Source organism: Meles meles, chromosome 19 (genome assembly GCF_922984935.1).
Source record: "Meles meles chromosome 19, mMelMel3.1 paternal haplotype, whole genome shotgun sequence".
In the NCBI taxonomy this organism is placed as follows: domain Eukaryota; kingdom Metazoa; phylum Chordata; class Mammalia; order Carnivora; family Mustelidae; genus Meles; species Meles meles.
The window spans coordinates 9875274-10163631 of NC_060084.1; the positions used below are offsets into that span (position 1 = coordinate 9875274).

Sequence of the window (288358 nt, forward strand, 5' to 3'; positions counted from 1 at the left end):
TTCTAAATGTCTTCCTCCCTCCGGCATACCCTGATTTTTGCCTCTCTGAACTCCTTTCCCCCCAATTTAAGGACATACATGCCGTGTTGGGTCCAGCCTGTGACTTTCCTGGGTGAGCGTTCTGACACTAAGGGGTAGCCCATGTGAATTAGGAAGGTCCTTTTCGGTGTAACTCGGAAAGTTAGGGATGAATTCCAAACACTGCTCCGTTGCTGCTGAGGTCTGGTCCAGTCAAGCCTTCAGGGGTGGTTACACAGACATCTGCTGGTGGACTCCAGGAATATAAGGTTTCTCCTCCCACGCAAAGACTCCCTAGAAACCTCAGCTACTGCTGGCACAATGGGGGGTGATTTGTACCCCCCAGCCCGGTGTGTCATGCTGGATGGAAAGGATGGTGAGATGGGCCTCACGTGTGTTTCCACCACCACCACTTATCCAGATTTTGTCAGCTGGTAATTTCCCAACTTCTTTGTGCATTGGGCGGTCTCACTTTCATTTTCCAGTTTAGAAAACTTGGGCAGAGTATTTTGATGTTGTTTTTCTTTAGTGTGCATGGTGCTGGGCCCACTACCAAGGGAGGAATCAGTGAGTGGGAGTAACTTTCCCCGTCGCTGTTGTCATGCCTGTTCATTTCTCAACCAAACTGGAGTCTCTCTCTTATCTTTCTAAGATATATGTATGCCTTGTGCCTTTGTTTTCCTAGTTCTCTATCATTGATTAAGCCCATGCTATCCTTCGTATGCAAAATTGAATTAGAAATCGTGGCTTTTAGGTTAAGATACAACCTTGCGAATCTAACGTTTGTGGGGGCGGCCCCTGGGAGTGTGAATCATGGTAGCCCTAAGTGAAAGGTCTTTATGCAGTCTGTATTCATTGTGCACTTATCTTTTGCATGGTCTGAGACAAATAGCACTTGGGCTGCCCACCTCCCTTCGCCATTATAGAGGCAATTATACAGGTTTCTTGTTGCTCTGTGATTTATTTTTTTGTTATTTTTGGAGTTTTTTAAAAAGATTTTATTTATTTGAGAGAGAGAGAGTGAGCATTTGCGAGTGAGGGGAGGAGCCAAGGGAGAGGGAGAGAGAATTGCAAGCAGACTTCGAGCTGAGCGTGGAGCCCCACCCGGTGCTTGATCTCACAACAGAGGGGATTCTGAATTTTTGCTAAGTGTGTTATGTTATATTCCTCTGATGAATTATGTCCCAGTCGTTTACACTGGCGGTGCAGGGAATCTTCGTATCTGCCACATAGTCTCTATATATTACCAGTCAAACAAAGCAGGGCACAAAAGTGTATCCAGCTCAGTCTCAACTATGTAAAATGGTGCTTACAGCAGGAAGATACTATGTTATCTGTGGTCATCTTTGAGGGGTAGCTAAGAGATTATTCCAATTCTCTCGTTACATTTTTCTTTATTTCCTAAGACTTTCAAAAAAGAGCTTGTACTGGTACTAACTACTATTTTTAATTTAAGTAATTTCTTCAGTCCCTTCTCAGTAGACCTACTTTGCCAGTTCCATAGCACTGGGGGGGAGGGGCTGTTTTTGTTTTTGTTTTGTTTTTGTCTGTATTCTCTTTACATGCTTTTAAACCAAGTAAGTGCTGTATAATTAAAGCAGTGTGTTCAAAGCTGTGTGTCTGTGAGAGAGCTCTCATTTACTGTACAGTGAACTTAATGAACAAAGCAATATTTAGGCAATTCTGAAAAAATGGTTTTTTTTTTTCTTTTTTTTTTAGGCATGAGGGAGCATGGGGTGGGGGGAGTTTCAATTGTAATGATTTTCCTCCGTGTCATTTAGCAGTTTTCCAGGGCTTTTCATTATGGCAGCACCGGGCCATTTGAGGTTCTTGCTTTCTAATCAGCCCTGGACGCCTTCCAGTGAGCCTGGGCGGAAATTCACCGGGCACTGGGTTTAATTGGGGCCACCCACCATGGAAGCGCTTCCCCCCTTTGTCCAGAGAGATGGAAGCTCTTAACGTAATGCACATAAAAACGTCCAGTATTGCAGGGCAAGAGCAAGCGGGCTCTGATGTCCCGAGGCTGTTATTATGTCCCAGTTTAATGTTAGCTTTTCAGGGAGGCTCCATCCAGTCATGGGGGATACGAGAACTTTCCAGAAAGAGAGCAATATAAAGTATTAGGTTGCAGTCTGAACACAACCCCTGATGTTTAGAACCTCTCTAAATAGATCCCAGACTGCTTTAAAAATAAGAACTACCCCCCTCTCATCCCTTCTCCTATAATCCCTCTGGCACCTTGGATTCCTTAAATTAATTCGTTGCAAAAGCCGGTTGAGTTCCAATAATTGGTTTTAAATGATCTGCCTCTTGAAATTGTGCCTCGCAGTCTAGTGGAAACGCCAGCCTCGAGCGTGGTGGGGCCAAGTCACCACGCAGCTTCTGGAAACAAATTGCCTGTGTAATGGGGTGCAGGCTCCATACAGCACTCCCAGCGGGATGGTGATTGTGTAACTGGGGAAGGCAGGGTGTCTAGAAGGCCAGCTCATGGTGGTGTTTTGGATGCTGCAGAGAAGTCAAGGGAGCTGTGACCTCTTTGCACGCTTAAAATTGGAAATGTTTAATTTGGATGTGACTATGGCATCTGCAAGCTTCTTATTGGCTGTGCTTCCCAGGCTAACACAGCCAGTGTCCTGGGAATAAAGATTATTGTTGCTCTCCCCTCCCCTACGGAAGAGAGTAGAGGGATGAAGAAAGAGAGAGTGGTAAGGAGGCTGCCGCTTATCGAGTATTTAATCGAGCGCTTAACCTGATAAGCGGGATGATCCCTCTCACCCCTCCCGCTCTCCCTAGGAGACTGCGCTGTTACTACTGCCCTCTTGGAAGCTCAGGCTTCCATGGGGGAAGAGATTAAGTCCATTCGGTTAGTGTTTCTGTCCTGCCTGTTTGACTGAGCTGCAGCCCTTGGGAAACTTAAGGGGCATACAGGGCAGACATACACCTGGGGATCTTGATCTAATGCTGCTTTTGATGGGGTGGGGGGACGGCTGGGGCGTGGCCTGAGATTCTGTATGTTTAATGAGCTCCCAGAGGGTGTGGATGTTGGGGGTCTGGGGATCGCCCTGTGTGTCTGCGCGCTCTAGACCATGGTGGGACCTCAGCGGGCTCCCACTGATTCAGAATTTTGGGACGAGGGGACCTGACCACCAAGCACCCAGGCTGAGAACATCAGCCAAGGTGGGGAATTGTATGGCTTCAACCCAGGGTGGGCATTGAGGCCCTTAGACTTAGTAGAACAACAAAACGCAGGAAGGGAAGGAGGAAAAGAAGCACCGTGTACTCCAGGTGAGGGAAGAAGTAACAATGGGCCATGCTGGGGGGGGGAGGGAAGGAGTGAAAACAGCCAGAGCTCGAGCACAGGCAGGTGTGGGACCTGCTTGGTTGGGCAGTGCTGTTCCACACAGGAGGCCCTAAAAGCAAGGTTCCCCAGGCGGGGCTGCCTGAAGAGGTGAAAGTGCCTGTCTCGGAGGTCTGGATCAGTTTCCTTCTGGGCAATGAGAGCTCCGCTCAGGGGCTTTCCCGACGTCGATGTCTCAGCCCTATTCTCAGTACTAGAAACGGAGAGGGCAGAGATGGCCAGGGGTACTCTGCTCTCGGCAGCTGGGGGAGGCAGCGTGGTTGGGGTGGGGCGGTGGCCTCTATAGCCCTTGTCTCCTGGAACTAACAAGCCCCCTGCTGCCCCCCAACCAGGGTGATCTGGGAAGTCTGGCCAGGATGCCGAGGGCCTGAACTAAGGCGATTGTGATGAGGGTGTGAGGGGCTGAGCCTGTGGCATTTCTAAAGCAGGTTTGGTGACCAGCTGAGCCCCCATTCTCTCCCGGGGGACTCCCAAACTTCCCAGCTTGGGATTTGGGTCAGATGGCAGCAGCTGGGGAATAACTAATGGCATTTGCTTGGTGCCTTGTTGAATTTAAGGTGACTCTGGCGCATCTAATAAAATACGTCCCATAAGTGGTTGGAAATGTGTGTCTAGAGCTTGGGACTGAGATACAGGCTGGAGTTAGAGCTTGGGGAGTCTTCAGCCATTCTGATGGGATCCGAGTACACAAGGGGAAGAGATGATCTAATTAGAGAAAAGAGAAGTGACAGGGGTGCAAATCTAGGGAGCTCCAATATTGAAGGGACCCCAAAAGGGAAGGGAAATAATTGATCAGTAAAAATTAAGAAAAAAAAAATCCAGTTGTATAGTAATGACCTGGAAGCTAAGGAGGTGAGTGCTTTTTGAGAAGGAAGCAGTGATTATTAGTTTCAAATGCTGTAACTACTTTAAAAAGACAAACACTGCCAAGGGCTTTCCCTCTCTAACATTTTTTTTTTTTTTAATATAGTTCTGAGCGAAGGGAGAAGTCTACATCTTTATGTTTCTGTTTATTTTGAAATAGCTTTATTCTCATTCCACAATTATGAAATTATCCTTTGCAATCTGGCCACCTTGGGGCTATTCCAGGGGACTTGGGGCACAAGTGAGGGGTAATTCACTAAGGTTATAATGAATTTGCCTTCAGCTGCAGAGCTCAGTCTTTTGAAGGGCTCCCTGACACCCAGGAAGGATGCTGGGGAAATGTGGGAAATGATAAAATTGGTGATTTTGAGGGGCGCCTGGGTGGCTCAGTCAGGCCATTAAACTTCTGCCTTCGGCTCAGGTCATGATCCCAGGGCCCTGGGATCAATCCCCATATCGACTCCTGCTCAGGGCACCTGATTCTCCCTCTCCCCTACCCCTCCCCACTGCTCCTGTGCTTACGCTTCCCCCCTCAACAAATATTTTTTTTTTTTTAAGTCGGTGATTTAGAAATAGTAGCAGTACATAACGGTAGGTGGGATGAATCTTTGCTTCAAGACAATTTCCCAATTCAAGATAAGAAAAGGCCCAAGAGGAGATTGGATCCCAAGCTGGGTGCCCGGAATGGTTATGTCCTGCCTGGGGGCTGAATTGAAATGAAATCCACTAGGTCTCAGGCTTCTAAATCCTGTCCCAACAGGTGCCATTATCCCAGAGGGGCATCTCTTATCCTAATTTGCATAGCTTCTAACTTCTTGCCACTTTTATGTGCCTGCCTATGCAGAAGGGAGCACTTTTTTTCTTTTCTGTTTGTTTGTTGTTGTTGTTTTTAATTTATTGAGGTGCAATTGGCATTCAATATTACATTAGTTTCAGGTGTTACAACATAGTGATTCAACATTTGTATATGTTGTGAAATGGTCAACACAGAAAGCCTGTCATCTTACAAAGTTAGTAAAATATTTTTGACTATAGATCTCATGCTGTACATGACAGACCCCCGGCTGTTTCATCACTAGAAGTTGGCACCTCTTAATCCCCCTCACCCATTTTGCTCCCCTGTCCCCCCCACACCCTCACCCTGCTCTGTGGCAACCACCAAGCTGTTTTTATGAGTCTGGATTTGGTTTGGTGTTGTGTTTTAGATTGCACACGTAAGTGAAATCTTACAGTATCTGGCTTTCTACCCAATTTCTTTCACTTTGCACAACACCTTTAGGTCCATCCTTGTCGCAAATGGCAAGACTGCATGCTTTCCTGTGGCTGAGTGGTAGTCCCCTGTATATATACCACATCTGTATCCATTCATCTCTTGGTGAGCTGAAGTTGTTATCATACTGTGGCCATTGTAATTAATGGTGCAGTGAACACGGAGCGTGCAAGTGTCCTTTGGATTTAGTGTTCTTGGGCCAGCAGTGGAATTGCTGGGTCCTCTGGTAGCTCTACTTAAAAAAAAATTTTTTAGGGACACTCCATACTGTTTTCCACCATTGCTGTTCAAGAGAACATCATTTTCTTAATGCACACGTAGGCACTGTATCCAACAGCTGCAGCCTGGAATCGGATGAGAAATATTAGGGGTTCCGTCCGGGGTTTGGATAGAGGAACATTTGGAGGACACCATCTATGAGCAAGAGTTCACAGGCCCAGGAAGTGGGATGGCCACAGGAATAAGGCTCAAAGGAAGTTCAAAAAAGGGAGAAGAACTGGGTTCTGCCTCAGACATTTTATATATGTTGCTCCCTTCAGCTCTTGTGAAAATAAAAATAGGTGAAGGGGGGATTATCTTCTCAGTGTGAAAAATGGTGATCGGGGCGCCTGGGTGGCTCAGTGGGTTAAAGCCTCTGCTTTCGGCTCGGGTCATGATCCCAGGGTCCAGGGATGGAGCCCCGCATCGGCTCTCTGCTCAGCAGGGACCCTGCTTCCTCCTCGGTCTCTCTGCCTACTTGTGATCTCTGTCTGTCAAATAAATAAATAAAATCTTTAAAAAAAAAAATGGTGAGCGCATTAAGACTTGGGTGTCCAAGGTCCCAGAGCAAAAAAAGCACCAGGACTACTTTTGCTGGAATTGATGGAAACCCAGTACAGACCAATTTAAAGGGAGAAAGAGAGTTGGAAAGAAATTTCTTAGCTTAAAAGGTAGTGATTTCAAGGATTAAAGGAGAGGGGACAAGAATCTTGGCCTCTGACCAGAGGCTGTTTATTTCCCTCTTTCCTACCTGAGGAGTTTCATTTTTGCAGATCAGAGGGACGTCTGCTGACAAACCCAGGCTGTAATCACACACTGTGATGACCCCAGCTGAAAGATGGGTCCGTTCTCCCAAATGGTGTGGATAAATGCCCGTGAACCATTCTAACAGGCCACACTTGAGTCCAGATCCCACCTCTTAGGCCAGTACTTTTGGCCCCCCCAAAAGTGCTATGACATGTTTGGGCAGGTCTAAATCACGGATTAAACCAGAACGAAGGAGATGGAAATGTTTAGAAAGCAAATTAGCCTCTCCCACCCAGAAATCTAATCGAACAAGCAACAAATACTTCCTGCTTATCCCTACAGCAAGTCTTCAGCCCTACACCTGCCTTTTATGATTTCTACTATAATTTGATTCCTCCCCAAGTAAGGAGTAACTCAAGGGCATCCCAGAAGCTTTAAATCTTTTTGACTCTGAAATAGTGCTGGCATTTTAGGGAAGGCTTAAGTACAGTGGGCCACAGTGTGCTGTTTGTAATACATTTAGTGACATCAGAAACCACCAGGTGTTGGTTAAAAGACAAATGCTGGGTCTCATCCCACACCCGCTTAACTGGAATATTCGTAGGGATGCCCAAGAGTGTGGTTCTGACAACTCCCCAGGAGATTTTGGTTCGTCGTAATACTTCCCAATCCTGGCCATCCACGCGGAATGAGGATGCACTGGCCTTAGAGAGGCGAGATTGGGGAATCACTGGAGCAGATGTCTGAGCCTGCGTGTGCTGAGATCCTGGTGGTGGGGAAGGAGAAGAGAAGAGGTCCCATAGACAACAGTTACTTCCTTTTCTTCGATGACTTGATTTTTTCCCCAGAACTTTTGCAAAGTCTCTATTCCACTCTTCTACTGTGCAGAGAGCTCAGAACTTGGCCTTGAGTCCAGTTGTGGAAATCAGTAGTCTAGTTCCAATACAGCCTCCTGGGTCTCAGGCAAACAAACTACTTTTAATAGTCGGTCTTGGGAAAGCACTAAAAACAGAACAAGAGAGCCCCATGCATAGCCAGGGCGGGATCAACAGAGGCAAGTGGAGGGGAGGAATCTCGTGGCAGGGATAAGTTAGGGCACGTGCAGGTTGTAAAGCAAAAAAATCAAGGTCCGTGCCTGAGAAGTGCAATGAAAGACTGAAATGTAATGCTAGAGGGGAGGAGAACCGTTGACAATTCCTAAATTGTGCTTGATGACAATCTGTCTCTAAAGCCAGCTATCACGCTAAGTTTCTACTTCCTATGCTGTCACTGACAAATACAAAGCTTGCTACATGTCACTTGTTGGAGTTTCAGTCCTTGTGTGGCACGCACCTTGCCTTTCAGGTTATCGCTAAAGAAAATGGAAAAAGTGGGGCACCTGGGTGGCTCAGTTGTTAAGCGTCTGCCTTTGGCTCAGGTCCTGATCCCAGAGTCCTGGGATAGAGCCCCACACCAGGCTTCTCCCTCCCACTCCCTGCTTGTGTTCCCTCCCTCTCTCTCTCTGTCTCTCTTTGTCAAATAAATAAATAAAATCTTTAAAAAAACAAAATGGAAAAAGTTTGGACCTGCCATTCTTTATTTTTCCTTCCTTCCTTCTTTTTGGGGGGGGGGCAGAGGGAGAGAGAGAGAATCTTAAGCAGGCTCCGCGTGCAGCACAGAGCCCATCATGGGGCGTGATCATGACCTGAGTCCAAATCAAGAGTCAGACGCTTAACTGAGACACAAAGGTGCCCCAGAAATCTTCCTCTTGGGACGTGAAAATACATTCTACAGGAAACCGTCAGAAATCTGTTGGGTAAAACCTGATGAACTACTCAGTGCAGCTTTGAAATGCCAGAGGACAGTGCCCTTCTGCTCTCTGCATGGAAAGGAGAGGAGAAGCCAAGGGGTTGGTCATGATGCAGAAAGTCAGTGGTGGTGGGAGGAGAGTTAAGTGTTTTTACTTTGTGTGAAAGAGACACTTGCATCTTCCTAAAGCAGACACCAAGGGAAAAGTGGCTAAGTAAGAGTAAGAAACAATGGCAATTGTTTCTTACGCTGGCTAGGAAGAGACACATGGCTTAAGGTATATTCTGGTGGGAAAAGGTGAAACTTATGCCCATGCAGAAAGAAGAAAAACCAACATTCATATTCATCATTCATATTAAAGAAGGAAAAAAAGGGAAAGTATTTAACTACTTAAGAGTGAAATCCTATGATCTCTCTGTCTCAAACTTTCACACCATTTCCTTCCTCCCTCCCTCTCTTCCTTCTTACACATATGTATTGACTGCCTGTGTGCCAGGCTCTGGGCTAAGTTCGACAGAATACATCACCACGGATTTTTTTTTTTCTTTTTCCCCTTAGGTGTATGCATTGAACTGAATGTGCCCATGCCCCCAAACCCGCATGTTGAAACCAAATACCCAAGATGATGGTATCTGGAGACGGGGTCTTTGAGAGGTGATTCCGCCACGTTGATTGGCTGAGCGCCCTTACAAAAGAGATGGAAGACAGCTCCCTTGCCTTTTCTACCATGTGAGGACACAGCAAAAGGAAGACACCCTATGAGCCAGGAAGCAGGCTCCCCCAAACATCAAATCTGCCAGAATCTCGATCTCGGACTTCCCAGCCTCCAGAACCGTGAGAGACAAATGTTTATTGTTATTTTTTTCAAGATTTTATTTATTTATTTGAGAGAGAGCACAAGAGCGGGGAGGGGCCGAGGGAGAGAGAGAAGACTCCCCACTGAGCAGGGAGCCCAAAGACCCCAGACTCAATCCCAGGACCCCAAGATCATGAGCTGAGTGGAAGGCAGATGCTTACCCCGCTGAACCACCCAGGCGCCCCAGTGTTTGTGGTGAATGGCACCGCTGCCTTGGTATTCCCTTACAGCAGCCTGGAAAGACTGAGACAGATGACTGTGAACTTCAGATATTCATTATAGTGCCTTAGAGTCATAGCTTTAAAATCAGTAAGATTTTAATATTTATTTATTTATTTATTTGAGAGAGAGGAAGAGGGAGCAGGAGCAGGGGGAGGGGAGGCAGAGGGAGAAGCAGACTCTCCGCTGAGCAAGGAGCCCTACACGAGGCTCGATCCCGGGCACCTGGAATCATGCCCTGAGCCGAGGGCAGACACTCAACCAACTAAACCACCCAGGCGCCCCCCCCCCCCCCCAAGTCAGCTGAGATTGTATTTCCAAACAAGGAAGAGAGGAGCACTATTTTGCACTTCACAGCTAAAGGGCCACTGGAACTTGCGCTCCTGACTCTCTGTCACCATCTAGAGGCAATTTGTACATATTGCAGGGCTAGTTCTGGGAATATTGAGTAAGCACAGTCATGTCGGAGGTTAGTTGTGGCTGGCTTTGGCGTGTTTATTTATTTATTTATTTTTAAGATTTTATTTATTTATTTCACAGATAGAGATCTCAAGTAGGGAGAGAGGCAGGCAGAGAGAGAGAGAGGAGGAAGCAGGCTCCCTGCCAAGCGGAGAGCCCGATGCGGGGCTCGATCCCAGAACCCTGGGATCATGACCCAAGCGAAAGGCAGAGGCTTTAACCCACTGAGCCACCCAGGCGCCCCTGGCGTGTTTATTTATTGACCCTACAGAAGACAGTGGACCCAGTCATCCGCAAATGGATGGAAATGGAATTTATGATCTCTCCGGCTGTGAGTACATGAGAAATGGGTCTCAGTTTCTGTACCAGACCATGGAGGGTGGGGATCTATGGAGTGCAAAGGTTTCCTAGGGTTTGGGAAGACAGCTGGAAAACCAGTGGGGGAGAAGCCACTTACATCAGGTTCAAGAGGAGGCCTCCACCCCCTTGGTGTCCAGGTCTTTACTGAGACCACATAAAGCACAGAAGTCGCCAGTATCAGGAGCCCCCACAGGTGCTCGCTACAAATGCATATCTGCAACCCCCGCCCCACCCCTGCACAAAATCTGCTGAATCAGGATTTCCTGGTGCATGGCCCAGGAATGCGCACAGTAACCAGCATCACAGGTGATATTGATGCACATTAAAATCTGACATCAGATGTATGAAGTAACAGAAATGCAGTGTATCTTCTGTTCTCACTTTTAAAGCCCACATATAACGTGCTCAGGAAAATACAGTCAACCCTTGAGCTATCTCTCTGATACCTCGTGTTTACTCCCGTTTCACATTATAGAGCGGAGGCCGCTAGAACCGAAACATTATGTTGGGAAGCCCGGTGGTTTGTTCAACCTGGATTTCCTCACTGTGTGGCCTTTCCCAAAGGCATTCCCAGCACGAGGGCTCTGCTTGGGCAGCCTGGGGGGTCACCTCATCGCTGCCATGTCCAGGGAAACAGACTATGTGTACTGACTTGTCACTTGTCCTGAGCTGCGACCTGGACCTCATCTTAACCACCTCGGTATGACTGCAGGAGGGTCCACGTCCCCCTCTTTTGCTACCATCCTGGTCCAGGATGCCTCATTACTCACCTTGATTCTAGTGAGTTTGCTTTCCGGTTCCCCTCTGACCTGACCTTAGCAACTCCAGTCCTGATCCCCACAGATAAGAGATTCTGTGTTAGAGATAATGCTGCCCTCCCCTCTCTCTTTCTCTCTCACGTCTTAAATCTAACAGACTCCTGCATGCTTCCCTGAGTCTACAAGGTCCTGGCGACTTGGCCCTCCACTCTCTGCCTTTCCCCCTGGCCTGTAACTCGCTCCCCAGGGCGAGCACTTTTCATGTCTGGAGACCTTCACTTCTGTTGTGCCCCCTCTGCTGACACACAAGACCTCGTTCTACAAGGAAAGAACTAACACGCTCTTTGGTATTATTTGAAATGTCAGCTCGGAAGAGACATGGAACACACTCTTATCCCCACCCCTAGCTAAATTAGATAGAGCTGTTATTCTTTCTACTTTAGGAGCCTGTTCTGTTCCTTTATAGTATTTCTGATCATCTGGGTTCTGACATGGTTGAGTTATCTAGTGAGAGCCTTTCCCCCTGGCCTAGACTATATTCTGTTCATCTGTGCACACAGTCGGGATCCAAAGATCAAGTAAGTGTATGGAGTAGATGAACAGGCCCGCAGGCACGCGGGAAGTAAGCCGCACATTCACCCGGCTGGCGGCATGGTCATGGTGGTTGAGTTCTGGGAGTTGGGGTATTTGGGGCCAGGACTCAGTCTTGAGAAGCTGGAGGCAGAGTCACAGGGAGAAGAAAGGAGAAGCGGCTAGGCCACCGCCATCCTGCCCCGTGGGGCAGGCTGTGACCAGACTCAGGGCTCCAGCCTTCCGGGCTCCCCCAGATTTGCCAGCGCCCACGGTTTCCTTGGGTAGCTAGGTTCCCTTAAGCCCAGCTGAGCCTAGGTTCCTCGTCTTTCTCGAGGGGTTAATAATTCCCACCTTGCAGTGAAAGGGCCCGAGGTCAATGAGACAAGGGGGCTGGGTAGCACCTGGTGCTTGGGAGGCTTTGCGAACGCCGAAAACGTGGGCTGTCTCGCCGGAAGACGTGTGCCAGAGAAGTCTGCCCAGGCACCGAGGGGAGTCGCGCCACTTACCTGAGCCTGCCCCCTCTCCGCTCAGCCCGCGGTGCGCTTAAATTACGTTTTCCAAGCCTGACCCAGGGCGCTCCCCCCCTCCCCCCCCCTCCACTCCCCCACCTCCCCTCCCCCTCCGCCTCCTCCCTCGGAGCGGGAGCCGGGGATCCCACGCCCTTGCACCAGCCCGGGGGCTCGGACGGGCCCGGGAGCCGCTGGTCGCCAATCACCGTGCGGTGGAGAGGCGGGCGCTCGGCTCGGCGCGCCGGGGGAGCCAGCTGGCGCTGCTTTCCCCGGGAGCCTCAGACGCTCACACAGACAGACAGACGCACAGACTGGCGGGCAAGCAGGCGGGCAGGCACGGACAGAGTCCGCCGGCCGCCTGCGCTCGGAGGCGCACGCCAGCCCGGGCCCGGGGAGCCCCCGTCCGTCCCGGGAGCGGCAGGCAGGCAGCTCCGCGGGCCGGCGCCGGCAGAAGGGAGGGCGCGCGGGCGGCCGGAGAAGGGGAGGCCCCGGCGCGCGCGGCCCGCGATGTGAGCGGCGGCGGCTCCCACCTGGCGCCGCACCTGGAGCGCCGCGCTCCGGGCCGGCGGGGAGAATGCGCGCGGCCAGTGCGCTCCGCCCGCCGCGTCCGGCCGCCCGCAGCCGCCGCGCCCGCACCTGACCATGGAGTGCGCCCTCCTGCTCGCGTGCGCCCTCCCCGCCGCCCGCTCGGGCCCGCCGTGGGGTCCGGCGGGGCTGGGGCGCGTGGCCAAGGCAGGTGCCCGCCGCGGGGCGCGCCGAAAGCGGGGGGGCAGGGGGCGCCCGGCGCAAGCCCCGCCGCGCCTCCTCACGCGCGGTGTCCCCTTTTCTCTTGCAGGCGCTCCAGCTGTGCTGCCTCTGCTGTGCGTCGGTCGCCGCAGCCTTCGCCAGTGACAGCGGCGGCGGCGGCAGCGGCGGATTAAACGTTGGTTCGTATTTGCTCCCACCCCTAGAAGGACCTTTCCAGGCACTTGCCCCTTCTTTTCCCCCGAAAAGAGAGAAATGTAGAAAGGCGCCTGCCACCGCCCTCCTCCCCAACCTGGCAGGTGTGCGCGCGTCCTGGAAGGGGCTCCTGTTTGGGGGCGGGGGTGGTGGGGATGTGGCAGGGACTCTGAACTTATCAAAAGAATCAGTGCCTCAAGCTGTAAGTCCCATAAATGAGAAAACAGTACTTTCTTTCGTTCACAGATGGCTTGTTTTAAAAAAAAATCCTTACTATGGTGAGAAATTAGGAAGTGGACTAGATGGTTGATATCCAAAGGCACCTTCCTCACTCCCTTCCTCTGGGAAAGCCCGCAGAAGCTACTTCTTGGTGGGAGATGAAAAAACTGTGAGCCCTCCCTTGCCCCCTCTTGCCTCCTCGCTTTTCGCTTTTCTGCTGGTTTGTGTTCCTGATCTTCCTTTGCTTTTCTGCTTTCCCCTGCCCTTGTCTCACGAGTTCCCAAAAACGGCTTTGGGAGAGAGGAGAGCAGGGAGCTTGAGGTCTCTGGGGCCTTTATCTCTTCTGAGGTTCCCAACGGCGGGGTCCCAGAACACCTTCCCGGTCGGTCATTTATTAACTTCTCGTTGGCACCCACCAGCTACAGGAGAGGAGCCGATCCAGGTGTCTAGCAAGACCTTGATGTCCAACCCAGATTCTAGAATTTTTAGCCTTGCAGGGTTATCTGCCGCTGCTGTGGGAGAGCAAGGCAAATCGGGGAGACGGGGCATGGCAGAGTCATGGAGTAAAGGCTGGGAAGATGTGGGTGAGTGAGGGGACAGGAGAGAGCCAGGAATGAACTCTTGAGAAATTCACCTTTTGTCCACCCAGAGGGGCACTGCATTTTCTAAAACAACCCCTCATTGTTCCATGTATAGTGTCCGGACCGCATCTTTACTTAGTTCCGGAGCTGACCGATTAGGTCACTCCCTGCAGGAGGCTCTGACTGCCTCTCTCTGTCCAGGGCTGAGCATTACCATCCACCTGCTCATTCTCCCCTTGGAAACAGACTTGGAGCTGTGTCTTGGGCAGGGGTCTTTGTGGGCTGAGTGCGTGGAAGGCTACCCCATGGCCTCCTACGTAGAAGCAGACAGAGTTTGGGGTGGGTTGGGGCAAGGAGGTAAGGAACAACTACTTGTAGAGACTAGGGCACGTGCAGGCAGGGTTTTCACGCTTAGCTGTTAGTATGGTGGAGGAAGGAGGTGGTTTTTTGCTAAGGAAACGTTGGATTTAATCAAGAGTCACCTACCTATAAAGCAGCATAGCAGATTTTTGAAAGAAATCGTCTATGGTGTCTTAGTGGGTTTTTTTTTGTATTTTGTTTTTAAGATTAAGAGAGGAAAAAAAGTTTTCCAGTTTTTAAAGACGTGTGTCAGTATTTCTAGTTAAAGGACTCAAGGAGAAAATGGGAGAGGCAAGATATAAAGTCCATTGTGAGAGTGGGAATTGCTCAAGCAATAAGGGTCACACATGGTTCATACAGAAGAAAACAGCTGAAAGTTATGATCCTGTTGGGACACCCCCCCCCCCCAGGCTCAATTAGAATATCCCACATCGATCCCTGTTAGCTACAGGGCTTCTGTTCTTTCCTGAGCTTTTCTTAGTTGGTTGTTGACTATTTTGGGAAAAGGGAAATTCCTCTTTCTTTTCCTCCTCCAGTAACCAAGGACCCAAGTGACTCAAACATGCCTCTTAGTTATTTGGAATCTTTCTAAACACTTTCCAAATTAGTTTCCCATTCTGTGCGTAGAAAGTGGAAACGCAGAGTGTGTTTGAACACGCAGAAGGCATGCTCCAAATCATTTTGTGATGATACTTTTCAGTTTCCACGTTTTGCGATAGAAAACAGTGTGCATGCTTCAATGTTCCAGCAGCAAATAGTGGTTGTTTTATTTTTTTTTTAGTTCCTCCCCTTTAGAACAAGCCGCAATTAGTGCTGTTCTCAAGAGCAAGGGGGAAAGTATTTTGAAACATGCCTTTCCAGGTGTCCCCTGACTGACACTCCCCCACCAACATGTCTGAGCAATCTTAAACATCACACAGTATAGGAAAGTTCTGACAATTTTGAGGCATTTTTATGCATCCACTGTATTTTATGTTTACAGCGAAATGGGATTGTCCCTGTAAAAGCTCGGAGTGAAATGTTCAGAGCTGTACAGGTGCTGGGGTTTTATTATCACATATAGTTAATATCGGAAATATGAAGCTGTCGGTAGGGGCTCGTTATCTGAGATGGTTTCAGGTTACTCAGCACTGTCAATTCCCATTTGAAATTTAAACTCAGCCTCCCCAAATGCTCCCAATTCAGTTTAAACACGAAGATGTTAATCTCCGGGGTGGAGGGGGGATTGTTCTTTTCTCTCCTTTTGTGGTCTTACACTTATTTTCTCCTCACCCCCCCAAAATCACTTTTTATGTATGGATGGCTCTGACTCATGTACTCAGTCCATCTGTCTCCGTGCAGACCATGAGAGTTGTGGCATTTTCCACCAGCATTCTTGACATTCGCGAAGCCTGTGCCTGACTTTTCATTTCTGTAGGAATTATTGTCACAGAGCTCATTTGCTTAGGCCACAGAGCTCCTGTCATCCGTTGTCCTGAACCTCTCTGAATTGTCGTGGATCTAGGTGCATGGCAATGGGAACAAAGCCACCTTTGAGCTGCATATTTGCTCTCTGCCAGCCTGTTGCAGGGGGACACTTTGGCGCTGTGGGTTCTGGGTGCTGACAGTGAAACCTTTCCCATTGCAGATTACGTCTTTGTCACGCCGGTAGAAGTGGATTCGGGCGGGTCATACATTTCACACGACATTTTGCACAGCGGCAGGAGAAAGCGATCGGCGCAGAGTGCCAGCAGCTCCCTGCATTACCGATTTTCAGCATTTGGACAGGAACTACATTTAGAACTTAAGCCCTCGGCGATTTTGAGCAGTCACTTTATTGTCCAGGTACTTGGAAAAGATGGTGCTTCAGAGACGCGGGAACCCGCGGTGCGGCGATGTTTCTATCAGGGATTTATCAGAAATGACAGCTCCTCTTCCGTCGCTGTGTCTACGTGTGCCGGCTTGGTAAGTACCCCACGCTCGGGGCGACTTCCTCGTTTGTGGGTTTTGTAACTTGAATGAGCAGATGTCTGCAATATTAAGCGTTCTTCCAGCCAACTCCACACATTCACACTGTCAGCTTTGATACTTATAATATTCTCAATTGAATTAATCTAATCTGCTCCCAGAAAAAGAAAATAGAATAGAACTTTAATTACCATTTAGAACATTCTTTTGATGTTTAATGGTCTGGGCCTCTTTATTCTCCATGTTTGAGACGCTCCCCAAGGAAATTAATTTGATGGATGCCATTCGCTTTGTAAAAGTCTTGGGAGACCCAGGCATTATATAAATCTAACAAGCTGCTTGCCTCTACGTTGCTTTGAAATAGGAAAACTGTATTTCAATGCAAAATTGGGTTCGGCCGCCCTGTGAAGCCCAACCTTCACTTGTGGAAGGGAGGCCTTTTGTTTCCTTTTAACTAATCTGTTCGTGTCCTGTGCATATAAGGCATCCTTTTAGAGTGTGGTGTGGTGTGCTTGAGGGCTGGCGGCCTTGAGTGTGGCACCTGGGGTGCAGGGCACTTTAAGAGGATTTGGGATGAGTGTTCTTTCCTGTCGGTGGAATCTTCAACAGTGGAGCTCCAGGCCCAGGGTATTGGCGTAAAGGATGCTTGTCTCAGGGTTCAGTGAAATCTGTGGGGTCATAAATGGGGTTCCGGATTCATTGCAATTGACGAGCATCTTGAACGGACGTCGGAGCCTCTGTTCGTTGAGACGCCCCCCCACCCCCCGTGGTCATGCTTCTGGCACGGCCAGAATGAAGGAAAGCATGAGAAAGCCCATTTGAGGATGTAGTTGGTAATGGTCTTGGTGCGTCAGGGCACAGAAGAGGGGCTGGTATAGGTTCCTGTGAATGAAAACTCCCACGTCCTTCACTAGTCAAGACTTTATTATATAATAAACTTCTTTTTCACATCATAGCCTGAAATTTAGCTAACACCTTTCATCACAGAGTTCTGATAGTCTTTGGTGTAATCTTTGAATTATAGGGCAAAGCAAAGATTTAAGAAGTCTCAACTAAACTTGATCCATTTAGACGATCAGTATGACTCACTAATGACCTGTATGTCCTGATATGGTTACACACACACACACACACACACACACACACACACACGAATCCTGGGAGTTTTGTTTGACTTGGTTGTGGTTGTGATGAGTCTCCTGCTCGTTTCTGGGCATTCTCCCATTTCTCCCACTCCCCTATCTGTTCTAGTACCCTAGCCCCTTCAGGAGGTTGGGCATCTCACCACAGTGGCTTAGACTAGCCCAGTCCATGTAACACAGCGGTTGAGAGCAGTCTGTTTTGGGCCATTGCACCCCAGCACTCACTAGTAGGACCTTGGGCAAGTTACTCACCTCTGTGTGTCTTAGTGTCTTCATCTCTAAAATGTGAATAATAATGGGGTTTACATCCCAGGGTTGTGGGGATTAAGTGACTTCTTCTAGGGAAAATGCTTCCACGGAAAACAGCAGTTCCTGCAGGGAATAATCGCCCTGTCACTGTTCTAGTTCCAGAAAAACTTAGCCACTTGATGTTGATTTCTCTTGGGATTCCACTCTCTGCCGATGATCACTTGCCTCATATTAATAGATGTCAGGTGATTTCTCCTAAAGAGGAGATTCCCACGGAGCAAACGATCCCAGAACACCTAGGAATGAGGCAAATTACAATTTTCCATCGTGATATAAAAATTGTGATGGTGTCTAAGAAGTAACTGATAGCCACTTCTGCCTGTGTATAAGGCCGACGTGAATTAGAATCATGGAATTCAGATTCTTTCCCCACTGCTCAACAGACCAGCCATATGTACTTCGTTAAATAACTTCTCTTGGTCTCAGTTTTCTCTCCTGAATTACGTAAAATAATTTCTCAGACTGCAGCCATCTCTAGGCATCTGACTCTGATGATCTGATTTGTTGACCCTGGCCAGACTGGCTTGCTGTGGGGCAGGGAAAGAATCAAGCTTCTCCCCACTGCATTACCCACGTCTCCATACCCTGCCAAGCAAGGGTGAGACACAAACCCGTAGACCCATACTCGATAAGAAGAAAACAACAAGAAAAAAAACAGAAAAGAAGTCCAACTGAGAAACTGGTCACCACTTGGAATTAAGTTTTATAACCTTGAGTTGAGGCGTAATGTATATACAGAAAAGTGTAAAACGTATATACAGAAAAATGCAAAAATCAAAGTTCGCACCTATGTAACCACCAACGAGATAAAATAAGACCTTCATTACAAATGCCCCCGCGAGACTGCACTGTGTCCCTTTCCCAGTCACTTCCCCCCTGCCAGGAGGTAACCACTATCCTAACTACTAACTTAGCTTAATTTTGCCTCTTTGAATATTTTATGTAAGTAAAATTATACAGCATTCCTCTCGAGGACTATTTCACGTGTTGCCATTTATTGTGGGTGGGCATTTAAGTTGTTTTTTGTGTGGGCGTTTCTGGAGTACTGCTGAGCATTTTTGTATATGCCTCTTGGTGAGCAAATGGACATTCTGTTGGAAGTCTGCCTAACAGTGAGCTGTTGGGTCGAGCTGTACTAATTTGCCCTGCGATCAGAGCGTATGGGAGTTCCAGTTGCTCCACTGCCTCACCAACACTTACTGTTGTCTGTGTTTTCCATTATAGCTGCTAAAACGACGGGTGTGAAGTGGTGCCACGTTATATGGGTTTGGTTTGTGTTGTCTTAGTGGTTGCTGAAGTTGAGCCATTCCTTACCCTTCTCAGCCATTTGTGTATTCTCTTTCATGATCTTTCTGTATCACACAGACATAGAGTAGAAATGTTTCCAGCCTACATTATGGTTTTATTTTCCTTTTCTCTGTAAATGGATGCAAGAGTTCTGAGCAAAAACACTGCTTTGCTGACTTAACATCTCTCTTGTCGTGGCTCTGAATCTCTAACAACACATTGATCTGCCTGTGAAATACTATGGGACAGCAGCAGTGAACACCAGGAGATCAGCTGAGCTCAGGGAGGGGACACTTGACTAGGAACATTGAGAGATGGTGATGGAGAGAAAGAATCATGGCAGGAGCAAGAATGTCTTCATCCTTCCGGCCGCCTAGAACACTTTGGCCCTGCTTCTTTGGCCAAACAAGGGGTTCGTATCTTCGCTAAAGTTAATTAGCAATTACTATCACGTATTCAGAACAGTGAATGATTGAAGAGTTCAGGAGAGGGACAAACCTCTAGATGCTTTTTGGAGAGACTCCTCGGAGTGAACATGTTAAAGGAGACGAGCACTTCTTCTTATATTGACCCAGAAGCTGACACGAGATGATGGAGACTGAGAGGTAGAGGCTCTTCTGCTGGAAGTGTCTACACCAGGGTTTCTCCCACCGAGGAGCTGGGCATCTGGCATCTGAATGCCTGTAGGGGTTACAGCAACCTCCTGGAGGGCATGCAGTGTGTATCAGGCCAGTAGGTCACCCTTCAAGAACAAAGTACCCGTGGGAGAGCTAACGGTGATTTGGATTGCCAGGGAAGCCCCAGGAGAGAGTGGGAAAACAAAGGAGGGTCATAATAGTAAAATACGTGGGTAGGTACAGGCCTGCCTACCTGTATACCTATGTGTTCCAGTGAGGATTTCTCTGGCAGCGAATTTCCCTCAATAATTCAGAATTAAACTGTGCTTAAAATATTTTCTTAAAATGCCCTCCTCTCCCCACAACTGAAAGGGCTAACCTCAATTTGGAAGTTGAGCAGGTAGTTATTTACTTAGAATAATAGACAAAACAGAAATTGCACACTTCCCTGAGCATATCCCGCCCACTGTGACTCCTGGGCAGGATAACTTTTTTAAAATTTTGAGTGCCGTACTCTGGGGCTTGTGCGCTCCAGCTCACCACCGCCCCCTACAGCAGACTGTCTCGCACACTGGGAAAAGGTGTCCGGGTTTGCAGCCTTGGCTGCAGAATCTTGGGGTCACAGTTAAGTTAATCTAATCACCACCTGCCATGTACATCCCTTCTTCTGTATCTCGCCCCTCCTTGACCACCACAGTGAGGAGAAGGTCATTACCGCCAGGTTCATTGTTGGGATAGTCTTCTTGATGTTGAACCACCGCTGACCTTCTCATGATTCTCCCTTGTATTTCTTAGTTCTGTCTTTTGAGATGATTGAGCAAATTTGTGTCTGTCTTCCTATATCCTGGGAGATCCAAAAGGCCTTTCTGCCCAAAAAGAGTTCACCCTAGAGCTCCTTTTCATTAGGACTGTGTTTTACAGAGTGCCTGCGATCAGCTGCCTTGACTTTGCCTGAGGTGTTGAAAATGTGAATTTCTTTACCCACAACAGAAGGTCAAAGAGGCTAAGCTCAGTAATGCATGTTTTCAATTCTCCAAATGACTCCTAATGCATACTAACATTAGAGAACCATTGGATCAAGACAATGAACGTATAGGCAGATTTTTTTAATGATTGCTGTTGGAAAAAAAATGCTGTTGGTTTGAGACACTGATCCCATTTCTGAAACTTAATGGAAATGTCCTATTTTAAGAGCTGACTAAAAGGAAACATTGAATGGTTATTTTATTCAACTATTGATGAGCTTCTGTTCAGGGCATGGTGGATAGACTTATAAACAAGTTGGACGCCATGTTCTAGTTTATGGAAAATGTTCATGGAGAAGGGTTTTAAAAACGGGGGAAGCATAGTCAAATTAGTGCTAACTCCATGTCTCCCAGCTTTACTGTGCATATTACCAACTTAGAAGTGCCCTACTTTAAAGACCTTTGTTTATACCTAGAAACTTCCTAACTTATTTGGTCACAGAACCTTTTTTCCCCCCCAAGGAACATCTCTTCACAGGCTGGTAGTGACAAGAAAATCAAAGTGATGCTCCTCCCCCCCCCCCCCCAAAAAAAGATCATGTATTGATTTCTAATTGGTGCAAGATGCTCTGGGGAGAAAAGGATCTCATGACCACATAAGTGGTTTTATGGCCAGATACTCCCACAGATTAAGGGAAACCTTAGGTTTAAATGCAATTAACAAGGTCTTCCCTGTTTCACACTTTTACTATGCTAATATGCACTGTGAAGCTCCAGGAGGTGGTACTGTAATACTAATTGGGCTGCACCTCCCCTCTTCAAGGCACTTCCATCAGCCACTTGTCCAGGTTCTGCGTTCACCATGAAAGAGCAACTTCTCATCTGGAGATGCATCGCACTTTATTGGTACCTGATAGATCTCATTATCAGGGCAATGCACCTCTTGCTTAACAAATCCTTAACACCAGACTCCATTGACCGTGTGAAAAGCTAAAGACCAGGCATACCGAAACGCCCCCCATCTTGCTTTCCTGCCCAGATCTGTTCTAACGGTACTTGGTACTTTACTGTCGGTGCATAACCTCCGCCAACGCCCAGCCGGCTAGAGTGGTGGCGTGATCTGCTGGTGTCTTCGGTCATCTCTGATCAGGGCCCTCAGAGACGCATCAGGGGCTCCCTGGAAAGCGTGCCATGATCAAGGCTGCAGGAGATCCCTCCAGCCTCCATTCCTGACACACCGTCTGATTTTGCCTTTTAGTTTTTCTTTCGTTTCTCTTCTCTTTGTCCCCAACAATGAAACCGTAAGTGGTGTTTCTCCTGCATGGCTGGCTGCCCCAGTGTCCTCGTGTCTTTCCCACCGGTGGCTCTTTTAGATGACGACTGCAGGGACACATCCTCCGGAGAGCCTGGGTCCCTGTGAGGAGCTTTGGAAGCAGTTGGGTTTCAATAGGCGGGAGGGACGCTTTGATCTCCCCTTTTCAGAAGTATTTTATGACTCACAAGTCTCGGCCATTGAGGTGTCTGGTGCTGGTCACTGCCTGCCCAGCAGTCTTTAGAAAGCTGGTTTCCATTCATAAAAGGGTTGAAGTTAAATGACCTTAGTCCAGACAGGCCAAAACAGACCAGGCTCTCCTGCTTTGTGGGGCCTTGTTAGTGGGGCGGGGGTTTGCCGAATTACATACACTCCCTTGGGACTTGAGAGGAACATGGGTTAGACTGGGCTGTATTGATAAGTTTTTTGGGTACAGGCTTTCCCAAATCAGAGATGTTTTCTTAGGTTCCTGATTCATCAAGGGTAAAAAGTGGTGTTTTTGTTTTGTTTGTTGGTTTTGTTTTGTTTTGGTTTGATTTTGGCTACTCTTCAGAGGTGATTTGTGAAGACAATTATTTGCTCTTAGCAGTACTTTTAGCAAAGTGTTGGCCAATCTCTTTTTTGAACACCTAGCTGAGGTTCTTGCCAGAGACCAGGATCCGAAGGCTGATTTGGGGAGTGCTCCCATGGGAGGGCAAAAGGCTGACCCTTCCCCCATGCTCTGCCTGTTAGAGGGTGGCCTCTGCAGGAGCGTGCCCCCAGGCTCCAGAATTGTGAGTGCCCCACTCTCTGCACTCTCTGCCTTGCTCCACACCTGTTTTCTCATCTGTAACACAGACGGTACCTCTCTCCTCTTTCTCTTTCTCCTGGGACTGCGGCGACTCAGGAGGAGGGCTGAGCCTGATACGCACTGGGTGCTTGGTCCTTGGTTACTCTTGACTTTGGGCTAGGAGGGGATCTGGGAAGGAAATGGCTGTCTTTCTGGAACCTTCTCAAGGAAGAGGGCTCGTGGTGGTGGGAACGTCCTGCTGAGGGTGTCTGGAGATTTTGTGGGGGGAGGTCACCGCTACATTATCTACCATGAAGGAAGGAAATGAGAGAAAGCTAAAGAATTGAAGGGGAAGGATCAACAGATCTGTAAATGTTGGACTCGGGGCGCGTAGGTTACTCTGCTCACCGCACAACTCAGGTCAAATTCCTGATCCTCTCTGCACTTTATTCCTTTATTGGTAAGATGAGGATAACGGGGCTTATGGATGCTGAATTGGAAGAAAAATGCTCTACGTGCAATGCTTAAAACAGCGCCTAGCCCGTAGTCATAATGTTAGTAGTGGTAATGAGAGAGGAATAATCATCATGTTTGCTAACCTCCTTCCATAAAGGAGTTTCCAAAGCTAGCTAATGTCCATGCTCCTTACCACCCACAGGCGGGAAGGCTTTCGCCAAGATAATAATAATAGTTTCTATTTATTGAGCACTTCCTGAGTTATTAAAACTGGAGCCGTGAAGAGGAGAATTCAGCTAAGACACGGGCTGGGGCCTTCATAACATTTAACTGCCAGTGAGCATATGGGTATTCAAGGTCTTAAGTGGCCTTTATTCCTCCACGAGTTTCCAGAAGACCCAGGCACTTGGAAACAAACCCCCAGCCTCTGACATTCGGGCCCTCCCTCTGAGAATCCCATGGGTCCTGGGTAGAGCCTAGGTGTCCATTTGAGGAAAGGAAAGGAAAAGCTTCACAGATGGTCCCAACCCAGCAGGCGCTGTTGACTGCATTAGTGTCCTAAACACATCCCCGAAGAATCTTTTCAGGGGAAGCAGGACTGCTGGACCCTCTTTGGGGCAATCGTTTCTGCTTTGCAGAATGCATCACGACGCGGAAGTGTGACTGTCCGCGCTCTAACCCCCATCCGCCGGTGTGTATGCTAATGGGGGGCGGGCAGGGGTGGCTCCTGTGAATCGAAATGGATTGTTCTTGTGTACATCCTAGAAGTTTCCCTCGCGAGTAGAATAACTCCATCTCAAACTAGGTGAAGCATTAAAAAAAAAATATATACATTTTTTGGCTCTGAAATAATTTGAATTCATGCTTCCCACCTCCACCGCCCTGCCTTGTGTTAGGATGGCTAGCTTTCAGCAAGGCTGGGTCCACGGTACCCAGGGATGTCATCACTGTTCTCTTCGTCTGACTCGGCTCTTTGACCTTGCTAGTCTTCCTTCTGCAAGCAGGACCTTCTGCGCTCTGGAGAGGAGGCCAACCTCGATTTGGGCGCATGGGGTCTCACGTGCCTTACTCAGCACTGACGCCCCAGTCGTAACCTCTGTCCCACGTGAGAGCAAGTGTCCGGAGCTCTGGACTTTATTTGCTCTCTCCTCTCTCTCTAAGCCTCAGAGGGCCATGCCCATTTCATCTGTATATCCGAACAAGACCAAGTTAGGTCTTCACTTACGGATGGATATGTGGATTCATGCATGGAAGGAAGTCAGGGATGATGGACGGCGAGCCAGGGACTCCAGTTAATGCTTTGAAGTTCCTTTTGAAACCCAAGTTTGTTACATCTAGGTGTGTGTGTGTGTGTGCACGCTTGTGCACATACATGTGTTCACATTTAAAATGTACATAAATTGTATTAGCCAACACTTTTCCTGAAGCACGTTTTTTGATGGGAAGGGAGAATGCATGAAAATAATGTATATCTTGGAGTTCCTTCTTTATCAGTACATGTACATCTGTCTTATTCTTTTAACTGCTGTGTATTTAATCATTCCCTTCTGGTTAATGGGTTTGCGTCCAGCTTTTTGCTGCAGCTGAAGAAAACACATACATTGATGGGTCTTATGCAATTCTGTATTCCATGAAAGAGACAGACACCGAGAGACCTGCTTTGTGGGAAAATGGAGGTGCCAAACCCATGCTAGACGTTAGCTCTGGCCAGAAATTTCCCTGTTGAGAGTGACATTAGCCACCCAATGTCACTGGCTATCACCTTGGTGGAAAATCATGCTAAGTTCCCATGAACTCATTTCACCTTTGTTTTCCATGACCCTAAGAAAGTCACTTAGGAGAATCGTTCTCTCCAGCGGAGCAGATGTTCTGGTAAAATTGCACTGTTTCCCAACGTTGACCGAAAAAAAAAAACCAGTTGACGAGAAAGTGGTGCTGATTAATTCCTGAAGTCCAAACAGAAACAGGCCCAAGGAGCACCACCCATTAAGGCTTTCGTGACCAAAACCATTTTCCTGGGCTTCCCAGCTGTCTCTGTCCACAAACCCAGGAGTTCCCTTGTCAGTTACATCCAGTTATTTCCATGAAAGTCTGTTCCCACAGTTTCTCTACCCAATTATTGGGCAGGGTACACTCAAAGGCCAGAACGCAGGTCTGGTGAGATCGTTCCCTCTGGACAGCAGTCTCACCTCTCTTGACAGGACGCCTTTGAAGTAGCCAAGGATTTCATTTGCAGCTGAATTCTTTTCATTGCTTATTCATACTGCCTGTTGAAAATGGCCTAGGAAATTGTTTCACGATTTAGCTGGGCTTTCTTAGCAGGGTGCTACTCGCAGGACGGCTGCTTGTGAGAGCTGTCCTGTGCATTTTAGGATGCTTGACTGTTATCCAGCAGATGCCAGGAGCACTGCAGAGTTAGGACTGATAAGTGCTCCCAGATATGGCCACGTGTCCCTTGGGTATGATTGTCCCCGGCTGAGGATCATGGATAGCACCCGGTCACACGATGGGTTCTTTAATAGAATGTATTCACGTATGTTTGTCTTTCTTCCATAGTGTACTTGATTTCGGAGTCATTAAGAGCAATGATTTCAGGGGTGCCTGGGTGGCTCAGTGGGTTAAGCCTCTGCCTTCGGCTCAGGCCATGATCTCAGGGTCATAGGATTGAGTCCTGTATTGAGTCTCTGCTGAGCAGAGAGCCTGCTTCCCTCTCTCTCTCTCTCTCTCTGTATGCCTACTTGGGATCTCTCTCTGTCAAATAAATAAAATCTTTTAAAAGAAAAAGCGATGATTTCAGTAATAATGATGATTCAATAATGATTTTTGCTTTTGAGGCATGTTGCTGGGGAGACAGTCTTTGAATGGTGCATGGGGACTGGGTGTGGGTTGGACAATAGCAAAAGATAGTCTGGAAATCTTTTTAAATCTGTGTATTTGCTTTCAAATTGCACAGAATGCCAACCCACACAGCTGAAAATAAATGGATCTCTGAAGAAACAGATATATATGTATATATGTGTGTGTATATATATGTATATGTGTGTGTGTGTGTGTGTGTGTGTGTGTGTGTGTGTATTTGAGAGAGAGAGTGTGTGCACACAAGCAGGGAGGAGGGCCGGAGGGAGAGGGAGAAGCAGACACCCGGCCAAGCAGGGAGCCTGATGCAGTGCTCCATCCCAGAACCCTGGGATCATGACCTGAGCCAAAGGCAGGCGCTTAACCAACTGAGCCACCCAGGAGCCTCATAGAAACAGAGATACATTTATAATAAATTTCACCCTTGCGTTCTTACAAGGGAAGAGGGAGGGAGTCTATGCATGTGGATGTAGATTAGGAATGTGGATTCCGTTTCGGGATTTGCTGCCAACCTTCTGTAAATCTCTGTATCCTGTGGATCTGTAACAATAGGGGCAGTGGGCGGGTCTGGAATGAGTTCTAGAATGTTCTCTGTTTTATGAATGTGTGCTCAAGCCTGAGAATCTTGTCAAGGTATACTGGATTTTTCTATCTACTGCGTGTAGTTGGACATACTTGAAGTTCGCTGTACTCGAGGAGGCAAGGAGCTCTCTTTTAATTGGAATGCAACATAAGGGAGCTCATTCTTTCATATGCAATCAGCTCATCAGCTGACCTGATGATGGAACCCACCACTTTCACCCCTTCCTTGAGTAGACCTGCCCTATGGGAATGTATAGCACACCAGTACCTGGTACTTTTATAATAACCACATCCTTTATATTACCCAGCTTCTTTAAGGTCATTTGGGGTTCGTATGCCTGGTGAATTGCTTGACATTTCTTCTTTTCCTTCTGTTCCTTCCTCCTGCCTACCACCCACCCATCTCTACAGCCAACCACCCCCCTCCACCCACCCACCTTCTAAGCCAAAGCATTTATTTCCAGCCTCCTACGTGGTTGAGTACTATGATAGATGATGGAGATACAAAAATGGTAATATGGTTCCTAAATTCTAAGATATTCCAGTGTGAAGCTGGAGAGTAATGGTGACAGGAATATAAACATGTAAGAGTACAACAAAATTAATCTTACGACTTAAGTATCCTTTAAAACAGCTTGAGAACACAAAAAAGAATTGAGTGACTACTTTTTAATATGGTGGGCAAGCAGTTTAAACGCAGATGCGTATAGCAGGTGATTTTATGCACTTGTCCTTGTTCATTTCATTGCTCATGGGCCAGCTGAACTGGGTGTTTGGAAAATATACCCAGTTCCAACTACTTGATATCCCCTGTCCTGCCACCGCCGTGAAGCATGCCGCTCTCCTCTCTCACCCGGATTCTCACAGCAGCTTCTAGTGTGATGCTTTTCCTTCTCTCGTGTGTCTCTATAATCTGCTTCTCACACTTGGCCAGATTATTTCACCTTTTTTCCTCTGGCAGCTAATGGCTTTCTGTGACTCATAGTTTGTCATCCAAATTCCTGACCACGACCTGCAACGCCCTCTGTGATCAGGCTCTTTTGGCTTCATTTCCTATCTTTTCTACCATCGTATACTCCCTGCCCGCCAGCACTTCTGGCTTCTGTCACCTTTCATGGCCCCAGATGCCCCTGTTGCATTGACTTTGCTCTTCGGATGCTCTTCCCCTAAATACTCACCTACTTCCTTCTGTTGTGTCCTGTGCACGTCTGTGTAAATGTCATTGCAGAAAGCTCTTCCCTTGCAGAAAGCTCTTCCCTGCACTGGTCACTCTGCCACCCCCTTAACTTGCTTTCCTCTTCTTCATCCTCTTTATCACCCATACAGTAAAGACTATTATCTTGCATGTACCTCCCTCCCTGCCTGAACAGCGGCTTTCTGAGGGCTATACTTCGTTTCTGCTGTTCACAGCTGTGTCTACAGTGGCAGGAATGGACCCTGGAAAATAGTCAGCATTCAATAAAAATGTGTTACATGAGCGTATGTAATTAACATCCTGGTCATTTAGAAATACACACATCGTTTCTGTTGAGTATGCGTGAGGAACTGGATTTTCCTTAGGCATCCATGCAGGCATGCATTCATTGGAAAAACGCATCAGTAGGTCTCCTTATGTGCAGGTTAGCTATGGGGATTCAGAGAGAGCACTGGCCACCTGTGATTTCTGGTCTCTCTGGCATCTCTTTCCCCAGTCTCTTGGTAAAAACCTTGCAGTTTTCCTCAGGGACCTACCTTCTTCACCTCTGCCCCAAGTCCTTGGAATTTGGGTGGAGGTGCGGTGTTTCATAGCGACCGGTCAGCAGATCAGATAGCCCTGACTACAGTGACTGGTAGGGATTCGCATGTCATGGGATCAGAGCCAATGAAATAAAATTCTGGGACACCTGGAGATAGCACAGAGGATGGAACGTAAGTCCAGAGTTGCTGGCCACCTTTATGTCCCTTGAGAATAGTCATCACAGGCTTGATGCCGGACATTAAAGTACTTCGGACCTTTCATTCTTTTTTTTTTTTTTTAAAGATTTTATTTATTTGACAGAGAGAGATCACAAGTAGACAGAGAGGCAGGCAGAGAGAGAGGGAAGCAGGCTCCCCGCTGAGCAGAGAGCCCGATGCGGGACTCGATCCCAGGACCCTGAGATCATGACCTGAGCCGAAGGCAGCGGCTTAACCCACTGAGCCACCCAGGTGCCCCCGGACCTTTCATTCTAATGAAACATAGCCCCCTTTCTTGTTCCTCTGGTTTACCCTTAGTTTCGTTCACTTTGAAATGAAAGTCCTAACTGTGATGGGACCGTAGAAGTCATGGATAGCTTCTGGCCAAGAACCTCCAGGTCCCACAGAGGAAGCAGGCAAGCCTAACGCAACAGGGGCATGCATCCCGTGCCGGCCTTCACGACACCGCAGTGACACCTTGCCTGCACTTTGTGACCTGGTGTTTTGTGGGCGCAGAGCCCAGTGCACAGAGTGTGACCGTATCTACCGTCATCAGTAGTCGTTTGTGACGGTGCATCTTGGCTGTATCATCCATCTTCTTGATTCACTACTTTGTCAGTTGTCTTGTTCTTACACACCTCTCCATGGCTGCTGACAGTAACTGCAGATGGATTGACGCGGCAAACACAAGAGAGCACGTCCCACGCCTGTCAGTGAGCCGCTGGGGAGAGCGCGCGCTCCGCGGTTCACTTAGAGGATGACTTCACACTCCATAACCACTTTTAATTGATTTCTTGGATTTGCTTGGATGAAGACATGTGGGGAAATGTTGTAAACCAAGAATGCTTATTGATGGATTACACTGCCCAGCGTTCATATGCAGCTCATTTGCGTCTTTGAAGATATTTATTTTAATGAATCTAATTTTAGTAGGCAGTGGGTTTTTATTTTTAAATAATGACAACAGAAGTGTTTGTGTGTGTGCGTTTCCTCCCCCATGCTCTGTTTCTTCTTTATGACGTATGGAATTCCATCCCCTCTTTGCTGTGGCCCAGTGCTGTCCAGTAGAAACGTAACACAAACCAACATATGTCATTTAAAATTTCCTAGGAGTCTTATTTTTTTAAAAAAAGGTAAAAAGAAACAGGCGGAATTCATGGTGGTAGATTTTATTGATCTAAGATATTGAGAATGGTATTTCAAAATATAATCATGAAAAAATGGAGGTAGTTTGCTTTTATTTTGTACTCAAGTCTTCAAAGCTCAGTGTGGATTTTTCAGTTACTGCACATTTGGTTCAGACCAGCCTCATTCAGTGCTCAGGACCAGAGCCCGTCCTGGACAGGATAGCTCTAGTCCTCTCCTATCTGGAAGTCCTCGGATATGTACAGTGAAAGTAAATGGGCAGAAAAGAAAGGTTCCGTTTTTATCTAGCTTGCTAAGGTTGTGTATCTTCCAAAAAGTACTTCCCCAGTGTCTTTAGTTTTATTTTGAATAGTCTCTGGTATATACAGTTTGATATTTGGGTTTGGAGGCCCTTGGTCATGACATAGTTCCTAGACAGTTGGGTAATTCTGATGGTGGAATTCAGATATAAAGTCAAATATTTCTTTTGAACATAATTGAGGGTAAGTAGGTTTTGAAAAATTTCAGAATTTATGCATGGATTTTCTTCTAATGATATTTGATCAAAACTTGCTAGCTTACTAACGTCTGCTTTTTTTTTTTTTATTTTTGAGTGGAAACCTCTTTACTAGGTCCCATTTTTCGGATCTTCCTAATAACCTTTGCAGTTCTGCTCATTACCATATGTAGAAACCGGAGCAAAATAGTTTTAAAAAGATCCATGGTCAGGTCAGGACATTAAGAGGTACTATCACACTATAGTATAAAGGTCCCTCTCTCACGGAAGGGTTTGGTGGCAAAAATAACCCAGATCAGTGAACAGTCAAAAACACCTTGTATCTGACCCAGGATCATATTTAATGTATCAGAAAATGTTGTTATCTCATTATATTTTTCTCACATGATACCTAAGCACATTTTTCCTTGCCGGTGGCCATGCTCACAGAAGCCGGCAACTCCATGGAGAGGCCAGAGATCAGCTGGCAGATGGCCTGGCCTTCCTTAGGCCAGAAGAGTGGAGGAGAATTTTCTCAGGAACAGCTGAAATGAGCCCATGGCTTACATTCTGCAGAAAGAAAGGAGACCTTCTCAGTCCAGGAATACAGCAGTGGCTGCTCTTCAGGGGAGCCCCCCTCCCCCTCCATTCTTGGTGGTAGACTGAGCATACCCGGGGCTGTGTTAGGGTTTCTGGACAAACAGAAGCAAGGGTGTGTATATGACATGTCTTATACACGTGTAGTACTAATACGTGTGTATATCAGTATTTTACCAGATCGTAAGATAGGATTAATTCACAATCATAGTAAAACAATGCATGTACATGTTATATGCATGTACGCATGTGTGTGTTTGTTTGTACACACATAAACAAATTTATATGTATATAAATAAAACTATGGGATTGACTCTCATGTTAGGAGAACTGCCAGGACCTGCAGTGGGGGAGCTGGAGAGCCAAGAGAGCTGAAGGTGTGGTTCCAGGCTGAGTCTGAAGGCAGGAAAAGAGCAGTGCCCCAGCGTGAAGACCACTAGGCAGGGAGCAAGTTCTCATTTCCTCCGCCATTTTGTCCTGTTCCGGCCGTGAGTGACGGGTGATGCCCACCCACACTGGGGAAGGATGCCCACCTTATTCAGTCTCCTGATTCAATCTCAACGAGAAACGCCCAGAAAAGAATACCCAGAATACTGTTTAAACATTTGGGCATGGTCCAGCTGGCACGTAAAATGAGGCATCCTGGGGTCGTTCTGCCATCCTTGGGCACAGTTGGTTTCTCACCTCATCCTCTCATCACGTGCTCCAGTCATACTTTCCCACTTCCCAATGTGATTATCTCGGTAATGCCTGTCTCCTCCGCTCGATGACAAGTGTCATGAGGGCATGAGCCCTGCCTGTGTGATTTTTTTCCCCCTCATCATTGTATTTCAAGCATCAGTCGCAGTGCCTGGCACTCACTCATTCACACTCTCTCTCTCGAAGTATATACGTGGAAATATATAGCTATGCCAATATGCCTCTCCACATTGCATATTAATATAATGAAATAGTAGTATTCCTTCAAGTGAATTTCCTCACTTACCAAGCGTGTACTGAGTGCCAACCAGGACAGATCCTGGAGCACCGAGCCTGGTAGTTCTGAAGAAGGGAGTTAGCGTCCTACCGCCCCTACTGTGAACCTCGACACCTGTGCCCATGAGCCGAGAACCTCTGGGCGACCTTGAACTCTGTGTATATCTTGTTTTCCTCATCAGGAACATAGGAATAAGATCACCTACCTCTTACAACTGTGGTCAGTCTTACGTTCCTCATGCAAAACCCATATCACAGTGCCTTGGAGAGACAATAAACAAACAGATGAGTGAATATAAAGTAAGTCAGAAGGTCCAAGTGCTGTACGGTGGGTGAGGGAGGTAAGGAATGCCTGCTGGTGCGGGGGCGTTTGGTGCTCCCTGTTGGCTCTAGGAGCCCCACATTCTCACGGAGCACCTACCACCACAATGAATTGTTGCTGCCACGCGCGTCTTCAGCTCGTCCCCTAGAACAGGTAGGCGGTGGGCATTGACACGTCATTGGCGCCTTGCAGGAAGAGCCGGGTTTCAGCCGGAATAAATGAACCAGTTTAAAATGAAGCGAGGATCTTGCCAAACTGCTGGCTAAACAGAGTATCTGAGAAGCCAGAATATTACATTCCTGGCCGCGTTCTGAGGTTTGAGGATCCAAGGGAGGGTTTTGGGAAAGATTCGCTGAACACATTGTGTTGCCATATTGATTAGAAGGGAGACACGGTTGTCAGCTACCTGTACTCGGTCCTGGGTTGGGCTCTAGCTAATTTCTGCAAAGGGACCTCTTCCGTGATTAGCTTTCTTCCCTGCTGACGCTCAGTGTTGTTATTCACTTTCTCAACAGAGGCGGAAATGGGAAAAAAATGGTTGATTACCTGCTGAGATGGTGTAGGACCCTAGAGATTCGGTTCTAGTCCCAAGGCTCTTACTAGCTCCTCTGTAACCTTGTGCATGTCTGGGCCTCGGTTTCCTCATCTGAAAATGAAGGGATGGGATTGGAGAAGCATTTATCAAACTGTCATTCTGGGTCTCCTTATAGAGGCATTGTTTGGATGCTTGACTGAAGTTCAGGTTCCTGGGCCCCATCCAACTCTCATAATCTCTGAGACCCTTGGAATCTGCGCTTAAAAAAAAAAAAAAAAGATTTTATATATTTTTGGGGGGTGGAGAATGCATAAGTTGGGGGAGGGGCAGAGGGAGAGAGAGAGTCCCAGGCAGACTCCTCCCTGATGCAGAGCCAGGGGTGGCGGTTTGATCTCATGACCATGAGATCAGGACCTGAACCAAAATCAAGACTTGGATGCCCAACAGACTGAACCACCCAGGCGCCCCAGAATCTGTATTTGAGTCATTCCCATGTTCGTCGCATTTTGAGAATCTGTGAAATGTTCCAACCCAGGGTTGCCACTCATCGGTGAGTGGGTCGTGAATCCATTCCGTCAGCTGCCGTGAGCATTGGTAAGAAGGAAAATACAGAGAAGCCTAAAATAGAGTCAACTAGACAAGACCAGATTATTATCTAGGAAAAGGATTCTGTGAAATTTTGCAGTGTGGGTGTGTACGTGTGTGTTTACTTAGCCACGTTATAAAAATGTGTGAAGTTGTGTAAGCTGATGTTTGGGACCTGGCTTTTAGTCAGGGTGATTTAGGAAATGCTCTCGTAGAGGATCCATATTTAATGGGTGTGTAGTGTGGTCTGTTCCCTCGAGAAAGTCGTGTTGTGTGAGGCACTTGGAGCCAACCCGGACAAACACTGAGAATCGCCCTGTGGTGACTTTGACAGGAGCCCCGGAGTCACCGAATAAGTAAATCTTTTCCAAGACAGACGGGTCTTAAAGATTACGTTCCTCTCTATACGCGGGTGCCATTTCTTTTTTCTTTATCCCAAAAGCACAAGAAAGATTTTCCATTAAGTATTTGAAGAGACATGGAGCCTTTTCCCCTTGCATGTGAGCAAACGCTTGCGTTGAGCTGAGCCCAGATTCAAGACAAGGCTTGTTGGACGAAGCAGACCTGTCACAGTTCTTCACCATAAATGCCGTTACCTGTTGATTTAAGGCTTTCAGTGTGCACTGTAGGTCATCAAGCCCCGAACAGAGCACATGGGTTTTGATCTGAGGATTCCGCTCTCCATTGTAAATCTGTCAGCCTCCCCTGTCGAGTCAGCTACCGAGAGCGGAATGTCTGTGGTACTATTTATCCTGTCATATCAGCTTAGGTCAACAGTTTTTTATTACTCTCAGTGGAATAAGCCAGCCCCCCGGTAAATGCTACTTTTGACTCTAATGTAAGTCTCTTATCTCTGCTTTCTTGAGTGTCTGCCTCAGCAGGGCAGGGCTGCAGGCAATGAATGTAGCTTTGGTCTAGAGGGGTTTTTTTTGACTAACACGTGACCCCTCAGCTCACAAGGTGCTTCTGAAATCTTGCATACCACCTCTGTCCCTTCCAGAAGGTTGGGATTTCTGCTTAAAAAAAAAAAATCAATTGAAATAGCATAAATATAGAAAGATGCGGGAGGAAGGAGTAGAGAGCTCATTTATCTGTTCCGAAGTGGCCACATTCGTGTAACCACCAACTAGATCAGAATATAGACTATTTCCTACACCCCCTGGAGCCCTGCTCACACTTATTCTCAGTCCCTACATGCTTCACTCCCAAACATAACCATTATCGTGGCTTCGATCTCGGAAGATTAATTCGGCCTGTTCTTGAACTTTGCATCAGTGCGATCCACAGAAGCTCTTAACTCACGAGCTGCTTCTCTCCAGCACCATGTGTGGACACCACTATGGTTGGTCCATTTTTATTGCTCTGAAGCCAGTCATTGCACGAAGCACTACACTTGATCCATTCTGTTGTGGATGGACATTTGACTCTTCCTGGCTGTGGGCCATTACCAGAAATGCTGCTGTGAATACTCTTTTGCAGGTCTTACGGTTCAAAGATGACCTCGTTTCTGTAGGGTTTCTAGAAATGGAGTCTCTGGGTCATAAGGCACGTGCAAATTGGTTCTACCGATTTGGTTTCGGAGTGGTTCTACCAATCTGCATTCTTACAAGTTCACTTATTCCTTATCTTTGCCAACACTTGGAATTCTTTGTCTTCATTTTTACAAATAGGGATTGTACGTGGTATAGCACTGAGATTTTGCATTCCCTGATGACGAAAGAGGCTGAGGGATTTTCCGCATGCTTAATGGATATTTCAATGTCTAGCACTTCATCCGTCTTTAGCATCCTATCTCAACACCCTTTCCTATAACCAAGGTCATAAAGATACGTTTTCAATGTAAAATTCTAGAAGCTTTATGGATTTCTGTACCTTCTTGGGTAGCCTACAATCTACTCTTTTTTCTCCCAGTGGATATCTGGTAGATACAATCCCATTTATTTCGCAGATGATTCTTGTAAGCATACTGGATTCCATTGTTATCATTGTCATGAATCAGGTGATGGTGTATGTGTTGGTCTAGTCCTGATTTCTCTGTTTTATTCCATTTAAAAAATTATTTCTGTTCTGGGGCACCCGCTTGGCTCAATGGGTTAAAATCTCTGCCTTTGGCTTGGGTTGTGGCCTCAGGGTCCTGGGATCGAGCCCCACATCGGGCTCTCTGCTCAGCGGGGAGCCTGCTTGCCCCTCTCTCTCTGCCTGACTCTCCACCTACTTGTGATCTCTGTCTGTCAAATAAATAAAATCTTTAAAAAACTTATCTTTGTTCTAATACCACACTTATTAATTACTATAGCTTTATCATAGTTCTTGATAGCACGTAGTCTAAGCCATTCATCTTTGTAATTCAAGACTCTCTTGGCTATATGGGGTTTACATTTTCTTCTGCATTTTTGTATCAGTTTGCTAATTTCTACCAGAATGCTGCTGGGATATTTACTTGGCTTTCATTGAATTTATAGGTTAATCTTTACAATAGTATTTTTGATACATGAATATGGTATATCTCATTTGCAAGCCTTGAAATTCTTTCTTGAGGGAAATTTCTGTCCTGTGAGATCTTGTTCATCCTTTGTTATATTTTTTCTTGACTGTTATTTTTGATGCTACTTAAAATGAAATAATTGTCCTTGTTTTCTGAATTTCTGCTACTGTTCCAGAGAAATGAAATTGATTTTTGTATATAGACTTTCATCAGGAAGTTCTTCATTTTCAATATTAGAAATTTACTTATAAATTCTTTTTTAATTTAATTTTATTTTTTCAGCGTTCCAAGATGCATTGTTTATGCACCACACCCAGTGCTCCATGCCATCCCTGCCCTCCTTAATACCTACCACCAGGCTCACCCAACCCCCCATGCCCCCCTCCTTTCTTTTAATGCTGCTCTATATAATCATATCTCTTCTGTGAATAGTGACAGCCCCCCCCCCCAATCTCTATTAATTTTTCTTTGGACTCTTGCAAAGTCAAGGAACTTAAGTATGATGATGAATAGACGTGATAATATTAAACATCTTTGTTTCAGTCCTGGTCTTGCAGGACAATTCTACTCTTTTACCATGAAGTATGTTCTTAGCTGTAGGATTCTTTGTAGATACCCTTCATCAGATTGGTAACATTCCCTTCTATTAGTAGTTTGCTAATAAATTTTATTAAAAATTCTTCATCTATTGAGCGCATATGGTTTTTCTATTTTTTTTCCTCATTAGGTATATTGACTGATTTCTTTTTTTTTTTTTCAAATGTTAAGCCCACCTTGCCTTTCTGGAATAAGCCTTGTTTGGCCATGATGTACTATCACTTTTAGTGATGGCTGGGTTTGATTTCCCAATATTTGTTTAGGTTTACCCATGCATGTTTATGAGAAAATTTGGTCTGTAATTTTATTCTCTTTACATCCTTATCAAGTTTGGGCACTGAAGTTAGGCTGGCTTCATAAAATGAATTGAAAACTATTTTGGGTTGTTGGGTTTTTTTTTTTTTCCCTTGCCACTTTCCATGGTTTTAGTTGGTTATTTTTTTTTTATATATAGAATCATTGCTTTTCAAACTTTTGTCTTTTCTAATGTATTTGCTTTTAAGCCTAAACATTTCCATATAAACATTCCTTTAGCTTCAAGTTTTGCTATGTGAAATCTTTATTGCCATTTATGAACAACATTTTGTAATTTCCCTTTGGGTATATTTTTTAACTCAAGGATTGCTTAGAAGTGATTCGATTAATTTGGAGCCATTTGGGGTTATCATTTTTGGTTTTGATTTCTAGCTTAATTTCACAGTGGTGAGAGAAACTCTGTCCACTTTTCAACCCTTTGAAATATGTTGAGTCTTGCTTCATGGCGTAGAATGTGGTCATATTTAGGGTGAAGATAAATATTCCATAAGCCCTTGAAATGTAGGTGAATCGAGTCCTTGTGTGTACAGTGTGTGATATATCAATGTTGTCAAGTACATTAATGTGCCCCTCGGACTATTTTCATCCTTAGTGATTTCTCTGTCTGCTCAATCCGTTAGCTTTTGAGAGATGTACCGTACAGTCTGTCTTTACGATTGTAAAGTTGCTGTTTTTTGTTGTTAGTTTCAATATCCCTTTCTGACCAGTTATCCCCATTTAAAATATGCAATGTCTTGCTTTACCCCTAGTAATGCTTCTTGCCTTTAAGTCTGCTTTGATGACTACAGTCACAGTGTCATCTTGGTTGATGTTTTCGTGGTGTAACTTTGTACCATCTTTTCAACTTGATCCTTTTGTCTTTAGTTTTAAGGTGAGTCGTTTATAAACAGCACATAGTGGAGTTTTGAAAATACATTTTCAATGGCGTATTTTACCCATAATCTCCAAATATGATTACTTGCATGTTTTGGTATTAAACTTAGTACCCATTAGTTTTTGATTTGTTGGAGTCTAACAAAAATGAATACCATTACCACTTGGATTACAGTGTTATAAAGATAAAACATTTGAAATTCACCTGCTCTCACCGGGGTAGGTTATTGTTGCCACGTATTTTAATTTTATATTTAAATCTAAGTTATCACTATTGATTATAGAATTCATATTTCTTTAGATTTCCCCAGGTTCCCTTCGTTGTACTCATTCTCTTTTTATTCTTCCTTTGGGGAGTAAGTATGTGTGTGGGTGGTCAGGTGGGAATGTGCATTCATTTATCCATATTCTGCCTGAAGAAATCTCATTAATATTCTGTATACATCTGATGGTGACAGATACTTCTCTTGGTGCTCATTTGTTTGGACATGCCCTTAATCTTTCTTCCCCTTCCCTAGGTCTAGAATTCGAAGTTAGCCTTTAGCTCCTTAAAGGTGATAATCCTTACTTCCTGGCCTCCATCCTTTCTGTCAAGTGGCCCATTGCCATTCTTGCTCTTTGTTGTTCCTTTTAAGGTAATACAGCTTTTAAAAAATTCCCTCTGGATTTTTAAGGAATTTTTAACACCTTTGGTTTTCAGTGCTAGTACTATGGTGTGCCTAGGTGTGTTTTCTTTTTTATTTAAACTTCTTGGAGGGGGTGCCTGGGTGGCTCAGTCGGTTAAGCGTCTGACTCAGTCTCAGCTAAGGTCTTGATCTCAGAGTTGTGAGCTCAGGCCTCCATGTCTGTTTCCACACTGAGCATTACATTTACTTAAAAATAAATCAATTAATGAACTTCTTGGGACTTGTAGTGCTTCTTGGATATGCGGCTTGAAGTCATTTTCAGTGTCGGAAAGTTCCTGTGGCCATTATCATGTTCAGATAACCCATCTGTCTTCTGCTGTCTCACCTCTTCTCCGTAGCCTATGTGTTACACACGTTTTCAGAACACCAGTAACATGTATGTTATGCATTTTCTACTGTTTTTCAGATACCAGTTCCCCCTGTAGCTGTGTCTAAATTTTTGTTAAATCCATCTACATTCTTTTTTTCAAAAGATTATTTATTTGAGAGAGAGCAAGAGAGTGAGTGAGCATGAGCCAGAGGAGAAGCAGAGGGAGAGGGATCAGCTGGCTCCCCGCTGAGCAGGGAGCCCAATGCGGGGCTCGATCCAGAGACTCCGGGATCATGACCTGAGCTGAAGGCAGATGCTTCACCAACTGAGCCACCCAGGCACCCCAAAGCCATTGGAATTCTTTTTTTTTTTTTTTTTAAGATTTTTATTTATTTATTTGTCAGAGAGAGCACAAGCAGGCAGAGTGGCAGGCAGAGACAGAAGCAGGCTCCCTGCTGGACAAGGAGCCCGATGTGGGACTCAATCCCGGAACCCTGAGATCATGACCTGAGCCGAAGGCAGAGGCTTAACTGACTGAATTCTTCATTTCAGTTATTATAACTTCCATTCTAAAATATGAATGTTAAAATAAATTTTGATTTTCTAGTGGAAATTTCTGTTTCATCTCCTAATGAATTTTCTCAGTTGTTACTTATATTTCTGAACACATTAACCCCAAGTACTTAAAGTCTGTGGCCAACACCACCAGTATTTGCATCATCCCTCTTTGGTCCTGTTTCTTGTTACATCTTGTGATTTAAATTAAATGGTGAGCCTTATGTAGGAAAAATTAGATTCTAGATAAGCCTTTAGCTACTTGAGGCAGTAGATTCTGTCAGATAGATCAAGTTAATCTAGTCAGCTGTTTTGAGGCTGAACTTCAGTCTTTGTAAGGTGTGGTCTACTTCTCCTTTTCCTATACCTCCAGAAAATATCCCTCCCAGTGCCTCAGGTACAGACTGGAGATGGTCACCAGTTGTTTCTTCTTCTTGTTATCTCCCCTTGAAAGCGCCAAGACCTTGGTTGGACTCCTCCAAATCTGGGGGTGTCACTTTTCTAATTGGCTTCCCTGGATCAGCACCATTTTTAGGACATGTCAGAGTCCTCAAAGAGGGAAGCATCTCAGACTGTGGGCTTCACTTCTGTGTACTGCTCTTTCTACAGGATGTTGGCCCTTCTAGTCCTAGGTAATTTGGTAGCACCAAACACAAGATTCCACCTTTCCCAGTTTGAATCAAAAGAATCACGCTGAGATTTCTGGGGTTTTTTGTTTGTCTGATTGTTTTGCAATTGCTTTAAATCGGGCTTTCAGCCTTTTCACTGAATGCCTTGAGGGGACAATAATGTCAAATGCTTAGATCGCCTGTGTTTCTCTTCACTCTAGGATCTCAACCCTTTTGGTCCTGAATGTCTAGATAGTTATTTAATATCTTCAAACAGATTTTTTGGGGGAAGGGGGAGTAGAAATCTTAGAAAGTTTATCTAGCTGTTCTCAATGGAAAGAATGGTCTCCTGCAAGATAGTCTTGATTTATGTCTTTATTGTTATACAGTTGAGTTATTGAGCGTACTAACAAAGAGAGAAAAGACAATTTTGGCAATGATGGGAACAGCTAACATAAACATCTACTGTGCCCATGTTTCGTGGCTGGCACTGTGAGGGACAGATAGATGAAGAAGCCACATGCATATTGATAAAGAGGTGTCATCATTTCTCTTATAATGCCACCTAATTTTTTTATGAAATGTTGTCCTTAAGAAGGTAGTGGAATATTCCATTCTCTTATCAGAATTCCTTCTACGTATACCTAGTTAGTTTAGAAATATTTTTCTTGGTCCAGGACCTAAGATCATAAGCCTATACCGTACTACCTTTCATTTGATAATAACAGTGTTTACGTCTTTTTAAAAATGTGTTCCTCTTGATTCACTTTGTTACTTATTTAAGTCTTACAGTGCACACGTTCATTATTGTCACCATCTTACAGAAGGAGAAACTGTGAGGAGGTGTCACAGACTGAATGTTTGTGTCCCCCTCCACCTCCCTGAATTCCTCTGTTGGATCCCTATACCCCAGGGGGATTGTTTTCAGAGATTGGGCCTGCCAGGAGGTGATAAACGTTAAATGAGGTCCTAAGAGTGGGGCTCCCATCTGATATGGTGCCCTTATAGGAAGAGGAAAAGACACCAGAACTCTCTCCCATCCATGGGAGGACACCGCAAAAAGGCAGCTTCTGGAAGCCAGGAAGAACGCTGTCACCGGAAGCTGAGCTCACGGACACCACGATTGCAGACCCCAGCCTCCAGACCTAGGAGAAAACACGTTTCTATTGTTGATGCCACCGGTCTACGGTATTCCATTATCTCAGTTCTGGTCCTAGCAGAGCAGTCCAGGAGATGAATCATTCAGGGTCTCTCATCTGTTGAGGCCAAGGAAGAGAACGCTTTATAGAACGCTGCTTTCTTGTTCCTGAAAAGCAGCGCCTAAGACACGCCGAAGTGCTCATGTCCTAAGCGGTCTTCTTCAACATTAGCGGGCGCTGAAGCCTGACTGTTGTCAGTCTGCTCACTTAAAGCCTCAAATGTGTTCTCATGACCTGTGAAACCAGGCCTGTGCCAGACTCTGGACTGGACATTATGAGGCGTTCTCTCTGGTGGGCCAGAGAGGTGCTCAAGGTACTAAGAAGAATTCTATTCTTTCCGTCTGGTTTTCATTCAAGATTGAAAAATTCAAGAGCTGCTTCTCTGGACATGAATTTGGACTGAGCTGTCAACACACTGCTGAAGTGTCTAGAGTTTTCTTCCCCCAGTCCCAGCACAGGGGTGGCCAAATATTGCTTGACTGCAAAGTCTTACATGAAGTCTCTTGCATTACCATGGTGTGGATTTCAATGTCACTTTTGGTGACATTTTTTTTCCTTACCAATGGCTGGGGCACTTAACAGCAGGGCTAAAAATATTTTTCTGGAGGCTCAGGCCTTCTTCTTTCACTAAGACTTTGTTCAAATATCCTTTTCACCAAGAAATCTCTGATGCTCCCACACGGAGTGAAGGGCTCCTGCTTTGTGCTCCCGGGGCTTACCTTTGCCATCATACGGTGTTGCAATCATCTATTTTCTTGGCCATCACCCCCATGAGATAGGTGATTCCTGGAAGAAAGAGACCAGATCCTAATCTTCGCAGTTTCAGAACCTGGCAGGGACTCAGTCCCATTAGATGAAAGAATCACAGAGCGGACTGTGTAAGATATACTTTAGAAAAGCAGATCGGCAGGAGGACCTGGACTGGGCTTTGAGAACAAACAAACGAACAGAAAGCACAAGCATTATTCACTAACCCATCTACCAAGTATTTGAGAGTCGAAGTATGTTTACTATTTTCCATGTGGATTTTTAAACAAGATTTAGCCACGGAATTTACAGTGAACTCTCCATGGTTTTATTTTTTCTTATTGTTTAAGACTGTCACTGGTTAGGGAATGTTCATAGCAGCAATGTCCACAATAGCCAGACTGTGGAGAGAACCTAGGTGTCCATCAACAGATGAATGGATAAAGAAGATGTGGTATATATATACAATGGAATATTATGCAGCCATCAAAAGAAATGAAATCTTGCCATTTGTGATGACGTGGATGGAACTAGAGGGTATTATGCTGAGTGAAATAAGTCAATCAGAGAAGGACAATTATTATATGATCTCCCTAATATGAGGAATTTGAGAGGCAAAGTGGGGGGTTTGGGGATAGGAAGGAAAAAATGAAACAAGATGGGATTGGGAGGGAGACAAACCATAAGAGACTCTTAATCTCACAAAACAAACTGAGGGTTGCCGGGGGAAGGGGTGTCGGGAGAGGGTGGTGGGGTTATGAACATTGGGGAGGGTATGTGCTGTGGTGAGTGCTGTGAAGTGTGTAAGCCTGACAATTCACAGACTTGTACCCCTGGGGCTAATAATACATTATATGTTTATAAAAAATTAAAATAATTTTTTAAAAAAAGATTGTCACTGGTTAGGTTATTAACTAAAAGAGGAGCCAGGGGTCCATATGATAAGAGAGTGGGATGGAACTGAGGCTCACACTCAAAATCCATTTCCTCTGAAAGCTAGTTTTTGTGGTCCTAAGTTCTCCCCCAAATCTATGTTCTTGTCTCTCCAAGAAGCTCCCCTTCTCTTTGGTCACAGGTGTGCATCCATTTTCTCATGGAGTTTTGTGATCATTGTAAGAGCACTGCCGAATCATTTCAACCTTTTGATTCATTCATTCACAATGAAGAAACGAGTTTCCTTCCTCTTCCTCCTCCTCAGAGACACAGTATACTTGTCCTGCGTATTGGCAGATTTACTTTCTGGGGTTTCAGTTACCCACGGTCAGCTGTGGTCTAGAAGCGCCTGGTTGTCCTTCTGACATCATGTCAGAAGGTGAGTGGCATCCTGACACTACGTCCGAGTGCCCTCAGCGCATCCTCTCATCACAGGGCACTGTGTCCTCTCCCGTCCTTGTGAGAGACCACATTCACATCAAGCCTATTGTTCCAATTGTTCTGTTTCATTAGTAGTTGTTGTTAATCTCTCGGTATGCGTCGTTTATAAATTAAACTTTATCATATGTAGGAGCATAGAGGAAAAAACAAGGTCTTCATAGGGTCCAGTACTGTCGTGATTTCAGGTACCCCCTGGGGGTCTTGGTACGTACCCCACCCTGCAGATAAGGGGAGGCTGCTGTATTCTCAAGGGTCTTGATTCCCAAAGGTCAAGGGTTTTGATTCACAAGAACCACATCTGAAGAATTTTCAGAGGCCCCACCCTGAGGAAAGCTTACTCCAGATATAACCCCCGTGGTCCCTCAGATCTCTGTCCCAAGGTCACTCTCTTAGGACAGCCCTCTTCCCAAGTTGGGTTCATTGGGTTTCTCTATTTTACACTCTCAAAGCACTGTCTCTTCCTTGCAGATTCTCTCTCTCCGTTGGTAATTGTACACTCAATTGTGTGATTGTGTGGTCATTGCTTATCTCTTCCACTAGACCTCAAGAACTGTGAGTCAGGACTGGGTCTGACTTTGGTCACAACATCTGATCTATAAGTACCCCCCCCTCCATCTCTACTTTGAATGGAAAGAATGACTGTCTCTCCTGCTGAGACAGGAAGAGCATTGACGTGTTGTTGAGACACGAAGTCAGACAGCAACAGGCTGTAGTCCACGTGGAGGGACCTGGATATCCAGAAACAAGGGGACTCTTGACTTCTAACCATATGGGTCCCTGAGACCTCCTAACACGCCCTCCCCCCATTTCCCAGCCTCCTCAGTCATACCATAGTGTGAGGTGATGGGTTGAAAGCGAAGGCTCTGAGTGTAGACGGTCTTAAGTTCCAAATTCTGTCTCTGCCATTTAATAGCATTATGACATTGGGAAAATTGCTTAAACCTTCATTTCTAAATGGGGATTAAAATACTCCCCACATCCAAGTACCTGTATACGGATTAAATAAAGGGACTCAAGGAACGCGTTCCCGATACCTGCTTGCCATGGCTATTGACAGGCATGTTACATCTTAGCCCAGAACTTCCGTTTATTCGAGCCCCTCTTAATGGCACCAGCACCTTCTTAGTGACAAATTACTGGGCCCTTCTCTTATCATCCTCGTGATCTCAGCAAGTTAGTTAGCCTCCTGGTGTATCAGTTGTCTTCACTATAAAGTTGATATTGTTACCACCTGTCTCATAGTCCTACTGGAAATAAACCTGGGCTCGTGCACGTAGAGAGATTTAAGCAGTGCTTAGCTCATGAGAAACAGTGTAGTCGCTTTGTCCGAATTTATGGTAATGGTGATGCTAAAAAGAATAATCATTAATAAGGTACCACCATGTGATTGGGGCCCAGCCATGGCTTCACGTGTCCGTGATGAAGATTGTGTTTTTGTGACATCGCGGGGGCATTTCCCATGAAAAAGCCAGATGAAGAGGTAAAGAATCCAGGGCATTCAACCATGGCTGGAGCTCTTGGTCCCGAGCCAGGCATCTCTTAGAACTGCAGAGAGTTAGGATAATTGGGTAAGAATAAGAACTGAAAACTCCAACCTTCCTTTTTTGGGTGGCCCGCAGTGCACATCCAGCTGGACTTTCTTTGTTTTGTAGAAATGCATTTTCTATTGTTAGTCTCCAGATTGATTATCCGTGTTGATCAAATACAGGTTTGGGTACCAAGGGGATAAGGAGGCACATAAACATTCTCCTACTTCATGTTGATTTTTAAAGTTGTTTACATCCTGCTTAAATCTGGGACTTGAAATGTAGTCTCAGAGTTTAAAGGCCCAGGAGTAATTCAGCCAGCACTCAGGAGTGGGCTCCATTCACGCTCCCCATGCTTGAGTGCTCCTGGACACACACAGGGATCCACGGGAACCTGGGACAGCCCCCTCTCTGTTAGTCTCTGTGCTTAGAAAGTCCCCCCAGAACTGTCAGGATGAGGAGAACTGCCAGCACCCAGGGCTGTCTCCAGGAAGAGAGTGAAAGAGATCAGAGGGGGGGGGGACCGGGCATCTCCCAGTAGAGTAGCCCTTGCTTTGGGGAGAAAACAATGGGTCACATTTTGCACTGTAACAGGAAATTTAGGAAACTGAGTATCTCGTTATGTAACTGATGTTCTGTATACCTGCGTTTTCTTCCGTTATTCTAGAAGGAGGCAGAGCTGTGAGTTCTAGTGTCTGATGAGGACACTTGCACCGCGATTAAAGCTCAGAGTCAGACCAGAGCCACCATTTGATGGCAATGTTCTTGAACACTCTGTGGCTCAGTTTCCACACCTCCAAGACCAGGTCAATAATATCATGGACCTCAAAGAACTGGAGAATGAATTTAAGTAAAGGCCTGGATGTGGCATTTGGTACGGTTGTAATTAACAGCGGTGGTCATTGAGTCATGGTCACGTACTGAATTGGGGCTGTGCTCATGTGTTACGTGTGGAGTGCTTGGTATAACCCAGGCACTATACTTTGGGCCTGACAACATCATCTCACTTTCAGCCCCAGACGGCTCGAGGAGCATGTGGTATCTTCTCCCCCATTTTGTGACTGAAGCAACAGAAGGTCAGAGAGATTCAGCAACTTCCCAGCATCTGAACACCAAGAAGGAGTAGAGTCGCTTGCTGAGAATTAGAGGAAACAGCAGATATCACTTAGTTTTATCTTCCTTTGGGAAAGAAAATGCATAAAGATTTAAGATCCCCTCTGGCTTCCCCGAAGCTCTCATCTCAGGAGCGAAAAGCTTGTCTCTCCTGGTTTAAGTGAAACAGGGAAGTCTGGCTTGTGCTCAGCTGGATTGAGGAGACCTGGCCTCTCTCCGTCTCTTGGATGTGTCCATCTCCCTAAGTGACAGCAAGGATGGTCACACACACGTGCTACTCCTCCCCCACTTAACAGTCTCAGACTAAAGCCAGACTCGATCGCGTGCGATCCTGCCAAAGGTTCAGGGCTGGCTCTCACTGGGGGGACACAGATGGCCTTATTGCTAAACCCAAGCAGAGTGGCGGGTCCAGGTGACATCAGACCCACATGCAACAAAACCAAGTAGAAGGTGCTTTTCCCACCGAGAGCGGTGGCTTCTGGGCCCGGGAGAGCTGCTGGCCAGGTCAGGATGCTGGCGGCTGCTCTATGGGTTCATGGCGTCTCTGTTTCCATGTACGTACTTTTTTTAAAAAAGATTTTATTTATTTATTTGACGGACAGAGATCACAAGCAGGCAGAGAGGCAGGCAGAGAGAGAGGGGGGGAAGCAGGCTCCCTGCTGAGCAGGGAGCCCGATGCGGGACTCCATCCCAGGACCCTGAGATGACCTGAGCCGAAGGCAGAGGCTTAACCCACTGAGCCACCCAGGTGCCCACAGAGAGGCTCTTTTTACACACAGAGTGTCTTCCTGCAGCCATCAATCTGAGACTTTTTTCACCCATCAGACCCGAACTCCTAGATACAGATTTTCAGTTCTCCCAGTCTTTGGTCTTGAACCATCAGTTCTTGGCCCCTTTGCATCTGCTTTTGACCTAGAACAGGAGTTCTGAGCTGTGGACAGTTTTGCCCCCCAGGGGACATTCGGCAATGTCTGCAGACAATTTTGGTTGTCCCCGTTGGGGAAGGAGGGATGCTGCAGGCACAGAGCGGGCTGCGACCAGGATGGCTCCTGAAGCCCTACGATGCCCGGGCAGGACCCCAGCACAGACTTGCCCAGAACAGCAGAAGTGTGGAGGCTGAGAAAGCAAACTTAGATAAACGCCTTCAAACTGTTGTGACCAAAGTTAGTCATCCTCCTCGTTCCTGAAACTGGTACATGGTTCCCTGCCCGTACATCGTCTGACCTTCTGAACATATTGGACGACTTTGATGACGGACCCTCCACTTCCTAGGAATATGTGGTGCATCACCCATGGTTTCCTGCTATTCTTTTGACTGCTTCCCTGTTCCTACCATTACTGGTTTGTTGGTGGTGGTGGTTTTTTGGTTTGTTTTGTGTGTGTGTGTGTGTGTGTGTGTTTGCCTATCTTAACTTTGTCTTACTGTGTTCAGTTAGCCAACATACAGTACATCATTAGTTTTGGATGTAGTGTGCAGTGATTCATGAGTTGCCAATAATACCCAGTGCTCATCACAACACATGCCCTCCTCAGTACCCATCCCCCAGCTACCCCGTCCCCCCAACCCGCTCCCCTTTTATCTTTATAGCCGGTGTCCCAAGTGCAGGTTATGCAAATAAGTATCACAAATCACACAGTCTTGATGCATGCCGCACATAGGAGGGCCCAGGGGGGCTGTGACAAACACGGCTGCCCGCCAGCTTCTCTCGGTTCTCTAGACAAGTCATGCATCTTCCCGTGTTTGATGTAGGCAACTCTATAAAGATGCTCGATGTAGACAAGACAAAGCGCCTCTCTGTGCCAGCAGCATGTGTCCACCGCTACCTTAAATACCAGCATTTCCTAGGGGTTTTGCATTTTGGGGAAGATTGGAAAAATGAGCATCCTGCCCATTTCTCTTTCACCATCTAGGGAGACATAAATGCGCAGAGTTCCTCTTCTCCACATGGTTGATTTTTCTCTTTTTCCCTATCTGAAAGAGATGCCGAACCTACTTTTTCTTCTTTACTCCACTTGTAGAATTAACAGTCTTAGAGTTGGAGGAACAGGAGTGTCTTAAACTGCCACGGAGGCTGGCACATATTTAGAGGACAAAGCCGAGAGAGCCGCCAATGGGTAGCTCTCTGCAAGCAGTAATGTTTTTGGAATTCACCTGATTTGTGACTTCGGCTTATAAAATAAACCAGTCCCCGTTCCATACACGCTTTCTTGAAATCCAGATTTCCCTTGTGTGCTGGAATTTAGAACGTGTTCTTTGCAGGTTTTCTCATGACCAGTTGTCTTACCTTCCACATTTGTTTTTTCATTAAGATTTTTACCTTCGAATATTTCCTGCGGCTTGGTTGAAAATGGTTTTTCGACTTTGCGGTTCTGATAACAACTTCCTTCAAAAATTACACTAATCATATGAAACTGGTACATAACCCATATAGCGTCTGGAAACAGTTATTTTTAAATGACTTTATGCTGAAGTGTAGTCATATTTTTGTAAAAAAGGCTGCGATCTGTTTTTAATTTGTGGCAGTTTGAAGCCATATTGATTTTTTTTTTCTGCTGATATTTCAAATTTCCCTTTGTAGCCAACACAGTAAGTCGATTAACCTCTTGGCTTCCATCACCATCGAGTGGCAATAGCTTTATTTACTCAATTGGAATGTCTAGAGATTAAAACTTCCTTGATTCTCTGTAAAACTTGGGGGGAATATGGTAGAGAGAGACTGCCGCAGTCTAGGGCTCGGGCTTGGTACTCAGGTGGCTGGTGGAAATTCTGGTTTTCCCATACCAGCTGGGTGGCCTTGGGCAAGTTGCTTAACTTTTTCTGAGGCTTGGTTTCCTCATCTACAAAATATTAATGGAATTTTTCTTACCCTAGAGTACTATTAGGACAGTTAAGCAGCCTGGCGCCCTGCCTGGTTCATAGTGGTAAGTGCTTCCTAAGTCTAAGAGAGTACCTCTACTAACCCTGGTGTTTATAGTAACAGTACTTGTAGTAACAATGGTAGCAATAATAACCGTATTCCTGTCTATCACCTTATTTTAGAGTGGGTCTAAACATGCCAAAGGCTTTGCCAAATCCAGACTCTCGTTTGCCGTTGTCCATTCATCCTTTCGTTATCATTTTTCTTAACTCCTACTCAATGCCAGAGCCTTTGGCGGGTGCTAGAGATGGAATGATGGCCTTTTTAGAAAGGAATATTCGTGCCCTTGTGGAATTATAGCTTATAACCTTGCTAAGATGAAGATGCGTCCACTAACGAACCCTCAAGATACACAGTTATGTTGGTAAGTGCTTCAGAAGACAGGCATATGGTAAAGTGAAGACATGGTTGTTGGAGGGGAATTGAGAGGACAAAGCCCTAAAGGAAGCAGTGATTAAGCGGAGAGGTAAGGGAAAGACCTCTTAACCAGAAGGAGGGAATGGCTTGTGGGCAGGTTCTGTAGGAAGAGGAAGCATGGCTCGCTTGAGGAGCCAATGAGGCCACATGGCAGAGCCACACCGGATGGGCCACTGGCCAAGTCTGCCCTTGGTGAGGCTGCTGAGTAGGCAGGGCCAGACCCCATGGGCCTTATTGGGCTTTCAGAGAACTTTGGCTTCCCCCTTAAACACGCTTCCTACTCACCTTCTAATCTCATCTCAAATCATATTTACTGATGACTGAGTTGGAAAGGAGACCCAAGTGCTGTTTCCAGATTCCCCAAAGGTGACTTTCCTAAGCCTTCCTTAGGTCTCCTCTGGTGCTATGGCTCGCTCTGTGCTTCCCAGACCTACTTGGACCAGAAGATCATCATGAAGCTCTACTGATGAGGGAAGGTTATTCACGTTCTCACGAGCCACGGTTAGATCTATAGCAACATTGCTAGTTTGCCGTGCACAGAGTATGCAGTCAACAATTTGCTTCAAGGATTCGCCTCACTTTTCCTCAGTTTCCTACACAATGACTACCCATATGTGAGAGGAGTTTCCTGTGATACTGAAGTTTCTGTGGACTTAGGTAGTCAATGGGGAATGTATTTTATCAGCAGCGGTATGAATTACATTTACATTTCTCAGAGTTGGGGCACCCCTGTCCCATCCACCAGGCCACTTTATCCCTTTGTGAGGCTCCTTCGAAAACTCAGAAAGTGAGGTGTCCGTTGATTTGAGATGAACCTGAGTCCCCCTTGCCTACCCTACGCATGAGGAAAATGACAACTTTTCCTTCTGCTCAGTTTGAAACTAAATACAGTTGTAGTAGTTTTTGTTACTGTTTTTGGATATTATAATTCCCATTATTTTTTAACCCCAGCAGGTGATAGATTGTTCATAAAGATCCTCACAGATATTCAAGAGAGATTGAGGGGGCACCTGGATGGCTCAGTTGGTAAAGCATCTGACTCTTGATCTCAGCTCAGGTCTTGATCTCAGGGTCTTGAGTTCAAGCCCTGTGTTGGGTTCCATGCTGGACATGGAGCCCACTTGAAAGAGTGTGTGAGAGAGAGAGAATGAGAGAGAGAAGATTGATAGAACTTTATTGTTGACTCCTCCTCGCACAATGGCTGTCGATAATCTATCAGGAACCCCCAAATCACTGTTACTGGACATTGCCAGGCTCCCACTTGTTTGCAGCAATCCTCTCCTATACTGATCTAAGACTGAGAAATCCTAAAAGGTTGATTTCTACTCTTACCACTTATCTCTTCCAAATGCCCATATACAGTGGCATTTAATTCGTGCTTGTAAGCAGATGGAGGTTCCTATATGTACAAGTAGCCTGACATCTTTTAGACTTCCAAGGAAAACAAAATATAAATCTATAAGATCAGGGACAACTTATTGAATAAAGTTGGTGGAAGGATGGTAGCATGGTGTGTCCGATGGAACTTTCTACACTGTCCAATATGGTAGCTGCTAGCCACGTGTGGTGGACGAGCGCTCGAACTGTATCGCTAGCATGACTCAGGGGCTGCACTTTGAGTGTGATTTCCTTCGAATGGATTCACTTTAAATATAAATAACCACATGTAGCTAGTGGCTGTTGTATCGGACAGTATAAATTTGATGGGTTCAAGGGGTTATCCTCAGGAAGTAAGCAAGGCTGAGTGATTCTTTGTCTATGAGCCAGCTCTGTTGTCTACAGAAAGGATCTGAGTAACTTCCGTAACTATCCATTCCCAATAACGCAACCTTCTAAGTCTACATTCTGAATTTTTAAAAATGTGTTTACTTCCTCTTTGCCATCATTGCTGGGTTTCCGTTGCCGTTCCGTCACGCAGAAACCCAGGCAAAGCCTCTGCTGGGTGTCGGAGTCTTGATTTCTTGTCTTCCTTTCAGTCATCTTCCACGTTTCAGCCCCACTGACTCTCCTCGGGATTAACATCCCTGATGGCTCTCCAATTTTACACAGGACAAAGTTCAAAGTTGCCAGCTTTAATGAACATAATGGCTTTGGGGGTTTTCTCTCAAGTTGTGAAATTCTGGCAGTTTCCATGTCAGCTGATTGTAAGTTTTACTAATAATGTGATTTTTTTTATGCCTAGCAACATACGGGTTGCACATTATCTTTTTATATTTAGTTAGGGCTTTCTAAAAAGGCTTCCGCTTTCTGCCCCCCCCCCCCCCAGCCTAGAGCACATACACGCCAGTGCGCATAACCGTTCTACGCTTGGCGAGTCAAACAACTGTCGGCAAGGTAGCCTTTCACCTTCGCTCCCCGACCTGGATACCCCTCCCCACCCCACCCACCTTGCCAGCTCCCTCAGCTGCTAATTCCCCCTCCCCTGCCCTGGTCACCTGGCTGACACTAGCTAGTCTCGTTAGAGACTAAGCTTTGATATGGCCCCCTTTTAAGAAGGGGAAATGAACCATGAGAGACTATGGACTCTGAAAAACAACCAGAGGGTTATGAAGGGGTGGTGGGGGGGGGGGGAGGTTGAGGAACCAGGTGGTGGGTAATAGGGAGGGCACGTACTGCATGGAGCACTGGGTGTGATGCCAAAACAATGAACACTGTTATGCTGTAAATAAACAAATAAAAATAAATAAATTTTAAAAAATAAATAAATGAAAAAGAAAGCTTTCCGAGAATTTGTTAGGAGCCCCTTCAGTGATCTCCCCAGCTCCGTGGGGGGGGGGGGGGCGGGGGGGGGCAGAAGGAGGCTGTCTTGTGATGTGTGTTTAGCAGGTGGCCTCCTCAGGCAGAACCTGAGCACCCCGAGCCCAGGGCTAGAACAGTCTCATTCCTTATCCCTAGGGCCTAGGTCAGTGCCCGAACCCCTTAGAGATACCGAAGAGTTGTGGAATGAATGCCTCTGATTTTCTAAAGAGGGGGAATTTTCTAAAACCTCCCTCACCCCCTCCCCCAAAGTAACAAAATAAAACTAAATTCCTCCAAATAGGCTATAATCTTACATCTGTTTTGTGGAAATAGAGAACGCAAAGGTTGGGATACTCTTGCTTTCATTCATGTTAAATCGTGTCCTCAGTTCTCCAGCTCCTGACTTCTTTACTTAGTTGACCGCTGCCAGCCTCCGGAGTGGCTGCTGGCTTGTCCCGAGTGCTGCCGGGACATCATTCCTTCAGTCCACAAACAGCCATTCAGAACCTGTTAAGCGTCAGATGCCGCTCTCGGTGCCCGGAAGCTAGGGATAAAAGGTGGGACGGGAACATACCAGGGCCTTTCTCTCCCTGACCTCACATGCTAGCGGAAAAAGAAAAAACCACCAGTCGGTGGAGAAATATGACACTTTCAGGCAGTGAAGCAACATGAGACAGGCCAGCCAGGCACTCACTGCATGTCAGTCGCGATTCCAAGTGTTTTACCTGTATCAACGTCTCTAAGGCTCACAGCAAGCCTGTAACCTTCATTTATCCTCCGGAGACCGAGGCCCAAAGGGCCAGGTAGCTCAGCCAAGGGCACAAGCCTTAGAACAAGTAGTGGAAGCAGAATTTGAATGCAAGCATCAGGTTCTAGTCTGTGGCATGACCAGAGTGTTGCCCACAGTCCTGACTTCAGGAGCCGTGTTGCTGATTATGTGGTCAGGGAGGCGTCTTCTAAGAAGGTAAACCCAGCCGTACAGAGAGCCTGGGGATTAGGGTTTACTGGGTTCCTACTGAGAAAGTCAGAAACAGGTTTGGCAGGTTTAAAGAAGAGCCAGAGGGCCAGGCTGCTCAGGAAGTCTTCAGGGGTGGGGGTGGGGTAATGGAGAGCGAGAAGGCCAGATTGCCCACAAGAGCCAGCGGGCAGTATCCTTCTCACTCCAGCTGGGTAGCTGGGTCTGCAGCCCCCAAGTGAGGACCGTGGTCATGAAGTACATCAACTACTAGTTAGAAAACAAACCAGTTTACCAGTAGTCCTGGTCGCTGATGGATAAAAGTAAGATACTGGGGCGCCTGCGTGGCTCAGTGGGTTATAGCTTCTGCCTTCGGCTCAGGTCATGATCTCAGGGTCCTGGGATTGAGCCCCGCGTTGAGCTCTCTGCTCAGCAGGGAGTCTGCTTCCCCCCCTCTCTCTGCCTGCCTCTCTGCCTACTTGTGATCTCTGTCTGTCAAATAAATAGAATCTTTAAAAAAAGAAGTAAGATACTGCTTGTCATCTCAGTTCACATGTTATCTTAGCTACGGTTGGAGAATCAAACGAAACCCCTTTTCTGGCCGAAGTCAAAAAACTCAGCATCTTGCCAGTTTTCTCCGTATGCTCATGGTAGACTACTGATAGGCAGCGTGCAGCCGCGGATTAAAGGAGAGACAGGGCAGTGGAAGCAATTCACTTTAAAATGCCTTATGTTAAGAGAATGGGTGGGTATGTGGCATGAGCGGCTGGGTTGCCATGGAGCTTCCTTCATCGCTGGGCTCTAGAATAGCGCATTCTGGGATTGCTTCCAAGACCCGGCTATCCTTTTGTATTAGCGATCGGGAAGCCTACGCATACTCGGTTTATTGAACCCCAGCGTATCCTAGGACAAGGGTGGCCTGAGCCATCTGACATTTTGAACAACTTTGTAAACCGATCCGTGACCCATGACCAACTAATGTGTAACTATTGATATCAGATGGGAGTGACCCGACATTTGGCAAGAAAGCTACTTCTCCTCTTGCTGCCGCACTGTGCTCCTAACAGGAAGGGAATGTGCATGACAGTTGGATGAGCCAAGGAAATGCATGAGAGCATAAAGAAAGGCTTGGAAATCGCTGCACACATTCAGTGAATCCCTCCGTTACATGTTAACGAGTTGACAGCATATGTGTCTGTCTAACGTCCTGCCTTATTTATGTCTTTCTGAAGGCCAGTCTGGATGGAGGGTATTAGTTTAATTTAATGCAAAAGGTCATTTGCTATTTTTGCCCCAGGCTCCCTTCCTCCATCCCTAGCGTCTGTTTGGAGTAGGAATCTGGATCCTGCAGAAGGCGAGCTCGGTTCACAGAACAGAAATGTTTACCCATGGCAGGCTTCTGTAGTTTGTTTCTGCATGAAGGCACCAAGGATTTGAAACTCACAGACTTCACAAGGTAAATAAACTATGCTGCTTTTCCAGCCTTCCAAGAAAGCTGTGTTTATCTACCTGCCTCATGCCAACAGTGACCTCTCAGTGATGTCTTAGTGACCGTCTATGGCGAAGCATTGTGCGGGGCAGTCATTTCCTGATAGATCCCAAGCGATCCCATAAAAAAAAAAAAAAAAAAAGAATTCTGTGTTACTCTTATTCTACAGTTTAGGATGCCGAGGCTAAGGTAGGGAAGGCACGTGGTGCAAAGTTGCAAAAATTGTAAGGTGTCGACTCTGAACTCAAATCTACGTCCAGACTCCCAAATCCCAGTTCTTTTTCCCTTTGCTCACTCTAGACTCTCCATTCATAACCAGATCCTTTTTCCTACGTAATTACATTTGTGTGTGACACATATGTGCAGTTGGCATTGTGCTGGGTGATCTGGCGGATACAGCAAAAGGAAAAAATGCCTTGGATAATGAGACAGGACTGTTACATAAGTAGCACATCAAAGATAGGACTGAATTAAGGCAGAGGTCTCTAAGCCAAACGTCCACAGGCACCAGACTAGTCATGTAATGAGGGACATAGGACGGTGGGGAAGGTTGGGGACTGTGCAAGCATGTCCTATATGCTTAGGGGACAGCCACTCCTTAGCTGCTGTCTAATAGCTGTACAGACAAAACAGAATTTCTGACTTCTCTTGACAAGTGGGATGAAATGACATTAACACAAGAGTTGAAAAACCTACTGAGTGGGGAGTTCATCAGCAAGAAGGTGGAGAAGTTTCCATTGCTTGTCCCCTCCGAGAAGCATCGGTTTGGACAACTAGCCATGCATGAAAATACCTTTACAACAGTGCAGCCAAATGAATTAAAGGCTTAAGCATAAGACTGGAAACTGTAAAGCTGTGTTAGAAAACAGACATTCAACTGAGTAAATTTTAAAGATCTTGTTGGCTTCATTCCACGATTCGGGAATTAGGCAGCAACTCATGTAGTGGATAGAAAGGTGCTCCAAGAAGCTATATAAAATGGAAGACTTTTATAGGTGAAAGGGAGCGGGATAGAAAGTTAAATTGGCAAGGCCGCAGTCCTTTAAGGGAAAGTGGGGGGTCTTTCAGGAAGATTATGTCCTTGGTACTGACTAGGTAATTTCTGACTGACTGGTTTAAGATTTCATTCCTGAAAGAGGCCGATACTGTAATTAAGTTTGGGGACTTGGGGCTGAGGATAAGTGACACCATTTGGGAGCTTTTTGTCTTTTTCTTAACAACTACTAGAAGATAATATAGGGAAAATGCTTCTGGACATTGGTTTGGGTGACAAATCTTTGGATATGACCCCCAAAATGCAGAGGATAAAAGCAAAAATTGGCCAATAGAATTGGGTCAAACTGCAAAGCTTCTGTACAACAAAGGAAACAATATATAAAGTTCGGAGATACCTTATGGAATGAAAAAAAAATTGCAAATCGTATATCTGCTAAGCAGTAGATGTCCAAAATACATAAGAAATGCACGTAGCTGAATAACAAAACAAGTATCCAGATTTAAAAAATGGGCCAAGGACCTGAGTAGGCCTGCAGATGGCCAACAAGTAGCTGAAAAAATATTCAACATCTCTAATTATCAAGGAAATGCAAATCAGCACTACAGTGAGCTAGCCCCTCACATCTATTAGAATGGACATTATCAACAAGACAAGATAGGTATTGGCAAAGGCACAGAGAAAAGGGAACGCTCGTACCCTGTTGGTGGGAATGTGTAGTCACTATGGAAAACTGTATGGAGGTTTTTCACACAGAACAGAAATATCCTATGATCCAGCAATTCCACTTCTGGATAAATATCTAAAGGAAATAAGATGAGGATCTCAATGAGGTTATCTGCCCCCGCATGTTCATTGCAGTGTTAATCACAATAGCCAAGATAGGAGACCAACCAGGAGACCGACCTAAGTGCCCATCCATAGATGAGTGCTCATCCGTAGATGAGCAGATAAAATGTGGTGTACGTGCACAATAAAATATTATTCAGCCATAAAAAATGGAAGGAAATCCTGTCGGATGGATGGACCGGGATGCACCGGGGTGGACCTTAATGCTAAGTCAAGTAAGTCAGGCAGAGGAAGACAAATACCACATTGTGTAGGATCTAAAAGAGTCGAGGGTAGAATGGTGATTGCCAGGGACCAAGGGTGGGGGAAATGGAGACACGTTGGTCAAAGTGTTCAAACTCTCAGCGACGCAAGATGAATAAGGTGTAGGCATCTAACGTATTACATGACAACTGTAGTTAATAAGACTGTGTCAAATACTTGAAATTCGCTGAGAGGGTGGTTCTTGGAGTTTTGGGCACATATACAAAATACATGGTAACTTTGTGAGGGGATGGATCTCTTAATTAACTTGACTGTGGCAATCATTTCACAATGACCGTGTCTATCAAAATATCACATCGCACAGCATAAATAGATACGACTTCAATTTGTCGATTATATGGACCAAAAGACCAAAAGCCTACCAAGAGCCAGGCTGGGTCTGTGGACTTCAGTTCGGGGTCTCTGTTCTAGAAGACGGGTCTTGAAACCCCGGAAATCCGGACTCTGAAGGTCTGAGTCAATAGCCACATCCTTAAGCTTGGTGTTCACCCAGGTCACAGATGAGCTCGAATGCCCATACCAGGGCTCCGATGTTACACAGCCCCATCCACGAACTTTCTTATTGCTCTGTAAGGGCCTATTTAGCCAGAGCGGCCCCACCTCGGTTGAACAGCCATTTTGTTGTTTATGCAGTAAAACTTAAATTGTCCCTGCCCTCCCCCAGGGGAACTTATCCGGGAAACCAGTCCCAGGTAACAAAGCCCAAATACAAGGGTGGGTCAGGTCTGGTGGAGACATCCAATCAGTAAAGCGAACATACTATCTCCCTAGCTACCAAGGAGTGTGGGCCCCGGCTTTTGGGCGCCAATTCTCACCAAGGTGACAGGCTGGTTCAGGTGCCTACTATGGGGTGAATTGTAGTTCAATTGGTCACTTGTGTGTGGCCTAGCAGGACTGTGTGGCTTTCCCTGTGTGTTACAATCTCATTGGCCACCTGTGTGTGGCCAGGCCCAACCACATGGCCTTTGCTCTATAGAAGTTAGTCTGTGAGGCAGGGAGGGGTTGCCCTCTCTGTAAGGGGCGGCCCTGACTGGTCTGTTTGATGGTCTTTTTGATTCTCGATGCTGCTTGGCATGAAATAAAGCTTTGCTTGACCTTTGCTTTGTATCAGTCTCGCTCCTTTGATCACGGACCCATTATTGGGGGACCCAACACTGGGGACCCAACAGCTCCATGTGTACCGAGCTCTCAAATGGGTTTGCCGCCTGTACAGTGATTGTACTTGGCATCACAGTAAGTTACCTGCGTGTCATCCCAACTGATAAAAAGAATAGAATTCCAGATGTGGAAAGGCCCTTAAATGATCAAGTCTAGTCTCTTTATTAAATAGACGAGAAAACTGAATTCCAAGAATGAATGATTGGCTGATCAGTTGTGAGCAATGATGTGGGCAATGCCTTTGTTCTCCCTGGATCCCATTTTCTTTCTCTGTTAAGTCGGGGGATGGAGGACACAATTGCTAACATCCTATAATCCTGTGATTATTTTCTTTGGTTCTACCTTAAGGCAGGGGGTGAGGAAGGGCAGGAGAAGATAAATAACTAGAGAAAATTGGGACCAGCCGTGTCCAGCATGGTGTTCGTCTCTGGCTCTTCCACACCACCCCTGGGAGAGCTTGGGAAGTCCAGTCAGCCGCCCCACCCCTCTGTGCTGCGACCCAATGAGTGGATGCCACGTGGCATAGTCATCACGTCTCCGACAGCTGGTTACTGGCTTGGCTTCCAGCTCCAGCTGTCTTTGAAACAAATGAATGTTGTCAGTTCCAAGGGAGGCAGGGCAAGGTGGGGTGGGGAGCTTGACATAACCCATCACCACTGCAGAAACAAGTAGAAACATATGTCTTCCTGATGGCGCACATCCGTGGGCAGCAGCCTTGGGAACGGAGGAGCATCATTTATTCCAAAAAAGCGACTTGTACTGTCTTGTAAAGACGGCAGATCCTCTTTGTGCCACTCCGGATCGGTCCCAGGGCCCGTGTCAGTTGTTCCTTCGAGGAAAACCACTACTTTCGGCAAACACGTGGGAGACATCAGCCACCTGCCTTCCCTACTCTCTGAACTCAGACACCAAATAAACTTGGATGGTGAGAATTTAAATAGCGAGAGGGACCAATAACCTACTGATTACCGATTTTCAGCTAGCAGGGAGTTAGAGTTTGGATAGCAGTACTTTTAGGAAAATATTTATCTGGGATGACTTGCTGTTGAGAGTTTAGGTGTCAGTACTTGAAAACCTATGTCTGGAATGCTGGGGCTCTTTGAGACCGCAATCTGGAGCAATGGTGGTATAATGAGGTGAAAAACGGGATTTTACCGAACGTGTAATGTTATCATTTTTTAGTCTAAATTTTCGGCATATCTCACCAAAATGGCAGGCAGACTATACTCTGTCAAATTAGCACACATCCTTTGGGGTGCCTGGGTGGCTCAGTCGGTTAAGCGTTTGTCCTCTGTTCAGGTCATGATCCCAGGGTCCTGGGATGGAGCCCTGCATCCAGGTCCCTGCTCAGCAGGGAGTCTGCTTTTCTTTCTGCCTCTCCCCCTACCCATGCCTGCTCACTCTCTCTCTCTCTCCCTCTGAAATACATAAATAAAAATCTTTTTAAAATTAGCATATCCTTCAGTGTTACGGGAGCCAAAGTCCCCACCTCTTGGGTTCAGCCATTTTTCTATCATACAGATGGGTTCTTTGGGCTTTCCCTTTAAAGCCCTCAGTCGTTTCTCCCTGTACAGGAGCTTGATATCATTCTCAGAGGTGGTCTGCCTTTGCACTCCCATGGAATTTGGAGCATTCCCTCATTCCTTCAGCATGATTTGACTATCACGTCCATGCCATCTGAGTGCCAAGGGCATAAAGTCAAAGTACATTATCTGTCCTTGCAGGGATTCTGCATTACAAAAAAAGTTGTCTAACTCCCTTCAGTAGGTGCAGCAGTCCAGCGCAAGGTGGTAAGCCAGCAAGAGATGGTGATGAATCAATCGTAGTGATGAATCAGGAGAGGAACGTAACATGTCTGATTCATTGGTTGTGTGTTTCTCTCCCAAGGGAAGAGCATCCTTTAGTGCGGGCACCAATGTCTTGCCTATTTTTAGGCCTCGCTTAATCCCAAGTACGTTGCCTTTTTTCTGGTTCATTCCTTCTGCAAATATTTACAGAGCACCTACCACGTGCCAGAGGCGAGCCAGAGCAACACAAGCCCCAGGCTTTATGATGCTAATAGAAGCAACAGACAATAAACACAAAAGTGAACAGCAGCAAGGTAGACCATCGAGTAATGATAAGGGCCATACAGAAAAATAAAACTGACCGAGATGGAGAATGATGGTATTTGCCTTATTTTATAGGATGGTATGAAGAGGTGGCCTTTGGGCAAGATGAAGTGAGATATCTGGGGACAGAACATTCCAGATGCAGGAAACCGTAGTCAGAAAGTCCAGGGTGGGAGCCCGGCTGTCCTGTTGATGGAACAGCAATGGCATCATAGCACCTAGAGTTCAGCAAGAAAGGGTTGAAGATGGTTAGTGGGGCTACTGGGGGCTGGATTTGGGTGGGACTGGACTGCAAAGTGGTTTGAAATCCGTATTTCTTGGTTTGCCACTCATCTTGTCCTATTAGGGCTTGAATGTGATGTGTTTTAAGTGAAGCTTTAGAAAAATAAATTTGGAGAGAGAGAGAGGGTAGGGCTTGCCAGCAGGGAGACAAGATAGGAGGCCCCAGCTTTATCCTAGGCCCGCGGCGATACATGACCAAACTGGAATGAGAACAGAGGGCAGGACAGGGTTAGGAGCTCAAGAGATCAGCTGTGTGTTGGAATTTGTCAACATTGTTAACCCATAATGCCACATTCCTTGGGACGTTGTGGGAGAAAGTGAGGGCTGGAGGTTGGAAGCCTAAGTTTGGATTAAAAAAACATGACTTTGATGGATGTGAGTTATGACCATTTCCTCTCAGACATTTAGCGTGCCCCTCCCTCCAAAGGATGCTGACACGACATGGGAAGAAGGAAGACTGTGTATTAGCAGACACAGTACCAAAGCCTGGAATGATGTAGCGGGAGAGGCCGGCGGCGTGGTCCCATGTGCAACTGGCGGAGAGTGTGGTTTCTATTAAATCCAGACCTCCTAGCTATCTCCATTTGGTTCCTCACAATGGACCAACAGCCTTTATGGTAGTCATGTGTTTTCCAAATGACATCCTTCCTTAAGCTTCCTTTGAAACCATCTGATGCTCAAGAAGAGACTGGAGCAGAGAGGATCGTGTGACACAGGCTGTCAGGAGGCTCCCTCCTTAGGCTTTCCTAGATGAGAAAGTCTTCATGAACAGAAAGCTTTGTGAGAGTCATGCAGCTCTGACGTCCGTTCTTCCTGATGATCAAGGTCTGTTTAGCTTTCTGAGGAGCGGGGAAGATGTGGTTTTTCTTCCTTCTTATTCTGTGCGTATCTCTCCTAGAGATGTGTGGCATGCCCCTGGCATGTAGGACATGACATGGTTGGTACAAAGCAGGGTGTCCCAGCCTTGCCCTCAAACTACCCATGGTTCACCAGACAGATGGGAACCAGAGCGCTGCAGAATGAAATCTACCAGATTAATCGTGTCCAGTAAGGCCACACTGCAGAGAGCGGTAGAACCACTCACCTCCAGATCCACCGAGAAGCTTTCTCTGTGACACTGCTAACACCCCAGCCCATCCCTTTGGTGTGAAAATTGAGAGGGAGAGCCAGAAGGGTGACTGACCTTAGTGTCACGTGACTCCCACCGTCATTTCTGGAGTTTGAGTTTATGGGTGTTCTTCCAAGTCCTTTGGGTCCATCTAAATGACAGGAAAAGTACATCGCCAGGATGTTAGGACCTACATTAAGCCAGTTCAGAAGTATTTAGTTCTTAAGAGTCTGTTATTTGGGCTGCTACCCTACTCCCCCCAGAAGTCCTGTCTCCTCTGGAGCCTTTGGTTGTTTTCAACCCTTTTGAGATATAATAAAATTGTAATATATTTAAAACCTACAACATGATTTGATAAACATACGCAATCCCCCCCCATTGACTTAAACATCAGTCAGCTCCTGTATATATTCATGCCTTGATTATGTGAAAATATTTGAGTTCTACTCTTAGTAGATTTCAATTCAACAATACAGTGTTTCTGGAACTTTTCCTGAATCCAAATAACATGTGTGGTTAAGGGCGAGCAAAGGCTGTGTGTTCAGATAACCCTGAGATACAGAGAGGTTAATGAAAGTACCCATCAAATTGAGCTGCATGACCGGTGGGATTTTGCTGCCAGAATGCCTTGTACAGTGTCTGGTACAAAGGAAACAATGACCTCTTCCTCCAGGTAGGGCAATAAAGGATGGGGGAAAGGGAGAGAAGGAGAGAAATTCCCCAACCTCTGTCAATCCTGATTAACCACTTGGAGTAATTAATAAGTGTTGAAACATAGGTTGTAGGACTTCTTATAAAAATTATGTGTGTTTATGAGCATTTGGGCATTTAATTTTTTGAAATTAATACTAAAAGATAGACAATAGGCCGTGGCGAACCTGTCAACCATTTTGGTATTAGGAAATTGTTTTGTTTAAAGAAGAGGATTTTGGACGTCTGTGTCCTACTGAGAATGGGCACAGGCATAAATTAGAACAGAAAGGGCTTATACCTCCCAACCCAGTGTTGCTTTGGGAACCACTGTATCTGTTCTCAAGAGATTTGGGCTGTTGAACTCTTTAAGTGTTAATTTCAACAGACATATTAATTAATTAATTAAATAGGTTTCATCAGTATATGATTAATGTCTTTGAAGAGCTGCTGGTGTTGCTTCTTCTATACGAGTCCAGATGGCTACACTTCAAGTGCTCTGAGGAAAGGGTCGATTCATCTTTGTGTCGGGAGCTTAAACCATCACACAAGGTCAAAGCCATGTTAGTTAATACCGTCTCAGAGCCAAATTTGCTTAGTGTAAGTGAAAGCAAAGGATAATTCCTTTCAGCCTCCTGGAGTATTTGAAGAAGTAGCCCAGTACCCCCAGCTAGGAAAGAGATCAAAGTTGGGCAATCTGGAGAACTTCTGCAGAAAGATTTTTTTAGACCTTTTTTCGAATCCATCCTCATCAGTGTGACTCAGAAAGCCACAGAGACTGACAGGACACGGAGACTCTAGCTGCCTAGTGGAGGTCAGGGGTCACCTGGGAGAACTGGTCTGTGCCCAGTGATGCATCAGTGTGGACCGAAGGGAGGATGTTTGGTGACCCTCTGGAGTGAGCCGTCGTATTCTCCAGAAAGTCAGCTTCACTTTTTTTTTTTTTCCCCTCCCAGCAGTAACCTCCCAGTTGTTCTCATGGCCACTCAAAGTGTCCTTTTCCCCATGAGGCTGCCTTTTTTCAGTAGAGGGCAAGTGGATGAGAGATCAGGTCTCCAAGATGGACCACGGCTGGGTTTCACATTTAACCTGTGAACTTGTGGATGAGAAGTTAATGGGTCCAAAAGGATCATTGAAGAGGAGCAGTCTAGCAATTTCCTCTCTACCTGCCATCTGTCTTTCCCATCCCCATCCAAAGAAACCAACAAACAAGTCAAAACTAAAACCTGGAGCCTTTGGGTTAAGCAGGTCTCCAAGGTAGAAAAATCCATGATGTCTCGTTTATCTTTAACTACCTTCAGTTACATTTGCAAGAATGTCATTAATACGTCTCTTCACCCATCTTAAAGCCTTGTATAGTCCTTTCATTATTTTCTCAAAAAACGGAATACTTAGGCCATCTCCCAGAATTTCAGGTCCAATTGAAGGGGAAAATCATAATAGCAAAACACTACCAGAAAACAGCATGACTTCTCTGCTTCGTTCCCTCAAAGAGTTGAACGGAATAATAATAATCAACATGTACTGGTGGTTCTCTGTGCTAAGTGCTCTCGGCCCTTCAGAAGTATTAACTCACCCAAGCCTCTAAAAATGCTCTAAGGGATGTGATAGTATCATTCCCATTTTACAAATCAGGGACTGGAGTATCTGAGCAGTTTGTAAACTTCTTCAGGAAAAAGGGAAAGGATGAAAGTGTCACTTAACCATTACAGAATTGAAACTTTGTGGCTTTTGGCTTCATGGTCCCTTCTCTCTTTTTTAGTTTTTTTCCCTTAGGATTTTATTTATTTGATACTGAGAGAGAGAGAGAGCGTGCGCACAAGCAGGGGGAGCAGCAGTGGGAGAGGGAGAAGCAGGCTCTCCGCCAAGCTGGGAGCCCGATGTGGGGCTTGATCCCAGGACCCCGGGATCATGACCTGAATCCAAGGCAGATCTTTAACTGACTGAGCCACCCAAGTGTCCCAGTGGTCCCTTTTCTTGCCAGGCAATTTGGGGATATTGAGAGTATCTGATGAAATTTGCACCGAGTGGGATTTATAGTATTTTGAAGGAAGATTACTGTGTATATGACTCTGGAAAGCCTTCCTCGCCTCCTAAATCATATTTGTACTGTGAGTCTAGTTGACGGTAATATTGCCCTCAATGAAGGAACCGGAAATGCCAGATTTTTGTTGACATGTGTTTCCCCCTCCCCAAAATGTAAGAGATTTCCCCCCCCACTGACAGTAATTGGGGGATCCTGAATATACATTAGTTTTTTCAAAAGGCACGTCTACGTGTGAGGGCCTGTCCAAGTTGTCTGTTAAACCACCTCTGTATGGATAGATGCAGACGGCAGGAGATTCTGTTTCAGTGTCAGAGAATTGTATGCTTTGGAGAGAACGGAGGATGTTAGCCGCGTCTGCCTGCTCTCAGCATAATGTCAGATTGTGTCCCCTCAGCCTGCTCACTGGTCCAGATCATTCCCCTTGGTCTCATCTCGACCCTGGTCAACGATTTTTCTGTAATCTCAAGCTTCTGATTTCTTTTTGGGAAGTAACTATGGCTCTTGGTTTTATGTTAATAGTTAACTGAGCAGTTGAGAGCTTAGCATGTTGCCTGATGAATAAATACTTTATTGATCCATGAGAAGAAAGGTGGGGATCCCTTCATTTCCATTCCACAGGTAGGGGGGGGAAAAAGCAACCAGAAGTTGAGAGTACTTAAGCCCAGCTAGCAAGCAGTCAAGCTTGACGTTTACCTCTAAACTGTTTAGGATTTTTAGAGAGAGAGAGCAGAGAGAGAGGGACAAGCAGACTGTGCACGGAGCGCAGAACCCGACACAGGGCTCGATCCCACCACCCTGTGATCGTGATCTGAGCTAAAATCAAGAGTCGGATGTTCAGCCCACTGAGCTACCCAGGCACCCCTGAAGTGTTGTTCATATGTTGAGCATTCCTTTACGTCATTGCCTCTGTGCCATTCCATTTTATCTTAATTTTTGTCACTTCTAACTTTTGTCAATTCTAAAACATCCTCATGCTCATGGTTTTCCTGTTAGACTTTCTCAGCCTTTCTTAGTCCCTAGTCCCTTGCTTCTCTGATGCTTCCTTTCTCTCCTCCTCCAACCCCTGGACCCTGTTTCATAATGAGTGCGTGCACTTCCTTAAGCCCTTCGCTCACTCTAAGCTGAGATTTCTTCTTTGGGCTATCCTCATAGGCTCTGGGCCACAAATCAGCTAGTTATTCTTTAGTGCTATTGTTAGGACAAAATACAGTTTTTTTAAACAAAAGAATGTGATGTCTTGACTGAAGTTGCAATTTTTTTTGTCTCTATTGTAGACAATGGGCTAAAAAATAAAAAGTGAAAGATCAATGGATTTTTAGTAACCACAAATATATATCTTTGCCGATATTTTCTCCAGCCAGCCTCACAGGGGCAACTTTGTTATTCTATTAGCCTTTCCTAAAAAGAGAAAGAGAATGTTGATACTGCCCCCCACCCCCTGGGGATTCCTTTTTTTTTTTTTTCTTTAATTACTTCAAGACCTTTCTTTAAGGTATATCATCTCACTTTTTTTTTTAAGATTTTTTTTTTTTTTAATTTGACAGAGAGATCACAGGTAGGCAGAGAGGCAGGCAGAGAGAGAGGGGGAAGCAGGCTCCCCGCTGAGCAGAGAGCCGGATGTGGGGCTCGATCCCAGGACACTGAGATCATGACCTGAGCGGAAGGCAGAGGCTTTAACCCACTGAGCCACCCAGGCGCCCCCATATCATCTCACTTTTAGTAGACATCATTAACCCATTGAATCAGTTTTTGATTATTTAATAGGGATAAGTGTAAGGATAAAGGTCACTCAAGACAAGGATCTTGTCCTTTCTGGAATCTGTAGTCTCCCTTTTCCGTCAAGTCTAAAGCTTTTAATAGAATTTAAATATGACCTAGGGGGAGGGTGTTTTAAAGGGCAGTTTCCACAGGTGGTGGGTGATGGGGAGGGCACGTTTTGCATGGAGCACTGGGTGTTGTGCAAAAAGAATGAATACTGTTACGCTGAAAAAATTAATAAAAGGGGGAAAAAAAAAAAAAAAAAAAAAAAAAAAATAAAGGGCAGTTTCCTGAAGTATGATTTATACCCTCCAAAGCCCTTGGTGTCTTACTTGGCTATTGAAATCTAAAATAGGAAACAACTTCTAACAAAGTATATTATCTTTTAGTCGTTCCTCTCTGAACGTATAAAGTGGTGAACTGTGATCTGCGTGGAATATTGACTGTTGGTCTGTATCCACTGCCTCTTTAAGTTTAGCAGTTAAGTTATATGATGACTGGGTTTCTAGGTCTTTGAAACTGGAAAAGGTTGACTCTTAATGTGGGAACAATATTCAGTCCAGAAGGGGGCGCTGCCAGGCCTTTAGCTCTGGCTCCCTCTGGCTCTGAGGGAGAGGCGTCCCCTTGGGTGGGGCTTGAGGGCAGCCCTCCCCGTAGCACACCCACCTTCTCAAGGGACTTGAGGCCTTCCCTGTCCTTCCCTAGCCTAGGGGAAGCCTCAGCGCATCCTCAGTGGCAGGCCACTGTGTCTCTGTCCCCTCCTGACCCTCCTCACCAACTTCCTCCCTCCTCATGAGCCAGGAAAGGGCTCTGGTCTCCTGGCAATGCCCGTCCTCAGGGAACCCTCCCATGATTTTTTATCCTCCTCATCCTTGTTTTCTCTCGTAGAACACGTTTTTCCTTCATACTTTGCCCAAAGGAATATCCCATACCCATTTGTGATCTTGTGTAATCCCTCCCCTCCCCCGCCCCCCCCTCCCCACTTAACTGGAAGCCACATGAGACCACGGCTGCGTCTCGCTCACCACTGTTGGAGCCAGAACGTCGCGTGTGTTCAGTAACTCAAGACGCTTCACACATTCTCCACACAAACAGATGGCTCTTTTTGGAGGTGCTGGGTTTGGATTTTTTTTTTTTTTTAAGATTTTATTTATTTACTTGACAGAGATCACAAGTAGACAGAGAGGCAGGCAGAGAGAGAGGGGAAGCAGGCCCCCTGCTGAGCAGGGAGCCCGATGCGGGACTCCATCCCAGGACCCTGAGATCATGACCTGAGCTGAAGGCAGAGGCTTAACCCACTGAGCCACCCAGGTGCCCTGGGTTTGGATTTTTTAAACTATAAAATGTATTTATTTGGTCAGACTCCAATTTTTTTTTTTTTTTTGTCAAACTACACCCAAAAAAGAATGTTTCTTCCTTAATATCCGGCGCTGTAAAATTCTTTTTTCGTCCTGAAGAATTATTCTAGATTTTTGTTCTTGTCACTCTAAACTGAAAAAGAGAGGGCCGTGTGGGGCTAGTATGTTTGTCCTGATATAGGAGGACAATTCTTTTTTTTTTTTTTAATGCTTTCTCAACACAGAAGCTTTCACTGTGCCTTTGAGTTGCTTAAGGTGCTCAGGAAACGGGGAGAATACAGGAAAAGTTTCCCAACCGGTTAGTCCAGTTAAGGGACTGAAGTGGCTTAAGCCTTTGATATATTACTTTAACCAAGTTAGGAAGTTAGTAAGGCAGAAGGGCTTTCGGGGGATAAATCACTCCTCCCTCCCACCCCTGCCCTTTAACTGTTCCTTCTGTCTGCTGGGGACTGTAAATGGTGTCTTTTGTCTTCAAGCCTATGGAAGGGCGGGGGCGCTGGAAGGTGGGGTTTACATCAGGGGGACCCCATTCTCCCTGTGCTGCCAACTGAGATTTCCTCCCAGAGTGGTTGTGGGATTCAAATAAAGCACCCCAGGGAGTGCCCGGGGCTTCATGGCTGGACTTTGGGAAGAGTGCCTGGTTTTTATGTATTGGAACACGTTGCTTCCCACCTCTGGTGTCTTCCGCTGAGCAGGGAAGGGGTGCTGGCTGGTCCCCTGGACCAGCAAGCCTGCGGTCAGAGAGTCTTTCATTCCCTTATTCCACAAACATTTATAGACTAATAAACAAACGTTGACGGGCTGATAACATGTGACACGCAGCAGGGATGCCTGTGTGGCTCCTGCTGTCGCAGAGTGTATGTTAAAACTGTACGCTCTGGGGGGTATGGAGAGGGTGGCATTTCGTTCGTTTCTGTCACTGTAGATAGACATGAGCAAAGACACCGGGGCGTCAGAGCCTTTGAAAGTGGGGGAGAAACAGGGCCACGAGTGTTGTTTCTTGGAGGGGAAGGTGAAGAAAAAGTGTGCAAGAGTGTGTGGGGGAGGAAAACTCATTTTCCCTCTACCCTACTAGGGTCTTGGCTCAGACCTCTCTGTAATAAAAGATCACCGGGAGAAAACAAAGTGTCTAATAATATGCATACCTCCTGCACACATGGGAGGGCCCCAGGAAGACTTCGGGATCTCCCCCAAAGGGCCCAAGGCAGCGCTCTAAATACCATCTCCAGTTAAATACAAAAGAAGGTGTTGAGGGGAGCAGTTGTGGGACCTTATCAGGCCAAGTGCTCTCAGCAAGGGTATGGTCGTCACGCAGATTTAAGTCCACACCTTCTCCCTTGAGAAGAGTTTCCCGATCTTTGGTCATCTTCCTATTCCTGGTACACAGAGAGACACTCTTATAAATAGAGATTTCCTTTATAAATGTAAACTTCTCTTAGAGAAGGGTAACTTCTCAAGGTTTTCAGAGCTTCTCCTGTGGGGGCCGATTCCTTCCTTTTTTAAAAAGATTTTATTTGACAGAGAGAGTGAGCACAAGCAGGGGGAACAGTAGGCAGAGGGAGAGGGAGAAGCAGGCTCCCCGCTGAGCAGGGAGCCCAGTGCAATGTAGGGCTGGATCCCAGGACCCTGAGACCATGACCTGAGCCGAAGGCAGCGGCTCAACGGACTGAGCCACCCAGGTGCCCCTGTGTGGGCTGATTCTGAAAAAATAACCAGCTCAAGGGGCGCCTGGGTGGCTCAGTGGGTTAAGCCTCTGCCTTCGGCTCAGGTCATGATCTCAGGGTCCTGGGATCGAGCCCCGCATCGGGCTCTCTGCTCAGCGGGGAGCCTGCTTCCTCCTCTCTCTCTCTCTCTGCCTGCCTCTCTGCCTACTTGTGATCTCTGTCTGTCAAATAAACAAATAAAAAATAAAAAAAAAAAAAAATAACCAGCTCAAGATAATCCTTGTGCCAAAGAGACATATTCTGGGCTGAAATATTCTGTTCCCCTTCAAGTAAGAGAACATAGTAGATTCAGGAAATGAAATGTCCTATAAGAATGGCGGGGAGGGAGGGAGGGAGAGGGGACAGATAAAGTGTCCAGCTCCACACAGAGCTGGTTATGCAGGGGCCTATGGGCCGGGAAAAAGGGTCTAGATTTGAGATCAATACCGGAGTGTGTGAAAGGAGCTGATTACATTGGACAAGGACTCTGGCCAGTGTGAGGAGACCCTATGAGAGGATACAGGTCGTTTTGGGACACTAAACAGAAAGTGTCCAAATGAGGGACGAAAAACTCTACCATCATGGCCCTGGGCTGGGCGGAAAAGGGTGGGTTACACTGAGATCCAACCTGAAGATATGATGGAAAGGATTCCAACATTGTGGGATTTTACTCAGCTGAATTTTGATCTTGCCAATCGATTTATCTTCTTCCGGAATCTGCATGAGAGCATGAATGGGAATGGTTCTCTTGACTTGCCATGTGCCTCTGTTCTTTATGCCAACACCTGGCACAGGGCTGCTAATTAGGTGCTCGGTGTGAGTTTGCGGAGCCAAGGAAAGCATCTGCCTGTGTCCGATTCTAGATAATAGGTCAGTGCTGAAGTCAGTCTGGCAATCGGTCAGAAAGCAGCACCTAAATGAAGGGGGAGGGAGATCAGCACCAAACCACGAGTTCTGGGGCTTCTTTTGAGAACAAGAAGCTGAACCGTATCAGAGAGCCCAAATTAGGCGGGCACAGAGCCCTCCACCCTGTGGGGAGTTGAGGGGGTGTAGGTGCCAGGGCCCCTGCGTTCCCATAGTAATCTGCGCTCGCCACGATGCCCCCTTAGCATTTGGTACCACCCTTGAATTTTTAGTTGTCTGCTCCCTAACAAACCACGTGCAGTTTGTGTATCTCCCACTCAGCACTGTGCCTGGCCCTTCCCTGGCATTCAGCGAGAGTTGATTCAGTCACTCACCCTCCCTAGCCGCCTCGATTGCTATAGCTGCGAGTGGGTAAAGGGCTTCTTCAGTGGTTATTCTGTCTCCCCTTGTAAGGTAGTCAGGGAGGGACGAGTCTCCCCATTTTGCTCATGAAGAAGGGGAGGCCTAGAAGACTGGCCTGCGAAGCCTTTGTGCACGGTGGTGGTCATCGGAGCAGTTCAGAACCAAGGGTCTCATGCATGAGTCCCAAGGACAGAGATCCGGTTTCTGGTGGGGCGGGATCCTGCCTGGGAGGGAGGGGGTCCGTGTGTGCGTTCCATTTCCCCGCGGCTTTCTGATGTCAGCGAAGTTGCCGGCCTCTATCAGGGCTTCTCCAACTTTCACAGACACACAGGTCACATGGGGACCTAAATAAAATGCAGACTCTGATGGCGCAGGTTTGGATCTGTTTGGCGTCTGCATCCCTAACAAGCTCCTGCGTGGGCTGAAGCCGCCGCAAGGCCAGCAGACCGACTTGTCGTCCCCGGGCCTGGATGTCCAGGACCCTCTGAACCAAATGCAGGAAGACAGAGGGCAGAGGTGTGGACGGGAAGGCAGGGGTGTGTTGCGGCTGAAATAGCAGGTACCAAGATACACACTTTGTGCCGTGACTTGGAAAGCGAAATTGCGGTTGGATGGGCTTGCCAAGCCCCTTGTGACAGCTGGGCGCGGGGGTGCCGGAGCACCTGGCTCTGGGGGTCCCAAAACAGACCAGGTCTGGCCACTTGCCGCTGACCGAATCCGAAGGCAGGGAGATGGGTGGTGGGGAGCGAAGAAAGGGATTCATTTCAGGGGGGGATCAACACCAGGAGGACAGAGGACTCGCGTCTCCGAGGCTGCCTCCACAGTGCCGGAAGTGCTTCCAGGTTAACGCAGGGAGATGTGGGGCAAGGGTTAGCGGGTTTGTGCAGTGGGCACTGAAGGTTAGGTCCGTCGTGGTCTTGGGGTCAGTCACTGTTGCTGGAGGAGGTAGTTTCAGTCCCCATCAGAGGATGCGTTGCCCGCTGGGTCTTAGGCCCGAGTTAAGAGAGAAACTGGCAAGAAGAACGTGATCGGTGAGAAGGTACAGACTGAGGTCCAAGTGGAAGGGGTCCAAGTCCCCGTTCACTCCTCCTTCCCCGTTTAGCAGTTCTGTCTCTCCCCAGGTCCCTACATGGAGTTGACCGGAACCGCTCGCCCCCCCGCCGCCACCCAGGCTTGCCCTGTTATTTAGCCCTTGTGGAACCAGGGTGGAATGGTGGCGTTTCTCCTGCCCGTGCTAGGGGTCCCTCGAGGGCCAGGCTGTCATGAAACTGCCCCCTCTGCCCCGTGTTTGCCGCTGTGTCCCCTGCGTCCTAGATGCAGAGGCTCTAGGATGTCACGTGGCTCCTCCCTCAGTCGCAAGAATCCCTGAACATCAAGATTAGTAGTGAAGAGTCTGGAACAGTAGCTGAGGGCACCACCTCTGAGCGTCCAGCGCTCCGGGTGCCCCCAAAGCCTGCCTCTTCAGCATCAGGATTATTCTAAGCTGATTGTTTTTAAGAAACAGCAGACGTGAGGAAAGCTTGGAAAACTGAGTAGAAGTGACCATTTTACATTCACGAGGGAAATCTCTATTCACGGGGGTGCCTTCTGCTCTGTGCCAGGAACAGGACGGTGACCAAATCTTTAGCAACTTGTCCGAGTAGATAGCCAGGACTTAAATCTCCGTATCAATCGTATCTCTTTTCTCTGTGCCTTTCCTGGTCACCTTGCGTGACTGCCCTTCCCCCGCCCCCATCACCCCCTCAACATCTTCTTATACCTTTAGCTGGAGACAGTAGTTGTAAAGGGGTGTCTTGGGCCCTTTTGGGGAGTTACTCCGTTTTCCTGGGTAAGTTCCGTGTGTATGGAAGGTATACATGTTATTAAAAATCTGTTTTTCTCCAATTGGTGTTTTACTACAGTGGGGTCAGAGCCAAGAACCTAGAAGGGTAAAGGGAAAATTATTTTTTTCCTTCTCTACAATGCCATTGCCAGCTTTTCTACTGACTACCTTAGCCTCAGTTTTGTCCTCTGCAAAATGGGGATAAAAACATTATAACTGCTAATGGTATGTATGAAATAGATAATACACGGCAATTACTTAGCACAGTGCCGGCACATAGGAAGTAGCCGATAAACAGTTGTTGGAAATCACCACGTACGAAGGGGATGCCTGGAATCATTCATATTTTCTGTGTGTTTGGCTCTTTAGTCAGGTCTGATAAGGACACGAAAAAACGAATTCCTCATTTCACCGTTACCTCAGCTGCTGGCCCAGGAGCATAACTACAGCGCACCTGCGGGACACCATCCTCACGTGCTGTACAAAAGGACGGCTGAGGAGAAGGTCCAGCGTTGCCATAGCTACCCGGGCTCCAGCGGGCCTCATCCTGGTCACTCCCCGGCTCACACTCCCCTCCCATCTCGGAGTCAAGAAAGAGAGCATCACCACCCAAGGTTGCAAAAGCAGCATTTTTGTGGACGACGCAAGAAATGTATGTAAGGAAACTTTTTCTTATTCTGTTCTTATGTGGGCCCTCGATAGGCTCTCTTGAGTGTAGTCAGGTGTGCTGACTCTGCAGGTTAAAATGGGGCGACCTTAAGCGCCCCCTGAAATTTGTCTTGGAGATGGGCCAAGAGTCACCCCTGTCAGGCAAACCTACGTGATCAGTTCTCAATTCTTCTAGGTTAAACTAGGAAAGATTTTGATATGCTTTTGTTTGTTTTAGTACGGGTCGCCATATTGTCTTGGTTTCTGTGCTCCTGAGAAAGGTACCCAGTCTTCCAGCAATGAAGGAAATCAGAGGCGAATCCTCAGATGTTTGGATATTTGTTCCTTTTGAGCTCTTAAAGGATAACTTCCTTTATCAAAGGATAAAGGAAATGAGAACATCGACACCTAAGTGGATATAGCAGTGAGATACAGGGCCCCTTGGGCATGGTTTGTGACCTAGGTACAACCCTCTGCACTTTGTAGATCAGCAGCGTCTAACACAAGTACAGTGTCAGCCCACAAGTAGTCTTAAATGTTCTTATGGCCACATTTTTAAAAATTAAAGATAAGGAAATTAATCTTAATAATATATTTATTAATACATAAATAATTATTTAACCCTATATAGCATAGACTATCATCTCAACATGCAATGTTGAGTATACCAAATTATGAATCAAGTATTTTATATGAAATTTTGGAATTCTGGTCATTGTTGGACAGAGCACAATTTCAGTGTAGACAACAAATTCTCATCAGAAATACTTAATCTGTATTTCAAGTTCATAAAATTTAAGGTTGAAAAAGTAACTTTGCATATTCCGATAGTTCCAAACTTATTTTTCAATGACCGTACCAAATATTGCTTGCTTAATTTAAACTGAAATTAATTAAACTTAAAATTAAAACTTTGGTTTCTCCAGTGGCACCAGACACATTTCAAAGTCTCAGTAACCACGAATGGCGGGTGAGTGTGAGTTAGAGCAGCTGGTTGGTGGTTCTACCCGAGGAGAATAGGAACTGTTATCCCTGAGCTGCTGATTGGGAGCAATAATGAAATACCATATTTCTACCCTTTTAATTGTTGTTTGGGGTCTGGGATGTTAACAGAAATATCATCTTTAAGGAACATCTATTTGACATGGATATGTCATGGACATGTTATGATCATAGTGGTAATTATAATTGTGCTCCCCATAGTGACAATGATATGTATTTGATAGATATCGAAGCTCATCTTTAGAGCAGTCTTATGATTGGTATTGTGAGCATGAATGCTCTTTTCCTTGATAAACTGAGACTCAGGGTCACTTATCAAAGTGGCCGACTTGAGGTTTTTTATCTAACTACATAATTTGATCTTTTAATTTCACTCTCTGGAGAGTTATAATGACTTTACTCTGAGGACCGTGCTAGTTGTTGAAGTATTAAAATAACTCTGTGTTAGTATTACAGTTCCAAATGTCCCATGCTCTCCCAGCAATCCTTGGACTTGTCCCTCCCTATTAACTGCAGGAATCGTGCTTGGCCCAGCATCTGGAGACTTCCAGGTCTCTTCTCAAAGGCGATGGCCAATATCCACTCTGTTAAGGTGGTGTCTGCACCTTACCTGCTAGGAAATACTTAATATCATTTTAAATATCACCCCTGACTGTGCTCTTTTCCTCAAAACTAACTCAATATTAGGTCAAAGGGCCCTTATTCAGCACTTATTTTGTGCTATATTCAAGTTTGTGTTGATGAAACAAGGATATTAGACATGGACAGTATTCTGTAGGATGTATATTTCTAAATTTTATTTGGAAATAATATATAAAGTGTCATCATGAATTCAGATGCAAAGAGTAATGTCTATTTCTGCAGTGTTTAGAATAAAAATGAGCGTGTTCTGTTTTTAAAGGCTACTTGGACAAAATTAATTTTTGTTGACCTGCTGTACCAACTAGATTTGTAGTGTGTGTGTGTGTGTGTGTGTGTGTTTTACCTGGTAGTGTATTTTTGAGTTGTTGAGTCTATCCATCCACCAACCTCTTTGACTGAATCTTTCTTGACCACAAACTAGGTGCAAAGCCCCAGGACAAGTACCAAAGTCACCATTTATCAGTACATCAGTCAAGTGTTGGTTACAGACTCTCTCCCTGCCCTGTTTAGATTCTTTCATCTCACCCAGATGTTCTCCACTGATAATCCTCTCCAAATGCTCTTATGTTCATTGTAGATGCCCCTAAGCCTCCCACGGAGGACACCTATCTCAGGTTCGATGAATATGGGAGTGCAGGGAGACCCAGAAGATCAGCTGGAAAATCACAAAAGGGTCTAAATGTGGAAACCCTTGTGGTAGCAGACAAGAAAATGGTGGAAAAGCACGGCAAGGCCAACGTGACCACGTACATTCTCACGGTCATGAACATGGTAAGGGAGTTTGTTAGACTCCAGTGCTCTGGTTCTCCAGAACAACCCAAATTATGGAATATCCTTGTGTGGATTGAATAGCAGATGGAGCCACATAATTTTATTGGAAAAAAATTGAGTTTTGAGGAAATTGCTTCATACGTACATATACATACATTCAATTTTGTAGAATTGAAGCGTGCGTACTTACAAATCTGATTGATACACACACAGTTTTGGAAATTTCTAGATTTTCTTTATTTTTTGTTTGATTTCAATTGTTCCAACAGGTTTCTAGCCTATTTAAAGATGGGACCATTGGAAGTGATATAAACATTGTTGTGGTGAGCCTCATTCTTCTGGAACAAGAACCTGTACGTGCCAAGCTTCACTTACTTCTTAATTCATTCTGCCATTTGGGATCTACTTATTGAATACCTCCTGTGTACCTATCCATGAACTAGTCACTAGAAATTCCAGCTTGAAAACAGGCTGACCCTATCCTCAAAGAAAGTAAACCTAATAGGGTTGTGTATTCAAATAAGTAAAACATCCCAAAATAATTATATATATATATATATACATATATATAATTACATATATATAATATGTGTATACAATGGCATAAATATTAAATATGCATATATAATGTAAATACTACATTGTATATAAAGTACAAATATTCTGTAGGCTTCACAGGGAGGGTGCATTTGATAATAGATTTAAGGGTTGGTTGCATTTTGCACATTGGATATGCTGGGTAATTTCAGGTAGATGTGAAAAGATATTTTGAAAACCTACTGAAAAGAAGTCATCAGAAAATTCTTGTAGTTAACCTGCTGTCCCCCCAACACCATCTTAGGTACTATAGGGACTAAGTAAAGACCATTTAACTGCCCTTGAATTGATTACTTTGAGGTGCAGGACACAGGCATGGAGTAAATCATGTAACCAGAAAATATAATAAAGTGTTAATTGCATGGCCCTCACTGCTTTGTAGTGTTTTGGTACCGAAACTTTATTTTTCTGAGGTGGAGATTACCAAGTTTTTTAAGTCCCGCTGTGGCTTCTCCTCTTCATCTGTTACCCCAGTAATTACTGTACCAAAGCAAGGAGTCCGAGACGGAAATTAATCTCATCGTCCAGGTGTGTAGAGCTACAGAGGTTAACCTGTCAAACTGTTCCTGAAGTTTTAGGAAGGTAGAAAGGAGGGTGTGTGTCACTGGGAGGCACTTTTGTCGTTAACCTACCACTTACACTTTGCCCAGGGACACTGAAGCCGGAGGCATCCTAATTTACGGATAATTAAAGACCTAGTCTAAAAACCCTCAACTTGACCCAAGTCAATAGTTTTAAGCAAAGATTTGGTGAATAATTATCTTAAAGCGAGGTCCTATCTTACCCCTCAGGGTCTTATAATTATTTGTTCCTACATCCATTCATTGAGCTTTCATTTTATTGATTGATGGATGGATTGATTTTAGTCTGTGATGTGCCAAAGCCTTTGCTGGAAATTCTGACACAGGGTAGATAAGTTGTGGTCAGTACCTTCCTCACATCTTCCTTGAAGACATCTTCATCATCTTCCTTGAAGAAGACATTGAACTTCCTCACCACTAACTTACAGTCAGGTTCTAAAAGCTGTAACAGTTTTGTAAAGGTGGTACCCGCATGAGATGAACACAGATATTCCTAACTGATACCAGGTTACTATTTTTTTATAGAAAAAGAACTAGTTATCAAGTATGCTACTAAAACCCTGTAGTTACTTTAAATACTGTGAGCATTTACCTGAAACAGTTTTAGGGTGTATTTTTTTTAATCAGTCCTCTCCAACCTTAGCTCAAGTGTTTTTCTCTACTGGCCTTTCTCCCTACAAACATGAGGTTTTCTGTATTTGCCTGTACAAATGGAATGATTCATGGTTCTCGCCTCTGAAAAATTCACACTCTGATTTGTGTGGGTTTCCCTTAGGGAGGATTACTGATCAACCATCATGCAGATCAGTCTCTGAACAGTTTTTGTCAGTGGCAGTCTGCCCTCACTGGAAAGAATGGCAAGAGGCATGACCATGCCATCCTGCTCACAGGATTTGACATTTGTTCCTGGAAGAATGAACCATGTGACACTCTAGGTAAGGCATGAGTGGACGCTTCCCTCGCACCTGGGGAAGCACAGTTTGGAAACTGTCCACTGGGTGGGTGGCCCTAAGCATCCTTCATAAGAAGACCTAATATTTAAATGGTGGAGTAGTATCTTCACTGTACCCTGAATATTGTTCTCTTTAACTGAAGTCAGGGTGGAATGGTGAGCTCATTTCCTTTATTCATTTTGTATTTTTCTTTATTAACTCTAGTGATGATCATTGAGGCAAACTGCTTAACTCGACAAGTTGTGGTTTATTCCATCAGCACAACTGGGCAGCTGAAGAGAATTTGACTGAAGAATTCAGAATATCTCCTTGCTGCATAACTGTGCCCTTGGGTAGCATAGCGGTGCATCCTTTAGAAAGTTACCTGACCTTTAAAGGACCCAGCTATTCTTTTTTTTTTTTTTTAAGATTTTTATTCATTTATTTGACAGAGATTACAAGTAGACAAAGAGGCAGGCAGAGAGAGGAAGGAAAGCAGGTTCCCTGCTGAGCAGAGAGCCCGATGCGGGACTAGATCCCAGGACCCTGAGATCATGACCTGAGCCGAAGGCAGTGGCTTAAACCACGGAGCCACCCAGGCGCCCCAGGACCCAGCTATTCTATATTTGCACAAGATAGTAAGGACTGTGTCTTCTACGTCTAAACTATTTTTTCTGGTATATTCCATTGCATACAGTAGGAACCCAACAATTTTTTTTGGTGAGTTAATGATCATCTAGATCAGTGTTGATGATTGTGGTTGTGGTGGCGATGGTGCCATTGGTCATATATGCCCATAAATTATGTTTCTCAGACCGTCTCGTCAACCTTATAGCAGCAAGGTGGGCACGGTCCATCCACAAGTGTGTGTATTTGGTACACACTGGACACATACTCTCATTCCACATATGAAGACCGAAAACTGGGAAGAAAGACATTTAACACATAATGTGGTTCAAGATAGAATCAAGCTCTGGCTAGAATGATTTTATAGCTGCTCTTAGAAGGAAGTAGTTTATGAAAACAGAAGCATTCGTCACGGTGTAGTAAATAGGAGAAAAATGCATTTACTCTGTTCACGTTGTTCAGGTCATTTTATGTTGTCTGCTTCAGAAAAAGACCAGGATGTATGTTCTCTTAGAAAATATACGTTGAGCTTTAATGCCAATAGTGCTGTTTAGTGGACGTTTTGCAATGGTTTAACTCCGATAAGGCATATAGCTGTCATGCAGCTTCCTATTCTGTATAGAAAATGGAAAACACAACACTTGTAGTGACTTCACAGGGTTGTGAGGAGGATCTGTTGATGACAATATGTTTTAAAACGCAAGAAAATGTTAATTTCTGCATTTATCTGGGCGAGACAGATAACCAGATAACCCTATACCTTTAGTGCTTTTCTGAAAAAAATAAAATTAAGTACCTGAATCAATTAAACTGAAATTAATCATGTTAATCAATGAAACCAAAACTGCGCAGAACATTTTGAAGCCATAAGAAATGAACAGGTATCTGTACGTGTGCCCTTTGGACTGACACTTGAAAATGCTCTCTCCATAGGGTTTGCCCCCATCAGTGGGATGTGCAGTAAGTACCGAAGCTGCACCATCAATGAGGACACGGGGCTTGGCCTGGCCTTCACCATCGCTCATGAGTCAGGGCATAAGTGAGTGAGCCCTCGATTCACCACTTGATACGAAAACCAGCTGGGTGATTCACTGGCATCCCCCTAGTGATAACTGTTGACCTAGTCAGAATAGATAGGCTTAATCTTGGGTCAAGCTTGGAATCCTGCCTGACTCTAAGGAGAGCTCCCTCAGTAAAGACCGGCCATCATGGATATTGCTTTTTTTGAACAACAGTGTTTCCCTGCTGCACAGAATTACATGGTGGGCACAGGTGGACAGCGAGTCATCTAATGGACCCCCTCGTCTTTTAGGAATGTCTTCCAGGCTCTTCTACAGTGAAGATCCTTTTGGTACATTACATCGAGGCAGACATGGACATTCCCAGAACATAATGGCGTGTTAATCGGTCCAAGGCTTTCAGTGCACGCACTGGATATTCTTGGAGTTGGTGTCATGGAGTGTACTTAGTAGTCACTTCTCCAGTGTTAGTAAATCTCTCTCCTGTGAGAATAGAGTTTGAAACGAGGGATGAGAAACCTGAGAGCAGTGAGCTAAATGGATAAGGCATGAAATATGGTGCTGACACAGTTCTGTAGCGGCTTTTCAAATACTCCTTGAATGGTAGCAGCCACATTGGAATGAGCCCGCTGCTTTACAAAATGGCTGCTTCGAAAGGCAAGCTGTTTGGATAGATGAGTTGAGTATTGGCGTGTATGTCTTGTGTTCAACAGTTATCTAGAATGCTCATATTCAGAGCATCTGATTGATTTTTGACTTAAAAGCAGAATCATCTCCACAACTATAATTTATATTTGAATATTTTGGTGCTCGTGTCCCTTATGAGTCTATTATCTTCTGGAAATTTGAATCCGGTGTATGTACACAGCCACTTTCTTAGCAAGGTATGAATGAACCAATTTTATTGTGAACACTGGTACAAAAATGCCTGTCAGGCACAAGCCCCCTTTGTACAGAGCAGGAAAGACGTATGAATGTCAAACGTGTCTGCTTAAATTTGTTTTTGTACCTATCACCTGCTGGCCCTGAACTTCAGTATCACAGTTTCACAGTTGGTGGCAATAAAAAAAATATGTGGTACTTGAAATAAAAGAATTTGACTATCCCATCATTTTAAAGTAGCTTAGATATCTTGACCAAAAGTTTCTCCTCCTTCGAATGTATAGCAGACGTACCATTCTCTGATTTTGTGGTCAAGACACAATGGAATAAAACGCGTAGCATTCTTTAGAATTTTCTACGTGAATTTTACAACATGACAGTTGCCATTTTCTTCCTGAAAAAAAAATTTTTTTTAATTTATTTTAGAGAGAGGGAAGGGACAGAGGAGAGAGAGAGAGGGAGAATCTAAAGCAGACTCCACACTGAGGGCAGAGCCCCACACAGGGCTCGATCTCACAACCCTGAGATCATGACCTGAGCTGAAACTGAGAGTCAGAGGCTTAACCAGCTGAGCCACCCAGGCCCCCCCTACAGTTGACTCTTAAACAATATTGTTTTGAACTCTGTACAGGTCCACTTACGTGTAGATTTTTTTCAATAAATACCATATAGTATTTTAAGTATATTTTCCTTATAATTTTCTTAATAACATTTTTTTCTCTAGCTTACTTAATTGTAAGAATATAGTATATAATGCATGTAATACACAACATATGTATTAATTAAGTTATTAGTAAGGCTTCCAGTCAGTAGTAGGTTATTAATAGGTAAGCTTTGGGGGAGATAAAAAATAGACTTGAATTTTCAAGTGCAGGTGGGGAGGGTCAGTGCCCTTAACCCCTATGGTGTTCAAAGGTCAATTGTATATAGTAACTCAATTTTGTCTTCTTTTTCCTTACAACTTTGATAACTCTGTCTGTCACTTGGGTTCAGTGATTGTCAATGCACCTTCTTCCTTTGATTATACTTTGGAAAATGAATGCACAGAAAGATGTTTTCTTCTTTCTACTTCAGTTTTGGCATGATTCACGATGGGGAAGGCAATCCCTGCAGAAAGGCTGAAGGCAATATCATGTCTCCCACACTGATAGGAAACAATGGGGTGTTTTCCTGGTCTTCGTGCAGCCGGCAGTATCTCAAGAAATTCCTTAGGTAAGACAAAATTAAGCAGGGGTATTCCCAGGGTGGTGACAATAAGCAGTGCTCAGCAGAAGTTTCAAATACTCAGTGGATTGGTGATGGTGGTGGTGTAAGTGAAGTGATGATGATGACGATGATGGGGCTGGTGCTGGTGATGATGGTGGTGATGATGGTGATGATGCTAACGATATTGCCATCATTATTGCTATTGAAAAAATACATCGAAGGTCTAATACCATGCTAAATGCTCTGCACAGGTTGCCTCAATCAATCTTCATGGCATTCTTATTATGATCCTTAGCCTCTGCTTGAGGAAACTGAGTCATAGGGCAGTTAATTGTGTTGCTTAACATCCTACAGCCTGTAAGATATAGACATGAGATTCACACTTAGGTCTACTATGACTCCAAGATCTACGCTTATAATTATCTCCCCTTTATGAACTCCAGAAGCTGCTATATAAACATTTAACTGTGACTCACTGTTTTAATCTGATCAACCAGTTTGGTCATAAGAGTATTAAAAAGGCTAAAATGGTGTGCATGTTTTATAATGAATGGAATATTGTCTTGCTTAGCTATTTTGTTTAAAATGGTCATGAGCTAGCTGTAGGTCTAAAAGACATCAAGGGGGGGTGATAGATATATAAAATCCATTTGATAACTCAAAACTCCTACATGGCATTTGTAAAATGGGAACTAGAAAGGTAGCACTGTGTGATTCATATTAAATGATGAGCCCAAAGTTGGAACTCTTTGAAGTTTCCTCAATTTTATTTAACAACAATATATATTTGACCATTTAATTATAATGACACTCTAGTTGTTATTATCTATCTTATCATGCTATGTTGACTCACAAGAACACGAAGTTCTAATCACATTTCTCTTTGACCAAATGTTAGGGAAACTAACAAAATATCTTTGGAAACTGATAATTTTTTTTTAAATATTTATTTATTTGACAGATGGAGATCACAAGTAGGCAGAGAGGCAGGCAGAGAGAGAGGAGGAAGCAGGCTCCCAGCTAAGCAGAGAGCCCGATGCAGGGCTCGATCCCAGGACCCTGGGACCTGACCTGAGCCGAAGGCAGAGGCTTTAACCCGCTGTGCCACCCAGGCGCCCCTGGAAATTGATAATTTTGATACTTTTTTTAAACTGTACTATTGCATACTATTTGTGAATGTTCCTAGAATTAGTAATACAGGCAAAGCTGATTAAATGTAAAGATGTCTGACCAAATAGTATCCAAAGAACAGTAAAAAATTGACAAACCTTTTGCTAATTATAAGTTTTATCAAATAGAAGACTATCTTCATTAGTTTTAAATTTATGATTTGAGCTTTGAAAGTATCTTTGCTATCTCATGTGAGAATAGAATCAACAGATATTATAAATCAAGGTCAACTTAGTACAGATTGAATTTCCGCCATTAATATAATACAAATAAATGTTTTGGGATGATGATAACAGTTGACTTTGAATGCTTACTCTGCTGGGACGGCATATTGCATTTCTTGCCGGATCTGTTACACTCTTAATGGAAATCACTGTCCGTAATGAGGTATATTAGAGTTGCTCTTTGTCTCATCGTTGACTCGGGTTCCCATCTGTCTGCCTCCACAATCGTACTTAACCACCATGCTATTTTGACTCTCATTGATATCATAGTTTAACTGTTTACGTTAAATGGAGGGAAGGTGCTTTTTAACAATATCCACCTTCCAGACTGACTTTTTTTTTTTTCCTTAATATATCTCAGTTGAGTACACTTTGGGGAATTATTGGGGCTTATTGCCCCAATGCATCCTTTCTCCTGATGCTTTCAAAAACCTAACTTATCTTTTGCTTGTCAAGATTATTTGAGGTAAATTACATTTTTGACCACTGCCCCATTACTTATACAAGATGCAGCCCGACCTTCAACTCCGTGAAGACAAGCACCAGCTCTGCCCAGTTTATTTTGTACCCTTAGTGCTTGGCCTGGTACTCAGCACCCGGTAGGCATCCCCGTAAAAATCTGTTGAATATTGTTGAATGCGATTATAGGGAGAGTTTTCAAATATATCGACCTTTCCCATCTAGTTGGCCAAACCAAACCACTGGGATAGCCATAACCTCCAGTGCCGGATGAAACGTTCCATAGTTGTGTGAATTCCATCTTCTTAGGCAAGACAGGACTCACTCTCTGCAAAAAAATAAATAAATAAATAAAAATTAAAATCCATTTTAACTTTCAGTATTATCTATATCTTTTGCCATGCTGTATTTTCCTTTGCCTGAGGGCATTCAGAGGCATAGTTTTACGTGGAAGGATCACAGATAAACACAGGAATTAACCCGGCTGTGTTTTCACGGCAGCACACCTCAGGCTGGGTGTCTGGTGGATGAGCCCAAGCAAACAGGACAGTATAAATATCCGGACAAACTACCAGGACAGATTTATGATGCCGACACACAGTGCAAGTGGCAGTTTGGAGCAAAAGCCAAGTTATGCAGCCTCGGGTTTGTGAAGGTATGTTTGCGTGTGATTGCAAACTTACATTAAGATTCTGCAACGTGTCTGTGTCCCTAACAGAAATGTAAACATTCGGTTTGCGAAGGCCAAGGGTTAGAGTCTGGGTTATCTCTAAGATGTCAGTTGTTTGGCATGATAATTAAGTGGCAGTTTTACTGTCAATGAATTATCCAAGCTTATCCCCCATAGACCGCGCCTGGTTTAAATACCATTCGACTGCATCCCTGGGAGAAAATCCCTCCTGGCGAGATGAGGATTTCATCCCAAGCAGTGAATCTGGGTACAATCACGTTGACCTACTCCTCGTCCTTCTGTCTATTATCGCTGTATCCATATTCCGCTGTGATGTGATACGTTGAAAAAGCGTCACCACCTTGAAATATATCCCTGTACCCTTCTGGAATATGAAAACTACTGTTGACAGGCAACTTTTTGTGTGTCCAGTCTTCCCCTCAAAATTGTGAGAAACATCGATGGGAAAAGGAAAGGCCCAGGATGTAGAAGTGGGAGAAGCGTCAGACCAGTTGGTCCAAAACTCCATCACGGAGCGCGTCAACATCGCTACAAAATGGAATCGGTTTTAAGTGTTTCTTCCCTAGTATCCAGAGAGCAATGTGGCATTCCTCGGTATCTAGAAACTGGGAAATGACAAAGTATTATAGCTCCTTTTCCCTGCTCTCTTCCTCTTCTTCCCCCTTTCCATCCCTCGCCTTGTCTATTCCTCCTGCAGCGGCCAGCAGCGCCACCGCGGATAATCTGCCTCGCCACCGCCCCCAGCACTTGGCACGTGAGCGTCTGTTCCACATAAGTCATTGTCTCAGAGACGTACTTTACTTCTTCTCAGTCTTCGTGAAGACCTTTTTGAAAGGGGAATGATCAGTTCTTACACGGAGCTCAGAGAATGTACTCCATTTGCCCAAAGCCTCAAAACTTTTAAACCTGTCCACACTGATGCTAAGCTTCCTTCTCTCCAATTAATAGGTGTTTCCCAAGCTTCACTCACTAACATCAACAGTCCCTGATAGTTACCTTCATTCTCTGTGCGGTGTCTCTCTATTGGTTGTTGTTGTTTTTTGTTTTTTTGGGTTTTTTTTTAAAGATTATTTATTTGAGAGAGAGAGTGCTCAGGAACAGGGAGGCAGAGGGAGAGGGAGAAGCAGGCTCCCCACTGAGCAGGGAGCCCGATGCAGACGCCTGACTCGATCCCAAGGCCCCGGGATCATGACCTGAGCTGAAGGCAGATGCTCAACCCACTGAGCCACCCAGGCACTTTTCTAATAAATCGGTTTGCTTAAAAATATATAAATTCAGTCCTAAGAAATCACGACCAAATCCCAGGTTTTGATATGGGATCACGTATTTCTCTAATGCTCCTTAAACATCTATTAGAAAAGTTGACCCATGCACCATCCAGTTTTCTCGGCGTATCCTCCATGGAACACGGAACTGACTTTGGCAAATGCTGGTGTATCATGTATATGTTAATACGTTGACAACTGTTTCTAATTGCCTGTTACGTTGATGTGTCTAGTAGAGGTCACTAGACATTCGCTTGACTGACAAAGTTTGTCGAACTCTGTCTCCTACTTGCTTCATTCCTAAAGGTTTCACTAGGTCACGCATTCATTAATTAAACATTTACTAAGCGCTTACTATGAGGCAAATGCACAATGAGTAACAAGTTTGATTTTCCTTGGAAATATCAAGGAAGTTTTAAAAATGACCGTGATTCCTGCAGGATCAGACATTCGATGCACATCTGTGGGGTGCCTGCTCCATGTCCGACAGTGTGCAGTGTCCCACAGCCTCTCTGCAGCGACTGATCTTTCCCTGGAACCAGACCCTATTTTTGGGAGACAGCGCCTCGGTCTGATGGTCTTCCTTGGGGAGCGGGGCAAGGGGAAGTGGCTGTTGCAGACTAGAAAACTAGAGAGCATGAGGAAGGCCCAGGGATGGGAATACCTGGTGGGGTGGGGAGATTTGCTTCAGGGAGGGGTTTGACACAACCATGAGGCAAGACAGGGAAGGTGGTAGATCCCGAGGGTGGAATTCCAACCCCCGCAAACACACAGCCTATGGGGGCGGAAAATACCTGCTTGTAACCAACCATGGCCTTACCTCCGACAAACACAGAGAGTTCCTCCCCGGCTCTCTGTGGGAAGGGTTTTCCAAACACGAAAACCTCTTGTTCATCCTGCTGGCCTGGACAGTGTAGACCCATTTCCAGGCGCCCAGGAAAAGGGCGTGGTTGTTTTCTGAGTCTTCACTGTCCTCTCATTGCTTTCCCTTACAAACCTGATCTCCTCGCTGCCTTTTTTTTTTTTTTTTCTAAACTTTATGCCTCCTGGAAAGGCAGTTTTGCATAATAATTAGAAGCACGGGGCGCACGCCCACACACACACAAAGAGAGAGGAAGAAAGAAAGGAAAAAAAAAAGGAAAGGAAAAGGAAAGAATGCTGAAGTGTCTTTGGATCCAGAGATGCAATTCTCAGTTTCCCCTGGAACTTGTTAGAAATGCAAATGTTCAGGTCTCATCCCAGCCCTAAAGAATGAGAAGGTTTGGGGTAGGATGGTCAGTGCTTGAACAGGGGCTCAGGTGATTCTGATACCCACTCAGGGATGAGAACTGCTGAATTAGGCAGTCTTTAGTTTTACACACACGCACGTGTGCGCACACACACACACACACACACACACACACCCTGACTTCTGGAGTTAGGTAGGCCTGGGTTTAAAACCTGATTCTGCCACACCCCTAGAACCCTGAGTGAGTGGCTGAACCTCCCTCGGTTTTTGTGTCCCCGTCTGTACCATGAGACTAAGGACAGTTCTTCCCTGCTGATTGGGAGGGCGCAGCTCTGAGGGCTGCAGGACCCCTTAGTGAATACCCAGGCTTTTCCTCCCTGCTCTCCTCCTCCTGTCCCAGCAGCATTGTCATCCCAGGCTCCTCTCTCCCCATGGCTTCCTTGTCCAAGGTCTGGAGCTGGCTCTCTTCCCTCCCTGTCTCCTCTTCCGTCCTCTCCCAGCCCCGGGTTTTCTGTCTTTGGTATATCAAGCCTGATCTCTCTTCCCTTGCAAAATGTTTGGAGAAAATGAGTTGGCAATTGATGGGTCCCCGTTATTTGGACAGATGGAAAGGAGGATCCCCTCCGCAGCCACGGGGGAGATTGTGCCTTTGGTTATTACACACTTAGTACCTGCTGACCGATGGCAAGGGAGTCGAGGCTGGCTGCCCGAATGCCCCAGGCTCTGGAAGAGACTCTGGTCACTGCTTTGATGCTGCTCAGTTTACTAAGTGACAACCAGCAGACTGTATTCTGTTACCTCGGGAGCCGGCAGTTACTGTCACGTAGCAAAAGCTCCATAAAATGTTCATTTATAGAGGCACCGAGAGGGACTGAAGCAGAATAGCAATTACAGGGAAGCATTTGAATTCTAGTGAAAATGTTTGTGATCATCACCTCAGAGAACACTTCCTTTAAAAGAAGAGGCATGTCAGAAATAGTAGGATGGGGATGTATTTCTTCTTTCAAGAATCTGACATTGCAATGCATAAGGGACATCAAAGGAAACAAAGTTCTAGAAAACAAGTCACAGACATGCGATATACAACACGGTGACTGTAGTTAATACTACGTTGCGTGTTTGAAAGTTGCTGAGCAAGTAGATCTTTATAGTCCTCATCACAAGAAAAAAATGTGTAACAGTGTATGGGAACAGACGTTCTCGGATTTATTGTGGTGATCTCCTGTAATAAACACAAATACTGAATCGTTATGTTGCATACCAACAACTAACATAGTCAGTTATGACTCCCATTTAAATATTATTTAAAAAAAAAAAGAACTTGACATTGGGATAAAAGAATGGAGCATAAGGAGAAACTTCCTAGAATCTAAATCTAAATGTAATCAGTGAATTGTACCCACTTTGCCATCTACTAAACTTGCTACATCAGGTTTCATCTCTTACTAACTACCCCCATGGACTCATGTTCCAGCGTTGATAGCCTTGTATTTTCTCAAACCGTTCCTTCGTTCACGTCTATAAGCCTTTGTACATGTGCTTCCCACCCTAGAATGCATGGTCGCCCATGTGACAAATACCTAATCATCTTTTACCTTATCAAAGATTCAGCACAAGTCGCACCTCCTATTTTCCCCAAGGAGATTTAAATGTTCCTCTCCCCCAGGCTCCATCTGCACCCTCTACGGACCATCATGAACTCATGGCACCATATTATAACTGACGAGGTGTGCCTCTCGCCTCAGTGGATGGCAAGCATGTAGCATCTGCCTGCCATGTTGGCTTATACCCCAGATTGATTACTCAATTTACATGGTACTAAAACTAACATTTCTCTAGCATTCCCATTTTCGTAAAGTGGCTCATCCCTCCTCAAGGAAGGGAGAGAGAGAGGCGTTAAGGATGACTCTATGATTTTTGGCTTGGGCAGCCAGAAGCATGGAGGTGTCATAACACGAATTGGAAGAGGTTGAAGAGGTTTGGGGGGACAGATGGGGAACTTTGTTTTGGATGTGTTTGGTGCTCATAAAATTCGATTTGCAGAAACCATTAGCATTTTTAGCACATCGGTTTCACTTGACGGGGCATCCTTCAGAATCTTTGGACTACAACAGGACAACACGGGTCAACCAGTGACAGGACAGAGGAATGCGTAATGTCGAGACTGTCCTTAAAGATCACATCCAGGCGACATGAGACCTTGGAATCTCTGTGGTTATTTCTTTTCCCCTTAAATTATGACTTCAGTCTAGGGAATTATAGATAAGGAAAAGCTAGTTGAATATGCTGCGGGGGGAAGAAAAGGAGAGAAGAGCAAGCAAAAAAGTGCAAACTCCCATTTCTGTTTACTTTGAAAGGGAGCTTTCTCAGAGGACTCTCATGGTCGTCAAGGCATGTAGTTGGCTATAATTACGTTTGACTTATGTACTTCACCACAAAAGAAATAACATGTTCATACAGTCTGTCTGATTTCACTCTGGAATCCTGTGTTTTTTGCCTCATTTTGCCAGTCTTCTCCAGCTGCCCCTTCTCCTTAGCCCTGTGGCTTGGCATTGGCCACGGAATCCGGGTCTCCTTCGCTTGAGTCTGCCCCAGGGTCATTTCGGCGGCTGCCACATAGGCGAAGGGTGTGGGTTATGGCTGCCCGCTGGCTGTCAGGAGGAAACGGTTTAATTCTGCAAGCTTTCCTAACTGTGGCTGGGTTTCAATGGTTACCTCTCCTTTCTCCATTTTGATGTAGGACTGTCTTTTTCCACATGAAGTCGTTCCCCTCAGGCCCAGGGTGATGCATGGAGGGCGAGCACACAGAGATGATGAAGCTGGTTCACTTGCTGGAAGGCTGCCTTGTGCTTTCGACTGATGTTAGCGGCAGGGCCATGTCTATGGGAAACACTGACATACCGTGTCTTAGGAGCTGTTTTGAGATTTGAAAGTGGGATTCTGGAATGTGGGGCACATGGCTGTGGCCATGGATGGGTGGTGGTCCCCAGCAGCATCCTGAATATCCTTCCATTCTCCTTTGGAGGGGAAGGACTTTATGGTCCACACGATCAGGCTCACTGCCCTTATCTCTGGTTTCCTTGTGTTTCCTCTTCTTGGTTCTGTGGAAAACTTTTTTTGTGAAATCACTCCAGAGCTTGCTCTTGCCATGTTGTCTCACCATGAAATCTGCATTAACCGGAAGGCTTGGGGGAACTGGGTGCCCAGTTAATGGAATTTTCAGGGCCCCACCAAGTGACCACAAAAGTCATTTTGTTTCCTCCCTGGTTGTTAATATTTTCCCCCAAACTGTACACGTTCACACGTCTATCCCAGCAAATAGAACGTGCCAAATGAAGTGGAATGATTTTGACATTTCATGACTTTGACATTCTCTTAATGACATAATTCTGAGTAGCAACTTTAGCTGTTTGGGCTGGAAGGAATCTGGTTCAGTCCCCTCATTTATAGATGGGTGACTGAGGCCCAGAGAGGTTGAGAGCTTTCCAGCTTCCACGAATGACAAATCCAGGTCCAGAGAGCTGGGGTCAAGGACTCTGGCTGGAATTAGGCCAGTGCGAGTCCTGCCTTGGCCACTTACCAGCTGTGTGACTTGGGGGCTTTGGAAGTGTCAACCGCTCGCTCAGTCCCGTCATCTAAATTAGTTTCTTTGGGGAATTAGTTTAGTGGCCGCCACTAAATGCTGTTAGTAACACTATTAGTTTCCCACAGCTGCTCTAATAACTTTCTGTGAACTTGGGGACTTAACATAAATTTGTTTTCTTACAGTTCTGGAGGTAGACATCTGGGATGAGTCTCACAGGCTGAGATCAAGTGTTGGCAGGATTGTGTCCCTTCTAGAGGCTCCAGAAGAGAAGCCATTCTCTTGCCTTCTCCAACTTCTAGAAGCCTCCTGTGTTTCTTGGCTCATGGCCCCTTCTCCCCATCTCAAAGCAGCAACATCCCCCTTAGTCCTCCTCACACTGTCCTCTCTCTGGTTCTCTTCCATCTTCCTCTGCCCTATTTAAGGTCTCTCATGATCATCTTGGGCCCATCTGGAATATTAAGATAGTTTCTCCATCTCAAGGTCAACTGATTAGCAACCTTAATTATGTATGTGATTTTAATCCCCTTTTGCTATATAACTGCATGAAGTCACAGAAGTCACAGGTGCCAGTGATTTGGATGTAGTCTTTTGAGGGGGCGGGGGGAGCAGTATTCTGCCTACCGCAGTCTAGCATGAGAGTTAAATTCTTTCGTGGCTTAGTGTGAGAATTGTCAAAATGCTTGAAAATGACTATAAAGAGGAAGAGGGTGATGATGGTGATCATTTGCACCATTTATCCTTGGGAACCAACCTAGAGAGTCAAGAGCTACTTTTATCACTATTTGCACGGGGAGAAAAACCACAGATCAGAGACTTCTAGAACTTGACCATACGTCATGGAACCTGGAATTCTGGGGCAAGGATTCGAATCAGATGGGCTCGATTCCAGTCTTGACTGCTTCCGCTTCCCTGGTGGTGGTATGGGTGGTGGTTCTCACAAACCAGGTCTCTTAGTTTCAAGCCAAATGGTGTCTCCGTAAATTATTATTACTCCCCCATCATTACCAAACACACATGCAGGGAGCATAGAAACTTCCTGATGTTACATTTGCTACCACACGTAACTGGTAACCTTGCGGCTGCCGACTTCACTTGCCTCTACTTCCTGGATCATGTCTCATTCTCGCCCCCTCAGAACACAACATTGTGTACAAAAGCTTTGGGTATTTTCATTTTTATTGTATCAAACCCCTGACTACCTGCTTCTTTCCTTTCAGGACATTTGCAAGTCACTTTGGTGCCATCGAGTGGGCCACAGGTGTGAGACCAAGTTTATGCCTGCGGCGGAAGGGACCGTTTGTGGCTTGAGTATGGTAAACTGCATACTTGTTAGTTTTTAGTTCTGGAAACATGATAACACATAGAAATAAGTCACTGTGTAAACTGTTTGCACTGGGACCTCAGAATGGAATGCCTTGGCCGCATATGTTTTCTGACTCGTCTTTAAACCAACCAGCCTTATTTTACAGCTCTTATCAAAACTCAGTGCTAAATCACCCAGTTGTCTCAGTTATTTAGGATGAGGGTTTTTTTCTACCTTTGATTTCCATTTTTAGATGAAATATTTCAACAAGGTGGAAGGTTTCATTGTCTACTGGTTGCCTTTTCAACTTGATTCAGTGTAGAAAAGCCTCAGGGAGGAGATATTCCCTTTAGTAGCAAAGGAGAGACTGTCCCCCCATACAAGGCCTCTATCGCTTACCTCACAGGACCCATCACTGAGTTTCTGACATGCTCAGTGGAGTCCCGTCACTTAGAGGGACTCCTAGCCAAGGGTAAGCTGGATCACTGTCTAGGTTGTACCAGAAGGCCATTAGCCAGCAAGTATGGTCAACCCTCAGAACCATCACCAATATGGGAGATGTCTGTGTTTTGGATGAAGAGCATTCATATATTCGTTTTGGGTTTTTTTCTCCTCAGTAGCCTCTGGAGGGAGAGGTGGATTTGATATCGCAGTAAATGACCCAGATTTGGTGCATTCCTTTGAAAGATCATGATCGAGAGCTAGAAGGGGGAGCATGGAGATGCTCCAGGTTCTTTGATCTCTGCCTGAGCCACAAGAAGTAGAGAAGGCTCAGTCATTTATAGTGAATTCAATCGCACAATAACTTACCAACTTTTAGGCATCAGAGACAGGAGGCTCTGGAGATACAAAGATGAATAAAATTCCATTTTACCTCTTCAAGAACTCCCAGTGCGGTGGGGAAACCTGTGCAGAAGCCAATAACTTTGACTTTCTCTTTAAACGGACCTCCTTTAAGCCCCAGGTTGCTGCCAGTGCTCGGGGTTAGTGTGATTTAGGATGAAGTACCGTGAGCAGGTACACCGAGATGGGTGTCGGAATGCAAATCAAAACTCCTCAGTTGGACAGGAGAGAGACTTTCAGTGAGAAATTAACGATAATAGCAAACGTAGAGGCACACAAAAATCAACGTGTTCAGAAAATGCTTACTAATATTTGTTGAATCCTTTATTCCAAGTCGTTTAAAAGATTTGCATTTTTTAACTCTTTGATTTTAAAGAAAATAAACTTTATAAAAAATAGAGGTATTATGTGCAGCTTTCCATCAGAAGTACCGATCTTAGAAAATTCCAGTAAGGATGATCATGGAAAATGTGCATGGAATGTTTTAGGTGTGGTGAGGCAAAATAATGAAACAATTAATTGAACATACAGGTACTGCTCAAGACATTTTTATTTTTTGTTTTTTAAAGATTGTATTTATTTATTAGAGAGGGAGCACGAGTGGGGGCGGGCAGAGAGAGAGGAACAAGAAGACTCCCCGCTGGGTGGGGAGCCTGACTAGGGGCTCGATCCCAGAACCCTGGGCTGAAGGCAGCCGCTCAACCGACTGAGCCACCCAGGTACCCCATCGTTTTTATCTTTAGAGCATCATAATTGAGGACTTGCAACTCAAGGATTAGTGGGTATTTTTTCATTACGAAAGCAACAGCATTTAACATAAGAGGAATGTACAAGAACAGATTGATCCGCTAAGCGAGGAAAGTAAGTGCCAAGTGACACAGAGCTAAAGTTTTATGACCTACATCACCAGAGATGTAGTTCCACGGGCAGGAAAGTGCCCCTGGATTAGACTTGAGTTACCGTAACCTGAGACAAATCGGGCCAGAAGTTAGAAAACAGATGTCCCCACGCCACTCCCTACCTCATTATTTTAAAAAGACCAGACAGCAGTTCTAAATACTGGGGGAATGCCCCTTGACTGAATGGAGGAAGCCCCCCTTAGCTGAAAGCGTTCAGATGCATCCCGTCCATCATCACTGCGGCGTAATCATCACCGTATCCACACTCGAGGTGTTTGGACCCTTCCTCCAGTAGGGGCCGAACCGGCTTTTCGTTAGACCATACACCCCGTGAGGCCGGGACCCTGTCTTACGCTTTCTCTCAAGTGTCCCACGGACACTTGAGTGTCCTGTTGTAACTGGAACCTAGCGGAATCCTTCCCCTTCTCTCCCGAGTGCCTGGTCATTTAGTGCTATTTGGACCATGAATGGTCAGTAAGCACGTGTGAGGTGAAAACCGGCCACGTTTATCTAGTTAGACGTGCAAGGAAAGAAAGGCTCGTTTGCCTTCAGTCATAAAATGTGTCTGCCCAGTTATGGCCGCTCAGTTTGAAATTAGGAGAAGTGCATATTTACGTATGTATGGAGAGAGAAAATTTTATGTGTAGAACTTTATACATGTGGATTATGGGCACCCATACACACTCGTATATATAAACTATGTATATTATGAACGAGTTCTGCGTGACATAGCACAACTTCACACTTTCCTAAAAGCCTCTGCAGTGAGATCCAGAGAGGATATGTGTGTGTGTGTGTGTGTGTGTGTGTGTACACGCGTTTGTATGCATTCATGTATTTACTTCTGATTTCTGTACTGAATGCAAGAGCCGGAGGAGACAATCTCTTAGCAACCTAACCTAGGAGGATGAATCCTGAAATAAAAGAAATTTAAATTAATTGAAAGTTTGCAACAAGTTTGAAAACCATATTTCTTAAAAAAAAAATTAAGGTTAAGATCTATATATGTGGGGGGGGGGGGGTTGCCTCTGAGGCGTGAACGTTACGTGTCCTGTTCAGCAGCTTTGGTGACTGAGCTGAAATCGAGCCCCAGCTGGCTGTGTGGCTGCCCGGGTAGCCGTGTTAGCATTTCTTTGCTACATTTCTCTCATCCAGAAAATAGTTATTAACTCCTTAGCGCTTTGGGAGGATTATGCTAGAAAGCACGGGAAGTCCTCCCGCTCCGCCTGCCTGTGCCGTTTCTGGCACCCAGAAGCAGCTTCGTCAGGGGCAGCGTCTGTGCTGTTTCTGGCTCTTGTTCGTGTCCGCCACTGAGCTCAGCTGGGAGAGTCCCGGGGATTCCTGGTCGGGAAGATTCTGATTCCTGCTCGCAGTGGCCAAAAGCCTCTCGTGACCAGTCGCTTTTCCCCCTAAAAGTGCTCAGCGGTGTTATATGAGTTCATGCAAACTCTGAAAGGGCAATTAATCCAGGGGAAAGACAAATGAAAAACACAAGAAGTAACCTGCACATGGCGAGAACTTGAAGAAAGGAAGCCGGATCTTGACCTGGGCAAAGTGCACTCGCCATGCAGTAAACAGCCAAGGAGCCAAATGTATCCCGGGGGAGAGCAAAGATTGGAAAGTCAAACCGCCTCCCCCTAATTCTGTAACTGAAGCCCCGCTCCTCGGCAGAGCCCAGCACGGTCCCAACCCCAACTCTTTGGATCCCGCTGCAGTGGCTTTTAGGAACATGTGCTGTTACACTAAGTCATGCAGAACTTGCTCATGATAAAAGCACCACAGGAATAAAACCACTACCAAGGGCTAATGCAAGCCCCAAGGACAGAGATGACTGGCCAAACCTGGAATGTATTGCAAAAGAAAAAAAAACGCAGGGGTTAGCCCTGAAAACCGTTCTCGCCCTGGCTCGATCAGAGCACTGGGCAAAGCAAAGACCGAGAGCTAATTTGTAAAAGGTACTGGGAGAGCTCACAGTCATCCGAGGGTCTGGAGTTGGGAACTTCCCTACAGACAAAAGGTCAAAGCATGTTATCTACAAGCACAATTTGCCTGGACTGAGAGCTCTGAGGCTTCCTACAAATTCCTCCGTGGGGATGGTTTGGGATACACAGAAACGTTTGCATAATTGTATCTGTTTTTATGATGAGCTCATCAGAATGATGAATTCTGTGTTCTTACCTAAAAAAAACAAAAAAAAAACAAAAAACCGCATTTGTCCCGGAGTGAAAGACCCACATTGTTCTTGAAGCAGCCTTGTTTCTAGATGGCGGGGGAGGCTCGGTTGTCCCGGGGCCTGGACTCTCTCCCTTGGCTGCTGGGCAGAGTCTTATCTGAACATTTCCCCTCCACAGCCTACAAAGCGTATGGTCCTCGCCTGCTGTTGACAGATGCGCCCCTGCCCCCCCGAGGTCAGCCTTTGAAAATGCACACGGTAGATGCCGGGTAGCCCGGCCTTGGTCAAGGGCCGCCGGCCAAGGGAGTCTGTCAAGGTGTCGTGCGTTGTCCCATTCGCCGACGTCCTCGTTTTCCCCGCTAATGTGCAGGTGTCTGCCTCTGTTGCCCTTCCCCGCGCGGACTCTGACAGAAAACGTGTCCTGCCTTCTTTTCGCAGTGGTGTCGGCAAGGCCAGTGTGTGAAGTTCGGGGAGCACGGCCCCCGGCCCGTCCACGGCCAGTGGTCCGCCTGGTCCAAGTGGTCAGAGTGTTCGCGAACTTGCGGCGGCGGAGTCAGGTATCAGGAGCGACACTGCAATGACCCCAAGTAAGGCTCCCGAGAAAGCCCGCGTTCGTAGAAGGCAAGAATGTACCGTTTGGGTTTTGCTTTGCTTCTGTGCTGGTGTTCAAGTGCAGTTTCCTTCCGTCTCGTGAATCGCAACCACACGGGGGTTTCACGGTTTGCAGATGAAGGCTGCGGGCACTGGGGAGGGGACAGGGGTGTGATGGCCAGAAACCTAGAGCAACAGAGGAGCTAGCGTGTGTGTGAATAGGACGATCAGAAACTCAAGTGATAGTCCGAGCTCCTTTCTGAGTCTACATTCAAGCCACATTCAATCGTGGTCACACGATCAAATGCCTGTGTTGTGGAGAGAGAAGCTTGGCCAGTGGAATGTGCGTGTGTGTGTCTGATGAACTGGAGAAAGTATGCTAATTTTTGCCTTGCGGGAATGTACGTCAACACATATTGACAGATCTGCCTGACTTTTCAAGAGAAACCAGAAATCCTAAAAAAAAAAAAAAAAAAAAAAAAAAAAGTGTGTGAAATTCCCCGACTGTTAAGATATTGACAACAAATTCCGTTTTCTTTAAGCAGAACACAATGCGGACCAATCACAACATCTGCCGATGGAGATTGGCCTGCAGTCGCCTGCGGGCACACTCTCAGGCCCCGGGTGTCCCAGGATTTTGAACCGCTCTGTGTCTTCTTTGAAAACAGAGGAGGTTTTAGGTTCCTTTTCTCTGGTCTCGTCCCCCTGTGCAACTTGTGGGAGACGCACACTTCCCGATTATCACAGGGGAGTAGAGTGAGCCCAGGGTTGAGAGTGAGATCGGACTGCAAATCCTGGGTCTGCCGCCTGTTGACTCTGCGACTTCGGGAAATTCAGTTCAACTCTGAGCTTAAGTGCGTGTGTGAGGTCGAGATAGTAATGCCTCCTCTGAAGGTTTGGGAGGGATTAGAAGTGGGCCTGTAGAACACCCCCCTCCAGGGAGCATCCAGTGGGCAGTCAGGAAAAGAATCTGAGGTCTCTGTGGCTTTTATCACTGTCACAGGAGAAGTACAGGGTAGCCCAGGATGGGTCCTCAAAAGCGAGGAGAGCAAGGAGGGAGGCCTTACTGATGAAAGTGGACTTTGGAGAATGTGGTAGAGAGAGAAGAGTGCAAGGGGTCCTCGGAAGGTGAGAATTTCACTTCGTGGCACTGTTTGAGGTGTGGCTTAGTGCAAGGGGCAAAAATGCAGCCTCCTAATCCCAGAACCCTGGGTTTGCCTCCTGGCCCTACCTCCCTCCAGCTGTGTGGCCATGCACAACTTTCCCTCCCTGCTCTAGGTTCCTCACTGGTTAAAGGGGATAAGGAGAGTGCCTACACCAGCTGGGTTAATATTCGCAAAGCGCTTCTGCAAAGTGCCTGGCCTGTTATAAGCATCGTATGAATGTTTGGCAGATTCAGAATTAAAATCATGAAACTGGAGCAAGAGGAAAATTTAAAGGAGACCTGGCATTTCATCTGAGTCGCAGCCTGAGCTGAATCTGGAAGGCCAGTTGGTTCCAAAATAGGAGAGGGTCAGAAGACACTTGGGCTGTGGTTTGCTAGGTGCTCTTTGGGCTAGAGCAGGCTAACAGTATTTTTCAGCTTTGACACTGTTGACATTTTGGGTTGGAAAATTTTTGTTACGGGGTTTGTCCAGGACACAGCAGCCCCGACCTCTCCCGACTAGATGCCTGTAGGATGACACTTCCTCCCCGACAGCCCCGTGATAACCAGAAATGTCCCGAGACTATCCGATGTCCTGTAGGGGGCAAGTTCAGAGACAGTAACTAGGTGTGATGGTAGACAGGCTTGTGACGCATTTCCCGCTTATCCGAGATTATTAAAACCACCCTCCTCGTACTTTGATTGTAGCCCATATCTTGGATAGGATTCTTAAAATCATTATATTACTTTTCATTTTTTTCAGCCTATTTCACGGATCTGGTTTTCATACCTCACAACATTTTACAGCTCCGTATTTTCCCAAGAAAGAAATAGATTACCTAATTTAATAGCTCTGCTGGTAAAGTGCGTGAATGACACCCCTGGGATTTAAATTAAAACCTCTCTCATATCTATGGGGCTGAGCACTCTCATTATAATCGGGCATTGTTCGCGGGAATATTGTACTGTAATTTTAGAAATGCCTAATAAAAGAATCACCAGTGTAGTTCCATTTGGTGCTGTTTTATCATTTCAGCAAGTGTGAGGCTCCTCGGACACTGTTTACTTTAATTATGCCTCATAAATAAAACAAGAACATGAGCAGCCGCCCCCAGGCAATTGAATTAGTTGTTCTCTGTTCTTATTTCACTTTGTTGTAGGAAAACTGAGGGTTTTTCCCCCCGCCCTCCTCCATTTTAAATTACTGATTTCTTCTTTGCTTCAGTTGAAACATTTGGTCTGTTCACATCCCTTCACCCAACCAGCTTCATTTTCTCACGTGAGAAGCAGGAGGACCTTTTATTTCACATTAATGCTGATTTTCCCAGAACATGTGTTGTTTCATCAAAGTGAACCCCTCCAGGCTGATTCGTGGACTTACCCAGCTTTTCGGCTTCCAAAGGGATTAAAGGTTCCCTGGTTCTGGAATGACTGGTACCACACACACATGGCACTTCTTTTTTCCCATGTCTGGTGTGGACATTTTTGTTTTTATTTATTGATTCATTCAGAGGGAGGGAGAGCAAGTGAGCCTGTGAGTGGGAGGAGGGGCAGATGGAGAGGGAGAGCATCTGAAGCAGGCTCCAAGCTCAGCACAGAGCCTCCCATGGGGCTCGAACTCCCAACCCTGAGATCATGATCTGAGCTGAAACCAAGAGTCCAACGCTTAACCAGCTGAGCCACCCAGGCAGCCCTGAGGTGGACATAATTTTTAATGGATAGAAGCTCCGTTTTCTCCTGAGCCCTACTATGCCTCAGGGACCTGGAAACATTTCCCAGTCTACCTAGAACAGACGCAGGAGTTCCAGCCTGTTTTCCGGTCTGGTTATCTGAAGAGTGAGTAACCGGGGCAGGTGGAGGGTCCCAGAGCAGTGATCTTTGCCGGGGTCACCAAGCTTGTAGTGGTAGAGTGGGAACAGGAGCCAACAGTTTTCATCCTTTGACATTCCTTCTGGTTCCCTGACTAGTCAATTATTACAGTCTAAAGGAGCCTGGTAGAATTTCTATAAAGTCTTTTCCAGAAAATTAATTGCAAAAATTAAAGTGAAAACGAAACATGCAGAGGCATTCTAGAACTTTCCTAAAACACAAGTCTATTTGAGAAAAAAAATAATACGCCACTAGAGTCCTAGCTGTGGGATAATAATTGAATTACATCTCCAGCCCATTTTTCAACCGTGATTTCCAGGCTCAGGTGGTTATCAAAATCACCAAGTGTGCTTTAAAAGAACACTGATTTCTGGATCCTCTTATCATATATTCTTTTTAAGAAAGTCCAGAGGGACCCAGGAGTGAGTCCGTCTGTCTGTCTGGCTGTCTGGTTCTGTTGATCAGCCAGCCAATACTGTAACCATTTGTAGCCAGGACGTGATAAATTACGCAGAAGCAAAAACGAATATCCTTTATATTGGTCTCATATAAGAATCAAATCATATTCCCAGACATCTGTTTTCTGACTGTTTATATTTTTGTTTTTAATCTTGTTGCACCAAAGAATGTCATGGTAGAATTTTCTGTCAATTTATCCTAACACTCCTGTTTACAGCTGCAGAAAAAGTACGTGTATTTGAGGATTTGATGGAAAAGTACAAATTCTTGCCAGTCATTAGAACCAGAAAGCATTTTAAAGTTATGATTGATTTGTGCCAACTATGCCCTAGATTCAGCCCTGAATTTTGTTGAAGATTGTATCTCATTTATTTTGTGACCTTTGTTTATTTTGTTTTTGTCATTTTATTTCATTTTTTCATGATGATCAGTGTAGTCTTTAATCCCCATCCTCTATTTCCGCCTTCCCCCTACCCACCTCCCTGCCCTGGTAATCATCAGTTTGTTCTCTAGAGTTAAGAGTCTGTTTCTTGGTTCATCTCTCTCTCTCTTTTTTCCCCTATGATCATTTGTTTTATTTCTTACATTCCACTTATGAGTGAGATCATATTTCTTTGCATTTCTCTGACTCATTTCCTTTAGCACGATACCCTCTAGCTCCATCCACATCATTGCAAATGGCAAGGTTTCATCCTTTCTGATGGCTGAGTAATATTCCCTTGTATATATACCTGCCCCCCTTTATCTGCTCATCTACTGATGGCCTCTGGGTTGCTTCTGTACTTTCTCAGCTGTGAAATCTTTACAAACATTATCTCAGTTAATCATCACATCTGCTCCCATTTTACAAGTTAGGAGCTTAGACAAAATTGCCTAAAGATAAGCTGGGAAGAGGCAGAGAATATTTAAATCCAGATCGGCCTCATTATAAAAGGCCAATTCCCTAACCATCGTGCCTGACTGTCTTCCTCTCCTCTGCCGGCCCCTGCTTCCTAACTCAGCTAAATGCAGGTGGAGTGGGGCAGGGTAAGGATCCTGGAGAGTTGAAGGTAGAGGGGCGTAGATGTGCCCTATCTCTTGCTGTCTATGTGATCGTCATTCGGCAAGTTTTATGAGCCTTCTCGCCCATCTTTCGCCTCGTCTATGGAGGTTTTGAGATCTCCGTGTTATGGTTTCTGAGTTGAAAAAGTAACCCATGTCGTCGTCTTTTGCTTTCTCGAAACTGAGGAGTCTAAATGAAGATTATTTATAAAATCGCAGACAGAGCGTCTTAAACTAAGAAAAGTTTTAAATATGCTTTGTAAAGAAGACCAGGAGTAGTAAAGCCATCGTATGGCCCTTTAAGGTTTTTCTAAGTGCTTTTCAGATAATGATTTAAGAAGTCTTTGGGGATTGGATCTAGCACAGTGGCTGCTGAATGTTTAAGTAGTTGCTCCAGAGTGTTTTGAAATAGCAAAAAAGTCTCGTTCTGGCGGCGTGACGCTTCCCGTTTCTGTTGAATCCATCTCGGCAAGCAGTTGCACGAGGATTTGATAAAATAGGTTGAAGCAAATCCAGGGGTGTTTTACAGCATTCTTGTGCTTCCTAAAGAGACAAGGAATTTTAATCACACAAATTTATTAACCTGGAGCCTTCTTTCATGTTACATGTTTGCATTGAGCTTTTGTATGAGATGATCCATAGTTGGGTTTTAGCCTTTGGAGAAAAGCACACAAAAAAGCAATTGCTTTGTGCCTGGAAGAAGCTGGATAAGCTGTTACTGGTCATTCTCAGTTTGGTTTATGCTCCTTTTTCCTTTAGATTGCTTTCTGGTTTTTGCAGTCTACCTACCAAGAGCTTAAAGAGCCGGCCATTAGATCATAATTATTTATGTTCTACTGGGATTCCCTATTCTGGAAATCCATTTCCCATTGTGCTTGGCAGGAGAGGAAGAGGCCACCTACAAAGTTAAAAAGTGATTATGCAGATGAAAACAAGGGAATTTCTGTTCACGGTTGAGGATCGACCAGAGCGAAATATACAATAGTCAGCCAGTAATCAGAACATGGGCTCGGTGACTGGCAGAGCCGGATGGGGGGACATGGCAGATGGGGCTTCCCACTCTTTCATTTTGGTGCCCTGAGCTTCTGCGTGGCAGCAGGCGGACAGCACCCTGGAGGAAGCTGAGGGTGTTTAGAAATGGGAGGAAAGCTGGGGAGTAGTTTGGGTCCACATTTGAAGAGTTTTCATACCAGTGTGGGTTGTGTGTGCGTTCGTGTGTGTAGCACGCAGACACACATCTGTCTACATTAATGAGAACACTCAGGTACGTTTATAAACTTCCCTAACACGGGTAACACGAGGAGTGTCAAGAATGCGCCTTCATCCTTCTTTAAGGAAATTGCCGGAATGTAGAACTGGCATCAGAGATGACAAATCAGTTTTCTCTAACATGCCAGTTCCGGTTGCTGAATAGTGGTAATGCCTCCCTAAGAGCTGTATTGGGAAAAGAAAGAGCAGGTCCCTGATGACGGGTTCTGCTTGCCATGGATACAAGGAAGGACACGGCACATCGTGTCCTCCATCATTTCCTTTCCTGTAACAGACTGTCTACGCTGCATGCCTTCTGACAATGGTCACCTTGACTGTCCCTCCTTACATTATTGTTTGTGACTCATAGCCCGCTCTTTGCTTGCATTAAAGCCCTTTCATTTTACTTTTAGGCCTCAGTATGGTGGCAAGTTCTGTCCAGGTTCTAGCCGTATGTACCAGCTGTGCAGTATTAACCCTTGTAATGAAAACAGCTTGGATTTCCGAGCCCAGCAGTGTGCAGAGTACAACGGCAAACCTTTCCGTGGATGGTTCTACCAGTGGAAACCCTACACCAAAGTGGAAGGTAATTTGGTCTCTGAACCTCCAACGAATCGGGCTCTGTGGGGACAGTAACATGGATGAACACACGGGGAAATGGCTGCCTACATAAGAGTTTTGATGTTGACGTCATCCCCTAGATCCGTCCTGACCCAGTGAAGTTTCATTCACTTCCATAGGTTTTGTTTATTTTTCCATACTTTTTTTTTTTTCACAAGACACCCTTTTCCCCCACATCTGTAAGCCAAAGGGTTCATGTGTTTGGAATGTACTTATGTTTCTAAACTTACCTTTGACATTCCGGCAATTAAGTCTCCTAGGGATGTTAATTGCAATTGGTATGAATTGTCCAGACCAAAAAGCCATGAAACCATATATGCCCCATAGAGAAGCCATATTCAGCAATTGACAAGTAGATGATTGCCCGCACGGAAGGCCTGTTTGCAGGGTATTACACACACACAGAGCCATGAATTTAAAAATGTCTCCATACTGGGTTCCTAGTGCTTATTATTACTTAAAGTTGTGACTTGCATTTTACCTTTTAAATTGAAGTGTGTTTGTTTTACCGAAGTATCAGAACATTTATTTTAGTTGCAATGTACACATTTAATGTGCTTTTATTACCTTCACAGACCAAGCTGTCTCCGTTCTGGTTGTTTGCCTTCTATTATTGCCATTCCCTTGCTTTATCAAAACTCAGCCTTCCTCGCTTGAGAAAGGATAAGTAGGAGCCCCTAGGGCACACGGGTAGAACGGGAAGACACAGAATGTAGTGGCAGTTCGTGGGAGATAAAACTGAGGGCCATCGCGGGGCAAAAATCTCAAAATGAACCCATGTTGTCAATCACCATAGAGAAGCCAGTGGAGTTAGGGGCATAACAAGGGGGATGATAGTGCCACTCGGCCCAGGACCAGCCCGGCCATCGCCGGGGCACTGTGTGGTGCTGGGTCATCAGTGGGCGTCTGAAAGCACAAGAGGAACAAACACGAAAATTCTGCAACCGCAGTGAGCAGTCTGTACGTGTCTACTTACAGGCGCGTCTTTCTCCAATAGAAACTCAGCCCTTTATTGTTATTTCCAGTGTTTCGAGTTGCACTAAGAGATAATATGTACAGGGTTTATTTATGAGTTTTCAGCCATTTTTTAAAGTAATACTTCAGGGTACGCCTCTTTCTTGCTTGATGGAACAAATGTGTGCTTGCAAACTTAGCTTGTCTGTCATTTCTCTCGGACCTCAGTGACAAAGCTGGGAAGACATTCATTTCAAAAAAAAAAAAAAAATTCTCCAGTAGACTAATACGGAAATTTGCCAAGAAAAAGAGAGAAGAAACCAGGTACCTGCAAAAATCCAGAGGTAGTAACTAGAGAAGGATTTAGATTAATTGGAAATCACTTTAGAGGACAGACAGGGTTAGTTCAAGGGCTAAGACCTTCCCCGCCATGACACCTCCTCAGGGAGGCCTCCCTTGCTAGTTTGCCCAGAATATCCTTCCTTCAGGTCATCCTCCCATTCCTAAACTGCTCTATTCCTCGTAACTCTTAGCCATACATGAGTTTATATCCCATAGTCCCTATTCATTATCTTTCTTCCCATAAGAATTCACGTTCCACGGGATGAAGCCTTCGTCCATTTTGAGCATGCTTGGACCTCCAGCATATGAGAACAGCCCTTGGCACATATTTATAATTTTCAGAATGAATGAGTGAAAAAATAAGCATCAACTATGCCTAATGGAGGTGTTTCCTGTCTCTGAGTGGCTGGCTGTCCATCACTGGAGGCATTCTATCAGGAACCGTGCGATGATCTAGGCAGGGCACTACACAAACAGGTGCCCATGGACAATTAGATAGAACACCTGCAGTTGCTTTCATTTCCAGCATTTGACGATTTCTTGTCTCTTGGTAGAACACTCCCGTCATTCTGTGATTCTTACGGATGTGTGGCTCTTTCCCCCAGACCCTGCTGTCCTTCCTTTTTACTTCCCCTTCTGCTCCCTGCTCTGTTTTCTTGGCTACCCCTTGGTCTTTCCCACATTCATCGAGTCTTTCATTCGAACACTGTGTTTACACAATGTGTTTTTGTTAGCACCCTTTAAATAGGTTCTGTGTGCACGACACGAGACAGTGAAGCCCATACGTTTTGTAACATGTAAAATATTTTTTTATTTCAAAAGTTTTTCACTAATTTAATGGCAGCCGGACTGAGTAGGGAGCATGCCTCTTCATTGAGTTGCTCAACGGATGTTTACTGAGCACTTCTCCTGTGGGAGCCATTCTGCTAGGTGCGGGGGGACGTCCACCAAGGAGAAGAGACCCAGCCCAGGGAGACAGAAAAATTAAGGCCTTTTGTTTCTCCCTCTTCTCCTTCTGATATGAACTTGGAATCGGGAAACACTGACCATGTCTTGAAAGTCTGGTGACATTCATGCGGGTTGGGACGACGGAGGGAACACCATTTATAAATTAGACAGTCTTTGTCTTAGAGTAGTGAGATTTTTGTGTTTGCAGTAGACCAGTTGAGAAACTTGCCACAGAGCCTCTGTGGGTAAAACTGAACTTTTTAGAACTTGTTCCTTCTGGGCATGACGGAGAAAAGAAACGGCATCAGTAACGTTTTCTGTAACCTCTGATGCAGAAATTACGCCGTGTTTAATAAAGCCATTCGAAGAGACTTCTAGGTAAAGGAGAAACTTTCACTCCATTGACCCATCTGCATGTTTGGATCACGATAATCTAACAACTTTCACGTTTAAGTTTTGACTTTGTCTTTTATCACGAGGGTTTTGTTTGTTTGTTTTGGTTTGGTTTTAAAGATTTTATTTATTTATTTGACAGAGAGAGATCACAAGTAGGCAGAGAGGCAGGCAGAGAGAGAGAAGGAAGCAGGCTTCCCGCTGAGCAGAGAACCCGATGTGGGGCTCGATCCCAGGACCCTGGGATCATAACCTGAGCGGAAGGCAGAGGCTTTAACCCACTGAGCCACCCAGGCGCCCTTATCGAGAGGTTTTATGCAGCACGGCCGTTTGCAGACTGTTTACACGTCCGTTGTACAACGTGTGGTGTCGCCCACGCACGGTCTCTTGGGAGAAATGTCCTCTGGAGCTGCTGGCCAAGAAGAACGCTTTGTATTTGGGAAATTGGTATAACTCCTTTCTGATACAAGCGCTCTGTAGAAATACTGCATTTTTTTCCTTTTTGCCTGTGATACCAGAAACTAATCTGGGACTTTATGGTCAATAAAAGTTACATTTTTTAGCCTTTAGGTTTAGTTTATTTGGGTCTTCTTCCTTTTCATGATAGGATTATTCTCTGTATGTTTTATAAACATAAACCATATGACCCTTTTTTCTCCCAAATTACCTAAATTTTTTTCTCTTAACTGCCTGAAGAGATTCTGAAGTAATCCATGTCCCTAATCACGGTCAACAAATTATCACCTGTGAGCCAAATCTGACCGGTTTTTGCTTGTTTAAAAATAAAGTTTTATTGGAACATGGAAACACTCCTTCCTTTAAATACTGTCAACAGCAGACCGTAAGTCCTATGAAGCCTGAAATATTTGCTGACCAAGGAGAGTAGCTGTATAACCCACCAATTATGTGTATTGTGGCTATTAGGGTTAGGGTTAGGAAAATACAATTTATGTGTGTCAAAACAGTTTTATGTAAATTACAAACAGGATTCCTGCCTTTAAAAGAAAATGCATGTACATTTGTTCATGCACACCCGCACCCACATACAAAACTAGTAGCATTTCCCATTTTAGTCATGAGCGCTTCCTAAAGAAATTTAATTCATCCTTCTGGCCATCATGTCATTGCCCTGTGACTGCCTCCTGATCACGTCCTGTCTTGATCTCTTTGCTTCTAGAGGCAGACCGATGTAAACTGTACTGCAAGGCGGAGAACTTCGAATTTTTTTTTGCGATGTCCGGCAAGGTGAAAGACGGAACTCCTTGCTCCCCAAACAAGCGGGACGTTTGTGTAGATGGGATTTGTGAAGTAAGAGGACCTTTGTTTTCTGGGCTGTGTCGTCACGCTTGCGTTTCCTCCTACCAAACGCGTACTGCGAGAAGTGGCACAAGAGATTCTGTGTCTGGAGAAAAGGCAGCTTAGGGAAAAAGGCCAGTGTTTGCAAACTGGATGTGCGGACTGTCCCTAACGTCCCCACTGTCGTTCTGCAGGACCCCGTCTGACATTCTTAGCTTCTCTTCCCCCGTCTCCACGAGTATGCAATGGAGAGGATGACATATTTACTCCACGCAGTAGTTGCAAAAATTAAATAAATGTAAAGGACAGAAGTTAACTTCCATTGTATGTTTGCTAAGTGTGTTCACTGTGTGGTCAGAGCCTCACAGACGTGTTTTGACATAGTACTACTATTTCCTGATGATTGGTCTTCCTTTTAATTCCATTGTGGGGTGGGGGGGGGGTGGAGGGATTGTGTGTGTGGGGGGGCTCAGCATTGTACGTTTCAGCAGGAGAGCTGGCCCAAATCAGCTCACCTGCCATTAGTAGCAGCAGTGACTTGGGGTTCCAGTTTTCCCGATGAAGAGTCCCAGCAAACTTTCGATGCGTTCTGTAATGGCCCTAGTCCCGCATCTGGTAAAGGCAGAGGAGTGATTTGAACCCCCAGACTTGAGGCTCTGCTTTTAACCCTAAAATTGTACTATCTTTCTAATGTTCTGAAGATAGAGCCCCCGTTACCTCTTGGTTATTCGTAGCCATTGGCTTTTCTGATTTTTCTCACTTTGTTGTTGTTGTTATTTTATTTTTTTTGGTCACAGCCAGTGGGATGCGATCATGAACTTGGCTCTAAAGCAGTTTTGGATGCTTGTGGTGTTTGCAAAGGGGATAATTCGACTTGCAAGTTTTACAAAGGCCTGTACCTCAATCAGCATAAAGCCAACGGTAAGAGATGCCTATGGTTTCATCACTGTGGCTTTGCCACTGAGCAAGTTCCGGTCACGCTGGCCATGACCGAGCTGTTTCCTAGCTCCCCTGACATGTACAGGACAATGGCTTTGACACCTCCCAAGAACAAGGGAGGATGGGTGGTTTCTCAGTGTGAGGGGTTCCGTCAACACACACAGCTCTGAGATGTGTCGATCAAATGCCCTTTACTTTGCTGTGTGTCTCATGTCCCACAGGCCTTTGGTAAACACAGAACATTTTTTGATTTTTTGATTTTGAAACTTATGGTTCAAGATATGAATCATGATCCTCACTTCCGACATCAGATGACTATTTGAAGCAATGATCTAAACGAATCTTGGGTAAAATGAAATCTGGAGCCCCGTTGCCTGCGTACCACTACTGAGGTCATGGCGCGAAGTTTCTTCCAAGTAGATTAAAGATAAAAAGGATTCTTGAGTTTCGTGGCCTTGGTTGTTCTGGAAGGAAGAAGTGTGTACCTCCTGTCCACACACACGTGCTTGGGAAAGGAGCACACACTTTCTCTCTGGTGTTCCTTCCTCCTGAAAAATGAAAAAAAAAATATTTATTTGTACTCCAAAGAGTAGGAATGAATGTCCATTCATGATTCGACAACTCCGCTCTGTAAAAGTGGACATCGCTGTGTCTCTGCACATTTTCAGCCCCGTTTCTGCAGTGTGCATCATGGAAAACAGCACTGTTCTGTTCTTCTGGTTTAGCATATTATCCAGTCGTCACCGTCCCAGCGGGGGCCCGAAGCATCGAGGTCCAGGAGCTGCAGCTCTCGTCCAGTCACCTTGCAGTCAGAAGCCTGGGCCAGAAGTACTACCTCACTGGGGGCTGGAACATCGACTGGCCCGGAGAGTTCCCCTTTGCTGGGACCGTGTTTGAATACCAGCGGGCCTTCAACCACCCAGAACGCCTGTATGCACCAGGACCCACCAACGAGACGCTGGTCTTTGAAGTAAGCCCCTTCTGTTTGTTTAGCACTTGGCGCCTCCTGCTACATTTACAGTGACGGCCCCACTTCGAGCTAGCTTGGAGAACGCCTCTCCCTTTAGCTCAGATTTGTTTCCTAATAAGCGAAGTTGCAAAGTGCAAAGAGGAAGAGACAGGATCCCCATTCTGGGGAAGACGGCGGGAGGCCAGTGGGTCTCAGAGAATGCACAGATTTTTCAGACCTAGATGCCCGCCGCTCAGCCTTGCCCTTGACTGCCCTAGATGCCCGCCACTCAGCCTCACCCTTGACTGCCGTGAATGCTAAGGAATGCAGTAGGAATGCTTTTTAGGTAATTCCATATTGTCTGCATCTGCCATTCGGATAGACCCCTGGAGTTACTCAGCACACCGGTCACCTGGCCTGGGACCAGTAGAATGATAGAGTAGAAAGAACACTTGCTTGAATGCCAAGAAAGTATTTTTTTTTAAGATTTTATTTATTTATTTGACAGAGAGATCACAAGTAGGCAGAGAGGCAGGCAGAGAGAGAGGAAGGGAAGCAGGTTCCCTACAGAGCAGAGAGCCCGATGTAGGGCTCAATCCCAGGACCCTGGGATCATGGCCTGAGCCGAAGGTAGAGGCTTTAACCCACTGAGCCACCCAGGCGCCCCTGCCAAGAAAGTTTTAATCAGAGCAAACTGCCTTCCTCGTGTGGGTTGGGTTGTTGTTTCCTTCGAGATAGGAGAAGAAGAATGAGTGGGTCCTAGTCGTCAGTTGTCTGCTGGTGACTCTGCAGGACGAGTATCTCGCGTTCATTTTCCTCGTCCCCGTTGGTGTCTCTGAGGTTGCATTTTCTGTGCGCAAAGTAGGGCCTATCGCTGCTCCCAGAGGCAGTCCCGTTTGGTTCAGGTGGTGTGGGAGCCATGCTCGCGAGGGCCGAGGTTACCAGACACTCCAGATCATCTTCCTGTGTTTCAGTTTCTCACCTAGAAATTAGGAGAGAAAACTTGCCTCGTCAACCTGTTAGAAAAATAAGCAGTGAAGCGGGAGACCGGTGAAGAGGCTTTTGCCTAACGCGCAGCTAGGGAAAAAGCAGAAAGGAGCTGGAGTCCGAATGTTTTCCATCTACGAGTATTTATTTTTTAGAGAGAGAGTGAACGTATGAAGGCGGGGGAGGGGCAGAGGGAGAGGGAGAGAGTCTCAAGCAGACTCCATGTCCCGAGATCACCACCTGAGCTGAAATCAGGTGTTGGACATTTCCGACTGAGTCACTCTGGCACCCCTCCCTCCATCTACAAGTATGATGTCTACACTCCAGTCATGCCGCTCTCTTCTCAAATAAAGGAAACTCCGGCTTAATTTAACTAGTAGTATTTAACGCACTGCCTTTAAACATTTACTAAGAAAGACGAGTCGAACACTGTTGGGGGAGAAAACATGTCACTTTGGATTCTAAGTCAGATGTTGTATACCTAATATGGTTAAGAGGACCGATCTTTTTTTTTTTTTTTAAGATTTTATTTATTTACTTGACAGAGTGAGTGAACACACGTAGGCAGAGCGGCAGGCAGAGGCAGAGGGAGAAGCAGGCTCCCCGCTGAGCAGGGAGCCCGAGGCAGCGCTCCATCCCAGGACCCTGGGATTATGACCTGAGCCAAAGGCAGACAGTTAACTGACTGAGCCTTCCAGGCGCCCAAGAGGACAGATTCTTAACTAACTGTGTAACTTGAACAAGTTATCAGGTTAGGATTCTTTTTTTTTTAATTTTTTTTAATTTTTTATAAACATATAATGTATTATTAGCCCCAGGGGTACAGGTCTGTGAATCGCCACTTACACACTTCACAGCATTCACCATAGCACATACCCTCCCCAGTGTCCATAACCCCACCACCTTCTCCCAACCCCCCTCCCCCGGCCCCCCACAGTTTGTTTTGTGACATTAAGAGTCTCTTATGGTTTGTCTCCTTCCCGATCCCATCTTGCTTCATTTATTCTTTTCCTGCCCCCCACGATGCATCTCTACTTCCTCATATCAGGGAGATCATGCGATAGTTGTCTTTCTCTGATTGACTTATTTCGCTCAGCATATCGGGTTAGGATTCTTAACATCCTTGTCCCTTCATGTCCATATTTGTAAACTGGGCAGACAATACTAGCTAAGTGTTAGGGTTATTATAAGGTTAATTGAAGACAAGTTCAGTGCTTACAAAGTACTTGTCACGTAACGGTATAACCATTCTCATCGCTTTGCCTTCTGAACTTTTCACATATGTATTTTTTAAAAGTCTAAATCTCAAGGAGGTGCCTGGGTGGCTTAGTTGGTTAAGCATCTGACTCTTGATCTCAGTTCAGGTTTTGATCTCAGGGTCATGAGTTCAAGCCCCGCATTGGACTCCATGCTGGGTGTAGAGCCTGCTTAAAATAAATAAATACATAAACAAACTGGTATAAATCGAAACCTCGGACCATGGCTAGCAAACTCATGACTACCAGCCACATCCAGCTCCCACATCTGTGAGATACTGAAACAAAATGGATAGATGCTTTAATATCAGGTGATTTCGATAAAAATCGAGATTTGGACATCTCCTAACAACAGGGAACTTCTGGTCCCAGCAGCTACTTGAGTTCACAACCTTGGTTCTAGATGGTGACCATGACTTAATTCATTTAAATTCCTATTATTTTGTCACTTGAGATATTAGGTCCTGTCACCTCTGTCTGTGTGGTGGGACATCCCTCAGAGATCTCCCACCACTTACTTGAGAAGCCGTAGTTCTCCCCATCCTCTCAACTCTTCCATTTCAGAGATGAGAGCAGGAACTCCAAATCAAACTGGACTAAAGGGGTCCTAGGATAGCTCAGTAGGTTAAGAGTCTGCCTTTGCCTCAGGTCATGATCCGTGGTCCTCCTCGGGCTTCTGCTTCCTGCTCAGCAGGGAGTCCGCTTCTTCCTCTCTCTCTGCCTCCTCCCCCTTGCTCATGCTCTGTTTCTCTCTCTCTCTCTCTCTCAAATAAAGTAATAAAATCTTAAAAAAAAGAAAACCTGGACTAAGGGTGGTTGGAAGCTCAGCAATGGATTGAGCCACTAGAATTACACTTTCATTAAACCTAACACACAGAAATGGAATTCTGATTCAAGATTTCTGGATATTTTTTCAAAACTTTTTTTTCTAATGTTCTTTTTTTCTTTTCTATCAAGTATCTGAGCGGGAAACATCTCTTCCTTCTCTGCAGGAAGGTTGTATTTTCTTTCAAGAGGTGTATTTAGCTTGCAAGGTATTCGTTTTAGAGCAACAATGCTTCATTAGTTTTGCCAAGAGACCTTTGATCCATCCATGAGCAAATGTACACAAACCAAGGTCTGTGGCTGCAAAAGGACCTAAGTCAGGAAGTGGGGTGAGATGCCCCTCATGGCGCCTGCCGCCAGCGATCAGAACAAAGTGCAAATCATTCCCGGGGAGAAAGACATGTTTTACTATTTCGTGAAAGCAACCATTTTTGGTCATTGTTTCTCTCTCCAGTCTTGTTCATAAACACAAAGCTTCTCAAGTAGGTTTTCACAATTCTGCCTGTAATTTAAGGTTTGCCATTAAACATATATTATCTGCAGGAAAACCACAACAAAGAATAAGACAAGAAATGAAGGAACAAGCAAAGCAGAATAATAGAGTTCCCTCTTGCTTTCATCTTTGGGACCTGAAATAATATCCCCTGACATTGCCTACAGTGATGAAATTAACCAGATAATTGACACATTGTCACTGAACATTGTACCAGCCTGGGGCTAAGAATTTTTGTTTATGCTTTGCTTAATTTAAACATAACTGTTTATCTCATTCATCCATATTAAGTGGCCCTGACCCACAATCTTTGGCATGTTTATGAGGTCCTTAATTTTTCCCAAGGGAGCTATTTTTGAGAAAGGGAAGGAGGACCTCAATTGGTGATGGAGTTCTCCAAAATTGGCCAGATCCATCACCCGTCTCCTTGCAAAGACAGACACCTCCTTGAAAATAGGTCAAAATATAAGGAGAAATACTGGCTAACTCTAGATAAAATTATAAAAATGTAAAGTCTTCCCTAGGTCCAACCACATATGTATTGTTTTAAATAATTCATTACTATTACAGGGATAGAATAAGAACTATAATAATATCTATTAATACAGGGCCGTAGTTTTGCCACAAAGGATTAAGGTCACATTTGCTAGCTATTGTTATACAGAATCTTGTTTTATGGACTCATTCTACTTACAGATGGAAAGAAAGCTTAAATTAATATCTTAGGAATGTGACCTGTCTGAAAATAATCTAGAGGGAAACTTGTATGATTAATTGGACATGCCTTGCTTGTACTTTTAAAGGAGTTATGGTTTCATTCAAAAGTTACAACTATGTTAGCGGAAAAAGAGAAAATCAAATCTAGTAACCTAGTATTATGTCTATTTTATCTTTTAAAAGAATTTAGGTTAATGACTTTAATATTTAAATTATACTTTATTGCACTCAGGGGGACATCATCAAATTTGTGGTCAGTTTTTATCACATATTCATACCTTTCCAAACTCAGTAGAACACAGTGATTTTTTAAACTTAAAATCACAATAAGCAATAACTTACATTTTCCAAAATGAAACTATATATCTGTATCAAGAAATCCATGACTATATTCTTTAAAGGAAGTTAAATAAAGTTCACGTGCCTTTCCGTACAGCTATGGATTGAACCAAAATGAATACTTTGGGAGCCAAAAATATGTTCACTCCAATATAAAAATGTTGAATGTGTTTTAACAGCCCTGTGGGATGTTGGAATCAAAGTGTGGGAACCTACCAAAATGAAAAATGCTATTCCATCCACAGAAAGCATAAGTCTATGAAAAAAAGCACCTATTCTCTTGGCCTCTTAAAATTACTGAATGTTCACTAGGTTCTTACTATAGTATAAAATTTAGCAGAAGGGTGTGTTTGTCAAAATACGTGGTGACGGCAATGGGGGGGGAGGGGTGGATAATGTTTCTCTTCTTCATATGGATCAGTCAGATCTTCCCGGTATCTTAACTAGCTCCCATCTTCAACCACCCTGCTGTGTGTTGAGCTAGATACCTACCTTCAGAGCAGTTTTCCTCTCTTCACTTCCATGTCTGATAAAAGGAAAATTAAGCCAACATTCATTGGGTGCCCATTATATGCCCAGTCCTGTATGAGGCATCGAAGATGCACAAACGGTTATGATATAAATTACGTTGCCAAAGCATTGTGGTCTATAATGAGTGAGTGTTGATGTGGATCCCATTTGTGTTGGAGTCAATATGGGTTAGAACAGGGATATATATAAATGGTGGGTTCTGCTATTCCCCTATGTCGCTGTGCATGAGTCAGTTAAACTCCCTGGGTCCCAGTCTTCTTATTTGAGAAATGAGGCTAGGCTCATGTCTTCCCCTACATCCTAGGGCAGTGTCCTGAAATGCCTTTATAGCACCCCAAGTCCCATAGGAGCAGAAAGAGGACTTGCTTCTCTTTGTGGCCTCCCAAACTGGCACGATATCTGGGACATTGTAGCTGCCCCCCTCCCCCGCAAAATGTTTACTGAATAAATGGCATCCAGTGATACAATATATTCATCATTGAAAGAATAGAACCTTCTTTCTAACTTGAGAGGTCATACCCGCAGGTGAGGAAGAAAACACATGACTGGATGGCGGCTACAGTTGGGAAGGGGGGAGCAGAGCGTAAGGAATGAACTTGTTGAATCATTCATTACATTGTACACTTGAAACAAATATAACGTCATGTGCCAGCTATACTCAAATAATAATAATATCAATAAAGCAAACGAAAGGAGAGCTTCTGACCAAAGTCAGGAGGGATAGGCCGAGAGGCCAGCCTTCTCCTTCACCCACTTCCAGCCCCTGCTGTCCCAAACCACAGTCGCAATCCGAAGTTCTCTGAAGAGATCTGAACTTCTGCAGTTCGCGTTTTAAAAACCACTGGATTTCATCATCTCTTAAGACTAGTCTTAAAACCGTACAGTTTCAAGTTAAGTCAACTGAATAGCACTTAAAGGATTGAAATTTGATCTCCTAAATTATATTTGAGGAATCAGTAGGCTTCCTAAAATGCTGGCCTTTCCCAGAGTGGATGATGTGCATGTAAGAAGTTGCTGACCAGTTAGTTTACAGCAGACTTAGCTTAATGTGGGACAGTAGCAACTTGCCCTCCCTGGGTGGTGCATTTCCCAGATCTTTTCACTTTTTTTTTTTTTTTTTTTTTTTTTTTTTTTTTTGTGGGCATAGCCTAGTGCAAGGCAAGGGTAATGCAATCCTGGGAGTAATTGACTGCTGTCAGTTAACCTCAAGAAATAAGCACATGGCCCGAGACCAGAAAGAAGTGTCTTCTGTGTCTGGTTCTTTTTACATGTCGAAACCTTGTAGAATGTCTTCATAGGGAAGCTCAGTTTAAACTAAATGGAAAACAGACCTCCAGTTCTATCACTGAGTCACCCAATTTAAAATGCAGTCTCTGTTACATTCATTCTCCCTGGAACCTTGACTCCACATGTTTCCACGTTTGCAACAGGTGGATGTCAGTTTAAACAGAGCTGGCCCCATCGATTTCCTCGGTGGCCAAGGGTAACTCCTAAGGGTAATCAAGGATTTATATGATTGTCTTAGCCTTAAATTTTTAAGGCATTATTTAAGTCAATCAATCAAGTTTTTATTTTAAAGTACATTCATATATATACATATATATACATGAAAATGTCTGGAAGAAAAGAAGCTAATTTTCAGGATTCTGTATTAAATTTATGCATTGCCCGGGAAAAAGTACTCATACACAACACACACACACACCAGTAAAAAAAGAAATCAATATTGATTTGGCAATCATATGCTTTCTGAGATCACTACCGAGACAGATATTATAAACTAGATAATTTCCACATATTTCTTCTATTCAACATATTCCCCACAACATAAGTCTGGCATAAAATCTGAAGACTTTCTCATTGAACTAGTGTGCTCATTAGTCCTCCGAAGGATCGAAAAGTCAGCTTGTGTGCTAAGTCTTTCGGACATTATGTATGGACTGCCACCAATTTGAGTTTATTTTATTGGCTTTGGGAACACAAGGAAAGCTAAACGTATTACTTCTCTATCCCCATGTAGCTAATTTGTGTGTGTGTGTGTGTGTGTGTGTGTGTGTTGTGCAAGGAATTTTTTTTTTAAACTTATTTGACAGAGATATGGCTAGAGAGGGAACACAAGCAGGGGGGAGTGGGAGAGGGAGAAGCAGGCTTCCCACTGAGCAGGGAGCCTGATGTGGGGCTCGATCCCAAGACCCTGGGATCATGACCAGAGCCGGGGGCAGACACTTAATGACTGAGCCACCCCAGCACCCCAGGAATTACATTTTGAACAATTTCACAGAAATGTGAAAACGGAAGATCAGAGTTGAAATTCATACATGCTTTTGTTGAAAATAGTCGCTTATGGGGCACCTGGATGGCTCAATGGGTTAAAGCCTCTGCCTTCGGCTCTCTGCCTGCCTCTCTGCCTATTTGTGCTCTCTCTCTCTCTGTCAAATAAATAAAATCTTAAAAAAAAAATAGTCGCTTAATCTGAGGTACACAGATGTCAGGCTTTTTGAGGATAGATGGAAACTTAATATTTTTTCCAAGTTGAGATTGAGATAGAGGTCATGTAAGGTCACAGACTGTACTTTGTCCAAGCACTGAGCAAAAAGGCCCGTTTAACATAAGTTATAAAAAATCTTGGTCATAAGAATTAAAAATGCAAAAAATTGGGGCGCCTGGATGGCTCAGTCCGTTAGGTGTCCAACTCTTGGTTTCAGCTCAGGTGATGATCTCAGGGTTTTGGCATCAAGCCCTGAAGTGGGCTCCGAGGTCAGCGTGGAGCCCGCCCGAGATCCTCTCCGACTTTCCTCTGCCCCTCCCCCTGCGCAGCTCACACACACTTGCTCACTCTCTCTCCCTCTCCCCCAAACAAACAAATGAATCTTTTAAAAAACACACACAATTTTTTCATGATACGATGTCCCCTTAGAGATGGCACATTTTTTAGAAGTGACTGAAACGTAGCTTTTTTGCTGGTTGATGCATCCTCTCTCCCCTCCCCCTTCTTCCTCCCCTCCCTTCTGGCTCTTTCTTCGACTTCCTGTCCCCCTCATTTTCTTTCTCCATCTCTCTGTTTCTCTGTCTCTCTCCCTCTCGCTCTCGCATACACACACAACAGCCCAGTCATACTCGGCATCTGGCCTTCCCGCCGTGGGAGGGAAGCAGAGGAAACTCATCGCGAGTGTGTCATTGTACAGTGTCTCATCTCCGCGCGACGAACAGGACTCAGGATGACACGATCATACAGGTTGCTCTTTGGAGACTGAAATGGGATCCCCCGTGTTTTGACGGCGTTCGTTCCTTTTTGAAAATTCTTAAGCATAGAAGCTCTCCTGCATGTTTTTGTTTTGTTTTTGGGTTTTTTTGGTTTTGTTGTTGTTGTTGTTTGCTCTCTTGCATGTTGAGGACTTTCTTCCTCCATGGGAAGCATCACAAGGGGTGTTGAACTGCTGAGAAGCCTGTTGCATTTAAGAGCGTGACAGGGGAGAGTCCTGCCGCCGACAGCGACAGCTGCCCCAGTGAGGCCAGCGAGGGAGAATCGGTGAGCGGCAGGCCAGTTTCAAGGCAGGAAAAGACATCTCAGGAAAACTGCTATAATACACAACTTCTTCCATGCTGCAGCCGACGGGGATGGCGGGACAGCGGGGAGCAGGTGGAGGGGCGCGGTGATCAGTGAGGCGGCCGGGGTGTGACCTTGTCATCGGGCTCCTGCCTTGTGCCCCTGCTGTCTGAGTTCTCCACCACCACCACCCCCTGCCCCGGGGCAAGCGGCCGGTGTGAGTAAAGATGGGCCTCAAGGTAAAAACAGCATAAGGGAGAGTCGCAGAGCCAAGAAGCATGGACTTGAGTGAAGACACAAAACCCAAAAGAGACAAAGACCTAATGGAGAATTAATTCGGAACAGATGAGAGAAACCTCAGGCTCCTGAGGACGAATCCGAAGGGCTGTCCTGATGCCCCCTCATCTGTCTAGAGGCTACCATCGGCTGTTTGAAGCCTGGGCGTCCCCCCTCCCCCCGTTAATTCCTGGCAAATACTTGTGTGACGGGTCGGAGAACACTGTTTATTTCTCTTCATTCAACTCCGAGGAATGCAGGCGGGTGGAATTAGACCTGTTGTCGAGGCTCGGGGTGGAAGCTGCCTCATAGATGCGTTTCCCAGTTCCTGGGAGAGCCTTTGTGATGCTGCCGTCGTCCAAGCCGAACCCCCCACCCCAACCTGCCACCGTAGCCCGGCTCATCCCCAGCGGTATCCTTCCAGCCTGGAACAAAACAAGGCAGAGACGACAGGCAGTGCTGTGACATCACAGGGGCTTCCAGAAATCACAGCCCCTCACAAAACCAGGAGTCTACATCACAGAGCTGTCCTTTCCCCAAGCGTTGCTCAACATGTAAGGTCCCGTGCAAGTCACAGTCCATCCGGAAGGGCCAGTCTACAAAGCCTACCTATTTCTGCTGTCACAACGGCCGATTCGTAAAACATCCAAATAAACCCAGGGGAAGATGGATTGAGGAGATTAAAAGTCACGTGTGCTTAAACCACACGGGAGCACGGTCAAGAACTCCAAGTTCCAGGTTTGAACCCAAAGCGTGATGCAAACGTTCTAGCATGCTGTTGAAGCCCGGGGACAGAATATTTCCCAGGGCTCCCCCAGTTTCTAGAATTTTGAAGTTTGCATCGCACTTTGGGTTCAACCTGGAACTTGGAGTTCTTGACCGTGCTCCCGTGTTTGCACTTCAGTGGCTAGTGGTCCTGAAATGAGTCGAGGCTCGTACCATCCTTTGGCGTTCAAGAACCACACTAAGCATCGCTCTTATTTCAGAGCCTTCAGATGCGTTACTGAGGACAAGAAACAAGCTTTCTGGCTTGCATTAATTAAAAGGCCAGTCCTTAAAGCCTATCTCTAAGTCTCTGGTTGACTTGAGAGAATTAGGACTTTTTTTTTTAAGGCCTTAAATGAAGAGTGTCTGGGTGGCTCAGTGGGTTGAGCCTCGGGCTCAAAATTTCCACTCAGTCCTGAGATCGAGCCCCGCCTGGGGCTCCATGTTCAGCGGGGAGTCTGCTTGGGATCCTCTCCCTCTGCCCTCACCGCCCACCCCCAGCAAATTAATTAATTAAATAAATCTTTAAAAAATAAAAATTAAAAGGCTTTACATGAAAAAAATACAAAGCGGATTAAAGGCATTTATAGTTCTAACATTATAAATGAAAAGCGGGAGCAAAAGAAAGAAAGCCGTTTATCCAAGATGACTCAGTGGGTCCTTTGTTTTAACGTTTTGTGCCCTAAGCAGACTGCCCCCCCCACCGTTGGTAGAGTTGGTAGAGTCCAGTCCGGTTGTGGTTTTCCAAGTTAAGAAGCTGTAAATTTTATAACTCTGCACCCTGCGGTCAGAGCTGCTGAATGTTGTGTCTGAAGTCAGGTGGTTCGTGTGTTAGAGGTGGACATTAAACAGTTCTACTGAGGACCTGGAAGTAGTTACGGAGGTGGCTTGCCAGCTGTAAATTAGAGACCCAGTGCCAGTTGGCTGGAAAATTCTCTGGACTAAGTCCAGTTAAGTAGACTGAAGTGCTGGCGGTCTCTGTAAATGTGTGTGTTCACCAGCTAGCCCTGCAGGCTGACACACGGCGTGGGGGGGCTCAGAACAGAACTGTGACCTTGTGCCATGCGCGGGGGTGGGGTGGCGCTCCCGGGACCTGGAGGGCGGCTGTGTTCTCCGCTAGTGCCGAGGGCAGTTTCTGACTCTGCTTTCAACAAGGTCACTGAAAATGCTTTAAAATAGATGTGAGTGGCAGGAACGCTGGTGGTCCTCGGGTGGAGTCTCAGCTGTGTGGCTGGTACCCGTCCAGTCCTGGTGGGACAGTCTGTGCTCAAAGGCATGGCCACGGTCACACGGTCCTTAGGGGCAGGCTCTCCTGACCAGAGGCTATGGTCTCCGGATAGGAACGGCCGGTGACATCAGTGTTAGACCACAGGGTCATTAAGAATTTGGAAACAGGCTCCCTTCCCAGCGCAGGGCTTGATCCCATAGCAAGGCTATGATCCCAGGTATGATCCCGGGATCATACCATGAGCCGAAGGCAGATGCTTAACCAGCTGAGCCACCCAGGCGCCCCAGTATTTTTTTTTTTTTTTTTTTTAAACAAGAGGCCTTGTGTTTTCACTTTGTATCAGGCCCCATGATTTATGCAGCCATTCTTTAGGGTAGGATTTTTTTTTTTTTTTTTAACAAAGTTCTGTTCTCAAGAACAGGGTGAAAGTGTGACCAACAGAGATTCTATTGGCTGGGCAGATGACCTGTTTCCAGAGGATTAACTGTTTACAAGCACCAAACTGAGAGACAAGATGATTGCTGTGTATTCTGCTCTTGGTCACTTCGTTCCTCGATACAGCATAAAGAAAAGGGCAGAGAATACCTTAATTATCCCCGAGAAGCAAATAATATGTTATAATTGGCAAATACTCATCTTTTATATACTTGGCCTTGATGTCTATTTGTTTAAATAATTACTGCCTTTCAGAGGCCTGGATGAGCTGATGTTAGACTCTTAAATCCGCTTTCTGCTGGTTTGTACAAATATTGTCTTTCAGCCTACGTGATTGTGCACACGACTCTGCATGTGACTATACAGCTACGAAGACATTATAGTCAAGCCTTAAGTCATTTCATTTTTTAAAGTGGAGAATCTTTTATTCATTTATGCACTCGCTGCATGCATTTATGTGTTCAGCAAACAAACTATAAATGATATGTCCTATATGCCACATAATCTTGTGAATATTTATAGTAAGTTGTATGAGTTATTTCTCTTCTTGCTTTGGCTGGCTAATCTTACTTGATCATATGAAATGGATTAGTTGCCTTCTTGGAATCCAGTCTTCTGTTTGGTGCTGTTTTACAGAGAGCACAAGAATTTTACTCAAGTGAACACTTGTTCTTGTCAATCTATTCCAAAAACTAGAAAAGGAAGGAAAACTTCCAAATTCATCCTATGAGGCCAGCATTACCTTGTACCAAGACTAGAGGAGGACCCCACTAAAAAAGAGAACGACAGGCCAGTATCTCTGATAGGTAGGCAGAAAAATCTTCAACAAAATACTAGCAAACGGAATCCAACAAAATATTTAAAAAATCAATCACCATGATCAAGTGGGATTTATTCCCAGGTTGCAAGAATGGTTCGGTATTGGCAAATCAATGAATGTGATACTTCACGTTAATAAATGAAAGTATAAAACCATCTGATCATTTCAGTAGACACTGAGAAGGCATTTGACAAAAGTATAACATCCGTTCATGGTGAAAACCCTCCACGAAGTAGGTTTAGAGGGAACATGACTCAACATACTAACAACCATATATGAAAAACCCTCAGCTAATATCATCCTAAGGGAGGAAAAACTGAGAGCTTTTCCTCTATAGTCAGGACAAGACAGGGATGTTCTAGCCACAGCAATAACACAACAAAAAGAAATAAATGGCACTCAGATCTGCAAGACAGAAGTAAAACTTTTGCTATTTGCAGATGACATGATACTATATATAGAAAACCCTAAGACTCCCCTCAAAAAACTGCTAGAACTGATAGGTAAATTCAGTAAAGTCACGAGATACAGAATCAACATACAGAAATCTGTTACATTCCTATACTCTAGTAATGAAGCAATAGAAAGAGAAATGAAGGAATCCGTTCCATTTATAATTGCACCAAAAATAATAAGAGAGGGACTAAGCGTAACCAAAGAGGTAAAAGATCTGTACCCTGAAAACTGTAAAATGCCAAGGAAAGAAATTGAAAGTGACAGAAAGAAGTAGAAAGACATTCCATGCTCATGGATTGGAAGAACAAGTACTGTTTAAATGTCTATATTACTCAAAGCAACCCACACATTTAATGCAATCCCTATTAAAATGCCAACAGCCTTTTTCACAGAGCTAGAGTAAACAATCCTAAAATATGTATGGAATGTATGAAAGGACCCTGAGTAGCCAAAGCAATCTTGAGAAAACCAAAGCTGGAAGCATCACAATCCTGGACTTCCAAGTTCTATTACAAAACAATAGCGAACAAAACAGTGTGGTACGGCACAGAAATAGACACATGGGTCAATGGAGCAGAGCAGAAAACCCAGAAACGATTCCACAATTATATGGTAAATTCATCTTTGGCAAAGCAAGAAAGAATATCCAAGGGGAAAAAGACCGTCTCTTCAACAAATGGTGCTGGGAAAACTGGACAGCCGCATGCAAAAGAATGAAACTGGACCACTTTCTTACACCATACATGAAAATAAATTCCAACTGGATTAAAAACCTCAATGTGAGACCTGAAATCATAAAAATACTGCAAGAGACATAGGCAATAACTTCTTTGATATTGGCCGTAGCAACACCTTTCTGGGTATGTCTCCTGACGCAAGGGAAACAAAAGCAAAAAAGAAAAAAGAAAGAAAAAAGAGGAAAACAAACTATTGGGACAACATCAAAACAGAAATTCTTCACAGTGAAGAAAACAAAACTAAAGGCAACCTACTGAATGGGAGATGTTTGCAAATGACATATCCGATAAAGGATTAGTATCTAAAATATATTTTAAAGAATCATAGAATTCAACCCCCTAAAACCAAATAACCCAATTAAAAAATGGACAGAAGACATGAACAGACATTTTTCCAAAGAAAACATAGATAGCGAATAGACACATGGAAAGATGCTCATGTCACTGATTGTCAAGGAAAGCCAGATCAAAACTACAATGAGGTATCACCTCACACCAATCAGAATGACTAAAACCAACAACACAAGAGACAACATGTGTTGGCGAGGATGCAGAGCAAGGGGAATCCGTATGCACTGTTGGTGGGAATGCAAACTGGTGCAGCCACTCTGGAAAACAGTATGGAGGTTCCTCACAAAGTTAAAAATAGAGCTACCCTTTAATCCAGCAATTGCACGATTATTTACACAAAGAATACAAAAATATTAATTCAAAGGATTCACGCACCCCAATATTTACAGCAACATTATCTACAATAGCCAAATTATGGAAACAGCCCAAGTGTCTATTAATTGATGAATGGCTATATAAGAGGCATGTCCATAGGATGGACTATTACTCAGCCATAAAAAAGAATGAAATCTTGCCATTTGTAAGGACCTGTATAGAGCTAGAGGGCCTTATGCTGAGTGAAATAAGTCCGTCAAAGAAAGACAAATACCGTATGATTTCACTCATATGTAGAATTTAATCAACAAAACAAATGAGTGAATAGAGCAACAGAGAGAAAGGGGCAAACTCAGAAACAGAGTCTTACAGCGGTAGTCACCAGAAGAGAGATGAGTGAGCAGGGGTCAAGTGGGTGATGGGGTTGAAAGAGGGCACCCGTCGTGATGAGCCCCCGGTGTTGTATGGGACTGCTGAATTACTATATTCTACACCTGAAACTAATATTATACTGTAGGTTAACTAATTAGAATTTAAATTTAAAAAATTTTTAATTTAAAAAATTTTGCCCTTCAGAAGATCCTTACATATATTTGTTTGAACTGTGAGGGAAGGTAGATGGGAAACCCAATATAAAAGTTGCCCCTTTGAGGGGAATAGAAATCCTCAAAGAAAACTTAAGTTCTCTTTGTGGTTCTGTGGCTTCTCGGCAGAACTCGTCACCAAGATACCTTATTATTTACGTGAAGGCGACAAAGCTTCTTTAGGGAGTCATGTGATCTGCCCTTCCCCCAACCCACCCCAGATTTCACGGCAGCTTTTGATTTTCCTTTGATTTGATTTGCAGGTTCGAAGGCATTTTGTTTTTTATCCCTTTAGTAACTGTCAGCAAGTGATTTTTAGAATACTAAAATGGTGCGACCACATCTTCCCTCCTGGAGAATATGGCTTCTCATCCCTAGAGCACCATGAGCATGGAAATCAGACGAGGTGATGAGGGAAGCTTAGACCAAGGAGGCCACAGTGGTGACAGACAAAGTGAGACGGGGTCAGATTGGAGGTGCACTGGACTTGAAGAGAACGCCATTTCCTGGGTGACGAGACAGAGGGCGTGAGACCAAGGAGATCGGGTGCTTCCAACTTTTCACCTTGACCTGAATGATTGGAAGGACTGGTTGCCATTACATGGGACTGAGAAGAACAGGGTACCGCGAGGACAGTGACAAGTTCACTGTCGTATATTGATGTGCCTTTTAAACATTCAAGGAGAGATGCTTCACAGGCAGCTGAGCGTGTGCACATGGACCTCAGAGGATGGGTCTCATCTCCAGCTCTGCTGCCCAATAGGGCAGCCACTATCCACATTTAAGTGTAGATTTAAATTAAATGCAAAGGTTTACTTAGTCATAGTAGTGTGCCATGTTCAGAAACCGCGTGTGGCTTGTGGCTACCGCAGGGAGCAACACGGGATTCTAGTCTGCAATCATCGTTGTAGAATGTTCTCTTGGAAAATGCGGTGTGGAGTGATGGATTTGGGAGTGGGCAGCATGTGGACTGCACTTAAAATCAGAGCACTGGGTGAAATCCCGTGAAGGTGTGTGTAGAGATAAAGGAGAGGTCGAGAAGTTGGAGGTCTCTTTGATAATGCTAGTTAGGAGATAAGGAGGATTCTCCAAAGACGTGAGGAATGAAGTTCTGTGGGGCAGGAAAAGAACTGAGAGAATGGGCTTCGGGTGGCAAACCAGGGAGGAAGTGATCGGTTGTGTCTGGTAAGACAAGGCCCATCAACTCTTGGATATGGCAAGGATGCCCTTGAGAGAGCGGTTTCAGTGATGTGCCAGAAGGATCATGGATGAGGGAGAACAGATACGGAGCCAGAGAGCAAAGACAACTCTTCGAGGGCTTTGTGCTATAAAGGGGATCAGTGAAATGGGATATGAGCTGGAGGGATGTGTGGAGACACATCCCATGTACATGGACATTTTTTAAAGATGAGAGAGAGAATAGCATGCTTGGATGCTGATGGGAAAGGTCTAAGAGGGAAATTTCAGTGAAGCTCAAGAAATGGGGGCTCTCATGGTAGTGTTCTGAGGTGGGTGAGGGCAGGTCTGGAGCCTGGTGGAGACCCCGGACTAAACAGGGGCTGGTCAGGCGTCATGGGTGACAGTAGGAGGGCTGACGTGTATGGGCGCAGATGCAGAAAGAGGTCATGGGGGAGACTGTGGAAATTCTCTTCTTGTTGGCGGCACTGTTAATCCTCTATGGCTAGCTGTACTGGAGGCTGAGGGACACTTGACATCTTGATTGGCTTTGTTTAATAGTACTGACACTTTAATGTACCTAAATTTTCTTCCCTAAGCACTTCCTGCTGTTCACAGCAACATTTTAAAGTGGTTTTTTTAATTATTATGTTAGTCACCGTACAGTACATTAGTGTTTGATCTAGTGTTCCATGATTCCTTGTTTGTGGATAACTCCCAGTGCTCCATGCGGTATGTGCCCTCCTTAATGCCCATGACCAGGCTCACCCATGCCCCCACCCCTCCTCAAAACCCTCAGTTTGTTTCCTGCAGTCCATGGTCTATCATGGTTCATCTCCCCCTCTGATTTCCCCCCCTTCATTTTTCCCTTCCTTCTCCTAATGTCCTCCATGTTATTCCTTATGTCCCACATGTAAGTGGAACCGTATGATAATTGTCTTTCTCTCCTTGACTTACTTCACTCAGCATAATCTCCTCCAGTCCTGTCCGTGTTGATGCAAACGTTGGGTGTTCATCCTTTCTGATGGCTGCGTAATACTCCGTCGTGTCTACGGAACGACATCTTCCTTATGCATTTGTCTGGTGACGGGCATCTCTGCTCTTCTTGCAGTTTGGCTACTGTGGAACATTTACAGTGAAACCACAGTCCATGTATGGCTTAGGTTCTAGATTCTGTCTAAAAGCTGAAAGTTAGAATATATTTTTCCTGCCCATTGAAAGTATATTAAGCCCCTTTCAAATCACCAGAGCATCAGTCTTTCACAGTCAAAAGGCAAGAACTACTATTTTTCAATTCTTTTCACATTTCCATCGGGGCCCCCTTTGCCCTTGTGGTAGTCAGAGTCAGGGTCTAGTCTGAATGGCAGAGAATGGGGTAGTCTTAGGAAGTAGAGGTAAGTGAGTGGATTTCTCTCTCATGCTTCACACTTGAACACGCGTCCCTTCCCCGCGTGTGTGATACAGGTCCACGTGTTGTAAAATCATCCTGCCTTGTGAGCCTGATAGCTCACTACAACCCTCACTACCGCTCCACTTTCCCAGCGTTTTACGGCCACATGTAGGGAGGTGCCCTCTTTTCCTCTCTCCCTGTGAGATCTCTGTACAAAGAGACTCCACTTAAAGGGATGCGGCACAAAGAAAACAGAAACCCAAAGTGTTACATACGAGAATACTACTTTAATGAAAGGGGAAATTGAGTTGAAATATCAATGAGCATCAAGATTCTTTTCAGAATGAGGGGCGCCCAGGTGGCTCACCTGGGGTTAGGGCCTCTGCCTGCAGCTCGGGTCATGATCCCACGGTCCTGGGATCGAGTCCCGCATCGGGCTCTCTGCTCTAGCGGGCAGCCTGCTTCCCTCTCTCTCTCTCTCTGCCTGCCTCTCTTCCTACCTGTGATCTGTCTGTCAAATAAATAAATAAAATCTTTAAAAAAGATTTTTTTCAGAATGAAAATTCTGAATTTTCTGAGTTGTATGACATAGCCATAAAATTGTATGACCTATCTGAAAATTCTGAGTTATATGACGTAGCTATAAAAGAAGAAAAAGACTAGAAAGATCTTCAAAAGTAAGACCTCTAGGATGAGGTTTCTGTGGGTGATGAAGGAGAACTTGGCATTTGTCCGTCTTAATGGTAGTCACCTGTTGTGTTCTGTTTTGGATGGGGGCGCGGGGAGCAAAGACTCATCTCTCAGCACGTTGGCTTTTTCTGGGAGGCACCAAGTGTTTGTACTGTTGTACAGCAAGTGATGGTCACACCCTGGAATCTTCAAAGTAAGGCATGATATTCCTGGAGACGCTGAAACTAGCAGCGAAGTGGAAACCCTTCTGTAGCATCCTGGGCAGTGGTTGGTATACTGAACAGCAACCACCCACCCAGCTCTGACTGAAATGGGCTCTCACCAGACAGGGAAAGAGCCGGGATTGCCTATTTTTAACTGGAAATCTGCTTTGCTTTGGGGGCACGAATGCCCAGTCCTAGTGGTAAAGATTTTTCCACAAGACTTATGGGGCAGGAGAGAAACAGCTATTTATTCTCATGTTTGAGATTGCAAGAAGGAAAAAAAGAAAAGCAGTACTTAGGAGTGCATCAGGAAGGGAGGCGAGCGATGTTTGCCCGCACCAGAAACAAGGTGATAGACTGCGGTGTTCAGGCAAATTTTGTTGGTGGCCCTACATTCTATTTTAAGCTTTTTTTGCTTGTCATCTGTGTGATCTTGTACAAGTTCTTTCCTGCTGGTTTTTTTCCAATGGAAAAAATGAGCAGCTACATTGTCGAGTTGTTATAGGACTGGTTTGAGATAATGCCTAGAAGGTGTCCAGCAGAGGTCCTTGACATGTGGGACGTGCCAGTAAATGATGGCTCTTATGTTAGTGGCCAGACCTTATGGGGTCAGATTTATGCTAAGTTCTTGTCCTTTTTTTTTTTTTTTTTTAGTTTTTATTCAAATTCCAGTTCATACACAGTGTAATATTAGTTTCCGGTGTACAGCATAGGGATTCAGTACTTCCGTACATCACCCTGTGCTCAGTCCCATCCCCCGTTTCATCCCACCACCGCCACCCCCCCACCCCCCGCCCCCTGCCAACCTCCTCTCTGGTAAGCCTCAGTGTGTTCTCTGGAGTTAAGACCCTGTTTCTTGGCTTGCCCCCCTCTCTCTTTTTCTGCCCTTTGCTCGTTTGTTGCTTCAATTCCACATGTGAGTGAAATCATACAGTATCTGTCTTTCTCTGACGGACTTATTTCATGTAGCCTAAGACCTTCTAGCTCAGTCCATGTCCTTACAAATGGCAAGATTTCATTTTTTTTTTTATGGCAGAGTAACACTCCACTGTACATGTATACACCATCTTTATCCATTCATCTGTTGGTGGACACTTGGGCTGTTTCCATAATTTGGCTCTTGTGGATAACGCTGCTCTAAACATCAGGGTGCATGTATCCCTTTGAATGAATATTTGTGTATTCTTTGGGTAAATAACAGTGCAATTGCTGGGTCATAGGGCAGCTCTATTTTTAACTTTTTGAGGAACCTCCGTCTGTTTTCCAGAGTGGTTCTACCAGCTTGCGTTCCCACCAACAGCGCATAAGTTTTCCCCTTTCTCCGCAACCTCACCAACACCTGTTGTTTCTTGTGTTGTTGATTTGAGTCATTCTGACTGGTGTGAGGTGATATGTCGTTGTAGTTTTGATTTGTATTTCCTTGATGATCAGGGATGTTGAGCATCTTTTTATGTATCCTAAGTTCTTTCGAGATTAAATCCATTCCAGTATATATATATATTACCAACCACTACTTCTGATCCTGTTTCTTTTGGTCATGTCTGTTCATGCTGGTATAAAATCGACAGACACATTCTCTTTGGACAGATTCTCTTTGAAAATCCTACTGGAAACCTGTCTGGATTTTAAAATTGATGATAGGCAACTCTACGTGGGGCATTCTGTGGTTTTTGGAGTGCCTCCCTCATGCCCAGCCTCTACTGGCACCCAGGAGAAGGAATAAATTGTGGCCCAGGATAAATCTTAAAAATATATATATGTAGATTCAGTTTCAACATTGTCTGTGAGGCACCACTGTGTGTTAGTACCATGCTAGGCTTTCCAGTTTAATCAGAAGGTTGAGACCTCATAATATAACCTTATTGCCTTCAATATATTGTAAAAAAAAAAAATTCTTTTTGTTTTATTAATGGATATACACAGACTTGAGGGTTGTGGGCTTACGGCAAATATCAAGTCATGTTTCCCTGTTTAACACCCATCTAATCACAGCTTTGATGGTTGGGAAATACATATTTTAAAGTATCTAGGGAAAACTTGAACTCAACATAAAACATACTTGGGAACAATGGCATGAGCCAACTTTAAGGTCAAAATGTCAAAAAAATATCTTAAAAATGTTCAGTGAGATTTCTGGAATTCCAGGGTCTGACCTGTCTCTCTACCTCTGGCTTGTGTCTATGCTGTCCAGGTCCTGATGCAAGGCAAAAATCCGGGCATAGCTTGGAAGTATGCACTTCCCAAGGTCACGAATGGAACTCAGCCGGCCTCAAAAAGGCAAAACCACGCCTGGACCACAGTGCAGTCCCCGTGCTCCGTCTCTTGTGGTGGAGGTAATTGATTTTCCAATTCTGCCTTCCAAGTCTCTCCTCAGAACAGGTTCTGCAATCTCAGACCTCTTTAAATGGTATGACCTAAATAAGCAACAAAAGAACTGTCTTTGAGGGGACCCCTCCCTGTAAAAAGCAAACATTAGTGTCTTCTTTAAGGATTTTCCTGTGGAGAAAGGCACTGAGACTCAGAAAATTCCGGTCATTCATAACCAGGACTCACAATTCATCTATCTGAATTTATGGGGTTGGGGAAGACTAGACAAAAATATCTATTTATATTTTTCTTTTCAGCTTACAGTTTAGTTTTTCCCAGTGCTGACTTTTGTTATAGTAAGAACCGCCCACTGAGGCTCGTGGAAGGCAGGGTCAAAACTGGTGAGAACAGGCACCAGGCAAATGTAAGCCCTCAGTATTGTGTCAGTCCATGCCCTCAGGGGCAAGGCTAGCAGAGTCTCTCTCAGGAGGGAAGTGTGGTAAATCTGAGAAATCACCCTCTGGAGGTTGGAAAAACAACAGCCATCTTCTCAGTGAGCAGAAGGCAAGCATTTTATTTAGATCCAGAAATTCCCTATATTTCTGTGTAAGTTGGTCTTCGTTACCCTTGCCCCTATGAGAAGAAGAATGAAAGTCTATAAACGGATCCATAAAACTGAAGCACGGAGGTCGGTCACTCATTTTCTCATTATCAGAGCGTCTGGTGACAGTGCGTCTCCCAACTGCGTCCCTCCCCCTAAGCACAGTGTGGCATCTTGAACCAGACACAGAGCAGAAATAGAGAAAATGAAGAAATTCTTTGGTCTGTAAGGCTTCCTCAGGTGCTCATGCTAATTAAAAAAATACGAGGAAAGCCTTCTTTTTAAAATATATTAGATACTTGAGAAGTAATACATTTTTACAGAAATAGGTAAAGGGGATTAAAAGTACATGTATCATGACGAGCCCCGAGTAATGTATAACGTGGTTGAGTCATTATGTTGTACACCCGAAACTAATAAAACACTGTATGTTATATGGAAAGAAAAGAAGAAAATGTGAAATTACTGAAAGAAGTAATACATTTTTAGTAGTTCACATTTTAAAGGCAATATGCCATGGAGAAGAAAAAAAACTTTACCCTAATCCTTTAATCAGCACTGCCAACATGAATACTTTTGTCTGTGTCATTCTGTTACCTTCTTATGCAAATGTAACAACACGTGTGTTAGATGTTCTCGTTTTGTATTCTTTTTTTTTAGGCACAGAAACCATTCTATCCATGTGCTTATAATGCACTTTTTTTCACTTAGTCTTAAATTACAAGCAGTTTTCCCTGTATTAAATGCTCTTGGAGATCATTTGGAATAACTTCATGGAATTCCAGAGAGAGCACAGTTCCTTGGGAAGGGGAGAGATTCAGTCCATTTGCCACTTAGGGCAAATGATCCAACCAGAGGGAGGATGCTGGAGAATGCATTGTGGGATCCTCCCTCTTCCCTTGATGTAGCTGTCCCTTCGTGTGACTCGCAGAACGTAGTGTGCCCAAGGCATAGGAGAAGGAGAGTTCAAATGAATAAATGCTTTGGAAAAAAAAAAGTAAACAATTAACTTGAGGGAATCCCAGTGTTTGTACGTGCCTCCTCCAGGCAGACCTCCCTCAACCTAATCATTATCACAGGAGGGACTTTTCATTGTTTCTCAGATTCAATTTTAAGGAAAGGTACCATGTAAATATAAACCAACAGAATTCAAAGAGGAGGCAGCATTCCTATTTGGAGAGCCGACAGACAAAATTATTCACACACATAAAAAAAATATGTGCCTCTGGTAAGTCCGGAGATGAGCACTGCAAACCAGGCATTAAGTACCATTAACGCAAAAAAACCGGAAGCCCCGAGTCCTAGCTGACAGGTATGATTCCGTATTCCGAGTTCAGCTCTTTGTTTACATCTGCTTCTCACGGAAGTAGAAGATGCTTCATGGAAAAGCAGGATGTTGGAGTTTCCATGCAGAAATTTACGAATGGGTTTTCTTTGAAGAACATTTTCCTAGATGGATGCAATGTGAGTTCAAGTTTGTGGGATGTGCCCCTTATAAACACCCTGTTTTCCAAAGGTTGTGTTAATCACTTCATGGTTCAAGAATCTGCAGTGGTCTTGAAACTGAAGAAGCTACATATTAAAATTATTAAAATATGAAAACTGTTATCTTGGGGTTGCGGGAATGGGATTCAAATTAGTTGCAGATTTTTATCAAAGGGAGGTGTTCTCAACACCCTATTTGGATTCTATACCTTAAGTTAAACATCAGAATCCTGGTAAGTCAGCAGCTGCCCTTGGAACTGACATTGAATTGGTTATCTGTAATTTTCACTTTGTAACTTTCGATGTCTCCCTAGGTTACATAAGTGTAAAGGCCGTTTGCTTACGAGATCAAAACACTCAAGTCAGTTCCTCATTCTGCAATGCAAGAACCAAGCCAGCAACTGAACCCAAAATATGCAACGCTTTCTCCTGCCCTGCTTAGTAAGTCATCTGGAAATTTCTTTCTGGTCATATTTGTACTTGTATGCTCTCCTTGTCGATATGAGAAAATTAAAACCCGCTGCCAGTGCTTCTACTTACAAGTGACCCAGAGAGAGAGAGAAAATCCCCCAAAAAAGTAACAGAGAAAAGAAGACAGTTGAGGTTACAATATATAACTGGAAAAACACAGATTTCCTTTAGACATTCGTTTGACTCCAACCATGCACACCTAACCTTGGGGTTTAAAGGTGCCTTTTTAAAATTTTTGTTTTGTTTTGTTTTTTAATCCTTACATAAAGCCTTCTCTGAATTAAATCAGACAGATTTAAATAATACAAAATCCCATATTAGTTAAATTGACATGTGGTTGTTTGTCTAACTTTCATAGAGTCATCCAGGAATTTAAAAAGCATAATACTGTGCAGACCATGAAACCCCAAATGCAAATTACACAGTAGCAAGACACAGAATGAGAAGAAAGAGGTAGAGGCCAAGGGTGATCCGCTTCTGATGACGGCACTCTGTGGGGAGCCCGGCGGGGGTGTTTTGGGGATGGATTTTAGCCACGCTATTGTTTGAACACTAATTTTAAGTAATCTGCCCAGCCAAATGGAGTCTTGTGTGTGATTTATCTTCTGCCAGATGTATTTATAGAGAATCGACAGAGTTTCTTCTAAAGCAGCGCTGGGTTCCCTCATGTCTCAGATCATCTTAATAAGTAGTGTTTGCTTTGGGGTGATGCAGTTATATTGCTCAATCTTCTTACGCACAGACAGAGACTTGTTGCTTGCTCAGTGCCGTTGTCCTCATCGTCTGGGGCTTCAGCTACTCACCAATCCATCTGCCTGGTTTTCCACCTCATTTTTCTCCAAGAATCTGGACCCAGCTGTGTCCTGAACACAAAGAGGAGAAAGAAACTTGGTGGGCTTCCATGGATTTTCCCATTTTTCTAAGAAATATCTGGTTCTAAAAAATGCCCAGTGGCCCTAAGACATGATTACCAACCAGAGTCATGGATGCTTGTGGAGTAATGTCTTCTTCAGATGGTGTGTGTGTGTGTGTGTGTGTGTGTGCGTGTGTAATCGTGAGTCTTCTTGAATGGCTAGCTGATGTTTTGCCTCCTTCCCACTGTTGATTATTTCTGCCAAGCAAAGAAATGGACCCCATTCATACGTCCATCCATGAAAAAGCAGGGAGCCTAGCTTGTGCCCAAGTTCTAGAACTTCCGTGATGACCCTGTGTAGAAATGAGACTCTGCAGTAACCAGTTACCGGCTATTTAAAAGCAGAACAGCCCTCACAATGACTGCAGGGCTGGAGTGGCGACATGGGCAGGCTCCCTCGCTCCCTTCCTTTCTTCTCCACCTTATCATTCACATCTTTGTATTTTCTGTTGGAACAATGGGACCTTCAGGAACCATTGTCCCCCCAGACATGGACTGGAAATAAGGTCTTAGGTTATTCGAGTTAGAAGGACAAAGGAGTCCCTCCCATCTAACTCCGTTATCTTTCCAAGCAACAAGCATGCCGTAGGCACCTATTGGATGCCAGCCGTGGGCTGACAGTAAGGATCTGGAGAACTTGTACTTGGTGCCACGTAAACTCACAGTCAAGAGGAAAAGAGGGGTGTGTAAGGAAGTAATTGAGAGACGGTGAGATACGTGCTATGAAGAGGTCTTGTATAAAAAAGCCCGGACGGGGGGGATGGACAGTGTAGGAACCGTGTAGGCTCTGAAATGGGGTGGATAGGGACTGAGGACAGATGGGGAGTGAGCCCGGGGCTCAAGGGTGTGGACCCCTGCCTGGCATACAAAAGGTCTACCTGCTGTGCTCTTCTATATTTTAATGGATTCATATTTGTTGATGAAGGAAACACTTGAATTGGGTAGACAACGATGCCATCATTATAGGAAAATGGTGAAACGAATAATGTCAAAATACTAGGTATGTTTTCTCTGCATCTTTCAAGACACAAATAGTTACAAAAATAAGGAATCACTCTATTTTGCATTCTCTTTCTTGAAGAGAATATGGATCATGCAGTGTTTTAGAACCCAATCATCTAGAACTCACGTGCCACATTCTTTGGACAAAAGGAAAGGATTCTAACTTCACACATCAGGCTGGTGGGGGTAAACCGGGGGAGAAAATTATAGGACCGGTAAAGGTGGCAGAAATGCAGAGGTAAAACAAAAATGTATTTGGTCTCAGTGAGGTTGTGTTTCTTGAAATGAGATTTAGGATACTGGTAAAGCAAGGTCAGTCTCAGACATCACTCCTGTGACTGAAATGCATAAGGTCCCCTCGGGGGGAGTCTCGTTACTGCCAGGCCTTCCGATCCTAGAGTATCTGTTGGTCAAGTGCAGTTGCTGGGAAGGATTTGTGGGTCTCACGGCCTCACCCGCACATGCACACCGAGTCTCAGCACCCTGAAAACTGGGGTCTGGCGATCTTTCAATAAAGAACACGAGGTTGTATCTCTAAGTCATCCATGAAGTAGAAGAGTAAGCAGAGTAGTTGGGGACGTCCTCCTTAGAAAGAACTTCTGTAGGACCAAGTGCTGAGCGAGCCCTTCTGTCCCGCAGGCCTGTGGGATGCGTGTGCACCCTGCCCCCCTCTCGCCCTCCCGTTCCCTCCCCTCTCCCTCCCCTCCACTCCCATGGACCATTCTTCCCTCGCTCTCATTACGGCACTTTGTATTAACGTCCCTCACAGCAACCATCCCATAGGGTCGTCTGTATGTGTTCACACAGCCATCTCGTCACTGTGTTGTAGGCTCCGTAATGGAAAGAACGTTGCCTTGTTCGTTTTTACAACCCCGATGCCGACGGAGAGTCCCTGGCACAAAGCGAAGATCCCAGTAGATCTGGCCGAATGAACGACTCGCTCGGGCTTCCAAATGGCACACGTTTCCTCCCTTGCAGAGAGCAGGAATGTGTTTTTTGCCCAGAACCGGGTGGTGATTAAAAGTGACTCCCTCTCACTGGACCACACTTGCATGGGCTTCCAAACCCAGACAAGAGTAATTACTAGGCATCACCCTTATCGGTTCTAAAATCGATCGAAGGCTTTCATCAGGCGGTTAAAGCTTATGCAGTAACTGTGTTGGGAGGGAGGATGCCAGGCCGCAGCCTCACTGGAAGTCATCTTGTTTTTCACTCCAAGCTGGAAACCGGGCGAGTGGAGCGTGTGCAGCAGGTCGTGTGCGGGCGGCCAGCAGAGCAGGAAGGTCCAGTGTGTCCAGAAGAAGCCCTTCCAGAAGGAGGAAGCCGTGTTGCATTCGCTCTGCCCAGTGAGCACCCCCACACAGGTGCAGGCCTGCAACAGCCGTGCCTGCCCCCCCGAATGGAGCCTTGGGCCCTGGTCTCAGGTAAGACTTGGGAGTCATGAGTCTTGTTCCTTCTGGGACAAAGATGGTGGCAGAAATGGGGGTGGTGTCCTGGCTCCCACGAGGCCCTCCGCCCTTTGTGCTTTCCCGGGAGTTACACGGAGTCCACGTGATGAGGCATTTCAGCTTGATTGTGTGTGTGATGTTGATGCATCCTGCGGGTTGGGAAGCCCGGCCCCACAGCCCAGTCTTCCTTAGGAGTCTAGGAAGGAGAGCATGGGGGCCACTGAGGCTAGACTCGGGAGCACAGCTGGAAGGGATCTGAGTGGGGGTGGGCAGGCCAGCGGAACGGCTGCTGAATGCTCCAGAGCACACAGAAATACGAGGAAGGTGGTGCAGGAATGATAGTCACTCTCGCTTCAGGGGAGAGAGCTGTGGCGCTGGACAGATCCAGAGGGGACTGGGGCATAAAGTTTGCGTCTTCACAAACTCTCAGTGCAAGGTAGAAAGTTATGAAGTCAGAAGAGGCGCAGACCTACCCACCCTTCACAGCTCCGAGGCAGTCAGTGGGTCACTGGGAGCTGGGTTGCTCAGGGGTCCTCTCAGGTGGCATTTGTCCCTGTCCCAAGTCGGGGGAACGGTGCGTGGGCATCTCTTTGGTGGAGAGAAACATGCTCGTGTCGGGGACGGCTCCCCGAAACAGAGATTTATCCGGTCCAGGACGCACTGAAGGTGACAATTCTGCTCCGTGGGAGCCCAGCCTCTGCTAAACCGCGGAGGTCAAGCCAGTTGGATGGAATCCTCGCAAGGATGCGGGGGTTCCATTGCCTGAGCTGGGACGACCACATTCCTACCGTGATTTCCTTTAGGGAACATTATCCCGAAGCATTGATTTCTTTTCTTATATTTTCTTTAAAGCTTTTTTTTTTTTTTTTAATTTATTTTCAGAGAGATAGAGCACAGGTAGGCAGAGCAGCGGGCAAAGGGAGAAGCAAGCTCCCCACTGAACAGGGAGCCTGGTGCGGGGATCAATCCCAGACCCTGGGATCATGACCTGAGCTGAAGGCAGAGGCTTAACAACTGAGCCACCAAGCATTGATTTCTGATTAAGGATAGCTATGTACTGTCACATCCCCAGCAGAGTTCAGATTAAGGCTTTTGTTTTAATTATAGGACATGGGATTTTTTTGCAGGTTACAACTCTGTTAGGGGAATAAGGAGCTAGCAGTGGGAGAGAGTATCTTTGACATGCATTGGTAATGCTTTAAAATGAAGAAACACGGTGCCTGGGTGGCTCAGATGGTTAAGCCTCTGCCTTTGACTCAGTCATGATCCCAGTGTTCTGCTCAGCTGGGAGCCTGCTTCTCCCTCTCCCTGTGCCCCTCCTCCACTTGAAGCTCTCTCTCTCTCTCTCTAACTCCCTTTCAAATAGATAAAATCTTTAAAAAAAACAAAAATAAAATGAAGGAACATATTCATTTACAACAGAAGGTCGAAGTGAATAGGATATAGGGTTATGTCTGGTCTCTTGCTCTGCAGGTAGGGAGGTCTCCTTTACAAGAGGAAAGAAAATTCACAGGGCTGTTTTAGCCAAATGTGTGTGGTGGTCATGGGGAAAAGAATAAGGGGGCCCAGCAGTTCCAAATGCGACCTCAAGAGATGGAGTTTGCCCCAGATCGGACATGGAAATATCTTGAGAGAGTATTTTGTGTCCTTAGTTTTTTGTATGTTTCATTATTGTTTACTAAGACCAAATGTGTCCCTTTGGGAACATCTTCATGACAAATCTGAAAGGAGTCACTCAAAATTTGTTACCTCAACTTGTTCTTAGAGACCATTTCTCTGAAACCCTCTGGGAAGCGATTTTAAAATGTCTGATTATTCTTAAAATAATAATAAAAAATAATTTTAAAAACAGGGGGAAAAAACCCAGAAAAATATAAAATAAGAATTCTATTGAATGGGGTCAACCATCTAGAATCTTGAACCTGAATGAATGATGATATGCATCAGTGGTATCCCTCCCTGTCTGATACGCCCAAATCTGTCTGCCCATCTCCGCTTCATGACAGTTGCCCGATTGATCTGGGTCAAGTTCTCTAAGTTCTCAGGTGGCTCTTCTGGAGAATGGGACAACAGCAGGGATCTCAGAGGGTTGGTAGAAGGTTATAGACACAAGTCAACACACATGCTTCATCACATGGAAAGCCATTAAATAAATCTGCTGCTGTGGTTTGCAGATTATGGTAGTATTGTCCCCGTCATCCCTCTCCCTTCAGGATGTGTACAGCCAGAAGTCCTGTTGCTCTCGGAGGAGGCTTGCAATTGTGCCCAGATGTTTGCATGTTGACCAAGAGCCAAGGCAAGAGGGTCACATCTCCTATGGCCCTTCTGCTCAGAAACCAAGGCTGGGGAGGGGGCGTGTCCCTTGAGGGCAGACCCAGACCTGGAGCCAACAGCTTCCCAGCGACTCTGACCCGTTATCAACTGCTCATCTGATAGCCGGGAGGTTCTTCCCCAACCCTTGTCTGTTTCACAGAGTCCAGGGGAAGGGCAACAAAGTAAGAGTGCGGGGGTGACTGGCCCAACACGCGGGTTCATTCCGACATTGGCCGAGTGCTTCGCTCACCCCCCAGGCAGCAGATCATAACAAGAACTGGACACCCTCGACCCATTTTTGTCAATGTCACGGTCTCTCGCTCTTAGAGGCGCGCATCTGTTTCTGTTATGCTTCCGTCAGACGCACAGTACGCCTCCTTAGCAAGTGCCCAGACCAGTTCTGCCTTGTGCCAGAGAGCGAGCCACTGCTGGACCCGGGGAGCAGGCATGTAGCATTCTGCCAGGAACCGTGTGCGCCATGGGGAGAACTTTGTCTCCCGCCCCGGGCAACCAGCAGCCCCTGGGCATTCAGGTGCAAAGGGAATGCTAACCTGCCTTCAAGGCCTCGGAGGGAGGAAACATTTCTCCTTCTGTCTGCAAGGGATTTTACCTTGCATTTGGTTTTTTTTATATATATATTTTATCTATTTATTTGAGAGAAAGAGAGTGAGAGAATGAGCGAGGAGAAGGTCAGAGGGAGAAGCAGACTCCCCGTGGAGCTGGGACCCTGATGTGGGACTCGATCCGGGGACTCCAGGATCATGACCTAAGCTGAAGGCAGTTTCTTAACCAACAGAGCCACCCAGGCACCCCCTGGCATTTGGTTTTAAAGCTTAAGAAGAATTTGTCGAATACCTCATTTATACGTTCTCACTGTTCACCTGGAGGAAAATCATTTGAAACAAGCAGGCAAATGACCCCCCCCCCCCCATCTCCAGTGTTCCAAGAGCTGCGGGCGAGGGGTGAGGAAGCGTGAAGTCCTTTGCAAAAACTCCCCCACAGCAGAGAATGTCCCAGAGACCCTGTGCTCCAGCATCCCGAAGCCAGAGTCCCAGGAGGGCTGTGTGCTGGGACGATGCCCCAAAAACACCCGGCTGCAGTGGGTCGTCTCTTCCTGGAGTGAGGTAAGGAGTTGAGAGTTGGTACTGCTGGGTTGTGGGTTCGAATGCTCCGCTCCCCCACTGGCACCCAGATGCTCAGACCTCCTTCCTGTTCCACACACACAGCAGGTGCCTACTAATGACCCATTCTTCCCTCCTCACCTTTCCCCAAACCCTGCATGAAGCACCCATCGCACTGAGCAGGCCCGTGCCTGGGCATGTGTAGGGCACCTCGGGGAGGGTGTGCGGAGTGCTGCAGTGTGTGGGGGTCCGTGATGCCACGGGAGAGCTTGGGGTCCCCCAGCCCTGCCACCAAGAGGCGTCTCTATCAGGAGAGACTTTCCGGGGAGCGTGAGTTGGAAGGATGACCAAGAACTGGACAAGGACGGGGTCGGGGAAGGCTGTTCCAGGAGGAAGGTGTGCCCCGTACAAGGGTGAGGGGAGAGAGGATGACACGACCAGCACAGCGGGGTGAGGGGCTGGTAGAAGCTGAAAACCTCATCGGTCCCCGGTGTTGGGGCCACTTAGGACCCAGAACAATCCAGCATAAAGCAGACAGCCCTTAGGACAGGCGAGGCGTGCTCGCAGGGAGGTTGCTGTGATGGGGACGAGAGAGGAGTGTTTCGGGAGTGGAGAGAAGCAGAATCTTGAGTTCCTAAGGAGGCCACTGCCACCTTCGGGCACATGTGGGTGGAGGGGACAGGACGCTGTGAAGACGTCTCCTGGATCTGTGGCTGGGAAGCTCGGGTGCACGCCCGGCCAGAGGAAATGTGAGACGAGGAGCCCAGCCTGAAGTCTGCATCAGTAGCTGGTGGGACGAGGTCTCGGTCCCGGAGGAGATCGCAGTTCGGGGAGGAAAACGGGCCAGGACGGGGGTCAACAGCGGGGGCAGTGCGGTGCGGCAGAAGCAGGACTCCTGGCCCAGCAGCCCCTGGGTCTGGCCATCCGTGTCCTTTGATTCTGCCTAAATGATACACATGGGCAGCCCGTCCCCCTCGCTTCCTACCCCTTTTCTTTGAGACGCCATAGCCTGATGGCGAACTGCGTGGGTCAGTCAGACTTACCCCATTTCCCTGCAGTATTCACTCCGGGTATGACCTTGAGCTAGCCACTTAACAGCAGAGCCTTGCTGCCCCATTTTGTTTCTGGTGCTGGTAAGCTCTGAGGCGTGGGGACAGTTACTCGAATTCTATAGCCTTTGGTTTCTTCGCAGTAGCAGGAGGGACACGGTCGCCAGGCCTTTAGGGTCACACATGGTTGACCTGCCGTGATCCCATTCCTAGAACGTCCCGCGGATGGTGCGTCTGCCCAGCACCCTTGACCATGGCGCTCTGCACACCTAACGCCTCCCTTCTCGGCTCCTAGTGCTCCATGACCTGCGGCTTAGGCGTGAGGAGGAGGGAGGTGAAATGCAGCGAGAAGCCCGTCCAGGGAAAGCTGATCACCTTCCCCGAGCGAAGGTGCCGCAGTCTTAAGAAACCAAACCTTGACTTGGAAGAAACCTGCCAGCGAGGGACCTGTCCCGCCCGCCCGGGGTTCGGAGTGGCCGCTGGGTGGTTCCCATCCCCGTGGCAGCAGGTGAGTGCCGGCGGATTTCCGTGACATTCCCAGAACGGGGACAGCCCCCCCACCACCACCAGGGACCCATCCAAAGGTCAACAATAGAAGCTCAGGTGTGGGAGACCTTACGTTCCCCCACCTGTGCGGCCCCAGGCTGCTCCCCTCACCTGGGAGCTCCAGCTGTCACAGCTGGAAAACCAAGACACTCATGTCTCGAAGAGCTCGTCTCTTCATGCGCACCTGCGATAACATAAAGCACCTAGAGCAGACTGGTGCCATGGGCCCAGATGTTCACTCTTTTTGTTTTGTTTTAAAGCTTTTATTTATTTATTTGACAGAGATCACAAGGAGGCAGAGAGGCAGGCAGAGAGAGAGAGGGAAGCAGGCTCCCTGCTGAGCAGAGAGCCTGATGCGGGACTCGATCCCAGGACACTGAGATCATGACCTGAGCCAAAGGCAGCGGCTTAACCCACTGAGCCACCCAGGTGCCCCCAGATGTTCACTCTTGCTGCTGCTCTCAAGCTCCCCGGGAGCCTCCTGAATTCTAGAAACACTGCTCCGCATCTTGATGCCTTTGGTTTTACGTCCTGTTGCTGAACGACTTGATCGCCAGCATTTGCGGAAGCCGCCTTGTCTGCGGGTACTTCTGCGCCTGTTTTGTAGAGGAGGCAGGGAAAGCTCGGCGTTGGGTCACTTCAGGCAGGGAACCTCCCCACCCCAGCTTGTGAACACATCAGAGGTTAGCGGCACCCTTTTTCTCAGAAGACTCGCATGAAATTTTGGTTAAAGTTGCCTGGTTCTGATCGGCGAGGCTGGTGTGTGAAGCAGAGTCTGGGGGAGAAGCTGTGTTGTGTCCTTACCCTGCCCGACCAGCAGAGGTCGCCGGCCTGCGGGGTGCTGCCCACCCCATGACAGACACAGGGGCTGGGGGTGGGGGGCGTGTGCGAGCACAAAGGCAGGTCTGTAGATCCGTGTCTCTGTAAGTAAACCTACATACACACAGTGTAGTATGTGTGTGTTTATAGGCGTGCACATGGGTTCTTTTAATTAACATATGATGTGTTACTTGCCCTAGGGGTATATGTCTGTGAACCCTCAGTCTTACACAGTTCACAGCACTCACCATAGCACATTCCCTCCCCAGTGTCCCTCGCCCAGCCACCCTCTCCCTCCCCCCACACCCAGAAACCCTCAGTTTGTTTCCTGAGATTAAGAGTCTCTTATGGTTTGTCTCCTTCCCTGGTCCCATTTTGTTTGATTTTTTTCCCTCCCTACTCCTCAAACCCCCCACCCTGCCTCTCAAATTCCTCATATCAGAGATTCATAAGATAATTGTCTTTCTCTGATTAACTTATTTCGCTCAACATAATACCTTCTAGTTCTGTCCACACCATTGCAAATGGCAAGATTTCATTTTTTTTTTTTTAAGATTTTATTTATTTGATGGAGATCACAAGTAGGCAGAGAGGCAGGCAGAGAGAGAGAGAGAGAGAGCAGCAGGCTCCCTGCTGAGCAGAGAGCCCAATGCGGGGCTAGATCCCAGGACCCTGAGATCATGACCTGAGCCGAAGGCAGTAGCTTAACCCACTGAGCCACCCAGGTGCCCCAAGATTTCATTTCTTTTGATGGCTGCATAGTATTCCATTGTGTATATATACCACATCTTCTTTATCTATTCATCTGTTGATGGACATCTAGATTCTGTCCATAGTTTGGCTGTTGTGGACATTGCTGCTGTGAACTTTGGGGTGCACGCACCCCTTAAGACCACTACGTTTGTATCTTTGGGGTAAATACCCAGTAGTGCAATTGCTGGGTCATAGGGTAGCTCTATTTTCAACTTTTTCAGGAACCTCCATGGTGTTTTCCAGAGTGGCTACAGGAGCTTAACACCTGTCGTCTTCTGACTGGTTAATTTTAGCCATTCTGACTGGTGTGAGGTGATATCTCACTGAGGTTTTGATTTGTATTTCCCTGATGCCGAGTGACGTGGAGCACTTTGTCATGTGTCTGTTGGCCGTCTGGATGTCTTCTTTGCAGAAAGTGCATGTCTTCTGCCCTTATCTTGATTGGATTATTTGTTCTTTGGGTGTTGAGTTTGATAAGTTCTCTATAGATTTTGGATACTAGCCCTTTCTGTCCGTTGTCTTTTGGTTTTGTTGACTGTTTCCTTTGCTTTTGCAAAAGCTTTTGATCTTGATGAAGCCCCAAATAGTTCATTTTTGTGTGCATACATATTTGTAAGTACACATGCATACACACATATAAATGTCTATAAAATGTGTTTGTGTGTATTGGGGGAGGATCTGAGAACTAAACCATGAAGAAAAGTGAAGGAAACCAGTATGACTGTGTATCCCTGATCAGCTAGACTCCAACCAAACCTCATGTTTTCCATCCTTGCCTGTTTTCCTCTCCCAAATACCAGTCCATATAACGATGCTTGTCCGAAATAAACACTTCACCTATCTACACTAAGAACAACGTAGTGCATTTTTAAAAGCAAAACAAAAAATAATCCATGTATGGGTTTTTTTCCCCTGATATTTCATTTATATTTTTTGTGTAAAATATGCTTTGTAGGGGCGCCTGGGTGGCTCAGTGGTTTAAGCCGCTGCCTTCGGCTCAGGTCATGATCTCAGGGTCCTGGGATAGAGTCCCGCATCGGGCTCTCTGCTTGGCGGGGAGCCTGCTTCCCTCTCACTCTCTCTGCCTGCCTCTCTGCCTACTTGTGATCTCTCTCTGTCAAATAAATAAAATCTTTAAAAAAAATATATGCTTTGTATGTCTGGGGTGAAAAAAGGTGATAGTTTTTGTTAGTCATCTATTTTTTTTTTTTAAGATTTTATTTATTTATTAGAGAGAGGCCACAACGAGGCAGACAAAGAGGGGAAACAGGCTCCCTGCTGAGCAGAGAGCCCGATGCAGGGCTCAATCCCAGGACCCCGAGATCATGACCTGAGCCGAAGGCAGAGGCTTAACCCACTGAGCCACCCAGGCACCCCCCGTTTTTTAAAATTTTAATGGGACAGCAAAATCATTGATTTTCTAGAAAGCACCACAGCCACCATGCCAACTCAGAATTGGGCCAGGCACCGAGGGCAGGATTCCAAAGCTACCTCGGATAAAGTATTATCTCTTCTCTGTCCTAATTCTGAACCGTCCCCGCGCCCCCCACTCCCCCGCCCGCATCTGCAGAGATTATCTGGAATAATTTCAGTACTGGGATGATTTGTTCTGCATCCTTATGGCAGCTTCTGTATTTCTGGAAGCCCTCTTCTTTACAGTCACTTGACTGGAGATACACTCTGGGGCAAGAGAGACATTTGCCGAGGACCCGCTTCTAATCAGATCATGTCTGCCGCATGTTCGACTGTGGACGTGAGCACACATGCCGGGCTCTGGCCACTCCTGGCTTCATCAACAGGACACCCGGGTGGTGGCGCGGAGCATGGAGATGCCTTCTCTTGGACGTCTCTGACCTCCCTCTGGGTGCTGCTGACTCCTTCCTCTTGCCCTGTTCTGCAGTGCACGGTGACCTGCGGAGGGGGTGTGCAGATGCGCTCTGTCCGCTGTGTGCAGCAGGGCCGGCCTGCCTCCAGCTGTCTGCTCCACCAGAAGCCTCCGGTGCTGCAAGCCTGTAATACCAACTTCTGTCCGGCTCCCGACAAGAGAGGTAACTGGCCCCCCACCCCAGTCCATGGGACTACTCCTCAGAGAACTTTTCCCAAACCCCTCCGGTCTGGTGGTACAGTTTATTTCCTGCAGCACCACTAGGGGGTGCAATTCCCACCCTGTCTGTGTGAACGCCGCCCCCCACAGGGCGTACGGGGCACAAATCTGGGGCGTTCCTGCTCAGTGATCTTGTTTGCACACCTCTGCAGGAACATTTAATTCTGCGATAAGGCTTGTGAGCCATTACTTCTTACTCTAAAAGGGGGAAATAGCAATCGTGCAAGTCAGTTTTTTAACACGGTTTTAGTTAAATAAGAAAATGAGAAAGTAACTACCATGAGCCCAAGATTACGGTCGTCGGTGGGAACCCAAGCATGAATGGGGATCGTCCTTGAACTCACGTGCTAGTGGAGGAGGCAGGTAGGTTACGGTCTGTCAGGGACCATGCGGCATCCTCAGACCACACCTTGCATGCTTCCTTGGTTACGGTCCCTTCCCACGCAGTGCGGCGTGTGCTGAGGCACAACGGGACGTTGGATTACATGAGCGAACTAGACTGGGTTTCACTGGCTCAACTTCCTTTTCAAAGGCACCTGACAAACACACCAGGAAAGGTCTCCTCCGCCCCTCAGATTTCCTTCTGCTAAAGACGTAGGTTCCCGCCGGGTACCTGCTGCATTTTCTTTTCATCCCATCCCGGCTTTTCCAGGGCTCTTTAATTTCTTACCCCACGCTCTCCCATCTGTGGGGAATCAGATTCAGGACTCTGACTCCTCGGCTCTCCCCTGTCCCATCACTTTGCGTTTCTAAGTTGTTGTCCTTGTTTAGCTTCATCTTCGAGCCTTGGCTCCAGACTCTGTTTTTCCCTCCTCTGCCCTCTCTCCTTCCTTGTCTGAGGCTTGCAGGAGCCAAGAGAACTAGTAACATGCCAGCTTCTCCGAGCCCCATCCCTTCCAAAGCAATTTTGGAATTCTCCAAACCTCCAGCCTCTTTCGGCAGAAAGCTTATGGAGGAAGAGACCCACATTTGGAGCAAGCGGTCATGTACGTGCAAACTGGCTGGCCCCAGACACATGCCCGGAGTCAGAAATGCATGACCCCTAGGTACTCGGGAGACAGGCTGTAGGGAATGGCTGATCATGAACATGGCTCAGCAGTATCTCCTGGGCAGGAGTACGAGGTGGGGAGAACCAGACAGATTAGATCCAGGATCGAGGGGAGGCCCTTGGTGTTACTATTCTGTTCATCCAGCACCCGTCCATGCTCAGTACGTGTCGGGTGGGAGATTTGGGGTCCAGTACCATGAGGTTTTTTCTTCCTTCCAAGCCGGGTCACTAAGCACCTGCTGCATATCCCTAGAGTTCTTCTAGGGATGAAAGAACAAGGTAACGTCCTGTTCTTAAGGTACAAGGAGTCAGTGTCTCAGCGGAAGAGGAAGACAGGACAACAGATGCGCGTGGTGGAGCGTTACCACTACCGCAGTGGAGGTCAGTGCTCCGTGGGTTGCAGGGATGGGGTTAAGGGAAGATGGCAGGACCAGAAGGGGTTCTGAGAAGGACCTCGCTCCGTGCCTCTTGAGTAACTGAGGTCTCTTTTGTAAAGAGGAGTACGGTAAGAAGGCAGATATGAAAGGCATAACCCTGAGTATTTCTTCTTGGCAAAAACGTGGCTGTGGTTTTTACTCGGTTGAAGGCCTCCTCCCGCTTCTTGCATTCCATCCCAAATCCGGGGAGAGTGCCGTGCCCAGGCTACTGCTGGGTTAGTCTTCCTCCTCAGATCAGTGGCAGGCTGACCACAGGAGGAATTGGAGTGTGTTTTCTAACACTTAGTTTTCGACAAACATTAGTGGACAGTAAACAAACCCATGGTGCCAAAGGGCAGGAGGTTTAATTCTTAGAATCTTCTCGGAGACTCCCAGGATGCACCGTGCTTGTGAGGCACCAACTTCCCCGCCAAGAGTTGAGAGAAGACAGTTCTACGCAGCCTGGCACCGTCGTGTCTTGCCGGACGGCCAAGTGTGTGTGCTGTCGCTCGGGCCACACGCTACCACTGACTAGTTTGTGGCCACGAGCAAGCTCTTGAACTCTATAAAATGAAGAAGTAATGCTTACCTGAAAAGATCACTGGGAGTTAAGTAAGATGATTCAGTGTTTCCGTGTTTATTTAGGACCCACTGCGAACCGGAAACTGTTCTGATGTGTGACTGTAGATAGAGCAGTGGACAAAATGGCCAGAGTTCCCACCTCCTATCTGGAAACGAACGACAGGCCAACCAGTAACTATACAATGTCAGATAATAAAGTAGAAAATAAAACCGAAGCAGGGTATAGAGAATGAGAAGGATTAGGGGGTGAAGGGGGGGGGGACTGGTTTAGAGGGACTAGTCAGGCAAGGATGATTTGATACAGATACGGATCTACAGGAAGGCGAACCATGCATGCATCTAGGACAGTGTTCCTGGCAGGGGGACCAGCACATCCAAAGGCCCTGAGGTGGGAATGTGGAGTCAGATGTCTAAAGTGGACAGGGGTTAGGTGATGAGCGGAAGCTGGTCCTAGGGGCCTCGTCCGTCTTTGTAAAGACTTAAGATTTAGCTGAGTGAGTTGGAAGCTGATGGAGAACTTGGAGCAGAGGAGCCGTGGGATCGGACTTGTGGGAAGGTCCCCAGCAGTTACACAGAGAAAAGCACAGGGGCCCAGAGCAGGAGGAGGATTTGCCCACTCTTGGTCGGGAGGAGGTTCCATGAGGGCAGTGGCCGTACTGGGAGAGGCTGGTATATTCTGAAGACTGAGCTCACGTATGATACTTGTCAGTGGTCTGCATGCGGGATGTGAGGCAAAGAACAGGACGCCAAGGTCATCCTCAACAGCACACATGAAACAAGACAACAGAGCTCCAGTAACCAGCTATCGGTAACCACTGGAGTGGCCGTAATCCAACCCGGTGCTCATCTCGATGGCTCGGTGATAAACCTCCCTTCTGCTTCGGGACTTAAAAGGAGCTCAAAGCACAAGCCGCAGCAGCCGGCCGAGAGCCCGTTCTTACCTCGAAAGGAGTAAGCGTTGCTATAGTACTGCAGTTAGGGTCATGCTGTTCGCGGTCTGTTTTCTTCCTGATGCCGTATTTCCACTACAGCAGTAGGACAATCTCTGCAATTTAAGCAGAAACTGATTCGGGTGTACATTCTGATGGAGGAGGCTGCGTGCTCGGTGGCTGGGACAGAAGACACTGTCCCGTTTGTATTAGACACAACCGGAGACGGATACAGAGATACATGAGCCAACAGAGGGCAGACGAGTGTTCTCTCATGTCTGACTTGTATCTCTGAGGTAAGGGATCGCACCCCTGTCCCGTGATGGTCCACCTCCGTACACCTCCTTCTAGATGCCCAGGGCAAAAAGCCTATCATCATTCTTGATTCTTCCTTTCTCTCTCCTGTCTTTACCAACCCGTCAGAAAATTCTTTAGGCTCCATATCCAGGAGTTACTGAAAAGAAAAATGCTCTTAGTCCTCCTTTCTACCCAAGTTGTGACGCTGTAGATTTCACATTGGTTGTTCTAGCCATGATGGTTACAGGGAAACTGCTGTATTTTTTCAACAAGTATTTCCTGAGCAGCTACTTTGTGACAGGCACGACACACTGGGAATGAAGTAATGAAAACAGTCGGCGAAACCTCTGCTCTCGAGGACCTTACGTTCTAGAGAGGAGCCAGACAGGCAGCACAGAATGGGATGAGAGCTGATAGCCCCGAGGTGGGAAAATAAAGCAAGGTGGGGAGTAGGGAGTGTTTTCTGGGAGGCCACAGAGCACTCTGCTTGTCTGGGGGAGTCCCGGAAGGCCCTATTGCCTGTCAGTGACCTCTGAGCAGAGACATAAAGGAATAGAAGGGGTCTGGGGAAGTAGATGGCTGGGGAAATCCACCGTGCGCCTGGCACATTAGGGCATCCCCCAGGCGGCCCATGTCAGGGAGGGGACGAGAAGAGGAAGACGAGGTCAAGCAGTAGTGGGGAAACCAGATCCCAGGACCTTGTGGGCCATGGTAAGGACTAAACCTTTCACTGTGGGTGGATGGAGGGGCCAAAGGGAGAGTCTGGGGCTGAGACATGACATGAACTGACTTGTCCGTTCAAAGGATCGGTGGCGCTACTAGGAGATGGATGGGGAGGCTGTATTTTAGGCAGAAGAATGAAGGCAGGGGAAGGAACTGTAGGTAGTTCTGAATCACAGAGAGGCAGGATGCAAGTCGGGAACAGCCAGAAAAGGAAGAGGAGAGCTGAGAGCCTGGCCTGCCATGTCCAGGGACACAGGGCACAGAGCAGAGCTACTTCAGGATAATTTTAAAAGGGAGCTGGGTGGGTGCCTGTGGGCAGCAGGGGGGGTTGGGCAAAGAGAACGTCAAGTGACTTTTGAGCCTTGCAGAGAGGAAAGGGAAAACACTTCCAACCACGACTGAGAAAACTTATGTATAGGGTAGACCATAAACACTTGCCAAGTCAAAATTCCTTGAGAATCCGGTAAAATGGCTAAGGCCTTGACTCCTAAAATGGGCACTGAAGTTTACAGAAAGAACATCTTACATACGGCTTACATACAGCTTTGCGTGCCTTCTGTACCTAGTGAGGTCCTTCTGCGTGAGAGTCCCCGATGTACCGCGTTCTGCTTCAGCCCGTAATCCCATCTGTCAACAGAAGTCGGGCCTGCTGTTGACTTAAATTCACTCCATTGCACATGGGCTAGGAGATTTATTGAAATCAACGTAGAGCACTGCAGCTGGGCCATCAGTCTCGGTGTGCTGACTCCCGTATCGTAGGCCTCCTGTTGCCCAAAATAAGGTCCATGGACCAGCGGCAGCTGCTCCCAGCTCACCCCAGACCCTGGGAATCAGAAGCAGTGGTTTAACAAGACCCCCAGGACATTCCTCCCAGGCTGGGCTAAGGATACAACATGGTGGCTCCCAGGCTGCTAGGGAGGATCCAACAGGAATCTTGGGCTGGATATGACACTTTCTTTTAACATCCACCCCCCCCCCCCAGTTGACATTTCGCTAAGGGCCCTAGTCCCTTTGGATGTCTTAATCCTGCTCCCCCACCCTCCCAGCCAAGTCCTAGATCAGGAGCAGGACCACTCAGAGGCAGGAGGCAGATACGTCCGAGGTCTCTGACCCACAGGCTCTCACCTTAAGAAAAAGGCTAATCTTCCTCCTGAGGGGTGAATGATTTTTTTCTCTCCCTGCAGAGGATCCATCGTGTGTCGATTTCTTCAGCTGGTGTCCCCTAGTTCCTCAACATGGTGTCTGCAACCACAAATTTTATGGTCAACAGTGCTGCAAGTCATGCACGAGGAAAAGCTGATCTCCACGACCCCCCACCCCACCAACACTCAAGGGCGAGGTCTTCCCTCTGGCCTCTGGAGAGACCAGCCCCCATTAATCCCCCACTGAAAGCTGAACACTGCAGGCCACCCATGCATGGCTGCGGCCATCAGTGGAATGGGCTCCCTATCCACTTCCCCAAAGCACATGGTACTCCAAAGCACTTGAAAATGGGAAGCAAGGGCAAATTGGACTTCCACAAGAAAAGACAAAATAACTTCGATTTGCACTGTGACAACGAAAGAAGTGACGCATCCCACTGAGAGACGTCACGTTTTAATTTTGACAAAGTGAGAATCTGGTCACCGTGGGGAGGGTCCCTCTTTGAACTTTAGAGGGTTCCACGGCAAAGACATCTGGGTTGAAAAGGTGCTTTCAGACTTCGGGTCCGAGATGGAGCCTTGGAGCAATCAAATTCGAATGGAACCCCTTGCCTCGCTGTTGCTCGGAGCTCGCAGTGTGATGGACACTGTGGCCAGCCCCGAGGAGGAGTTCCACGGGAAGCAAAAAGGTGCTCGTAACTGTGCTTGCTGCTGGACTAGCAAGCCTCGTGTTATTTTTATCCAGTGTGCGTGTGTTGTTTTTATTATTTTGTTTAGACTATATTCTGCTTAGAGAGTCTCCAAGACTAAAAGTCACACTTGAAAAGTATGCCAAGGAATATTCTGGAAACAGAGCAACATGGATTATTTAAGATCCCCAGTTCAGTGAACTTCAAGACTCTGAAAAAAGAAAAGCCCACAAATGCATGTAAAAGGCATATGTTGACGTCCTACACAGTACGTCAACCTCGTAACTTCCGGTGCTAGCTGAACAAGTCCACGGGAGCCCCTAGTCTGCTCTTTGGGAATCAGAACTGGCGAGATGTTCATTTCTGGTAAAACTCTAGGAGGAGCTAAATAGCAAAACAGCAGTGTTTTGAAGGAGAGCAGACCAACATTTATAAGGCTCCCTACATATTATCAGAGCTGCTTGGAAAATTAAAGACCACTTGTGGTTCTTTCTTACCAATGGTCATGTTTAAATTTTCCCTAAGATTTAGTTAACAAGAAAAAAAGAGTGGCAACAGAGAAACCCATCTGTCTTCTTGCTAAGTTAATATTAACAAATCATAATAAGCCAAGATCCTTCGATGAATGAGAATATTTTATAATCTTTCAGATGATATTTTCAGTCATGAGAAGCCAGCTGTTGATAGGCACTAATGAGCTTTAAATTGTTCTCAATTGGAAAATACCACACTGTTTTGCCAAAACCAAAGTAACTTACAAGACTGAGTCCTTCTGTAATTTTTTGAGCTGTGGTTAAAATGGGCATATTTATATAATTCTACTCTATTCCTCAATTTCTTTGATGAATGTAACCCAATTTTACTGCTTTATAAAGTCACAATTCAAACAGGGATTTGCCAGCTCAGCACAACCAACCAGACAGTGGTTTGTTAAATTTAGAGCATCCTTTGTTCCCATTCTAATTAAAATCATGCGTTCTTGAATCTCAGAGAAATGATTAGAATAGTCTCTCAATCCATTTGGCTTGGCCTAGAGTAGTGGCCATTCTATCATCAGAAGCACACAGTTCCACATCACCCACCCCCTTGCCCTCCGAAAAATTGCAAGTTATTTGTTTCTTTATATAATGATCATTTTATTATTTTATGGAAAATTAATTTATTAATAGCCTATTCTTATGTGTTCTCACTTGCTTCTCTGAGTAAGTGATATTAATTCTGAGGAAAAATGTTGAATAAAACAATGGGTTATAGAGAAAAGTCAAAATATATGTGTAATATTTAATTATTTTATAAGTTTTATAATAAAGTGTTCTGTTTCTTTATCTTTGAAATTTGTTATGTTCTTGAATAAGTTAGAAGTCCATTACTTCCAAGGTCATGTAACTGTGTAAGTGTTGATTAGGGATCTCAGTAATTTCTCAAGGAGAAGTTGGGAGGAAAAAATTCTCATTGATTTTTCTTGCCTGTGTCTAAGAAAATTAGAAACCACCAGAAGTTGGGATGAAATGGAGGATGTTTAGCATCTAACAGAGATACACGGTTATTTTTTCCTGCTCTAATGCTTTGTCAACACTTATGGAAATCGTCCAAGTTAGTTAGATAAACCATAAGCATAGTTGGCTTTCTCCTTCATTTTTTCCATTTGAATGGCTGTCGGGTGAAATCCTTTTGCAAAAAGCAAGAGGGGAGGGGAAGGAAGGAAAAAAAAAAATTAAGAAGCCATTATTTCAGGTTTTCCAAATTTGGAATCATCAGACCCAGTGGAGAATAAAAATAGTCTGGGCAAAAGTTCCAGTTGATGTGAATATATAATATTTTCCCTCCACATGGGATTATATACATGTATATGAATATGCCCTATATATATACATAAATATGTGTACATGTGAATCATTTATGCATGCAGATCTTTAAAACATATTGAGGAGAATTTTATATGAATTATTGCTATTTGGCAAACAAAAAACTGATTAAGAATGAAAAATGAAAAATAGAATAGCACATAAAATAGCAGAAGAGGAGGTATCCTTGTGCTTTTTGGTGATAAAATGTCAATGAAAGCAACCACAGATTAGTGTTTGGTGTTTAATGGGTGCCAGAGATGGGCCAAGCTCTTCACGTATGTTACCCCTTTTAATCCTCCCAAGACTCTAATTACGGAGCAGGGAGTCTGATTCCAGGCTCGATCCCAGGACCCTGGGACCATGACCTGACCCAAAGGCAGACGTTTAACCGACTAAGCCACCCAGGTGCCCCAAAAAGATACTATTTTTTTCCCCCTTCGCAGATGAAGACTCTGGGATTCAGAGAAATCCCGTATTTCATCTGCGGTAGCCAGAAGAGTGAGCTCCATAAACAATACAAACATTTAAATTGTTCATTTTCACTGAAGATAGTCACTCTAATTGGTTTACAGAATTCCCATCTAGAAAAAAATTCCCAGCGAGAACAGGGGGGCTGTTCAGAGCTTCGCAGGAATGTTCAGTTTTGCATCACGAAGAAGATAAAGATGGAATCTTCTAAGATGATTTTTATCTTTAATCCTAAGTTACCTTTGTGCAGAGAAAAGGGAAATTGTATCTAAATATTTAATTGTACCTTTCCTGATGGACGCTGAGGGTCATGATGTAAGTGACTTTGTTTTTCAAATTTCTGTGTCTCGAAAGCCATCACAAGCAATGTCCAGAATGTGTTTTTGCTGAATGTATAATTTGTTTCTGCAAAGCAATGGCTAACTGCCTCACCCCTGCACACAACCACCATCCTGTTGGAACATTATGAAGCCATACGTCCGGGTCTGGTTGTTCTCCTAAATTACATTTAGTGAAGGGCATAGCTGAGTTCATAATCAGATCATTTAGTAGCAAGAAGTGATTTATATCATTGTTAGTTGTTCCAGTGGACAAAGGTTCAAAGATTGTTATGAGCATCCTAACTGGGATGAGAAAGAAACAGTAATGTCTAGGAAGAGGAAAGCCTATAGGCCATGTCTCCCCAACCCAACCCCCGCTGTTTCTTTCCACGTCTCTTCCCTGCATCGCCTTGGTCTCCCCGTTCAGGCTGCCTCTGCCCCATACAAGTTAGGACGTCACCTGACATGAACTAGCACTGCGCCGCAGTGCCCTTACCACGTGTCAGAAAACCCAGGACAGACACGTGGTACTGCTTAATCCTCCGTCTTACCGCTAATGGACTTTCTAAACCAACTGCTCAGTAGAGAGAGGCACCTTCACTGTATAAAGTTAACCGTCAGAGCCCTTGAGACATGGTCTTTGAAGGTGAACCAGGGCCAGAGGCTGTTCGTTCCTGCTGGAGACGAGGCCCAGACATGCCTCTCCCCCTGACTCCCCTCCTGTCTCTTTTTTGTGGCTGGAGCACAGGAAGGACGGGGCAGCCCCCTCTTGTCAGGAGGCCAAGCCAGCTCTCCTGTTCCTCTGTGGGCTCCCCTGTTTCTGCAGACCCATTCCACCTACCGTGGGGCTCAGCAGCTCCCCTTCCTCGGAAAGAAGGTTCTCCCTGCCCTGTCCCATCCCTTTTGAAAGCCAGCTTTGGTCTAGAGAAGTCCGGGGACACAAGTTTCTAAACAATTAGCTGCGTGAACAATCACTTGAGGCTACTTTATACATTCCTAGGCCTCACTCCAGAAATGTAATTTATTAATTCTGGGAGTAGGGCCTGGGAACTTAGAGTTTAAAAGGCATTCAAGTTTCTCTGAGGAAAAGCTAGTTTTGGAACCACTGGTCTAGGGCAAAAAAAATCAAAGTAGCTCAAGCCCGTCTCCCTTGTGCCGATGAAGGAGTTCCGTTGGCACCAGGCCGTCTGGTACCGGTCTGCTGGGGTCTGAACTAAACTCAGCCAGTGATAAAGGGGGCCTTGCCTGTTCTCATCCTCTGTATGGAATTCACCTGGGATGCTCTTGGGGCAGCCAATAACAGGTCACAAAGAGGACTCCCAGACAAGGACCAGTTCCCTGGGCATCTCTGTCTCGTTTTCTCATTCCCAACCATGCCCAACCATGCCGGTAGCTGAGAGCAAGGTTTGGTGGGCAGGCAGTGGGAAGGTTTGAGGGAAACTGGCCAATTTTCAGTCAAGCACCCACATGCACAAATTCGTATACCGTTTGTGTGTGTGTGTGTGTGTGTGTGCGTGTGCGTCTTAAAAGAAGAAAGAAAAGGCATTCAATAGAGAAGCCAGTGAAATCCCCATCGGAAAGTGTCTCTTGGCAAATTACTCCAGGGCCCTGTGTGTGCGTGGAGAAACCCACGGCACATGACAAAAACCAGTTGTGCTCCTGAGACCCAGAGTCAAGGCAGAATGAAAGCTTCCTGCCGGGACACTGGGTGCCAAGAGGTGAATTAATCCCTTTTATGAATCAGGCCAACTGTCACTTGCTTACAAATGGCCAGAAATGCATTGGCTGACTCGAGTGAATGAAAATTGTGACTTCAAGCTTTGTACGACAGAAGAAAAAGAAACAAAGACTCGGAAAAGATAGGGAAGAGCATCTGGAATGGTGCTTTTGGCCGCGCTGAAGTATAAACAAGGTAATTTCATGTTCCCTAGAACTGTGCTGTTCTGGGACTCTGATTTTTCTCATTTGGTGGCTCATTTATTTTTTTTTTTCAAATACGTACTGGACCCAGATAGTTAAACTGAACACATCTATTTATGTATCAGCATAGTCCTAAACCAGTGAAGACCTAAATGTTATTGTACTCGGCAATTTTTCCCCTTTGTTGGGATGCCCACATTGTCTAGGGCTTTTATTACTTGCAGATAGGTCTGCGGAGGGGGCAAACATTTCACATTTTGTTAGAGGTTAGCATTTACTTTCAGGCTGAAAGTCCCCCGACACACAGAGTCGCGACCAGCCTTTCATGTGCTCTGCCTACCCTCACAGTTTTTTTCCTGCATGCCTGCTATCCAAAATACATCCGTTCTTTCAACCAGCATTTATTGATCTGTGAGATCCAAACACTGAAACAGATCTCGTTCCTGACCCAAAGGGACTGGCAGTTAAAAAACGGGATGCGTTTCCATGCAGTCAGGCAATGGTCCAAGGTCACATATAGTCCTGAGATTTTGTTTTTAATTCCTCACTGTTTTATTCACCCCAGTCATATTCGATAATGTGTGTTTTTAGGCTTGTATTATTGTCACTTATGGTAAGATCACATATGCAAATGAGGGTCAGGCAGACTGCAGACTTCTTTTCCCCTTCAAAAACAGTAAAGTCACAAAATTATACCATTACGCAGAGAGTAGCCCATTTGCAAATTTTTGTATAGAAAGGAATAAATGGGGTGCCTGGGTGGCTCAGTGGGTGAAGTGTCTGCCTTCGGCTCAGGTCATGATCCCAGGGTCCTGGGATGGAGTCCAGCATTGGGCTACCTGCTCAGTCTGCTTCTCCCTCTACCCCTCCCCCGATCCCAATCTCAATCTCTCTCAAATAAATAAATAAAATCTTTGGAAAAAAGAACTTAAGAAATGGAAGAGGATTTTGTTGTTTCATTCTCTCTCCCTCACAGATGTAGACAGAAATATTTGAGGACCCTTCCTAAAATTACATAGTGAGTTAATGGTACGTCTAGGTGTAAGGCTGGTTATAATAATTTTCATGCAAGTATAGTTTTCGCTAGATTGTAAAGTATTTACTGATTTCTTTTACTCGATAGATAAACATTTTTATTGCGCTTAGGGACAATTTTGATGAATAGTAAGCTTCAGATAGAAATCTAATAAGAAACGTCGCTGACCTCATGTGCTATCTCTAGTGTTAACTTAAATTCCCCTCCCCCCCCAAAGAAATACGTATTCTGGTACCATAAAAAGCGTAACGAATGTTGTCCTCTTTCCTCTACGGACAGCAAAGATGACCTCATGAAAATACCAGTTTTAAAAAACAATTGACCATTTCCCTTTCCAATAGCCTGGTCTCCTATAGGGAATCGAGCTATAGCTTTGCTTTGAGCCTAGACTTAAGAACAAACGTTGAAGGCCACAAACTGTACCAATATACTAAAAACCACTGGACTCTTTAACTGGGAAGGTTTTGATGGCATGTAGAGTCCATCTCAATAAAGCTGTTAAATTTTTTTTTTTTTTAAATATGCAATGGGGGATCAAGATGGTGGACTGGGAAGTTCCTGAGCTCACCTCCTCTTACTGACACACCAAAACGCTACACAGAGAACAACGGTCTCTGAGAACAAAGGGAAGACCAGCAGAACGGATGACAGACATAAAGATGGGTGGGGCAGGCAGAGACCCCGTCTGGCCAGGACACATGCCCCTGGCACAGCAGCCCGCTGGCAGGAGGGACATCCCAAGTACAGAGGCCCTCTCTCAGGAGCAAGGGATCTGAGCCCCCTATCAGGCTCCCAAACCCGGGGAACCTGCACAGGGAAGATGAGCCCCCGCTCCGTCTGCTTTGAAAACCAGCAGGGCGTATGTCAGGGAGAGCCAGAGGGCACACTGCTCCCAAAGGCGTCTCCCTAGTCTCACTCCCAGTTCCAGGGCAGAGGCAGCAGTTTGAAAAGCAGCTGGGCTATGCATCGCAATGGCATCGCTGGCTCATGTTGGGGCATGTGTCAGAGGGACCTGTTGGAATGGTCATCAGGGACAGAAGAGCTGGTGGGCACCATGTTTTGTTCATTCCCCGTCTATCTAGCTGGACCCAGTTCTGACACTCTCCATCTACGGTGCGAGCACCACTTGCCCTGCCCAACTGGCTTCCCCGGATGGCACCACTCCCTAGCGGTTCCCACCAAGCCATGGCCAGCAGACAGCCTCAGCCAGCACTGATGTTCCCCCACCCCAGGCAGCCAACCTTGCTCAGTCAAGTCCAGGCCTCACAGTACACTGCGGGACAACCCCACACACCAGGGAGTCTGCCTCAATCATGGGGCAACCACAAACGGGGACACACCTGGCTCAGGTGTCAAGGGGGGAGAACTGTGCTACTGGCCCCACAGGACACCTACATGAAGCCACTTCTTGGAGACCAGGAGGCATAACTGATTGGCCCGATACACAGAAAACCAGAGACAGCTGGGCGAAGTGAGGAGACAGAAGGGTATGTTCCAAACACAACCTCGGGAAAAAGAGCTACATGAAATTGAGATGAGCAAACTACCAAATCAAGGGTCAAAGTAACGGTCATAACGATGCTCATGCACTTGAGAGAAGAGGAGATGAACACGACGAGAACTGGAAAATGTCAAAAAGAACCAGAGCGGAAGAATACTGTAACTGACATGAGAAATACATTGAGGGAATGAACAGCTCATTAGATGATGCAGAAGAATGGATCCGCGATCTTGAGGACAAGGTAGTGATAGCAAAAAGAATCATAGCAATCAGAATAGCAAAAAGAAGGAGAATTTTTTTTTAAGATTTTATTTATTTATTTGACAGAGAGAGAGACCACAAGTAGGCAGGAAGGCAGGCGGGGGGGTGGGGGGAGCAGGCTCCCTGCTGAGTAGAGTGCCCGACGTGGGGCTCGATCCCAGGACCCTGGGATCACGACCTGAGCCGAAGGCAGAGGCTTTAACCCACTGAGCCACCCAGGTGCCCCAAAAGAGAACTTTTTTAAAAAGGAGTATAGTTTAAGTAGCTCTGGGAAAACATCAAGCAAGCTAATGTCCGCATTATCTGCAATGTATCTCGTTAGAATTAGCAGAGAGAACGGGAGAGAAAACTTATTTGAAGAAATTGTGGCTGAAAACATCCTTAACCTGGCAAAGAAAACAGATATCCAAGTCCGGGAACCACAGAGAGTCCCAAATAAGATGATTCAAAGAGCCTCACAATGAGACCCATTGTAACCTAAGATAATCTTCAAAGCAGCAAGAGAAAAACACTAGGTAGTACATCCAAGGGAATACCCATAAGACTATTAGCTGATTATTCAGCAGAAAATTTATGAGCCATAAGGGAGCACCACGATATACTCCAAGTGCTGAAAGGAAGAAGAAAAAAAAAAAAACAACAACCCAAAACTTACAACTAGTAATACTGAACCAGCAAGGTCATCACTCAGAATTGAAGAAGAGATAAGCAATTTCCCAGACCAGCAAATGTTACAGAAGTTCATCACCACCAAACTGGCCTATCAAGAAATGTTAAAGCCACTTTAAACTGAAAAGAAATGGCCAGAACTAGAAATAATTGTGAAAGAAAAACATCTCCCTGGTAAAAATAAGCATATGGTAAACGGAGTGGATCAACCACCTACATAGCTAGTAGGAAGGATAAAAGACAAAAGTGGTAAAACCATCTAGACCTACATAATTAGTCAAAGGATACACAAAATAACGAGCTGGAAAGCAGGACAACAAAAACATAGGGGGAGTGTACAAAAATGCAGTGCTTGGAGAATGCATTTGAACCTCAGCGACCATCAACTTAAAAGAGACTATCATACACATAAGAGTATACGTGAATCTTATCATAACCACAAAACCAAGTGCCTATAACCGGCACCCAGAAAATAAAGAGAAAGGAATAAAAATACTAAAAAAAAAGTGACCAGATCACAAGGGAAGGGAACAAAAGAAGAAAGAAGCGGGGGGATAACTACCAAAACAAACGAAAATCAACACAACGGCAATAAGTACATTATCTGTCAATAATGACTTTCTTTTTTTTTTTTTTTTTAATAATGACTTTCAGTGTCAATGGGCTCAGTCCTCCGACCCGAAGACATACGGTGGCTGAATGGGTAATGCCTGTATGCTGCCTACAAGAAACTCACTTTGGATCCAGGGACACACAGGGACTGCAAGTGAAGAGATGGAAAAAGATATTCCATGCAAATGGAAATGAAAAAGAAAACTGGGGTAGTAACACTTACATGAGACAAAACAGACTTTAGAACTAAAACTAGAACATAAAACATGGGAATTACAAAATGACAAAGGAATCAATCTAATAAGAGTATATAACACTTGGGGCGCCTGGGTGGCTCAGTGGGTTAAGCCTCTGCCTTTGGCTCAAGTCATGATCCTGGGTCCTGGGATTGAGCCCCGCATCGGGCTCTCTGCTCAGCAGGGAGCCTGCTTCCCCCTCTCTCTCTGCCTGCCTCTCTGCCTACTTGTGATCTCCGTCTGTCAAATAAATAAATAAATCTTTAAAAAATAAAAAGAGTATATAACACTTATCAATACATCCAACATGGAGCACCCAAATACATAAAGCAAATTTAACATAAATAAAGGGAGAAATTAACAGTAGTACAATCATTGTAGGGGCCTTTAACACCCCAAGTATCGATGGGTAAGAAATTCAACAAGTCCTTGGCCTGAAATGACAAGTTAAACCAAATGGACTTCACAGATACATAAAGAACATTCCATCCAGAACAGCAGAATACACATTCTTTTCAAGTACATAAGGAACACTCTCCAGGATAGATCTTATGTTAGGCCACAAAACAAGTCTCCATAAATGGAAGTAGATTAAAATCATACCAAGCATCTTTTCTAAACAATGATATGAAACCAGAAATCATCATAAGAAAACTGGAAAAAGATACAAATATGTGGAGGCTGACCGATATACTACTATGCAACCAATGGGTCGATTAAAAGTCAAACAGGAAATCACAAAATACCTGAGACAAATAAACATGGAAATACACCAATCCATGGCAATACAACAGTCTATAATCGGGGCGGGGGGCACAACAAGAACAGGTCTAAGAGGAAAGTTTATAGTGATACAGGTGTCCCCCAGGAAATAAGAGAAATCTTGAACAATCCAACCTTAAGGAACTAGAAAAAGAAGAAACAAAGCCCAAAGTTAGAAGGGAGGAAATAATAAAGATCCCAGTGAAAATAATGACTAAAAAAATAGAAAAGATCAATGAAACTAAGAACTGTTTCTTTGAAAAAATGAAAAAAAAAAAAAAAAAAAAAAAAACCTGATTCACCGTTAGCCAGTTTCATCAAGAAAAAGAAGAGGGCCCAAAAAAATAAAATCAGAAATGAAAGAGAAGTTACAACTGATACCAGGGAAATACAAAGGATATATGTTATATGCCAACATTTAGGACAGCTTAGAAGACATGGATGCATTCCTAGAAACACAATTTCCCAAGACTGAATCACAAAGGAATAAAATCTGAACAGACCAATTACTAGTAATGAACTCGAGTCAGAAATTTAAAAGTTCCCAACAAACAAAAGTCCAAGATCAGATAGCTTCATAGAATTCCTTACAGGGGAATTCTACCAAACATTTAAAGATAAGTTAATGCCTATCTTTCTCAAACCACTCCAAAAAATTGAAGAGGAAGGAATGTTTCCAAACTCATTCTATGGGGTTTTTAAAAACCAAAGACACCACATACACACACACAAAAAATACGTTAAAAATCGATATTCTTGATGAACATAGATGCAAAAATCCTCAACAAAATATTAGCAAGCCAAATTCAACAATAAAAAGAATCCTATACAATGGTAATGTAGGATTTATTCCAGGGATGCAAGAATCATTCAATATCCACAAATTAATATGATATACCACATTGACAATAAAAGAGGCAAATATCATATGATCATGTCAATAGATAAAGAAAAAGCATTTAATAAAATTCAACATCTACTTATGATTAAAAAACTCTCCACAAAGTGGGTATACAGGTTACATATCTCAACGAAAGGCTGCAGGTGACAACATGCTCAATGGTAAAAGCCGAATGCTTTTCCTCTAAGACAGGTAGAAGACAAGGGTGCCCACACTTACCACCTTAGAAATCCTAGCCCCAGCAATCAGAAAAAAGAGAAATAAAAGGCATCCAAATTGGAAAAGAAGTAAAACTGTCACTATTTACAATTGACACGATACTATACATAGAAAACCCTCAAGACTCCACCAAAAAAACTGTAAGAATAAATGAATTCAGAAAATTGAATACAAAATTCATATGCATACATCTGTTGCATTTCTATGAGAGAAATTAAGAAAGCAATCCCATTTACAACTTCATCAAGAAGAAGAAAATACCCAGAAATAAACCCACACTTACATACCCAATTATTCCTCAACAACGCCAGCAAAAACATACAATGGGGGGAAAGACCGTCTCTTCAACGAACAGGGTTGGGAAAACTGAGCAGCTACATGCAAAGAATGAAAATGGACCGGCATCTCATACCAGACACAAAAATAAACTCAAAATGGATTGAAGACTTAAATGTCAGACCAGAAACCGTAAAACTCCTAGAAAAGAGCACTGGTATTAAACAATCTGACACTGGTTTCAGCAGTATTTTTTTGGACCTGTCTCCTCAGGCAAGGGCAACAGAAGCTAAAATAGACAAATGGACCTATGTCAAATTAGAAGGTTTTTGCACAGAATTTTCACGTTTCTCAGTTTCAATTAAAATCACTAAATCTCATGCTTCCTAAGAAAAAATTTTCTGCACAGTGAAGGAAATGATCAACAAAACAAAAATGCAACCCATTGAATGGGAGAAGATATTTGTAAATGATGTAACTGATAACGGGATTAATTTCCAAAATATATTTTAAAAAGCTCACACAACTTGGTATCAAAAATACAAATACTCTGATTACAAAACAGAGGGGCCAAACAGACATTTCTCCAAAGAAGACATCCAGATGGCCAACAGACACATGAAAAGATGCTCAGGATCACTAACGATTGGAAAAATGCAAATTAAAACCACCGTGTGAAATCACGTCACACCCATCAGAACAGCTAGTATCAAAAAGCCAAGAAATAACAAGTGTCGGTGAGGATGTGGAGAAGAAAAGCCTCACGTACCATTGGTGGGAATATAAATTGGTGCAGCCTCTATGATAAACAACATGAGGTTCCTCAAAAAATTCAATCTAGAACTACCATACAATATGGCAAAGTCCATTTCCAGGTATTTATCCAAAGCAAACGAGAACACTAATACAAAAAGACATATGCACCTGTATGTTCACTGCAGCATTATTTACAATAGCCAAGATAAGGCAGCAACATAAGTGACAGCAGAAAGTCGCATGGAAGAAGTGTTTGTGTCTGTGTGTGTGTGTACATATATACATCGTATATAACATACATATTATATCATCATATAGGTACACACACAATGGACTATTACTCAGCTATAAAAAAGAAAGTTGCCAAATGGTGTTGGGAAAATTGGACAGCCACATGCAGAAAAATGAAACTGGACCATTTCCTTACACCACACACTAAAATAGGCTCAAAATGGATGAAGGACCTCAATGTGAGACAAGAATCTATCAAAATCCTTGAGGAGAACACAGGCAGCAACCTCTTCAACCTCAGCCGCAGCAACTTCTTCCTAGGAACATCGCCAAAGGCAAGGGAAGCAAGGGCAAAAATGAACTATTGGGATTTCATCAAGATCAAAAGCTTTTGCACAGCAAAGGAAACAGTTAACAAAACCAAAAGACAACTGACAGAATGGGAGAAGATATTTGCAAATGGCATATCAGATAAAGGGCTAGTATCCAAAATCTATAAAGAGCTTAGAAAACTCAACATCCAAAGAACAAATAATCCAGTCAAGAAATGGGCAGAGGACATGAACAGACATTTCTGCAAAGAAGACATCCAGATGGCCAACAGACACATGACAAAGTGCTCCACATCACTCGGCATCAGGGAAATACAAATCAAAACCACAATGAGATATCACCTCACACCAGTCAGAATGGCTAAAATTAACCAGTCAGGAAACGACATATGCTGGCGAGGATGTGGAGAAAGGGGAACCCTCCTACACTGTTGGTGGGAATGCAAGCTGGTGCAGCCACTCTGGAAAACAGCATGGAGGTTCCTCAAAATGTTGAAAATAGAACTACCCTATGACCCAGCAATTGCACTACTGGGTATTTACCCTAAAGATACAAACATAGTGATCCAAAGGGGCACATACACCCGAATATTCATGGCAGCAATGTCCACAATAGCCAAACTATGGAAAGAACCTAGATGTCCATCAACAGGTGAATGGATAAAGAAGATGTAGTATATATACACAATGGAATACTATGCAGCCATCAAAAGAAATGAAATCTTGCCATTTGTGATGCCGTGGATGGAACTAGAGAGTATTAAGCCTAGCGAAGTAAGTCAATCAGAGAAAGACAATTATCATATGGCCTCCCTGATACAACGAAGTAGAGATGCAACGTGGGGGGATTGGGGGTAGGAAAAGAATAAATGAAACAAGATAGGATCAGGAGGGAGACAAACCATAAGAGACTCTTAATGCCACAAAACAAACTGAGGGTTGCTGGGGGGAGGGGGGAGGGAGAGGGTGGTGGGGTTATGGACATCGGGGAGGGTATGTGCTATGGTGAGTGCTGTGAAGTGTGTAAACCTGGTGATTCACAGACCTGTACCCCTGGGGCAAATAATATATTATACGTTAATTAAAAAATAATAAAATTATTTTTAAAAAAAGAAAGTTAGCATTTGGAACAACATGGACAGACCTAAAGGGTATTATGCTAAGCAAAATAAGTCAGACAGAGGAAGACAAATATCCTATGATTTCACTTAAATGTGGGATCTAAAAACCAAACCAACCCAACCAAACCAAAAAGAAACAGACTCCCAGATACAGAGAACAACCTGGCGGTGGTCTGCAGGGAGGGAGGTTGTGGGATGAGGGAAATAGGGGAAGAGGATTAAACGTTACAACCATCTCGTATCAAATACGGAAGCCACAGGGATGTAATACACAGCACATACAAGTTTGTATGGTGACAGATGGTGGCTGGATTTAACGATCACTTCCTCAGGCACGTGAATGTTGAATCACTATGTTGCACACCTGTAGTATGTCAACAACACTTCAATAAAAAAAAAATCTGCTTAAAAGGAAGACTGTCTATGTTCACACTGAGAGTCACGCAACAGGTTTTCTGGGTGGCATCAGTTCTTCCTGCATTGTTTGCAGGACGGGGATGCTTACTTGGGGCAACACAGAGCCCCAAAGAAATTTTATTACACAAAGAGCAACTTTAGTCACCCATTTATATTTCACTCGACAAATCACCATAAAGTGATCATTTTCAACCATTGTCCTTGGTACTGAAGATACAATGTAAGGTCCATCAAGGCAGGGGCATTTTTTTTTTTTTTTTGGTCTTGTTCAGTAGGAGATCACTGCTACCAGGAATTTCTGGAATGGATGATACACAGGGAAACAAGACAGACATACTCTCTACCTCTTCACACTTAGAGTCTAGTAAGGGATTCAGAAAATTAGGGAGCATTTTCAAAAACAACTGAAATCCTCTATGAAAAAAATTTTTGTGAGGCTAGAAAAAGAACACTACGAGAGACTGTTTCTAAAGTTCTTGTTTGTGCTTAATTTGATGACTGAGATGCAAAAGACAATCTTAATGTTAGCGTTTGTTTTAAAAGTTTCCTAAATCGGTTCCCTATACTCTCTTGAAATGGAGAAACATTCACAGTATCCATGTTTGGGCAGAGATAGTAAGCGTGGTTTTTGACACAAATGATGTCACGAATGGATATGCCCAGTTAGAAGAGGCGTTTGATTTACTGTGTTTGTTCAGTTAAGAAACCAAGAACAATAGGACAGCTGAAACAATGCTAATCAAATCCTCCTGCCCCTGAGTGGAACATAGGAGGAAATAAACCAGGTCGGAAGTAAATCCTTCATTTTTCTTAGGATGTCACCGAAGGATAAGGATCTTGTCAGGAGCACACCTGTTTCTGCTGGAAAGACTTCTGAAGTTCTGAATTCCAGTTGGAGAAAACAGGAGAACCGGGCCCTTCCACTAGCCCTGTAACGTACTCATTCAACCTACTCTTCTAGAGTATGTGGGGGGCCTTTCCATCTGCATTTGTAGCGAACTCCCTTCCAAGGGAAAAAAGCATCTGCCAAAAGTTTGGGGCTGGAGAGGGTGGAGGGAAGGAAAAACTAATTGGATACTACTCCCTCCCTTCTACCCCACACATTAAAGGCGCGGGGGGGGGGGGCAGGGGGGGTTGGGTGGCAGGGTGATCCACACTGGGGAGGGTATGTGCTATGGTGAGCGCTGTGAATTGTTTAAGACTGATGAATCACAGACCTGTACCCCTGAAGCAAATAATACATTATGTGTTAATTTTAAAAAATGGAAAAAAAAAAAGGCATGCCTAGAGGAACATATCTTGGATACATTATTCTTCAGTATCTGGTAGATTCTATGAACGAGATTTTTCAAAATCTGCATTAAGAATCATCTGATGAGGGGTGCCTGGGTGGCTCAGTGGGTTAAGCCTCTGCCTTCAGCTCAGGTCATGATCCCAGGGTCCTGGGATCGAGCCCCGCATCGGGCTCTCTGCTCAGCAGGGAGCCTGCTTCCTCTCTTCTCTCTCTCTGCCTGCCTCTCTGCCTACTTGTGATCTCTGTCAAATAAATAAATAAAATCTTTAAAAAAAAAAAAAGAATCATCTGATGAAATTTAAATGTTTTGTTTCTTTCTGTAAAATTTTCCTAGGACCTACTTGCAAAACCAGTAACAACAATGTAGTGCAAGACCAGAATTCCCAAAGACCAGCAACAGGAATGGGAAGAGCGGGGAGTGGCGATGATGACGTCATGATGGCTGACATTCACGCCCATCTACTTTGTGCAAGCGACCTTCCCTGTATGGGTTTGAGTTTCTATAGTTGTCAGAATCTTAACACGACACGTGAAATCAATTTTTAACTCTCCTAATTTTGCATATGAACCAAGGCTCACAGACGTTTCATACGATGGGGTTCAAGTCGCAGAAACCCTGTTATGTTAAAAGCCTGGGATTTGCAACCGCAGGAACCTCAAGTCCATATCCTGGGGACCTGCCCCCAAAGGACCCATGGGGTCAGCAGCCATCCTGCTTCATCTCATTAAGTCTTTGTTTCCTCATCTAGAAATAGGACTTTCATCATTTATTCAGTGAACCTAAGAGCCGCTGTCCCTGGGGCTACACAGTTGCGGAGAAACAAGGTTTTGCCCACACTGGGCTGATGATCCGTGCGTGGGGAGTGCCATTCGTCACGTCATCTCACAGACACGCGAAGTGACAGCCGTGATGGGGATGAAGCGGAAAAGGCGTATGAGCATAGCAGAGGCGATACAGTGTTCTAGCCCGGCGCGCCTGGAACTCTCACTCATGATCTCGCACACCAGTCGGTGATGCGGTTTTGCTCCCAAAGACAGCACCTGCGTCTCTTTTTCCAAGGTCATGAGCCCACTGCCAGCACCCACTCTGCCCGCAAGCTCAGAAAACCACGAGTGCCCAGAAATGTATTCTCCTGCTCGACCCTGGGCTGACGCTGAACTGGGATGCCGTTCATTCACCGGCGATCACCCACGTCAGGAGTAACGAGCAGTACTAGAATCATCTGGATGTTCAGGAAGGTACTGTACCCTCAACGGGAGTGACAGGCACTTAGCAACCCTCCAAAAATGGTCACTATAGAAAGGACAAACAAACAGAACCGTGACAAGGGCAGCAGGTTCTCTTGTGACGGGCTAAACAGAGTTGGAGGGTGTGAGATGCGCTTTAGGATTTTGAAACTTTTCGGGAACTGGCTTGAGAAGCAGGTGCACGTGGGGCTGACGTTTCTCGAGGCCCCAGATCACTTGACTCTCAGCTGCCAGCCACCTCGCCCAGGTGCACGGCTGGTGTCCTCCAAGGGCCGAGAGCCGGCAGCCTGGGAGTGGCCAGCGGCCGAGCTCCTCTTCCCCAGGGGGGAGGAAGTTGGTTCCTGTCTGACTATTAATTCAATCCCGACTCCGGGGGCACTTTCAACATCCTTTCCGGTGGCAGTTTTGCTAGCCGAGTTCCTAACTGAACTACAGCCAGCCTCCGTCACGGAGCGGGAAACCACCTTTGGCTGGGGCCAGATCACTTGTTCTGCATCCAAATTTACTCACCCAGGTAGAGGTCTGAATTGGAGGTCAGCCTGTGATTCTCAATGGACTGATTGTTTCCACCCACCTCCCGTCTGCAAGGTCCGGAAGACATGAAATAGGATTTGGGGCGGGGGGGGGGGGAGATTAACGTGTGGCTTTACCACATTGTCTATCTGGAAGGCACACTCTGGGTACTGTTTGGCCAGCACAAAGGGTCTTTCAGAGTTACCCTGGAAAGGGCTGCACTTGGGAGTTAGGTGTCTCAGTATCCCAGGACAAAGTGGCAGGGAGATTTAGCAGTGATCTAGATAATCTTATCAACCCAGATAATTCAGATGGTAGTTTTACGGCCTTCAAGTGCACTAGCCAAATGATCAGCAGCTCATTCAATTTCCTTCCAAAGTGTTTGGGGCTACACGGAGAAAAGGCGGCTGATATTTACTAAGCCCCGGTGATGCGCCTGGTGTCCTCCTGGGTACTCTGCGTGTACTCGCTCCTTAATTTTCGCATCAAATCCCTCCTTATCATTTCCTGCCTTTAAGGATAAGGAAACTGAGGTTTCGCAAAAGGAAACAATTCCCTTAAGGTCACACAGTGAAACCTGACGTTACAGGGTTGAGAACACAGGTCTGTTTCAGGTAATAGAACACTTGGGAGTGGAATCCAAGCTTTTGGATCTCTTAAGCTCATGGAGGGGATTCTGGCTCACAGCCAGGACAGAGAACCACAGCCCTACTCTGAATGCGTTCAACCTAAGTAGCCCAGCTAGTCAATGGCAAAGCAAATACTAGAACCCTATTTTACCCGGCGTGCTTTCTACAAGCTCTACTGCCCCTTAAAAACAGTAAAGTCAGCTCAGTTCTCAACAGTGACTATTGGAAGCCAATATACTGAGGACCAACAATCTTGGCTGCCTGAGATTCATTACTTAATGAAAGAGAGCTTGAGATTTACTGTCTCTATTCCCAGAATTGATGAAGCAGACGTTACTAAGTGCATTCGTTACTAAGTGCGTTGGAAAGAGACCACACTGGAAAGCAGAAAACCTGGGCTTTCGCCTTTGCTCTACATTAATTCCTTGGATGAACCTATTTATTCTCATCTCCTCTCTGAGCCCAGGACATCACTGGATCTTGTGATTCTCGACCCTAATGTACATTATAATAACCTGGAGAGAAGGCGAACAATCTTGTGCCCGTGTCTCACCTCCAGAGTTTCTGATTCCATTGATCTGGGAGAAAGCTATAAGGTCCCCCCCACATTATTCTTACATTCAGCAGGGCTGGGAACCAGCGCTTTAATTCCAACAACACTGTAGATGAGTCATTTCAAGGCTCTTCCAAGCCCCTGAATCTTCCACAATTTTACGATGGTTTCCATTCTCACTGAAAATCTAAGAATGACTTCAGCCCTATTGTGTAAGTTGCCTGAATGTACCGATTGCTAAAGCAATTTATCTATCTGCCCTGGGTGGGTTCACAAGCAAAGATTAAAAACATCTGTGCGGAGTGCTGGTTGCCGCAGTGACATGGGACACAATGAGGATAGGGGAAGTGGTCCTCGGGGAGCTTGCTGTTGCAAAACTCAAATCAAAACTTTTTACATGGAGATCACTGTTACTAAGAGATCGTACTGGTGGGTTTGGGACAATGGGGCACTTGACTTCTCTGTTTCCACACATGCTTTTTTCTCCTTCTCCTCACCCGAGAACATCTGAAAACTCACACGGATAATGGCATAACCCTTGAATGAGAACTACTCGTACCTTTTGGATGGTGAAGGTCACAAAGGAAATGGGATAGGGGCACAGATGGCCCTGACCTATACAGGGGACAAAAATAAAAGCTTAAATTCAAACTTACATTTGAAAAAGGTAGTGTTCTCTCTTTCCCACTGCCTCGATTTCCTACTCCTAAAAGGAAGTCAAGTTTCCGTGTTGAATATTGATCTTCAGTCCAAGCCTGGAACACTGTTATCTATTTTCCCTTCTCCAGAGAAAAACCACCTCGCTCTGAAAGTTAGGGTTCTGTATTTAGGGCAGGGAACGCTGGAGCCCAGAGCAGAGATGAATGGGGTCTCCTCCAAGTTATCTCTTCTTTCTTTCATTAAAAAACTCTCCTTCACCTACATCTGGAACTGGATGCCTGAGCCTCTCTTAGTGCTGTGGAGTTAATATCTTCTTACTCTGTCCCTTTGACTCATTCAATCAATTCAACCTGGCTTTTCTTCCAGAAAGATTTATGGGGATGACATTAGACATTCTGGATTATGAAAGATACAGAAGAATAAAAACCCAATCTACTCAAGTGATCTAAATTCTCTTCTGGTTTCTTCCGTGAAAAAAAAAAAATAGGTGTTAAAATTGAACTTCAATTTTTCTCATTTCCAAAAGGACAAATTTGGGCAATGTAACTTTTAAGGCTTTTTCCTGCCCCAATAGCTGTAATTTCCATTTTTTCCCCAGCCTTCTCCTACAGAAAGGTGTTTCCTATGAAAATTGGACTTAGGTTTAGTGTTTAAATAAAAAATAACACATGCTGCCTTCCACTTTGTCCCAGGTGCTTTTTTGTACTTCATTTCAGTGGCATTCGTGTGGGCCCTAGAAGTAAGTTCGGGTTGATGAGAAGAGGGAGGGGATATTAATTCACTGGCCTATTCTCTCAGTACCCATTATTTGCCAAAATTTAAGTCATTATTAGAAATGCCAGAGAAGGTATGGCCTTTTCTCTCATCTGTCTCTTTGTAGGGACATAAACTAGCACTTTACAAAGTGGCTAACTGAACATAACTGCACCTTTTTAATGAGATACCACAGAAGTCCACAGAGTGCTGCAGGAGAGCAGAAAATATTAATTCTGTGCAATGGATTCAGAGAACCCTCCACAAAACAGTGGCATTTGAGAAGGTTCTAGAAGGATGGATGGGCAAGGATGAGGTAGAAGAGAGGCAAGGGCAGCTGAGGCAAAAGGGACAGCATGTTCAGAGTTATGAGTGCAACCACAAGCCCCCAAGAAAACCCCCAATGACCTCTGCCTCCTGGTATTCATGCCCCCTCTTGTAAGATCCACTCTAATACTGGGGGGGGGGGGGGGGGGGAGGAGCCAACTTCTCCCCCCCCCCCCCCCGAATAACTGTGTGTGATTTCCAAGTCCAAGGCCATAAAAACTACTGTGGGTTCCATATTGTGCCCTCTTGGATTTACACCATGCAGCGGTCAGCCTCCATGTTGTAATGATGCTCAAGCAGTCCAAAGAAAGCTCCAGAAGAGGAACGGAGGTGTCTGAATGGCAACCAGAACCATGTGAGAGCCATCTTAGAGGCAGAGTCCCTAGTTCAGCCACGTGTTCAGGTAGGTCAAGTGTCAGACCTGACATCCTCCCTGCAGCCTCATGAGATACCCAAAACGAACCACACAGCTAACCACTTCTGAGTTCCTGTGAGACAATAAATCTCTATTGCTGTAAGCCCCCGTGGTGGGGAATAACGTGTTACACTGCAGTAGATTGCTGATACAGGTGGCATCCAAGTTTATGTCATGCTCTGAGATAAGGAGCGGAATGAGAAGGGATGAGGTCCAAAGGGAAAGAGGAAGATCCAGTTGGAAAGGTTTCCTAGTCAGAGTGGACCACAGAGAATTATTAAAGTGGATTGTTGTTGACTTTAGCAAGGAAGTGATGCAATTGGATGTGTGGGTTAGAAAATACACGCCTAGACACTAGAGCACGAGCTGAAGGAAGGTGTTGGCAGATAGGATATTAAGTATGAATTATAGGGAATTTTTTGCACTGGATTCTTTGTGACTACCTTCATTAAAGAACGATTTTCAGAGTTGCGAGAACTTTTATGGATTCCCACCTCCTTCCCGCTTTAAGACTCTCATACACAACCTACTTGACAGACGACCTGGCTCCCTCTGCTTGAATATCTCCAGGGATGGAGGGCTCACCATCAGTTGAGCCAGGCACCGGAAGACTGATTTGAAAAGCTGTATGACTCCCTATAATTCTAACAGATGACTGGACTGGGTTTTAGACTTGTCTCTCCCACTACGGAACTGGTGGCCTTAGGACTAGAACTTTTAAGATCCATGCAAATTGGACAGGGTTCAAGATTCTAGTGTCTGCCACTGGTCTGCTCATTCTCTAGAGACGAGTTCGCATAAATCAGTAAACTAACTCTACATTGGGGTTTAAGAAGAAGAGCAACAGAAACTTGACACTTACCCACCATTTCTAGACTTGGCCACACCAAATTAAGCAACAGAACCATTTGAAAGAAAACTGGACACAGCTCCATCTGTCTCCTTGACATCTTATTTTGCAGCTATTTTAAAAACTCTGGATTGAAGGAAGAGGCTTTGTATTGAGAGAGTTGGAGGAGCAAGAGAGCCATGCCATCCCCCTCTGATGGTTCGCAAGTGGCCAGGGACGGAGGTGGTCTCAAGTTTGCAGTCCCAGGATGTCTATGATGTAGATGAGGTAATGGTTAATCAAGACTTGGCTCCCACCAAGCCTGGTAGTGGAAGCATGAGAAACAGTCCAGCTTGTATAAAACCCTTGCCTTTGAGCCCAGGGTTACAACACTTGGCGACCGTCAGAGCCCTGCTAAGTGATTTGGATGTCCACACCAGTTGCTTAATCAGAGGATTCAATCATCTGGGATTTTAATAACTTAATCTTTCAGCCTATCTCTGTAGATCCTGCCAAAACCCAGTTTCCAGAGAGAAAGCAAACAGAGGAATGGAAGCAAAACTGTGAACAAGAAGGCCACCTTGTATCTTGTCTTACGTAGGAGCTTAACCTTGAATACCATATTTATGTTGGTATTGTGAGGACGTAGGTCGTCTACCGGTCTTTGAAACTTTCTTTCAAGATATGTGACAGGAGGCCCCGGTAGTGGCCAGACTGACCCACTTTCAAATCACGACACTACTGGGACATCTAGACTGAACATGGCAAGGAGTCCAGTTAGCTGAGAATTTCCAGCTGTACCACCTTCATTACTCACCTCAGCTCTGCACGCAGTGGGGACCCCGGAGGACAACCATTTCTGCTCAACATGGGACCTCTCTAAAGGGCAGTCTTTGTTCTGGAGCTCCCAGCTGAATTGACCAAAACGTCATCAAATTTGCAGCACGGTCCACAACTCTCTCTGCTGCAGCCCATGTACCGTCTCCTGCCCCCACCGTTCTCCCCTTTTCTTCGAAAGGTCTCAGATCCTCACTGTAGTCTGAAGGATTTCCCTGCTGAATTCTGCCTCCCCCCTCTTCTGGCATTCAACCTCCCACCGCGTCCCCTCCCCTAGAATGACCCATTTGGACTACTAAGTCTATCTGAGCGTTATCCCCAAAGGATGTAACGGACAGAGTAAGTGAATGAACTTTGAGATTCACTGTCTTCGTCTTTCACACCTTATTGCTACTGCACACATCATCAGAATTTGAAGAGGGTAAATGAGGTAGCATGCGTTCAGTGCCCGCCCTGGCTCATCAGCAGACCATCACCAAGACTCATCAGCTCATCAGTAGGACCACTGGTATGCACGAAGAAGATACATTCTTCACTTTCATGCACCAAAGGTGATATGCCTAGAATTCCATGAACCACATGAGGGGGGGAGGGAGGGATGCTGGAAACATAGAGTCGTGGAAAAGTGGGACACATCCGTCACAAATCTGTGAGCCTCTTTGATGGTGGGGACTTCGGGTTTCCTAAACGCTATGACCAATGTCAGAGAGGAGCACAGAGCAGGGACATCTAGCCTGAAATGATAAGGGCAACCACCTGGGAAGGAAACATTTAATTCCGGAAGAACACGTATGTGTTCACCGAGCAAGAGAGGCAGGTTGTTGCCAGAAAAGGCGGCCCTTGTTGAGTCAGAGACATGCCGGAGAGAGTGGTACAGTGAGACAAAGGATGCTCTACAGATATTCTAGAGTCAACTGGGGAACGGGGCAGAGGTGCCCCAGCAGAGCTCCACGAAGGGCTCCAGACAGGGATTCTCTGCCCTGCTGTACCCAACAGGAAGCCAAATGGGGCCCACAAGGGCTAAAAGCTGGCCCAGGGTCATAGTTATAAAGTCACCAAGCCCCGCAGAGACAAAGCCCAGGTGTTTGGTGCTCCTCTACCTGAAGCAGAGGAAGGCCTCCTCTCCTGGGGAGTTACGGAGGGGTCCGGACGAGCTGGGAACAGCTCTTAGCACACCGCCCATGGAGCAAGGAGAGGGGGGCAGCGAACCATCCCAGAACCCATCCTTGAGGCTTTGTGGACTGGATCTCTGTGCTCGACGGTTCAGGGAATCTGAGCCTCTAAAGCATGACTTTAGGAAAACAGAAGCCAATGTACACATCCACAGCATTCAGTCCCCCCGAATCAATTATGCTTAAGTGATGTTAAGGGTCTGACAGAGCCAAAAAAAGAACAGTTTTTAACCTCAACACTGAAGCTGATCCCCGTGCCTTAATCTAAGCCACTGTGTCTGGTCCCACTTGCAAGCCCGGGTCTGGTTCTAATTGCTTTTGTGGATTTCAGGAAAATCCTGCACATAATTGAAATTAGGGTTTGCATTAATATTTCTTGTGTTGTAATTTTTTAGAAAAAAAGAAAGAAAACCTTGTGAACATCATCCCTGGTGGCTTTCAGTTCTGCCCTAATCAATTCCATTTTGTCATCCATGCTTTCTCCAACTTAGCTATTGCCTGGATAATTGTTAGCCTGAATTCCCTTTCTGACATATTGTCTATGTCGATCGCCATTAGCTCTGTTGCAGAAGGTCCAGCCTCTGAATTTTTCTTCTGTTGGGCATTCCTCCTCCTAGTCATTTTGGTGAGAGATGGCTGAACGGATGTAGCTAAATGTATCGACCGTGGTGCAGGCAAGGGGCACCCTGGAACACTTCAGAGCAATCAAGAGTCCCCACTCAAACGAAAGAAAAAAAAGAAAGAGAGAAAAAAGAACAAAACAGAGAGAGAGAGAGAGAGAGAGGGAAAAAAAGAAAGATAAAATAAAAGAGAAGGCCCAGCCCAATTAGGCCCCAAAAGACACAAAAAGATGGAGACCATTCCATGCTCTTAGATTGAAAGAATAAACATTGTTAAAATGTCTATACTGCCTAGAGCAATCTATACTTTTAATGTCATTCCGATCAAAATTCCACCGGTATTTTTCAAAGAGCTGGAGCAAATAATCCTAAAATTTTATGGAATCAGAAGAGACCCCGAATTGCTAACGAAATGCTGAAAAAGAAAAACAAAACTGGGGGCATCATGTTACCTGATTTCAAGCTTTACTACAAAGCTGTGATCACCAGGACAGCATGGTACTGGCATAAAAACAGACACATAGACCAGTGGAACAGAGTAGAGAGCCCAGATATGGACCCTCAACTCTGTGGTCAAATAATCGTCGACAAAGCAGGAAAAAATATACAATGGAAAAAAGACAGTTTCTTGAATAAATGGTGCTGGGAAAACTGGACAGCTATATGTAGAAGAATGAAACTCAACCATTCTCTTACACCATACACAAAGATAAACTCAAAATGGATAAAAGACCTCAACGTGAGACAGGAATCCATCAGACTCCTAGAGGAGAACATAGGCAGTAACCTCTTCGATATCAGCCACAACAACTTCTTTCAAGATAGGTCTCCAAAGGCAAAGGAAACAAAAGTGAAAATGAACTTTTGGGATTTCATCAAGATCAAAAGCTTCTGCACAGCAAAGGAGGTAGTCAACAAAACAAAGAGGCAACCCACGGAATGGGAGAAGATATTTGCAAATGACAATACAGACAAAAGGTTGATATCCAGGATCTATAAAGAACTTCTCAAATCAACACACACAAAACAGATAATCATGTCAAAAAATGGGCAGAAGACATGAACAGACACTTCTCCAACGAAGACATACAAATGGCTATCAGACACATGAAAAAATGTTCATCATCACTAGCCATCAGGGAGATTCAAATTAAAACCACATTGAGATACCACCTGACACCAGTTAGAATGGCCAAAATTAGCAAGACAGGAAACAACATGTGTTGGAGAGGATGTGGAGAAAGGGGAACCCTCTTACACTGTTGGTGGGAATGCAAGTTGGTGCAGCCACTTTGGAGAAGAGTGTGGAGATTCCTTAAGAAATTAAAAAATAGAGCTTCCCTATGACCCTGCAATTGCACTACTGGGTATTTACCCTAAAGATACAGATGTAGTGAAAAGAAGGGCCATCTGCACCCCAATGTTTATAGTAGCAATGGCCACGGTCACCAAACTGTGGAAAGAACCAAGATGCCCTTCAACGGACGAATGGATAAGGAAGATATGGCCCATATACACGACGGAGTATTATGCCTCCATCAGAAAGGATGAATACCCAACTTTTGTAGCAACATGGACGGGACTGGAAGAGATTATGCTGAGTGAAATAAGTCAAGCAGAGAGAGTCAAGTATCATATGGTCTCACTTATTTGTGGAGCATAACAAATAACATGGAGGACATGGGGAGATGGAGAGGAGAAGGGAGTTGAGGGAAGCTGGAAGGGGAGATGAACCATGAGAGACTATGGACTCTGAAAAACAACCTGAGGGTTTTGAAGGGACAGAGGGTGGGAGATTGGGGGAGCCAGGTGGTGGGTATTAAGGAGGGCATGTATTGCATGGAGCACTGGGTGTGGTACATAAACAATGAATTCTGTTATGCTGGAAAGAAAAGAAAGAAAGAAAAGAAAGAAAAGAAAGAAAGAAAGAAAGAAAGAAAGAAAAAAGAAAGAAAAGAAAGAAAGAAAGAAAGAAAGAAAGAAAGAAAGAAAGAAAGAAAGAAAACCACCAAATCCTTTAATCCAGGCCATTGGTCGAGTGGATACATGCTGTCCCGACAGAGCAGCATCCCACAGTATAAGGGTGACATCTGGGTGGGCGGCGGCACATGGGGAGTGAACCACTGCTCCTTCCGAAAGAGCCAGATGGGCTTGAGTTGTTCCCCTCCCTGGCGTTGCTCGTTGGTAAGACAGGCTCATGGAAATCACGCAGGATCAGGTAGTTCCTAGAGAAGCTACAGGGACAGCCTCTGGGGCTACTGGGGCCAAAGCAGCCTTTGGATGCCCCTGATCTAGAAGAAACCACATCTTATGCAAGGAAAGACCACAGAGACCAGACTAGCTCAAGTCCCTCACCTTCCAGGTGGGAAAAATGCAGGATTTGATTGGACGGGTGACTGGCTCCAAGTCAAGGCCAAGCTCATGGCACAGGCAGAATTAGAATCCAAACTGGCTGGTTTCCAGACCATCGCTCTCATTTGGCTCAGCTCCACAGAAGACAAAAGGCTTCTGGTTCCAAGTTTTTCTTTCCATTTGGGTGAGAAGAATGGGAGCCAATTCTGAAAGAAAAGGCTACCCATGGAACAGTGGGAAACCTAAAAGCCAGTTCTGGCAGCAATAAGAATGCTGTGAAATGCATTTTTAGACTGTGCACGGTCCCGTCTTCCTTGTGCATGCGCTGATGGGTGTGCATTTTACCCATGCGGCTCCGTGTAGACAGACACCTGTCAGCTGTCTGTGCCACGTGGTTTGGGATTGACAGAGGTGGCCCCCATCAACAGGAAAGCATCTCCACTCCTACCTAATGTTGAAACCATAGGAAGGAACGTGGAACGAAGAGGAGGTTGGTAGAGAGAAAAGATTGCCAAGGTTGAGAAGGCTCTTAGCAAATCACCTAGTCCAGAATGTCCCAAAGAACAATCCACAGGAGAGTGATCTGTTGCGATGGAGGGGGAAAGTCCTATGGTCAAATGGCTTAGGAAACTTGAATCCAAATCGAACAGCATTCTTTACTACAGGATTCCCTTATGGGGTCCTCACTCTGGTTCTGCGCACTGAGGCATTCTAGAAGAGGAATGTAAGATATAAACTTTCCCAGACTTATAGGTCCATTGAAGCCCCTTTCACAAAAGGGACAATTTCATGAGATGAATGTTTCTTGGCAAATAACCTTTAAGTGTTGACCTTTTCCCATATCCTAATTTTAGAGATGAGTAAAAAAGTCTCAGAGAAAAAGTGACTTTCCTTAGGTCACACTAGTCATCAGTGGACAGAGCCAGGACTCAAAACTAGACCTTCAGATAATCGCCAAAGGACCAAATCCCTTTCCTGCTCTATCCTTAACGTGTTTCCAAGACAGTGATCAGCAAGTGGTAAAGCAGTGACTAACTAAAGTAGCGAAGTGTTTCGCCTGCATTATTTTCTATGATCTTGATTAAATCCTAAGGGATAGACGCTCTCATTACCAGTGTATCCTTACAGACAAGGGTGTGGAAACTTAATATACCAGCTAGTTGGCCTTGGGCAAGTAATAGCACATGGAAGACGAATGAATAAGTAAATGACTGATACAGGATAAGACACTATTACGGATTTGAATGACTCCCAGGTACTGCCCCGAAAAGCAGCAGCCATAGGAATAAAAAGAGGAATGAAAAAGGAATCTGGCTTCCCTAGGACCGCGGCAGAGATCCTGCTCTCAAACTGGAGGTGAAGACCACGCCCAGAGGCGGCAGGGCTGTAACTCAGTCCCATGACTGATGGCTTGTGCACAGACTTGAGAGACCATCCAGGTCCTACAACCCAGGGTGGTCCTGAGCCTCTCTGATCACAGTCTGGGACCTCCCATCCTGGCCAGAAGGAAAGAATCAGCCCAGCAGCCCAGCAGCCCACACTTCTGGTGTCTCCTCAGAGTTGCTCGAGTCTTCTGTGCCATTGCAGAAACCCCATCTCTACCCTTGGTGCTATGTTCCTGTCTTACACGGAAAAAACCTTCCGACCTTGAGTTGGGCCCGGCCTCCAGCTCAGGACGGGACATGCTGTTTGACCCCGGGCAGATCACCTGAGAGACAACAACCACGACTACTGTCCACATCATCATTGTCATCGTGGTGCTTACATCGGCTTCACCCACCACCAGCTACGGGGGCAACTGTTAGTACTGCTCCCATTTATCAGTAAGGAAACGTGGCTCAGAGAAGCTAAACTACTTCTTCGATTTATGGCCTCGGGCAGGGAGCAGGGATGGAGTCAGAACACAGGTGGTCCCACCCCAGCGCCCACTGGGTCGGCACGGGATCAACAACTTGGCGGGGCACGCGTTGCCTAAGAGCGAAAGAATTCTCCTCTCTTGTCACAAGCCTGTGGTAGGTGAGTATTGCTTACTTGCATACTTGAAGTATGTAGACTTGAGACTTGAGGAGGAGACTTGAGGAGAGGAGACTTGAGCCTCAAAGAAATGTGAAAATCTGCTAAATGTCGCATATCAAGTAAGCAGAGAGAAGAGCTGTGCTTTCTAGAACCCAACCTCTTCGGACTGTATCTGGACACAGTTTCCTCATTTGCAAATTAAGGTAATGATAACGCCTCCTTCTCAATGACCTCCGCGAAGATCATGGTACCTGAGAGACCTCGTAATCTCAGTGCTCGGGGACAGTCACCTCTCCTCATCTTTGTGCAAACGAATGAGGAGTCCTCTCTCTGGCAGGCTGCCATTTGCTGACTCTGTGTTCCTGCGCTGGCTGGACATTCGATTCACTCACCTAATTTTTTAGGGCCTTGTAAAATGGATGAGGTCATTCGTCTTTGTTAGTGAAAAAGATTTAGTGATGAATTCACCCTACACCGTAATTAGCCCCAGGCCTGTCTGTCCCAGGGGGAATCCCTCCTATCTTAGCAAAACATGGGCAACCTGAGGTTCAGAGGCATGTCATTTTATATAATCTGGCTAATCAAACACAAAATGCGTTGAATCCATTCACCTCCAGGAGACTCCACTTCTCCCCAAAGAAAAACAGACGAGGAGTTTGGCCAGCATTAAGGTTGGCCAAATGGCATAAATCCCGACTGCTACCTGTTAAGAATGGCTCTTTGCTCGGGTTGTATTTCTGTGGACGCTCCTTGGGTTTCAAGGAACAAAGAGGCACCCTCAGGAAGCGGAAGACACTTGTCATCCTTGCTATTGCTTCGAGAATGTGCCTCCACTTGATTGCCAACAGACCTTCTCACACAAAGGCTCGGTGGCTGTCAGACTACCTCAACGTGACAGGAGAATTTGCTCAAAGGAGAGGGTTGGCATTTAATGTGAAATCAGGCTTTGTTCCCGCCCACAGGGTCCCCCAAAACGTGAGGAAACATTGGCTATCCTTTCCCAGCGGCTTCGGGCATCTGGCTATCATATGACCTTCGGTGATCCAAGTCACCTCTGTCCCGGCTTGTCCAAAAGGTTGACAGCTGTTCATTTCTTCTTCTCAGGGACCACTCAGCGACAAAATATCTTTGCCTTACCAACTGAACATAATCCACAGGAGGGAAAAAAGAATCCTGTGGCAATCCGGAGGGCAGTAGATGGGTGGCTTAGATGGCCCCTCCCCTCAGGGGCTAGAGTCCACCTGCCTTCCTAATGGTCCTCAGAATCCCCTGTGTCAGCCTCCACACTGAGGCCAGAGGGGGTCTTCTGCAGCCAGCCAAGAAAACGGCACGTCCCCTCTACTCCTGGTGAGGTAACAGGACCCAAACCAGGAAGCAGGACTCTCAGACATGAGCCAACCAGGGGACACAGCAAGGACCGATAACTGGGGCTTTGACCAAATCGACGGGCATGAAGGGAGGTCACCGTGCAGCAGCTGTGAAAAGACACTTCAGATCCAGAAAAGCAAACTCACCGTCCGAGTCTCTGGAGGGAAGCATTCTCTTGCTGAACTCCTGCGCTAACCTGCGCTAAATCTTCGGCGTCCCCAGAGCCAATCGTAGGGACTGGTAACTTCCCAGGCCGCCCGGTGCATTGCGGGACAGTGCCGGGTGTGAAGATGTTCTTCTGCTGTGTCTTTCCCCACAACTGCCTCCCTGGTCCTCTGGTACAGAACCCAGTGAACTCCTCCCAACCGTCCATGCAGGCTCGCCGGCCTCCCTCCCTGCTGCTGTGCAATCCTCGGCTCTGCGGAATCAAACCTTCTTTGTTCTTAAGCTCAAGTTCAGCTTTCTGGAGTCCCCTTTCATTGACCCCGTTGCTGGATTTCTCAGCCTGATTGCTGTAGACCGAAGTCCCCCGCAAAATGGGAACCGTTTCTTCATTCTTCAGCTTCAAACCTGCCTTGACGAGCAGAATAGGGTAGAAGTGATACCATGTGAGTTCCACCGCCCAGTCCTCAAGACGCCTCGAAACGTCTTCCTTTGCCCTCTGGAAACGCAGTCCTCAGATCCCCACGTGAAGAAGCCCGTCTTTCCTGCTGGCCAAAGTGAACCCGCGTGGAGAAGAACTAAAGTGCCCCGAGGAAGGCTAGCACCCACGTCCAGCAATCTGAGGCCATCTGGACCCTCCTCCCGGTTGAGCAAACGGAGGACAGCAGCCCCGTGAGTGATTCCAGGCAAGCCAGGAGAAAGACCACCTGTCCGAGGCCAGCCCAAACTGCGGAGTCGTCAGCAAATACATGGTTTTAAGACACATTCGGAGGTGGTCTTAGGTCACCTGCTGGGAAAGTCGTATATACACAAAGGGAGCTGTGGGGACCTTTGTATTTGGGAAAGCGGAGTACTTCCACGAGAAAAATTTCTTTCTCCCACATTCACTACCCAACCGACTCCTATATTCAAGTCTTGCATTAAGACAGTCTTTCTGGGGGGCCTGGGGGCCTCAGCGGGTTAAACCTCTGCCTTCGGTTCAGGTCATGATTTCAGAGTCCTGGGAAGGAGCCCGGCATCAGGCTCTTTGCTCAGCAGGGAGCCTGCTTCCCTTGCTCTCTTTCTCTCTCTCTGCCTACTTGTGATCTCTCTCTCTCTGTCAAATAAATAAATAAAATCTTAAAAAAAAAAAAAAAAAAAGACGGTCTTTCTCTGGGAATCGGTCTGCCGACTCCCCGAGGAGTGATGGGCTCTGAGGGGCTCCTGAGCTTCCCGTTCTTCCGTGATAGGACATTTCACCGTGTTCTGCATCAGATGGAAGGCTCCACAAGGCAGGACAGAGAAGGCCTGTTGTCACTGTGCTCCAGGCTTTGGTTCCCACTTCCATACATGGGCAGGATTCCTGCTTGTGCAGCTCGTCAATGCGCTGAGTGTTTACTAATGCCCTCATCAGGCCACCCAGGCCACCGTGGGCCAGTGATGTGTGTGACCGTGTTTTTCCTTAAAGGAGACACCCTCTGCCTCTATGTCTGCTTTCTGTTCCCAGGCCTACATCTGATCCCCAAAGGCTCCCAAAACATATCCCCCGCATAACTGCATATTTGAATACAGGTGCTCTGCTCTCCCTAAATCAGCTCGCCTCCAACCTATGGTGTTAGATCCAGCTGAGGGCCCTGGGGAGGTCTGGCTGGGAGCACTTAGTCCCTGCCCCTCCAGGCTCTCTCCTCCTGACCATTGTCCTCTTGCCAAAACGTTGCACCAAGAACCTGGCATCGCCAGGAGTGCGCCGACCGAGGCGGAGTAGAGGAAAGTGATCATACTCATTGTTGAGAACTTTATTCTGATCTTTTTTTAAAAAATATATTTATTTATTTAACAGAGAGACAGAGAGAGCACAAATAGGCAGAGAGGCAGGTAGAGAGAGAGGAAGGGAAAGCAGGCTCCCGCTGAGCAGAGAGCCTGATGTGGGGCTCGATCCCAGGACCCTGAGATCATGCCCTGAGCCGAAGGCAGAGGTTTAACCCACTGAGCCACCCAGGTGCCCCTTTATTCTGATCTTAATGCCACTTTGTGCTCATACAGCTTTACTGGGGGGACACGCAGTCCAGATTATGATGGCCTTGCCGCCGGCAGCAGCCTGGGCGAAAAAGGCATCTGGGTTATGTTCGTTCTCGTCTCCCCTTGACTTGAGAATATGCAGTTCATTTTATTCAGGAACATTCTAGAGAACCAGCACAGCAATTTTCATTTAGCCTCGTTTCCAAAATCGATACGGTCACGGGGCTTTTCAGGTGTGACTGTGATGATAGAAAACTGTGTTTTCTGCAACACTCCAGCAAACACACAGGGAGCCAGAATTCCATGTTCCATTCCATTTAACGTAGAACTTGCCTTTGGTAGCAAAGTCTCTATGTAGCACTTGGCAAAAGTTTTTGTTTAATTCACCTGTCTCCTATTTGGAAAATGAAACACAATTCTAAGTGGCACTAAATGCCTTGCAGAAGACGGAGTATTTCTTGTTCCCATGTTGTAGGAGAAGCAGTTAGAGGCTGTGCCGAGGAGAGGGTGTCTGCAAGCAGGTAAATTGGGGATGAAATCGCTTTCCTACCACTAGGTAGTTTATGACATTGGAGATGACTAAGAAGGGACACTGGAGGGTAGAGGGGAGATGAAGGTACTTTTCTCGCAAAATTAAGCTCTCTATATATTATACTATGCATATTAATACATGAGTGTGAATAGGTCTGTGTCTATATATTTTTCTTTTGATGGATACATCTGATCACCGTGCCAAACGAAGAAGCACACAGTCTTAGTTGTTTATTTGCTGTTATTTCCTACTGGATACAACCTCTGTCCATCGGGTAACCTGGTTGACCTTGGAGTCTAATAAACCCCGCCACTGAAACACGTGTTTGCCGTAGAACACTTTTTGTGATTGCCCAAATGGACGAGAGTAGGTAAAGAAGAAACTGGCACTTTGAGATCTGGGATCTCGTTGGGCCGCTTGGGAATCGTATGTGTGTGTGAGCATGTGTGTAGTGGTCCTATCTACGGCGACAGCCACGGGACCCTCTTTGTGAACAGATGTAGGTGTGTGTGTGTGTGTGTGTGCGTGCGTGTGCATGCAAACAAGGAGATCCTCTGCACCAGCCGGCTCTCCAGCCAGCAGTGGGAGCTGGGCGCCCTCTAGCGTTCCTTAATATATCTCAAGGCCTCGAGCTGGTGGCGGACCGTTGGGGCATCTCTGGGCAGATGCTGCCATCTGCTGGTTAGACCCACATTTAGCAAGTGTCAGCCTGTTCACTGTTCTAGGCAGGAAGCTGGGCTTTTCTCACCTGAACCCTTGGACTCAGCTTTCAACAGGCAAGAAAACACAAAGGACAAACCAGCCGGCTGCTAGCAGAGCCCATGATTACTTCCAAACATGCTGTGGACGCATCTTGCCCTACACCAATCTCTGCTGCTGCAAACCAGCCAGTGTCCAGAGTTTTGCCTCTGGGCTTTGAAGGCGCTCGACAACAGGAATGACCCTGCCTTGCCGACGTTCTAGGATGATCTTGTCGTTGGGGGTGAGAATTAAGCAACTTGATCAGAAAGTTTTACAAGTTGTTCATACTCTGAAACATAGGATCCAAAGTACTGGAGAACAGCCTATAACGTAGCAGGTATTTTCACATACAAACTTCTTCCTAACCCCCAGCCCTACACACCACATCCCAACCAGGCCTCCAAAGTTAGCTTCCCAACCACTGCACACAACTGTGACTGCGCACGCATCAGCTGCTGCCTGATCTGTCTGATTACCTCTGCTGACAGAGCTCTCACTACCCAAGGTGGCTGCTGACTTTACCTATGGACAGTGTTATTTGTTAGCAAATCCTTGTTTGTCTTGCTGATCCCTTATCAAGAAGAAAATGTTCAGATATACAAAGAGGATTTCAGTATCCACTCTCTGTTTATCAGAAAAAATATTTTAAGATTTATTTATTCCAGAGAGAGACACTGCATGCATGAGCAGGGGGAGGGGCAGAAGAAGAGAGGAAGCAGACTCCCCACTGAGCACAAAGCCCTACGTGGGGCTTGATCTCCAGACCAGAGAACATGACCTGAGCCAAAACCAAGAGTCAGATGCTTAACTGACTGAGCCACCTGGGTGCCCCAGAAAAGAAACATTCTTAGATTCTTCAGTCTCAGCTCTCCTGACATAGACTTCAAGATCTTTTTTTTTTTTTTTTTTAAGATTTTGTTTATTTGACAGAGATCACAAGTAGGCAGAGAGGCAGGTTGGGGGGGGAGGCAGGCTCCCCCCCCGAGCAGAGAGCCTGATGCGGGGCTCGATCCCCAGACCCTGGGATCATAACCCGAGCCAAAGGCAGAGGCTTTAATCCACTGAGCCACCCGGGTGCCCCAGATTTCAAAATCTTTATCATACTTTCCCCACTGGATGGGTTTCACTTTGTTAATTCCATCTCAAACTGAGTTTACCCAAGTTTTACAAAATGCTGTGAGCAGGCCTCAAATAGCAGAACTATGATCTTGCTCTGAACAGTGGAGCTGTATCGGTGTGTTTAAAGATGCCAAAACATGGTTTCAATGGATAATAAATATCCTTGCCCAATGTCACCCAGATTTCCCTCACAGGAACCCCTGCTAAATTTTCTATATACGGACCCTAGTGCTTCAGCAACATAGAAATCACTCATAGTAATGCCACGGCAGGATTTCAAACGCTCCCATATACTCGTCCTCCTCTTCCTCTGACTGGGACAGTTTCAAGCTGTGGTTTCTGTTTCCCATCCCTGAAATCTCAAAAGTATTTACTGCCTTGGAGGCATGTCCTCATTGGTCAGAACTGCGTGGAGCCCACTCATTGCATTTTAAATATTTCTTTCAAATAAATGTAAGTTAAAAAAATAAGTGAATTTCTTTAAGGAATCTTTTTGTTATTATCATAGGAAAACCTAGCACTAGCTGTCTTTAGAAGGAAAATGCAAAAATAGAGGGAAGCTAAACAAAGGCATTAAGCTCAAGAAAAACAGAGTTGCTGGCCAGAGGTGTTATTGAAAGAGGGTGGCATAGGGAGCTTCAGGGATGAATTATAAATCAAAATGAAAGTTTTTCTTTTTAAACATAGTTAGCCATTTTGAACACTTCTGAAAGGACAGTAACATCATCAGGGTGTGGTTCATTGTTACCAGATGAGCCCCCTGGACCACAGGAGTCATTAGTCATGTGAGTCCCATACTTCGGTGAAACCCTGCCCTGAGCCGGTGACCGAGAACAGCACATCCTGGCAGGTATATTTAGCTTTCAAAGTGGGATTCAGGGTGAACACAAAGAAGGGCTTATCATTCCCATGAATGCAGAGTCTGCATAATATCGAGTAGTGTTCCCCTTAATAGAGGAGGGAAACCGACATCCTATCTCATGTTTACAGTAACTATGGAAACCAGTATCTTCTTTTCTATTTCCAGGGGAGGCCATTGGAGATTAAAAAGGAATATCGTTTCTGTGGGGTCCCATGTTTAGTTTGTAAGGATCTCAGGCTTGAGCCTGATACCCTCTGCCTTCAAAGGCTAGGGTGTGTGTCTGGGTGTGTGTCTGTGTAGTTTACTGCAAGAAAAGACATGAAGAAGTTCAAGAATGTGGTAGCTTTTCCTTGCGACAGTTCAGTGGTTCTCAAACTCAGTGAGCAAGTCATCTAGGACATGGATATGGATCTCGCCCTCTTTCCACGTGGGAAGGAAAGGAGGCCAAGAAAGATGAAGGGACATGCAAGGCTGTCCTGGCAAATAGGAATTAAAATAAGAGGCTTAATGCTTCCTGTTGAAACTAAGGGAAGAGAGTCCACCTGCCTGCTTTTTCTTAGGGCATCTACCTTTTTTTTTTTTTTTTTTAAGATTTTATTTATTTACTTTACAGAGAGAGAGATCACAAGTAGGCAGACAGGCAGGCAGAGAGAGAGGGGGAAGCAGGCTCCCCGCTGAGCAGAGAGCCCGGTGCAGGGCTAGATCCCAGGACCCTGGGATCATGACCTGAGCTAAAGGCAGAGGCTTAACCCACTGAGCGACCCAGGCACCCAGGGCATCTACTTTAGAAAACTGGCCTGCTCCTTCTCTCGTTGAAATTTATATAAATCTTTCTAAAAAAGCTTAGTAAGCCTCATACCACCTTTATGACCCACGAGGTTCCTTCTCAATAATCTGGAAACCATCTTTTTTTTTTTTTTTCCTTAAGTAATCTCTGCAGGCAATGTGGGTGGGGCTTGAACTCAAGACCCCAAGATCAAGTGTTGTGTGCTCTACCGACTGGGGCCGCCATCTCTGAAATGTCACCATTCTGGAAGACAGCACCCCCATCTCCCAGTTCCTGTGGGAAGGCAGGAGCCTGACTTCCACAACCGGCCTTCCACAGACGCCTTGCTCCAAAACTATCTACTGCCTTTTGATTGCCCTATGGATAAAGCCAATTAGCTAGCACAGACGGTCACCCCAACTGCCAAACGAATGCAGGATGACCTGCGCATGACAGAGAAGCAGCCACTTCTGCTCTCTGGGAGACAGTTACTGTGTATCAATGGGCTGTATCTGCTTGGCTTTACAAAAAGGTGAGATTTGTTTTTGAGCAGATTGTCTGCCTGGGATATGCCTCACATTCTCCTTAAATGCTTATTCAACAATGAAACTGTCTTCTTTTCCACTTTCTGGGGAAAGGTTTTCTGAGTTGGCAGATTTTATTTTAGTTCTATATTCCCAGGAAGGTTGCACAGTGAACCAGGACAGAGTCAGAAAAGGAACCATCCAATTCCTAGCCCGGGGCTCTTTCGGTTGGTCCCACTGGCATTTATGAGTAAAGGGGAGCAGAATAGCCGCCCCCAAAACATGCCTCTTTGGCAAGTCGATTAGTTTCAGCTGGGTTCTTTTTAGGAAAAGGTACGCACAGGAGAAGCTCAGACCAATGATTAGAAGGTCCTATTCTATAACTTATCCTCTGTAATATAAATGTATATTAACATTTAAAAGGGAAACCTCTCTGTGGAAGGGTGTCTCCTTCTCCACACCAGGAAGAGGAGGAGGACACTAACGCCCAAGAAACTGTTATCAAGGAGGAAGGCAAGGATTTGAAGTTACACAACAGCCTTGATTGCGTTTGCTGGGCTCCCAGGAACATCCCCTAACTGGCCTCTCCCTCCCCATCCCTGTCTTTTTTCTTTCAGGTGGTGGCCTAAGCTATTTCAAGAAGTCACTCTGGGTAGCTAGTTTCTGGTTATCTCGCATGCACGCAAGAGGTATACACAATACTAACCTTCTGTTTCTCTCTGGTTAATGTGTCTTTTTATTACAAAGAGATATCGGGCTAAAACCTAGAAGAGTCGAGGGAAAACTATTCTTCCTTTCCCTATGTGAACACAGGGTTTATGTTGATTATTGGGTACCATGTCAATCTTTTCTCCCCACGATCCCTTTATACTAAGTTCCTCTAGAGCAGATCCTGAGACTAATACGTTTTCTGCTATTTTTCTCAAAGACTAACAAAGTGCCAAGGACGTGGCATAGTCAATAAATTCAATACTAAATTAAATTTAATTAAATTAAATACTAAACTTGGAAAAATGAAGTCAAATGGATTGTGACCTCTCATCACTACAAGACTGTTAACAAGATGGCAGGCCCCACATGAAGTCGCCAATGCTAAGCCCATATCACCAAACTGGGACTTAATGTACATTTTTGGTTCTCCCAGAGACGGAATCTTACACCAATCAGGAATCACCTAATCAGCACTCGTTGGGTCATCTTCCTGACGAACCCTTGCTCTCCAATTCTCTCCAAGAAAGTGACCTTCAATAACAACCAGCTTTTTTTTTTTTTTTTTGCCTAGTACAACTTCCTTGTTCCTGCTCCCTTCTGTCTGGAAGAGCTTTTCATTGGTACACCTCTGGGGAGCCCCTCTCCATCTGCTGGACTAGACGCTGCCCAATTCATGATTTGTTAGATAAAAGCCAGTAAAAGATTGAGAAGTTATTCAGAAAATTTTGTTTTTTAACAGTTTGGCGGCAGTGATGGGATCCAAAGGGGACTTCTGATGACTTCGGGGACAAACAATGGAAATGCAGGTGTTGGCGCCTGTGAGCCTTTGAGTTCACTGTTTCCAAGGGCCATGGGTAAGTTCTCCCTGGTTCTGAGCTCTGCCATCTTGAGTTGAGTACCAAATCCCGCTGGCTTTCTAGCCAGGTTAATGGGTCATTCCATACCAGTGAGAGGTTCTAACAGAACTCCAGCCCTCAGCCCTTGCTTAGTCCCCAGTCCAGGACTTAGTGGGTCAGCTGGAGCTCCCAGATGCTTCTCCATGGAGCCCAAGTCCATCGCCCTTGATTCACTCCAAGCCCCCCTATGCTGGGTCTGTTGGTTCAAACCATAGTTCCATTCTAGGAACTTCTGGTCCTGTACTCCTAAGACCTTCCCTTAGCCAATCCATGGTACTGTCTCTTGGCTTACTGGTGTCCACAGTTCTATTCTCTTGGTTACTATACGTCCCTGTTAATAGGCCCATGACATAAAGGAATAAGAGATTATTAATGGGAATCTCAGAATCCCAAACCACTAAATTGGTGAGCACAGGCTGAGTACTTGCAAGCTGCTAGAGCATTTGCCATCTGATTGTTAGAAACTTATACGAGGACAAATGTTTACAGAGTGAGTTACAGGAATACCAGGTTACCTATCAGTCTCAAAATTTCCATGCAAGGAGGTACCTTGTAAAGTACCACGCAATCTCCAAGCCTGAGGCTCATCCCTCTGATACATTAATTTGACCCCAAAAACTTAATGCTTAGAGAAATGGAATCCTCAAGTTTCCAAGAGTTGAGCGCTCCTCTCTCCAGCATACTTATTTCTAGGTCTCAGAACTCTGGTCTCAAAAGCTGTAGATATCTGGAAAAATGGCAAATCTAACCAAGACCAAGTGGAAATACAACGGCCACGCTGGCAACATCCCCTCTAGACAAGCTCATTCATCTAAGGGCTACACTTGAAAGCAAGGGCACCTGAAATCAAGCCAATAGAATGGGATACGGGACAGGCAGCAGCCTCCAGAGGTCTTCAAGATTCCAAAATAGCTTTACTGAAGGATTAATTGCAAAAGACTAAAGAAAAATTAAAGACACAAAAGGTGCCTGAAATAAAAGACCATAAATACTGACAGAACTGCTACTCCCCTCTCTCACCCTTCTCTTTGTACTCAGTCTACTAGTCCTCTGTGTGAACGGTCTTTCCACTCTGAAGAAACGACAAGACTATTTAAAAAAAAAAAAAAATCCAGCAAGTTATCAGCCTCACAGAGGACCCAATTCTACCCTAGAATGAGGGCCCCCTATGGGCCCAATACTTCCTCTAAGGGTGGAAGGAACTCAAAGGGATTCTCCTACAAACAGTTACCAGTTATCCCCTTAAACAGCCAAGGAGAAACTTCGATTAATTTGAAAACCTTGCCAGATTCTGCCAAATTTTGGAACCGCACTCTACTTTAAAGCTGACTCATTCTGGAGCTTCTAGGAAGGATTCTCAGAAAACAGGCAGAAGCTGGCAAAGGGTGCGAATTCTTACAAGTCAGCCCTTCCAGATCTGTCTGGAATGCCCAGTTGAGAGCGGAAGGTAAAATTTCGCATTGTCCCTTCCTTCTTAAGTCCAGACTCATTGGTTAAAGATGCTTTTTCTCCCAGGGATAGCTACTGACTTCTTGTAGGTCTCATTTTGTGTCTCAAGAACATGGCTTGGCAAACCATCAGAGTAGGGTGTCCCCAGAAATAGCTGGGCAGAAATCGGGCTCATGCTCTGTTTTATTTGGAATCCCACCATTTGGCAGCTCTTGGGGGGAGCTCTCTGTCTTTTGAGGGGCTATCTCTGGGTGTGACTCTGGGTCTTGGGTCGGAATACCTTACTGAAGTGTCTTGGGTCCATGGGGTTGTTTGATACTCCGAGGCGTATTTACTCTCTGTCCCAGCCGAAGCCTGACAAAACATTTGAAAAGATTTAAGGGGCTCTGCAGTTCGAAACTGACCAGATTGGAAGCTGATATGCAGAGCCAGATAGGAATTCTTTTTGAGGGCTTCTCCCCACCTAAACATACCTAGAGAGAAAAACACTCCAAAGACAAAACTCTAAATCTAGAACATAGGAATCTTTTGATTTTCATCTTGAAGATCTTTCTGATATAAAGAGGATACCCCCAAATGACTAGAATTCACAGAACAATTCAGTCATGTGGCAGGATACAATGCACCGAAAACCATAAGATACCTTGGAATAAAACTAACCAAAGATGTAAAGGATCTGTACTCTAGAAACTACAGAACACTTATGAAAGAAATTGAAGAAGAGACAAAAAGACGAAAAAACTTTTCCATGGATAAGAATAAACATAGTTAAAATGTCTCTGCTGCCCAGAGCCATCTGTACTTTCAGGACCATCCCGATAAAAATGCCCATAGCATTTTTCAAAGTGCTGGAACAAACAACCCTAAAATTTGTATGGAACCAGAAAAGACCCAGAATTGCCAAGGGAATCTTGAAAAAGAAAAAAACTGGGTGAATCATGTTGCCCGACTTCAAGCTATATTACAAAGCCGTGATCACCAAGACTGCATGGTCCCGGCACAGAAGCAGACACACAGATCAGTGGAACAGAATCAAGACCCCAGAAAGGGACCCTTCAGCATCATTGGTCAATCTTGCCGACAACAGGAAGATTATTCCTTAAAGTTATTATTATCATGATATTTGCAACTTGTCTCTGTAGTTAAAAACAAAAACAGTGGGGCGCCTGGGTGGCTCAGTGGGTTAAAGCCTCTGCCTTCGGCTCAGGTCATGATCCCAGGGTCCTGGGATCGAGCCCCACATCGGGCTCTCTACTCAGCTGGAAGCCTGCATCCTCCTCTCTCTCTCTCTGCCTGCCTCTCTGCCTACTTGTGATCTCTGTCTGTCAAATAAATAAATAAAGTTTAAAAAAAAATCTATTTCCTTCCATGGAGGTAAGTTTTAATGTCCAGACCGAGAGGCAGGCAGAGGCTGTCGCGTGGACAGTAACAACTGTAGAGAATGCTGGAAAGACTCTGCTGGGAGCAGGGACTGCAGATGCCCAGACAATGCAGGAGAAAACGCTCTCTCTCTGTAGGTCCCCCCGCCAGGAAGGGCAACTGCCACGGTGGGAGCCAAAGTCATTTAAACCTCACTTAAACGACTCAGGGGAGGCTCTTCCTTTCCTCTGGGCTCATCACCACCTTTATTACATGATGCCTGGAATCTCTGCAGCCATCAGGCAACAGATTGCGGGGGGAGGGACTGAAAAGCAGAAGACAGAGCAGACAGAAAGCATCGAGGTCTTTGAAGAGGTCAGGGAGAGACTGGCCAGCTGAGCTGCGAGCCAGCCACCCCCTTGTGAACAATTCCTGTGTCCTTAGTGGTGCAACACAAGGACTCATACACTTGGAGTGGAAGAGATCACAGGGCAGTCCCACCTTGGTCAAGGGCAGGCAGGAGTCCGTCCCTTGACGCAGAGCACCCCGGTGTGTCCCAGTTGTGCTCTCGGGAAGAACCCCGCTACGATGTCTGTGCTGCTGCAAACGCAGCCCGTGTCCGGAGGGCACGGAGAGGAAGGGGAAGCTGGACCAATCCCACTGGTGTGAACCTGCAGGTGAAACCTTCTCTAGGCTCAGGGACATCAGACAGGTGCCCTGTTGATTCCACAATTCTTCCCTCTGAGATCCTAAGCATTCATGCACACATGGAAATGGACACACTGTAACTTAGGAAAACGGGACGGACTTAGCTATTGGGAAAGATTAATAAGCTTTAAGAGACACGGTCTTCCTTTAAGGATGTGGTATTTTTGCTTCGGATGATGGGAGCGATACAAATAGAGAACGGGGTCAGGAAAAGTGTTCTCGCGGACATTCTGACAAATATCGAGCAGAGGACAGCTCCCGGTCCAGTCGCCTGTGCCTTGCAAGCACCCAGAGCCGACTTATGCTGGAGGCAGAACGGTCACGTGATAGCGGCGGAGGAAGAGAAAGGTGACAGCATGGTTCTGGTCCACAAAACTGTCACGCGGTCACGAGAGCTAGTGACGCTGGACCGCCCACCACGATGCGGGCGCTACTCGGGCACAGAGAGCTTCTGCCACAGATTTCAGGGACCACAGAGGCCAACTGTCTCTGGAGTCTCGCTGTACTCCACACGGTCCTCTGAGCGGTCGTTCAGCCTAAACCCAACAGGCGGCATCACGAGGAAGAGGAACCAGCAGTTTCTAGGTCTGGCCCTAAAAAGAGTCTCCCCCGAGAGCAGGGACAGGAGCTTGTGCTCTCAGACACGCCTGCTCTCCGACGGAAGCGCTGCTGTTCACATCCCCACCAATGGCCCCATCATTCGCCACCCTGGTATGGACGTGATATTTACATCTCAAACAACAATGGATCCCATTGGGGCTAAATGACAAGGGAGCTCCTCAGAGCGTCTGAAATTAGGAAAAAGGATCTTTGCATAGAGCTTTACATTCACAAACCATTTTTCAAGCATTTCTCTCATCCAGAGAGCCTCATAAGAACGCTACAGCCTGGGGAGGTCCGTTTCTTCACGGCCAAGTTGGAACTCGAGTGCCTTGTTCACCACCTGAACACCAGGCACTTCCCACGGCAAGTCCCAGTTCTCACGGCCCAGACACGGCGATGCTTCATGTCACCTAAACAGACTTTTCCCTGTGTCATTTCCCAAAGACCACACAGGAGATGAAGCTGTATTCAAGTTCAGAAACAAATTTAGCAACTTACTGATTGATCTCAGTTTTTGCTGAGCCTGATTTCCAAATGCCTGTGTGGGAGATGGTGGGATGTGAAGAACCCAGAGGAAATGGGATTCTTGGTAACTTTACTTAGTAACAAATCTTTGCTATATACTAACAAAAGTTAGTAACAAACTTTAGTGTAACAAATCTCCATACCCACCCACCATGGATTCCCAGGGCAAGGGCTGAGATAGTCAAACAACTAATGTATTCATGCCTTAGCTTGGCTGCTTTGATTATACATTTATTTCCTGCTCAATATGCAGCCACTAGAAAGAGCATTCTGTTAACACAGTCATGCTGTTTTCTTTCTAGAAGAATCCTGCCTGAAAAAAGAAGCAATGCATGTCCAGGGGAAGTTAGTGCCTTGAAAATCTCAAGCTCATGGTGCTGGGGTCCCCCCAAATATTGTATTTACCTCAAATGTGTGTGGTTGTCATGAGCTTATCTGTGCGGGGTTTTGGTGAGAATGGGCCAAACCTGAGGCATAATCATTGCATCTTTATGGATAGTCAACTTCTAAAGATACATGTATTTTTAAATGTTTGGTGAAATTTGTAGTCCAGAAGGATTTAGGATTGAGTAGATAATACAGTCTCTTAATAGCTGATATTTTCGATGGACAAATAGTTGCCAGATATGAAGAACAAAGTCTCTCTCTCTCTCCACACACACACACACAGCAGGTAACCCTAATTCTAAAAAAAAAAAAAAAAAAAAAAAATTGTTATTACGCACTCAGGAAGTAGTAATTTCATTATTTACGTTTTATCCATACCCTACATTCTATTGGTAAGAAATATTGTAACTACATGAAGGATGCATGTGTCACAGGAAACCAAAGGTTGTAGGCTTCTCATGATATACCCAGCTCTCTTCAAAGGGAATTCAGAGACAATTTTCATCTGTTTAGTCTCTGTAGAGCATTTTAAAATATTTTAAAATTCATGGGAATAATCAACACGCAGAAGAATTACGTCTTTGGCAATGAAAAACACATCGAGAGGTTTTAGAGCCGCTGCAAACTGCCACTCAAGCTTATTATTTATGAACTCCTTGCTCTTTAAAATCGAGAACAGAGCAATTAACTACAATTTCACACCTCTGGGAAGACGAAGAACACAGTCTGATATCTATTGTAAATACCCACGGGTATTCTTCCACTTAAATTTATAGTCCCATTGTGTGGAAATTTTTCTCTTATTCAAAAGAAAGTTAGAAAGTAAATCTTTTAGTTTGTTCACAGGCAGTAGTAGGGAATGCGTACCAAACTGTTGCTACGAAAATAAGCTTAAGAGAATTGCAAGGTAATTTAAGACGACAGTACCCAGAGGCAGACCATGTTAAGGGAGGCCACGTGCTCCCTGGTTTGTTCATGGAGTACAGTGATCACGAGTGCGCAAGTGCAGGTCTTGGTAACCGTGTGTGTTCAGGTCAAGGGCAGGGCACTTGCCGTGGGTCAGGTCCTCAATCCCCACAGTAGCTGTGCTACACTCCTACCTCCAACCACCCATGCACTTGAATCAGGGAGATCAGGGAGGGTCCCCAGGGGGGAGGCGTTGGTTAGAACCCAGGCAGCCTGACCAGAACACGAGCACCCCCTCCCTGCACACTGCAGCTGCCCAAACAGGAGCACCCAGCGGTTAGGTTAGGATCCACGGCGCCACCCCTGAATACCGCACCTCCGCAGGGCTTCCGCCCAAAGAGAGTAACCGGATGTTCCTTTTTGAGAACAATGAAAATAACAAAATGACTCTCTTGCTTTGCATACTTCAGAGCTGCCCAAAGAAGGAGTAAGAACTGAGCGGGCATCGCTCGTGCCTTAGACGCACACACTGGCCTCTCGTTCTTCCTCTTCCTACAGCCTAAGTGAGGCGCCTGCCGCCTCCCCCTCAGCCATTCCATGAGACCCCAACAGCATCCTTCCAACCCCAGTCTCTGCTCCGTTCAAATTTTCGGAGTGGTCCTGCTCACGACCAGTTTCCTGCTCGAGGAAATGTTCAATGGCTACTCCTGACCACAGGATAAACTCCGTACAGCCCAGACCTTGTGGGTCTGGGTCCCAAATGGACTTGACACACTCCCTTCTCCCAACAAGAAGCAACCACCAATCCCACCATTTCCGAGTAATTCCCCTCCCCCACCCCCAGGACTAGTCCACAAATACCAGGATCTTGCTAGGTTTAGGTCTGTTCTGAGGGGGGCTGGGGAACCCTGGTAAATGCAAATATAAACTCTGCACGGACCCTGCCCTCGAGTCCCACACACGTAGTGCTCAGGTGGGCCAGGCCCCTCCCCAGCTAAAATGAAACAACCCAGAAGAGTGAGTGCGACTTTGGAGATTTTTATCTAATTCAGTTGGGAACTGTGTTTTTCGCTCAGCTATTTTTGTCATCTTAACAACCCAAGCAAATGAGCACCCCTGGTGTGGAAATGGGGCGGGTGTCATGTTGTGGGGAGATTAGGGTCAGGGTGTTGCCCTTCACTCAGGAAAACACACAGTGATTTCCCTCCCTGGTCGGACTTCCTCTCTGTATTTATCTTGAAATTTGCCTCAACTACAATTTTGCACTTTCCCACTACTGGTCCCATAGTTTTCCTGATCTACAGGAATTGTTTCCCACTCTCTGCTTATTCAAAATAGGGAGCACGATCACTGTTCCCATCTACAAAGCTGTGCATGGTGCCCAGCTCAGGGTAGAATGGCTGCTCCCTCCTGTGAGGTCCCACAGCTCTGGGCCCTTAGGCCACACCGTGGTGACCACGGAGCATTTGGGAAGCAGTGGGATTCCTCCATCATCAGGGCCGGATGAAGACACCTGCAGTCTTGGTAGAGCCTAGATTGGAGCCCTTAAAACCTGCTGCTCAACAAGTATTTTCTGCTCAAAATTCTGTGTCATATTATTTTTCCTATATGTATTCTTTTTAAAAAATAATTTACCTTTCATTTGCTTTCTCCTTTTGTATTTAAAAACATTTTTTCCAAGCTGCCTTTGCAATGTCAAGTGCTTTAAGCATTTAATCTGTTAAGCCTCCATTCCCTCCCGCGTAGATGGGAGATAAGAGTATTATCTAAAATAGAAGGCTATCAGGGGAACTGATGGAAACAATGCATGAACAAAGCTAGCACCTGTCAGAGCCACTGACTAACTGGTGGGAAGCAGAAGGACAGGCCGGACCTGGGCTGGGAACACACAGAGACCTATGCCTGCCCAGAGGACACTGCTGAGTCATGGCGCAGGGAAACAGAGACAGGAGAGTATGAGGAAAGCATGGAAAATATCACTAGAGAAACCTCGTCCACATGAAAAGTCTTTCCATTCAAGGGAAGTTTCTGCTGGACACTTCACAAAAGCAGAGTATGTGGGTTCTAGCATCCGGGGTGTTTCTTGTTCACAAATGACGTGGCCAGTCCGTGCAGGACACGGAGGGGACTGAAAAAGAAGGGAGGGTCACGAAACTGGGAATCGCACTGAATTGACGGAGTTCGGCGCCTCATCCGGCACACAGCCCTCCGTGGAGACTGGAGCTGCGGGAGGAGCAAAACTGATGAAGGGATCGCACTGTGTTCTTCCTGCTGCAGGGAAGCCGGGGCCTTGCCACGTTGGAACGGATGCCACCTTCCCACCGCGGGGGTGACTCGGCGCCATGCACTGATCCCATCGGTTGGCAATAAAATGCATGAGTGACCAGCAGCAAATGGTCCTGCCTTCCCGTTTCCTCCATAAATAATCGACCAGGTGCCGAGGTTACAGAAGAGATTGCCACTTAGTGTCAGGGAAGGAAAAAAATCCATCAACCCCTTCCCCACAGAGTGTTATTAAAAACATCCAAGGGGGGGGGGGGGCGTGCTCTGAAAAAGAAAAAGATTTGCTTGGACTTGACGCTGTAATTGTTTAAGTAATTTATTTTGAAATAGTTACTGTCTATATTTGTTATTTTCTAAGACACCAATAGGTTTAATAGGATTAGGAGCATGAGTAACAAACTTTTACGATTTTATTTACTGTCAGAGAAAGAGAGAAGCATGAGCAGAGGGAGCAGCAGGCAGAGGGAGGGGGTTCCCTGCTGAGCAAGGAACCCCACACTGGACTAGATCCCAGGACCCTGGGATCATGACGTGAGCCTAAAGCAGAGGGACCGAGCCACCCAGGCTCTCCATGAGTAACAAACTTAAATCAGGAAGGATCTAAGTTTTCTCTGTGTATCGAATCAGCATAAACCCAGCACTTGCAACAGCACATATTTCCTTTCTCGCAGTTTGCGTGGGTCCGAGCGCAGCCCCGGCGGTGCGGGTCCTCTGCTCAGGGCCTCCCAGAGCAGCGAACAGGCATCTGCGGGCCGGCACGCTCACCTGGAGGCCTCCCTGGGAAGAACCCACTCCAGGATCATTCGGGCTGTGATCAGGATGCGACACCAGCAGCTGCCTGAAAGCCCAGCACCTGCCGGAGCCAAGAGCGGCCCACGGGGCCTGGAAGCCTCCAGCACGTCCTCTCCTCGGGGCCTCCTCACCCGTGGCCACTTCCTGCCTCAGCGTCAGGAGGGGCGGCTCGGGCTCCAGGCTGCTCTGCCGGAGTCTGCTACAAGCTCATGTCACCACAGCAAGGACATTCCCTGGTCCCCCGCAGCTACGGGTCCGAAGCACAGCACGGGTCCTGCCAACCCTCGAGGGGAGGGCACCGCACAAAGGCATGGACATCGGGGACTGGGGCCCACTGCGGCTCACTCTGGGTGGGTAAGTGAGGTGGAGAAGCCATAAAAACACATTCCCAGCCAGTATCTCTGTACTTAAATTCAAGGATTAAAGAGATGACGGAAAAGCTCAACGCTGTTGAAACTAAAAACTTCTGCTCTGGGACAGAGAATGTCCAGAGAAGGAGAAGACCAGCCACAGCCTAGAAGAAATACTGACCAGAGACACCGCGGACGAGGGGCTGTTGCCGAAACAACCGAAGAACTCTCCAACCTCATCGTGATTAAACACTGAGCCAAAGACCCGAACAGACTCCTCGCCAAAGAAGATACACAGGTGGAAAATAAACACTTGGAAAAATGCTCCCTATTGTATGTTATCAGGGAAACGCAAATTAAAGTAAGATACAACTCCACGCCTGTTACAATGGCCACAAGCCTGACCACCGACAACAGCAAATGCTGGTGAGGGTGTGGGGGCAACACGGGGGTCAGCCCTTGTGGGGGGCGGGGTCATGGGAAGGGGGGACAATGGGGCAGCCACTTGGGAAGACAGTCTGGCAGCCGCTTATGAAACTAAACCTCCTCTTACAATCCGATCCAGTGATCACCCTCCTTGGAATTTTCCCCAAAGGGGTTGAAAACGTGTGTCCACACAAAACCTGCCCATGGATGCGAGAGCAGCTTGATCCAGAACTGCCGAATCTTGTAAGGAACCAGGCCGTCCTTCAGCAGGTGTGGTCCCTACGGTGCGTGGTATATTACTCAGCGCTGAAAGGACATGAGTCATCAAGCCATGAAGAGACAGAAGAATCTTAAATGCATATTTCTAAGTGAAAGGAGCCCATTTGAAAAGGCTACACACTCTAGGACTCCAACGATAAGGCAAAACTAGAAAAGGCAAAACTATGGAGACAAAAAAAAGATCCCGTCGTTGCCAGGGGGTCAGGTGGGGTGGGGCTGAGTAAACGGAGCACAAGGGATTTTCAGGGCAGTGAAAACACTCCGGAGGGGATCACAATGAGGGACACAGGTCATTCTACCTCTGTCCAAATCCACACAATGGCCAACACCGGGAGTGAACGCTGATGTCATCTTCCTCCGAGTAATTATGATGTGTCAGTTACAGTGCATGTACCATTCTAGGGGGATGTCGACAATGGGGGAAGCCATGCATGTGTGGGGCAGGGAGTCCATGGGAAGTCTCTATACCTTCCCCTCGATTTTCCTATGAAAGTTAACATTCTTGAAAATAATTTCTTTTAAAAAATTAATGGACTGATCAAGACTTCTGTAGGATAATACCTCAAGTCCCCATTTCACTGTGATCCTATACAAATGTCAATTCTTAAATCAGGTATCCCCATAACAAGGGCTTTAAATACAATGAAAAATAATTTTTTAAAAAATGATGGGGTCCCTGATTATGTTACTATGTCTAGGAACTTTGCATTTAGGACTCAACACTTTCATGAACGATTTTTTTTTTTTTCCTAATCTGCTTCTGGAGAGTAAAATAAAAAAAAAAAAAAAATCACACGGGAAAAACAAAAATAGAATCCTAGCCTTTTATAGGAGATGGAGCCAGCTGCTGAAAATTCAATCTTAGCCTGAAGCCAACAGTGTTATTTGAATCTCTGGGACTAACTTGGGGAGTAAACAAGTAAATACTGCATTCAATGACTACAAATTAGTATTTAAAAAAATATTCAAATATAACCTGATTTCTATATAGAGGCTTACATATTTAGATCTAAAATTTTTTAAATAGTCCATAGCATAAAAAGTTGTGAACACTCTATTTGTTCATTTGAGTATTTTAAACCTTTACTGAGAATCATTTCTATCTGTTGGACCTTATTCTAGGTGTTGGAAATTGCATTAGTTATTTACTGATGCTTACCAAAATAATCCCAAACTCACTGGCTGAAAACAGAAAACACAGACCAGCAGTTTCTGAAGCTCAGGAATCTGGGAGCAGTGTTGCTGGGGCATTCTGACTCAGGGTGTCCCGTGGGGTTGGCATCAAGATGGCAGCCAGGACTTTGGTCATCTGAAGGCTGCCCTGGGCTTTCAGCATCTCCTGCCAAGGCCACTCAGGGGACTTGGCTGGAGGCCTCAGTTCCTCACTGTGTGCGTCCCTCCCGAGAGCTATTATGACATGGCGGCTGACTTTTCCTTGAGTCGACAGTCCGAGAGACAGCAAATCAGGGAGCATAACTTCATCTCAGAAGGGACACACCACCCTCTCGTCTGTAGTGGATTGTCCCAGACACCAACCTTGGTGCAAGGTGGGAGTGAACTGCTCAAGAGTGTGTCGCTGGTGGGTCAAAGCCTCTGCCTTTGGCTCAGGTCATGATCTCAGGGTCCTGGGATTGAGCCCCACATCGGGCTTTCTGCTCAACAGGGAGCCTGCTTCCCTTCCTCTCTGCCTGCTTGTGATCTGTCTGTCAAATAAATTAATAAAATCTTAAAAAAAAAAAAAAGTGTGTCGCTAGGAACCTGGCTCCCTCAGTAAGACTTAAATGAGCCCTATCAGAACAAAATCATTATCTTAGTAGATAGGCTTCATTTCTGATGACAACCAATAGTCCTCTGGTGCCAAGAGGATGAACGAAGGGCACATAGGAGCTGGGTAATACCAGCTTGTGTCAAAACAATCTGTTCGCAGCCATCATTCCATTCTCCCCAGGTCAGAGCCCGCACGCCTCTCCCCTGCTCACCATAGTCCGCACCTGGACCTCCTTCCCAGCCTGCAAAGGAATTCAAGTATCAGTTCAAATTCTGCTGCCTCCATACATGTGTTCGACCTCCCCTCCCAACCCAGCGTACTCTCTCTTCTGAATCCCACCCTCAGAGGTTTTAAACGACTCTTGCACCAACTGTAATTTTCGCTGCACTGTAATTACCCACCGAAGCATTTCTTCCCACTCATCTAGTTTCAGTATTTCACGAGGAAGGACACGGTCTTCTTTCCTGTAAGTCCAACATGGCGGGTGTTCTAGCCATTACAGAGAAGACTGATGGGGGGTATACCACATAGCTCGTTGTTAGGAGGACTCAACACAGCAAGGGACTAGGGGACAGGAAGACATAAAGGACAAGGGGAAAATACATTTTGAGGCATTTTGAGGAAAATACATTTTGAGGAAGACATAAAGGACAAGGGGAAAATACATTTTGAGGCACGTAATTATAGAAATACACTTTCAAGGACAGCTCCATCCACAACATTGACCATACTGCCTGCATGACTTTCCCTGAACTCTCTAGTGAAGCAAATGCTCTATACACTGGGGACATTGACACATACACGGGTTATGCATTTCACAAGATTTTAAGTTTCCCCTCATTTCCATCTTCTTTTGATGAACAGAGAGCCAGACTGGAAACCCATCCATCTCCACGACATCGCTGACTCCCAATCCTGCTTGACACACCTTCTTCTCACAGAAACTTATCAGGTCACGTCACACCCTGACACATCAGCGGATCCAGGGTTTATTTTTCAATCCACTGAAACTCAACAGAATCATGTTAAAGATGAGATCCAAATCTGCTTCCTCTATTCAATCTGTGTCATTTCAAAATCACTGTCATTCCCTTCAGCACGTCAGTCCTGTCACTATGCTGGTTCTTTTCCACTGGATGGTCTGGGATGGTTTGTGCTCATCGTTAAAGTAGGTATCCATTAATGCATATAGAATAGTAGTAGTATTCTATTCAGTAACTTATAGTAAATAACAAAAGTAATACCAATTACTAAAGAAGGAAAGGCATTACAGACTGACCCATTTGGGGCATCTGTTTCAAACACCTTACTGGGATTTGCAAAGCCCTAAATAAGCTCAACTACATCTTCCCTGACTTCACTTCTGCCTCCAACTCAGCACCCTGGCTCCCTTTTCATTTCTCAAGTTTGTGAAACTCTGACCATCGCCAGCATTCTCACGTGACTTCCTTTCCCTAGAAAGATACTGCTCATTTTTCACATGGATGGTCATCACTGAGTCTTGGTTGAAATAGGAATTCCTTGAGGGATTTTCCTCAATGATACTTTCTGAATAGGAGCCCAAATAATTATTCTCTATCATAGCACTCAAATATCACTGCATTATAATATAAATTTAAAATTTTTACTTGTTCACTTGGTTATTGACTCCCTCCCAGAGTAAATTTTGAGTTCCTGGAGCAGTAGTTTTTTTTAATGCGTCCACTTATACAAGCATAGGGTGGTACCCAGAACATGGAGGGCATTCAGAAATACTCCTGAATAAATGAATGAACATCATCAATCACAATCTTCTGCTACTAATCCTTTACAAAACTTCACTCTGCATTCTTGCTTTTCCTGAGCAAATGTTTTAATTCAGTTTTACCAAGTTTTTGTGTTATCATTCACCCAAATGGTCTGCCATTCTGAAGCCCATTTTAGGAAACGAAGCCACAGCCATCCGTCCCCAGGATGGGACGCATCACATTCACCTTCGGTGGGCACGCAGGGCAATCATGCGCCATCATCGAGTCTAGGATAGAAGAGAGCCACCGTCTGAAATAAAGCCATTTCCGGAAACTGAAATGCAAAGAGCACTAAGCGTGTGTCTCTTTTAATAAAATAAGCGCATGAAACTGCCAGCTACCCAATCTATCCCAAAAGCACTGCAGAAATGGAGATGTTCTCATTTTTATTAAGCCATATGGAAAAGGCTGGCAGCAACCACACACAGTCAGAGTCACAGAGCTACACAGCAGGAGAGGTCGACCCAGTCAAGTGGTCTCAATTTCCTTGTCCTTTTGCCTTCCCATCTCCTTCCGTATGTGCGCAGCACAAAACGCTTCCTGCCCTTGTCTTCTGTGACCTGTTTGTGATGACCCTTCGCCTGCGCACGCACACAGCCATTATACAGCACTAATACATGTGTATATATAAACTTACATTAGAAAAAAAAAAAAAAGGAAGAAGCAGGATACCTGGGTGGCTCAGTTGGTTAAGCATCTGCCTTTGCTCTGGTCACAATCTCAGGGTCCTGGGATGGAGGACTGGGTTCTGTCCCACCTCCTCCCCGCTCAGTGGGGAGTCTGCTTCTCCCTCTGTCCCCCTCACCCCCATTCCTGTTCCCTCTCTCACAAGTAAAGTAACATAAAATAAAGAAAGAAGCTATCATTTGGGGAATTAACATTTTTTCCTTTTGCCTTACTTTACAGAAACCTTTTCCCCAGGTGTGTTTGATTCTATTGTGGCCATCCTGACGTCTTCCTGACGTTTTTGTTTGGGATGTAATAAGCTCTGAATCATCTTAAAATAGACTATTATGGGGGCGCCTGGGTGGCTCAGTGGGTTAAAGCCTCTGCCTTCGGCTCAGGTCATGATCTCAGGGTCCTGGGATCAAGCCCCGCATCGGGCTCTCTGCTCTGCAGGGAGCCTGCTTCCTCCTCTCTCTCTGCCTGCCTCTCTGCCTACTTGTGATTTCTGTCAAATAAATAAAATATTTTTTAAAAATAGACTATTATGCCTTAGAATTGTTGAAATTGGACATCTAGAAGGTACATATGTTTTATTATCTCTGAGGATGAGACTACTTCACTGTGTCTAAATAAGCCTTTGAATGTGGACTTACAATCACCACGGTTTTTGATGAATTGAGAAACTTCCTGATACTTCTTTACTCTATTTTAACAAAAATAAATCATCATCTGCTCCAGTGATCCCCACCGATGCTACAGACTTGAAGATAGCCTTAAGTTTCTAAAAATCTAATGCTCTAAAGTCACAAACCAATTTTCAAGTGGGAGCTATTGAGCTAGTGAGAAGAAACAACAAAACCAAGCGACCAACTTTTATAACTAGTATTTCAAAGCTCATAACCACACTTTTTGATAGATCAGTATTATATTTTACAGATGAATAAATCTAGATATAGCATCCTGCAAGTTTGATTAAGGTCCTATTTCCAATTAGGCCACATACCAGACTTCAAACTATAAACCTTGCTGTGCCTTGTTCACTCTTTTTCTAAGATAATTAGAGGATCCATCTGTAGTGGGTTCAACAGTGTGCCCCCAAATTCATGTCTATTCAGAACATCTCAATGTGACTTTATTTGTTTAAATAAATAAATAGGGTCTTTGCAGAGTTAATTAGTTAAGAATTGAAATAAGATCGGGGCGCCTGGGTGACTCAGTGGGTTAAAGCTTCTGCCTCCAGCTCAGGTCACGATCTCAGAGTCCTGGGATCGAGCCCAGCATCTGGCTCTCTGCTCAGCGGGGAGCCTGCTTCCCCCTGTCTCTCTGCCTGCCTCTCTGCCTACCTGAGATCTCTGTCTGTCAAATAAATAAATAAATAATCTTTAAAAAAATAAAAAAAAGAATTGAAATAAGATCATACTGGATTAGGATAGGTTCTAAATTCACTGAGAATGTCCTCAAAAGAGGCACAGAAGGACTCACAGAAGTACCGGGAAGGCAAAAACGGGAAGGTGGACGAGACAGACGGGAGGGAGGCGTCCACAAAGCAAGACCCATTCAAGGATTTGCTACAACCTCCGGAGGCAGGGAGGGAAGCACAAGGCAGTTTCTCCCTCAGAGCCCCCAGAAGACCTAACCCCACCAACGCCTCGATTGCAGACCTGTAGCCTCCAGAACGGTGAGTGAACACCTTTCTGATGCTTTGAGCCACCCTGTCCGGGGTTCTCTGTTACAGCGTCGAGGAAGCTAGTGCACCATCATGTAGAGAAAAGAATGTTTATTTACTAATGAAAACCACGTTCCTCATGAAGCCAACTGGCCCTGGATTCCAGCGTCTCTTGACCTACGTCCTGCACGTCACTCTGTGACGAATCTGGAATCGAGACAGCAGAATCATTACGGCGCTTAGATGAACTCTCTAGTTCCATCTGCAACGGCAAACAAGATGGCTAAGGTTACGGCTGGTTTTATTTGCAGTGTAGTCTCTTTCTAAAGGTCTCTTCTGACCTCGATTTATCTTCTTAATATTGGTATTCGAATGCTCTTCCTTTTTCAGAGTAACTGAATTGCAAACTCATGGAGGACAAAAGTCATGTTTGTACACCTTTAGTGGGTTACCTGTTGGACTGAAAACTCGAATACCGTTCGCTGCCTTTCTGTCACACCAAACCCGGGAGGGGTGTCACGGGTCCACCGACCCCTAACCTTCGGAACCCTGCAGACCGCCACCCTGAACAGAAACTTTCCGAGGCAGAGACAGAACAGTGCCGTGTCTGAAGTTCTTCGGGATGTCGAAGGCAGAGCAAGTGCCTGTCGGACCACATGACCCCGCGTCTCCCATGTGTCCTTCCTCAGCTTGAGTGTGTCTTTCCTCTCGTCACCCACAGAGCCGTGAGACGCCATCAGACGGACGATCCTGGTGACCTGCTCATCATTTTACCCGGCCTCTCCCACCGTGCCCAGCGCTTCCCTTTTATTTAATATCGTATCAAGAGGACCCTTTCCGAAAACCCACGTTCGCAAGGATCTAGGACATCGCTCTCCAGAGAAACAAGAGTTAAGACCAGGTGACAGCCCCAGATTTCACACTTAGAATCCGTGCACTCGCACAGCACCCGACACACCGTTCCCTGCCCCGCCGGCGGCGGTGACTGGGGCTGAGCCACAGAAGGTGCACACGGAGCACAGCCGGAGCTCACAGGGCAGGTGGGGGGACCCAGCAGCAGGGACCAGCTCCAGGAAGCCCACCCTCCGGGCCTGTGACCCCCCACAACCAAACCAGGGAGCCAAAGAGCAGCTCTTTCAACTGTCCCCAAACACCCGGGACAGGACATATAACTGACCGTTTTCCTCATTTCCGCCCTCACTTCCAACTTCCGACCCACAGGCCAGAGCCTCCCCCCCTGCACCAGGAGCAGCAGCTCCCCAGCCGCCAGCCGCCAGCCCCAGCTTCCAGGCCCGCAGTCTCCAGCCACGGCTCCCGGTCCTCTGGGGGCCTTTGCACCTGAAGCTTTGCTTCTCTCCCCTCTGCTCCGGGGTCTCCGCCAAAGGGGGACGCCGGCAGCTGGCTCCCTCCTGTAGACTGGGAAGCAGCAGCTCCTGGCTCTCCCCTCCTGAGGGCCTGCCCTTGGCTCCACAGGGGAGCGAGAAGCCAGGGTCCTGCTCGGCTGGCACCTGACATCTCTCTGTGACTGTCCCGTAAGCAGAAGCACAAACTCGGCTGCTCCCGGCTTCAGGGGCGGATTCCTTCCAGGAACTTGGGTCTATACAGTCATGAGTCCTGTCTCTCAGCAGACACGCTGCCCTCATAATCCAACATAGTAAATGCCCGTATGGGGCAACCGGAGTCCTGTGACAGGTTATGTAATACATGTGATTCATTTTATTCGGTTATCTTTTAATTCCTGCTCGTATTTTCATTTCTACTCCTCTATGCGGATTCCAACCTATCAGAAAAGCCAATCGCTATGAATGGAAATATCATTATGTAAGGATTAAATGCTTATTTTCAGTTTATGCCACATTCACATGGAAAACTCGGGAATTATTTCCTGATCATGCAGTTGTCTTTGCTTTACAAATCAAGGCTTTAAAAAAAAAAAAAAAGGCACATGCTAATATTTTAAGAGGAGACGCGGTGACACAGAGAAGCCCGCGAGGGGAAAGGAAAGAGAGGCGGGGATGTATGGAAGCGAGGACGAAGCCGTGCATTCCTCAGGAGCCTGCTGCGTCACCGAGAGAAACTGCTGGTCACTCGGCTGCACAGGAGGTCACCTGCCCACATGCAGCTGCTCCCTACGTCGGACCAGAGCATCGGGACAGAGACGGTGCGGGTCTCCAGCTCCTTCTCATCTCCCATCAGTCACTGGTCAAGAATCCCCTCCTAGGAGCTCACACTGGTAGCTCCTTTCATCAGAGCAAGGGGGACACGGACAGGTGATGCCATCCCGCTCCCTCTGTCGCACCACATGGGGCCCCGTCGTCCTCACCCAGAGGTGGCCAGAGGAGACAGAGCCTCAGTGGGTCTATCACATCCCAGCCTCCTGCTGGAGCATCTGGGTCCCGCATCCGGGGGGACATTGGATTCCTTCCAGAGGCTAACGCACACCCTGGGGGGACGGTAGGACAGCCCATGCTGCCAGCAGGGGACGGCGCAGTGGCCGCAGTGCGGAGGGGGCAGCAAGAGCAGGGACTCTGTCAACAAGGGGTCTACAGTCCAAGACACAAGGAGACCAAGAAACATGTGACCCTTCCATGCTTCACACGGGACGATCCTGACGAGTGCAGGTCCACAGAGTAAAACATCCTGAGGAAAATAAGCAACTCTGCAGGATGGGAACTAGAAAGCGGCAGTCCCCGGAGTTCCTGCTACTGGAATATCCAGCCACTGTCCTCCCGACAGAGTGGGCCAACTGAGATCAAAATATCTAATAACAGCAGCCCCCAAACCACTTGTCCTCAGCCGGTGATGGTGGAGAAGCAAGCGTGAAAGTTAAGTCCATCTCCCCCCGGAGTAAGGACTGAAGTCAGGCTGGCCGGGACTAAGACAACATACGGAGAAGCGAAGACCTGCTAATGACCGAAAGTCGTTATTTTGAGTAAGAAAAATCACTACTGTCTTTGACGGAGAAATACATTCCCACACACAGGACAACAAAAGAGCATCGTTTATGGAAAAGCCAAGTTAGATGAGCTGCCTCAGTGCTCAACTGTTTAACTGCACCATTTGAATATCAATATTTTAATTAATACGTGTGTGTTATGAGAACTTGGAGAATCTCAATTGGAAAACGATGACAAGGTGAGTCTACACGTCAGTCTGAGTTAGGAGTGAATCGGGTCCTGGAGCACACGTGCTCCCGTACGATCATCATCAAACTGGTCCTGAGCACATCAGCAGGAGGACACCACAGCAGGTACGTGTGAGACACACGACTTTCCCTCTGTGTTTCTCTGAGCCCCGTGGCAGGTAGCCGAGCAGTGAGCTCGTCTGTGTTCAACGCAGTTTCAGACACAAGAAGGCCCTGCTGCCACCTCTGTCCCCTCCCCGACGCCCAGGGAGGCCCTCCTCTCGGGCTTCATGGTTGACCTTCCCCAAAGGACACGTGTACATCCCAGGAAACCGCAGCCGGACACGAGCCAGCCAGGCAAGCACGGTCTGGTGCCTCTTTGCGTGTCTGAGCCGAGCTGGCGCCCGTAGTGATGAAGGACAGAGCCACTGGGCTTGCAACAGGATGTCCCCGAGATCACAGTGCACCTGAAGGGACAAAGTGTGGCTGAAAATGCAAAGTATGGGACTTCCAGCCCCGTGTTGCTAGGAAGGCACCTCTCTCAGGACTGGTTTCCTCACTCCATCAAGGGAATTCCCGGCTGCATCAGAACACTGAGCAGAGAGTTGTACCAAAACCCCCAACAGAGGGAGCTTGAGCAAGGTGGCAGCTGATTTCCCCTCGGCCTCACACTAGGGTCCAAGAGGGGACACCCGGGGTGGCAGCTCTAAGGGCCAGGGACTCGGGCCCCTCCTTTCTTATTCTTCTCCCTGGTCCCCCTTGTCTGCAGGGTAGAGGTGGCCCAAGTCAGCGGACGGACGGGAGGGAATCCTAAGGCGCAGAGTACGTACCCCACTCTCCAAAGGACATGAGCTGTGTTGTACTTGAGGGGGCAGCTACCAGCCCCAGAGCCAGCTCTCAACTTTCTAGCAATCCCACGAGCGCGCTGTGAAATTCAATTACAGAAACTCCTAACAATTTATATGAAAAACAGGGCGACAGACACTCAAAACTCAACACTTCCAAGCAACTATATTTTACTATTGTCTCTGTTCTTACAGTTGGTTACTGACTCCCGTGGTTCATGCATGCGAATATTATATAATGACACGCTACTGCCTAGGTTTTCCTGACAGTGAAGAAACCTCACGTGGGCGGCGTGAAACCAATCACTGCAGGTGTATTTACACCACGGAAATTGGCCAACACGGCAGATCAGGCCTCCCCTGATTGTTTTGTTGACTCTCCCGACCAGCAGCTGGCCAGCCAGCTCACACCTGTTTTGGTTCAGTCCTTAATCCAAACATTTTTTATGTTTTAAACTATAAAAAGGGAACATGTGACCCCGACAGACTGTATGTGGCTGGAAAACCTGAGCTATATACTAGCCAAACCTTTTTAAGAGGGCTCCCGACCTGATGGAAAATGCGAGCATGGAAGTGGACCTGAAAAGTGTCCTTGCTGGGGCTCAGCTGGAAGCCATCCCGGCTCCACAGAAGCAGCCTCATTCCTTGCCATGTGGCCTCCCTAGCTTCACAGCCAGCAAGAGAGAAGATCCCGTGGGTCCAATCCTTCCCATGCTTTGAGTCTCCTTGGCCAGGAAGCATCCAGTCCCTTCTAAGCCCCCCACCCCCGACAATAGGTCAGGCCCAGGCCTGCTAAGGAGAATCGCCCTTTCTTGGGTCAGTGGTGTAAGCACGCTCTGATTATGAAATGATGGCCTGTCCTACTTCTAGGTCCCCCCAATCAAGAGGATTAATTACACATGGACTTGGATCCCAGGGGTCATCCTAGAGTTCCTGCTTCCAGGAGAGGAACCTCGTGGTTTCTGCCCTATCTACCCCTTGTATTTACATTATTGAGAATTTCATGAAATCGTGGACAGTTAATGTACTTGTATAGGGTATAGGGACATGGGCACATGCGCGCACACACCGGACTCCCTGAGGCTTTGACTTTCAGCAAGAAGAGCTAGATGGCTTGATTTGAACATGTTTGTAGATGAAAGCAGTATTTTAAGTGCTGACGGTCAACAAGGACTCACTGCAGGGGCAGGAGGAGAGCAACGAGCCACCAGTGGGATCGCCCCGAGGTCGGCAGGAACACACGGACCCACCTGCGTCCAGACCACACGCAAAGACAATGCCACGTCAAGTGCCCGGAGGTCCCCTGCACCCTCTCTTTTTAGCAAGGAGAACACCCCGACCCTTTGCGAAAAACAGGACAACGGCCCGAATGCCAGGGGGACGCTGAGCCCCCTGTCACACAACTGAGACTCGCCCACACTTCGGCTCTCTCGGAAACGGAATCGGGAACCGGTGAGTCAGTCACCGGGTCAGCGGCTCATCTGCCTCACCGGCTCCTGCTCTTCCCTAAAGTCCCAAATAACTGCGACAACCAACCAGCTTCTTGGTCTAGTAAAAGTCCCTGCTCCCACTGCCGTCCGCCTGCCGACACCTTCCATGGCTCACAGCCCGTCCTCGGAGCGCCTGCCTGTCTGCTGAGTCGGATGCTGCCCGATTCGAACCGATTTTTGTGCAAATAAACTCAAAATTCTTAATGTGCCTCAGTTTGTCTCTCAAGAATTCAGGCGTCCGAGAAGGAACCAAAGGCGACCTCTGACATCCCCCCGGAGCAAGAGCAACCAGGCACGGTACCTGCTGGGCCCTGGGGTGCGCTGCTGCGGGGTCCTGGAGGTGATGGGTGGGACCCTCTCAGGTCCTGGGGTCCTGTCCACCCCCAGGACTTCCTGGGGTTAGAAGCCTGCAGACTTGGTGAGCTGCTTGTTCCAGAGGGTTCTGGACCCCCGAACAGGATAGGGATCACACCGGGTCTGACTTAAAAAGCGAACTGGATCTGATTTAAGCTGGAGTGGAGCCAGTGGGAGAGGCCCCAGGTGACTGAAATTTTAAGGTTGAAAACAAGCAGGTTAACCATGTCAGAGATAATCTTGCGTTGTAGTGGCCACAGTGGAGCCACAGGCGAGCTTTTCCATTTATGAGGTGCCATAGAGAAAAAGGGGGCTCGGCCAAGCACTCACCATAAAGGGAAGAGGGAAAATTATTTTTCCTCCTTTATGGGTTTTTGTGACAAGATGGAGAGCCCCAGGGACCCTCGGACTCATTCTAGAACCTGGAGAAGGGATCCTGGCCAAACTGACCAAAGCCAGCGTGAAAAGTCCATTAAAAAAGAAAGTTAAATCAACAAACCACTGGGTTAGTAATTAGTAAAAGCTTATCGTGCACCCCCCAGAAAGAGAGTTGCAAATCTGCGCTGGTTAGATAATCTTCCTGAGAGAGCCCTGCCAGCGCCTGAAGGAGAGTCACGTTCAATAACCAAGGAGCTTGGTTACCTGGGTGACGTCCTCCTTCCTGCCCCCTCTGCCTGCAAGTCTCTGACTTTGTACAGCTCCTCAGGGCAGCTTTCTGCTAGTTTGGATGATGCCCCATTCAGGATTCATTGAACAAAGCCAGTAAGATCTATAAATTTTATTCAGTTGAATTCAGGTTTTTTGTTTGTTTTTTTTTTAAGATGAAGCAAAAAAAAAAAAAAAAAAAAAAGGGCCAGAAAAACCTGGGCAGACTGGGAAGGTGCTGGTGTGTGTGCTGTGACCTGCAGAACAGGAAGGGTTCTAGTCTCCACGCAGGAGGACCCGGGATTGAAATCGAGCCCCACCTGGGTTATTAGGAGACCGCCCTCAGTTTCCTTTCCCGACAAAAACCTAAGGTGTCAATTAGGATCACAGTAGGATACTCTGGTGGTGACCGAAGGCGACTATGAAAATTCTCTGTGAGGATGATGGGCGATGGCGGCTCTCGCCAACAGAGCGCTCATGCTATGCCAAGTCTTGTCTTGGGCACTTTGTATTATCCATTTCCTTAGCACTCACAGCCAGCCCTGCGCTTTACAGAGGAGGAGACCGAAGCTCAGAGAAGGTAAGGAACTGGGTGAAGTCACAGAGCTGATGTGTGGCAGAGCTGGGCCCTTGGGGAGGTCATCTGGCCCCGGGAGCTAGTAGGTCGTAGGTCGGTCCCCACGCCTGCTCCATGGTCTCCTGGGCAGAGGGAGGAATAATGCTCACCTTCCCCTGATAGTCCACTGAGGTCACCTGGCCTCTCCTTCCCCCTCCCCTCTCTGGGAACCCCTCAAGTCCCTCTGGCTCCTCTGCCGGCTTCCACAGCTGGCTCCTCTCTAGCTCAGTTCTCTGAGATGCTCTTCAGCCTTTGGCAATTCCAAGCTCCCCGGGGGCCACGCCCACGTGAACCTGAAAGACAAAGCAAAAGTCTGAGAACAAATGACAGGAAATGAACATTTGCCCCAGGGACAGAGGAGGTGGAGGGGGGGCAGATGGGGGGGTCTGTTGATCCAGGAGAACAAAGGGCAAATCAAAAGCCAAAGGACACAGATTGGTGGTGGGCCAGGAAAGGCCACCAGGGTGCGAGTCGTCATCTCCCTGCAGAGGCTGCTGTCAGCCAGACAGGCTTTGTTCCCCTTTGTAACTCCTGCCAGGCCAGGAGTTACAGTGGTGGTTGGGTGGAGATGAAAAGACCTCCAGGAAGAGCCTGAGATGCACGTCTCATTTCCACGAGACTAAATATCAATAAAGAAATTTCGTGAAGAAGGCAGAGTTGGGCTGGGACCTAATGAGAACATCGTAAACCCGCCTAGTCACCTCTTGAAAAAGTCAGAGTCGGAATGGAGAGGGGAGCACTTCCTAGAGATTGGGGATAGATCAAGTCTGGTCTGACATATGTTCATGCAAAATGAAACGTCTGCTATCTCAGGGGCATCTCACTGGGACATTTAGGACACAGGAAGGGGCCATGGACATGAAGCCCCAATTATCCGCTTGTTATTAGGTTCATTAAAGGATTTCAAATCTTTGACGAAGAACCATACAATAAACCCTTAGATTGACTAGTCTTTCTGCACCCACTTTGTCCTCCCCCCTCATCCACACATCCACACTTCCGCTCTGCCAAACCATCCAAACCTGGGGGGCAGATATTATGAAACTTAAAACTTACGTCTGCCCTCATCTCCCCGAAAGAGCACTTTCCAACCGTCTGCCAGGAGCACTGCTAGAAATCAACATTTCTTCCACAGTGGCATCCAAATTTCACTCTATTCTTGAATCTCCCAGAGGCCCCCACAATGTTTTCTCCCAGCCGTGATCTGGGGTCCATTCAAGTTTTGTCAATTACCTTTGGTCTCTTCGCTCTCTCCCATTCAAGAATGGTCCTCCGGTGGGCAGAGTAATGGCCCCCAAAGATGTCCATTACCCCAGAGAACCTGGCAGTATGTTACCTTATGTGGCTGGAGGGGCGTCGCAGACATGGTTTACTGAAGGGGATTTTCCTAGATTACCTAATGGCATCCCAGAGATCCTGGTAAGAGGGAGGCAGGAAGGTCAGAGGAGATGTGACCATGGAAGCAGAGGTCTGCGTGTGTATTTACGTATTGAAGGCAAACTTGAGAAGCTAGAAAAGGTAAGGAATGGATTCTAAGAGTCCCCAGAAGGAACACAGCATGGAGGACACCTTGACTTTAGTTCTCCAGAACTGAGACTCCTGATCTCCAGAACCGTGAGGTAGCAAATCTGTATTGTTTGTGGTAGTTTGTCACCACGGTGATAGACAACTAATACATCAGAGCTTCTCCTTTCTTCATGACCCTGACCTCTTCCAGATGTCCAGGGTGGTTGTCCTACAGAACTTCTCGCTGTACAGTTTTCAATCGATTAAACTTAAGTTAAACTTTTTCATCAAGAACCCCACATAAGGGGCACCTGGGTGGCTCAGTGGGTTAAGCCACTGCCTTCGGCTCAGATCATGATCTCAGGGTCCTGGGATCGAGTCCCGCATCAGACTCTCTGCTCAGCGGGGAGCCTGCTTCCCCCCCGCCCCTGCCTGCCTCTCTGCCTACTTGTGATCTCTCTCTCTATCAAAAAAATAAATAAAATCTTAAAAAAAAAAAAAACCCACATAAGTGATGATGTGTACTTCCCCCTCACTAGGTCTCAGGACAGGTCATGCTGCACTTGACCCTTGGTTCTGGCAGTTCTGATCTCCCCAGGCACATCCCCCTTCGGAGTCAATACACAAACCATGGGATAAAATTTGAAGAACACGTGATCTTCCCGTTCCTCACTGGCCATTCGACAATGGTGTAAAATGCATCCCTGAAGCCCGATCGTTTTGTAGTGTACCCGGTTTGAGCCTCTTGCTAATGGCATTAGAAGAAATGTAGGTGTTCAGCATTTTTGCCCGAGTGAGCAAGGACATCTGGTACACCAAGATTATGTCCTTCAAATCCACTAAAATGTTTTCTGAGATGCAAGACTATGGGATCTGTTTATCTACAAACTGAGATGTATACACAGAGAGGGGATAGGGATGCAGACGGCTGTGTGTGTGCCCTGCATATATGTACGTCCATCCCATAGGACACTCTGTTCCAGTCTTCAACACTGAGCTCCTGGCACCACAGTCATCAAGTGAGATCACGACACCGGGAGACAAGGAGCTATGTGGCCAGACCAGAGGCACAGCTGATGGCCCGGTCCCCTTCCACTCCCTCTAATAAAACAGTGCTGCCCACTAGAAATAGAAATAGAATGTGAGCAACATATGTAACTTAAAATGTTCTACTAGCCACATTAGAAGAATTAAACAAGGAAAAACAAGGTGACTTTAACCTTAATATTTTATTTAAGCCAATATAGTCATTAAATATTATGACTATAACTATTCACAAAATAGTATCATGTACTTGTGTAATCACCATCAGAATGACTAGTGATGCTTTTTTTTTTTTTTTTTCTTGTTCCAGGTTTTTGAAATCCAGCGGGCATTTTGTACTTAGGGTGTGTCTCCCTTTGGACCAGCTGCACTCCAAGTGTCCCATAGCCCCTCGTAGGCCCGTGTGGCCTGGAGCTCTCACACTGGGCAGCACAGCTCCCATCCAGGACTCCTTCTGTCTCCCAGGATGCACTTCCCATACTGCTCTCAGCATCCCCAAATATCAGTCTTCTGTCCTTTCATTCTCCGCTTCCAAACCCACAATCCCAACAGAATCAAGAGGAAAGGCTAAAAGAATTCCCTGATTAGGAAGTCCATTTGATCCTCTCCTCCCCAGGGAATAGTCTGACAACTGCCCTGAACTTTCAAGCAGATGAGAAAAGGAAGTGTGTGAGAGTAAAGAAGCAACCAAAGTATGAGCTTTGGGGGGAACTCCCTGAATATGGAAAAAGCCAGTGTTTATTTTATAGGACAGAAGAGAAATGGTTAAGAATAAGAACTATCGGCACACGAAAACAATTAACAATTTATCAGCAGCAGCCTTCAGATCCAGGAGATTTCAGGGGATTTCATGCATGTACAAAAATATCCAGGGGTGCCTGGGTGGCTCAGTGGGTTAAAGCCTCTGCCTTCGGCTCAGGTCATGATCCCAGGTTTCTGGGATCGAGCCCCGCATCAGGTTCTCTGCTCAGCAGGGAGCCTGCTTCCTCCTCTCTCTCTGCCTGCCTCTCTGCCTACTTGTGATCTCTGTCTGTCAAATAAATAAATAAAATCTTTTAAAAAAAAATATCCAGGTGATCACTGAAAGGGGCATCTGTCTTCAGTGGTTTTTTCAGGACTTTTACTGAAACGCAGGGAGACAAATAAGGCTGGTCAGTCTCTACTCTTCGGAGTTCCTTCCGGCAGCCAATTCACCGTCGCCTTATACTGTACCCACATGAGGCAATTTAGCTTCTCTGTGAGCTCAAGGGAGATCTTCTAGAAGAGCAAGGAGTTGGCTAGGTTTATAGTAATTTCTGTGCGTTGATATCATTTTGCAAATCTGGCAGTTGAGTTTGGGAGACCTTAATCAGTTTGCTGAGGTTACTCAGCCGGTGAGTGGGGAAACCGGGACTTGAATCCCAGGATGAAGACGGTAAGTCGGCAGAATACCCAGACTGTCCCATCTGCGTGACTCGGAGACACCAAGGCTCCCTAAAGATCCTTGGAGGCTGGCCTGAGGCAGGTAGGCAGTGGGCCCGGGGATCTAAGCGATAACTAGCATAGACTGAGTGTTTGCTGGGGGCCGGGGTCCCTTCTCAGAACACCACACAGACCAGGCAGACACGGTCCGACTTGACTGGGTCCCCAGCAGTTCTGCAGGATTACCTCCCCTCCCTCTCCACCTCACCGTGCCCCACCACACTGGCTCCCTCCAGATGCTCCTCAAACACACAAAGCTCAGTCCCACCTCAGAGCCTTTGCACAAGCCATTCCCTCTGCCAGGGGCACCTCTCCCCAGAGGTCCACGGGCTCCCTTCCTCACTTGCCCCCTCACCTCCCTGCTCAGTGAGACGTCCCCTGACCATGCTATTTCAATTCGGGGCCCACACCAGTGCCTGGCACACAGCAGACAACCAGCGCCGACAGTTTACCAAGACATGTTTAGTAAATGACAGTGCCCTGGCGCAAGGTGCCTTTTGAAATAGGATCCCCAGGCGAGCCTCCAAGGGAGCTGACAGACTTTTAACAGACTTGCAGTTAGAGAACCAGGGGGAGGGTGCCGCACACGAGGACACAGCAAAGGCCCGGAGAGGAAAAAGTGCAGGGAGAGGCTGCAAAAACAGCTGGCTGGACCCGAACATGGGGAAGGCTGAGTGGACCGTGGGAGTCTGTGGGGGATGCAGGGGCTCTTGGGAGGCTGCGATTTTACTCTGAACCACAGGAGACAGGATTTTACACTGGTTTTTACCACGTTCCCTCCAGCCCTGGTTGGTAAAACAGAAAACGCTGAGGAGATGGGGGGGCTTGGACACCCGACACCTGTTAGGATACGGAGTCGACCACCCCTCAGTTAGACAGAGAACACTCTCGATAATGCAAGTCACACAGCGAGGTTTTATTTCCAGCTAGCTGGGGTCCGAGTATCTGCCCGACGCAGCGGCTTTCTACAAGGACCCTGAGCACTCAAAGCCAAGGGTTTATATAGCATTTTCAAAGCACTTAACACACAGTAATTTTCCATAGCTACATTCATATCCGGCGCCACACTCTGCCGGTTTACTTTCGCCTCACTCCCTGGCTTGTCTCTGTTCCGGCTGGGTGGCTCGGCATACGTGGAAGTGGTGGACCCAAGGCCCAATGACGTCAACCTTTAAGGCAGTGGGGGTAACCAGAACAACCGCATAAGGACCTTTCCATCTTTCTTCTAAAGTTCGGGACCTGTGTCTCCTTACCCATACCCAATCCCCTGGGACAATGCCATGTTCCAGATTCGGTGTATCCCTTGTCTCATACAAAGAGCGCGCCATGGACCAGATTTCACGCTGAACCTCCTGTAGGGCCTTCAAACTGGCCAGATAATTTGGGGTCACATTAGAGTCTTGGTCTGGCAAGGCACGGACAATAATGGGAGGTGGTCTCCCATACAGAATTTTGAAGGGAGTTAATCCGTGCACATAAAGGGAGTTACGAACCCGGAAGATGGCATAGGGTAGGAGGGTCACCCAGTCCACGACAGTATCGACGGTCAATTTAGATAAGGTCTCTTTTACGGTTCGATTCATCCTTTCTACCTGCCCAAGCTCTGGGGACTATATTCACAATGTAACTTCCAATCGGTCCCCACCTCTTGGGCCAGTCCTTGTAGGACTTTGCTGATGAAATTCGGACCGTTATCAGACCCTAGAACTTCGGGGACCCCATATCGGGGTATGATTTCTTCTAGTAATGCCTTAGCAACAACCTGGGCGGTCTGTCCTTTCGTGGGGAAGGCCTCCACCCAGCCTGAAAAAGTAACAACAAATACCAGCAAGTACTTCTATCCATACCTCCCAGGTTTTACTTCAGTAAAATCCACCTCCCAGCTCCGTCCAGGTGTCCTCCCCCCGTACCCTCGTACATGTATGTAGGGGTCCCTTCCTACTGGGTTTCATAGCCTGGCACCCAACACATTGGTCCACGGTTTCCTGGATCCGGGTGGCTTGTCGGGGGAACTTAAGGCGGGTGGACTCCAGAGCTGTTAGCAACTTTCTCTTTCCTAAATGGGTGGCTTGGTGCAGGTTGGAAAGGAGGAACAGTCCCAGTTTTGCCGGCAGTATTAGTCTTCCCTCTGGGTCCCGATGCCACCCATGCTGATCAGGCTCTAGGCAGTGGTGGTTTCGGATCCATTGTAGGTCCTCTGGGGTGTAGTCAGGGCGCGGGGGTAGGCGCTGAAGCTCGGGTGCGGGCAGGGCGAGTGCCAGAATTGGTGAAGCTATTGTCGTCTTTTTGACGGCCTCATCCCCTCGTCGGTTTCCCTCAGCCTCCGAGGTCCGGGCAGACTGGTGTCCAGGGACGTGGACAACCGCAACTGCCCGGGGCTTTTGCACGGCCGCCAGCAACGTCTGTACCTCGGAGATTGTGTGGATCTTTTCCTTCCGCTGTAACAAAGCCCCTCTCCCGGTAGATGGCGCCATGCCCATGGACAGTGGCGAAAGCGTAGCGGCTATCGGTGTAGACAGTCACTCCTCTCCCTTCAGCCGGTTCTAGCGCCTCCGCCAACGCAAATCAGCTCGGCCTTTGGGGCTGAAGTCCCCGGAGGGGAAGCGAGGCACTCCAAAGGACATCCCCGCCGTGGTCCACCGCCGCCGCACCTGCCCTTCGAACCCCGTCCATGATGAAGCTGCTCCCGTCAGTGTATCATCCCAACTCACGCTGGGGACAGCGGTGTCCTGGAGGTCGGGGCGCCCTGGGTGATTTCTATCATGATTTCCTGGCAGTCGTGTAGGGGGGCTTCTAGATCCGGGGTCGGCAGCAGGGTGGCTGGGTTTAGGGCAGCTGGTCCGGCAAAGATGATCCGGGGTGGATCTAACAAGAGTCCTTGGTAATGGGTCAGATGGGTCACCAGGGGGGTGTTTTAGGACCCCCTCGAACGCAGGAGGAGTTACTGCTTTCAGATGCTGCCTGAAAGTGAGTTTGTCTGCGTCCTTTACCATTAGGGCTACTGCTGCGATGATCCTTAGACATGGGGGCCATCCTGCTGCAACCCGGTCTAGTCTTTCGGATAAATAGGCACCCGGACACTTCCACGGCCCCAGGCGCTGCATCAGTACGCCTTTCGCTATCCCCCTCCTCTCATCCACGAAAAGGGTGGAGGACTTCAGGGGGTCTGGCAACGCCAGGGCTGGTGCCTTTAAGAGGGCAGTCTTGAGTTCGTCAAAGGCCTTTTGCTGTTTTGGCCCCCAGGCGCAGGGGGCCTTATCCTTGGTTGCCTCATACAGATGCTTCGCTATCTCAGCGTACCCCAGAATCCATAGCCGGCAGTAGCCCGCTGCTTCTAGAAACTCACGGACTTCTTGGGCCGAGGTTGGGACTGGGAGCCAGAGAAGAGTCTCTTTCATGGCCTCTGTTAACCATCTGGTCCCTTCCTTCAATTTATACCCCAGGTCAGTGACTGTCTTCCTGCATATTTGGGTTCTTTGCGCTGGCCCGATAGCCCAACTGTCCCAGCTGCTGGAGGCGGTCTCCAGTGGCCCGTCGGCACTCGGCCTCAGTGGGGGCTGCCAGGAGCAAGTCATCTACATATTGCAGGGGTGTAGCTGAGTCATGGCTCCCGCAAAACGAGTCCAAGTCCTGATTTAAGGCTTCATTAAACAGCGTTGGAGAGGTTTTGAAGCCTTGTGGTAGTCTAGTCCAGGTCAACTGTCCGGGAGTTCCCGTGTTGCCATTCATTCAAAGGCAAAAATGTGCTGGCTGTTGGGTGCCAGGGCTATGCTAAAGAAAGCATCTTTTAGGGCTAGGGTGGTGTACCAAACATGTGAAGGTGTAAGGGTTGGGGACTGCGGGGTGGATGTCTTCTATCCTCTTATTTACCTCCCTCAAGTCCTGGACTGGCCTGGAGTCTTTCCCCCTTGGTTAATGGGAAGGAGCAGGGTGTTCCAGGCAGAGTGGCAGGATTTGAGTATCCCCGCTTCTAAGAGACGATTAATGTGTGGGGTAATCCCCTTTCCAGCCTCAGCGGACATGGGGCATTGGCGGACCCGGATAGGCTGGGCCGAGGCTTTGACTTCGACCACTACTGGTGCCCGGTGGGCCGCCAGACCCATACCTGCTATTTCTGCCCACGCCTGAGGGTATGTTCTAAGCCAATAATCCATTTCCTGGGGCCACTCTGTAGGGGGAGAGGTACCTTGCAGGGCAAACAGGCGATACTCATCCTCGAGGGACAGGGTCAAGACATGAAGGGGCTGCCCCTGGCCGTCCATCACTTTGATGCCGTCCGCTCAAAGTGGATAAGGGCCTGAACTTTCGTTAGGAGATCACGCCCCAGCAAGGGGGCCGGGCATTCAGGGATAACTAAAAAGGAGTGGGTCACTTGGTGGCGGCCCAAGTTCACCTGGCACCTACTGGTCCATGATAAGCCTTGGACCCAGTAGCTCCCTGCACCAGGCTGGTTTTCTGAGACAGGGGCTCCGTAGGCTTGTTTAAAACTGAGTACTGGGCTCCTGTGTCCACCATGAATCCCACTGGTTTCCACTCCACATACACAGTTACCCAAGACTCGGGGAGGGGGCCTGAGTCCTGTCCCCCCTAGTCACTGTCCCTTCCGGCTAATAGGACCCGGGCGTCTTTGCCAAGCGTGGCAGCCCCTCCCTGCTGTCCTTTGCGGTTAGGGCACTCCTTTTTCCAGTGCCCGTATTCCTTACAATAGGCACATTGTTCTCTGTCTAGTTTAGGTCGGGGGCGTACAGGGCCTGCCTGACCAAAATTTGGTCCGGCCCGACCCTGGACTCCTGTCAGTAATATTTTAGCTATTTCCTTCTGGTTCTTCCGGTTTTCCTTATGCTGGTGCTCTCTATCCTCCTGTCGAATTTTTTCTTGTAATTCCTGATTTTCCTTCCTAATTCTATCCTCTCTTTCCTCCGGGGTCTCCCGAGTGCTGAAAACCCTTTCTGCCACTTTCATCAGATCCCGGACGGTCATTTCCCCCAATCCTTCCTGCTTATATAATTTCTTCCTAATATTTGAGGCCGCCTGGTTTATAAAGGACATAATCATAGCTGACTGATTTTCCTCTGTCAGGGGGCTAGCGGGGTATACTGTCTATAAGCATCATAGAGGTACTCTAAAAACACGACCGGGCTTTCATTTTCCCCTTGCATTACAGCTTTCACCTTAGCCAAACTGGTGGGGCGGCGTGCAGCCGCTCAGAGACCTGCCCTAAGAGTCTGGTGGTAAACTTGGAGACGCTCCCTACCTTCCGCCTTCCCAAAGTCCCAATCCGGTTTATTCAAGGGGAAGCACTCATCAATCAGGTTCAGCAACGTTGTCATTGTCGCCGGGGACATTCTTTCTGGCCTCAGTGAGGATTCGCTGGAGCTCTTCAGTAGTAAACAAGGTCTTTTTTTTTTTTTAATTTTAAGATTTTATTTATTTATTTGACAGAGAGAAATCACAAGAGAGGTAGGAAGAGAGAGAGGAAGGGAAGCAGGCTCTCCGCTGAGCAGAGAGCCCGATGTGGGACTCGATCCCAGGACACTGAGATCATGACCTGAGCTGAAGGCAGTGGCTTAACCCGCTGAGCCACCCAGGCGCCCCGGTAGCAAGGTCTTAAGGAGCTGCTGACAATCGTCCCAGGTGGGGCTAAGTGTTTGCATAAGAGACTCAAATAGGTCAGTTAAACCCTTTGGGTCTTCAGAAAAAAAGGGGGGGGGATTTAGCCTTCCAGTTATACAGATAGCTTCTTGAAAAAGGCCAACACTGGTAAGATCGCTCCCATTTGGGCCAGTACCTCCCAGGGCCCGAACGGGGAGAATAGGCGCCCCGGCTGAGGTGGAGGACGGTTCCTCTTCCGGGGTCTCCTCCCTGTGCCTGCGGGGCCTTAATCCCCTTGTTGGTCCCTGGGTTGGAGGTGGGGGCAGCTGACCGGGAGGCGGATGAGTGAGGGAGCTTGGGAGGGCGGCTGCCTCAGGTTGGAGCGGCGCCACAGGCGCGTATGGAGGGGGGTTTCTTCTAAACCTAGGTCTATCAGGGAGGGGTACAGGTCCGACCCTTCCTGTAAGACGGGTTTCTTGGATGGGCTCCCCGGGAGTTTCGGGTGGGCCGTAAGATCGGGTGCAGTCCGATGCTGGGGGGCCCGAGAGACGGCCAGCACCTGGGGGAGGGGGGGGTGGCGATCTCCCGGCTTCTCGGGGACAAATGGTTGCAGTCAGGAGGGAGGACTTTCCACCAAAGCCTGCCACAGGAAAATACAGGGATACTGGTCCGGGTGGCCCTGTAGTCCGGGCCAGTTGATCACATCTCGGACTTTCTTAATAATGACCAGAGAAAAGGTCCCCTGGGGTGGCCAGCCCACCTTAAAAGTAGGCCATTCTGCAGAGCAGAGGGTATCAAACTTACCTTTTTTTACTTCCACGCCAAGATTGTGAGCCTTGGCGCGGATCTCAGGGAAGTGGTTCAGGAGCAGGGTCTTAGGCCTTACCCGAGCCTGTCCAATTATTATTACAAAACGAAGCCAGGAAAAGACAAGAGACACAAAGCCAGCAAACACACAAATTCGAAACGAGTTTTCTAACACCCACCGGCCGGTCAGCCACACCACATCCACCGGCACCGTCCCACTCACACAACACTCAGGATCCTTACCTGGCCGTCCAAACGGCATCCACTGTGGACATCGTTCTGGCACCCTTTCGGCGGGGACGTCTCCCGCGACTTCCAGAAATGGAGCCTCCAGGGTCGCAACCCTTTCGCCCACCCAGATGAGAATTCTCTACCAGATCCAGATAGGGACCTTCAGTCCCTCCAGGTGAGAACTTTAAGTTCTCCAGACGGAGGTGGCCAATCCTCCTTCCGCGGTTCCTTTAGTTAAACCTCGGTATGGGAGAGTTGTCTGTCTCTGAGGAGGGTCTTAAATCTCGGTGGAACCGCAAATGTTAGGATACGGAGTCGACCACCCCTCAATGAGACAGAGAACACTCTCGATAATGCAAGTCACAAGCGAGGTTTATTTCCAGCTAGCTGGGGTCCTTGTAGAAACATCGGGCAGATACTCGGACCCCAGCAAGCTGGAAATAAACCTCTCTGTGTGACTTGCATTATCGAGAGTGTTCTCTGTCTCACTGAGGGGTGGTCGAATCCGTATCCTAACACACCCACCCACGTGTCCTTCGTGACGCTCAGGAACGTTCACGCAGCTTCCTGGTCCTCCACGCGGTTGTGGGCGGAGCCGGGAAGAAGCCCCGCCCAGAATGCCTGGACACGCCCCCGGCCTGTGGCGAGCACCAAGACTCCACCCCCAAGACCCGGGAATACAGACTCAGGCAGGAGGTGGAGGAAGGTACGAAATCCTCGCCTTTATTTCTTGGCCGGCCTCGAAGCGGGTAGGGGTGAGGAGCTTCGAGAGGGTCCTATTGCTCTGGGGGCGGCTCCAGGTCCTCGCTGAGGGCGCCGGGGCGCTCGGGGCAGGCCTGCGGGAGCCGCAAGTCAGGCTGCAGACCCCGGCTCCCGAGAGCGCTGGCGTTCGCGCACGCGGGCCGGCGGCTGCCTTTACCCCACCCGTCACGTCCCCCGCCGGGGCGCCCTGCTCCCCACTGACGCTGTCTCCAAGAGACTCCGAGGGCACCCCCGCCCGCCATCTCTGCCCCCTCGCCGCATCGCCGACCTCCCTACCTCTCTTTTGGAGGCCCCGTCCTTTGGCGTGCAATGAATTTGGGCAGAACCCTGGCCCCCGAATTTCTCCAGCTCCGCCCTCAGCCTGGAGAGCAGATGGCGCGGAGAGGAAGAAGAGAACGAGAGTGGAGCGGCGCGGGGAGGAAGGCACCAAGATCCCGACAGAGACCTCGGACGCCAAGCGGGCCGGGGCGCGAGCGGCTGGGGTACAAGGGGCGCCGCACCCCAGAGGCCCCCCACCCACTCCAGAGCCAGGCCTTCGTGGGGGGCGGCTGGAGGCGGTGCCGGGGGAAAGTCGGCTCATTGTCTTCGCCCCACTCCTTGCTCCTTCCCTTTCGCCCCATGCTCTCTGGCCCACTCACCCATCATTCACCGCCCGGGCGTTCCCGACCTCGGGTGGCGAACTCAGCTGCAGCTCCACCTCCTCTAGCTTGGCCCGCGCCAGTTTCTCTGTGGGTGGGCGGGGCGTCATGGGCGGGGCCAGGAGCACTGGCGGGCTAAGCCCCGCCCCCTCGGCCCCAACCCTGCCTACGGGTCCCACCTTCAGCGAGCAACTGCTCTTTGCTGCTCTGCAGGGCGCGTATCTCCCAGGCCAGTCGCTGCTTCAACACCTGCGAGAAGGGAGACCTATCCGTCCGTTTGTCCTCTCAGCCCCCTGGGCAAGCCCTTACTCGTATTATGTCATTCATTCATTCAACTATTAATTCGACGTGCAGTTCCAGCTGTGACCTGGTGGTGGTGGGAACAAATTTCCTCTCCAAAGGCTCCCCATGTCCCCCTATACCTCTCACTAAAATTTCATCTCTTCTTACTCCCCCCATCTTCTACCCGCCTCCCCATGCTCTTCTTCAAATACTCCGGGCACACTTCAGCCTCAGGGCCTTTGCACTGGCTGTTCCTTCTTCCAGGACCATTTGCACCAAAATAGCTGCATGTTTTTCTCTCTTTATGCCTTTATGTCTGCGTTCAGATGTCACCTGCCCAGAGAGGCCTTCCCCACTGACATTACATGATCTAGCTACTTATTTGATCTAGCTACTTGTGTAGAGTCTGAGTGTGCCTCCGCCTGCTCCCAACTATCCTGGGGACAAGCAAATACTTGGCCCCTTTGGCTCCCCACTGTCTCCTCCTTCCTGGAATGTTGCTGGGCACATCCTTCATTCATTCAATGAAGGAATGATCGGACCATGGCCTTTTCAGGGTTCATATTTGCCACTGCAAGGGGAGCAAACTTGAGGTAAGCAGGGAGGAAGCGGGCTGGGTGGCAGATGCTGGCTGTGGCAATGGGGGCAATGGTAAGAGGCGGCTAAATTTAAGGTAAAAGCTGAAGGGCTGAGTAGGTGGGTAAGAGGAGGAAAGAAGTCAAAAACTATCTCACAGAGTTGGGGCGAGCCATGGGTAGACACTGAGCCAATCAGTGGCGACAGTGAAACCAGGAGAGGAGGGGCTGTGGTTGGAGGCAATGATGGCTCACGTGGAATTCCCAGAGGTCCTTGTGCTGGCCCATCACAGTCTCCAGCTGTTCTTCAACGTGTAACCTAAGGGCCAACACCCAGAGATGAGAGAATACATGCTAGGACTGACATCCGGTCTGGCCCAGTCGGGGATTCCTCTGGATGGCCTTTGGGTCTTTGCCCAGTGCTCCCTCTACTAGGAGCCCTTCGATGGGCCTTCTCCTCCAAGCCTTGGTTCCCACAGCTCCTCTTCCAACAAACTCCCTGAAACTCCCTGATGCAAGCCCCACCCCCATGCCAAACCAGCAGCACACTGGGCCGCAAACCCAAGGTTACCCTCAGTAGTTACCCCAGCTGCTTCTCTGTGCAGTTCTCTGTGACCTGAGAGTTAGGGATTGAAATTTGCTCTGTGAACTCCTGCAACATGCTCTTCCTGGAAGGAGAAAGACAACTCTTAGTCATATTCTCTGAATGAGCTCTCACTTCATTCAGCAGGACTGGGGGACAGCAGTGGTCTGTTCACAACCTTCATCGTTCTCCTTTCTTCTGTGACAGAACATGCAGCTTTATGGGCCTCTGTTGAGATGATCACCCTGTCCATCCTGTCCCTCATCAAAGCCTGCCTTCCCAAGACACCTCCGTGAGGGGTTTAGTAGTGTAGCTTAATAGATTCTAAAGTCCCAGCTGGAGGCCTAGATATGCTATGTAACTGCGACCCTGGACAAGTTACTTAACCAGTCTGGGTCTATTTCCTTATATGTAAAATGGTGATAGTGGTGGAAGGCTGACAGTCACCCTTAACTCCTATAATTGTCATTACGAGGACCAGGTAGAAAAATGAACATAAACTGCTCATCACACAGTATGTGTGGTGTGGTTAAGCTTTATCATCAGGTTTTCCCACAGAGTTAAAATCATGGTACACCAGGGTGTGAGAATTCTGGTCACAAGAACCTGTTAGGTAAAGATTCCAAGGCTGGAGAGATGGTTACACGGACAGTAACTGGATGGGTGAATGGCTGAAGAGGTGAGAGCTGGCTGGAGAAATGGTGAGTGGAGGGATGATAGCTGGACAGAGAAATAAAGGAAAGGTTGCTCGAAGGATTGATAGATGTCTGGGTGTATGGTAGGGTGAAGAAATGAACAGCTAGATGAATGGGTGATTGGAAAGATGGAGAGAAGGTGCCCGGATGATTGGATGGATGGAAGGTGATCGGATGGGAAGCTGGAGACATAATGGCTGTCTGGCTGGCCGGAAAAGGATTTCACAGATGTGCGGATGAATGGATGAATGGGTGAGTGGGTGGACAGGTGAGTAAGTGGATGACTGGAGGCCTAAGTGGGCAAATAAATAAACAAATGAATGGATGGTGGAAAAGCTATCAGAATAACACCAGTGGGTGAGATTTATTTAATAAAGAAACGAGCAATGAATGATCCAATGAGTGAGTTAACCTCAACACCACTGTCTGATAGCAAAGATCAGCAGGGAAGTCTCTTGTCTAGCTCCTCCATTTTACAGAAAGGAAAAATGAGGAGTGTGTGTCCAAAGTATATTTTCCCTAGCTCTGGCTCCTTCCTCCCTCAGGTTGGGGAATAAGGCGGGGAAGAGTTGAGCAGGACCTCTTACTTCTGAGCTCCACGTTCCCTCCTCTGGCAGTGCAGCTGGAGGATCCTCAGTGCCTCTGTGGGGAGAAGAAGCAAGGGAACCCTGTGTGACCTCTTGTGGAGTCAAGATTCGGGAGAGGTAATGGGTCCCACATCATGTCACACATTGGAGGGCACTCGGAGGCCTTTAGTGTGTGCTTTGAGTCAAGTGGCAGGTAAGGGAAAGGTCCGAGCAGAGAGGGAAGCACCCCGATTCAGATTTCAGTGGGATTCCTCTGGCTGTTCTAGGAATTGTGGTGTTTTGTGGTTCGAATGCGGTAGAACAATGAAGACAGGGCAGCTGATAAATACCTTGCTTCTTGCTCAAGACCTCCTCTAGGTGCATTTTCTCTCCATTCACTGGAAAACATAATGACACTATGAGCCCCCAGAGGCCACATCCCGTGTCTCCATTGCAACTTCATGCAAAGGCATGTCCAAGTTACAGAAGGTATGGCACCGTGCCAGGGCCGGGGAGGTGTCTCCTTGCCACCCGCACCCATCTCCCACTGGGGACCGTCCTGATCCAGTTTCTCCCGCTCAGTGTCCACATTCTCTGTAAGTGCCAGACGAGTGAAGACCCCGCAGAATGCACAGGGTTTGTACCCATGGGAGAGATGCCCAGAAAGAAGCGCACTGTGTCAAGAGGAGATAAAGGCTTGAAGAAACAAATAAAGCAGGGGAGTGGGAGTGACCGAGGGGTGGTGCTAGTCCATATCTAGAAGGAGTAGATCTGTTAGAAAGAAGTTTGGGCTGAGAGCTGAAAGGAGAGAGAGAAAAAGGCAATCGGGGTTACACAGATAAGGGCACTGCAGGTGGAGGGAACAGCCCATGCGAAGACCCTGAGGTGTGCGGAGAACATCGGCAGTGCTCAGAAGACCTATGGGTCCCTCTTTTGGTCCTACTTACGGGAGTCCAGTTCCCTATGCAGGGTCTCCCAGAGAGCTTGGGCTTCTCCCAGTTCCTCACTGGATTTCTTCTTTGCTGGGCCAAAGAAGAGGAAACTGTGTGAGCGCAGCCTCTAAACCCACTATTCTCTTGCACACTGTGACGCTGCGCACTCATCTTTCAACAACCCAGAGGTGCCTGGATTTTACAGATGAGGAAGTGGAGGCACTCAAAGTTCAGGTTCTTCCTGGCTAGCTAGGAAGTCTAGGTCCTGGGGTTTACCTTGCTGAAGCTCATTAATCCGGTTAATCAGGTCTTCAATCTGTGGCTCCAGGCTTCCCTCTGCAGAGTGAGAGAAAGACTGAGCCAGAGAGGGCAGATGCCTGGCTGTCCACGGCAGAAAGAGATGGGGGGGGGTGTTGGCACAGTGTCTCTGATACTAGCAATCAAAACGCATTTATAGGATGCCTGCTTTGGCTGGGCTCTGTAAGAGGGCCTCGAAGGGTTTGCATTCTGCATGGGCCAGACAGACAGGGATATGAGTGGTCAGTGTGGGTGGCGGTGACTGCTGCAGCTGGAAATAAAGTGAGGCAAGGGGTCGAAGGGTGAGAGGGTAGAAGGTGCTTCTTGATATGGAAGCCCTCCCCCCCACCCGAAGTGAGGAAAGGGAGCCCTGCTGTTCTTCGGGCTGGGGAATATGAGGGGGGGAACCATGCCAGGCGGAGGGACCAGTGCAAAGCTCGAGCAGTGGGAGTGAGCCCCAGCAGTGGGAGTGAGCCATTACCTCGGGACCACATGCCTAAGGTCATGGCCAAGGGACTGGTGTGGCTGATGTGAGTCTAGTGAGCAAGTCGAAAGTACCAGGAGGCCGGGTGGGGGAAAGTGGAGTTGGCAGATCACCCAGGGCTCCTGGGACACGGTGGAGGATCCTAGAAGTAATTTTGAGTGTGCTGGGAGCCAGTGGAGATCTCCCACCTGCCCTACCCTGTTAAAAGCTTAAGTCACTTCTCATCTGATTCTGGTACTGGCCTCATTTGAGAAATGGCGAAAATGCTGCTTTCATCTTGCGGGTGGCAGCTTTAACATTTTCCAGTGACAGAGAGATCATGCTCTCTTTAGAGAACGATCTCTAACTTCCTACAGTCCCAATTTCAGGGCTCTGTATGGAGAAGTCTTCCTCTTCGTCCCTTTTTGGCTTCAAGGTCAGCAGCACGGAGTTGGGGCAAAAGCTTCCCAACCCTTGCTGGATCTCACTACCCACCCCTGACACTCTGGAGTTAATAAACTCAAGCCGTTGATTTTCTGAGACCACCAGCTCCCATCTCCCATCCCATCTCCCATCTCACTTCTAGTAGAGTGCATGATCTCCAAGGTGCTGATTATGACTTAACACATTCCTGAGGGGCCTCATTTTACTGGAGACAGTCATGGTAACTCTGCATTTCTAGTCCTGTAATTTCTCCACCTAATGTTAGCCTAGGCAGCAGCACCAATGCATATTGGTGGCCATAGCGGGCAGGGGCGTGCCAGGCTGGAGGAAGGAGAGGTTCTCTTTTCTTTGGGACAGACCGAACAGACCAATGGGTCATAGTATTTTAGCTGCAGATGGCCTGGTCTGGGGGTCAAACCTCAAACCTAGCCAGCACTGTGCCCCAGCCCCCAGGCAGGCTGGCTCCTAGGCCCCCTCACGGAGGGAAGCGAAGTGTAGCCATTTGCATGGCCATTTGCCATTTGTGTGTAAAAAGGGAGGACAAAGAGTACACACCCAGGAAGGTATTTTTTTTTTTTAATCTCTGGAAAAATACCTAAGAATTTTTAAAATAGTTGCTGCTAGCCCTTGAGCCAGGGACATGGATGGCTGGTGTGTGTGTGTGTGTGTGTGTGTGTGTGTGTGTGTGTGTGTAAGAGAGGAGGGTTTTCCATTCCCTTATACTTCTTGAATTTTCAAGCTGTACTTTAGGTGCAAAGAATTAAATTGTATAAGGGGGAAAAAGTGCAGTGGGATAACTTCCCAGGGTTGTTGAGCTGAGGGGGCTAATTTTGAACCACATCTGCCTGCCTCAAAACCCCAGGCTGAGCCTCAGACGCAAGGAGACACATGACCTTTCTGCAGCCTTTTCACCAATGCCAGCAGGTCTTCAGCCGTCGTCAAAGGCTTGGTCTGCTCTGCAGAGATGAAAACCAGAATTACAGGATGGCGGAAAGGTCCAGGCCTATCTGGGAAGGGAGGAAGAAAGGCGCAGGGAGTTCTGCAGAAACCCTGAGCTGGAACTGAGGACAGGCTGTGGGGGTGGGCAGGTTTCCAGCCAGAGCTCCTGCAGGACCCTGTCCCCTGCCCCCTGAGCTTTCTGATGTGTATTGGATGAATCAGGACTCCTAATGGTTAGCTTCTCCTAAAAGGTCAAAGGACACCACAGGCATCCCCTTAATGAAATGAAACTCAGGGTGAGAGAAGGGGATGCGTTTTTGCTGCTGCTGTTTAAAATCAGTATGCAGTTCCAACCGATGCAGCCGGCCAGAAAGACCGCGTATGGATTTTTAAAAAATCATTATAGGTCACAATTTGCAAATTCTTAAAGAACGACGGGTGTAAGGAATGGTTATTGCTGACATCGAAAAAAGACAACCAGACACTGTGAGCCTCCTTGTGGAAGAACACACCGCTCATGAAGGATTCTTGCCAAAAACCAAACCAAGCCAGCCCGGGAAGCTTACCAGGCTTCTATACCTGAATATCAACCAGAAGAAATAAAAGGGGCAGAGAAACATATTAAATGACCCTATAGGGATACAGATGCTGGCAAAAGCCACAGGGCAATTTGGTTTCTTCAAGAAATAAATTGCAAAGAAAAAAAAAAAGAGGGAGAGGGGAAACTCTATTGATTAAAAGAGACTTGGCATATATATATATATATATATATATATATATATATATATATATATGATTCAGTTGTAGGAAAAGACCTTATTTGGATCCTGATTCAAAGACCCTTTTTAACCATATACACGTCTACATGTATTTAATGTGAGTCTGTATTACTTTAAAAATTATAACAACGACAAAAGCCCCACACGAAAAATGTTAACATCGTAAACTCTTGAAATCAATGAGGAAAGGTCAAGGTCCAGTGACCCACTCCTCTCCAAGAACACGGTGCAGAGAAAATGAAAGGCAGCTCTACAACGCACATGAGAGTCCTAAGGTTAGGGAAAAGATGCTTACTCACGGGAACGTACAGTGCAAAGTCCCTCCTCCTCAGACCCTAAGTTCCTCACTTCCCCTTCACAGAGATCATTGGTGTTATAAGCTGCTTGTTGTCTGGTTGGAGATAATTCAATTCACATCCAAGCACAAGTCCACTCTTGCTTTTTAAAGTGGTGGTGTGTCGCACATGGTGCCTACATCTTGTATATTTCATCTGACAGTGTATACTGGTGATGGTTTTATTCTTTTTAGTGGCTTCATAGTAGTCCACGGAATGGACAGACAATAATTTAAGGGAAGTCCCCTACTGATAGATACTCAGGCTGCTTCCCTTCTTTTGCTGTTACAAACAAGGCCACAGTGACCATCTGTATTAGTTCTTCTTGGGCTGCCACAAGAATGTACCACAAAAAGGGTCTTCCTTCTGTGTGTGTCTTCACCTGGCATTCTGTGAATTTCTGTATATGCAAAAGTTGCCCTCTTCTTCTAAGGATACCAGTCATTGGATTAGGGCCCATCCTAATCCAGAAGGACTTTATTGGTTTTTTAAAAGATTTTATTTATTATTAGTAAATTATTATTAATAAATTATTATTTATTTATTTTTATTTATTTTATTTATTTGACAGACAGAGATCACACGTAGGCAGAGAGGCAGGCAGAGAGAGGGGGGAAGCAGGCTCCCCGCTGAGCAGAGAGCCGGATGCGGGGCTGGATTCCAGGACCCTGAGATCATGACCCTAGCCAAAGGCAGAGATTAACCCACTGAGCCACCCAGGTGCCCCAGAATGACTTTATCTTAACTAGTTATACCCACAAAGGCCCTCTTTCCAATTAAGGCCACATTTTAAGGGACTGATAGACATAAATTTGGGGGAGGGACAAAACTGAATTGTGTATTCAACCAGAAAAAATCCCCATGCATACTTTTTGTACATATATATGAATATATTTACTGGATAAATGCCTACTAGGCCACCTGCTGGATCAGAGAGCATGTGTATTACTAAATTTGACTGGTTTTATGAAATTGCTCTCCCGTGTTCAAGCAGGCCCATAAAAATTTCCTTTCCCGTACTCTTAGCAGCCAAGTATGTTTTCCAACTTCTTCATTTTTGCCAATCTGATAGGTAAAACTAGTATTACATTTCAACACTTTTGGTAGTAAATATCAAAAAAATTACTCAAATCCTCTAATCCTCTACATTCCCTATCTAGGAGGAATCTATCTCCGGGGAATAAATGATGGCAGGCAAGTTGTTTCTTATTTCTAATCTTACAAACAGAAGCAATCTAAAGATATTTTAGTTAAATATGGCATGTTCATAGGATGAAATCTTTTTTAGCCATGAAAAATCAAGTTGTAGGGAGCTGGGTGGTGCAGTCGGTTAGGTGTCCATCTCTTGGTTTCTGCCTGGGTCATGATCTCAGGGTCATGAAATTGAGCCCCATGTCAGGTTTCACACTCGGTGCAGAACCTGACCAAGACTTTCTCTCCCTCTTCCTCTCCCCTTGGCCCCACCCACTCTCTCACTCCCTCTCAAATAAATAAATCAATCTTTAAAAACGAATCATGTTGGGGCGCCTGGGTGGCTCAGTGGGTTAAGCCGCTGCCTTCGGCTCAGGTCATGATCTCGGGGTCCTGGGATCGAGTCCTGCATCAGGCTCTCTGCTCAGCAGGGAGCCTGCTTCCCTCTCTCTCTCTCTCTCTCTCTCTGCCTGCCTCTCTACTTGTGATCTCTCTCTGTCAAATAAATTAAAAAAAAATAATAAAATAAAATAAAAACGAATCATGTTATAAATCAGGCGTTTTTAACCTGAGCTTATTGGGTTTTGTTAAAATGTTTGCTGGTATGTTCGCTTTCTTTGCATGTCTTGTCTCAAATCATTTACAAATTACTATGCGTTAATTTAACTCTGCATTTGAACTTTTGACTATTTAATAAACAACTGTAGAAAAACATGGATAAAAAAGTAACAGCTTCCTCTCAGGAACACCTTCAATGAGTCACTCCCCTTCCTAGAGGTAACTGCCGCCAACAGTTTGGTGAACACCCTCAGATCTTTTAGTAAAATGTATTTCATGTATTGCTTTTTTACTTTCTTACCCAAAAAACATTCACACACTACAAAATACGTGAAGTTAAAATCGAAACTTCCCCTTCTCTCCTTGGCTCTAAATCTTACTGCCTTTCTCTGATAAAATCAATAATAATGGATATGTCTCTTCTTGAGACTTTTTTTTACAATACTCTTAATATTGGGAATAAGGGACACCTGGGTGGCTGTCACTTAAGTGTCTGCCTTCGGCTCAGGTCATGATCCCAGGGTCCTGGGATCAAGTCCCACATCAGGTTCCTTGATCAGTGGGGCGCCTGCTTCTCCCTCTGCCAATGCCTACCACTCCCCCTGCTGCTCTCTGTCAAATAAAGAAAATCTTTTAAAAATATATTTGGAAATGAAACAAAAAAATTAAAGCTATTTTATTAACAGGGAGAAGTATTTGTCATTTTTTTGGTAGTATTTCAAATGAAAATTTCTAAACATCCATGAAAATAGAGAGGACACCATGATGAACTGTGATTATGCATTGCTAAGATCTGATAACTATTACTTTTATCCATATTGGCTTCGACTGTTTTTTCTGTGCTGAAGTATTTTCAGGCAAGCTGTATGTTTTATTACATTTCATCCCCAGATACTTCACTAAGAGTCTCAACTACTTGAGGTCGTTTTTAGATAACTCCACTCCTGTCATCCCACCGACAAGATTAACAGTCCTCATGTAATATCATCCAGTCATCAATGTGATTTCTCGATTGTTCCCATGTCTTTTACAGCTGGCTTTTGTAACCATTTCTGCAAAAGCTCCATCTTCGCTTTTCCTCTCCACTTCATTTCTAGTCCAAGTGATCATGAGTGATCAGTAAATCTCTTAAATAACCCAACTAACGTCTTGATAAAAGTTTCTGAGAAGTCCGGATTACAAAACAGCCTGTACAGCATGAGTCCCTTTTAACATTTTATTTTGAAATAACGTCAGATGTACATAAAAGTGGTAGAAAAAGGCCACAGTGCTCCTATTTGCCTTTGTATTGGATTTCTCGTTTGTGAGCATTTCTGTACCATATATTGCTGGCATCATGGCCCATTATTCCTTAATATTCCAGTGTATATTTCTAATATACAAGGGACTCTAACCAGGTAAACACAGTATAACCATCAAAACTGGGATGTTAATATTGATCCACATTAAAATATGATCCTTGGATGCCATTCAAAATTTCCCCTTCTCTATTTTAAAATGATATAGTGCTACATTTTCCTGAAAAAAAAAAAAAAAACAAAAAAAACAACCCCACAAAAATCCCTCCACCTTTGCACACCCCTAGAAATATTAAGTCCCTTGTTAAGAGTCATCAGTTAGGCCTTTAGCCTTCAGATACTGTGCAACATACCTAGGGCTCTTGCTGACACTGCCCCTCTTTTTTTTTTTTTTTAAATCCCAATTCGCTTTTCTCTCATAAAAGTATGATCACCTTTGAAGCTGATTCTGTGTCAATAAGTCGTGATCTTACTCTTTTAAAAATTCATTTTTAATTACCTTTTTTTTTTTTCCTACTGGTTAAAAAAAGGTCCACCACCCAGGCATTCCACAATAGGCGTGGATATATCTAAATCTGGACATTTCCCTGATTGCTCTTTGTTCTGCTTCCATCAACAACACTGTGATGATCCCTCATGGTTCACACATCTGTACATTCCCTGATTACCAAGCATGGTGACTAAAGAGATGGAATAGCATTTTAGATGCTAAAAATATCCTGCCAAACCGCTTCTAGCAAAGCCTTTACTGGTCAGTTCTGAGGGAGGCAAGAGAGACCCTGTTTTCCCACACCGTAATCAATATTAATTCATCCCTCTCTTTTTAAATCCAATTTCAATGGGCTAGAAATGCTAACTTACATGCTTTTCAATTTTCTCCAATGCTGGTGAAGTTAATTATGACTCCAATTTTGACTAATTTGAAAGCTGGATACTAAAATAGGTTTCAGCATAATTGCTACTATTTTAAGCGCTTTAGCAAGTGCTTAATATATGAGATCTATTTGCATCTGTCTTCTTTCTGAATGTCCTTTGTTGAAAGCTGGCCCTTGATGCCTAGCCCTAACCTGAGAGCTCTTCCTGTTAAATTACTGTTCATACAATTAAAAAAAAATTAATAAGCACCTACTATCTGCCAAGCGGGCATTGTTTTAGGTGCTAGAGAAGTAACAATAAACAAGTGAATAATCGTAATTATTGTTGACATCTGCATAGATAGATCTGAAAAGATGCAGTCCAAATGACATTGATACAGTGGTTTGAAGAGTGTGCATGAAGAGGGGCAGAGATCAGTCAGAGGGCAGAAAGTCAGAGCTGTGGAGACAGGAGTGGGCCTTCACCACGTTATTTGCTGTACTTTGGTACATTTCAAAAATGTCTACAATTAAAATAAAAAATGTTAGTGACATAGCGGTGGTCACCGAATTGGGAGGTTTCCTTCTTCGGGCCACGCTACGATTTCTAATATCTCTAGGTCCGCCCCCTGCCCCTTGCTGGGGTGTGGTGGTGTCACTATCAACCAAGGGCCCCAGAGCGACGCCGGGCACGGGCGAGGCCACTGGATTCAGACTCGAGTCCGTGGGAGATGGGATGTGGGCTGGGTGTGAAATGGTACTGGGGAACTACTGCGCTTCTCCTCCGTGCGACAGGAGCCGGTGACTTTTGAGACGACATCCGTCTCCATGTTTTGTCTCGGAGATACGGATTGAAATATTGAGTCGACTGTTCCTTCGAAACACTTAAGCCAATGTGCCCGATAAAGCGCAGTTAATCTAGATGATGACAAGATGCCCGTTATTTTTCTCCCCTTTGGTGAACGGGTTTGTTTTTATAAAAAGCTTACATTTTTCCTTTTTTTAGTACTGCTATTACTATGTCGTCACCGTGACGGGACAGGGCTCTCTCCCTTCCGCCGCGCCCAGAGGCTGGCTCGCCCTTCCTACCTTCAGCCTCCTCGGCCTCCTTTACCAATTCCGGGGGCTCCATTTTCAAAGGCTCCAACCTGCCGTTTTCCATTTTCCAACGCGGGGTTTGCGCTTGCGTACACCTTGGATGACGATTGGTCAAAAAAAACAAAAACCAAAACCAAAACACCAAAAACCTACGTGAGCGCGCACGCGTGCAGCGCGCGTCGGCCCGTCAGTTGACTGGGGCGGAGCAGCACGGAGGTTTCCGCTCTAGGGAAGCGCAGCCCCAAGCCCCTGAACGAGTTAGCGCGCATGCGTACACCCCGAGGTCCGCCAACTCTACTGTAGGGCACGACCCGGTCCTGGTCCGTTGAGAAGGGAGTGGTGTGCCCACGCACATGAACTCTAGGTAGGCCTTTCCCTCTCCGGGTTGCTACGTGCGGGTTGGAAGTACGAGACGCACATACGTGAACTGTGCAGCGGTACCCAAGAGTTCGAGTCCCCTTTCGTTCACAGAGCCTCGCGTGACAGCCGATGCGAGGTTCTCTGCACTTCACATGTGAGTTCAACGAGCCTCAGAAGCCGAACGCGCCTCCCATGCACACTGACTGGATCTCAGCCCGGTGTGAAGTCAGTCAGGTGTTCTGCCAAGAAGGCCACCTTCACCAGCAGCAGCCAACAGTGACAGGGGTCACTTCTGACCGGGTGACGATGAAGTAGGTGAAGGGCAAAGGAATGTCCTTGTCGAAACTGATTTGAGGTCTTTTAGGTACGGTTTCTTTCTTAAAGCCTTTCATAAAGGCTGGCCATGCATTCCCAATTCCAGACTCCCTGTGGACCACCCAAAGGGACCCTGGCCAACCCTGGACACTCAGGGCTCACAGCCCACCCGGAGGCCCACTCCTGCTGCAGGACAGTGGGTGTGGTGCCCAGGACTGGAGGAGACAGCCCCTGACAAAGGGATGTCATCCAAGTGGAAGAGGTGGGGCAGAGGGAGAGCAGGGCAGAGGGGCCTAAGGATGTCCCCAGAGCTGGAGGAGCATCACCGGGCTGGGGAAGCAGCCTTTCCTGTGTCCTCCTGCCCCATTTCCAGGTTGGAGACAGAAGGTAAAAGCCAAAGGTGGTGCTTCTCAGCACGGCCCAATCTAAGAACTCTGCCACTCAAGGTCCAGTGAACAAGCCATTATGGGAAGGCTGGTCTGTAGAGGCAGCTGGAGCAGCCGGGGGTGTGGAGTACTTGGGTGGGTAACGGATGAAGAGTCGATCCTCCTCTTTCTTCACCCAGCGCAGGAGTTTGGTCACTACCAAGATGGCACCTGCCTTTGTCACCAGGGGGCTGAGGCAGGTATAGAGTTCAAATTTGGAAGTGACCTGCGGGTTTGAGAGGAGACAGAGTTAGTTAGGCCGGAACTGGCCGTGCCCTGTCCTGTCCACCCCACCTGGACCCATGCTTGTCTCGTTTCGAAAACACACAAGGCGAGGGTTCCCACCTGGTGCTACGTCACCGTGGGCCAGGGGTTTTCAGTAGGGCCAAGGAATCAGCTGAATCTAGTGGCTTCAGCTGGGTAATGCTGGCTGTGTGTGTGTGTGTGTGTGTGTGTGTGTGCGCGTGCACGTGCATGCATGAGCACACATACTCCCTGGATGTCAGTTTGCTCACCTGTGGACCGGGTATAACAACAACAGTGCTTAGCATTTACTGAGCGGTTGTTGTATACAAGGTTCTGTTCTAAGCTCCACATAACTGTTTCATCCTTTGTAGCCGGGGCATAATAGGAGGATTAATTCCATTTAATCCTTACACCAACCAGAGAGACCTAACCTGACCAGGTCACTTCTGCATCACCTCTCACTGCTCTTCCCCTCGCTTACTCTGTTCCAGCCACTCTAACCTCTCCTTGCTATTCCTAAAACATACAGGTTCTGTCTCACCTTACAGCATTTGCACGGTCCTTTCCCTCTCCATCTCTTCAGTGAGTCATCCCCTGACAACCCAATTTAAAATCCTGGGCCTACAATAGCTTGGTTTTGAAATGCCATCCTCCACCAAAAGTACACGGGCTCCTTGGACAAATGGCTGATTCCAGGACTGGCACAGAGAAAGTACATGATGAGCCTGGAACATCGTGTGCCAGAAAACAGGAATGCTCAAACAGTGATAGAGACATATAAAAAAGAAACAGCGCTCACCCCGGCTACATTGAGATAGTTTCAGCACCAAAATCAATGACAGGAAAGGCTTTTAGTCCACTGACTTAAAGAAACATCCATGAGACCATATTGATATAAAATTAAAAATTCAACCAATTAGTAGGGGGAGGAAGAGTTCTTTCATATAGAAGTAGAATGTCAAATAATAAATGTGGAAGGGATGATATAGTTCAAAAATCACCACGTGGCAAACACCAGAGTAATAACTGTTGTGGACAAGAATCATTAATGGCTATTAAAATTAGTGAATGAAAGTGTGATGAAAAACAGAAACCTGACATAATCCCCAGAAGATGATTACGAGTTAAAGGGGGAAAACACTACATAGTGCAGAAATCTGGGAGACACCACCTTAACCAAGTGACCTAAGTTACATCAGCAGTGGGACGAACCTGACATTGTGGATCTCCGGATCTGGGGCAAGGGGGGCATATCACTCACTCTTATGATATTCTTGCCAAAAATGCCTGGCCTTAATTTAATCATAATAAAATATAGAAAAACCCAAGTTGAGGGACATCCTACAAACTAACCAGCTGGTACTCTTTTAAAAAGTATCCAGGATATGCAAGAAACGAGACTGAGAAAGGATTCTACAATAAATGAGACTGAAGAGATAATAGGTACCAACATATGATCCTGGGCTGGATTCTGGACCAGTTAAAGGACATTAGTGGGACAACTGGTGAGATCTGAATGAAGTCAGAGGATTAGATGTTGTATTGATGTTAATTTCCTGATTTTTTTAAAGCTCCTGTGGTTAACATCTGGAGAAACCAGGTGAGGGTCCTATTTGTAGTAATTATTTATACCATTTTGCAGCTTCCTTGTAAGTCTAAAATTGCTTGGAAATGAAAGTTAAAAAAACTTAAAAATAATAAAATCCTTAGGTGAGAACAATGCCTCATACCCAATAAGCGTACAATGAATGATTTAATACATGTCTGCCAGCTGGCAGAGCCTGAGGGAAGGTGCCGTTTCCAGTGGGGTCACCTTGGCCAAACTCCCTGAACAGCTGACCCTTAGCAGACCCATGGGAAGTGAGGAGAGGAACCCTGAAGCCCCCAGGGGAGGACACCCTGGTAGAAGGCACGGCCTGGGACCAAGCCTGTGGTCTTCAAGAGTGCTGGGGACTCCCAAAGCGAAAAATGAATTGGCAGAGAGATATACGGGAGCGTTACTGGGAAAGCAACAGGCACACTGATGGCTGTTAATGGGACCTCTTCCCAGTTGAGGATGCTGTACTGGTGGCTAATGGGGGAACAACGAAGAGAACAGCGGTACAGGAGGGCTGTAGACTGTGCAATCCTTATGGGTTTCAAAGATACGTGTGTAATGGTAGGAAGAGCGACGCGGGCCAAGGCATGGTGTGCCTCATGGCGGCTGTTGTGGTCAGAGGGGATAGAGTGGAGGGAAAGGGGGCGTGAAGTCAGGAACGAACTCTTTCCGGCCCCTGCCGACTCACCCAGGCCAGCAGCGTCTCCCTCTCGGCCACGTGGTAAATGAGGCGCAGGGGCCTGGAGGCGCTGTGGAGGCGCGCGTGCAGCCGGTGGTACAGGTCGGACAGGCGCTGTCGCTCCTCCTCTCTGCTGTACGGGGCATCCAGCTCAGGGCTGCAGTGATGAAGGCAGGGGAGGCCAGCGTCAGTCAGAGGCTTGCTTGGCCGGCCCATCTCCCCTCAGTCTAGGGAGTTCAATGAAATGAAGGAGCCCAGCCGCCCCCATTAGACTTGAGGTTTCTCAGTGGTTGGAGGTCCAGCTACTAAGGGGCCTCCTCGAATACTGGCGCCCTCTTCTTCATCAGAATACGGGATTCCTCAGTGGACAGACACCCATTCTATCCCATCCTTCTAGAGAATGCCTGGCTCTCTCCCACCTCTTGTCTACGAGATGCTGGATCTCAGGCCTTCCTGCCCAGCCAATTGCCCACAGGGTCAGGGCCTACCTGGTAAACTGGGGCAGCTGGCGGTGATGGTCGGGGATATCCAGTGGCTTATAGAGGAAGTGCCGGAGGCCCGGGGCCCCCACAGCCTGCACGCTGTAGGCAGGAGCACTGGCTGATGGGGCATTGGAGAAGCTGGCCGCCTCCCCCAGGGCCCGCATGGCACCAAGGGCATGCATGCCCTCTTCAACCAGGCGCCGGCAGGTGGCCATGTCATGGAAGGCCTCAGGGTCAGTGCCAAGCAGCAGCAAGCACACGGGCATGGCGTCCAGGCGCGCCACGTAGGCGTAGAAGAAACCATCCGGATTGAAGCGGGGCAGGCACACGGGTGCCCACGCCTCCCCCGCGGCAAAGGCTGGCGCCCCCACCCAGTCGAGCAGCAGCTGCAGGTCGGCGGGGTCCAGCCGGCACTCGGCTAACACAGTCCGCTCCTGGGCCGCCGTCACCAGTCGACCTCCGATGGCCAGCACCGAGAGAGCCAGGCCGGGCGCCGTGCACCGTCGCAGCAGCGCACCCAGGGCTTCGCGCAGTGGGCGGGCCAGAGGCACACAGCGCACGGCGCCCAACAGCAGGGCGCCGGGGTCCCGCTCCACACTGTCCAGAAGTCGGTCTAGCGTACGCTCCGAACCGGCCAGCAGACGGCGGAGGTCGTAGTTCTGCTTGCGCGCGAAGATGCGGGCCACGCTTGCACGGGTCAACGTGCTCACGATCTGTGCGTGCACGGCCAGCAGCTCCCCGCGGAGCTGGGCTGCCGACTGAGGAGTCCTCGACACAGCCACCAGCAGCAGTGGGCCCTGCTGTAGGAACACCAGCTTGTGGTCCTCTGGGGGAGGGAAGGGGGGGCAGGGGGTAGAGAGGGGTCAGCGGCGACTGGCGGCGTCAGGCAGGGCTCTGCCGCTCTTTCCCTGAACACACGCACTCCTGGCCAAGCTCACGTGGTCACTCGGCGGTACACTGGGGCGGGGATAAGGACAGCTTGGGGGAGTCTGGATTAGTTGCAGAGACACGATGGGACGGTGAGGGAATCAGGTTAGACACAAAGCATGGGTCAGGGGACAACAGAGCAAGGACTGACATGGAACCTAGAGACACCCAACTCCGCCACAAAACTAAGCCCCCAAAGTCACGCTTTCAGACAAACCAGAAGTATCTAGTGACTCAGATCCAGGTGTGTTAATCGCTCAGAACCCAGCAGGCCAGACAGTCAGACAACAACAGATCCTGGCCAGCCATCCGCATACACGGACTTGCCCCCGGCTGCCTGGACAACCTCCCAGGCAGCCGGCCGGCCAGTCAGCCATCTTCCCAGTCACCATCCCCTGCTCCGCCTCCTCCTCCTTTGCTCACCAGCGTAGATGGCGCGGATGGCATCTCCTGCGCTCTGCACGAAGGACACGAGGGCCGTCATCACACCCATGGTCGTCGACAGTGCCTCCACACTACCGTACCTTGAGTAGATGGGCTTGCCTGCCTCGCTCAGCACAAACACGTGCTTTCGCTTGCTGCGCCAGTCCTCATCACTGGGGTCCCCAGAGCCACTCTCGGCGCCGCCCACGGGACTATTCTCTGAGGCTGCAGGATCCCAAAGCCCACAGTTGCATGAGGGGGCCTCTGATTGGAGCAGTGGTGACAGCAGGCCGGGTGGCTGATCCTTCGTCTCGGATTCTGAAAGGGAACACCTGGTGGGTCGTCTGGCTGTGGACTCCCCTTAACCCCATGTGCCCAAGGACTTACCAGATCTCTACCAGCGCCCCCCACTGACCCCTGATGCTGACAGAGACCCCCAGGTGTCCCCTTAGCCCCTCAATGACCTCCACACGATCCCCCTAAAGCCCCATCTGTCATTACTAAGCCCTCTAACTCCCTAGAGACCGTTTATTCTCCTTTCAATAACTGCCACTTTCAAGTCTTCAAAGCACGCTATTGCTTCTGAATGACCATTATTAATAACTTCATCTTCAATAATCCCCCATGAATACCTCTGACCCCTCTTATATTTTCCTCGTATCAACTACTCACCTCTCATTGGCCACCATGATACCCACTAATATCTCCACAGTCTCTCATTTAAATCATTCCCCTGCCCCAGCCCTCCCTAATATCTTATTTATTCTCATGAATGTTCACTGATCCCTAATGACCTCATTGACTCTTCTGGTCAGCCATGTATATTTTTGGTGATAACCACTAATTCTCCCAATGACTGCCATGAATGTCCACTAGCACCCAGATCTTTAAGCCTCCCCTAACCCCCTATTTACTACCACTTGTGTTCACTAACATTCCAATTATTCCATTAATATCACTAATACCTAGGTCTGCAATGACCTCCAGTGACTACCCTGACACACAGTATGTTTTACCCCATGTGCACTCCACTCCCCACCATGACTACCATTGACCTCTACTAACATCCAAGGCTTCAAATAACCTCTCTTGATTCACCTGACCCTCTTTTATTTCATTCTCCCATCTCCCCTAATGACTACTATTAATTTCCACTAATATCCAGGACTTCAATGACATCCTCTGACTTCCCTGACCTCCTGTTGTTTTCATTGATAATCCACTCCCCTCCTTACAATATCCCCCATAACATAGACTAACACACAGGACTCTAATAATGACCTCCATCTCCCCTACTCGTGACCATCATTAACAATCAGCAATAAAACCCACGAATGCCCCCTACTGATTCCCTTGACACCCCCCCATTTATTCCAGTCAATGTCCACTGATCTTCCATTGACAACCCTTATTTCAACAATTTTCCTATAAAATCCTGATAACCTCATATTCCCTCATTCTTTGATAGACATTTGCTTATCCCCCATGTCCTCCTCCCAGTTACCTTCCCAAGAGCTGCCATTACTTGCCAATAATTCCCAAATTCTCAGACAACCCTCACCCACACCCTTTATTCTCAGTGCTGTCCACGCATCCTTCCTGATAATGCCACCAACATCCACTCATTCCGAAGCGGTCCATGTGCACTGATTCCGCAATGACTCCCAATGAGTCTCCACCAAATACCTATATACACATCGACCTAGGTCTTCAAATACCCTCCTATCGGTCATCTGACTCTCCAGATAATCTCACTGATGTCCACTGCTACCTCACCGGTGATCACCATTAACATCTACTAATTTCTGTTTCCTTAAAGACTGCCACCAACAACTCACCACTGACTTCCTCAAAGATGTAAACACTGAATGTGCATTTTTCACCACTGATCCCCTTTCCCACCTCAATGACTTAAGTAACACCCTCGCCTCAAAAGACACAGACTTTTAAATAGTTCCCCTTTGACTGTATCGACTTTCTTTTGGTCATTCATTGACCTTAACATCCTAAATCCCCGATGCCCCTCGTTGGCCCCAACTGACCTCTGATTCTTCAAAGGCCTGAACTCAGACCAAGTCCCCAGTGAACATCACACTGACACCCACTGATTTCATTTCTCAACGAGTTAACCTACATTGTGTGTCCACCATGGCCTCCTACTAATCCTGCTATGCTCTAAACTACTTTCCTGAGTCCCAAAAGACTCATCGCTGGCCCTCCTCTGACCTCCCCCAACAATGACACCCTCTAGGTATTCTTTCCAAGACCCTGGTGAGAGGAGGGCACACCTGTTTTCTCCAGGTCCCCGTCCCCAGGATCCGGCCGGGCCTCGTGAACCTCTCCATCCTCTCCAGCCTCCTCACTGGGGAACCGAGTGTCCTCCAAGTCCTCCGCGTCCCCAGGGGCTGGGGCAGTAGTGTCTCCTCCAGCCTCCATCTGCACATCCCTGTGGGGTAAGGGAATTGAGGGTGACAGGCAGCAAAAGAAACTTCTTAAAAGCCTGTACTGAGCCTGGACCCCTTGAACACATTCCTAGTGCTTGTTTCCCCTCGGGTTTCAACAGGATGAGACAAGCAAAAACATGACCAACTACTTGCACCCTCCAAGATTTCCCGAAAAGGAGGTTCTAATGAGCTTCAGCAGATAAAGAGACATAAACACCTGTTTTAATCCCGTATTCCAATTGGCCGGGTACCATCACTTCCCAGGCAGCGGCAGCATCACGCTTCCGGGTGCGGCTGCCGTCTTGCCACACTTCCGGGTACGACGCCGCTCTGAAGACGCTTCCGGCTGCGGCGCTTTATTCGCTCTCCGCCGCGCAGCAACCCGGTCTCCCGCCGCACGCTGGTCTCCCCTCACCGTTGAGATGACGCGCGCCGCTCCCGGATTTACGTCGGTCTGGCTGGAGACCCGGTGCGCCGCCTAAGCTCTCCTTTCACCGCACTGGCTCGCAGGGCTAACACCGGCGAGCCGGGCAGCCTCCCTTACAGTAGGCTGTCGGCGTGACGGGGGCGCGGCTCTCGTTCAGCCAATCCGGAGCCAAAGGGCTTCCCTTTTGGCCCAATCAGAAGAAGTCAGCTCTCCTCCTGCGGTTCCGCACCGAGGCGGGCAACGCCGTATCTCCACCAATACTGTGCTCGGCATTGCTATTGCACCCGCCCATCTTGACTGACATATCCCTGAGCCCAATTGAAGTCTCGAGGACCTTCACAGCCGGTCAGGATAGATACCAATGTCCGGCCAATGGGCGTGCTCCTCCCAAATGGAGGCGACTTCATCCTCCCTAATCCACCTGAAAAGCGATGGGGTGAAATAATTGACGGACAGTCCCCTTTTCCAATCAGAGCGCTGAGCGCAGCCTGGCCAGCCTATGGGGCTCCGTTGCTAAAGAAGCGAAAGGCGGGCTTCTCAGATGCTGTAAGTACCGTGTGACAGGTAAAAGTCTCGACAGCCTCTGGGGAAATGGACAGCCGTGGACATGCTCATGGGGGCGGGGAAGTGGGCTTACGGAGGTGCAGGCTGCCCAAGGTCTGCCCAGATCCGCCAAAGGCCAGGTAGACCTCACTACTGAACAAAACTCTGTGGGCGGAGCTTTGCGGTTTAGGAGCCCGGGCACGAGGGAGGGACGTGGAGGCGTGGCTTTGAAAGGCCTAGGAGCTCTGGTTGGTTGAGGAAAATGCCCCTCCAGCTTCTGCGCTCCACCATTGGCTGGGAGTGGGAAGGCGCGACGCCTCCGCCGCTGGTGACCCGCCCCTTAGAGGGTGCCCCCCTAGTTTAGAAAGTGGCAGGAGCCGGATTTGTTCTTAACCCGAGCGAACATACCGCAGGACAAAACCTTTGAGGATTGGCAGACGAGAATCCTGGCTCGTTTGCCCGCAGGATTTCCATTTACCTTAGTTGGGTTAAGAAAAATTCCATTTCCATTAGTTGCGTAATCTTCGGAGAAATAGACTCCATCTCTGATCACTCTGAAGGGTAAACTCTGCCATCCCTTCCCGATAAGGGTTCCCTAATTGTAACTTGCTTTCCCTCCGCGTGATGTGCCCAATTCCAAGTTTCTTGTCATGTCAGCTGGAATATGCTTTTTCATGAATCTACGTCACCAGGTAAAGTTAAACTCTTCCCACATCCATATTCCCACCAAAATACAAGGTATTAAAAACAAAAACAAAAATAAAAACAAAAAACAGCTCTACCAAGAGGGAAGTAAATTTCTGGAGTCTAGTGAATCCTGAAGACATAGTAAGACCCTGGGCTCACACAAATACTTTTCAATTCTCATTATAGAGGGTCACGGAACTGAAGGGCATTTGAGTTTATATGACTGCTAAGGAGAATAATTGTGCTTACGTCCCGAAGTGGGCATCTCCAGTGGGAAATTCTGCATTTGGGGTGAGTCGATCAATTTCAAGATACTTGCCCTCTCATCCTCTACACAAATATTTCCATCCTGGGCTTCACCTGCAAGCCCAGGAAAGTGTACCTTTCTAAGGACATTTTTTTCCATGAAGTCACTAGAACACAGTTTCCAGGTCTGCATGACCATACCTACTTCTGTACTTGCCCCAGGATGGTAGAGCCTCTGGAACTGAGGCTTTGAATTCATAAACCACACTAGGAACCTCCTGTGCCTATCTGCATACATTGTGATGACCCTCAAGCCATGGGTTCCTTTCTTTCTAGACCTCCTGAATGCTAGGAAGTTGAACTTAAATATATACAGTGGAAACTGGAGTGGGAAGAACACAGCTGTGAGTAGAAACAAGGCAACTTGTAGTGTATTTGTACTGTGACTCGCTCCCTCAGTTGTACCCACAGTGCAGGAACATTTGTGGCCTTTATTTCCCTATTACTGGTCCGCCTTCTCCTTCTTGCTTTTTCTTTCTTTTCTCTGCCACCTCACCTTGTTCCATGTTCTCTTCTGTGATTTGTACCACTGCTCCTGCTCCTACTTTTTGTTCCCCATCATTGTGTTCTCTGCTCTGTTTCCTTAGTCCTTGCTCCCTCACCCAGTTTTTTGCCTCTTCTTTCTCTACCTTGATCCCCTAATCTTATTATCTCCCCCCAGTTGGGTTGGGAATAGGACTAGGGAGAAGAGGAATGATGATCTTAGCTACATTGACCACACTCTTCCATAAGGAAAGAGTTGGTTGCTTTCCTAGATACCTGGTTTTGAGTGGGACACCGCTGCCCTGCATCCATCAGGTGCCATAGTTGAGTAACATTGACCTGCCCTATGTAGCTAATCAATGTTAATGGAATCAACAATTCATGGCCTTCTCTATTCCATCTGATAGAGGTCTAGCCCCATTTCCAAGCTTACCATTCTCCACAAACCAAACAATTTCTTCAAGTTTCTAAAATACTCACATCTACTAATTTAACCAAACCCTTAAGCACACCTTAAGTCATCAACCTCCATAAAACATTCAATGTCTCCGATTCCAAAACCTCTCCATATACTATGCCTCCTCCAATGTGTTAACCTCTCCCAAACCCCATCTTCACCATACTTACCAGTGTCACCCAAACTCTCACTCTTCAAACCCAAGAAAATGTCCAAAGCACCTAATCATCCCACACATCCCACCATCCATGAATCTACCCACATCCCTAAAGCTGCTAATTTCCACAAATCAGCAACCTTCCAAAAATACTAGCCTTCAAAACCAAACACGCCAAAGCCTCAACCTCCCCAAATTCACCAATGTTTCATGTCTGTCAACCCCCTCAAGCCCAACCATGTTCTATGTCCATCACCTGCCCCCAAACCTACCAATATCCTTATGCCACTCACCCTCTCCAAACCTCCAAACCTCCTAAGCACACCATACTGCCCGAATATACCCACTTTTTCAAACACAAGAAAACTCTCCAAACCTCTATCCTCCCTCAAGGCATCAGTATTTCCAAACTTTCCAAACTCAAGTCCTAAATTTCCCATGATGCTCAAATTCCCATGTCCACCTAACTCCCCAAATCCACCAGTCACATAACTTCAAGTGTGTCAAGCCCTAAACCAAACCACCAAATTTCTCAAGCTCTAAATGACTAAATTCCTCAAAAGTCTCCAAATACCCATCCTCGTCCCTCTAATTCCACATTGTCCACAACGCCAAAATCTCCAAACCCACAGTCACTCTCAAATGTCCTGCCTTCCTCAAATCAACACATCCAAACTTACCCCAAATATGAACTTTCCAGTTGCTCAAAGCTACTGGTCTCTCCAAACAAGCAACCCTCCCTAGCACACAAAACTGCCCATACTAGTCCCCACAATTCTACCAGACTATGGATGGCAGCAGCCTTTCCAAACCATGCCACCTTCCCAACCAACACTCAGTACTGTCAGTTCTGAGCTGCTCTCCGTGGACTACCCCTTGCTTGCTCTGGGTGCTGGTGGGACGGGTTTTAAACTTAACAAAATTCCTCAAGTCACTCAAGTCCTTTTTGATAACTCTGGTTTCTCCTTCATCAAAGAGCCACATCCCTGTGTCTGTTCCTTCTGGCTTGGAGGCACACCATTGGGGGCAACAAGACCCTTGGGACTGAAAGACTGTGAGATACAGGCGGCTCTGATATAAGACCACAGCAGGCATGGCGTGAACATTGCTTAATGTTCTTTCTCTCTTTTTTGATCGAAGTCAAAAGTTAGTCTGCAGTGTCCGGGAAGAGGACTCTGGACTTGTGGTGGGCCCTCCACAGAGGATACACAGGCCTGGAGAGCTGGGTGTGACAAGCGACTGCAGCCTGAGGGACAGGGCCAGGCCAAGTGTCACTATCAGGATTTTGGGGATTTTTTCCCAACAGGCCTGTGACATTCCTCCATCTGTTGGACTCTGTTTGTGGGGTGGGGACGCTGACCTCCTGTGTCGTGATAAAGAATGCAGAGGCTGCTCAGGCAGGGCAGACGGCACAGAAGAAAGCAGAGGAGGTTCCCCCTTGCATAGGCAATTTTGAGACTAAATCCAGACTCCTTTCCCACAAGTGGGCACGGCCTGACCCAGGGTGAGGCATCCTGGGGCTGGGGTGGGGTGAACAGACATAATCCCTGACTTGTGTGGAAACTCATGACGAGTCCTGGGTGTGTACCATGTTGGGGGAACCTGGGGCAGACCATTCACTGAGTGTCTGCCCAGCCCTGAGGGGAGGGACTGGTTGGGTCCATAGGCTGTTCTCCTCCAGAGAGCACCCCCAATCTGTTTGTTTGTTTGCTCCTTCCTTCCTTCTGGCTTAAATGGGGTAGACCTCACTTAAAGCCTTATTTGTCACTGCAGTTTTCTTTCCTTTTTGAAAAAAAGAGTGGAGGGCACGTATTGCATGGAGCACTGGGTGTGGTGCATAAACAGTGAATTTTAGAACACTGAAAAAAATAAAATTCAAAAAAAAGTTATTTATCTTAATGAGAGAGAGAATGGGGGGAGGGATAGGGGGAGCAGGAGAGAGAAACTTCAGCAGACTCCCCCCCTCTCTCTGCCCCACCATGTGTGAAGCCCAATGCAGGGATCAGTCTCAGGATCCTGAGGTCATGACCTGAGCCAAAATCAAGAGTCGGATGCTTAACTGACTGAGCCACTCAGGTGCCCCTATCACTGCAATTTTATTTCTAATAAATATACTAAATTTGCTCATGATGTTTCATATTGAGAAGAATGGCTCCCTAGAAATGCCTGCATCTCATTCTCGATCCCCTGAACCTGTGAATATATATATGGCCTACATGGTGAATGGAGCTGAGTGTTTTGGGGAAGTACCTGAGTTGAGGAGATTGACCCTGCATTATCCAGTGGCTCAGTGTTATGACAGGAGTCCTTAAAAGCGGAGAACATTTCCCACATTGAATCACAAATAGTTATGAAAATAGAATGAGTCAAAGAGATTCTGCATGGTTGGCTTTGAATTTGAACACAGGAGGCCAAGGGTCACGGAACACTGTCAGCCTCTGAAATGTCACCAAGTAAGGCACAGATACTCCCACAGAAGGGAAAACAGCTCTGCTGAAACGTTGATTATAGTCTGGGTGAGGTTCTGACATACAGAAATGCAAGAGATCAAATTTGCATTAAGATACTAAAAATGTGGCTAAGGCTGGGGTGGTGTGTTATAATCATAACAAGAGTGAACTAATACATAATAATAGGAAGAAATTCACAAAAACAATCCTAATAGCAACATACACTGAGGGACTAACATGCACCAGGCATGGCTCTGTGTGTTACAGGTGCTTTAAGTTGTTTAGCAGTCTATCCCAGTCGTTTTGGAAGAAAAATTATTCTCGTATCAGATTAAAGAGTCTGAGGGACAGAGGGGATGAATGTCCTGTCCTGAGGAAAGAGAGAGCCAGGAAGGAGCACAGCTTAGATCTGGTCCTAGGGTCGTTTGAGGCTTGGCTCTATTCTTGTTTCCATTGTTTCTGACAGGGTGATTAAACAGAAACTTGTTACACGTCTCTTGTATCTGTCTTTTGTCCACATTATACTAGTACACTGCTGGTGTCAATATATCAATATCGACAAATATTGACGTCGGAAAATGGGTGAGAAATGCAGCTTCAGGATAACGCCGTGACACTTTCCCATCCGCATCTCCCACACACACCTCCTTGGCTGCTGCGGCTTGGCGGGGCGGGGAGGGGGGGTTCCCTGACATCCAGCAGGTCCTAGTGAAATACCAGGGCTCTTTTTCCCACCCTACCAAAGTTCTTTACTTTGTTTTCCACGCACTTTCTCTCTATAGATGATCAACAGGCCTGAGGGATGAATGATATCTTCAGATTAGCTAAGTCCATGCTTCTGTATTCTAAGACCAGTGAGGTCGCTTTCCAACAGATTTGCTCACAGGGGTATGTTGCCCTTTGCCAGGTTTCTTGTCATGTCATCTCACGGAATGCAGCCCTGTATTTTGGACCCCAGGCATGCATGGAGTCACCCAGAATGCCCCTCACTGCAGGCACTCCACCCCCGAGTCACTTGCTGGTGGCTGTATTCACAGATCTGGCAGCCCTTGACTCTTTCTGTACCTGCTCCGGGGCTTCTGAGCCTCGGGGACTGACCACCTATGACCTCTAAGCAGTGTGTGCTTGTCAGTGGACATCTGGACACACTGTGCTGACCCTTTTGCAAGCATCTGTTCCTGTGTGGTGATTTGGATAGTAATAAATTACATTTGACCAAGTATGATAGGATTCCTTGCAGAGAGGTCAACAAGGACCAGAAAGCAGGTTGTAAGAGCCTGCTTCTCTCCTAGTCTCAGCAGCCTCTCTAGTTTCTGCAGCCAGGCCCTGGGGCTGGTTTTACTTCCTATTGTCTGTTTCTTTTCCCTGTATCTTACTCCCCTGCCTGGAAAAAGGCTCCTTCTCTCTGCTCTTGGCCCAGTGCTGTATGCTTACACTCACCACATCTCTCTGTTCTTAATGGAGTAGGACGCAGGGAAGGAGGGATGGGGGTTGGCTTTGCTGAGCTCGCTCCACTCCCCAGGTTATGATGGCTCATAGATGACTTCGGTCAGCATCATAATCCAGTGGTCCTGGGCACCCCATCCTCCCTGGAGGCTTTCTCTGCCCCCACACATGGAAGAGGCCAGCACTTGCCTCTCCTGGTATCAGGCCTGAATGTTTCTCCCAGTTTCTTCATGTCATGCCATCTCACACACACCCAAAGGTCTAAGACCATGACACTCCCAAAGGGCACTTAGTCATACAGCCCACGAACCACCAAGCATTTCAAATATTATCTGTGTGGGAGTTCTCCATGACTTTCTCTTGGTCTAAGCATTGCAATGAATGAGAGGTGGCTTGTTGCAATGTGTAAATGGGCACACAACTCTTTATCTGGATTATGTATCAATAAACTCAAGGAAGTTCAAACATTAATAAGCTACAAAGAATGTCAACATCTCATCATGTTAACAGATTCTATCTATACCTTCATTCAATTCTTCTTCCCATCTCATTCTTTTTATTTAAACGATTGTAACTAAAAATATAGATGTGCTTTAAAAATACAGATGCTTGGGGCGCCTGGGTGGCTCAGTGGGTTAAAGGCTCTGCCTTCGGCTCAGGTCATGATCCCAGGGTCCTGGGATCGAGTCCCGCGTTGCGCTCTCTGCTCAGCAGGGAGCCTGCTTCCCCCCTCTCTCTCTGCCTGCCTCTCTGCCTGCTTGTCATCTCTGTCTGTCAAATAAATAAATAAAATCTTTAAAAAAATAGAGATGCTCTTGTAAAGTAGTATTAGACAATTCATACTTTGGAGTTATTTTTTTAAATGGGTTAGAATATGGAAAAAGATCGATGGATGAACAGATAAAGAAGATAGAAAAAATATATATATATTTCATGTGTGTGTGTGTGTGTATAAATTACTCGGTCATCAAAAAGAATGAATCTTGTCATTTGCAATGACATGGATGGAACTAGAGTGTATTATGCTAAGAAATGGGTCAGTCAGACAAAAACAAAGACTACATGATTTCACTCACATGTGGAATTTAAGAAACAAGACAGATGAACGTAGGAGAAGGAAAGCAAAAATAGGAAGCAAAGAGGAGCTCAGCCGAAATAGCTCAGTTGGGAGAGCGTTAGACTGAAGAAGAAGAGAGGATACAAACAAATAAAATAAGATACAAACAAAGAGGGAGGCAAACCACAAGAGACTCTTACCTCTGGGGAACAAACTGAGGGTTGCTGGAGGAGAGGTGGATGGAAGGATGGGGTAACGGGGTAATGGGCAGTAAGATTGAGATTGTCTCCCTCTCCCTCTGCCTCTCCTGCTTGTGCTCTTTCTCTCTCTCTAAAATAAGTAACTCTTAAAAATAAAAACAATGGAAGAAGGACATGAGAGGGACGCTCTGTTGCGAGCTTTGAAGATGGAGAAGAGGTCCAAGAGCCAAGAAATGACAGTGTCCTAGAGAATCCTCAAGAACAAGGAGATAGATTCTTCCCTAGGATCTCCAGAGGGAAAGCAGCCCTGTTGATGTATTGGTTTTAGCCTGGTTGGACCCGTTGTGGACTTCTGACCTCAGAGCGGTAAGATAACACATTTGTGTTGTTTTAAACTGCAAAGGTTGTAGTGCCTTTTTTTATATAAAGATTTTTTTCTTTATTTATTCGACAGACAGAAATCACGACTAGGCAGAGAGGCAGGCAGAGAGAGAGGGGGGAAGCAGGCTCCCCCCTGAGCAGAGAGCCCGATATGGGACTCGATCCCAGGACCCTGGGATCATGACCTGAGCTGAAGGCAGAGGCTTTAACCCACTGAGCCACCCAGGCACCCCTGTAGTGCCTTTGTAACCCATAATGACTTCGAAGATCTCTAAAAGCAAAACCAGCGACAGATACTCAAGTCGCTACTGCGTGCCACATGCTTCTCCATGTGCTTGTTTCATTTTACCCCTGTATTTGGAGGAACAGTGACGATAAACGTCCTGATCTGAGATGTCACAACCTGGAAGAAACACATCTTGGATGCGATGCTAGGGAAGTTTGAGACTGGCCTTGCTCATTTCAACATTGTTTTTCACAGGGCGATTAATGGAAAACTTTGGAGGAATCTCAGATGTGTGTGTCCATGTTCTATCAATATTAGATTGATGCTTTGGTGGTGGTGAGCTCAGCAGGGTCACGTAAAGTCGACGGGGACACCGGAACTGAAAATGGCCACCATGCACATCAAATGCTCATAGAAGATTCAATTATCTTCAATTTGCATCTGATGTTCCTATCAATCAGGCTAAGAATATAAGTAAAATTAAACAGGAAAAAGTTCAGGAAAAAAAAAATCATCCCTGGTCCTGAGTAAATGAATGATGGCTGCCTCTATCCTCAGGCTTGATTCCTGCTCCCTGTGAGCCTACCTGCCTCAAGTTTTCTGCCTGGAGGAAGACACAAAACATATACATTTGCTGTAGATTGATCCATGATGTGGCTAGGGCTTACTGTCATCACTAAAATGGTCAAATTTTCTTTCCTTCCCTTTGCAAGTGGCTGACATGGGATTTGGTATTTTCCTGTTTTCTTACCTGACTTCCCAAGGCATGGTGTGGGATCCCATGCCAAGAATGGTGCCCATGGAAGGAAAGACAAATAGTGATCTAGGTGATCCTTTTGGAAGAAAGATGGATATAGCTAATAAAAGAGGATGATGTGAAAGTCTGATTGAGTCCCAGCTACTCTCTCCCATTTCCTATTTCCCACTCTGGTAGGTGGCCAGATGCTTGATCTCCAAAAGGATTAAAGAGTGGGGCTGTGGCTCACAGGCTATCCTGAGGTTGACTATCTCCTCTTAAGCTCTGGCTTTCTGCAGAACCTTCCAAACTGGCAAAGGCAGGAAGGGACTTGGTGTGTTCCCTGCCATTAGTTCCCGGGGAAACATTCTGTTGCCCTCAGGGCTGCAGAGATCAAAGATGATAGATCCTTGGATGGATAGAATCCATCCTCTCTCTGACATTAGAAGGTAGAATAAGTTTTGCTATGAGACAGTTCTAATTTACCTCTCCCTCAGGGCTTTTTAGGTCCCTACCACGGGACATCCTCCTGGTGACCTCTACTGTGGTATTGTCCCTGTCTGCTGTGCCTGACTGTAACTGCTTCCAGCATCACCCCCAAACTATTCACTGAAACTCAGACATTAGTGTGCCTGATGGACATGAGAAGGGCCACCACAATGAGTTTCATGGGGATTCTCACCAGAAGTTACCAAAGAGCAAAAATTCTCCTGCAAATGGTTGCTGGCCAAGAAAACTCATTGGTTTCCATAAATTCCATCGTTTGGAGGCTTGGTTACAGGTAAATGAAGAGAATCTTGAATCTCTAAACATGAGGCGGGGCAGAGTTTTTACTGACTATTTTCCTCTTACCCAGGTATGTGTTGGTAAAGACTTGAGAATCATCCCCATTAGGCACAAGCCAGCTGTTTCATGATTTCATCATAACTTAAGTTGTTCAGCTCTTCCCCACAGACGCATCACCCCCTGGACCTTGCTGCAGCTGAGGAGGTGAGGAAGTGCAATGGGCCCTGGTGATACAGCAAGACCATGGCCCACTGCCCCACTAGAACATCTCCACCTCTTATCACTCTTCCACTTTCTTCTTACAGATGGTCAAAGTTACTGCATCCTTTGAAATTTTTGAATATAGAGTAAATCATCAATATGCTCACATCTGTATGAATGTATTTCCCAATGAAGAGTTTCTCATTTGGGGTTCATGGACCTAACCCAAGCCCCATGTCCACTATCCCCTTGCATGGACTCTTTGACATGGGCCGCCTTCATGAAGATGGCAACATGGTCACTTCCACCCCAGGCCCTCTCCCCACGGAGTGTTCCAAAGGATACTGTGTCCTCTGACCTGGCTCCTGTCTATACCTGCCTTGAGGTGTCATTAGACTCTGAGTCTGAAATCTACGGGCCAAAATATATCCTTATCTATGGACATCTGGACACACTGTGCTGATCCTTCTGTTATAGCTTCTGTTCCTTTCAGGTCTTCTGATTAATAAAAACCAACTAAAGGTGACAAAGAGTGATATGATGTCCGGGGAGAATGTGAGCAAATACCAGAGCCAGTGCCTTCACAGATACTAAGAGGCAGATGTAACTGCACTGTGAGTGGTTCTCTTAGCTATTCCTACAGCCCAGGAGTTGTGGATTATTTCCTTCCTGCTATTGTCTGCTTCTTGTCTTTGCTTCCTACCCACTCAACCTGAAACTTCCCCTTCTCCATGCCTTTTGAATCCGCTTTCTGTTCTCTAGGCCCTGCTACACCTGGGGTGATGAGATGGAGCTGAATCCCGGGAGGGAAAGGGATGACATTTGGTGGGGTCTCTCCCCATACATAGTCTGAGAAAGAGCAAGCTTCTGTTGATCACTCTCTCCACACATGCTGATGGTACTGCTCTTGCCTGGGCTCTGTGGGGTCCACACACTTGTGCAGCACCAGAGCCTACCCCCAGGATCTCCTCTTGTCTGGGAAGAGGACAAGACAAGATAGAAGTGAGAAGATAGAAGTGAGGCCATCTAACCTATGTCTCTATTTCTCCCATGTCATGCCATCCCCTGCATTTCCAAACATCTGCCCGAAGACTGTGAGACACTGTGAACACTCTACTCTCATTAAGTCCATGAACAGCTCTGAGCATTTTAATGGTGGTCTTTGTGGGATGTTTGTCAAGGACCAGTTTTTCATCTAAGTACTGCAGGGAGGGCTGTGAAAGCTTTGTCAAGACGAGTGGGCGGGTACATTTGTGATGTGCACGTATTTCATTATGTAGCTTCTGCACTAGATACCCAGGAACTGCACAGAAATGGCCGAATCCGCATCCTATTTACAGAACCTTCAGCATCTTTAACTCTCCTTCCCTGCCCATGGGCTCTCCTTCACTGAGGAATCACGTCCATAACCACGCCCCCGATTACCCAGAAGCACTCAGTCGCTCATCTCCTTCCTCCTCTAGTCTCCACGTAGCGACTACAGACGGTGCTGATGCCGGGGACCTCTTGGACCAAAACTCACAGTGCATGTCAAGAAACTTTCTTAAAGAAATTTGGGATGTGAAAAGCCCAGCAGTGGTGTCAAGGAAGGGACTTTGGTTGTGTGGAGGGACAGAGTCCAGGGTGTGTCCTCTATGACCCCGAAGAACACAAACAGGCCTGGAAAACTGGGTCTAAGGGGACACAGCCCGAGGGGTGGGACCACGCCAAATGTGTGTGGCAGGTGCCTTTGACTTCCTTCCCTGGGAGAGAAGTGGGAGACTGATCTCCTGTGTCGGGGTGAGGGACATGGAGGCTGGTAGTGCAGGGCAGACGGCTCAGAAGAAAGCAGAGGAGGTCCTCCTTGCATGGACAATTTTAAGGCTAAATTTAGACACTTGTGTCTGCCCAGTCCTGACAGGAGGGCTGGGTCGGACAGGGTTTGCCCTGTGTGTGACCTCCACAGATCGCCGGCAGGGACATGGCCTTGGGCCTGGTGGGAAACATCACTGTCAGAACAGCACCTTGCTTCCTCATCGAAATGGGGGGTGCCCTCCTTCACTGTTTATTCGCGTCATGCTACCTTCAAGGCGATAGTTAGTACCGCAGTAGTCTTGTGCTCTACCATCACCAGTTGAAATGAGCATGAATGGGAGGCCTCACCGACATTCCCATTGTCTCACCTATCTTACTGCTCTCAGTGCAGCTGTAAACACGATGATGCTCCTATCCCACAGGTTGACATCATCCATACATTACCTATTTTTGAGAGATTTAAACGTTATGTAACCTAATTTATAATGTAATGCTAATGACTGCTGCCACTTTATTCCTAACACATACTAATTATAGTAATTAGTATAAGTAAATTAATAAAGATAACACCAGAGCCACGTGCATTATGTGCTGGGCACTGCCCCAGGCCCTTCACATGTTTTCATATTTAATAATTATGTAACTACGTGGTGCCTGGGTGGCTCAGTGGGTTAAGCCGCTGCCTTCGGCTCAGGTCATGATCTCAGGGTCCTGGGATCGAGTCCCGCATCGGGCTCTCTGCTCGGCGGCGAGCCTGCTTCCCTCTCTCTCTCTCTGCCTGCCTCTCTGTCTGCTTGTGATCTCTCTGTCAAATAAATAAATAAAATCTTTAAAAAAATAATAATAATTTTGTAATTACTCACGCCAACCTTGGAAGTCAAAACTACTCCCCTTTTATTTATATATTTAAAAATTTTATTTTATTTATTTATTCTAGAGAAAGAGAGAGAACGAGCACGCATGTGTGCATACGTGAGCAGGGAGAGGAGCAGACGGGGAGAGAGAGAGAGAGGGAGAGGGACAAGCTGACTTCACACTGAGTGCAGAGTCCCGCCTGGGGCTGGATCCCAGGACCCTAAGATCAGGACCTGAGCCGAAATCAAGAGTCAGATGCTTGAGCAACGGAGCCACCCAGGCGGCCCTATTCCCATTTTATATGGAAAACTGTGAGGAACAGGAGTGATAAATGTCCTACCCTGAGGATTCACAATCAGGAAGAACATTTCCTGGATTTGATCCTATGGTACTTTGAGATCTGGCTCCATGTTCCTCCTAGAAACTTGCTGCAAGGCTCTAGTACCCATGTTTCATCCATACCACACTGATGTCATGTTGGTGGTGATGTCAGCAAGATCAGCTGATGATACGACACTTCCATGAACACACACAGGTCAGTGATTCCGTGTGGGTGGGGGCACCAACAAGGCTGGGATCCCCCTCAAAGGATTCCTCATGTCTGGTCATCAGCCCATGACAATCACTTCGTCCTGGACGAATCCCTCTAACTGATGCCCATTCATATATCTGGTAACACAGAATCGCTCACTTCAGGCCTTCTGCTCTCGGAGTTGTCCCCACACCACTGTGCTGGCAGAACAGTACGTCCTTGTGGATTCTTTACCTACCTTGGGTGTTCTGAGCCTTTGGGACAGACCCCTGTGAGCCCAAGTATGAGTTTGTACAGGATTATCTGGACTGGACATACTGTGGAGGCTCTAATGTTGTACCACACATTTCCTCAAAGTTATCTGTACACCAGAGAACTACACGGTAATATTTGTCATACGGGTTCTTGCGAGGTGTTCCTTTTTGAGCAAGATTGGATCTTCCTAAAGGTAGGATTAAACTCTACCATGACCACCTGCAGGGACAGCTCTGGGACTACAGCTAATTTATGTCCATGTCCTCTGCTGCTTCTCCATGATCCTTGGTCCCCATGTTCCTTCCCTGACCCTGCACTCTCTCCTCTTCCCAGTGTCTACACTGTTGTGAGCTCCTCCAGCTCATTCCCGGGCCTCTCGCTCTGTGATCCTATCACTATTCTGGGTGCCTCTTTCCTTACTCCTTCTCCCAGTTGCTTTCTGCCTCCCTGAGCCAGTCCCCATCTCTCTGCCCCGCAGCTTCACCGCAGCCCACTTCTTTTTCTCATGTGCTCCATTCATTTCTCTTCTCTAGTTGGGGTAGACTACAGTAAGGGAGCAGAGGGGAAGTGACGCTGCTGGAAACTGACTCTTGTAGATAGACTGCGAAACTAATGTGAGAGGCTGCTTTCCCGAATTCCTCTCCTGCCCATAGGGCACATTTGCCTAAAAACATTGAGTTCCTTCATTTGTCCTTGACCAGCTCCAGCCCACCTTCTCAACCTGGTCACCGTGACTAGAACTACATAAACAAGGGCTTCCTGCAATTCGCTCATCTCACCCAACTGATGAGCTGTCTTAATCCCTAGGCTCAACAACTCCCCCAGGACCATCCATGCTCTCAGAGGCCTTAAGACTCCCAGGAGCACCAATCATCCCAAACACTATCCTCTCCTTCCATCAGCCCCTCCAAACCCTCAAAACTCACCAAAGGCATGATTCTGGATCTGTTCTTGGGCACTTGTTTTGTTCTGCTTCTTGATCTGCGTGCTAGTGAGATGGCTGTGTAGGCTTTGTTACAACTCACACAGCTGTACGCATACGATGTTCATGCATTTTGTCTTATAGTTTATGCATCCACATAATGTAATAAATAAGAAATTGACAAACCTCCTCTCTGCTTCTACATTCCATTTCATTTCATCACTTCGTGTTCTCTTTCCTGTACAAGTTGCACCCCTGACCCTGTTGTTTCTCAATCTCTGGTACACTCCGTGTCCTTACTCCACTGAAGGGATAAAACCTAGAGATAAAGAAGGTGCCAGATCCAGAGTGCTCTAGGGGAAGAAAACTTCTTGTATCTTGTGAGTCTCCCTTAAAGACTATGGAAGCCATGAGTCATCTCTGGTAGGGGGACAGGGAGGGCACTTAGCCTGTTTGGAGGGTTGAGTGCTAGGTCTGACTCCTGATCCCCAAAAGGTCTCGGTCACACACAGGAGACAGACTTCAGATGTGAGTTTAGTTTAAGGAGTAGGGCCATGCCTCATGGATGCCATTGGCAGCTTGACCCTTTATCTCTGATGAGCCTGTAAGTCTGCCTCCTAGTCTAAAGCAGGGGCAGGGTGACGGTTCGTGGGGTAAGGGACAGGCCTGTGGAAGGGGCGCGATGCACAGGGAAAGCTTCCTATGTTGCCTATGACTTCCTCCTTTCTAGAAGTTGATTTTCCCCAGAATCCTGATGGCCTAATATCCCTCTTCCTGGTCTTCTGTTCTCAGGGAGCCTTTGGGGAAGTATACTGCTTGGGGCAGGAAGCACCTCTCTTGGGTGCTCAGGAGTCATCATGGCAGACTAGATGAACTCATTAAAATCCAGACAATCAAACCTACCTCTTCTAAAATACCCTGGGACTTTAAGGGGCCCAAGGTCGCACTTACTTGAATGGATTTATTTGTGACATGCATGATCTCCTGCTGTGTGCACAGAAGGTCGTGGGTGAATGGTTAGGGCCTGGGGTTACAATCGAAGTGTAGTGGCCTGGAGGGCAACAAGGCCATTGGTGCCTGACCGGCCTATGTCCTCTAGCCTAGTGCCTGCTTGTCTTTGGGCCTTCCCAGAAGTGGGAAAAAGCTGAAGATGTGGCTACAGATTGATGTATATCCACCATTTATGTAGGCGTGGCGACTGCGTTCTGACCTATAATCGCCCACTCATTAAGTCTTTGGCTCAAAAGGACACTTCCTTGCTTGACTTGTGCTCTCCTGTGACCTCCTCACATAGGGTCTCCAGTGATCAAGGAGACATAAGACTTTGTAGGGAGTCAGCAAGCTGTAGCGTAGCTGAACTGGCTGAAGCCCTGAAGGCTTGAATAAGAGAAAGCCTGCTTCTCTGTCCATCGGACTGGCCTTAGTAATGGCTTGGGTATGGCCAATCCTGTATTTTGGGATGAGAGCCATAAGAGTTGATCAGTGACCTGCGTGTAACCTTCTAGTAGGGGCCCGACAGGTGTTGGACATTCTTAGAGTAGAGGGAAGCCATTAATTTTGCTTATGATCGGCCCCGTCTAGGACCCGGGAGCTGTGCTGTATCTCTAACTATTCTGTAGTCATACGTATTTTCCTGAAAATCAGAAAAGGTTCTTTACTTTTTGAGATTCATGCAACTAAACTGCGCACACTCCAGATAATCCCGAATAATCACCCCAACTTGGTGTCCTTAAATAATTTAACCACACCAGCAAAATCCCTTTTACTATGTAAGGTAACATATTCACAAGTTCTTAGGATTAGGACTTGAACATCTGTGTGTGGGGGGGGCGGCTGTTATTCTGCCTACCTTCTATGGATTGAATTATGCCCACCCCCCAACCATTCATTTGTTGAAGCCTGAATGCTCCCGACGTGATGCTATTTGGATATGGGGACTTTGGGAGGTAAGTAGGTTTAGAGGGCCATGAGAGAAGGTCCTCTGATGGGATTAATGGCCTACGGAGAAGAGACCAGAGAGCTTGCTTTCTCTCTCTCTCCACCATGTGAGGATACAGCAAGAAGGCAGTGGTCTGCAAACCAGGAAGTGCGTTCTCACCAGATTCCAAGTCTGCCTTCACCTTGAATTTCAGACTTCCGAGCCTGCAGAACTGTAAGAAATGTCTGTTGCCTGACTGCCCAAGTCTTTGCTATTTTATTACACAAGCTTGAGTTGACTAAAACACCTCTAAACTCCCATACCACACTCCTACCTTTTGTTCCAAGTGATCAACGGAAGGGGTGTTTGAGTTCATTTATATGACTTCTAAGGATAACAGTGTTTACATTTAAAAGTGGGCATCTTGGGAGAAAGTCCTCATCTCAGATAAACTGATCAATCTCCAGACTCCTACCCCTAACCCTTGGCATGTGTTCCTCAAAAGTGGGCCCCACTCATCTTCCCAGGACGAGAGGTCACCCTGTCTGCACATTATTCTCCATGAGGCACCCAGGACACTGCACTCCCAGCGCTGGTGAACCAGACCCCACTCTCCACCTGCCCCAGTGTCCGCTGAGCCTCTGGAAGAGATTATTTGCGGACCACACAGTGTTCTTTTCTGTGGACATCTGCATGCACCAAGGTCACCTCCAGGCAAGGACTTTTGTTCCCATGAATCTTTCTGCATCATAAGAAATTAAAACTGAAGACAAGCAGCAGGAATCACTGGGGAGAGTTGTAGCTGGGCCCAGTAACAAGGCAAACCATGGATCTACAAGAGAGAATGCAGCTACTTTAGACTGTATCTTGAACATTCTGAGTATTATCTGACATGGTTCCTTTTAAAATCTTCCATTTAAAAAATGTTTTTTATTTTTCTTTAAAGATTTTATTTATTTATTTAACAGAGAGAGAGATCACAAGTAGACAGAGAGGCAGGCAGAGGGAGAGGGGGAAGCAGGCTCCCCACTGAGCAGACAGCCCAATGCAGGGCTCCGTTCCGGGACCCTGAGACCATGACCAGAGCTGAAGGCAGAGGTTTTAATCCACTGAACCACCCAGGCACCCCTAAAATCTTCCATTTTAGTAAGCTACAGGTTGTCACTCAGCTCAGAATTTAGCTTTCAGAGCCTTTGCAGTGAGATCATGGTTTTACTTGTGTGCTACTCTGAGGCCAACTGTGAAATCTGTTCAGTAGTCTACACCGTAGTTCGTTTCTCAAATCTTTTGCTATGTTGTCTCTGGTCAATAAAATCTTTAAAAAAGGGGCGCCTGGGTGACTCAGTGGGTTAAAGCCTCTGTCTTCAGCTCAGGTCATGATCTCAGGGTCCTGGGATCAAGCTCCGCATCAGGCTCTCTGCCCAGCGGCAAGCCTGCTTCCTCCTCTCTCTCTGCCTGCCTCTCTGCCTACTTATGATTTCTATCTGTCAAATAAATAAATAAAAATCTTTAAAAAAATGAATGAACTTTTAGTTTGGAATAATTTTAGACTTAGAGAAAAGCTGGAAACTCAGTATGGAGACTTCCTGTATGCCTTTCATCCAGTTTCTCCTAACATCTTATATAAGCACAGTGCATCTGTCAAAGTAATGAAATCAACACTGGTACGATACTAGGCGCTAAACTGTAAACCTGATTCCCATTTAAGCGGTCTTGCCACCTATGTCCTTTTTTGCTTCCTTGAGCAGATCCAGGAATCTTCATGAGCCCCTAGTCTTCTACAATATGTGACAATTTTCAGTCTTTCATAGTTTTTCATATCTTGATAATTCTGATAATTCTTGAATTCTTGATATATCAAATTCTTGATAATTCTTGATAATACTGAGTCAGCTATTTTTTTTTTCAAGGTGTTTCTTCTTTTTTTTTTTTTACTGAGTCAGCTATTTTGCAAAATGTCCTTCACCGTGGGTTTGTATGATGTTTTCTCTTGGTTAGGTTTGGATTATGGGTTTTTGAATGGAACATACCATAGAAATGGACTGCCCTTCTCACTGCATCCTATCAGGTGATACATGATACCGGTATGAATTATCCCTGGTTAAGAAGGTGTCTGCCAGGTTTCTCCACTATAAAGTCACTAATTTTACCATTTCCTACTTTATTGGGAAGTGAGTGAGTCCCTAATCGCAGCCTGCACTCAAAGAAGAGGACGTGAAGTTCTGCAGGGCTTCCTGCACGTGTTATTTGGGATTCTTTTGTAGGAAAGGTTTGCCTTTTCTCCTCACTTATGGCTTTATTCAACCTTTTATTGCCAACCACATGGTCACAGATATTTACTTTATTCTCTTGGGGGTATAAGCCTATACTACCAACACATATTTTGGACAAATCACTCCAGTTTTAGCTCTTGTGAGTTCCTTTAGATTGACTTCTGTGTCCTTTTGGTCTATCTGTAACTTTTATTTACTTACTTAAAACCTGTATGGCAGTGAGGGGTGGGGAAAATGGGAAAGGTGGGCTAAAGGGTACAAACTTTCAATGAGATGAACAGGTTCTAGGGATCAAATGTACAACATGGTGACTATGGCTGACAATACTGTGTTGGGTACTTGAAATTTGCTAAGAGAGTAGAGATTAGGTGTTCTCACCACACACACACACACACACACACACACACACACACACACACACACGCTTACTTGTTACTAAGGTCTACTCTGATCCTTCCTGGTTCAGGGAGGAGGGCACCTCTCTGGGAACGTGGGTTGCTAGTGCTTTGAAACCGCCACATAGCAGGGGGTAGATGGACTAAAGGCAAGTAAGATCACGACAGAACTTTTCGGCTGTTTTGAAGTCACAGTTTTTTTTCTGGATTCAGCATTTGCTTGGTTACTGTCAGCTGTTGATTGTTTTGCGGAGTTCTGATAAAATTGGTTCTGACATTTTCCGCTTGTGTTGTGATGTGTCTCTGAGGGGAGGAGAGCTTGGAGCTGCTGACTCTGCCATTCTGATGACATTACTCCTCTAGATATTGGTTTTTAAATACCATTCTTGGATTTTAAAAATATGGGCTTTGCTAATGGGCGCAGAAGCCAACCTGAAATTGCTCCCAATGGGCAAAACTGGGACAATTTGAGCAAATACATAAGTAATATTACGACTGGATTATAATCCCCCAACAAAATATCCACGAGTCCATAATAATATTGATGGATAATTGAATAAATAAATAGATGGGAGGAAGGGGACAAATCTCCTTACAGAGCTATTTTAATTAATTTCAATTACCTTCCCTCCCCAGGAGTGTGGGCTGCATTTAGTGACTCACTTCCAAATGAAAAGTATGGAAGCGGAACATAAGAAGTGGCTTTATTGTGGAAAGACCTGGTAGCAGCCACTTTTCCCAAGGGATCAAGGTTAACGTCACCGGAAATAATCATGTGCAGATAATGGACGCCTGATACGATTTGATGAGAAGGATGCTTCTTCTTTGTGGTAGTTCTTTCCATAAAAACCACAATACCAGTTTAATAATGAGAATGTGGGAGACTAACAATAATCAAGGGACACTGTACAAGATAGGTGTTGAAGACTCTTTTAAGTTTCCTAAGTTAATGGAAAACAAAGAAGGACTGAGAAAGTGTCATGGATCAGACTGCAGAGATGCAGTGGCCAACGGCTGTGGTATTCTGGATTAAATTCTGGCAAAGAAAAACGACTTAGTGGGGAAACTGATGAAATCTGGATAGAGTCTGTCACTGAGTTAATAGTATTGTGCCTGTGTTGATTTTTCAGTTCTGATGAATGTCCCCTCATGATGTAAGGTGTTCTCATTAGGGCAAGAGCTAGGTGAAGAGTAGGAAAAAAATTCTAGGTACTGTCTTTGAACCTTTTCTGCAAATCCAAATTTATTCTAAAATTTTAAAAATGAGAAAAAAATAGAGAAGACACTGTTGTGGAAGGGCTCTGGGCAAGTTTGAAGTTGACGGATTATGTCAAAAGGAGGAATTCCATCGATTCCCTAAAGCATTCACTGCTCAGACCTCATTTATTCTGTAAATTCTCTACAATTTCAACCTGGGTCTGCATCTCACAGTGTTTTCACCTTACAGTGTTTATGCGATTTGATTTTATTTTGGGAAATATGTTTTATTTTAAAGTAGTCAGATTGATGAATAATCACCTTCACATTTTGTGCCTTTGGTATGTCAGAGTCCTAAAGATAGTCTCCTTTATGTTTGTATAAAAGGTTAAAAGTTTTGTGCTATGGGAACTAGAATATTCTCCCTCTTCTAACCTCACGATTCTTGGTTCAGCAAATCATGTAGGGAGGTTTCAGGATATGTCAGCTGGAGTGTGAACCCAGGCTTCTCTGGATCTATTCCTTTCTGTAGGCTTTGTTTTGCTTCGGATGGAGCCGGACATCTGGTCTTGGAGAACCTCAGACACAATGTATCTTTCCATTCACTCAAGTTAATTTTGTGTCTTTTGAGAATGTTTATAGTTCATACATACTTTGGAACTTACTTGTTGATGGCTTTTAATCTTTTTGAAAATTACATGCACATTTTATTATTAAACCACATTGAAGTTAGATTGTAGACATCAAGATATTTCACCCCTGAATACATGCATTTCCTAAGAACTAGGATATTTTTATACATAGTCAAGACATTCACATCAATTCAATAAGCTTACCTAATATATACTCAATTTTCAAACTTTTTTTTTTTTATCATTAAACATGAGTCTCCACATTTTGGGGCCTCCAGATTCCACATCATAGACCCCCCTGTCTAAACATCATTTATCCTACACACTGTGTACCACAGACAAAATAGATTCCACGTCTCAGATATTTCAATCTCCAATTTTAGACATTATTTCTAGAGACTCCATGGCTAACTCCAGAAAAAAAAAAAAAATCCTTTTCTGGTTCCACAGCCTTTCAATGACTCAGCCAGCCTTCAGCCCCATTCACTGACCCACAGTCTTTTGCTACTGAACCTACAGGCACTAATTACTGACCCCACACATGCCCATCAATGTCTCCATCCACCACCATCATTAACCCTAAGAGCCCCATCACCCATTTCACTAAACCTAGTTCCCCAAACCACAATTCCGGTGAGATTTTCAGCAAGTTTCCAGGTGGGTCAAGAAAGAAGAGAGGCATCAAAGACCCCATTTTTGCTCACATGAAGATTGTTGTCCATCTCAAAAATGACCAGTAGATGGCAGAAAAATCCATGTTTTTGATATGTAGACACCTGCTCCAGAGATTATGGGGATTTGAGAGTTTTTTGAGACCAGATCATCTGCTTGGTGAATAGTGGGAATTAGAGATCATTGTGATATCAGAAAAATTTCCATCTAAAACATTTTCTTCTCAGCCCACACTAATAATACAGCCCATCCCATTCCCGTGTCACAAATCCAAATCTGTTCCTCTCTGAAGAGTCTGGTGGCTCCTCTCACCCTTCTCTTCATTAACATCCATTAAGAGGAAAGAAATACTTTTTAAACTATTTATGAAAATCTTTCTTATGGTATTTTATATTTCCTACTAGAATTTTTTTTGCACTGCCACAGAGATCATTTGTTAACCCAAAGTGATGAACGGCCAGAGTGGTGTGTAGAACATTTTTGGGTAATGGAAGAGTCTATCTGCCTCTTAAATTAGGTTGGTGGGGGCGCCTGAGTGGCTCAGTGGGTTAAGCCTCTGCCTTCAGCTCAGGTCATGATCCCAGGGTCCTGGGATAGAGTCCCGCATCGGGCTCTCTGCTCAGCGGGGAGCCTGCTTCCTCCTCTCTCTCTCTCTCTGCCAGCCTCTCTGCCTACTTGTGATCTCTGTCTGTCAAATAAATAAAATAAAATCTTAAAAAAAATAAATTAGGTTGGTGGAGGCAGCCTTATACTTTAAGAAATAATAATAAGAGCTGACATTCGTTTAGCACTTACTATGTGCTAGGCCCTGTACTAACCATAGGCAAATTGAATCTTCACGTTAACGCTACGAAGTGATGGCTATGAAACATTCTTTACTAAGAAGTGCACTGATGCCCGGAAGACTCAAGTACTGTGTTCGAGGTCCTACAATTAGAAAAATGCTCAGGACTCTATCTTTTCACCTACTCATACTCTATGCCATGAGCAATATGGTGTTAGCATGTTGGGGCTTTATGGATTCACATGAAGCTACTGCTCTCTTGACCCTGCAACACACATGTTGGAATCTTCTCATTACTGGATCGGGGAAACAGTTTTAGCTGTGCTACCTTGGGTAAGTATGACCATTAATTAGGTCTTCAGGGGGCACTGTGACAATGCCTAGGCCATTGTTAGTGGACTATTTTAAACTTGGACTGACCCACTGGCTCCAGGTTACACGACTCTCTTTAGGGCAGAGGAGTGTTTCAATTATACGCCCCAGCTGCAGCCAGGGACCAATTTAAGCCCACTTTCTTCTTCTCTGGCAAGTAAAACATCACTCATCATTCTTCAATTTGATATGTTTCTCTGGCAGTATAGCTTGACGCTCAAGAACTTTGAGCAACAGCTCTGCAGTAGGACCCCTGGACTGATGTGATGTATAGGGTCACAGTCCTTTGCCTAGAAAACAGTCTCCTGCCTCATCATCCTATTTCCTACAACTCACTTTGGTCGTTAGGAGTCTGGGTTGAACGTAAGAGAAACCAACTTTAAGGCGCTCATTAACGAGAGTTAAGAAAGTGTTGCTCCTCTTTGTCTTTCAGGAACTTCTCTGTCACCCACATGGCTCTTTTGGTCATGACCATCCTTCCCTGGACACCAGAGTGGAAGGCTTGAGCCAAGCCAGTCCAATTAGGGTACCCCAGCCCAGACCATATAGACTGGTCAGTGAAGGGCGCATGACCCAGTGAGAGATCTCCTTGGAAATTTTGATGCCCAAAAGAGAAAAATCTGGTTATTTCTGGTTAGGTTGCTAAGCAGGCAGAGGGTAGCAAGGATGCCAGAGAGTCAAGCAAAGCTGTGAGGTGGAGATAGACCAAGAGTCATAAAGGTACCGAGTCTTTGCAGCAAGCCAGGCCCAAAGCCAGGGGCAGTTCTGTATTTCCCAAATATGAGAGCTCAAAAATCCCACCTCTTATGCTTAAGTGACTTTGAGTTAGTTTTCTATCACTTATAACCTAATGTACTGGCCTGTATGCCTCAATCCACAACAGGCTCTGAGGGGACCCTCAGTCCCTATTTAATCCTTTCCTTAACGGATGATTATTTTATTTGTAAAGATCTTTAAAGGAGATCACCTAACTAATCAGCAACACAGCCCTACAAGGTCACCATTCATAACCCTTCAAACTAGCCTCGAAATCTGGTGCTGGAATTGGTATCATCTGGTGTTGCATCATAAATGAATTCATAGGCTTAGGGAGGTTATCTTGCTATTATCTGTTTTCTCTTAGGGGAAAAATTCAGGGTAAAGGTCATGAAGTAATTTTTATAAAGCAAACTGCTGAACTTGAGAAAATCCACTAAAAATGTTCAACTTTAATATCAGGCATTCTAAAACCTAAATACAGAACCATACGTGGAAGCAAGGGATAGTTATGTCCACACAAAAACTTGGTGTCAAGAGCATGAGCTGAATCACACACAGATCACTTATTTAAATTAGTGCAAATGATCTGATCCCTTCCATTCGTTTGCCAGCTCACTTCCCTGACCAGCAATGGTGGCATCAACCAAATGCTGTAGGGACTCCTAAACTCCCCTCAACTTGCAAAACCAAAAACTGAACTCAAGAATATGTGAAAGAGAGGTTTGAAATGTGCTTATAACAAGATCTGGAAATTACCAAGTACACTATTTTTCAACATACATGTGCTGAACATCATGAAGGCTGAGACGTCTCCAGCTGCCATCATTAACAGTATCAGTTGGGTATCTCATAGGGAGGTAGTCAGTCTGAGTACATTCTCAGCAAACACCCTGAAGGACCTAAAGGCAAGAGCCCTATATGCCAGTAGTCACATTCTGAGATTGTTTGTATTGTGTTAGTGGGTCTTGGTTGACAAAATCCAACCAAAAACGAGGACAAAATCATAATGGTCAGCATTTAATTTTTTTGCATTATTTTAAAGTTAGTGGTTACAGATTCAGTCATACAAATTTAATATGACAGAGCTTTATAAAGGAATTGTAATTTAAATACAATGCATTATGTTATATATTTAAGTAGCTTTCACTTTGAAAAGAGATATTTTAAATTTTTATTTATTTATTTTTTATTTATTTTAAAACATACTCAGAGGTGAAGTATGTTTTTCATTGCATCATATCAGGGGTGTATGATACTGCTATAAATGATCTCTGCTGGTATTAGCTTTGAACACTTGGTTAAGATGATTTCTCTAGTGTTTCTCTATTATAAAATCACTATTTCCATATTCTATTCTCTGAGACATGGTAAGTCCTCCCCATACTTAAAAGAAAGAAAATTAATTTCCCACCTCCTAGAAGGCTGATATCTATACATACTATTTAGAATTCTTCTATAAGGAAGATTTGCCCCTTTCCTCCATTTATTTATTCAATATTTTATTAATACTGGTATAGAATAATAGGCATTTATTTTATTCTTTGAGTTATAATTTAATACTATATATTTATTTTGCTAGGAAAATTTTCCCATATTTTAATTGTTTCAATTATTACATATTTTGCTTGGAAAATTTTTCCAGCTATGACTATTGGGAGTTCTTTCATATTGAGCCATGTTTTCTTTTAACACACATAGGATCATCTTTTATTTTAACTGCCCCAACTCTGTAGTCAGTCCTTTTCCAAAGAGTTCTGATTTCTTTTATTGCAAAATGGTGTTTAGAAACCAAGATCTGGGCACTAGGGGTGCTCATGAGTAACAAGGTGTCAGCGCTTCTAGGTCTGCTCAATATATATGTATATGTATGTATATATGCTAATCTTTGTATATAAGCATGTCTATAAAATTTATGCATCTGTGTATCTGAATATATATTAAAATAAACATGAATTCATACTGTACTCATATCTCTAAGCTTCACCACAGGATACAATGGGTCTTTCTCCCCCTTGCTTTGCAGGGAGATTGGATGAGCTCATGGATGACACTGAGAGACCCTATTAGGGCATGGGGACAAGCAATTGATCCTTGACCTATTTGTGACCTTCTCCTGAGGCAAAAAAGCCTGGGCATTGGTTAAAATCATGGCCTGAAAAAGAATGTATGTTGTATATTAGAGGCATGGCTGTAGGCCCCCGATCTGCAAGTAAGGTCTAGCTGCTACATTATCTGCTTGGACTTGGGAAATTGCAGAGGATGGGGGGTTGGGGAAGATTAGGTCATGTCCTAATGATCGTGGCCTCTCTGATGAGCAGTGTGGGTTGAGGATATAGGGGCATGTATTAAATATTTAATCTTGGCAGTGGTCCTGTAAGAGAAGTTCTGTAATTATTCACATTTCACAGTTGAGGAATCTGAGGAAAAGAGCTGTTGAATGAGAAGAGCTGTTGAATGAGCTGTTCTGAGGTCCTACAGCCAGAAATTAATGCAGTTTGGATTTTAACCCAAGTACCTTGAATCCAGGTACCATTAAGTTAACCTTTATGTTTCTCATGATGATTAAAGGGATACTTATCACAAGCCTCTAATATTATTTATCCACATTCTGTTAATATTATAATGTAATATCAATAAAGACAGAAGAATTGTATGAAAGTCTTGGCCTAACTCTTTCATTGTCCTCAGGGCTCCTACCTGGCTCCCACCTTCCTGGTGGTTTCTGTATCCTCCTGGATATCATGGCCGTGACTGGATGAGTCTGCTCTTAGGCACTATTATACCACTGGATTTACTTAGAAGTTCGTGAATCTGTTAAGAAGGCAGAGTCCCTTGCTATGGTATTTCACCATCTGGTCTTAAGGGGTGAGAATTCTCCCTGCTGTGCTGTCAAGGATGGGATCGTGGACATGGTACAGTGGGCTGCATTTTCTGTCTTTTTGAGACTTGGCTGGAGACACACACAAGTGAAATGTTATACATAAACATGAGGGGGTGCCATGCATACTCTTTTCAACCAATCAATATTCCTTTATTCTAGAGCCATTTCATCTGGAAAACGCGGCTCTATGAAATCATATTTACCAGGTTAACCCTACCAACTCCTCTCCATACATATCTCCCTGTGCCAACAGAAGATTTTCCATCCTACTCTGACTGAATGTGTTTGGGTCTGACAGGTCCCAGTCAAACATCAACAGTGCAGCCACTCACTTACACAGTCCTCAGTGCCATATCATTTTCCCTCTTTCCTCTGCAGATGATCAAGTCTCCTGAGGAGAAATTTCACTTTATCTGCACATCTGTTGAGGCCAAAAAAAAAAAAAAAAAAAAAAAAACCCAACCATGGTTACATTCATGAGTGGGTATTTTCCAGACAAGAATACCCCATCTAGGGTGAGCTCACACACCCCAACCCTTTGTCTTCTTTGACCCCCTGCTTCATGGAACCCTTAATTTTGGCCAATAGCCAGAAACACAGTCATTGTTTCTCCTTATTAACTTAGGACACTGTGCTCCCAGGACTGCCCATCCATGGCTGACTTGCTTCCTTTCCTGAAGGCCTAGGGCTGGATTCACTCAAACTATAGAGGGAACACAGTATGCTGACCCTCCAAGTTTGACTTGTATCTTCATGAGCAGTTCTGAACAACAATAAATTAAAATTGAATACATGTAGCATGAAATATGGGAATGTATTACCAGGAGAAGAAAGAAGGCATCTTTGACATCAACAAGGCAGAAGGTAATTCTACCATGAGTGACCCACCAGCTGTTCTTTCAGCCCAGGAGCTATTGTTTCCTCTCTCTCACTGTATCTTGTCCCCTCTTCCTCTTCATTTTTTTCTTCTCCTTTTTTCTATATTCATTGTTTTCCCCTTGTCCCTGGTTTTCCTTGTTTTTGCCCTTTTTTTTTCTATTTGGTGAGCCCCTTCAACTTTCCTTTTCCCTATCAGCTCTACTTGCACCAAGCCTTTTTCTTCACTTATAACTCTTGACCTCCTGATGGACAGAGACACACCCAAATTAGTTATTAGATGGTTTGGCTTGGTATGTTGGAACATGGTGAAAATGCATGGCTACCTTATGACATGACAGCTCAATGGTGATTTTGAAAGCAAGAGGTGAGGAAAAAATTCTCCCAATATAAGGAGTACAGGAAGTGCTCCTGGTCCTTTGTTTTTGTGGAAAGACAAATGACCAAAAGTTAAAAGATTCCTGTATTAGTTTTCTAGCACTACCATAACATAGTACCACAGACTGGGCAGTTTAAACAACACAAATTTTCTCACAACTATGGAGGTTACAAGTTCAAGATCAAGCTGTGACTACTGCTAGTTTCTTCTGAGGCTTGTAGATGGCTGTCTTCTCCTGTGTCTTTACATGGCCTTTCCTCTGTGTGTGTCCATGTCCTAATCTCTTTTTATAAGGATGCCAGTCATACTGGATTAGGGCCTACCCTAATGACCTCATTTTACCTTAATCACTCCTTTAAAGACCCTCTCTCTGGGTTGTCTGGATGGCTCAATGGTAGATTGTGTGGCTCTTGATCCCAGGGTCATGAGTTTGAGCCCAGTGGTGGGCATGGTGCCTACTTAAAATTTAAAAAAAATTTTGGAATAAAGACTTTCTCTCTTACACCAGGAACATTCCGAGGTATTGGAGGTTAGAAATTCAACATATGAATTTGGGGACACAATCCAGCCTATAACATATGAATTCATGGGCAGTGGCAAATGGTTGTTTCAGTCTATCTCCATCAGCAGTTAATCACAGCCCCCAGATTGTGTCACATGGAAGGGAAACTCCACCTAGCCAACTCATGGAATCACAAGAAGTAATAAAATGATGGCTACCAATTTAATCAAAATTTTAAGGGATATGGATACACAATGCAACTTGCACACTTCAATCATATGTCTAAAGAATTTTTATGAGTAAATACACTATGTAATAATACCTCAATCAAGATATAGAAAAACAGCATTAAATACTCCAAATCTCTCATACCCCTTTGGAGCAAATCATTCTCTTATGCCAACTTCAAACATTGACCTAATCTCTCTCTCTTTTGACCTAATATCTCTAACTATACATCAATTTTGTATATTTTATAATTTAATATAAATAGGATACTACAGTGTAATATCTGTGACAAATGGTTTCTTCCCCTCAGGACAACACTTATAAAATTCATCCATGTTGTTGCCTATAATAGTAGTTCTTTCCCTTTCTTGGTGATTACTGTTATATTGTATGAATAAATTAAAATTTATTATTCAATTACTGATGGAAAATGTTTATTTCCCAGGATTTTGGCCATTATGAATAAAGCTGTTATATACACTCATTACAAGTCTCTTTGTTTCTAAACAGGTTATATGTTTTCATTTTTTATATAAACAATGGGGCACCTGGGTAGCCCAGTGGGTGAAGCCTCTACCTTTGGCTCAGGTCATGAACCCAGGGTCCTGGGATTGAGCCCTGCATCAGGCTCTCTGCTCAGCAGGGAGCCTGCTTCCCCCTATCTCTCTGCCTGCCTCTCTGCCTACTTGTGATCTCTCTCTCTCTCTCTGTCAAATAAATAAATAATCTTTAAAGAAATTCATATAAGACTGTAATCTGTTGATAATTGTGTCATTAACTTCATAAGAAATTCTCGAACATTTTCTAAATTGGTTGCAGTATCTTGTACTCTCAAGAGCAAATTGGAAGACTTCCAGTTACTTCAAATCCCTGTCAACACTTGGTATTGTCAGTCTTTTCAATTCTAGCCATTGTGGTGAATATGAAATGGTTTTATAGAAGTTCTATTTACATTTTTCAAAAAACAAGTACTTTTAGGGACTTTTGGCCATTTATGTATCATGTTTTATGCAGTGTCTATTCAGATATTTTGCTCATTTGTAGTTATTTTTCCTTTTGAATAGTAAGAGATTTCCCCCCCTTTTATTATATTCTGGATATAGACTGTTTTTCAGATATATATATGTTTTGCATTTAACTCCCTTTGCTGGAGCTTACTCTCTTTTTTGTGGAATTGCAGCTTTTGAAGAATGAAAGGTTTAAATTTTAATGAGGCACAATTTATCAATTTGTCTTCTATAGTTTTTGCTTTTTGTGTCCTATGTAAGAAACTGTTGCCTAGGCAACTGATAAATTTCATTTCATTTAGGTTCTCAGAGCATAAAGTTAGGACACGTATGTTACCTATGTATACACAACGCATATAAACATGTTTGTAAGTGTGTGTGTGTGTGTGTGTGTGTGTGTGTGTGTGTGTGGCCTTACAGCCACAGAACATTCCTGTATCCTTTTGGATCCCTAAGTCTGCACCAGGTATGCCATCTGTTCTGAAGTGTTCTTTTTCCATAATTCTCTTCTGATTCCAAGGTCAATGGCTGGATTCCAGGGAAGGTGAGATCACACACAATTGGTGCATGGATTCTGTAGCCTCCTCTATGCCTACTAACCACAACTATGTCTGCTTAGATTCTTGATTCTCTGCCAGGAGTTCTGTGTTCTTCTGAGAGTTTTAAATAGGACGACCTGTTCATTGGAAGGTTGAAATTGGGGGTCTGGATAAATTAGGTTGGGAATGTAGATGTATAAATATCAAGCAGTGCCTTTATTCCTGACACTGCATGCAAGCTCACTCTGATTTCCGAGTCTGCTCCACAAGCATCATCTCTTTTTTAAGGCTTTCTCTCCCAGGATGTACCCAGATGTGCTTGGGAAACTTTGGGGGGTCTTAGGATAGAAAATAAGTGCATTTGAGTTTGAAAGAGCGGGTTAAGTAAAAACTCCGTAAACCTCGTACTCTAGTTGGTAAATTTACTTTACAGGGTATACCCCTGTACAATGTTAACAATTCTGAAACTATTTTACATGTAAACTAGGGTTGGACAAATAAATAAATAATATAAAATGAGAGCCTATGGTCAGAGAAAAAACATACAAATAATCAAGAGTTAGGGCTATAATGAGCCCTGTATTACTCTGCAGTTATTAGTATGAAACTCTTTATTTTAAAATACATTGAAATAGGATAATAGTTACAACCACGTGGATATACATAAATTAGGATGCATATATATATTTCCTGGCTCTGTCTACTGAGAAGGCCTGGAAGCAGCGACACCCCAGTGGCAATGAGTAAGCCAGAGCCCAGACATGGTTGTCTAAGTTCCATTGTCCAACTGAGAAACAAGGGGACATGGCCAACGGAGTATACAAAGGGAAAATAGTGCCTATTTAGTTGAGAAACGTCACAGACACCACCTTAACCAACTGACCATTGTAAGCACTATCAATGATACAATGTCAATGCTATACACCTGTGATACAGATCAATTAGAAAAGTACCTCCTCTTTGTGGTATTCTTCTCCAATATCGACAGCCCCAGTCTAATCGTGAAAATACATCAGACAAATCCAAACTGAGGGATAGTTTCCAGAAAACCAGTACCCTGTAAAATTGCCAAGTCATCAAAAACGAGGTTAAATTAAGAAGTTGTCACAGGGGCACCTAGGTTGCTCAGATCGTTAAGCGCCTGCCTTCGGCTCAGGTCATGATCTCCAGGTCCTGGGATCTAGCCCCATGTTGGGCTTCCAGCTCACCGGGGAGTCTGCTTCTTTCTCTCCCTCTGCCTCTCCCCCTGCTTATGCTCTATCTCTGTCTCTCTCTCAAATGAATTAATAAAATCTTAAAAAAAAAAAAAGCTGTCGCAGACCACGAACAACTGGTCAGTTGGGCATCCGACTCTTGGTTTTGGCTCAGGTCATGATCTCAGGGTCCTACGACTGAGTTCTCCATCACGCTCTGGGCTCCACACGGAGTTGGCTTGAGATTCTCTAAACCACTTCCTATGCCCCTTCCTCTGTGCTCTATCTCTGAAACAAATAAATAAATCTTAAAAAAAAAATGTCACAGACCAGAGCAATTTCTGCAATACCTTGGATTAGATTCTGGCAGAACAAGAGGGGGAAAGTTGTAGAAATCTGAATGAGTGTCATTTAGTTAATATTATTGTGCTCACATTAAAATTTCTTAGCATTAACAAATGTACCAGTGTTGCATAAGGTGTCATCACTAGAGCAAACTAGGTAAAGGGTATATGTGAATACTTTGTACCATTTGGTACCTTTTTTTAAAAATTTGTAAATCCAAAATGGTTCTAAAGTTTAAAACAATTAAGTAAAATAAAATAAAATTACATAATTAAATGAAAAAATAAAACAGAGAAGACAGTCTTTCTGGGAGGACTCTGAGTAACTTGTAATTTAATAAATTATGTTCAAGGGAAAACTTCAACCAATTCCCCATTCATTGTTCAGACCTAATTTTTTTAAAGACTTTATTTCTTTGAAAGAGAGAGCATGAGCTAGGGGACAGGCAGAGGGAGAGGGACAAGTAGACACCGCAGTAAGCAGGGAGCCAACTCGGGGTCTGATCCCAGGACCCCGGAATCAAGACCTGAGAAGAACAGATGCTTAACCGACTGAGCCTTCTAGGCTCCCCTGCTCAGACCTAATTTTTACCATAAAGCTGTAAATCCTCTATATTATCAACGTATGTCTGCATCTTCTCTATTTTTAGAGTGTTTATGGTACTTCGTTTTATTTAGGGGAAGATGTTTTATTTTAAAGTGGTGGGATTTATCAACTTTCCTTCATATTTTGTACCTTTTGTTATTTCAAGTCCTAAAAATATTCCCCTTTCTGTCCTTATAAAGTTTCAAAGTTTTCCATTTCATTTTCAGAACTTTAATATGACAAGGAATGATTTTTATGTTTGCAAGACAGTCTTGATTCTGAGGGAACAAGGAACATCCTTTCTCCTGTGATTCTTGGCTCTGCAAATCATCTGGGGGAAGGTTAAGGATACATCAGTGGAGTCTGGATCTAGCCCTTTGTTTGGGCCCCAGGCTCTTGCTTTCATAGGATGAGGAAATGTCAGAAACTGGAGAATGAGAAACATTTGGGTCTGGCATGAAGTTTCTGAAGGAGTAAGAAAGAGAACATGATTGAAGAACTGAGAAGATAAAGGGTATTTGTCACTAGGGTGGGGTTTATAAACTCAGGCTTTATTTTTGTCAATTTTATTGATGCATACACTACTTACAGAAAGTAAACAAAACTGAAGTGCACAATTTGAAGGAGGTGTAGAAAACGAACTCCGTTCTGTTAACATCAGCCGGGTGAGGAAACAATACTAAAACCCTAACACGTCATTTTGGTCCGAGTGAGTAGAGAAGTCACTGGAGTTGGGGTTTGGTATTGATAGTTCTTCTGGATAGGGGTCCATTCGCAATTCCCCGTCATGGAGGGGACACACATGGAGTACTGGGAATGGTTTCCTTCCCATATTTTGTAGTCACAGTCCTTCTGTTTCCACACACACTCTCTGAAGTCAGGCTGAGGACAGTCACGCCGGCAGACGAGGCAGGGCTGAATCTACGGGTGCAGGGAGATAGTGCACTGCCCACCTCTTGTCTACACCCCCATCCTGGACAGAGAGGGACAGCAAGGGTCTGGGCACAAGGAGAAGCTAATGGAAACAGGGATCGGGGTGAGGACAGGAAGGAAGCAGTGGGAAGAGGCTGGGCCAGGCCATGGAAGGAAGATGAAGGAGCGGGGGTCATCCAGAAGGGGAGACTGCAAGGGATAAAGATCTGAGAACAGGGAAAGGGACAATGGCAGTGCCTGCTGGACTGCAGAGAAAAATCACTTAGGTGGCTACTCACTTCACATTCACATCCTGTCCTGTACGCTTCCTTGAAACCTAGCTTCTGCTCTCTGGTGAGCCGGTACCAGAAATAGACCAGATGGCATCTTGTGAAGAACACTGTCCTTGACCTCCGAAAGCCTGCAGTGATGGGCGAGCATGGCCTGAGTTAGCACAGCAGGTATGGACATCCTCTGCGAAATTAGCCCCGAGGGTCTGAAACCCCTGGGTCAATGAGGGCCCAGCATTTCCCCAGTGAGAAGGGGCCCGTGGTCTTTGGTGGCGTTAGCTGCAGAAGTCAGGAGGCTCCTTCAGGGGGAGGTAGCAAGGTTGAGGGGCTGTATGTGGACAGGGATGCTCACCTGCAATAAGTAACAGTGATTGTTGGTGGGTTCTCAAACTATAACCACAGTCCACCCAATTGATGGGTGTGTCAATCTCACGGATTCTTGGGGTGCCCCGGGGAGCCTTGAGTACCTGTGATGGGAGAGAAAGAGTAGCTACGGCCTTAGGCTTTCACAGAAGCTGAAAGGCTCCAGAGACCACCCAACTCAGCAAGAGAAGATTGGGCAGTCTTGCTTATTTTGATGGAAGGAGGTAAGAAGAAAGGAGGTACAGAGTTTACCTTAGTGACATTCACTCTGAAACCTCATTTTGTCTTGGTGTTCTTTCCTGGTCCTAGTATATCAGCTAGTATGACTGGGAGGAGGAAGAAACGGGTCAGAGACCCACGTGTTCACTGATTTAGGATTTCCCCATCCAAAGTCTCATGAAGACATTGCTCAGATCACCAGAGCTCCCGCGGGGTGAGACCTCCTTGACGGAGACTTCTCTGGGGTCTCCCTAGACTCACCAACCTCCGATGTGCAGTAATATGTCTGAGGGTGCTGAATTTTACAATTACAAGCACTGCAAGGTGTTGACAGGGCCAGGAGCAAAAGAAAGGCCAGTAGGAATGAAGGATCCATGGTGGGTCCTAGGGGACATAGGACATGAATTGCAGCATGAACTTCTTCTAATCCACCTCCCCCATCCACCCCTAGACAGAAACTCAGATGCTCATGGATGGCTGTCTACATCCCTTAGTGGTGAAGAACCAGAGAAAGTTTGGGGCCAGTTCCCATGATCCTATGGACCAGATGCATGAAGCCTCTGCCCTGCATCTGAAATGCCTTACCTCTGGCAGTCTGAGCCAAGGGGTATCACAGCTTCTGCAGCACACCTAGAGCCAGGAAGGATAGTCATCTGTCCGTACTGCCTTTTCACCCTGCGGCATACCCACCAGGGAGGTACAATTTGATTACTGGGTGTACTAGTTAGTTAGAATCAGTTTTCTCTCAACTGCATTTCCTTTCATCCTTCAGGCATACCCACCAGGCTGGTACAGTGTGATTACTGGGTGCACCTGTCACTTGGAATCTCTCTCTGGGTGATTATTCAAAGATCCATCAAATTGACTCATTCCTGGAGCAGTATTTTGGGCTGAGCTGTGTCCCTCCTAAAATTCACATGTTAAAGTCCTAACCCCAGCTCCCCCGAATGTGGTTGTATTTGCAGATAGGGTCCTTGAAGAGGAATTAAGGGTCATTTTGGTGGACCCTACTCGGATATGACTGGTATCTTCATGAAAACAGGAGATTAGGACACAGCCATACACAGAAGGAAGACTATGTGAAGATAAAAGCAGAAGGTGACCAATCTATAAACTAAGGAGATAACTCTTAGAATAAAACAACCATGCTGACACCCTGATCTTGGACTTCTATGCTCCAGAACTAGGAAGAAATAAGTTTCCGTGGTCCAAGTTACTTCATCTGGGATACTCTGTTACGGCAGCCCTAGAAAACCAACAGCCCCCTTTGTTTTATTATTCAAAAATATATCTGGGGCCTTTATACAACTTAAATTTGCATTAGGATTTTGAGAAAACAAAATCACCTGCAACACCAAATCTACCAAACAAAATTCATTCAGTCATTCAACTTCTATTCCTTCCCCACAGCTGTATTCGCTGCTTATCCCCCAACCCCCATGCCTCCAATTACTATGCTGTGGCTTATCCTCCTGCTGCTCTTTTAACTGAAATACCCATGAGCACTGAACAGACCCCAGCACATCCACTGTGGCACACTACATACAGCTTTTGTCATCTTGCCATTTTTTATTTTAGGGCATTCTCGATGATGACATTACAAAATTTCAAGTATATGCTAAAGCTACAGTAACAAAATATGGTCTTAGCCTGAGAATACTTATACAGGTACTGGAAGAAATATCTAGAAACAAACTCACACTTAAGAGGGTGAGTTGATTTTCAACAAAGAGGTCAGGGTGATACTGTAGAGAAAATGTGCCTTTTCAAGAAATTATGCCAAAATAATTGATGTTATATGGAAAATAACTAACTTTTGTTCTTTCCCCAGACCACATACAAACATTACCTTGAAATGGATCATAGACCTAAGTGTAAAAGTTCTGCCTACAACTTCTAGAGTAAAACAAAACATTTTTGCAACCTTGACATAGACAAAGAATTCCCATGTTAGAACAATAGCAACAACAACAACAAAAAACCAGAAAGGGTTAAAAAATAACTTACTTTATTAAAACAAAATATTTGTTATTCAGAAGACACCGTAAGAAAAAAAAAACAAGCCAGACTAAGAAAAAATAGTGAATATTTTATGCAATAAAGTTGAAAAATGAAACAACTTGAAATATAGCAACGTGGTTCCATTTGCCTGGAGATGATATTCCAATGAAGAGCCTCACACAGCATAAAAAGATAGTGTGTCTGGTGGAGCTCTGATTTTCTATATCCCTGGATAGGAAAAATGCATATGCATGTGTGTGTTGTGTGTGTGTGTGTGTGTGTGTGTGTGTGTGAGAGAGAGAGAGAGACCCCAACCATAGTCAAAATAATGCCCCTACAAAGATAACTACAACCCGATCTTTGCAACCTGGAAATGTTACACCAAATGGCAAAGGAGAATTAATGGTACAAATGGAATTAAGTTTGTTAATCAGCTCACTTAAAAACAAAGAGATTATTCCGGCTTATCAGAATGGAGCCAGTGTAATCGCCAAGATCCTTTAAATGTGGGCAAAGAAGGCTTTTTAGAAGAGTCAGTTTCAGACACTGTGATATGAGGAAGACTTGACTTGCCATTGCTGGCTTGGGAGCTGGAAAGGCACCAGGAGATCAAACCTGGGGGCAACCTTTAGCATCCGGAAAAGCAAAAAATGAAAAAGAAAAAAATTCTTCTCTAGAAAAATATTAAAATATCTAGAATATATTCAATTATGTATTAACATTTCTGTAATGTGGTACCAATGAAGGAATGGACAGATGGGCAAATTGAATAGAAAATCAATATACAGACTCAGATGCATGTGCAAATTTAGCATGTGATAAAGATGGTATCTCAGTTAAATATGGAAAAAGGTATCTTTGTAACAGACGTATTGGGTTAATTGGATATCCATCAGGACAAAAATAAAATTGTGTTCATGCATCATAGTGATACTAAGAGAAATCCCAAATGGGCTAGAGGTCTAAATATAAAAAGCGAAATGATGGAAAGAATTGTGAAATCTAATGCCTGTTAGTAGTGGAAGCCTTTGCTAGCTTTGACTCGAATTCCAGATGCAGTTAATCAAAATATTGTTAAACTGATTACATGTTTTTTAACTTAAGAGGAGTAAAATGTTATATGAGAAAAATAATTGCAATTATATATGAAGAGTTAATATGCTTAATACACAGTTTCTAAAAGTAGAGAAACAGCCAATAACCCTATAGGAAAAATAGGACAATATAGACAAAACACAGAAAAAAATTGCAAATGGCCCTTACTGCAGTCCTGTTTTTAGAAATCACTTATAAAGATACATTTTTATGTCGGTATTATCCAAAGCAACCTACACATGTAATGCAATCCCTAATAAGATACCAACAGCATTTTTCACAAAACTAAAACAAACCATCCTAACAATTTTAGGGAGCCATTAATGACCCCGAATAGCCAAAGCAATCTTGAAAAAGGAAAGCAAAGCTGGGGGCGTCGCAATTCTGGATGTCAGGTCATGTTACAAAGCTTTAGTAGTCAAAACAGTATGGTACTGGCACAAAAAGAGACATATATCAATGGAACAGAATAGAAAATCCAGAAATAATCCCAGTTAAAGTCATTTAATCTTCTACAAAACAAGAAAAAATATCCAGTAGGAAAAAGTCTCTTCACAAATGCTGTTGGGAAAATTGGACAGCAGCATGCAAAAGAATGAAACTAGGCTACATTTTTAGACCATACACAAAAATAAATTCAAAATGGATTAACAGCCTGAGCGTGAGACCATAAAAATCCTAGAAGCAAGTACAGGCCGAAATTTTTTCAAATGTAGTCTTTTTCTAAAGCCACATTGGCTATTTCCACTGAACAGAGAGCCCATTGCATATACAATTTAGATACTTCTTGATGGTATCTACAAAAATGCCTGCTAGGCTTTTGACTGGAATTGATTTGGATCTAGAGATGTTTTTAAGGAAAACTGATACCAATATACCAATACTGAGCCTTTCAAACCATGAGCGTTTAATCTCTCTCCACTTATTATACCATTTTAAATTTCTCTCTACAATGTTTTGTAGTGTTGAGTGTGGCACATATTTTGTTAAGTTTCTTATTTTTCTATTATTGTAGTGGGTATTAGTTTTTAATTTCAATCTGTATTGTTCCTGTCATATACAAACCAGTACAAGTGAATTTTGTACATTGTTCCTGTCCCTGCAACCTAGCTAAATTCACTTATTGGTTATAGAAGCTTTTCTTTAGATTTCCTTAAGAAATTTTCATGCAAAGTTATGTCATCCATGAGTAAAGACTGTTTTCCGTATTCCTTTCTAATCACTGTGACCTCTATTACTTTGAATTGCCTTATATAATGACTAAACCTTTTGCTGCAATGAAGAATAGCAGAGATAAGAATAGAAATCTCCATCCTATTGCTGATCTTGAGAAATCATTCAGTCTTTCACCATTAAGTATGATGTTAGTTGAAAAGTGTTATTATACATTCTTTAATAGGTTAACAAATCTTCTCTTCTATTGGTATGCTGCTGAGAGGTATTAGCAAAAACTGTTGAATTCCTGGATTTTTTTTTCTGCATCTACTTATATAATTAGATTCTCTTTAACCATTTATTTGGTTAATGAAGTAAACTACATTATTTGGTTTTCATAAAAGTGAATCAACTTTAAGTCACATTGCTGGATTTAGTTTGCTAGTATTTTCTGGTGGAATTTGTGTATATGTTCCTGAGAAATACTGATGTTAGAGAGAGAGAGAGAGAGAGAGAGAGAGTGTGTGTGTGTGTGTGTATTGTCTTTGATTTTAGTGGTGTAATTTTTCACTGACAAAATGATTTGTGAAAAGACTTATTTTTCTCCTCTTTCTTAAAGATTTTGTAAATGAATGTGTTATTTTTGCCTTAAAAGTTTGTTAGGTTAATCAGGGAATCAAAGTTTATTTGGACTGGAAGAAAAATTCAGTAAACAATGTCAATTCCTTTATTCCTAATTTTGGTATTAAAACTTCTATTTTTTTTTGAAAGATTTTATATATTTATTTGAGAGCGAGCGAGAGAGAGCGAGCATGCACATGAGCAGGGGGAGGGACAGAGGGACAAGCAGACTCCCCATTTAGCAGGAAGCCCTATGTGGGGCTCAATACCAGGACTGTGAGATCATGACCTGAGCTGAAGGCAGACGCTTAAACCAAGCCACCCAGGCACACTTATTTGTTCTTGTGTATATTTTAGAAATTTTTATCTTTCAGGAAATTTGTCCAATTCACCCAAACTTTCAAATTTATTGGCACAAAGTTCTTTATTCCATAATTTTGTTTTTATATATGTAAGATCTGTAGTGATGTCCTTTTATCATTCCAGATAATGGTAATTTGCACATTTTCTCCTTTTTTCTTGATAATGTATCCACTGAGTTGTTAATCTGATTGCCTTTTTGAAAGACAACCTTCTGGTTTAATCAATATTCTCCATTTTTCTACTGATTCCCATTCATTTTCTGAAAGAGGGGAAGAAGAGACCCTATTTCTGATCTTTCCAACTTATCCTAGAAATAGTGCTCCTTCTTGCTGGGTCAGTTTGTGTATTAGATCTGGCAGATTGGGATATAGAGAAGGTCTTTTGAGTAAAAAAGAGAGAGCAGTAGCATTAACAGACATTTGCTGTGCACTCACAATGTTACCTGCCAGTGATATGAACATTAATAAGGGAAGGCTGACTTTATGCTTCTTCAACTTTGTAGCATCTTTCAGTTCTCATTATGGCAATGTGAGATTGCCCAGTGGTTTTGTTATTTTTTTTTTTTAAATAAAGATTTATTTATTTGAGAGAGAAAGAGGGGGAGAGGGAATTCACACAAGCAAGGGGGAGTGGCAGAGGGAGAGGCAGAGAAGCAGACTCCCTGCTGAGTGTGGATTCCCTGAGATCAGGCCCTAAGTCAAATTGGGAATCAGATGCTTAACCGACGAGATACTCAGGCACCTGGAGATTGCCCCATATTTTAAGTATTACTCTAGACTCACCTAATAACGGTCTTTGATCGCCTCATAGGCACAGCAAGAATTATCTAACCAAAGTCTATCATTGCTTGTTCCCATTTACCATTATCTTGGATCAAAAATGAACAGGGACAAAGGCTGGGCAAGATGACTTGTCACTGTAGCATCTAATGTTTTACCCTCCAGTTTGGGTATCTAGAACTAGCTTTAGTTTTGCCATGAAATTGCTTTATGATAAGGAGCTCTTTGATTCCATTCTTTTCTAAAAAAATAAGAATGATGTGCTACCAGTTTTCTGCTCCTACAGTGGAAATATCTGTTTCATAGCTATTAGATATATAGCAATATATATATATAGCAAAATTAAACCTCTGTTAACAGTCAGTAAAGCTGGTTTTGGACACTGAAGCTCAACTTTGAGGTGGGAAACTCAGAACTTGACTATTTTGCAATATTTCACCTACACAAGAGCAATTAGTCTCAAGGAAAGGCAAAAGTATTAATTAATACATAAAAAGGTGGAGAGTTTAAGATGTTTAAAATGAATGACAAAGAAAGTTTGGTAGAATGATTGAAGGAAAACTATTAGGGAGAGATGAAGGATGTTTTGAATTAATTTTTAATTTTATATTTGCTTCATTGACTCTAATAGTGTCCATACGTCATTCCTTGATTCAGGTGTTACTTATGGAGTGCCTAATATCAGCCAGTCACTTAGAAAACAGAGGACAAAGACATCCTTTGACTTTAAGAACTCCAAGTTACTAGAAGGTATGTTGGTGGTAGGTGGCAAGGAAATGTATCATAAGAGTGTGACAAGTGCACTGGGACACATAAAAGACATCTTGTATGGTCTTGGGGGTAGGACAGAGCGTGGGAGGAATTTATTCTAAGCCTGAAATTCAGAGAAACATGCAAAAAATGGTAAGAGAACAGGGGTTTTAATACTTAATCACTACATTTGGTGAAATGGGAGATAAAACTGACCTTGCTGGTGACAAGGAACTTGTCTTCTGATTGTTATTTTTTGTATCTACATATAGTATCATATCATCTGCGAAGAGTGATAGTTTGACTTCTTCTTTACCAATTTGGATGCCTTTAATTTCTTTTTGTTGTCTGATTGCTGAGGCTAGGACTTCTAGTACTATGTTGAATAGCAGTGGTGATAATGGACATCCCTGCCGTGTTCCTGACCTTAACGGAAAAGCTTTCAGTTTTTCTCCATTGAGAATGATATTTGCGGTGGGTTTTTCATAGATGGCTTTGATAATATTGAGGTATGTGCCCTCTATCCCTACACTTTGAAGAGTTTTGATCAGGAAGGGATGCTGTACTTTGTCAAATGCTTTTTCAGCATCTATGGAGAGTATCATATGGTTCTTGTTCTTTCTTTTATTAATGTGTTCTATCACATTGATTGATTTGCGGATGTTGAACCAACCCTGCAGCCCTGGAATAAATCCCACTTGATCGTGGTGAATAATCCTTTTAATGGACTGTTGAATCCTATTGGCTAGTATTTTGGCGAGAATTTTTGCATCTGTGTTCATCAAGGATATTGGTCTGTAGTTCTCTTTTTTGGTGGGATCCTTGTCTGGTTTTGGGATCAAGGTGATGCTGGCCTCATAAAATGAGTTTGGAAGTTTTCCTTCCATTTCTATTTTTTGGAACAGTTTCAGGAGAATAGGAATGAGTTCTTCTTTAAATGTTTGGTAGAATTCCCCTGGGAAGCCGTCTGGCCCTGGGCTTTTGTTTGTTTGGAGATTTTTGATGACTGTTTCAATCTCCTTACTGGTTATGGGCCTGTTCAGGTTTTCTATTTCTTCCTGGTTCAGTTGTGGTAGTTTATATGTCTCTAGGAATGCATCCATTTCTTCCAGATTGTCCAATTTGTTGGCGTAAAGTTGCTCATAGTATGTTCTTATAATTGTCTGTATTTCTTTGGTGTTAGTTGTGATCTCTCCTCTTTCATTCATGATTTTATTGATTTGGGTCCTTTCTCTTTTCTTTTTGATGAGTCTGGCCAGGGGTTTATCAATCTTATTGATTCTTTCAAAGAACCAGCTCCTAGTTTCATTGATTTTTTCTATTGTTTTTTTGGTTTCTATTTCATTGATTTCTGCTCTGATCTTTATGATTTCTCTTCTCCTGCTGGGTTTAGGGTTTCTTTCTTGTTCTTTCTCCAGCTCCTTTACGTGTAGGGTTAGGTTGTGTACTTGAGACCTTTCTTGTTTCTTGAGAAAGGCTTGTACCGCTATATATTTTCCTCTCAGGACTGCCTTTGCTGTGTCCCACAGATTTTGAACTGTTGTGTTTTCATTATCATTTGTTTCCATGAATTTTTTCAATTCTTCTTTAATTTCCTGGTTAACCCATTCATTCTTTAGAAGGATGCTGTTTAGTCTCCATGTATTTGGGTTCTTTCCAGCTTTCCTCTTGTGATTGAGTTCTAGCTTCAGAGCATTGTGGTCTGAAAATATGCAGGGAATAATCCTAATCTTTTGATACCGGTTGAGACCTGATTTGTGACCCAGGATGTGATCTATTCTGGAGAAGGTTCCATGTGCACTAGAGAAGAATGTGTATTCTGTTGCTTTGGGATGAAATGTTCTGAATATATCTGTGATGTCCATCTGGTCCAGTGTGTCATTTAAGGCCTTTATTTCCTTGTTGATCTTTTGCTTGGATGATCTGTCCATTTCAGTGAGGGGAGTGTTCAAGTCCCCTACTATTATTGTATTATTATTGATGTGTTTCTTTGATTTTGTTATTAATTGGTTGATATAGTTGGCTGCTCCCACGTTAGGGGCATAGATATTTAAAATGGTTAGATCTTCTTGTTGGACAGACCCTTTGAGTAGGATATAGTGTCCTTCCTCATCTCTTATTATAGTCTTTGGCTTAAAATCTAATTGATCTGATATAAGGATTGCCACTCCAGCTTTCTTCTGATGCCCATTAGCATGGTAAATTGTTTTCCACCCCCTCACTTTAAATCTGGAGGTGTCTTCGCGTCTAAAATGAGTTTCTTGTAGGCAACATACTGATGGGTTTTGTTTTTGTATCTATAAGATAAAAACAGCAAGTGAAAAAAAATTCAATGTCTTGTTTCTTTATAAAAATTTTTTTCAATTATGAAGGACATAAAGAGGAAATCAAAGACATGGAAGTTGAAAAGGTTTTGTAGGTCAAGATAACAGGGACACATGACCATGACCACCAAGAACAAGTTTAAACAATTATTAATCGTAATTAACATCCAAAACTTAGAAATAAAGGAAAAGATGACAACATATCCTTTTTAAAGTAACACTAGGTCATCATTAAAAGATCTCACCCAAGGATTGTTTAATTATCTCAAAGAATGCATTCTGTGTTGACTTTGTGCTTTATTATTTGATGGGAGCACTGATACTATGATTTTGTATGTTCAATTATAGATTTCTGTCTAATCAGAAATCTAAACTCCAAAGGTTTTAGGCTATGGTCCCAGAAAGCAGTAACCAGTTTTTTATCTATTAGCAAATTCATTTCAGCATTCCTTTGAATGATTCTTTAAATTTCTGCTCCTTGAATTCTGCTTTAATCCAGGCATATCATTTGATTAATTCCTTCATTTATTAACAACTGAATTAAACTACTGGCACACCCTTAACGTATGTTTATATAAGTTCTGCTTTTAACTTTTTTAAATTATCCCTCAACAAAAGTCATTACTAGGAAAGTCCAGCAGGAATATACTGATACTGTTAGACATTATTTAATAACAGACAACTCAGAGTAATCTGAAAGCCAGATTTGCTACTGGCTTACAAACTGAAAAAAAAAAAAAAAAAAAAAAAAAAAAAAAACAACTAAAGTTCCCAGTGGGTTCCACCCCAAAGGTAAGGACCTAGAGATAAAATGGTCCACCATCACATCAATATCAAATCTTGTTGTTAATTGAAAAATCCATTATTTTGTTCTAGTACTATTTTAATGTTTTCACACAGATAAATTTGAAAGGATCATTAACATATCTCAGAGCAGAAAGGTATAAAATGATACGGACTTTCATTTCCCACTTTATACAACTGTATCACTTAAATATTTGAAAATGAGCCTCTATCAGCTTTAATAAAATAAAAATTAAATCAATAAAAATATCACACATTGAAAAATGACAATTCCATACTATTTATATTAACTATTTCTACTGTAATCCTTTGCAGTCATCATGGATAACTGGAATGGAATATTCTGATAAATGTTTTCTTCCATTGGTTGAATATTTAAAGCCCTATAACAATACCACTACTGGTAGTACCCCACCCTCCCCCCATACTCTCTCCCCCATAAGAAGCGCAATTCATAGAACCAACATTGTATATCACATACAAGAGATAGCTGATACATATTATTTCATTTAAACCTCAGCATTCCTTTAGAATGGATGTAACTATCCTATTTTAGAGAGAAGCTAAACAGAAGCTTAGAAAGGTTAAATCATTTAATCAAGATGAATTGGAATTTGCATCTCCAGACTTCATGGCACCCAGTTCCAAGCCTCATCTACCATTCCACACCAGCTCTGCTCTCCTCTAGTGCTCATATTAAAATGTGAAAACATGAGTAATTCTCACAACTGCCAGACTAGAATGCAAGACCACATCCATCTTATCATCCCTTTGGATAAACCCAATCTCGTCACCCAAAACTCAGAGGATGTAAATGCACAAGGGTGATGGGTGGGTGACTATTTTCACAGGCCCCTGGATGCCGGATCTGTTTCCCTGTGGAAGTAATGAAGCCAGTCGGCATCATCACTCGTCAAAGAATTAGAAAACAAGAAGGAGCACAAAATCATTTCCAAGTCACCTGCTGCCAGTTAAATAAGATTTGAATGGATTTTCTAATGTTTCAAAGTACTTCCTTGCAGACGGCTAAGAAATTCATAAAACCAGCCATGAGAGTTATATTGCCTATAAGAGTAAACAGTTATGATAGAGGAGTAAATGCCTACACCCAGAGAGCCTTTCAAGAGAAGACTGATAAGAGTTTATATATCTCAGACAGAGGGAAAGGACCCCTTTGATCATTCTCATGCAAATCCCCAACAGCTGACAGAAAGCTGCTTTAGGTTGTGCCATATTTTTCTTTTAAAATGCATATGGAACAACTAGCTTGGAAGTAACACCTTTCTTTTGAAGATTTTTTTTTTCTTAAATTGGAAACAATTACGGGAGTTAGACTCTTTCTCTTTTTAAACAGAAATTTTCTTTGTAACTTTTTTCTCTGAAAGAGATTCCTTTAGAGGTATAGGCAACAAAACAATGCAATTAGCTTCTGGATTTGTTTATCAGAATGGTTCAGAGTTCCCTCTCCTTTTTCTCCATCTTGTATGTAATCAGAAAAAGAGGCACACAACATCAGCACCAGCTGCCTTCATTTCCTATTCCTTGGATTTCAACATACACACCAAATGGTCTCCCGACTCAGCTGAAGGAGGTAGAAAGTTGCAGTTAGGGACCCTTTTTTTGGGTTTAATTTTTCCTGACCTCTTTCTCTGAACAAAATCTCTTCCTGGTACTCTCTACTTCTCTCGTCACTGTGATGGGTCTTGGGTTTTCAGGTGAGGTGGGGTCCCTTATCAATTGCTTCACTCTGGTGCTCCAATGATTTGAAACAGTGATATAATGTACACAACACAGTAGTATTGTCAAATTAGGCAGTGATGTCCAAACACCTGCCTCAAGCTCCTCTCCCAGCCTAGAAGGCCCTACTCTCTTTCTTCCACCTACAACTTCAAGGTACAGCGTTAGTGCTACCTCTCGCACTGACAGCCTATCATTCCCACTGGCAGACATCATAGAACTTCCTGGAACTTTTGATAAACGTGATCATCAGGCTCACAGAAGACACTGGGACTTAACTGCTCTGTAATTTTTGGATAATGTAGCTTTCATGTATTTCTTCATTAATTGAGCACACAATCTTTGGGGCCTTCTGGGGGACAGATGGAAGATGGAGAGCACATAGTATTGACTCCCTCAAGGACCTGCCAGGTTCCTGGTGATGGTAGACACCAATGTTGAGACGGTAGTCAACAACCTCTGAGGCTCAGCTGGGTAATTCTCAAATCCAAATTGTTCCAAACTGAACTTTGTCTCCTTTCTCCCATTTCTTCTTCTAATTAATGGCAATAGCAGTCAGTCCCAAAGTGACTCAGGTCTGTCTCCGTGGGGGTCACGCTTTCCTCTAGCTTCTCCCTCACACCAGGCCCAAACTTTAACAACCAAGCCAGCACCCCCAGAACCCCATAAGCACTTCTGGGCCTTCACTCACACTGTCCCTTCTGCCAGAATATTCATTCTCCTTCAGTCTGGTAAAATTGGAAGGAAAGAGTCCATGAGGACTAGTGCAAAATGTATGGAAAGTCTGTAGGGGATGATACGAGTTATGAATTATTATTATTGCTGTTGTCCTTGTTATTGCTTCAAAAGCCAGAAAACCCAATTTAAACTGCCTTAAATAAATGTGCTTTGTTGACTGACTGAAGGCAAAGGAAAGACTAGCTTCAGGTGAGACTTGGTCCAGGACTCCAGTGACCTGACTAGGATTCTATTTCTTTCTCTTTATTGGGGCTTACAAATTTTTTAAAAAAGATTTTATTTATTTATTTGACAGACAGAGATCACAGGTAGACAGAGAGGCAGCCAGAGAGAGAGGAAGGGAAGCAGGCTCCCTGCTGTTGGGGCTTACAAATTTTTAGCAGTTTCTTCACTTTCATTCCAAGATGGCTTTCGCAGTTTCTTTGGCTATATGTCTTGCTTAGATCCAAAAGGGTCGAAGAGAGTCTCTTTCTCCGAAGTCTCTCTAGAAATCTCATTGACTTGGGGTGGATCATGTGTCCACCCCTGAGCCAACAACTGTGGCCAGAAGGGTCATTTAGAGTGACCTAAGTCAATAAAGATTCACTCTGGCCTTGGAAGTGAAGTTAAGACTACTCAAGGCATAGCAAGTCCTTTTCCAAAGAAAGTTCAGGGTGCTGCAGCTGGTGGGGGGTGGGAACGCAGAGGAAGTAATAAACAAATGTTCCTTCTAGGGCCCAAAGAATGTTTTGATGGCAGAATGTAGGTTTGGACTTAACAACGGCAGCAATGGGACGCCAGTGGGACCTTCAGATAGTTGATTATTTTCCGATTTCCTCTCCTTTAATCATTGAATAAGATAACGATGAAGTTTTTAGAAGCAGGTAGAATGCTAAAAAATACATGGTAGTTCTTCCGGAAGGGATTAAGCCAGTGCTGTGTCTTGGCAAATGGAGAAGTCTAAGTAAATCCAACACATGAATAAATGACTGTGTATTATAGGTGTGATTAGCTGTTCTAGCATCCATCAATAATATCCTAGTATTAAAAACAAGCCACCTGTTCATTGCTCTTTACATTTTACTTATGGCCTTTAGAGGAAATTAATCAGTAATTTAAACAGTCTTTAGACAGCAATTAAAAAGAGCTTCGCCAAGAGGAAGATGATGTCAGAAGCATTATACTTACCCACTTTATCACTGAGTTGTCCTAAGGAATGGTAAATTAATTGTCTAAATGTTATACTTTCTCGATTTAGTTTTATTAATGAAGCACAGACACATTTTAAACAAATATTTGCAATTAGAGAGACACTAGAACACCAAACTATTAGAACTAGTGGGGACAGGACAGTGTGACCCATCTGACAGATGGGAGGTGGGGTTGGGAGAGAGAAGTGGCAGGTCTGAGGACACCTAAAGAAGAGGTGGCTAAGAGAATGGTCTTCGAGTAGCCAGTCTGGGACTC

General features: G+C 45.7%; 3 protein-coding genes across 3 annotated transcripts; 1 reads left to right on the top strand and 2 right to left on the bottom strand.

Annotated features, from left to right (window-relative positions):
- The first annotated feature begins 11606 nt into the window (after positions 1–11606).
- Positions 11607–148933, top strand: ADAMTS18 (ADAM metallopeptidase with thrombospondin type 1 motif 18). The gene is made up of 24 exons (XM_045986717.1): positions 11607–11638; positions 12168–12684; positions 12873–12963; positions 15764–16080; positions 71634–71916; positions 74134–74327; positions 74597–74680; positions 76281–76440; positions 77998–78103; positions 80040–80177; positions 82526–82679; positions 90012–90107; positions 94451–94599; positions 100778–100950; positions 104800–104930; positions 105716–105839; positions 106583–106827; positions 127119–127260; positions 129635–129761; positions 132926–133130; positions 136406–136591; positions 137933–138145; positions 141656–141803; positions 147039–148933. The coding sequence occupies exons 1-24, from the start codon at positions 11607–11609 to the stop codon at positions 147152–147154; spliced, it is 4131 nt and encodes a 1376-aa protein (XP_045842673.1). The 3' UTR covers positions 147155–148933.
- Positions 148934–219551: 70618 nt separating this feature from the next.
- SYCE1L (synaptonemal complex central element protein 1 like) lies at positions 219552–232489 on the bottom strand. Its single transcript, XM_045988534.1, has 12 exons — positions 232417–232489; positions 226267–226329; positions 224446–224505; positions 224185–224259; positions 223588–223635; positions 223259–223313; positions 221978–222061; positions 221649–221712; positions 220716–220785; positions 220537–220624; positions 220175–220259; positions 219552–219972 (listed from the first exon to the last, which is right to left on the bottom strand). Exons 1-12 carry the CDS (start codon positions 232487–232489, stop codon positions 219913–219915), a joined length of 825 nt encoding a protein of 274 aa, XP_045844490.1. The 3' UTR covers positions 219552–219912.
- On the bottom strand, positions 231126–240871 carry MON1B (MON1 homolog B, secretory trafficking associated). The gene is made up of 6 exons (XM_045988533.1): positions 240541–240871; positions 240168–240325; positions 237880–238197; positions 236536–237355; positions 236057–236204; positions 231126–233751 (listed from the first exon to the last, which is right to left on the bottom strand). Exons 2-6 carry the CDS (start codon positions 240313–240315, stop codon positions 233542–233544), a joined length of 1644 nt encoding a protein of 547 aa, XP_045844489.1. The 5' UTR covers positions 240316–240325; positions 240541–240871; the 3' UTR covers positions 231126–233541.
- Between the last annotated feature and the right edge of the window lie 47487 nt (positions 240872–288358).

What these genes read in the sequence shown, in the direction of transcription:
- ADAMTS18 (XM_045986717.1), top strand. Translation starts at nt 11,607, where the DNA reads ATGGTCATGGTGGTTGAGTTCTGGGAGTTGGG. An exon ending in CAGCGGCGGATTAAACGTTG is followed by an intron (nt 12,964 to 15,763) that starts GTTCGTATTTGC and finishes TTCCCATTGCAG; the next exon opens with ATTACGTCTTTGTCACGCCG. An exon ending in GCCTTGGGCCCTGGTCTCAG is followed by an intron (nt 133,131 to 136,405) that starts GTAAGACTTGGG and finishes CCCCATCTCCAG; the next exon opens with TGTTCCAAGAGCTGCGGGCG.
- SYCE1L (XM_045988534.1), bottom strand. Translation starts at nt 232,489, where the DNA reads ATGGAAAACGGCAGGTTGGAGCCTTTGAAAATGGAGCCCCCGGAATTG. An exon ending in AGGGAACGTGGAGCTCAGAA is followed by an intron (nt 222,062 to 223,258) that starts GTAAGAGGTCCT and finishes TTCTCCTTCCAG; the next exon opens with GAAGAGCATGTTGCAGGAGT. An exon ending in ACGGGGCCTCCAAAAGAGAG is followed by an intron (nt 219,973 to 220,174) that starts GTAGGGAGGTCG and finishes CGGCTCCCGCAG; the next exon opens with GCCTGCCCCGAGCGCCCCGG.
- MON1B (XM_045988533.1), bottom strand. Translation starts at nt 240,315, where the DNA reads ATGGAGGCTGGAGGAGACACTACTGCCCCAGCCCCTGGGGACGCGGAG. An exon ending in CGGGGACCTGGAGAAAACAG is followed by an intron (nt 238,198 to 240,167) that starts GTGTGCCCTCCT and finishes GTTCCCTTTCAG; the next exon opens with AATCCGAGACGAAGGATCAG. An exon ending in GGGAGACGCTGCTGGCCTGG is followed by an intron (nt 233,752 to 236,056) that starts GTGAGTCGGCAG and finishes TCAAACCCGCAG; the next exon opens with GTCACTTCCAAATTTGAACT.